The sequence below is a fragment of the Rhinolophus ferrumequinum genome, chromosome 16 (genome assembly GCF_004115265.2).
Source record: "Rhinolophus ferrumequinum isolate MPI-CBG mRhiFer1 chromosome 16, mRhiFer1_v1.p, whole genome shotgun sequence".
Taxonomy (NCBI): Eukaryota; Metazoa; Chordata; class Mammalia; order Chiroptera; family Rhinolophidae; genus Rhinolophus; species Rhinolophus ferrumequinum.
In genome coordinates this window covers 32,235,979-32,479,771 of record NC_046299.1, presented here as the reverse complement: position 1 = coordinate 32,479,771, position 243,793 = coordinate 32,235,979, and the positions used below count along the sequence as shown (strand labels likewise).

General features: G+C 39.6%; 5 protein-coding genes across 9 annotated transcripts; 3 read left to right on the top strand and 2 right to left on the bottom strand.

Moving 5' to 3' along the window:
* The first annotated feature begins 1,986 nt into the window (after positions 1–1,986).
* LIPM (lipase family member M) lies at positions 1,987–22,235 on the top strand. The gene is made up of 9 exons (XM_033131351.1): positions 1,987–2,279; positions 5,195–5,312; positions 11,257–11,455; positions 12,308–12,417; positions 14,713–14,849; positions 14,989–15,135; positions 16,537–16,608; positions 18,298–18,369; positions 21,614–22,235. The coding sequence occupies exons 1-9, from the start codon at positions 2,133–2,135 to the stop codon at positions 21,881–21,883; spliced, it is 1,272 nt and encodes a 423-aa protein (XP_032987242.1). The 5' UTR covers positions 1,987–2,132; the 3' UTR covers positions 21,884–22,235.
* A 1,428-nt stretch (positions 22,236–23,663) lies between these two features.
* Positions 23,664–43,860, bottom strand: ANKRD22 (ankyrin repeat domain 22). Of its 2 annotated transcripts, XM_033131352.1 has the most exons (6): positions 43,498–43,858; positions 31,346–31,537; positions 28,343–28,450; positions 27,443–27,520; positions 24,959–25,057; positions 23,664–24,683 (listed from the first exon to the last, which is right to left on the bottom strand). In XM_033131352.1, exons 1-6 carry the CDS (start codon positions 43,516–43,518, stop codon positions 24,606–24,608), a joined length of 576 nt encoding a protein of 191 aa, XP_032987243.1. In that variant the 5' UTR covers positions 43,519–43,858; the 3' UTR covers positions 23,664–24,605. The 2 variants fall into 2 exon arrangements, with proteins under 2 accessions (XP_032987243.1, XP_032987244.1); XM_033131353.1 differs by lacking the exons at positions 23,664–24,683; positions 24,959–25,057; positions 27,443–27,520 and adding an exon at positions 27,547–27,736 and having other exon boundaries at positions 43,498–43,860.
* A 31,492-nt stretch (positions 43,861–75,352) lies between these two features.
* STAMBPL1 (STAM binding protein like 1) lies at positions 75,353–127,117 on the top strand. 3 transcript variants are annotated; one of them, XM_033129843.1, is made up of 12 exons: positions 75,354–75,745; positions 95,256–95,299; positions 105,405–105,487; positions 109,342–109,559; positions 111,767–111,842; positions 113,535–113,630; positions 115,747–115,900; positions 117,198–117,322; positions 120,517–120,654; positions 124,355–124,467; positions 125,366–125,465; positions 126,179–127,117. In XM_033129843.1, exons 3-12 carry the CDS (start codon positions 105,458–105,460, stop codon positions 126,233–126,235), a joined length of 1,107 nt encoding a protein of 368 aa, XP_032985734.1. In that variant the 5' UTR covers positions 75,354–75,745; positions 95,256–95,299; positions 105,405–105,457; the 3' UTR covers positions 126,236–127,117. The 3 variants fall into 3 exon arrangements, with proteins under 3 accessions (XP_032985736.1, XP_032985734.1, XP_032985733.1); XM_033129842.1 differs by having other exon boundaries at positions 75,356–75,745; positions 115,747–116,104; positions 126,179–126,495; XM_033129845.1 differs by lacking the exons at positions 124,355–124,467; positions 125,366–125,465; positions 126,179–127,117 and adding an exon at positions 121,507–124,343 and having other exon boundaries at positions 75,353–75,745; positions 115,747–116,104.
* A 12,994-nt stretch (positions 127,118–140,111) lies between these two features.
* ACTA2 (actin alpha 2, smooth muscle) lies at positions 140,112–154,541 on the bottom strand. Its single transcript, XM_033129846.1, has 9 exons — positions 154,413–154,541; positions 150,527–150,681; positions 148,994–149,122; positions 148,086–148,196; positions 146,458–146,542; positions 145,936–146,097; positions 144,093–144,284; positions 142,937–143,118; positions 140,112–140,401 (listed from the first exon to the last, which is right to left on the bottom strand). Exons 2-9 carry the CDS (start codon positions 150,653–150,655, stop codon positions 140,258–140,260), a joined length of 1,134 nt encoding a protein of 377 aa, XP_032985737.1. The 5' UTR covers positions 150,656–150,681; positions 154,413–154,541; the 3' UTR covers positions 140,112–140,257.
* A 36,213-nt stretch (positions 154,542–190,754) lies between these two features.
* FAS (Fas cell surface death receptor) lies at positions 190,755–218,696 on the top strand. Of its 2 annotated transcripts, XM_033129687.1 has the most exons (9): positions 190,759–191,102; positions 204,562–204,727; positions 208,704–208,841; positions 209,910–210,018; positions 211,743–211,798; positions 211,947–212,012; positions 213,236–213,291; positions 214,484–214,508; positions 215,243–218,696. In XM_033129687.1, exons 1-9 carry the CDS (start codon positions 191,073–191,075, stop codon positions 215,575–215,577), a joined length of 981 nt encoding a protein of 326 aa, XP_032985578.1. In that variant the 5' UTR covers positions 190,759–191,072; the 3' UTR covers positions 215,578–218,696. The 2 variants fall into 2 exon arrangements, with proteins under 2 accessions (XP_032985579.1, XP_032985578.1); XM_033129688.1 differs by lacking the exon at positions 211,947–212,012 and having other exon boundaries at positions 190,755–191,102.
* The last annotated feature ends 25,097 nt before the right edge of the window (positions 218,697–243,793 follow it).

Genomic DNA, 243,793 nt, shown 5'->3' with positions numbered 1-243,793 from the left:
TCTTTTTAAAATTCTCTCAGATAGACAATTCCAAGTTGGAGGTCACATGGGCACATTTGGGTCCCCCATCTCTCTTTATAGTACTGCTGATGCTTTCCATGGGTTATCGCCTTATTGCTAAGGCGATAAGGTCATTGTTAAAATTCTGCAATGGGGAGCACTGTACTTATTTAACATTTGTTCAAAATTTAGTTCTTTGAGTTGGATTTAGGATATTACTTTCCTGCTTCCAAAATGACAGTTGTGAGCTCATAAAGTTACTAAGAATTTGAGAGCCAAATTGTATTTCATTTTCCCTGCATTATGCTTGTACCCAGGGAGGACACAGTTTCTAAAGGCTGAAAAAAAAAGAGGGAGCTGTGGACAGTGAGAAGTAGTCTTACTACCAAAAATGTAGGATTGTTTCTGAACTAATCAGTTTATCGGCATCAATGCTTTCATTAATAAATCTGTACAGTATTCACAAGTATATTAATCCAATGTAGGAGTTGATCTTACCTGAATACGTTGGAGCAAATGTGAATAGATTTTATTGGAGCAAATGTGAGTAGATTATAATGAAATTATTAAGAATTATTTTGAATTTTAAATCCAGAAGAGCACTTTAAAAGGGACAATTCACAGAGATTGATGGAATTGTTTTTACTAGCATGTGAAGTTTCTGTCCTTGAATGGGGAAGAGGCTATAGAAGCATTACATTTTTTCCCCATGTGGTAATACTACTAAACAATTAATTAAAATACCTGAATTTTAGTTCTGGCCTTGCCACTATGAACCTAGGTAATGTTGGGCTAGTCATTTAACATGTCTTCACATTTCTAAAAATGAAAGAGCAGAATGTGATTTTCTTTCCATCTAGCTATATAGCATCTTAAAATCCTAAGATGTCAACAGTAGGCTCCAAAGTTCTTTTCTAAAATTTCATTTTGCATAACTTCAGAATGTATTCAGTGGATACTGAGGATATGGGCTCCGCAGTGTGGGACAAATGCTCTCTCTGCTTTTCTAAATTAGGTCAACTCACTCCTCCTTAGCATGCATCAGATCAACAATGGTGGGGATGTTGAAATTGGTCCAGAGAAGATCTGCAAGCTTACCTCATCACAGGTGCAGCCTGCCCGGAGTGGGTGAGGCTGAGACTGTGGGCAGATACTTTCTCACAGACTCACCATTCCTGTTCCAGCTTCGGCTCCTTCGCCAACCACATTCCAACATTCCATTCTAATGTGGCTGCTGTCAGTTCAGCTCTGAAGAGTTGATGTAAAAGTAAAGAAATATTTTACACTAAATAATATTTTTTCTTAAATTCTAACACATTCTTTACTTAAAATGACGATAATTCTATCCTCCTGGCTACTTTCGTTCACTTTGCCACACAGTTGATTGAACTGGAACATTTAGTTCATGAAAAATAACTAAGCTGCAACTCGTTTTAGTTATTGAAGACAATTTAACTGGCAGGTATCCATTAAACTAACCTTTCCGCAATTAACTAGTGAGTACAAACCAAAATAAAATATTTCATACAAGTCAATTTAGTTGAGCTAAATAGAAATGGCCTAAACTTGGAAGATTCATTTTCTTCCAGTGTTCTCAACCATTACTAAAAATAGAAAATGTCCTAAAACTTTTTGACATTTTCAATAAAAATACTTATTACTACCATGATCTTCAACCAAAGGACAGATCACCGGAGCCTTAGCACCTGACTATAGAAATTTGCAGTATTTCTTTAGACTCTGTATCTTTCTACCTATCAAAGAAGGATAAACACTAAGAAAAAAAGAAAAGATGCTCCGTATGGCCCTTATTACCTGCTAATGAAGAAAACGGGTTTTATGGGCTGCACCATATGCACATAACTCCACGTTGCATCAAATTTACACATTTACAAGCTGAAGGATTGGTGACTGCAAGTTGTGTGAGGAAGTGGGAGGAGCCAGATGGTGTTGGGACATCCTAGACAATGTTCACATTGGACTTTCTGTTCTTTCATCTCTGTCAACCAAGCTTATTGAATTTGCTCCAGAATTTGGGGAAAGAATTACCTGAATTGTTAAACCTACAGATCTGTCTGACTTTAGAATTAGTTGTTATATCACCAGGAAAACATAAATGCAGATGTTGGACCATGCCAAAAATCTTGTCAAGAGAGTGGATTGTTTCACACAGAACTGAGATGTGGCTTCTGATTCTGGTGGCGTATTTGTTCCAGAGAAATGTGAATTCAGGACGTATGCCAACTAAAGATGTGGACCCAGAAGCATTCATGAATATTGTAAGTTGGGATTTTTCATAATGTTTTGGGGGAGAAGAAGTGCCTTACATGTTAATGTTTGTATCTGTGTATTATCTGCATTATATTTATATATGGTGGTAATTTTTGCTATTAGAGCATAGTAATAAATTAGCATATTGTGAATGGAAAATGCGAAACTGATAAATTGGGTGTGAGTAAACTGGGTTTTCCTCCAACAAATTCAGTCAGGCTAATCACTTAATCCCTTTGGGATTCAAACACAATTTAACTTTTTCTTGAATTTTTTTATTTATCCTATGAACAGAGACATCATTGAAGTATCTTGGGTCAAGCCCAGACCCTCAATTATTTCCATTTTATTTCCATCCTCAATTATTTCCTGTGCTTTGATTCTTTTTCTACTTTCTCCCATATTACAAAGGTGTTAGCCCTCACTTATTATTAGGACACTCACTTCTAGTAGCATCCTGCATCATTCTAATCTATTCTTGTTATCCTATTTTGTACTGGTCACTTTGTTGACTGGCAGTAAAAGGACACTAATGAATGCTAGAGAGAGCTTCCGGTGAGTGAAATTCATGAATGATGTGATATCTCTTTAGGTATCCCAGAGGATTTTTTTTTTTTTGGCTTACTTTAAAATTCTTAGTTGAGTTTTAATGTCCACCGTATACTAACACTTATCCAACAGCAGAATTGTAATGAAAACTAATTTCATTTCATCTTCACTGTCCTATACAATAGGTAGGATAATCCCCATTTTTCAAATGAAGGAGCTGGGATTGGTTAAACAAGTTAAATTAGGCCACATCACTGGTAGGTGGTGGTGCTACAATTTATAAGCAGGCCTGTCTGAACACATAAGTGTAACCACTATGCAGTACCTCCTCCCCGGTGAGTGAGACTGTGTGTAGTGTTCATGATCCATAGATTTGTCACAGATTTAACATGCCTTCCTTTATACAGATTTAAGACCCTTTTCACAGTAGCCTCCTTTGAATGGATTCTAAAACTCTGACAAGCCATAGAAATAGTTTGAATCTTCATCATGCCAACTATCAGGTTTCATTTGATTATCCCAAAGAGTGACTGTCTTTTGATGGTTTATCCAGTTTATCAGCACATTGGCGCAGATCCTCAGGAACCATCCTCTGGCCCTGAGAAGTTCCCACACAAATTCCTCTGGGTTACTGGGTGGAGGGAATCTCTTCAGCTGTAGGCAGAGCCAACCTCCCTGGGCCTCACCCACTGGATGTGCCCAGCACCTACATACGCTTGACGCATCAGGAGCCTTAAAATTAAAATCCTTTGAATTGGATTCTAGCATTGACCTGTTATGCATGGAGAGATGAAGTAAAATAGAAAATTCACATGATTACTGGTATAAATTAAATGATATAGAATAAAAATGGTTCAGAGTGTGAATGGGCCTGCTTCTATATGCTGATTTAGATGGGTATAATCTGCTCTATATTTTGGTATACAGTTGGCTTCATTTATGTATTTTTCTAGTAAGTGTTAATTGAACACATATTAGGCCCCTGATACTGTGCTATGCACTAAGGTTACAGAGAGATCTAAGAATATCAAAAGTCTGACTTCATGGAGCTTACAGTCCAGCAGGAAAGATAGACACTCAATTACTAATTATAAGAACAGTGAAATCAAAGAAGAAAACATGAAATAGGAGGACCTGATCCAGGAAATTTAGGAAAGTTTTTCTGAAGAAAGGTTTCTTAACCTGAAGTCTGAAAGATGAAGAGGAATTACTTGAAAGGGTGGGGTGGTTTTTAATTATAGTCTTAGCTAATCCTCCTTCAGTACCTACTATATGCCAAGTAACCCAGTTAGTATTACATGTGCATTATCTTTTTACATTCTTTGCACTAATTTTGTGGAGTACGAACCATTGGTATACCTAACATACAAATGAATAAACTGAGCAATAAGGACAGGTTAAGTAAATTTCCCCAAATCGCATAGCTAGTTTGTGTATTAGTGTTAGAGGCAGGATTAAAACTCAAGCAGTGAGACCCTAGGGCCTTTCTCTTGACTACTATGCCCTTTTGCCCTGTATACTACACTGGGCGTTTGGCACCTGGCTTTCTCCTCTTTTGTTCCTTTTAAAGCAACTGATAGAAATAATCCCCTCCTTCTTTAAGTGATGACAATGGGCAAGAACAGTAAGCCTACTTAGGAGATCTCTGCAGCTTCATATTTTACAGACTTCCTACATGTAGCAACTGCATAAAATAAGGATCCTTAACCAGGGCTCTATATACAGGCAACAAGAAACCCGAAACCCCTCAAATTCACTGAGGGAGGCTTGACCTAAAAATGTTAAGAACTACTTCTCTTGATGAGTCCGTGTTTTTAAAGCTGAAAAGAAATTTAGGGAATGCATGGTCCAGGGGTTCTCCTAAGACAAGCGCCCCATTGGTTGCATTAGAATTACCCGATTCCTAACTCAAAGACAGCCCAGGAACCTGTATGTTTCAATGCCCCAGATGATTCTGATGCACACCCAGGGTTGGAATCAGGGTTGTGGTCCAGTGGTTCCCAAACATTAGAATGCATCAGAATTGCCTAAGGAGCCTGTTAAAGCACAGATTGCTAGTCCTCATCCTCAGTAGGTTTGGGTAGAAACTGATAATTTGTGTCTCTAACAAGTGTCCAAGTAATACTGATGATTTTAGTCCAGGGTCCACACTTAGGAGACCATCCTTTTAGTCCAGTCTCCACATTAAAGGTAAAGAAAATGAGAACTGCGAAGAACTGACTGATTTTTCTAAGATAACATGATTAGCTAGAGAAAAGCAAGGAATTTCTTGTCTATGTCTTCCAGCATCAAGGCGTCTACTTTTTAACCGTTGGATCATTGAGGATATAGCCATACAGAACTTAACTCAAAAGAAATTGTGCTTTTTCCATAGAGTGAAATCATCCAACATAAAGGCTATCCCTGTGAGGAGTATGAAGTCACAACAGAAGATGGGTATATCCTTTCTGTTAACAGAATTCCTGAAGGCCTAGTGCAATTTGAAAACACAGGTATGCTGTACACTCTGTCACCCCAACATGGCAGTCTTCCCTACAGTAATGACTTCCTTGTGGTTTGAGCGTGTCAAAGAGAGTCTGGGTTCTTAGTATAGACTGGGGCCAATTGTTCAGGCCGAAAGATGGCTTCAGTTGCCCCCATAATACCCATTACCACCCCCTATCCCCAATGATCTCAAATAAGCATAGTGTTTATTTTCAAAAAAGGTCTTCAAGAAAAGTCCATTTCTTGACTTTCTCTAGCACTTTACCCATTCCCTAAACCCCTCCTATATAGATATCTAGAATATCCCACTAATGATCTCTCGAACAGACTGTACCAATCCCTGCTCATGAAGAATGCAAACTCCAATATGGTACCTGGTACTCACCCCTGAACACTCTATTTTCCCCATCCAAATTGCACTTTAAATATTTAAAGTGTTGGCCAGATTTTCACTAAATATTTAAGATGTTGCCCAGATTCTTTTTAAGAATCAGGCACTATATGTATGTTTTAATTTTTTTACTACGTTTCCGTAGTTTGTATAATCCCTTCTTTTTGCATATGGGATTTTCAGCTATTGCTGGCTTTCCAAAAATTCACTTTCATTACTCATTAAATTGTGCCTATCCATCATCTCTCTATGGTTCTTCTATTCCTTTTAATACTTTAGCTCTATGTTTATAGCAGTAGCCATGTTATCTGTCAGGAGTACAGATAGTATAATTCCTTATTAAGTTCCGTCTATATGCCAGGTACAATACTAAGTGCTTTATTTGCGTTAGTCTCATTTAACTTTCACAATAATCCTAAGAACTACCACGCACAGAGGTTAAATAACTTGCCCAAAAAGTCTACGACTACTTGATAGTATGTTGCAAAAGCAGCTCTCAAATCAAGATGTCTGACACCACAGCCCATATTGTTAACTAGGACCAGAAAATACTGGGGAAATGCCACTGGCCTTTGGTGTAAAGAAGCTTCAGGAGCCTGTTTTATTCCAATTACATTACACTTGTGCAGTTTTTTGCAAACCAGCTTTTTTTTTTTTTTTTAACACCAGCTGCACAGCTGTACATATGTGTTGAGTATACCCCGTCCTCAGTGACTTTGAACTTCAGAGTTCTCCCTCTGGACCTCTATTTCATCAGATATCTACACAGTTTGTCCTGGCCCTCCTTTCGCCTTCTTTCCCAGACCATCCTATTCAAAATAGCAACCCTTTGTCACCTATTGAGATCTAGCCCCTTCTTCTCCTGCTTAATTTTTCTTATAGTACTTAACGCCCCTGGTATGTAGATACTTGCTTGTTTATGTATCCTCAGCCTCACCACAATATCAACTGAGTGGGAGCAGGGACGTTGTTTTGTTCAAGGCTAGCGCCAGTGCCTAAAACAGTGCCAACCATATTGTAGATGCCAATACATACATGTGGAATGAATACATTAATTTTATACAAATGAAATGAATAGGTTGGAGACAGAGAACTTTTCACTAAGCCCCACAAATTCTAGAGGGTAATCAATCAAGGCATGGATCTGCCAAGTAATCAAGTGACTGTAGCGTTTCCTAGGGTCAGGGGAGACCCCTGCAGCTCCGATTCGTGGGCGTTTGTTTTCTCATCCCGGGTTTATTTACATTGTCCACTCACTGCCCAGGAGTTTGCAGTTCCAGGTGGCAGTCGGTGCAGAATACTCCCCTCTAGTGCCTGAGGTTGTTCCTGCAGCTCCCATTGGCCTCTTCCAGGAGGAAATACCCCAGCTCTGAAGGAAAATAAAATTTCTCAACATCTTTTCAAAAAGAGAGCCAATGAAAACGACTGAACGATATCTATAAGCTTGTGACAAAAGCCTTTTAAAAATCTTCCTCAGATAATCATTGTTCGCTTCAAGTATTTACATCGAGAGAGAAAATAGGCTGGGCCATCCTCAAAAATGACAGGTTTTTAAAGAGTAGCTCTGACACATTCACCTGTTGGCTCTAATGTAAATGAAAGTCCATGACTCTAAGGGATACTTGAAATGATACCAATCACGTATAAGCCAGTTCTCTCACTAGGTGAACCACAAGGACAAACTACTGCTAAAAGGGCCAAGCTGGCCCCAGCCATGGAAACGGCCGTAGGACTCCAAAAGGGGAGCATTGATCCACCTTGGTTTGATCACATAGTATTGAGGTCACCTCCTTGGGGGTTAAGAGGATGAACTCAATGACCAGACATAAGGAACATATAAAATAACTCAGTTCCATTCTCCCTGTCCTTCATTAGCAGCCCTCACGTTTTCTCACCAGAGGGGTAGAATGAGGCAAATGGAATTCATAAAGATTGCCCAGATGCTGGATGAGTTTGCTGTAGAAAGACCTCAGTGTTATAGGGAGATTGCATATGGACTCAGTTCACGGAATAACAGGATCTACCATCTTCTAAGCACGTAGGCAGCATACTGAGTGCTTAATTAACCCTCAAAACCCTGCGAGGCAGGCGATTATACCCTTGTGTTGTTAATGAGGGCATTGAAGCTGCCTTTGAAAATTACAGCACTAATAACAGCAGCAATAAAGCTTCTCTTTACTGCAGGCTTCCACTAAGCCAGGTACTGTGATGCGGACTTCATGTTCCTGATCTGATCTAATTCTCATGTTTCTCCTCCTCAAGTTACAGCATTTTATTACTCTTTCAGTGTTACTTGCTAATGTAAAAAATGATGTTCATCTTAATTTATTTAACGTTAGAATTCCTAAAAAATTTAATCCTTCTTTATTCCCTACTGATGTTTTTTATAAATTTTATTTTAATATAATTTCAAATTTACAGAAAGTTTCCAAGAATCGTACAAGGAAAAAAACCAACATATACCCTTTACCCTAATTCACCAGTTGTGAATTACCATTTGCCCCCATTTACTCTCTCTCTCTCTCTCTCTCTCTCATATTATTTTGTCAAAAATCTTTGACAGTAAGTTTGAGACATCATGCCTATTAATCCCTAAATACTTCAGTATGTATTTCCTAATGTCAAGGAGGAAAAAACGACTTTTTTCCCCTACTCATTTTAGGTTCTCCAACTGGTGCCCTGTAAATTAGACTAACAAAAGACAGATTAAGAAGAGAAAAACAAGCAGAGGTTTATTAGCAGGGGCATCACACATACACATAGGAGCACTCAGAGAGGAGTAACTGAAAATGTTTAGATTTGGGGGTCTATATGCGTAACTTAGCAGGGAAAAGAGAGTTCAAAAAAGAGCACTTACAGAAAAGCAAATGACTTTTTGAAAAGACAAATGGCCCTTAGGAAAATAGAGGGAGATATGATAGTTTCTGACAAGGTCTGTCTGTTTGTGGTGCCAACATCTCGTATCCAAGAAGAGAAGATTACAGTTGCTTCCAGGGAATTTAGGACAATTGAGTTCTTTTGGGAGGTTCTGCTTTTAGGCAGACAAGGGATTTCAGGAACTCAAATGCCTTCAGCACGAAATAATTCTTATGCCAAAGTGACATATTTGGAGGGGGTGGGGACAATATCCTGATATCCTTTACTGAGAAGAAGGATATTCTATAATCAATACATTTATCAAAATTACGAAACTAACACTGATTGATATTAATATCTAACCCATAGTCCACATTCAAATTTTGTCAATTGTGCCCAAGTGCTTTATAGCTTTTAAAATCCTGGTCAATATAATCTAATCCATGGTCATATACCATATTTGGTTGTCATGTCTCTTTGTCTCTTTTCTAAATTGAAAAAATTCTTCAGTTTTCTTTGTCTTTTTTGACCATGACATTTTTGAAAAGTTTTGAACAGTTATTTTATACAATGCCCTTCCATATGGTTTGTCTGATGTTTCTTCATGATGAGATTCAGGTTATATATTTTGGAAGGAATACCACAGAAATGAAGTTGTGTCTTACCCAGTGCATTATACTATTAAGCACATGATGATGGCTTGTTTTAGAATTGGCAATATCAGCTTTATTTTTCCCCAACTTTACTGATGTATAATTGACAAAATTATGTATAAAGTGTGCAATATGATGATTTGATATATGTATACCTTGTGCAGTAATTACCACATTCAGGTTAATTAATACATCCATCACCTCACATAGTTACTGTGTGTGTGTGTGTGTATGTGTGTGTGCGCGCGCACACGAGACAGAGAGAGAAAGAGAGAGAGAGAGAATGCTTTCAGCAAATTCCAAGTATACAATACAATATTATTTGCTATAGTCACCATTAGATCTCCAGAACTTACTCATCTTATAACTGAAGACTTGTACCCTTGGACCAGCAAGCATCTCCCTATTTTCCCTACACATCAGCTCCTGGTAACCACTATTCTAATCTCTGTTTCTATGAGTTCAACTTTGGATGTACCGATTTACTTTCCCACTCACAGTATACAAGGGTTCCCTTTATTCTGTATCCTCCCCAACACTGGCTATCCCTTCTTTTTGATAAAAGTCATTCTAACAAGTGTGTGAGGTGATTTCTCGTTGTGGTTTTGATTTGCGTTTCCCTGATGATTAGCTCATGTACCAATTGGCCATCTGTATGTTTTTTTCTTTGGCAAAATGTCCATCCATTCAGATCCTTTGCCCTTTTTTAAATTGGACGATGTAAATTGGATGTGAGTTGTATGAGTGCCTTGTATATTTTGAATATTAACCCCTTATCAGAAATATAGTTTGCAAACATTTTCTCCCATTCCACAGGTAGCCTTTTCACTCTGTTGACTGTTTCATTTGTTGTACAGAAGCTTTTTAGTTTGATGTAGTCCCACATGTCTATTTTTGTTTTTGTTGCATGTGCTTTTGGTGTCATATCCAAAAAATCATTGCCAAGACCAATGTCAAGGAGCTTTTTCACTATGTTTTCTTCTAGGTTTTACATTTAAGCTTTTAATCCATTATGAGTTAATTTTTGTGGGTGGTATAAATTAGGGGTTCAGTTCCATTTGGTGATATTTGCTTTGATCGCTTTTTTGAGATAGCATCTGCCAAGTTTTTCTGTTGTAAGGTTAGTATTCTTTCCTTTGTAATTAATAAATATTTGTGAGGAGGCACTTTCAGGATATGTAAATATCCTGTATCTCTTCAAACTTTTACCCACTAATTTTAGCATCGATTGATGATTTTATAATGCCATCAATCTTTCTGTATTTATTAATTGGCATTATATTGTAAATAAGAGCTTTTCCTTCTCCCCTAATTGCTTGTTTGTTTATTTTTATTGATATCAATATTGACTCATGCATTCTTAATTTATTCATTGGTATATAAGTTATTACTGTCATTATTTATTTTGATGCTCAAATTTTCCCATATTTGAACAGTGGGAGATACTTCAAGCTGACTTGGGGTCCTTTTGACATATTTATTGTATACATATTTATGTGTGTAAATATGTATATTAATATTATAATTCAATAATTATATATATAGCATTTATATAATTATTGGTATTATAACATTAACATATACACATAGTCATATATTTATGTTGTATTATATAGTAATATATTGTATTATATATTATAGACATACTATAATAATATAGTTTCTTATTCTTATTAAAATATATAATAGTTCTTATTATATGTAATTATCTTACTCATTACATTATACTATCTCCTGGGGTGCCCAGACAAATGTAGCAATAATAATAACTACACAAAAACAACAATGAAATAAGAATTTTGATTATTTCTCTTTGCCAGGTTTGTGCTACCTGCTGCTCCTTGTGCACTATTTCATTTAACATAAGAAAAGTTCTATTTTTCTGATGCAGAAATCAAGACACAGAAAAGTTAAGTAACTGACCAAGATCAAACTAGCAAGCAGCTGAATCAACAATTGAACGCAAATTTGTCTAGCTTGAAAGCCTTTGCACATTAGGAGCTAACAAGAAAGGTGGATATTACTTCCCACAGTTGAAATACTCTTTTGTAGGTTCCAGGCCTGTGGTGTTACTGCAGCACGGGCTGCTTGGAGATGCCAGCAACTGGATTTCCAACCTGCCCAACAATAGCCTGGGATTCATTCTGGCAGATGCTGGTTTCGACGTGTGGATGGGGAACAGCAGGGGAAACACGTGGTCTCAGAAACACAAGACCCTCTCCGTAGACCAAGATGAGTTCTGGGCTTTCAGGTACATGAAAAGATTTCGAGTGGAGGTGGACATGGATGTCTTTGGAAGCACTGGGTAAATAATTATGGCTTCTGGTATTTGGGTGATTTACTTTGATTGGCTCATCAGTATCCTAATATGGTATCCCCCGATTATCTTAATTGACTAGTGATTCTTTTGAGGAAGTAGTGGGGAAAATTGAGTTTCCCAGATAGATGGTTGGGTCTGGTGAATGGGGTGAGACCGGTGGTTGGTGTCAGGTGATCAAGACTGGAATGAGAGAAGCGTACATCAACTTCCTTCTAAGATGGATATCCTGGGACCAACTCTTCTGTGAGTTATGACAACGACTACTACCCCCAGGAGGAGATGAGACCAAGCAACACTAAAGATTTTAAAGAAACTAGTAAGCCTTAGGGACTATCAATTTGACTAATATACCTCTCACACTCTTACAAAATATTTTTATTTAAATTACCTGTTGACATTCAACCTGCTCTTTATCCCTTTCATCATAGAAGGGTCCCTGTAGTAGCTTTGATATTTTTCATGTAAATGAGTCTGCATGACCTTGTTCTGTTCTGCTGAGAGAATAACGGGACACCTCGGCTAGGAGGTGGATCATGTGCTCAGTAAACATTCACTGAAGATGATTAGCCCTCTGTGATAACATCTGAATGAAACAGCAGTTTGCTAACAGTCTGTGACCCCAGAGAAAGTCATTTGAAACAAGTCCATTCTGAGTGTTGGGAGGGGCACGTTAACAAACTGTTGGGGATGATAAGTCAAGGGCTTGTTTGTAAAACCCGGGGGGCTGTTTTTGTTTATTTCTGATTATGACTTTTCATATAACTTTGTCTTTTCCCCTTGTAGTTTTGATGAGATGGCTAGGTTTGACCTTCCTGCAGTCATAAACTTTATTTTGCAGAAAACGGGCCAGGAAAAGATCTATTATGTCGGCTATTCACAGGGCACCACCATGGGTAGGTTCAAAGGAAAGCAGGTTTGTATACTTAGAAGAAATGTGAGCATGTGGTGTGCAGCTATGCCTGGAATCACTCATCTCACCCTTCACTCATTTTCTTCAGTGACTCTAAGGGTCATAGGAGATGGAAATGGGATTGAGGGAGGCCTCTGGTATGGTAGGTAGAACAGAGGCTTTGGAGTTAGACAGACTGGGGATTTAAATAGTGGCCCTGCCACCTCTTAGGTAAATGTCATTGAGCAAATGACACTGCTGTGAGAGCAGCTCCTGGCACATAGTATGCACTCAATAAAGGCATTGAATGAATGAAATCCTGAGTTCAGTGTCTAGCACATAATAAGCAAGCAATAAACAGTAAGCGCTGGCATCACACTATAAATAGAACTGATGGGGAGTTTACTCAAATCTCTTTTTTCCCCTTCTAATGCCAGTGTCCGCAATTATGTGCTGGTGCCCTTTTGCTTTTGATGAATTTATGAGAAACCTTAACTCATGGCCCCTGAAGGATACAGATCACCTACCTGGGAAGATGGAAGCAAAGACTGGCTATTCTGGACCTCTCTCAGACCAAAGTCAACAGGAGAAATGTGCTTGGTTTAGATTAGGCTGAAGGAAGATCAGGAGAGGCACAGTGTGTGCCATGAGGAGAAGGCTCTGTAGAGGGAGCTGAGAAGAGCTCTTTACCTTCACCCTGAGCCAAACTCAAAGTTGAAGTCCAGGGTGAGGGATTCTAAGGAGACAGGTAACTCAGGGTACAAGTTCAGTTGGTTCATTTTTAATTGATGCTCTCTAGTGAATAAAAAGTGTTTGATTTTCACATTTTCCTTTCTGGGTTTTTCAGTAACATTAACTGATTCCAGTGATGCTATGTCTCACCCTGCACTTCATACAAAGAAAGATTAAGTGTTATGCTTGCTCCAACTCTACTATCCAAAGGCCTTAAAAATTTTTTTTTCTCTATACTCAAATTGCTCAACTTGACATGAAGACACGGGTGCTAATGATGAAGTTAAATGCTATTTTGAGAAAAAAGAGGGGACAAGAAAGCATAGGATTATTCTATTAGTCAATCATGGAGCTATTAATGTGGAGAACTTGAATTTGCTTTGCATAAAGAGAAGTATTGCTGGGAGAAGTCATCTAGAGTTCTTACATCTTGCTATTTGAGGGGGGATATATAGTCAGAATTAAGCTGGAATATAGTAATGTATTTTAATGTATTTTCAACCCAGTCTGACTGAAGGTATAGTTGAGAGAGCAAGAGCTACTACCTGGTCACTGTTGTGCTTGCCTTTGCATGTAGCTGGCAAACCTAATCACAAGGAGAGAAAAGAAGGGAAGGAATCAGTCTTATTTAATACTTACCTTCTCGGAACTAGACAGAAGTCATGTGATTCCAAATGTTTTTGTTTTTGTTTTTGTTTTCCCAGCCTCCCTCCTCCCAACCTGCCTCTATCATCCTAAACAGAGAGAATACAAGCTCTTTTGAAATAGACACATAGTATTTAAAATATAATGACCATGTCCTTGCTTTATACAATAGACTTTTTCCTCCCAAAAGTTCCACAGAGATTGTCTCTGTACAGTGCTAATTCAGGGAATTTGACCCTATTTTATAGGGATTGAAACTAAGGCACGGACTGACTTAACCAGCATCCCATACCTAGCCTAAGGTAAAAGTAAGAGTTGGAATCCAGTTCATTAGATAACTTGTCTAGATAATGTTATAGTTTGGGTTCCAAAAAAATTAGGGATCGAGGAAAATCAGCAAGACCCTGCTACCTCAATACCCATTATGTTACAGAACATGGTTATTATCAATAAACAAGGCAATTTCTCTTGTTCTCATTTTTTTTAACTGTAGAGATTTATTAAAAACACCTCATAAGAATTTGAAAATTAAATGAGGTGAAAACCATGAAGTCTCCAACAAAGCGTCTAGCATATAGTTACCTGTCTGTCTGTCTCTGTCTCTCTATTATCTATCTATCTATCTTATATATTTATATATGTATTCTCAAAGTTCATATTTTCATATTATTGGACTCAATAATTTAATTCAACAATTCAATGAAAACCTACTACTGGATATCAAATAAGCTAGAGGTCAGAGGGAACACAAAGGAGTTTTTACTGCTGTTGTTTTTCCCTCATCTCAAAGAGCTTAAAATTTCATGAGAGAGTTAAGACTCAATCACATGTAATTACTAAAATATCTTGACAAAAGTAAAATATATGTTTTATGAGTTCTAGGGTATTCAGTATCCACACTGACATATTTCTTCTCTTGCAGGCTTTATTGCATTTTCCACCATGCCAGAGCTGGCTCAGAAAATAAAAATGTATTTTGCCTTAGCACCCATAGCTACTGTTAAACATGCGAAAAGCCCTGGGACCAAATTTTTGTTGCTGCCAGATATGATGATCAAGGTATGTGATTCCTCAGAAAATGCCTTGTCTATGTACAAGAGTCTTCCAGCCCAATATGCTAAAATGTACACTTTTCAATTAGAGTCACTTCTTTTTGACTGTAATGTAATCGCTACTATTTTGTTTCATATTTTTACAGGGATTGTTTGGCAGGAAAGAATTTCTGTACCAGACCAGATTTCTCCGCCAGTTTTATATTTACCTTTGTGGCCAGATAATTATTGATCAGATTTGCAGCAATATCATTTTACTTCTGGGAGGATTTAACACAAACAACATGAATATGGTAAGTGGGAGCCTAGAAAATTCTCAGTTTTCCGAAGCAAAGCTAGGAGTTATTAGTCTCACTCCTTGAGAATGAGCTATTGCCGGTGAAAACTTAGAGAAACCTCATCCTAGTAATTCAGTTTTCTCTGGGTCACACTAATATGCAGGGACTGCTTTAACATGGGCTGAGACCAGGTTAACGTAACGGCACTGCTAGATATTAACTTCAGAGGTTACAGATGGAAGAGATCTGAAAGCAGCTTTATCCAGTGAATCAACAGATGGGGGGAAAAAAGTGATTAGGACCCAGTAGTCAAAGGAGATAACTTCCATGCGTCATCCACCTCTTCTTTCTTCTTGGCTCCTTCTGGTGTGTAGTTGAAGTCCTTTGGTAGGATGTCTGGGAGTTTCAGTTTGGCTTAGGCATAGCTACTCGTTGGTGGGTGTCACAGTGTGGGATCCCAGGAAGCATGCTCTGAGATGGAAATTAGTAGGCAGAGTAATTTTGGGTCGTGCCCTTGGAATAACACCTAGAGAAGGGAAGAAACAGGATCGGGTAGACGAAAAGTCAAGCTGCGATGCAGTCTCAATAGGAGCCTCAGTTGATCCTACAGAAATCTGTGAAGACAGGATGACCCTTCAGAGCTGTCCTAAGTTAGAGTGAGAGGACTGGGTCTTTATATCCCCACCCAACCAGTCATTTAATGCAGATGGGTAACACACATTTAATGCAGTAATGGGTGACCCACGGGGCAAAGCAGTTCTATACACCTGGGACAATCCCCCCAAAACGTCCTACAGTAGAGGGCTGTCTGCCAGCAGCATTCCCAGAAGCTGGAGGAATACATCTGTATTTCCAAGAGATTCTTTCTCTTTTCTTATATTATTATATTATTAATAATATATATCATTAATTATATTATCAATATAATTAATAGCTGCCATTCGATGAGCATTTATTATGTGCCATTCTAAGTCATTCCCTGTAAGAATCCTATGTGATGGGTATTAGCAATATCCCAACTACACAGATTAGTATCCTGAGATTTAGTGGATTAAATAACTCTCTTAAATCCACCAAAAAATTCAACGGCAGATCTAGGATTTGAAAACAGGCCAATCTAGAGCCGCCATCCTTAATGACTCTAGTAAAGTTTTTTTGTTTGTTTGTTTGTTTTTTTTTTTTTTTTTAGAGGTCAGATCTCTAATGAGAAGCTATTCTCAGATGAAAAATGTAGGTTCCAGAAACACGTTCAGTAGCATTTTTTACTTATGTGCATGTGTGTGTTTTTGTTTCATGGATAATTGTTGATAATTTAATGATGTTCCCATTTCTTAGTCTGACACTCTGGAGATTTGGTCTTGACAAGGTGCATGTCTTATGAGTTTTTCCATGTCCCACAATCATGCTTTGTTACAGAGCCGAGCAAATGTGTATGTCGCTCATACTCCTGCCGGAACATCTGTGCAAAATATCCTACACTGGAGCCAGGTAAGAAATGTTGAATTTGTAGTTTTCCCTAAGTAAAGGTCTTTGCGCATTTTGCTGAAATAGCCACAGGATGTCCTTTTGACAGTCTGGCGTCATTTCACATTTATTCCAAGATGAAATGTGATCTAGAACATTGAAACTTTTCAAAAGGGGGGGGCAGTATTGGCCCACGGACCTCTTTAGTGGACCTTAAAAGTGTGAATTCAGATGGGCCCAGTGAGACCTTTCTCTGTCTCTAGCCACCTCAAACTGGGGCTGGAGGAAATCATTTTTGGCTCCTCCAACAGCATGGTCAAGTAGTAACAAACATGCTAAGGCAGGACTTAATTACCCAAAGGGGTTTCACAGGAGTCCTTTGTGCTACAGACTATACCTGCAACACAAGAGGGAAAGTGATTACCAGCCACATGAAGTAGAGGCAGATCCGGGGTAAGACATTCAGATTGATTCAAGGACAATGTGAATGCTAATTATTATTTCTCACATATGAAGAAACATGGAACCTAATAACAGTGCTCATTGTAGATGACACCAAAGAGTGACCCCGAATGGCGGTGGAAGTAGGGGTGGAGATCAGGACAGAGCTAGAGCATAACTAACCTTAGATTCTCATCTATTAAAAATACCATTTTGTCCCTTATCCCCAGCCCCCCTCCCATCTAGCAACACTCAGTTTTTCCTCTATGTCTCTGAGACTGTTTCTGGGATATGAAAGTCAATTTGGGGAATGTTATCAATGTTGTAAAGATTTTATAGGGTATCCGATGGACACTTGTCTCGTTAGGGAGACCACCTCAGGGATGATGTAGATGCCTGATCACTGCACTGTACACCTGAAGCTGAAGCTGAACAATAATGAATGTCAACTACAATTATATATATATGGTTACAAGAAGCGGAGTACAGCATTAGGAGTACAGACAGTGGAAATGAAATGGCTGCGTGTGATGTCAGGGGGATAGTGGATGGGGGAGGGGGGTTTACACAGTGTGAGGGATAGAAATGATAAATGTCTAACTATTACATTGTTTTGTGCACCTGAAACTAATTTTTAAAATGTTAAAGAAAACATGTTGTCAAAAAAACAAATAGAAACTCTTAACTCAAGCAGAAAGTTTTAAGAATAGTAATGACATCTATAAAGAATAAACGTTGGTCCTATCTGTTTTTATAACAATATAGAGCCTAGTGAAATAGTTCTTTTAAGGTCAGTGTTATAATTGTGTGTGTGTGTGTGTGTGTGTGTGAGAGAGAGCGAGAGAGAGAGAGAGAGAGAGAGAGAGAGAGAGAGAGAGAGAGAGAGAGATTTTATAATCAAAATCAAATAATTTTAATTGGCACGAACGTTGGTCACCTTCTCCCAGAAGTACCACATTGCACAACTCCAGGGGGAGCTTTCCCGTCGCAGCCTCCAGAGTTGTTCACAATACCCATCTGCATAGACTGGTATGGGGATGCACTTCCTGGAATTGTATAACATGGTGGTGAAGCATTTCTGTAGTACATCCAATTTTCTCCCCGAAAGGGCTTTATTCTTGCTTTGACAATTGACTCTGAATAGAAGAGCAGACGCATCCTTTGCTCTCTGCTTCCCTCACAGTTGCAGACTTGGTAGCACATTTCCACTCCTTCTCCCACCCTTACCCAGTGATATATTTGAATGCCATGTAAATTTTTGTTTCCTTTTAGGCAGTGAATTCTGGGGAACTCCGGGGGTTTGACTGGGGGAGTGAGACAAAAAATCTGGAGAAAAGCAATCAGGTAAGAAAATCAATACCATCTACTGCACATGCATCCTTTGGAAGTGCATAAGAGGGAAGTTGTAACGGCAGTTTATTGTAGAGTTGGGAATAAAATGCAAGAATGCAAGTGGAAAATAACGGTTCGAATTTGACTCCATTTGACAATGGCAGTGTTCACAGTTTAGCCAAGAGGCTTCTTGCTTTTATAATGAACTAGGAGAACTCTTTTTGATGATGCCACCTTCATGGAGGAGGCACTGGGTTTCTTAGGAAAAAGATGGGGTAGGTTTGGTGACGAAGAGTGTATAGTCTGTCACGGCTACCACTAGAAGGATCCTTTTAGGATCAGCAAATAAACAAACACCAGTGAGAAAGGCAGGGTTTTTTCATGGTACAGTGACAAGAGTATTAATTGGCAAGTGAGGATTACTGTGTTAGTCTTGCCTCTACACTCTAAACTTGTGTGGTCCTGGAGAGGCTGACATGATTGTTCAGGCCTTCATTTATTTTTTAAAATTATTGGATTAGATACTTTTTAAGAGTTCAACCTGGTCACACTTATAATGAATTTGTAATTTGCAAGTGAAAATTGTGGAAAAAGTATTATCACATTACCTAAAAAATGTGTTGTCAGTACTGGAGCATAATATTAAAAAGAAATGTTGTGGCAAATCAGAAGTGGATATTAAACTCTTCTGAGCATAAAATCTGCACTGGAGATCATCAGTTAGGTTGTGTGTGAATGTAAACAAACATTGACCATATAAATTTAAAGCTGGAGGTAGCTGGATAGACAGGCAAATTTTTGAGAGTCTCATAGCGTACTTAACAACCATTTCTGTACATCAATCTCAATAGAAAAAGCTAGGCAGTTGGACAGACTGTGTAGTTCCCCTAAATAGCAAACTCTCCACAGGTATCAGCTACTCTTTTATTTTTTTAAGACCCATCTTCACTGTTTCCTAAAATATGTCTTTAAAGAAAGCATTCCAGTTCCAAGAGAGTTTTAATTTATCAACATGTAATGTCTTGAGTTCTAGAGAAAGTGACTCATGCAGAGTAGGTGCCAGAAAATGGTCATGGAAAGGAGGAGAAAACACGCCTATAAAAAGGTGTCACAGAACCTTAGCACTAGACCTGAATTCAGCTCAGTCTTCTCACCTGTAACACAAGGAAAAATATTACTGGCTCCATAGAGTAGTCCAACCTTTCATATCTAAGTTAGGTTATAAAAGGTGGTTCTCATCACCAAATCCTGATGTGTGTGTGGCGGGGGGTGGGGGGTGGGGTGGTGGGAGGGGGAGTTTTCCCACATCAACAAACAATTCTCTGAACACCAGCTAGGAGTCCTACAATTTAACTCAGTTCTGACACTATCCAGAGACAGCATCAGATCCCACAGGTTAAGGACTCAGTCCCAGAAGACGGCCCTCCCTCACCACCCTCAGACACAACTCACAAGTCCAGGTTGCTACCTGTGTTTCTGATGGACTGGCTATAAATCAGACGTTCCAATGGCCTCCTCCTTGGCTTACAGGTTAAGGCTTCTAGCCTATGAGACGTAGCCCCTCCCCTCCACCCCACTTCGGATGTTAATCCCAAATCCAGGTTTTAACCTGTACTTCTGACCGACTGGCTATAAATCAGAGGTTCCCATGACCGCCTCCTCTGGTTCGATTAATTTGCTAGATTGGCTCACAGAACTCAGCGAAACATTTTGCTTACTGTAGATTACCAATTGATGACAAAAGGACAAATGGAAGAAACGCATAGGGCAACGTATATGTGAAGCGGACCAGAGTTTCCATGCCCTCTCCAGGCACACAACTCTTCCCACATTCCCACTTGTTCACCAAACTTGGAAGCTCTGTGAACCCTGTTGCTTTGGGGTTGTTACGGAGGCGTCATTACACACACGAGGGATTAAAACATTATCCATTAGCGACTGAACCCAATCTCCAGCCCCTCTCCCCTCCCTGGAGGTTTGGGGGTGTGGGATTGAAAGTTCTGATCCTCTAATCACATGCTTGACTCCACTAGCAATAGGTCTCCATCTAGTTCCAAGTCACCTCATTAACATTACAAAAGACATTTTTATGGTTCTCATCACTTACTGTGTTTCCCCCAAAATAAGACCTAGACAGATAATCAGCTCTAATGGGTCTTTTGGAACAAAAATTAATATAAGACCCAGTATTATATATTATATTATATTGCATTATATTATATTATACTATATTATATATTATAAAGATCTCGTCTTATATTATAGTAAAATAAGACCGGGTCTTATATTAATTTTTGCTCCAAAAGATGCACTAGAGCTGATTGTCCGGCTAGGTCTTCTTTTCAGGGAAACACGGTAGTAAATTCCAAGGGTTTTAGGAACTCTGTGCCAGAAACAGGGATGAGGACCAAATATATATTTCTTATTATCAATTACAATGTCACAAGCTATAACTCTAAATTCTTAGAAAGTCACAAAGTGGAACAAGGATTGCCTGGATTAGAACCTCAGCTCCAGGGTGATTTTCTGACTAAGAAATGGGCCTCACCCTTTCTATATAAAGTTCTGGGTGCTGAGTGACTTCCAGGGCTCAGCCAGGCACTCTGATGTAGTAGCACTGCTTGAATAAGACTAGGTTTCAAGAGCCCAGACACCCTTCTTTGGGCGATGGAGGGCTAGAGCAGGGATCTAAATTCTACCTCCCCTTGCTTCAAACTACCTGAGTTCCAGTGCCATTGACTTCCCATATTTTTGAAGACACAGGCAAGCTGGGCCAGGTTCAAGGGCTTTCTGTTATCACAAAAAGCCTCTGTGAAGACCCAGAGGCCTTCCTGGTAGGGTCCATTCTGTTGCCTTTCTCTGTAGAGTGTTTCTAACTCTGGCCTCATGAAACATTTGTGAACTTATCTTTTAAAGGTGATTTATGTGTAAAATATTTACTAATAGGAAGAAAAATAATTGAAAATTAATGCTTAAAGTGCCAGGCAATTTACATGTTTTCTCAGCTAACATAGTAAGTGATTACAGATATTATCCCCATTTCACAGATGAAGAAACTGAGGTTCAGTGAGGCTAAGTAATTTTTACCTTCAAGTAGAGGCTGGAACAAATACATAATGCAGGTCCGTTTAGCTCCAATGCCCATGCACTTTGCATCACAACACATGGCATTATTTAGTATGTTTACTTGAATTGTAAATTATGAGCTTGGAAGTCCAAATATTCTCTACAGTTATAAACTAATCCTTTTTTCTAGCCAACTCCTGTAAGGTACAATGTTAGAGACGTGACAGTCCCTACAGCAATGTGGACTGGAGGTCAGGACTGGCTTTCAAATCCAGATGACGTGAAAACACTGCTCGCCGAAATGAACAACCTTATCTACCATAAGAACATTCCTGAATGGGCCCACGTGGATTTCATCTGGGGTTTGGATGCCCCTCACCGTATGTACAATGAAATCATACATCTGATGAAGCAGGCGGAGACCAGCCTTTCCCAGGAAAAATGTGAGGTCAGATTGTGAAGCATCTGATACTGACAAGTTTTAGGAAAAACCTCATGGAAGATGGGGGCTGCGGTCCATGAACTGATGATTTTAGGGATTTCCAGAATGGGAAACCTATCATAAGTAGAAGGGAGGTGGAGAAAGCAGGGCAGACATTTAATATACATTCCTTCAGAATTCCTACATTTGGCACTAAAATTAACATTTAAGTTTTTTTTCAGTTAATTAAACTACTCATTGGGTGAACGTAGGTTTCATGTGCTAGTATATATTCTACTACCGTGTTTCCCCAAAAATAAGACCTAGCCTGACAATCAGCTCTAATGTGTCTTTTGGAACAAAAATTAATATAAGACCCAGTCTTATTTTACTATAATATAAGACCGGGACTTATGTAATATAAGATCCGGTCCTATATTAATTCTTGCTGCAAAAGACGCATTAGAGCTGATTGTCTGGCTAGGTCTTATTTTCAGGGAAACACGGTACCTGGAAGGGTTGGTTGTACCTGAGAGCTTGAAATTATCTATGTCATTCAGGTAAACCTCCCTAAAACATTTACTTTTTTTTGAAGCAATAAAGTAAAATGACAAATTGGGACAGAAGTCTTGAATCTCTGGATTATTGTTGACTTTCACAAAATAAACTAGACATTTTCACCTTATTTCCATAAAGACATAACACTACCTCAGGAAGCCAAGTTGCTTTTAACATCCCCACACCAAAAAAAACAGTGTACAGTATAATGAAATATATTTTAAATATTTTCAAAAAGAGCCAAGTTTTATAGTTGAGTCTCAGAGAAGATAATTTTTTAGGATTTTTGAGTTTTCCAATGAATGCATTATGCATTGCATATGGCATATATGTGTATTTCAGTACCTAGATCCTAGTCCAAACTTGTTTGAGAGTTGCTAGAAGACTTAATGTCTGACCCAGCTTTCTGCCTCCCAAAATTAAAAGCTAGGAAAAAATTTTATAATGTTATGAGCATAATAAAACAAATTGTTATGTATTTTATCCTTTGATCTTAACAAAGTTATTGTTAGTCACCCCAGCTCATTCACAAATCTGGATTTATTTCTTTTAAAATTTTTTCAATTTTCATACAGTTTTAAAGATGATATAAGTTACATGAGTAATAATACAATTTTGCAAAACTCTGAATTAAAAGTATACTGGTGTGTGTCAAAAGTATACTGATGTGTGAAATTCATTTTTTTTAAACTCTCATAGTCACCTAGTCATTCAATTCAGTGTGAATGAATCTTCAACAATTTATTAAAAGACATTTAAGGGCTTCAGAAACTATATCTACACACCACACTACTACTTCACACACAATATATGGCCGTATACATATCTCAGTAAATATTTCTGGATTTGATTTTTATTAGAACTCTGTTCAAGGATGGTAAATCTTTGATGCTTTGACACATTTGTTATCACACATAGTGTGGCTTAGTCCATCTAAAGATATTCATGATTCAGTCTTGCTTTGCAAAATTCAGTTATTTAAAAAAAAGTTTATTTCCACTCTGTCTCATTGACAAAGGAGTTAGACAGATATTTTGATATTCTATCTCTCATCTAGAAGTACAATCCAGATACTACCTCATCATATAGCTCTATTTCTTGTACAAGAAATACTTTATCCAAATAAATCAAATTATTGATGAAAATAAACAGAACTAAGAAGTTTAGTATCTGCCTTGCATTCACAAGAGAATCAAAGGTATATATATATATATTTTTTTTGAACTGTATATATATATATAAATTTAAACTTTTATTTATTTTAAGTGTGTTTTTCCAGGACCCATCAACTTCAAGTCAAGTAGTTGTTTCAATCTAGTTGTGGAGTGCGCAGCTCACACTCGCCCATGCAAGGGTTGAATCGGCAACCCTGGTGTTATGAGCATTGTGCTCTAACTAACTGAGCTAAACCAACCACCCCTAAAGATGTTTTTGAACAAACATCTTGATAGTTACATAGTGTTGTTCAAAATCAAGATGGTTTTATTTGTAAACTGATACCAAAATGTCTAGCAGTGTGCTGGTAAACTGGCTCTCCAGAAAAAAAACCAAAAACCTTGATTTTAGCATTTGCCATGTCTGAGGTGTAAAACTGCCACCACTGACAACTGGTAAATATTTTTGTTGAAGTTGTTTTGCCAAAGGAGCATTTACATATGAATCTCTAAAATCACACACATACACACACTATTCTGTACAAATGTACGTATTAGGTTGGTGCAAAAGTAATTGCAGTTTTTGCAATTATTTTTAACCTTTTAAACCACAATTATTTTTGCACCAATCTAATACTTCCATTCTTCCTCTTCCTACTTAAAGAGGCCTAAGAGGAACAGTCTATCTCCTGGGGCATGATAAAGACAGGGCAGCCTCTTTATAAGAGCAATACAACTGAGAAGGGAGAACACAATCTGAGATAACACTGATCTTCAGGAGAGACTGAATGCGAAGCATCACCTTTTTTTTTTGATGGAAATGGAGAATCCAACAGCGTTAGTGTTTCCCCTAGAAGGATTATGGCCATGGTGAAGTCCATTGAGCAAAAACAAATACAAAGCTCTTCGAAAATATTACCCATGGTAACCATTATTATCCCCATAAGACGGTGGCATCCAGGTTGATTGGCCCACAGACCAACAGTCCAAGATGGAGATAGAATCCAGTCCTTCAGCTTTTTCCACTTCTCCATCTGAGGCCACAAGGATTATGATGCTTTCCTTAGCATTAGTTCAATCTGGGAAAATTTTAATCTCCCTGCAATATCCAGGGAAGTCTCACCATGCTGAGGAGAAAAAGAAATTACAGTTACTTATCTCCAATAGAGTCAAATGTTCATGCCAACGTTCCAGTAAATAGTTTAGACTGACTGACTCTTAGGCTTGGCAAGGAATCTACATGTCATGTAGTTCTAACAGTAACAAGTTAATTTTCTCATAAGGATGATTTTGCTGTTAACAACATCAGAGACAATTAATTTACTTGTACTCCAACACAAGGCCAAAGTTATGCAGATTATGCAGACATAGGTACCTCAGACTATGATCCACAGATTCTTACCTTATTTCTTATCGTGGGGTCTGCATGGGCTTCCAGGAGCAGAGGGATAAGACTCTGGTTTTTCATTTCGCAGGCATAGTGTAACGCAGTGCAGCCATACTGAAACAAAAGGACCAACACTGCAGCTCATCCGTGCAGCTCCTTTAGCCCTTCACATTCTGTAGTATACAGCTAAGCAAAACAGTCTGCAAACCATCTATGTGCAACTGTATTTCTTGTACTTAAAAAGTCTTTTTATAACTGGATCTTTTTCCCCAGAAGCTCTTCTAAGATCATAAGAAATAATGCTGCAATCACTCATTTTTATTAAGTGATGGCATGATGAAGAGAAGATCTGGCTCTGAGTATATTATTAATGTCCTATAAACCATTAATTTCTTCCTTTCTCATGTTCAGTTCCAAACTAAGAAAAATGTAGTTTAAAAGCTGATGCTGAATTATTCCAAAGTTTCTTTGTAGAATTCTCTCTGTCTGGGCAATCACCCCCTTGATCATGTTACCATCTTTTTCCTTGAAAAGTCTCCACATGGGCCCTTTTGCAGATATCAGCCTCTATCATTCTGGATTAAAAACCCCACAGTATGAAGAAGGTGGCCAGTGCTCATGTTGCTAGAGCACACCTACAAGGTCAGTGCAGTTGGCTGTGGAAATCTCCCATAATTGATCTGTTGTAGTTTACAGTATGTATTATAAAACAGTGGATCTATTCTGTCAGCACTAATTTAAAACATTAACTATAGGTCAAAGACATTTATATCTGGGGCATATGTGCTCAAAATTTTGCCTTTCAAAAAGCAGCCAAACAACCATGGTTTTGGTAAGTGAAGAAATAATACCCTGACTAAGACTAACAGAATTAACTCTGGATCTTTTTCCCCAGAAGCTCTTCTAAGATCATAGGAAATAATGCTGCAATCACTCATTTTTATTAAGTGATGGAATGATGAAGGGGAGATCTGGCTCTGAATTTTTCCATGTGAAATAATGGCAGTTTTAATTACCTAAAAATACAGTCTACTGCATTACTTACAGTTGGAAAATGGATGTTAATATATAGATAGTATTTGAAAAATGGTGGGAAAAATATGTGTTTCTGTGTACATGTGTGTGCACATGTCTGAGTATGCACAGGAATATAATTCTCTATCTAGAGATGGAGATAGATATAGGTAACTAGAAAAATATCCTAGAGACATTTTTTATTCACAAGCAATGTTTTAAACCTTCGAATTACCTTTTACTTAATTTTTAATGACATCTTACTTAATACATTTCAAAGTTATTTAAGAAAATAATGATTCATTGTCGTTATCCAAATTAATCCAAAAATCTTATTTGAAATAAAAGGAAAAACATGCATTTTATAAACGTATTCTCTTGTGTGAGTTCTCTCTCTCTCTCTCTCTCTCTCTCTCTCACACACACACACACACACACACACACACACATACACACACACACACACAGAGCTACCTCCATTTAAACATATGACATCAATGTAACCCAAACTAAAATGATGTAAATAATTAATACAAACAAGGATGGGGGCATTTTCCCTATCACAGAACATGGAATGGTAACACACATGCAGATGTTAGGAATCACAAACAGAATAGTGTTTTTTTGGAATCAAACTTCAGCTGGCCTACTTTTTCAGTAAAAAACTAGGAATCCAAAATTTCGCTCAATCAATATAATCAAATAAAACTCCTTACAAGTAAACTTTTGACCCATTGGTGATCATATAAAGGAGGAGGATGAGTTCAAGTGTGCAGTTGTAAAAGATGTGCAGTTGTAAAAGATGGAAACCAAACCTTATGCTTATAAATAGGAAGAAGTTATCTGATGCTGCTCCTGCTGTTATTACTACTCTGACCATCATTTGGGTTTTTCTTTGAACTTTGTCCTTATCTTTCTTTAGCTTACAGATGGGGACTCTCTTAGCAGTGGGTTGGGATCTTGGCTGCAGTAATGGATGCTAATGTTCACTGAGCACTTACTATGTGCCAGGCTCTCCACTAAGTGCTTTACCTGAATCAGCCCTGTTAAGTTACCGATTTTCTTCATTTTACAGATGAAGAAACTGGTGAGGCAAATAATTATAACTTGCCAAAACACACATAGGTAAAAAGTGGCAAGCCTTGGTTTATAGTTAGGCATTCTGACCCCAGCTTCTTAACTACCGAGGATGAATTCTGTTACCAGAGCCTCCATGTTCCTTAATTTCTCACCAATGGTGGAGTAGTTATTTTTAAAATGTTCAATATTCAATAAATATTTTATTCCCACGAAAAAAATAGTGGCAGTATATAAACAACCTCAAGTTTGCCTGACTGGCACTGAAAAGAAAAATGGAAAAGAAAAAGAAATACGCGAGTGTCTAGGAATATAAAGCAAGCAACTGTACAGATGACAAAGACTTGTATATTACCTACAAATACCATTTTGAACATTGTTTTAAAATGACTAAAAATTAAAACTTACACGGTCCATAGCATTAACTTCAACACCAGCATTAAGTAGCATTCGGACAAGAGCCTCATTCTGCTTTGTCTTTGATACCTATTGCAAATAGCAAGTACAAGAGAGGTTTATTTACAAACATCTTCTCCATCGTATGTCTGGATTACTGTAATCAATAGGCTTCATTTTAATCTCAATACCTTTATGTGTCCGTGCATCTTTCTTAAAATTGCCCTCTCCTTCACACCCCACTCCAATGCCAATGAGTAAAGCCAGGGTTCTGAGAGCATGGTCCTGGAATAGCAGCATCAGTGCCTAGGCATTTATAAATGCAAATTATGGAGCCCCAACCCCAGATCTACCAAATCCCATTGAGGATGAGGTCCAGTGACCTGTCTCCCTTCCTAGCTCCAAACCCTTCAGTGATGTCCCATTGCTCTGAGGTCAAAGCAAGCTATTCAGCCTGGCCTGCAAGGCCCCACAATTCGGCCCCCACTTAGGGCCCCAGCAGGCTCACTCTACACCTTCTGGCTCTAGCCACAATGGCCTTTAGTTTTTCATTCCCACCAGACTCCCTAGTGTCATAAAATACCGTGTTTCCCCGAAAATAAGACCTAGCCTGACAATCAGCTCTAACAGCTCTAATGCATCTTTTGGAGCAAAAATTAATATAAGACCCAGTCTTATATTATGTTAGATAAGACCCGGTCTTATATTATGTTAGATAAGACCTGATTTATTTAGCTACCTTTCTTCTTCAATCATCGCATTGCATATGTTGGAAATGTCATTTATAGAATACAAACCAAGAGCTTGTTTTCTTACTATTTCTCTACATCTCTGTGGCCCAGTAAAATTTGATGGGTCATGCTAGTGATCTCCTACTCATTGACCCTTTGCTCTCACAAGTGTTGTACTCACCATGAGGAAATACCCAATAAGCAGGACAGGCATTAGGAGGATAATAAGTAGATAGTCAAAGAAGGTAAATTTTTTCTTCACAGCGTAATGCAAGCAGGTTCTCTCTTTCTAAAATATTAAGAAAGGAATCCTATTAAGAAAATATTTAATTTCAAATTTTGTATTTTCAGATTACCCTATCAAAAATTTAGTTTGTGCTTTTTATTTTTATGGTACTCATGCCACCTTTTTCTGTGGAGTATGTCTGATTAATAAACCCAGGTTTCCAATGATTAAAATATTAAACACAATACAGTCTGAAGAAAAAGCTGAGGGGAGGACCACAGAAAGACAACAGTTGAAATGTACATTTTACAAATCCATCAACAGATGGATTCTCAGACTCATTTTAGTTTTGGGGGGGAAAAATGCATTGAAACATAAATATAAAACTAAATTCAGTATGGAAATCTATAGTTCTCCCTTAATCACCAAGGGTATACAATTATTCATTTTGTGCTTCCTTCATAGGAAAATCTCAACCACATGACAATTTTTCCATGTTCCTACACGCATACAGGCAGTGCTAGAAGAATGGGGATAACCCAATTTAATTCTTCAAATATGTGAATATTTATCAGGTTTCTAGAGACTGACGGGGATGTAATGCTTCAGGGCTTCAGAAAGGGAGGCAGAAACATGCACAAATAAGTATGATGCAAAAGGCTGTCGTGACCGGAATACTAACCAAATCAGTGAGAAGAGGTAAAGCCAGAGGACAAAGAGAGGTTAATTTCCACTTGTGGGAGGCATTGTTCTTAAATAAGATTTTGTTTCTCTAATGTCAAGGTAGATGTGTTCTCTGTAAAAATTTTGTAAACTAGACAAGATTACAATAAAATGAATTTAACCTCACCCGTTATCAAATAGCCCACAGTTAATTGTTGACGTTTTGTGGTATTTTCTTTCAATTTTAAAAAATGCATATATGTGGCATATTTAAATGTAGGTTCATACTGCATATGCAAAATCATATCTGCTTTTTTCAATTTAACATTTAGAATATGTGTATCTTTCCATGTCATTTAAAATTTTTAAACACGTGACTGTCATGGCTGTATGGCTTTCTAATGAATGGAACTATTCTAAATTATTTAGCTAAACCCTACATGTTGGCCATTTGACTTTTTAACTTTTCATGTTTATAAATACTGCTTGAACATCCTCATTCATAAAGCTTTGTCAACATTTCTAAATTTATCTTTAGCATAAGTTTCTAAAAATATAATTCCTGGCATAAAAGGTATTAATGCTTTCCATGTGGTGCTACTGAATTATGCTCCAGTAAAGAGTTAATGACTTAAACTTCCTTTCTGATCGATCCACATTTGGTTTTGGTTCTTAATCCTGGTCAATTTGACACCCAAAATATATCTATATATCTGTATCTATATCTATCTATCTAATTTATATTTGTTTTAATTTGCTTTCCATAGAATCAATGCTCTCTATCAGGCATGTACATGTGAATCACCAGCAGAGCTTTTTGTTTGTTTTTAAGGCCTTTTGTTTGTTTGTACTTTTGAAAATACCTTATAAATATAGATTTAAGAGAAGAGAAAGCAGTGGCTCAAATGAGTAATGTACAAAGATGAGCATTTAGGAGAAATGAAAAAGATTAAACATTTAAATAACATGTTTAATGTATTAATGTAATTTCCTATTTTTAATAGGAAATGCAAACCAAACACTTATTCTAATAATATCCCTATTCATCTCAAGTATTCACTAAAGTCCTTTCCACTATTTTCTTAATAGGAGAGGGTCCCGGCAGTCCGGCTCAGGTTCTCTGCAAAACAAAGATAAGGGCACCTTCTCAGCCTGTCCCTGTGGTGGCAAACATCTCCCACCTGCAGCTTCCTCATAGGAAAGTCTCTTGAGAGAGGATATGGGTCCTTCAACATCTGTCTTCACTGCAACTCAACACCCATGATCCTCAGCCGTACGCTGGGAGATCAGGTTATATTCTGCTAAGCTGCATATCTGTTAGATTCAGTACAGGCATGACTTGTTTTTAAACCCAATCAAACAACAACAACAACAGTAACAAAAATAGTAGCACAAATAAGAAAGTCCAGTAGTGATCCATTGTCTGATAATACATCTTTACTCCAAATGAGCTGGTCTTTAAACTGACTTAGAAGGGGCAAGTGGGACCCTACAGGCTGTTGTTCCCCATTGAATCAGTAGATACAAGGCATTCATAACTATTACAAATAGTGACTTTTTTATATTTACTCAGTGGTCTTTATAGGTTGCCTTAACTGTGATGCAGACCCTGGAAGTTCCAAAGGGGTTCTGAAAGGATGTTCGCAGCAATCACACATATTCTGGTCTTCTTTGATCCTGAAGACTCCACATCAGCTGATCTTTGATCTTTAAGTACATTCTTTATGCCTTTCTGTGTGGCTTCAAGTAGCCTCTGGTTCATGAGCTTATTTGTCCTTGGTAAATTTCTCACGGGAATTCTTTTATTCTATAAGCAAACTATAGGATCTTCCGGAGATCAGAACAGTGACGTAGTAGGTAAAAATCTAACTAATGAAATAGCACCACCAGGTGAATATTTTCTTTCCAGGAAATCTTTCCCATTACTTCTGTAATAGTGTGGAGGAGGAGCTGGGAGAGAAAAGGGAGAAGGCAAGGAAAAGCATAGGGAGGAGAAGGAAAAGAAAGGAAGAAGCACTATCCAGTCAAATGAGTGAACCATTCTCTTCCTTTTCAGAAGTAGAAGAACATAATTAACCACAAAAGATGCCTGCTGACTGAACTGTGTTTTATTTTGCTTTCTAGCCTAATTAAATGTCCTCAGTATGTGTCAGTCTAAAATAAGGCAAAAAAAAAAAAAGTTGGTATTAGGAGATATGAGCAATGAAAAAATGACATTCACTGCTTCCATTGATGCTAGGAGAAAGGTATTAACCATGATCGATCACTTTCTCCACTCATTTGTTAGGGCCTCACCTGGTTTTTGAGGTTCACATCAGCATTTCTTCTTAAAAGGAAGGAAACAATTCTCAGGTGCCCTCGCCTGCAAGCACAGATCAGGGGAGTGTCTCCGTTAAAGCCATCTTGAACGTTGATACAGTTGCCGTCTTCCCTCACCCACCGCCAAACTTGACCAAAGTCATTCTGATAGGCTGCCTGGCAGATGGGCTGAGGAGAGAAAAACAAATGCAGATTTGGAAATGCAGGTATAATTAAACCATAAGAAGAAGGAAAAAAATCATTACCCAATAATTTAAAATTCAAGTGTTTCCATATGGTATTATTGTCTTACCGTTTTGATGAGATCTCTGGTCTCAATTATGCCTAAAGTCTAGAACCAGCCTAAGTTCATGAGGGACCTCTTAAGATGTCCGAAATTGCTGGGCACACAGAAGTGTGTATCGAATGGACGAAAGAGTGAAGAGGTGGATGCAATATTGCAGATTTGACGCAGTAAGGAAATTGTGTGTTGCGTTCAAGGATAGATGATGCCTGCCAGAAAAGCAGGATTTTACTGAAGATTAAATAGGCATATCAGAGGAGTTCAGGGCAGCACTAGGTGATAGGAAAAAGATGCATGGCTCCCGGAATCAAGGAACTGAGCAAAGTGGGAAAAGACCTATTTTATATTAAAAATATACAAATAACAAAATATGTCATTAACTGCAATTGGATGCTTTTTATTTTAGAAAGCATTATAAGGAGCTTTGCAAAGCATGATGGGAGTTTAACAGCCAGACCTAAGCAGATATCATCTCGCCCAATTTCCTCCTCCCTCTGCTTTTCTTCTGGACTTCTCTCCTTTTTTCAATAACTCATGTTTAGTTACTTCCATCTGGGCCTCTGCCCTTACGCTCTCTCTACATAAAACGCTTTTTCTTCTCTCGCCTCACCTGGCTTACTGCAAATTCATCCTTCATGTCATAACTTAATTTTCATTGTTTCGAAGTCTTTCCTGACTCCAGCACGCCTTCACAGCAAATGACATAACTGTGAATGTTTTTTTCATTATTTATAATCATGCGTTTCAGGCTAGCACGAGGCAGGAGGGATTGAAGCAGTAGTGAGTGAGGGAAGGCATTGAAGTTCAGGCTATAAACTCCATGCGCATAGACGCTGCATCGTTCAATTCACCACCGTATCGCCAGCATATGACACAGAGCTGGGCACATGGTAGGCAAACACTAAACATTTTCAGATTGATTTTTAATTCGATAGTGTAATAAAAGGCACTTAGAATAATACCTGGCACGTGAATGGCATTCAATTGATGGAACTTACTATTATTGCTTATTAAGCCATTCTTTAATTTGATAACAGTCAAACCTCTACTGTGTGTCAGCCATAGTTGCTAGGGGGGAAAAGTATAAACTGTAGTATTCTTAACCATGTATAATTTATTTACTGGTTGGGGATATAGGGAGCACATATACACACACGCAGCCTAAACAACAATTTTAAAGGAGTATAGATTTGGGTACAAAAGCACCTGCAGCAGCTGGGACAGACCAATGAGAAAGTCAAGTGGTACATTTGTTAATAAACTCATGTTCTAATATAGCCAAATATAACCAGTGAGCTTTTAAAAGTAAAATACTTTTAAACCCAATGATCTACTCACGAAAGAAACATCCTAAAGGAAAGTCAACTCAATAGCAGATAAGAGGCCAACTTCTGTACCCCAAAATGAAGTGAGCATGACAAAGGAGTTCCAACTTATGGTAAAAATGCACAATTACACAAGTTACCCTTTCTATTACCCTATAGTCTTCCTTTCACCAGGTCTTATCACCAGCCGAGCTCAGCAGTGTCTCAAGGTACCACCTGGATGACATAGAAACGACCAGGGCAGTTGAAAGAACAAGTATGTGGTGTCAGAAAACTGGGTTGTAGTTGTAGTTCTGCTACCAACTCCTGGGTGACTGTGGACAATTTTCTTCCCCTCAGGATGTCTCAGTGTCCTCAGCCACAAAAGAAATGAGTGAAGCAGAATGTCCTTTGGGTTTTCACACTCATATGACCGTCACTCTTCCACACCTCGAGTCTCTCCCCAACCAACACATCTTCCACATGAATTGCCAGGGTCTAGGGCTAGCGTTACTGCTATTTAAACACAAAATTGTCGTTGTCTTAGCAGTGATGGCCAGACACGTAGGTTTAAAGAACAAGTAAAACAAAACTAAATACAACAAGACAACGTAAAGTCATCAGCTCTTAATTGTGTCAAACACATTAGAAGCAATAGCATCATTTCATAAATTAAAAGATATTTTAACGTAAATAAAAGTTCAAAACAAGAATATTTTAACAAACTATATAAGGATATAATCACCTGGGGGAAAGCAGTCCTTTATATTAGATAGATGTAACCGTGTGGAAAAAATTATGTCGTTGTCCTTTTTTTTTTTTTTAATTTCAGTATAAACCGGGAAAATTTGCCGCTGAGCACTAGTAATCATGGACCATTATTTGGAAATTGATGGTCTACTGTGCAGAACTTGAAAACAGGTGGCTATAGAGTTCATTTTTCTTTTCTTAAAATTTTAAATTACTTTACATTCAAAAAGCTTGAATATTTCATGTAGTAATTGGCTTTCCAGCTTCTCTTTAAAAATTGAAAGATTTAACAACACTGGGTCCACATTCCCATAAGACATCAAATAAAGCCCCTTCTGCTTGGGCTTCTCAAAATCTTTGCTGGGACTTAACTAGAACAAGAAAAGGAAAGGTGGATAGTTTTCCTGCAAAAAGTCACTTGATGTCTTTGAGTGCATTCTCAATCCTACTTGGGCAATATTACTTAAAATATTAACCTGATATTATCTTTCAATATTTTCTAGGATTCCTATATCCTAGACACAGAGTTTCTGTTTTTGAAAAGTAAAGTGTACGCCTGGCTCAGTTAGACATAGATTTGTTGCATGAATTTTAAAAACCTCAGATTCTACGCTGTTATAAACCCTGTCTCCACCAGGGGGCAGCTCAATATCATGAGAGCACTGGCAAGAAAAAGAAGGGAAGAGCAATAGAAAAGTGCTGGTTGACAAGCTAGGAATGGGAAAGAGGAAGGGGCTGACCATTTGAGTTGAGACAAGAGTTATTCTGAATTCTGTTGGCCTCTGAAGTTTCTGAAACTTGGGGGGAACTCTGGGTGTAGAGGAAACTAGTGGAGAACTTGGAAAACAACCATGATAATTCTGTCCCCTAATACCGTACTCTCAGAACTCTTTCAATCCAAACTTAGTGCCAAAGCAGTGGTTCAGATCTTCATCATTCCCACCTGGACTATTGCAAAACTTGCCGTTAATTGGCCTTACTTCTTCCTGTCTCACCCATTCACCTCCAACTCATCCTCCAAAACCAGCAGCTTCATATCACTTCCCTGCTGAAAATCGTCAGTGGTGACCAATCGGATTAGGATGTTGCCCCAAACTGGTACACAAGATTCTTCAAGTACCACAAATCCTGTCTTTCCAGCCTGGTCTCCTACCACTCCCTTGTCCATACCCTTGAGCTAAGTAAATAAAGATGTTAAGTGTTACTAACCGTTATCTCCCCAACCAGACTGTAAGTTACATGAGAGCAGGTATTGTGTCTGTACTTGTACAACACCGTACGCCCAACATCTACCACAGGCCTGACACAAAGTGGACATTCAATGTATATTTAATGAGTAAATAAGTAAATGAATAAATTACAATATGACGTTTTATTGAGCACCTCATGTATTTCGTTTTACCCTCACGACAACCCTGTGGGCTAAGTGGTATTATTATACCTGTTTTCTACAGGTGAAACTGAGGGAAGTTGTCTTCTTTGCCAAAGTCCCACAGCTCATAACCGGCAGTGCCAGGAAGCATATCAAGGGGAATGACTGCAGAATGCACACATTCTGGCTCTTATGACTTCAGACAGTTTGAAAAACAGCCTTCAAAATATCTTTAGACTTTGTGTTTGAGACTTTTGGTCATACTTGCACCCTTAATTAAGGTACAGCCTACAGTCTCAGGAGATTGATCAGGCTTCTTCTACTCTGGTGTGCTGGTGGCCAAGGCTTCTTGATTATATATCCAGATTCTTTCTCCAAACTGACCTACAATTAACAATATCTGCCAAGAGGTAAAGAAACAGGTGGAGCAGCAGAGATCACCAGGCCAATCAGATTCAGGTTTGGTTGTGTGGGGGCGGGCTCAACACTAAAAAGATGGTGCCCACCTGTAGGCTGTACAGGAGCAGGACCTCACACAGGGAAAATGCCAACTCTCCTCCAGTCTTTCCCCTGAAGCCACACACCTCAGTCTGCAACCCCATATGTTTTTGACGCTCCCTGAGTCACTTCCTCCACCGGAGCTCACGGTGAGTGCCTGCGAGCGAGTGAGTCTGTGCATGAGCCTTTTAAGAGTATGTCTGGGGGGTGGCTGATTAGCTCAGTTGGTTAGAGCATGGTGCTAATAACACCAAGAACACCAAGGTTGCTGGTGCGATACCCGAATGAGCCACTGTGAGCTGCGCCATCCTTAAAAAAAAAAAAAAGAAAGGAGGACGTCTGGGTTTCCTACAGCCTTCCATCCCACCAGATGGTCGGAATCCCCACTGTTTTTCACAGCCAAATATTGTGGGTGCTTCTTTTCCTGGCACCAGTACTCCAGGCTGGAGAGCCTGGTGTGGCGGGGACGGCTGGGGTCTCTTGTTCCTCTGGGGACAATCTCAACAGCTGAGATATCTATCCCTTCTAATTCTCAAGTGCCACACAGAGTTTGGGCCCCTTCTGCATCTCTGCCCCTCCTAGCAGTCTCGATGTTGCTTCTTTATTTTAGTCATAGGACTGCTGTTCGACTAGACTTCAGACTGTTCTCCAGGTTGATTGTTCTATAGTTTAGTTGTAATTTTAATATGTTCACGGAAGGATGCAGGCACAGTGTTTATCTACTCCACCATCTTGGATTGCTTGGAGCTTCTTTTAGAGCCCATTCATGAGGGCTCTACCCTATGACCTAACCACTGCTCAAAGGCCCCACCTTCTAATGCCATCACCTTAAGGGTTAGGATTTCAATGTATTAATTGGGGGGGGAGCACAAACATTCAGATCATAGCAAATTGTTTGACTACGTGTTGCATCCACAGGTTTAGAAGTTTAAACCACTTAAAAGATATGTAATAAAAAGCTTCTCTATTACTCTTATCTTCTTACTAATAGGACTTTTTTGTTTATTCTTCCAGAATCTCTTTATGTAATAAGGCATATTATAAACAAATATGACTATATAGTTTTATCTACTTCATTCTCATTTTTCTCAAATGACAACATACTCTAAGCATTTTTTGACAGTTTTTTTTTCAGCTAACAAAATATTTTGGTACATAAAATGCATCCTAAATATTGTTTTATAGCTATATCATATTGCATTATATGCATGTAACCTAACTTGTTTAACCAAAACACATCCTTTTATCATCTTTTGATAGGCATTTAAGTGTGCCCCATATTCGCTATTATAATGAATTCTGCAAATCTGTTAGCTTTCCTAAAATTAGAATTGGTGGAGCAAAAGGGATATGTATTTGTGACCTTCACAGATGTTGTCCTTCCTAATTCCTTGTACCATTTTATTCTCACATCAGCAACGTACAGAGGGTCTATTTTTCCACCCCCTCAGAGTATGTGCTCAACCTTTTGGATTCTGTCCAACCTGAAAGATGAAAGATGGTCCCCATGTCCTATTTAAGATCTGAGAAACCATTCCCAGGAGCTACTCCAGCAGACTTCTCCTAGGTTAGTAGGCCCATGCTTCAATTCTCCATACATACATTTCCTGTGTCTGGGACGCTCTTTCCCTAAGCCTACCAAGACTATATTCTCATTTCTCAGAGCTCAGCTCAAAGGTCACTACCTACGAGGAGTCTTTCAGATCAAATTTAATGATATATATACACCCCTCCCTACCCCTCTTAGGTTTTTCTTTTCACTATTTATAATTATTTTTTTCATTTGTACATTCATTTTTTTTCAATTAGTAGTTCCAAGAGGTCAGGGTCCACTTTTCTTTATATGTATCACTATATACCAGGAGCCAGGGTGTACCTGGAATATAGTATAGGATTAACAAATATTGTTGATTAAATAAATGGCTGGGTGACTGAATGACTAAATGTTTACAAATTATCAGTCTGGCTTCTGTTCATACATTATAGCTATCATTTCCTTTTTGAAATGTCACTTAGTAACACATTATAATTTGTAAAATCCCGTATAATATGCAAGGGAAGACTTAAGAAACCAATTGGGGTGGAAGCCCCCTGGTGGTTTTTTTGAATATAGAATGCCAAAAATTTGCTGGAGGTTTAATATCCAAAGTAGAGAGAAAGAGCACGAGCTGGTGAGACTATAAGGGAGGCAATTCTTTTTTCCAAATATCTTTGCCTTTTCTCTTCCCCTATCATGGAATAATACAATGTTAAGTGCTGGACCGGATCTCACCCAGCTCTCTTTTATAGATATTGAAACCGTGACTCAGAGAGATTAAATGATTTCTCCCCAAATCCCACAGAGTTCCTGGAACAATCAGGACTAAATTCTAGGTTTTCTTGATTTCCAGTCCAATGGCCTTCCCATTAGTCATGACTCTATTCCTGTCTTCCCTGAGTTCTCCTTGTCAACTGTACCAGCTCCCCCAGTAAGCCCTGCTCAGCCTAAATTGCTCTGTCTGGAAACGGTATATTTCAAAATGATCCCTCTCCTCTTTGAGCCATGTGCCCTTTTTCTATAGTAATATCTACTTCTCTGAAAAATAGATCCTTTCCCAAAGGATTAATATTAAGGGTATGTGTGCTCTGTGTATGCTCTATGTATGCACATATGTGTTGTATGTGTGTTGTGTATCCCTGCTCTTAGATAACCTTATCATTATATCTTCCCAAATTTTAAGGGGATACATCATTATGACATAATTTTCAAGATATGCCATTTAATGCCTGATTCCCCAGATGACTGTTTCACACATCTACAGAAGATTCTATAGGTTTGCTAAGCACAAATTCCTAACCTGTTTGAGTTAAGTTCTTATACATCTTCCTTCTTTCCAGATTGTGCATTACTTTGCAGTACCATGTTTCTCCTCTACAAAGCAGGAGTAGAATGGACCACATTGGATCCTGGATTTAGTTTACCCCATTCATTTCCTTGAAGGAAAAGAGCAATAGTATATCCTAGTGGAGAGTACTGGGAGAATAGTAGAGTGATTAAGACCAACTCCATTTTGGAGTATGACATCCCTGTTGAGATAGTAAGTAGACAAAGAACTTAGTATGTTCATCAGTGATATAAGCAGAATTTCCCAGAATGTACATAAGTACATCTCATATCCCAACCCCTGGTCTCTAGCCAGTAAGTACTTTTTAGCTGCATAACTCTGAGCAAATTACTTAAACTATCTTTGCCTCAGTTATTTTGTTTGTAGAATAAGGATAATAATAGTGACTAACTTGTATGGTTGATGGATGAAGTGCATTAATACACATAAAGTGTTTAGAAAATGGCCAGATATATAATGCCTTAATTAAATGTTTGTTATTGTAAATAGTGTGAACAAATATGTTTGATAAAGGTTTAAATGAATCAGCCCTGTTTAAAAGACCAGCTTACATAGCTAGGGTTGATTATTCCAAGTTAGGTTCTCTCACCGAGCTCTAAGCATATCTTCTATTGCAGGTGTTAGAACCAACTCTGAGATGCTCCCTCATTCTCTCCTACTTTATTAAAAATATATTGGAAACAGTATAATATGTCCATTGGCAGATGAATGGATAAAGAAAATGTGATACACACACACACACACACACACACACACACACACACACACCCCTTGCCATTTGGTCCAGACAGCATGGCTGGACCTTGAGGGTATTAAGCTAAGTGAAACAAATCAGTCAGAAAAAGATAAATACCATATGATCTCCCCTACCGTGTTTCCACGAAAATAAGACCAGGTCTTATATTAATTTTTGCTCCAAAAGACGCAGTAAGGCTTATGTTCAGGGGACGTCAGCCTGAAAAATCATGCTAGGGCTTATTTTCCGGTTAGGTCTTATTTTCGGGGAAACACGGTATATGTGGAATATAAAAACAAAAAACGAAACAAATAACTGGAGCACATGAATATACAGAAAAGATTGGTGATTGACAGAGGAGAGGGGAAGTCGGGGGTGGGGACAGGTGTTTGAAATGGGTGAAGGGGGTCAAAGGTAAAAATTTCCATTTATAAAATGAATAAGTCATAGAGATGTAATATACAGCGTGGTGACTATAGTTATTAATACTGTAGTGCCTATTTGAAAATAGCTAAGAGAATGGATCTTGAAAGTTCTTGTCATAAGAAAAAAAATTGTAACTATGTATGGTGATAGATGTTAACTGGATTTATTGTGGTAATAACTTTGTAATATATACAAACGTTTAATCATTACATCATACACCTGAAACTAATATAATGCTATGTCAATTATACCTCAATTTTTAAAAAATACCAGTGGTGCCAAAAAAAATATATATACATGACTTGTATTCATCTTTTGTTATCAGTACATATTGAGTATTACAATTTTAATACAGTTTTTTTCCTTTCTTAAAATGTGTGTACATTTTTTGGCACCCTCTGTATATATATCATATATAACATAACTATTAGCAATGTAAAGTTCTGAAGGGTAGCAGAATATTCACCCTAAAACATGCCTTTCAGCATAAAGATTATTCTCAGATGATGGCAACTGAGAAGAAGCAGATACAAGGAAAGCTCTCTGACCTACTTTCATTTAGCTAAAAGCGGGACAAAAATTTGTGAAGGTGTTCTCCCTTTCCTCTTTAACAGGAAGGACAAAAGTTACCCTTGTCAGCACAAAGAAGGCACCAAAGGAATTTACATAATAAAATTTACCAACTAGCCATTACTTTCCATCAGATCCTCCACATATTTGCCTTTTCATAATTTGCCACCCCTAGAAACTTAGTCTATTTCCTTTGTTTTGCCACTTCTCTAAAAATATATTGTTCTTTTGTTAAGATGCTATATGAACCTGAGTTCTAACCACCCCTTTAAGTTACTCATCGCTGTTTACTCCCATGTGAATGCATGAAGCAAGTGGTAATAAATGTCTGTTGTTTTTTTTCATGTTAATCTTTCTGTTGTCAGTCTAATTTACCAGCCAATGAACCTAAGATGAATAGAGCAAAGAGAATGTTTTCCTTCCCTACAGCTCTAAGGAAAAATGATAAGCCTGTGTCCCCAATCTAGAGGAGCTTCCCACACTCTAAATGGGAAGTAGAACTTTATCAAAAGTTTAAATAAAAATAGATACTTCAAGGCAGTATAGGACCAGGGAATGGGACAGGCTTTTGTTCTGCTCGTATTTAGTGGTTCACATTCTTTACACCTAAGAAAAGCAGAAGGACCCATACAGGACAAATGAGAGACTGACACATGAAAGATGAGTGGGATGTGTTTAAATATTTGAGAAATTACTCCAGAGCTTCTCAATCTCTTTAAAATTATAGATGGAAGAGTGTCACAGACAGTTCCACCCCAGGCCTTCTGTATCAGAATACCAGAGGGTGAAGCTAAGTTTTTCCTTTTTTCTTTTTTCCCCCATTCACATGTAACTCCCAAATGCAACCGTAAGGAGCAGCCTAAGCTTTCTTCCAATGTAAAAGAACCCATTTCTCTTCAGCAGTTTTCATACATTGCTCAAAGTTGATTATTCTAATTCTAGACATTTAACAGTGTGGTGTTAGTCCAGGTATCAAGAAGTTGATATCTGGGGATATTAAGGATTTTCAAAATCTTCGGCAGAATCAGTGTAGCTCTGAAATCCATCACTCTGGGACACCATCAAATCTGTCAACTGAAAATGAGAAATGTCTAAACCTAGCAGCCAAACTGAAAAATCTCTGCGGGGAGTTCAGTGAAAACACCCCTCCCTCACACTAGTGGAATATCCTGGGTTCAGGGCTGATGGAGAGTAAAACAGCAGAATAAGCACACACACAAACGCATCCACTCCACAAACAGCATCCCTGCCATAGCTGTCACTCTGGAAGATTAAATATTTATTTCTAAAACAAACTTTCTATTTTAACTAGTTTTGCAAGTACCTTTATATACCCTCGTTGATGGCTATTTTACAAGAAAGAGGAAGAGGAAGGGTGGAGGTGGAAGATGAAAAAGTTGATATCAAGGGGGAAATCCTGAAAATTAAGAAATTATTGGCCTAAAAGTTGGACAACAATCTTCTTTGTGGAAATGACTGTTTTCAAGTGTTTTGTGTTTCATACAGTTGATACAAGAGTAAGTAGACAAGTGAGCAGAGTTAAATGGAAGAGCCTAGAATTTGTCTCCACTCGTGATACTGAGATGAATGGCAACAACATTTATTTCAACATTACCTTAGACTGCTTTTGATTCAATATTAATTATGAATTTTGAATAATCACCTATGAACTTCTAAGTAAGTTAGGGTTTTCTGTGTGTGTATGTGTGTGTGAGTGTGTGTGTGTGTGTATTTGTTTGTAAATACCATAGTAAATTGCAAGTTGCTTTGCCCTCAATATAGCTGAAAAGTGAAACATATGCTCCACTTCTGGGCTTATTCTCATTGATACTTATAAGTAATTCAACAAGTCTTGCCTTGCCTTACCTTGACTCAACCACTTGCCAAATCAACACCCAACCAACAAACAACTGCACTGCTCAGGCAGAGACTTTTTTGGTAATGTAATTATACTTAGAGCCTCACTACAGCCTGCATAGTTACCTACTGGCTACTCGCAGTGTGGTGAGTGGACCAAAGGCATAAACCTCGGGGAGCCGATATACATGATCTTAGGCCCCATCCAGACCTACAGAATAAAAACCTACATTTGAAAGAGATCCTGGGGTGATCTGTGTGCACATTAAAATTTGAAAAGCACTAGTCTCTAGCAGTGTGTCTCTCCCATGGGTGGTAAACTGATCACCTGGACGCTCTTTTAAAAGTAGGTTTTGAACAACTACCATAAACAGGCTCTCTGGGGTGGGGCTACTTGAAACTGCATTTTAAATAATTTTCTCCCACCGACACTTAGGCAGTCTAAAGTTTGAGGATTACTAGAGAAGCGTTTTAGGACACACGTTTTGTCATTTTCATATATATCTGAGCTCTTCACCATACCAAAGGACAAGCCATACCTAGAATTATAAACTAATCAAAGGACACACTGACTGTAGAAACACACACACACACACACACACACACACACACACACACACACACACACAACTGGCATTTGAAATAACTGCAAATGGGGAGAAACTACTTTTAGTACTAGAAAAACCACCTAATGAGGTTCTGTTGAGCATCTGAAATGCAATGCAGACTAACCGGTTGTTACACAGGAGAGGGCAAAAAAACAGTGCGCAATAATGTCATTACACCTCTTGTACTTGTTTAAACATTACTCACTTGGACTCCTTTGAAACATCATTAAAAATTTATTTGATTCTAATAGGTTACTTTCAAGACCGGAAAAAGCATTTTTTTTTTTAATCCATCAGATGTGAAAAGAAAAAACTAAAAAATAAATCAAATATATTGTTTTTATTTCTCTTCTATGCAGGGAAAGTCTTTATTAATAATTACTAAAGGTGAGTTTCCTTTCAAGTACCAAGCTAAAAAGTATTACTCTGTACATGTGTTTCTATAAAAAACAAACAAACAAACAAAACAAAACAAAAAAACAGTCTATCTTTTGTATGTTTATAAAATCCAGTTAGGTACTATTTTCACTTGTCCTCTGGATGTTTGACAGCAGAAAGTTCCATTTTGCAAAGTCCAAATTACCCCTGCAAACATCTGCACATCATGAAATGTGTGTCATATTCTTCTCTACTTATATCTAGCTAACATTTTAGAATTGCAAAATAATTTGCCTTAAAATATTAAAAATATCAAAAAGATTAATACACAGGACTTTGTTTTGACTTGATGCTCTCACAGAAAGTTAAACAGAAGAAAAGGAGGCACATTAACAGGGATAGGAAATTACATTTGAAAAACTTTTAACTCTTGGAATCGTACTTTCAGAAAGGTTACATACCTCAGAGTAGAGGATTCCCATACTGGTCCCTCACAGACTTGCTTCACCTCCACAGCTTTTAGAATCTTCTGGAGATATTTCTGATTAACATCAAAATGCTTCCCAGCAGAGAGAAAGGTCTCTAGGAGCCCAGGTCGGAGGCAAACCCTTTCTTTCCACACCTGTGAGTGCTTTTCCAGTAGCACGGCTGCAACACCACCTTCTAGGAGGCCCAACCCAGTGAAACAAAGGCATTAGTTTACTGTGTAATGACCCACGCTGTATCATCTAATATTACAACCCTGAGAAACCGGTTTCTGAGTCACATCTGCTCTGCCAGTGGGAGCAAGTGGAAAGAAGGAAACCCAGTAGAGGAGGAAAGAAATGTTCTCACTTTGACAGGAAGGACTAAGTGTTCAAAGTAAGGTACCGTGTTTAGGACATTTCCTAACTGAAACGTGTTATTCACTGGTTATTGAGAAAGGCGGAAAACCAACAAACCCTTAGAATCATATATGTCTGCCATAGGGCTTGACTTTCATGAAAAAGAATCTTCAGAACTGTTGCTGTGGATATTTGCTGTCTTTAAGGACGGATAAGCTCATTATTCTTTGATATTTTTGATTAATATAAACTAAAATAGCAAATTTAATAAATTAAGGTCAATGTATAAGCTATTATACATATTTATTTATATACGTAAATTATTATTTTATTTTTTTATAAAAGTATAAATATATATATAAATGTGTTCATATTCACTTTCAAGGGCATCTTTGAGTGACGTTTGAGCAACTCAAACTGGAAAAACTAAACGCTTTGAAGAATCAGTCCCATTGACATCCTAGTTAAATTATCTTAAAAGGTTCAAATTACTTACAGCATTACTATATTTAATTTTCCTTTTTAAGCGCTTCAATTCTGATCCTAATAAGTAATTATTTCCTAGCTAATTAAATGGTCTTATAATCTAATAAATTATGCTAATATAATAAATATTACGTTGTTTTAAACATTCTAATACTGTTACAAATTTAGCCAAATTATTTTATAATATTCAATTTAAAAATTGTAAGTCTAAAATCAATTACTCTTACACATTTTAAATGGAATCACGGAGCCATTTGGTCAAACATGCTAATATGCTAAATCTCTTATACATTGTAAGCATTTTATACACTAAATATGATGCTAGATATTCTCACATTTTCTCTGAACTTAACGCCATCATAGCAGAATGTTAAATTTTCTCAGAATTAAAATACCTATACACCCATGAAAGAAACAGTTCAATCATTCCAAACAAATTGACGTGATTGTTTCCATTAAGGTTCTTTGGTGGTCAAGATTAGGGACCAGGATTCAAATCCTGAGCCTATTCAGGGAAATTCTACCTACTCCAGTGATGGACGTCATGAGTCATTTTTATAATTGTTATAACAAGAATTACATACTTTACTGTGGACTTGAACTTGGGGCCAACCTTGCAGGAGTTTCAAAATTTGCTAATTCTGTTGGAGACGGAAGTCTGCAATGGCCTCTAAGATTGCAGCTGACTTCCTCTTTGGCTCGCTTTGATTTGCAGTTCTTCAGTTTCTTAAGACATTTAAGCTGTTTTCCCATTGACTTAAACATTGTTATTTCCATTGGGTCCATCACTCTCTTATGCAAATCTTTTGTAACTTCTTTTAGCTTCTTTTGTAATGTTTTTAAAACTAACTTGTGTGGACAGAACTCTTCATTCTCATTACCTCTCTGCTAAAGTTGCTGCTAGCTTCCTTGCCCAAGCTCTTTCCTCCCTGACTGAATTCGAAGATTTCTTTAATTTCCTATCAGGGCAACAACTCATCTATTTGGATTCTCCTGCATCTCTCTCTTCACTGTATCATGAAGGGTAGCATACATGCCACTCTAAAATGTGCATCTTTGGTATAAAGATTATTTTGAATTAATTATTTTTGAGCCATGGCAGACACACAGGAGAGTCTCTGAAAATAGAGTAGCGTTTAACCTTTTGTAAGGAGTATTTAAATTTATAAATGAAACTACCATTTGTAAAGGTGTCTTCCAGTCTGTACTAGGAGGAGAAAGATGACTCTAAATCTCTGGAAACTCATAGTGGAGGAAGCATAGACCCTGCATAACAAACCTTACCCGTGTTTGCTATATGCTTTTCCTGGTAACCTCCCATAACTGCCAATCTCCACCATCTTTCTTTTGTTTTTAGCTCAAGATGGTATTTAAAGTGGGGGCGTAGGCCATTTCAGGGAGTTTTATTCAGTTTTCCTGGGTGTCTCTCAGGTATACATGAATTACATATATTATTAAACTCTTCTTTGTTTTTTTCTGTTAATCAGTCTTTTATTATGGAGGTGGGGAAGTACCAGCCAAGAATCTGGAAGGGTAGACACGATGATTATGAAAGGTGAACTCTTTCAATGTAAAGTGGACTCTAAAAACAAACCAATTTAAAAAACTCATTGCAATTGGTAAAACACATATATTTAACTCTAGGCCAGTGAATCTCAACCCAGGGATGATTTTGCCTCCAGGTAGGACTGTCAGATTTAGCAAATAAAAATATAGGATGTTTGGTTAAATTTGAATTTTAGATACATTTCTGAAGTAGTGCATGGGATACACTTATACTGAAAAATTATGTGTTATTTAACTAAAATTGGTATTTAACTGAAAATTTAAAATATTTGGCAATGACTGGAGACATTTCTGGTTGTCACAACCAGCAGTGGAGGCATGCTATTAGCATCTAGAAAGTAGAAGCCACCAGAGATGCTGCAAAATATCCTACAGTGTACAGGACAGCCTCCGACAGCTAAGAGTAATTCTGCCAAAAATAGTACTAAAGTAGAGGAAACCTCGTTTAGGCCAATAGGGCAATTAAAGGTGAAGGAAGAGAACTTGATCAATTATAGTGTTAGAATGGAATATGGTTGTAGAGGAGGAAAAAATATTTTTCCTTCTACCTTTCTAGGTTCTTGGGGCTCTGTAACAAAAGACAGATCAACAAGAGAAAAACAAAAGTTTGTTAACATGTATATTTCATATACACATGGGAGAAAGTCAGGGATGTCTACCTCAAAAAGGTGTTTAGAATTTAGGGTTATATGAGTGTATCATCTTAGCAGCTAAAGGAAAAAAGGGTCTGGAGCTTCTGGGGAGGGAGAGAAGGCAAGTTATTAAAAGGTGACCGGGAAAAGTATGGTAAAGAAGGGAAGATTTAGGTTAGTGCCTGTTCTATTGATAAGAGTTGCTGAGTCATATACAAACGGAAATATCCTTTTTTCCTTCTTCCCTTCTGGGTTCTTTGGCTGGCCTAATAATTAAATTGACAAAAGACAGATTAACAGGAGAAAAACAAATTTAACGATGTACCTATGGGAGCCCCGTAATGATATGAAGACTCAAAAGGAAACATATAATATCCTGAGCTAAGGAAAGGATAGAGGTTAGGGGTACAAAAGTCTGAAAGGCCATTCACAGGAAGGCTAGAGAAGATGTTCAGAAAACAAAGGTCGGCATTTTATGCAGATGGATTTCTTAGGTAGAAAGGTATCTCTGGTAATAGCTCACTTTCTCATACAGGTCCATTTTCCAGTGTAAATTTAGGCAATTGAAGAGGAAATAAAGGACTTTTCCCGAATATGCTGGGTTTTGATTGCCTGTAGCTCAATATAATCCTGCAGCCAAAGTGACATATCTTGGGCTGGGAAATTTGCTCCCCTTCACCATCACTCTTGCCACTGTATGCAGAGTGGATGTGAGGCAGGCCAGAGAGAAAACAACAAGCCCAGTGAGGAGGCTCCTGCATGAGGTCATCTGAGAGGTGATGGTCCCTCAGACAGGACAGCAGCAGTGAGGATAGAGAGAAAGGAGGAACTCTAGAGGAGTTTAGGAGGACTTTGTTGAATACACATTGTTAGGCTATGTTGAAATAAATTTATAGGCCCAAGATAGAGCTTCTCCTGCCCTGGGGGGCCAGTCAGCAAACTGAAACTTCTATGTCCCAGTAAATGCTGATTGACCAGAAACAGTCTATTCAGCCAGCCTATCCCCAAATGCCAAGAAGCTGTAATGGTCTCCTTATTTTAAATAAATTCACATATGCAACCCTAGCCAATCCATTTAAACAAACTATTCTTTCCAAATTCCCTGACTGACTTGCTAGCCTTACAAGGAAATCCCCGACCTCCTAGCCGATCAGGCAGCTTTGTGCCAGTCTCAGCCTATCTATCTATGTGTTGTGGCTGAATCAGCCCTTATGATTCTTACTATGATTGCAAGATACCCTTCTGCAATAACCATCAGGAAACTGAACAAAATTAAGGTTTATTACTTACAAGACCTGGAAATTACACAGCACACCTGGGGCCACAAAGTGAGGTGTGTGTGTGTGTGTGTGTGTGTGTGTGTGTGTGTATTGGAGAAGCACAGGCCTGGGGGAAGGTTGGAGTGCACAGGCCTGAGTTTCTATTTTTATTGGGGTTGAGGGTGGGGCCTAGGGTTTCTTGGGCACACTCTTTATTGGTGAATTTAAAACATAAGAGAGAGAATTTAAAGTGTGGGGAGAGAAAAAAACTTGTGGCCCAAATGGACAGTTATTGAAATCAACCAAGATCCCTAAAACACAGGGTCTTAGTGGGGGGGACGCAGATTGGTTCTCTGTCTAGTTGTGTGGCTGGCAATGTGTTTCTTCCAGAGAGCCATCTTTGAAGTAAATGCCTCTTTGAAGTGGATTCTTCTGTTACAGGAAAATAAGGTGCTTGGCCTCACATAGGAAAGAATTCAAATGTTGAGCCAATATAGAGTTTAAAGTAAGAGTAAGTTTATTTAGCAGAGAGTAAGAAAAGAACGGCCATTGCTCAGATAGAGTGGCAGTCTCTAATTGTTAGTGGAAGAGACCACCCTCCATCCCTGGGGCTAGGGTTTATGTGTGTTTTCTGTTTCCATGGAAAATGTATTGGTCTGAAGGAAAGGAGGAAAGATGAACAATGGTAAGTTTATCTTTAACATCTGTAAGATGTAAGAAGAATAGGGGCAGGTTTGTCTTTTCACTTTTGTAAGGAGCAACCTGTGTTTTACTTGTGTTGCGGAAAATGACGAAGACCGAGAGACTCAAGTGACATGCAGAGATCAGGGAGAACACAGCTTTATTATGCCGGCAGGCTCAACGGGATTGTTCCCAAAGAACTGAGCACTAACTGGGGTCGGGCGCTTTGTTTTATATGATTAGGCCTCCAGGCTGGGGGGAAATCTGGCCGGCGTGCTGGGGAGGTCTGTCTCTAGCAGCTGTGAACGCTCAACATTGTTTTGACAGGGAGGCCTCTAACTACAGTGCCTACCGGAGACATCTCCGATAATAAGGTATGGGAGGAGGAGGGATGGAGCTCTGAGCCGGGGGCTTGCAGGAGACAGATCCGATTAGTATCGGAGGACAGGGATGGAGCTCCTAGCTGGGGGCCTGTAGGAGAAAACCGTCCCAACATTTGCAGTGGGCTTTACTACAGGAATGGCCATAATGGAATCTCTAGTCTTTGGGTAGTTCGTGCTATATGATTGATTAACATCTGCCTGAGTTTTGTGTCTTACATCATGTAGGCAGCAGGCTTGGAATCCAACTTCCTAGTTTCTTCTTCTGTAAAAATAGTCCGCATACTCCTTCCCTATATCACCCCCACAATGAAAGCTTAAGTCAGGCACTTAACATTACAAAGAGAAAAAAAAAAAAAACATGCCCTGTTTTCTTCTTGCCTCTTCTAAAATACTCGCTTACTAGCTGTTGCCCAAATACTCCTTGGAAGACCCACTATGCTCCCCTTTGTGAGACGCTATACTCCCTTTCGATCCATGGATTGCTTTCCCTTGAATAAAGGACATCAAACCAATGACTAAGTTGTTTTAGTTTTATCGTTTGACAGCTGCAATCTATGGGCTCCAAGCACACTTCTCTATATTTTGTTCTGTGAGGCTCACAGCAGCACTCTGAAAGCTACACTTCTCCACCTCCCTCCCCACTGCTCTTTGGTTAGGTTCTCCCAATGGGAAACATTCAAGGGAGACCCCAAAGCTAGGGAGGATGAAGGAGACCTGTTCACTTCTACATGTTTGCTGATCCTATCAGCAGAAGCCTAACATAGCACTTCATTCTAGAAACAATAATTGTTCTTTTTGTTTTTTCTGCACTCCCTGAACCAGCCTAATCATATCCTTCAGAGGTGCCATCACCAGCTGTCTCCTTCCCACAACTCAACTTGATACAACCCCTCTTCTGAGCTCCTGGAGTAGCAGCAACCAGACAACAGCCCCTCCTCAAGGCCTGGGTCCCAAGAATTTCAGGGTCCTTCCTCAAGCTCCTGAATTCTGATAACCCCAATCTTTGCTGTTTGTTCCCCCAGTCCAAGGGGTGGTAGCTGCTCCTGCAATTCTCTTTCTGTTACCTCAGTGTTCCCTCTTACCTGTTCAGTTCTCCAATGCCCTCTTAACCTAATCCTTATATTAAATTGTTTCTGTTAAAATAACATGTGTGGTTTTTGTTACTGGACCCCAACCAGTATAGTACTCTAGAGATGTATAGAAACTAGAAATAGCAGGGAGTCTCAATCTGATATAAGACACATGGGAAATGGCAGATCAGGAATAACATTCTTCTGGCTTAGGAAATCTGGTCAATTTTGATAACTTTGTTAACCAAAATTAATTTTAGATAATAATGAAAAATAAAAACATTTATTTGAGCAAAAAGAGCTGCAGCCCAGGAGACACAGATTCAGGTAGCAACCAAAAGTGTGTTCCACTGAGGCAAAGGAGAGAATTTACCTTTTGTAGAGAATTTTTTTTGTAGAGAATCACCTTTTTGTAGAGAATTTCACCTTTTGTAGAGAATTTTCCCACCCACAGTTCCCATTTTGGTCTATATTATGTTAATGAGGTTTCCAAATTGTACAGTTCTAATTGACCTAAATTGTGCAGTTCTGATTGGTCTGTATAGATGCAAATGAGGGCATTATTTGCACAGTTCTGATTGGATGGGGCAGATCTCAGTCCATTGGTCAAAGGACAAAACCAGGGCTTCCCTGTAGTGGTTGACTCAGATAGTGTAAATACGCAAGGAATAGTGGGGGAAGCCGAGAGTTCAGTCTGAAGTTCTTCCCACTATACAGAGTATGTGAAGAGCCATTGTCAGCAAATGGCTGCTACTCTTTATTACTCCTAACATTTGGGAGCTTAGTTGTCCGTGGGGAGTCCACCTCAGCAGATAAATTCTTTCTCGGGGTTTACATCAAATGAATCTTTCTTCTAGGGGTCCACACCTTTCACTAAAAGGCAGAACACTGGAAGAGAAGTAAGATTAGGGAAGGGTTGGGGAGAGATGATCTCTTCCGGTTTGCATAAGTTGTGTTTAAGGGACACATCTGTAGCACATCTATGTGGAGATATCAAACAGGACGTGTGTTATATGGTGCTGGAATTTTCGAGTAAGAGTAGTTCTAGGGATAAAGATTTTGAGAGTCATTAGCATATAGACCAGTCATTTTCAATGTAAGAAATGAGAGAGTTTAGATACCTTATTAAAGTTTTCTATTTCCTTCTATGACCTGTATAAAGTTCTTGATTGTATTGGGTTATTACTTCTTTAAATAACACGAGGAGTTTTTCTTTTCACTTTACACCTTTAATGTTGACAGTTGCTATCTAATCAAATAAGTACTTTTGCTAATCAGAATAGTTGAGTTTCTGAATTTTATGCATTGGAGCCTTGTCATCCTTTTCTGAAACACTCTTGCATGTTTACTTTTCTTATATAGTTTGTTCACTTAAAATTAAGTCCAGGATTCAGAGGCCACATTGTAATCATTATTGTTTTATACTAATATAGGGTCTTTATTCTCCAGAACAGAAAATCTTGTCAAATTTAAAATCAATTTTGAATTTTCCAGTCAATAGGAAATTTATGGCAATGGAGGAGGAAATGGGGTCAGCCAGCCCTTAAAATTAAAAAAAATATATATATGTGTGTGTGTGTGTATATACATACACACACACACACATATATATATACATATATATGTGTGTGTGTGTGTGTGTGTGTGTGTGTGTGTGTATAGGCATTGTAATTTTAAATTTAAAATAGGTCGTTTAATTGTTTAGCACTTACGCAATGCTTAATTCCATGGTATGTTCTGTTTCTGTGTCATGTACTCACAGAAATAGTTATTACTATGCCGCATTAATGGAAACACAAAGGGTAAATTAAGTATCATGCTCACAATCTTAGTTGTTGGAATGCTGTGATTTAGGATTTTCTAGTTTTTGAGATACTTGAACATATCTGAACAAAGGAGTTCGTTTATATTTCTTAGTAAAAACAGAAAAGTAGGTAGGAAGTAACTATGTTTACTGACAAATCTGGTTACATTGGATGACTGTTTCAGAATATAATCACCTACTTCTGCAAATTGTCCACTATCTCTCCAGTGACTCAGGAATCTGCCAGATGACTTACATTATGAGTCTCTTGATTTTGCAATAAAACCAGTTTCACAGTATGAGACAAGCTATAGGGTGTAGGGTGTGAGTGTACTTGTCTGACCTAGGATGGAGGATGCTGCCTGCTTTACACCTTGAACGACAATTTTCTCTTACTCCTGGTGCCTTTTAGGAGTTAAAAAAAAAAAGTGATGATTTATGTCTACTTCCTTGTGGCGCTTAAATGTTCATTGTAGTACATTCTACTCTAAGCCTATGAAATATAGTCTCAAGTTTTATAGGGTTTTGCTTATTTTGTTCTATTTCATAAAAAAGTATTTTTTAATTTTTGTTTTTCTTAAATTAAGCTGTTGTTAAGTTCAAGGCTGTCAGCCTTTGGTTGGCCAGATTCCGATCCTTCCTCTTTAGAAGTTGATTTACCTCCCCAGTTCTTGGTAATGTCCAGACCTTTTCAACCAACCATTTCTCATAGAATAAGGCAGGGTCCCTAGGTCATAGTGTCATATACCACTCTATCAAATCAAAACACTCCTTTTTCTCTATCAATCACGAATCCACTAAAATAAGTGAACAGAACTATTCACTGACCTGAAATAAAACATCCTATCCTGATAATGTTTTAAAATTGCTTTAAAAGTATTAAGAGTGGCAGCATCTAAAAAGACTTCAAAACCGTAAGCCAGTACTACATTGATGGCCAATCATTTTAGCACTCAACCCACTAACTTATGGAAGAGTTTTCCCCATGTTCTTAGCCTCTGTGCCCCTTCTCCATTTTATATTCTCCCCTCCCACAATTATGTTATGAGCCAGCTGTGTGATGCGGTGTTTAAAAAGAATAATGAAACTGTGACCGATAGGAATTCTGCATGACTTTTAGAGTGGAAGAAGCATCACACATCTTAATTTTTTAAAATCAAATTATAAGTGGTTTGAACCTTACTTTGAAAGGTTTTAAAGAAATCCAATGTTGATCCACTTCCCTGGGTTTTCCCTTTCCTTGGGATAGAGCAGAAGTCTTGAAATATGGCTCAGAGTAATCATTCCATGCATTTTCAGCTGTTATTATCATTAGCATTCTTATTATATACTGTGTCTACTAAAATCTTGGGAACTTGTTAAAACATAAATTCCCCATATGCCCATCATAGGTAATGAATCAGAATGTCTAGATGAGGACCTGGGAACCCGAATTTTAATCAGCATTCCAGATGATTCTGAAGCTTGGAGTCAGGAGCCACTTTGAGAAATCATGATGTTCGACCTTTGTGATTCAGAAGCCTGAAGAGGATGTAGCAGAGTGACAAATTTAGCATTCTATCTGGCTTCAAATGCAGTTTTGCACTTACATCTAAATGTGTTTGAGTTTGAGGCTCTAAAAACTCTTCACATAAAATTAATGAAGCTGTATAGTGAACAATACTCCTTACCTTAACACCTCTACTCTCTCAACAGCTACTCTCACTTCTCAATGGGCATTTTTGGAGGCAGGGCTGCCTGCTTATTTCTATTCTAAGTATAAAACCTAAAACCGCCTTGATGGTGAATAACTCATTAAATAAGAATAGGTTCGTGCATGTGAATTGCTGGGGTCAGGGTTTTGACCTAAATTTCCTGGACACTAGCTCTTTCTTCCTTGACCATCAATATTTAGCTGTTTTTCTCATTTTACCTCATGTATTCTCAATGAGGATGAGGTCGCTCCCCACCCTCCCAATGCCCCCAACCTGCCCACACGCCCATCCCACCCCCTGCACTCCCAGAGGCAAAATTGTTTCTTGGAAGGAGAAAAAAAAACTTACAATTTTTATGACTATAGCACAGATATATATGCAGTACATAAATGTATATACAATATATGTGTGGTGTTAAAATTTCATGAAAGAGGGGCAATTACGGGGAAAAAAAAGGCTACAAAGTTGCTTTAGGGAGAAACAATGAAAAAAAGCTTGAGAAACACTGCTTCGACTGAGTTCAACCTTGATTTTTCAGTTTTTAAAATTAACAAATTTCAAATTCAGAAAATAGAAACAAATTCCCAATAATCTTGCCAAGACACACTAATATACACACGTAGCACTATCAAAACTGTAGGACTCAGAAAGAGTCTGGAGGCTTTGCTAGAAATAAATGGTAGAGATTTATTCAAGGTTCTGGAGTTTGCAAACTGGGAACACAGCTAGGCAAAAACCCAAGAAGTGTTCCAAAGAAGAAAGAAAAGTTAAAAGTTCTTTTAGTAAGAAGTACATTCTTCAGAATTATCAGTCCTGCATTCTTAGTCCTAGGATTGGCCCAGAACAATTTTCAATCAGATGTCAGGTAGTCAGAATGATGGTTGCCAGGTTGTCTGGAAGATAGATGCCAGGAGATCTGGTCAGGTCCCAATGGTCTGGATAATGGATATATACATAAGTCCATTAAGGGGTAATTAGGTGTTCTGGATATGTGAGTCCTTCAGGGGATAATTAGAGGGTTATTTAGAGGTCCAGATGTATATCCAGTCATTGATACAGGTCTGGGAATTTCAAAAAGTTAAGTTCCGGCTAGTTAGAACAAGAATGGAGTCTTTCTTCATGCTTCAACCTTCATAATGTCAATCATTTTAGCAGCTTAGTTAAAATGACTCCATTTTATATATTCCCTATCTTCATTCTCTACTCACCCTCTACGTGTATTAATGTTAATACAGTATGGTAAACAACCATATGATTAAATAGATTTAACAGATGAAGAGGCGAAGCACAGAGACAGTAAATAACTTGCCCAGGGTAACACAGCTAATAAATGATAATATGAGGATTAAGATGTAAGACGTTTAACTCCAGAATCTACAATTTTAACCATTATAGCATATGGCCTCTCTCTTTTGGTATATATTTTTCTAGTCTTCTTCCTATGGATTTATAGACACACTTTATTTATTTATTTGCAGGAAATGAGTTTTTCTGCACATATTTTTGCATCTCATGTTTGCTCTTTAACGCTACGTAGTGATATACTTCCATATTATAAAATAGTCCTCTATATTTTAGTGACTCCCTATCCTTTCCTTAATATTGATAGTAACAGCCCTCATTTATTTAGCTCTTACCATGTGCCAAGTCCTAGCCAGGGGCTTAACACGTATAGTCTAGTTCAAGCCTCATAGTAGTCCTTTGAGATGATAATTAAAAAAAATAATAATGGCTACCATTTATTGCATGCTTACTATTCACTGGATACAAACTCATCCACATGACCTCATTTAGTGCTCTTTTACAATGGTTCTATGAGGTTGGTACTATTATTATCCCCATTTTTACTAATGAGGAAACTAAGACTCTGAGAGGTAAAATTATCTGCTCAAAATCAGCAGTCAGCAAGTGGCGGAAACATAGTCAAAAGCCTTCCTTTCCCCTGAACTGCTGTACGAGTATGCCCCTGCTACCTCTAAGAGACCATAGTGTATTTGGGTCTTAATGTGCTTTATAGTCCTTAGAGGCAAGTAGACTTCCTGCTGCTGTGATGGTTCCTTGGTTTCCGGACCATGGGTCACTTCAGCTCCCCAGACATTACTAGAACACTGAAACTCCATATTGCTATAATAATTGTGAGCTCGGATTTTCTGCAGTTTTAAGATCTAACTTTACCAGCTATTGTTCTGTTGCATTACAACACAGGAATTATTAACGCTGACCAAATAAACGATATGGAAGATACATCCGTAATTCTTAGACTGTTCCCCTCTCAGAGACAGTTGTCCTGACACAAGCCCAGAGGCAAACAGCATTATTCACAAATGATCCCAAAAGAAGGCTGAATGAGCCAGGCGCTAGTGTCACTTTTCCTGTATAGATTCTCAGCCTGTCACCTCAGGACTCCCCTTCTCCCTCTAGCTCCTGATCACACAGGGCAGGTAAAAAAAAAAATACTTGTTGGTTTACTTCTGTCTCCTGGGAAAGCGCTGCAGGCACAGCCCTGCAAGCACATCTGGATTACGTGGATGAGCTTGGGATTTCTATGGGCCTTCCAACTCCTTAGGCTAGTATTGGACCTTGGCTTGGACTGTGGTATAAAAGGTTAGCACACCAGAACAGAGAGTGGACTTCCTGTGTAAATTTGAACTTACTTAGGCTGCTATCCTTTTTTCGTCTGCGGGATGAAGGGGCTGGACAAGATTATTTCTAAAGGCTTTGAACTCAAAAGTTTAAGTTTACCACTAAATGGCCAAATGCTGCAAATATGGCTAACAAAACATTGCAGAAATGAGAGCTGCTGTGGCATAATTGAAACGAACACAGGCTTTGCAATCTAAGGGACAGAGATTCTATTCCTGGCTTTGTGACTAACAGGCTGATGATGATTTTGGACAACTTCTCTGAGCACTAGTTTCCTCACCTGAGAATTGGAAAGATAGTCATCAAAATTAACATGAGCCAATGATTTGAAGTACCACGTTATAGCGAATGTGGGAAGTTGTGAGCAAAGAAGCCACCAATTCCCCCCATTTCTGCGCATGCCATCCGTATGGGATAGATTTGTGATTTGCTTTGACCGACAGGATGTGACAGTAGGGATGCCGTGCCAGTTCTGCACCACGGTGTTTCTTTGTCACCTTCTCTTGAGATCCAGCCACGTTAGGAAGCATAGGCTAGACAAGAGGTACCCACTTGCGTACCTGCAGGGGCTTCAGCCACCAGCTGATGCACCAGACATATGAGTGACACTATCTTGGGTGTTCCAGCTCCCAGAGTTCCCAGTAGAACACAGCCACATGTGTGGTCCCAGTTAACACAATGGTAATCAAGAGTTCCTTCTAGCAGAGTCCACCCAACCCTCAGAATCATGAGATAAGTGTTTTTAATCCACTAAATAAATGTTGGAGTGGTTTGTTACACTACAATAGAAAATAACTTGTCTTGAATATTACTTAATGCATTTTGATCTCTAATTCCTTGCTACCAACTCTTGGTTCCCTTATGTTTTCACTGGAAATTTACGCTTATCAAGCTGACTGCTTCCCCTGACCAGTTTTCCCTGTCTTTTCATTTCTCCCCATGTAGTCAGATTATATAACATCTGGATATGACTGTGGTACATATATTCACAGTTTCTTTATAGATACAATTTCTCCTAGAAACAGATGGAAAAGCCAATATGACAAAAACGCACTTAGTATGAACTCTCTGGACTCCAGAAGAAGCTAAGTCTGGCTTGATGTAGAAGGGACCAGCTTTGGACAGAGTCACTCACTGACCCTTACCGTTCCTTCCAGGTCCTGATTCTTTCATTCCTTAGGCCAAGAGCTGGGGTAGTTATGTGGTGCAGCCAGAATCTGAAATGTAGGGTCAGATATGCTTGTTCGAATGAATGGTAATAATACATTTGCATCACAGCACTGGGGAGACATCCAAGCAATCATTTGGATTCCCCTTTTGATATAGCTCATCTCCCCCCCCACTCCATTCATCTCAATTGCTCTTTTTGCATTTTCCTGTTGGTGGAACCTCATCGATGGTGTGCAGGTACCGTGAGGATTGAATGAAGCCGTCCCTTTTCAGTGGTACCGCGTACAGAATAAGAGCACGTGCTCTGGGCTCAGAGCTGAATCCACTTGCGATAAAACCTTGGACACGTTACTTTCATGTATTAATTAATTCGGTAAATATATATTGAGTACCTATTATGTGCAAAACACTATTTTAAATGCTCAGAAGACAGCAGCGAATAAGACTGGCAATGTCTCTGACTTCATGGGATATATATAGTATGCTTCTCTTCCCACACCTGTAAAATGGCGATTTTAATAGTTCATAGCTCAAAGTGCTATCCTGAGATTAAGAAAACATTATGTATAGAAATAACTTAGCACAGTACAACAATTCAACAAATATTAACTCTTATGAGTAATATTATCCAGTCTAGTACAATCAGAAATATATCAAAGGAACTTGTAATTTTTTGTCTTGCTTGCCCTATTTTATGGGGATATATTTTATAAAGAAAAATTTTAAAGTAACCATTTCAATAGGAAAAGTATTACACGTATGAAATTCAATATTTTTCATGTTATGTTTAAAATATTAGAAAAACAGAAACAATTGCAAAAGTTTCCATATTTACCTGTGACTTACTTTATGTCTCTAAGGAGAAGATAATAAAAAGTGCTGTTTTTCAACTGTCGTCACCCATATTTCAATGTCTCAGAAACTATAAAAAAAGAGACAAATATGTAAATTTACTCCCTAAAAATTTATGGTGTGGCAAACTTAGCGAGTTGAATTCTCCATGAGCTTTTAAACCTGGTTTGAACCTAATATTGACTTTTAGTTTGTAATTCTGAGTCACTGGAAGTGACTTAGAAAGAAATCAAGCATGGGCAAAGGACAGAGCTATCTGACAAAGAAGGGGGTGACTTAGCTGGGGCTAAGAAATATGAGATTTCCTATATATACGTTCAGTCCACAAATTCAGTTAACCACACAAAGAGGTTTGATGATTCAAGATAGAAGATTACATACATCTTCAGAGGCTTGATGTCCCTCAAAGTTTAACTCCAGTATGGATGGGAGTATAAATTGCTGCAGCCACTCTGGAAAATTGTTTGGAAGTATCTACTAAAATTCTACACGTGATTGTCCTATGACCAAGAAATTCTACTCTTAGGTATAAACTAAATCAAAATGTAAATATCAAAGACATACAAAAATGTTCAGCAGCATTATTTACAATAGACAAAAGTTGGACTCCATCTAGATTCCATCAATTGTGGAATGGATAAATAAAAGTTGTTATATTAATATAATGGAATACCACACAACAATAAAAATGAACACACTATTGTTACCTGCAAAAATCTGAATACATTGTACAAACATAATGTTGAGCAAAGAAGTCAGGCACAAAAGAGTATACACTGATGATTCCATTTTTATAAGATTCAAAAGAGCAAACTAATATATGATGTTAGAATCAGAGTAGTGGTTACTCTTGGAGAAGACAAGGAAATAGTAATTGGAAGTGCACTTTAGAGAGGTCCTGGGGTATTGGCAGTGTTCTAGTTCTTGATCTGGGTCACGATTTCACAGGTATTAATATATTCACTTTAGAATAATTAACTGAGCTTATGATGTGCACATGTTGCTATATGTATGCTACTCTTGAAAGTAAAACACACACACGCACACAGACACACTTCAAGGCTCCTAACTGATAAATGGACTAAAATCTCTAACAAATATGATTTTCTAGGAACCTGTCTCCCAGCGCTGCTTCCTCATTCCTAGCAGCTGACCATCCTCTTAGAGCATCTTCCCATCTTTAGTCTTGCCCTTGCATTGTTAGCCCAGGTGGTGGTGACTGAGTTCTACATCTGGTTATGGCAGGCCTAGCACATGCCTCATCCAGCCCTGAATTATCCAGGGCTCCATAGGAAACAATCTTATTTGAGAAATATGATAGGAAAAACTGGAATCTGGCAATGTCTTGCTTCTTTTCCTGGAAGAATTCTGGTGTGCCCTGACTTGCCTTTCTATCAACAGGCCATGAAAACACAAAAACAATTCAACCAATGGAGTTAGAAGAAAGCAGAAGTGTAATTACCACTTAGAGTGCCATCTGCTGTATTTTCTTGCCAAATGCCACAAACATCTCTGCTAAGAGCCATAGAGTTTAAAGCCTTTCCCTGAAGGATATTACAGACCTCTTTCTTTGGATCTAACCTTCGACAGAGCTCTAAAAATTTCTGTTATGGGTCAGTTGGGGAAATATTGAATAACTACTGATGCAGTGCACATTTTTGCCTGTGGTCCTGAACGAGCTATGTTTGGAGACTTTCCCACAATGGAAACTGTGGAAAACAAATGTTGAATCTCCCAGACTCCTTTCACATCAGGCATGGGCACATGACCTAGGGTTCACCAATTACCACCTGAGCTTAGAACTGGAAGCTCAAAAGAGAAAAGGCTGATATTGCCATTTCCATTCTAATAACTGCCTCCGGTTTCTACAGACAACACTGGGAACAATTCCAGCAGCAAGGTGCAAAAAGAGTGAGGGTCTGAGATTCTGCCCTACCTGTAAGCTAACCAGTGCACCTCCCACAGTTTTATGGAAGCTGGTAGAAGACACTAAACCCTTGGGTCAAAGACGAAGAATTGCATTACTCATGGCACGTCAAGCTGCATGACATCAGCATATGTACTAGTTCCCCTTGTCCCTAATTCTCATGGGAGCAATACAGATGGGCCCGGATAGATACCTGAACACACAGTGGTTATGTTACAGGAGAGGAACTTTCCATAGCCTGTTGATAGGACAGCAAGTCAGGCACACTAGAATTCTTCCAGGAAAAGAAGAAAGATATTGCCAGATTCCAGTTTTTCCTATCATATTTGCCTGAATCTTTTATAATGGGTATCTTCCCTTTATTCTAGAGGGAAATACTATCTCTACCTTCCAAGGCTTCTGCTCTGCTAGCAACCTTGAAAAATAATCTGGAACAAAGCCAAACAGTGCTCCTGCTTACAAGACATGCAGAAATGCAAGATGTCAATGGCGAATTGTCTCCTAGACTAGTGTTGATGGCATGGGAGGCATTCATTGCAGTGACTCAACTGAACAATGGTGCTTGTGGTATCTTCACCAGCCCAGTTTTGCAGCATTATTTCCAGCATTGGCCCTGGCTGCATTGTCTCTAAACCTGATTCTTGGTCCCATCTGGAGTTACTGCGCTCTGACCAATATCTTCTGTTTGGTTTCTTTCACTCATACGTACCAATCCTGACTGATATATTAAAAGAAGTGGTGGTTCTTCACTGGAAAATACCTATACATACCCATTTCGTGTCCTTTATTGTATTTGACTCGTTTAGTCTCTTAGATGTTGGGTAAATCATCTGCCTTCTCATCCACTAAAGCCAGGTGTAAGCTCTCCTGGGTCCAATGTTAAAGAAAAAAGAAGTGGTATCTGTATCACCCAGAGATCCTCTATGTGAGGTCAAATCCCCAGATAATATAGTTTCTGAAGGTGTCGGATCCTTGGCCTGCAAGGTACTGGAACTCTGGAGATTTTGTCTAAATCTAAGATAAAAAACAAAAAACAAAAAACCTCAGCTTCACGAGACCACTGGTATGTTTAATCATTTGTTGATTGCTTACTCCACAGCAATGCTTTCTAGGATAGTGTTTCACAGTTCTTGCAAGATAGAATTTTTGTTTATTTATTTTTGGGTAATGATCTGAATTTTAATTTCTCGTTAGCATACACTTTCATTCCTGAGAATCATTTTTAAAAAATGTTATCTTGAAACATTTCCTCTCAAACAGTTCACACTTTAATATTGACTTTCTTATCTAAAAATGTTTGTTATTCATAGTTTTTGCATTGTCCTGATAGTAAAACGGATTTCCAAGATGGATTATATATGTTGCATCATCTTCTCTCTAAGACCAGCTACTCTGATTGTATTCCAACTCTACATTTCAAGTTAATGAAATATCATGTCTTATTCTCTCTTAATTTAAAGAATAATAAACTGGTTAGTGTGGGAAGGGATCTTAGAGGTCATCTCTGGTTTACTGCTCAATTTTAACAGAAGGAGAGAATCATACATGCTATAAATTCCAATATTCTTTCTGTTTCTTTTTAGCACACACTATTTGTCAGATTTCATTTGAAGCAATAAAGTAATACTCACATATTTTTTTTTAATTGGAAAATAAGGGAACCTGTTTTTAAAAAGTTATTCAAAAATAATTCACTAATTGTGAGGGAGAAAGAAACTTTCCTCTACCCTTCAGGTTCTTTCCACTGGTCTAACAATCAAATAGACATGAGACAGATTAGCTAGAGAAAACAATCAAGTTTAGTTACATACATATGTACGGGAATCCCATATACATGAGAGGTTCAGAGACAGAAAAGGAAATCGAGGTATATATGACATTCTGAGCTAGAGATGAGGTAAGGTGCCATGGGGCCTCAGAAGGTAATTTTAGGGAGAAGGTAATGCTCAGTAATTATTAATTTGCCTTGCCCTATATATAGATAAAAAGTCATAAATTTTATCACAGGCCAGACCTCTAACTTAAATTCTAGATAGTTAAGAGGGGAGGCAGAAGTTTCTCTTGAGCTTACAGGGTCTCAGTTGCTTTTTTATTTTTTAATTATTTCTTTCTCTTTTTTTTTTCAGTTACAGTTGACATTCAATTATTTTATATTAGTTTCAGGTGTACAGCATAGTGGTTAAACATTTATATAATTTATGCAGTGATTCCTCCCGAGTAGTCCAGTACCACCTGGCACTATACATAGTTGTTGCAACATTATCGACTATATTCTGTATGCTGTGCTTTACATCCCCTGTGCTTTACATGACTATTTTGTTCGGTTGCTTTTAACTCAAAATAATCTGCATCCCACTGGGACACATCTTAGGGTGGCTCCTTCTGAACGCCTACACTGTCAAAGTCTACATGCATTTTTCCTCAAGCACTTTATTTCTTGTTGTGTGTATAGTTCACATACTTTAGATTAAAATGTATATTTCATTGACATCTGGGTTATTTTTCCACTTGTTGCATATCATTTTTTTTTTCTTGAAGTGCTCGTGCTTCTTTCCAAACTGGTGAAGAAAATTAACAGTTTTATGAAGCAGTTTTCAGATATTAAGTTGCTTTCAAATTTGTTCCCCAATTTTATCTGTACAATCTGTTGTTAAAAATAATCTCTTCCTAAAAGTAATTTTGAAGTGAAGGTCTTCCTTAGGTTTGGATGGAATAGTAGGGAGTAGAGTGTAGATGGCTATGATACAATGGAGAGTTAGGTTTATACGTCCTAACTGACATGACTGGTTCTTTCTAGACCAACATGGTCATTAACGTCCCCTGGAACTATATGACTCCTGAGAAGAGAAAAGGATATGGGAATTCCTGCTGGGACGTGGAACAGCCATGTAGGATAAGGATGACAGATATCATTGGAAAGTGTGGTCAAGACAAGCTTAATAACGTTATTAGTAATGGTAACAATATTATTTAATATGATCTGAGTGTTTACCATATGCCAGGAACCATACCTTAAATGCATTGTCCTATTTAATCATCACACCAACATTAAAGTAGATACTATTATCGTTACTATTTTAGTATCGTTATTATCGATACTATCGTTACTATTTTAGAGATCTGGAAATTGAGGCTTAGAAAGGTTTCGCAACTTATCTCAGGGCAAAGAGCTTGTAAGTGATCAAAGCAGGACTCTAGTAGCATCTACTCAGTGCTAGGCATTTAGATACCATCTAGCTACAATTTGTTGAGCTGACATAGTTGGATGTAAAAATTATACTGTAGAAATATATTTAAAGATGTCAGAAAATGTTCACCATACATTAAAGGAAAACAAATGTTCACCACGCATTTTGTCTCCTTAGTCTAGCCAGCATTGCAAATATCTCTTACTGAGGAGCACGTATACTCTAATACTAATTTGGTAAAATAGACATATAGAGTGATATATGGTGTGTGTGTGTGTGTGTGTGTGTGTGTGTGTGTGTGTTTGCATATGTAGATGAATCTAAGAGCAAATACACCAAGTTGTTGATTCTTTCTGGGTATAGGATCCTTTTCTAGATCTCTATTTAGAAACGTTCTAGTTTTATAGTAATAAGAAAATAGTTGGCTGTTTGGTCCAAAAAGTTGGTTGGGTAACTGGTTCAATGGTGTAATTGCGTTCTCCAGAGAAACAGAACCAACAGGGTAAAGACAGATTTACTATGAGGGATTGGCTGTCACAAATATGGAGGCTGAGAAGCCCCACGATCGCGATCTGCAAGCTGGAGGCCCAGGAAAGCTGATGGTGTAGTTCCAGTTTAAGCCGAAAGGCCTGAGAACCAGGAGAGCCTAAGTGTGAGGGCAGGGGAAGATCGATGTCTCAGCTCAAACAGAGAGTGAATTTGCCCTTCCTCTATCTTTTTGTTCTGTTCAGGCCTTCAACAGATTGAATGGTGCTCACTTACGTTGGTGAGAGTGATTTTTATTCAGTCCACCAATTCAAATGCCGATCTCTTCCAGAAACATCCTCACAGACACAAACAGACATAAGGTTTTACCAACTATCTGGGCATCCTTTAGGCCAGTCAACCTGATACATAAAATTAACCATCACAAATGGTATCCTACAAAACCTAGGGTGAGAGGGGAAGAATGTTTGTATCACCATAAAGAGGGTGGTATGCAAAGCAGATGTGAATACCAACTGTTTTTAAGCCAGCATCTCAGTTTACATTTACTCTGCAAATTTCCACTACGGCTTCTTAGTTTAAGGCAGGGCCCCAGAGACATATCCTACATCCCGCATTAGAAGACTTACTGGAGGGCCTTAGCTTTTATAAAACCTTCAGAACAATCAAGTCTGTCTCCTAAAGCAAAGGCTTTAACCCAGCATTAGATATCTCTATCCTTTAGTGCCAGATTTTTCTTTTCAGTGAGTAGGAAGACCCAAAAAATAGAACATATTAAGGATAAATCCAAAGTTTTAACATCTTATGCCCAGATGCTTGCCTCCAGGTTCTCTCTTCTCCAAATCATCTTGAACACAGTGGCTAGGTTTCCCTTTTGAACTGGCTTTTCACACTGGTGTGTTAGTAAGAGAGGCAATGTATTTCTTCTATAACTTAAAAAGATTTTATTATACAAGTAATAGATTTTTTTCAGAAAGATTGGAAAAAAAAAGCATTTAGAAAAATGACCAAAAAAGGAAGAAACTAAAGATCATACATACATCCATGCCCCATTACCAAGAGCTTCCAGAAGTCAGATTATTCTCGAGGCACTGATATAATGCTAGAGTAAGTTATTTCTATTGCAACAGCTTCCTCAGCTAAGTCAATATAGATTGTAATCAAGCTAAATCAGATCTTAATGAAACATCTGCTGACACATGCATTTTGTCTCCTTAGTCTAGCCTGCATTGCAAATATCGTTTTTTGGCTGTGACATCAGGGTTGTATGCTTACAAGTAGAACACACCATTTTCCAGGAGAGTAAATGTAGATATTTGCACGCTAAATGGCCTGTGAGGACATAGATAGACTGTCTCCCACTACGCCAGTACACACACACACAGCTTCTTATTACTGTGTGGCTAATGATCTCGCAGGATAGCTCAGGAATCGCTCTCCATCTTACCTTGACTGAGCTGCTAATAGGAAATTCTCTTTCACCACTAACAGTAATAATGACTGTTTATTGAGTGCCCACATGGTACTGATCCATGTGCTAAATAAGCACTTTTGAATGCCCGCTCGGTAAATATTTACAAACTCCCTTTTAAGTATTGTTATTCCTGTTTTCCAGATGAGGAAACTAAAATTCAGAGAAGTTTATGTACTAGCTCAAAGGTCACACAGCTGCAAAGTGAGTCAAGATTCAAACCCAGGTCTGTCTGACGCCAAAGCCCATTCTCTTAACCATTGCAGTTAACAGCCTCACTTTCTGCAAACTTGGCTCATGTTCCTGGTTCTAATGATCCAAGTACAGAGGGAAGTGCCAGACCAAGAGTGTAAAGGGTCACCCACTCAAAACTTAACGCCCTAAAGATTCCACCTTGAGATTTAAAATTCAACACTCTGGGGTTAGTAATTGCTGCTTGGTTGAGTACAGGTGCCCGTTGAATTTTTATATTGGGTGAGACAGTCCGTGTTTCTCAGAAGCACCTCTACCTGTAGGATTTCAAGTAAAAGGACTTCGTATTAGGATGGCTACCTCATATCTTTGACTCTGTGCTTTCCAACCTTTCCTTCTGCCTCAGATGATTGTTTGTGACAAGGAGACATGTTCATATATATTCTCAGTTTTCTACTCTTCTTTGACTTGGGGAGGTAATAGGAAGCAGTGAGAAGCTTCTTGCTGGCTACGTTAATTCCTGAGCTCTTTTTCTTTGTAGTGAATCTAATCATGTGAGAATAGGTCATTGGAAAAAGTCTAGAAGGCTATATAGATTTACGTAACAAAGAGAAGGGGCTTAGAGTAGAAGAGGAACACAGCAAAAAGCTTAGAGTAACTGCCACTTATAAAATACTAAAAATGAGGGGGGAAAAATTTAACATTGCAAGAAGAATTCCTTTGGAATCTTTGTGACACACAGCAACGTTTTAAATTGCTACCTAAAGTTTGGATGCAGAATGGATATTTGAAAACAAAAGTGTTCTAAGAGTTACAAGGCAGCAGAACATGACTCAAGTTTGCTTCTCTTCCTTCTGAAAACAAACTCTCACACCCGCATTATTGATCCCATCCTGTCCTGCCGCCTTCAGGATCTTACTCTCTTTATGATCTCTTTCCATATTCCAGTCTTCCATCTCCCTCTTTCTACCAGGTCCTTCCCTCTGCTTCCCTACTTGGAGGAAGAAGCTCCTAGGCCCTGATGACACCCTGATTACCAATCAAGTTCTTATTTTGCTGTGGGATAACTGGCTCATGGTTAGTGTCCCATTTCTTTCTCAACACTTATTCAATTCCCTGGAACCTGGTTATGTGCCCACTCCATGACCAGTGACTTGTAAATGATAAAATCAATCTAACTTTCTTTCAGACTTTGATCTTCTCGCCATCTCTGCAGCATGTGACCCTGTTCTTCATCCCTTCCTTCTTGATATCCTTTCCTCCCCATAGTTCAGAGAGTCAGCTCTCTTCATGGCTGCATCGCTCTATTTTCTCTGTAAAATAACGAAGGTGATGAAACGACCTACCTCATTGGCTTGTGTGAGATGATGCCAGCAAATCACTCAGCAAAGTGCCTGGCATGGATATAAGTCAAGAAAGCTTAGCTACACTCAATCACACCTGAATCCCTTCTAAGATCATCCTTTCTTGATGCCTCTTTCTTCTGCTACCCCAGTACCTATGGACATTTGGTGAGGTTCAGTCTTTGGCGCTCAGGCCTTCTGCATTCTGTTCTTGAGACTTTCTCCTGTTCCCTGGGTTTTACTTAACTCAGCAGATGACCCCCAAATCTATACCTCAAGGTTAATTTCTTGGGTTTACTAGGCATTTCTATTTGGCTATTCTGCATTCATTTCAAATACATTGTCATCTTATTATAGCCTATATCATATATTGCTTTTTTTCATTTCTAGCAATGGTAACACCACTATTTTGTAGTCCCGCCTCAAGAACCTCCTTACACCCCTTCCTGTCTTAGACATAGTGCTAGATGCTTTACAGATGCGATTCCATTTAATCTTTGTAAGAGTTCTATGATATTTACTCATTAAGAAACTGAGGCTTAGAGGAATTAATCAATTTGCTTTAGAAGTCCAATCTGCCAACTAAAAGGACCTACTTGTTTGTGTTTAACTACCTTGCCACTTAATACCCGACTTTCACAAATTCACTTATCCTTTTATAATATGCAACAGAGGCCCATTTGTTTCTATTTGGCTTTTGAGTTCCACTTTAATTGTGACCTTTATTGTCATGTGCTTTGCAGATTTGCACTCTTTCTGTCCTCCATTCCTTTCTGTGCACCCACTTCTAGAAACACAATCCTTCATCTTTTCGCCTAAAACATGGCCTTCCTGTTTCACAGGGTTGTTCAGAGAACCACTTGACATCACGCATGGGAAGATAACATACACTCGGTGAAGGTAAAATCTAATAACAGCTAGTGGCAAGCTAATCAAGTTTCCTGACTGTAATGGAATAGACAAATGCTTGTACTGGAATTCAGTCTTTCAATGACCTTGATAAGTCACCACCACTTGCAAGGTCTCAGTTTCCTCTTCTGTGAAGTAAGGAAGTTGGACTAGATGATATCTTGTTACCTTGTGATTCTCAAACTTGAAGTTTCTGCTTATTCAAAATATACCTTATTTTCCACCTCAAGTAATGATAAAGATTCCTTGGATTACAAAATGATTAAGCCAGAGAAAGGCAATGTCAACAACTTCTTAGAATTTCCCCCTGCTCCTTTTTTTTGGGGGGGAGGGCGTGGGTCTTTAAGTTTGAGTCTCTGAAAACTTAAGTAATATATTATGACAAAGTGATCTATGATGGCAAAGTTTGTTATTTAATCAGAGAAACTGAATAAATTAATGTGTGCAATAACAATTTCATGATTATTTTGTCCCTTGGGGTACAAAGAATCCGTAGTTTCTAAGAGACTCCTACAAAACTATGTGTTTTCATTCAAGGTGAATGAATGTAGTTACTTTCTATTTTGTAATTTCTTTCAAATGGCAAAGAAGTTGCTATGGACTGAATTGCCCCCTCCCGAACCCCAACCCCCACCAAAATTCTTGTTGACCGCTAACCCCCATGTGACTGTATGTGGGACTTTTAGGAGTAAATGACGTTAAATGAGGTCATAAGTGGAATCCTAATCCTATACCATTGGTGGCCTTATGAGAAGAGAGAGAGCTACTTCTCTCCTCCCCTCTACCCCTTATTAGGACAGGCGGGAAGGTGGGAGGGCATTTACAATCCAGGAAGAGAGCTCTCACCAGCAGCAGAATCAGCCAGCACCTTATCATGGACTTGCAGTCTCCAGAATTGTGAGGGGAAAACAATTCTGTTGTTCAAGCCAGCAGTCTGTGGTATTTTGTTATGGCAGCCTGAGCAGACTAACACATAAGCATTTTCTACATTATGAGCATTCAGCAGCGCATGGCTAAAATGTATATTTAGAGATCTGCTATTTTTACTATTTGTCCTTGGAAAAGGTCATGTCTTTGCTTATATAGCCATAGATAAATTTAAGAGTTGTATTTTTTAAGACCGTTGTATTTTAAAAACTTTAGTGAGCACATTTTTTTCTACAAACCGTAGATTCTTTTTCTGCTGACCAAAGAAATTTTAAATAAGCAATAGAATGCCATCTTCTGTGTTTTGCATTTTTTTCTTTTAAAAGGAAGCTGTTCAAACCTACTGAATAGCTGTTAAATAATGGCCAAGGCCTCCCACGGAAGGATTCCTACTGCATTGAAGCAGCCTCAGGGGAGATGCCACTGTCACAGGGTCTGTTTGGACAGGGAGGGTCAGAGGCTGCTCTACCACCTCCCTCCCCGTATTCCCTCCACCTTTCTGTCCTTCAACATACATCCTTTGTATCTGTAAGTAAGCACGCAAAAAAGGGTATTTCGAAAAAATCGAACACCCCAAACGCTACAGGCATAACTTGGAGACACTGTGGGTTCGGTTCCAGACCACTGCAGTAAATCAAACATGACAATAAAGTGAGTCACAGATTTTTTGGTTTCCTAGTGCATGTAAAAGTTATGTTTAAACTATACTATCATCTATTAAGTGTGCAATAGCATTACATCTAAAAAATACCAAAAGGTACACACCTTATTAAAAAATAAAACACTTGATTGCTAAAAAACGCTAACCATCACCTGAGCCTTCAGTGAGTCATAATCTTTTTGCGGGTGGAAGGTCTGGCGTCGATGTTGATGAAAACGCAGTATCTGCGAAACGCGGTAAGGTGAAGTGCAAGAAAACAAGGAATAGCTGTATTCATATTTGTTCCACACTTACCAACCTTTTATGTACCTAAATCTAAAGGATCAAATAATATCAGCTGAAGAGAGAATTGACATTTTCATCAAATGTCTGCCGGGATATTGAAATGTTTAATAGTAAGTTTTATATCTGCAAAGCACATTATAGTTTTCAAAATGCTTTCATTCTCATTAGCTTCATAACTACTTTACGTGTGATCTAGAGCCATCATTCACTGTTTCCAGTGGAAAAACTAGGCTCAGGGTGATGTGGCCCAGGACAGTTTGTAAGTGGTAGGAGAGGAAAGTTTCCAGGAATTCTGAAACCTCATCGAGCATATTGGCTCCAGGAAACATAATGGACGCAAAATTCTCCAGGCCTAAACTAACTAACAGGAAGAGAGCACCAAAACAAATCACATGAGTGGAAAAAGTCAAGTGTTCCTGCAGTTTACACTTTTGAAGCAGTTGCTTCCTGCACTTACTGACATAGGTTAGTTGCCATAGTTATAATTTAATTTCTCAAATAAGAAGTAGGTTCTTCAGAACTTATTAGCTCCTGGATAGCATAGACCAGTGGTTTTAAAATTTTTTGGCCTCAGGATTTCTTTACACTCCTAAAAGTGATTGTAAACCCTATTGAAGCCTCTAAAGAGCATTTGTTTATGTGGGATATATCTATTCATTTTTACTATATTAGAAAATACAACAGAATTTTTAAAATATTTTATTAATTTATTTAAAAAATAATAAATGGATTACATGCTAAACTAAGTATCATACTTTTATTACAATATAACTATATTTTCCAAAACAAAACAAATATTAGCAAGAAAATTGCATTGTTTTATATTTTCACAAATCTCTATCACATCTGCCTTAATACGTGCCTGGATTCTCGTAACTGTGTCGGCATTCTAGCTGTGGCAATGTCATTCATGTAGCTCTGTAAAACTTCACTGTAAATCCATGAGAAAATAAGGGTTAAAAAAACAAATAATGGATTTGTAAGAGTAGTTTTGACCTTGCAAACACACTTGAGAAGATTTCAAAGGTCACTGGGCCATACTTTGAGAAACTTTGTTATAAATAATAGTAATACCCCAAACCCAGAATTTTAGGAATACATGTTTTTAAAAATATAATTCCAGAGGTACATGCTTTTAAGTACATAATAATCTCTGAGATAAGCATTTCTTCCAATAGAATCAGTTATGTATTTTAGTTCTTGTCTTTCCCTTGAATTTAAAGATAATCCAGAGCTATGAAAACAAAGAACAAGGACTCCAGGCCATCTGATCTCAGAAGGGATCCCAGTGAGGGCGGTTATTACCCCAGGTACCACCACTTTATGTGCAACCACCAAACAATTGCAGGAGTGTGTGAATGTAACTTTGGTTTCCTGATTAATGTAAATTCAACCCCGCACACTTGCTCTTTGTATTGTCAGTTCCAACACGAAAGACTAAAATGGGATGTGGACAGAATAGGAGAGTAGAGACTATTTCAAACTCTTGGACTCTTGGGTTACTCAGAAAGTGGCAGACCTTCATTTGATGGCCACTCAGAGGCAAGAAGGGGCTTCTTTGTCTTGAATACCAACACCCATGGGCTTTTTCAGCTTCTCAGAACAGACCTATCTCTGATGTTATGAGACAGGAAAAAAGTCTGAGTGCTAGTTCCATGCTACTCATCCAGTGAGAAAAGTATTGATGTTTTACCACTTGTCACAGCTGGAAAATACTCAAATGCAGCACTACTTAATAAAGCAATTTAGCATGGACTGTCCTGTTTTCTATATACTCGTGTACCATCAGCTAAGCAGATGGGGTGGCGGTGGTGGTGGCGGTGTCACAATCCCTTAACTCATCACTCTTTGTGGAAAGTGTGATCTCCCATCCTTCATTCCTCCCTTATTTTTCCCTACCTTTGTTCTTTCCTCAAATATTTATTATGTACCCAGTAGGAATGAGGCACTGGGATAGATACAACCTCAAATTTTCTTGGTTACCAATTCCATTTATTTTTAATGATTAAATATTATTTTTCCTAAATGAGAGGAAAGCATGTCCATTAAGAAAAATTAAAATTATAGTGAAATAGAAAGAAGGCAATTATAATTCCCCATAACTAATCTCTAGGGTATAATTTTAATAAATTCTCCTAGATTTTTTCCCGTGTTTTTACCTATTTGAGATGACATGTGTCATCAATTTTTTATCTTTCTTATTTGTTTAACATTGTGTCACAAGTCTCTGCAGTGATATTTAAAATTCATCATAACTTTAATGTCCAAATTTGGTGATAAATATCTCGATGGAGAAATCTTATTTCTCATTTTAGATGCCCTTAGGATAAATTGCTTCCTGGAAGTGGAATTACTTGGGGGAAAAGGAATGTGTGCATTTCATAGCTTCTGTTAACATACAGACAAATTCCTTTCCTGCAGTGTATCAGAATTATACCACCAGGTGAGGGGACTCATTTCATCGTGAAGGGAAGCAGAGTTTGCCACCCTGAAATATGCCCTTTGGGATATGGATTATTTTAAGCTGGTTAATTTTATGGAACAAAAGACGCAGAGAGAATCTTTGACCCTGCCTAAAGGAATTCAGGTAGAAAAACCTGATTCAGGAAGAGAACCTTAGCATATTCACCTTAGCATATATGAATTAAGTGTGGCAGACAAGAAGGATCCAAGCAAAGGTCTTTTTTGCAGACTCCCCTCTGTGTCCCATTGTTGCTGGGTGGCCTGGCAAGAATTAATTTACCATGTGTTTGCTCATTCTCATCTACCTGTGAATTGCCTACTTTCCCTATGAAGTTCCAGACTCTGCCACTTTCTCCTTAGGCCAGAGTGGCATATAAGTCTCAACTGCCCAGTGTGTCCTCAGGTGCCATATTCTTAGGGAACCCCTATATGTACATCCGTAAAAAATTTGGTCATTATCTCCTGTTAATTTGTCCAATGTTAATTTGATTATGAGTCCAGTCAGAAGAACTTAGAAGGGTAGAAGGAAAATTATTTTTCCTCCCCCCCAGTTTCACCCTCAACAGTACTGAGGATGAAATATTTATTTATATGCTATCTTTGCTAATACAATTGGTAAGAACAAAAAAAAATTCCTGTCTTTAAAGAAGTTTGCATTCAGGGTAAATATTGACGTAGAATCTTTAACAGTGCAGTAAAATCTTTAAGATCTTTAAGATGGAAGTTTTATAATACACTTGTGCCCACTTTTCATTCATTCAATTACTGAAAAGGAGGCAGAGCTTGGCTCACCCCAAAAGTCACTGACTCAGAGTTCTGGTGGCAAACACTGAAATCTATTTTGGTTAACTTAATCAGAAGGGAAATGCCTTGGAAGGCCATCAGGTAGCATACCAAACAGGAAGGCTGGAGAATCAGGCTCATCAAACAGGCAAGGTAGCTTGGTAGCTGGAATCAGAACAGGTCATACCACCCAAACAGCCACTTAGGACACCACTGGTAGTGCCATTGGATACTCCCACCTCTCACCTCTGGCACTGCTGTCTATGGGCACAAAAACCACTTTACAGATAATGGAATTATTTATAAAATGTCTTCTTCTTTGAATCACAGACTCCAGTTGCAAAGACCTTGATAGGAGCCTCCAGTTGGCTGAACTTAGGTCACATGATGAGTCCCTAGTAGCTAGGGAGGCGGAGACAGTGAGTATGGGGCTATTTTGGCTTTTAGGAGAGTTTGGATTTGTCCGCTGAGCATAAATGAATCTTTGCATACATGACTCAGAGTGTAAATGAGGCTTTGGCTAGAAATAAAAGATAAAAATGTATTCAAGTCTTAGGGTTTGCACCCAGAAATACAACTAGGCAATACCCTAGTTTCAAGAGTGTTTCAAGAAAGACAAACTGGGGGTTTTTATAGTAAAAAGCACATTCCTGAGAAGAATCAGTCCTGCATTCTTGGCCTCTAGATTGGTCTGAGATGGTAATCCTCTAGATAACCAGTGGTTTGATAATGGATGTCAGGTGGCCTAGATACGCGAACATTCTTTCCTTACTCCTTCAGGGGGTAACCCGAGGGTTATTTGGAGGTTAGTATATGTAGTATATCCAGGCATTGATACCCAGGACTGGAAAGTTCAAAAGTTTAAGTTCCCAGGCTAGTTAGAGCAAGAATCAAATTGTTTCCTCATACCTCAATCTACTTGATTTCAGTAATTTAGCAGCTTGACTTAGAGTGACTTCTTTTTATGTTTCACTCTATTCCTCAGATTCTAGACGGCAAGAGCGTGATTAGTAACCACGATAGATATTTATGTGGAATTCTCAGTTTCATCATACATTTTAGGAATCTAGTTAATCTCCTTAATTATCACGGAATTTTAGATTGTGTAGTAGGTCACGAGATGATCTAGTCCAGAACTGCAAACACAAATGTCTACCATATCCTCAAATGTGGTGGGACACATAGGGGGTGTGGGGACTGTTGAAAATGGAAAGCCATCTTCCCGTCTAAAAGCAACACCTACTACTTGGATCTGGCTGATGGCTGCTAGACCCGACCATGGACCAAAGTTGCCAGTGCTTCCAACTTTTTACAATATACCCAAAGTCTGAATTTTTGTGATTTTAAGACTTGGAACCAAATTCAAAAAAAATTTGATAACATTTCTTTAATTAGTTTCAGGTGCACAAAACAATGTCATAGACATTTATCATTTCTATCCCTCACACAGTGACAAGCCCCCTCCACCCAACCACTAGCCCTCTGACATCACACACAGCCATTACATTTCCACTGTCTCTATTCCTAATGCTGTATTCCCCTTCTTGTGTGTATATATATATATATATATATATATACATTTGTATATTCAAAATTAGAAAAACAGTGACACCATTGCTTCTTAAAATTCAAGGCTGCAGGCTGCTTCCAACAGTCAGAGCTCCCCATTTTAAAAACCAACGCAGGGAGATGAGGCCCAACCAGTTGCAACGCCTGAGGCTAAACAGCTCATTTGGTGGCAGAGCCTGGGCTGAAGGTTTGGTCTCCGGAGGAAAATTAGATTAGGAAAAACTGATGTTCCAAGGCCCCTCTCTGCAGTCACTTTTCTCACTGGGAAGTTACCTCCCCACCAAACTCAGGAAAGATGGAAAAGTGCCAGTGTCTCATCCAGCAGCAGCAGTGTTTGTAAAATGTTTATAAATTAACCAGTCTGCCAAGCTATTTCTATAGCTTTTGATGTCAGATCAGATTTTAAATCTTAACTTCCACTGTGTCTCAGTCATGGGAAACATAAGAGTACCATTTAGAAAGCTATGGAGAGGATGAAATAACATTTCATGTTTGGAGTGTCTGGCACGGTACCAGGACCATACTAAAGACTCTTCACATGCTAACTATAATCACATCTAGAGGAAATCATAATAGTTTTCATTACCCCTGGGGATGGGGAGAAATAGGACTGAAGTGTTTCATGGTGGGAGTAGGTTATGGATAAATCTCAAGGGGGAACTCCTCATAGGAGGGATAAGTGGCACTTTCGCCAAAACCTATCCTGGCCCCGACTCCAAAGCGAGTTCATGGTCAAATCCAGCTATATCACGGCGTGTGTACACCGCAGTCTTAAAAGGCACCCATTCCTGTCCACTTTGGCACAACTGATCGTGGAGCAAAATGGGAGTCCATGTGGTTCGGGGTTGAGGAGGGGACGTGCCAGTTTTCAGCTGAGAAGTCTCACCCTAATGTTTTACTCTCGCTCTAGGCCAACAGCAGAGACCCACTTCCACCTGCGAGCTTTTTCTGCAGAATGCGGGAAGCCGCAGCGGAGGAAAAGGGGGCGGAGGCAGAGGCGGAGGCGGCACCCAGGGGCCGGGGCAGGGGAGGCCAGGACCATCGCAGTGGCAATTTCTTTTCCTGCAGCGGCAGCAGGGACGGCTGCTGCAGGCTCGGGATCAACCGGCCTGCGCGTGGGTGTGCGAGAGCGGCGTTGTCCCCCTGCGCTAAAAAGCCACGCAAAGAAGGGGAGAAGAAGAACAACGCACGCAGCCGGAGTGAGTGGAACTAGCAAAGCTCCATCGATCCATAGAGGAGGAGAGGGGGAGGAGGCACGGCCGAAGCAAGTGAGCGGGCGCCTCCAAGCTGGGTGCCATAGCACCCGGCTGCAGTGCCTCCTACCAAAAGCCAGTGCGGCCGGAGCTGCAGCGGCCAGACGGATGCCAAGGCCACACGGCAGGCTCAGGGACAGTCGCTGCAGTCGCCGCCCCACGCGGGCTCCGGACATCAGGGGTTGCTGGTGAGTAGGCGCGCGTGTGTATGCGTGAGTGTGAGCGCGCACCGGCACAGGCGAGTGTGCACGCTGGATCCGTGTGCCTGGTGGCCTGGCGCGCCGCTGGTTCCTCTTCCGCTGGCGGCGTCGGTTCTCAGGCTTGTTCCGCGGGAAGAAAATGCGCTTTGCTGGCTGTTCACTTCCTTCCAGCAAGTCCCGCGATCGGCCACCTCCGCCTGCGCTGCCTCTGCGCCCCCAGCCTGCCCCTAGGGGTTAGTTTCACCTTGACAGGAAAGGCAGGAAGCTGTTGCTCTTGGTGGCAAGGCGGAACCCTAGCAGTGACCTATACGCGTGGGTTTCTGGTGCGGCGATGATGTAGGCATTCAGAGAGACCACCGCCCTTTTTTGGGGTGTGTGTGTTGTGGAGAAGGGAGGGGCGAGGGTTGGAAAAACAGCCCCTTACCCCTGCCGGACGTGTGGCAAGCCTCTGTAAATGATGTTTATTTTATGCCATTTATGAGCGAATCTTAAGACGTTTCCCTCACCCGAGTAATTTAAGCCTTTACAAAAGCCTGTAGTGAAATACACAAAGAAGTGGAAATGTCACTAGAACATAATTTTCCAGAACGCTATCAAACAACCCACACACCGCTGATATCCAAGAGCCTAAGGTGCTATAATTACTGGGGGAAAAAATACGTAATTAGTGATTCAGGAGACAGAAGCTGATCTAGAGGATTGAAACAAATCTTGGGTGTTTGGGTGGCGCGGAGATGGGGGGGTGCACCTTCTGGAAATCAGTGTTTGGTAGTAAGTAAAACAGACATCTTTCACCGTAAGCCCCAGTGAGCACACTGCTTTCCCAACATCCTGCAAATCACTGAGAAGAATATGAAGTCCTAGGTTTTAAAGGGGTTTCCAAATTTATAATGAGTATCAATCAGTAGGATGCTGATTGACGATTTCGTGATTCAAGGCCCTGTCAAGGTCAATATGGCAGATTTGTTCCAGCAGAGAAATTCTATCTGAATGTTTGCATTCCTATGGGAAGTTTTTGGTGGTAGTTTTCTGTGGTTGTTTTATAGAGAGTAGCCACTGGGTTCTCCCTCCCCACCCCCGCACCCCCCTTGTTGTAATGGACAATCTTATGTTTGGGATGGATGCTCAGTTGAACTTCAAAAATGTACTCCATGACTGCATTATAGTAGGCATGTTGTAGCTAAAAGTATGTTCCTTTTTCATTCAAGTTATGTCTTTGAGAAATAGGTTCCTCCTGTTTACCATTTGCTCCATTACAGTTTCTCCATCCAAAGGCATGAAATGCTATTGGCGATCTACTTGGAGAAAGAACTGGCTGCTTGTTTTCTGTTCAAGCACATATCTAGCACATTGTTGGCCACTTGGGAATATCAGCTGGGATTTATGTATCAGCTGGTTCTTCGAATTTTTAAAATAAACTTGTTTTCTTATATTCTTTTATAAAACAAGCACCATTGTAATTATCAGGCAGCGACTCCTCATCCTTTACCCATACTGTGGTCTTCAAGGCCGGTTTTTGCCTACCTTTGCCCTGTTTCATAGGATTTATTCATTGCCTGTGAAAGGCTAGGAGAGAGAAATGAGAGGAGCATGTCTGGAGGGTGTCCTCAGCAGAGAGATTTACTCCTGGAGAAGAGAATCTCTCTGGGGTTGGCTCCTGAGAAGGACTGATAAAAATAGTTAAAGAATTGTTAGTAATAGTTACCTCTGTTTACTTTCAGCCCCTAGGACTTAACTAAACCAGTTTGATCATATTCCTCTTTCAAGGACTCTTCCCAAGCCTATTTATAACTACAATCCAGGGAGTGAGGTTGCTTTTTACAGAGAAGAAAAGCCTGGTAATTCTTGCTCAAAATGTGAGGAGTACAAGAAATATGTAAACGCTGCCCAGGAAATGCCAGGTGCCTTTATGGAGATGTGTTTACCAGACACATTTTAATCCACTGGATTTGTGATTCTCTCTATTGCTCGCATTTTTTCATCAACGTTGTGAAAGATTTATAAGTAACTTCAAATGATACTATGAGAAATGAGTTGTAGTCAGCCCTGAAAATATTAAGAGACAGCTTTCCATCCCTTAGGGCTAATGGATCACAGATGCTCAATGAATATTTGTTAAATGAAATAACAATTCTAGAATGTCTTTACTTCCCAACCTAAGTACATCACGTCTTCTAGTATTGATTATCTTTAGCCATAACTTTATACCAACCCTTTCATCATATTGAAGCCCAGTTGATATATTCAACTAAGAAGACCAATTTCCTCCACTGAAGCAAAAATAAAAATCCCTCCAAAATAAAACAAAAACAAACAAAAAACACTGTATTAGTACCAATGGACTTGCTTATTCTAGCTCTGTGAACATGTGAATTTTCTAGTTGGATGGGTGATTGTGCATTCAGAAACCCTGAGTTGACATCAGAATGTTCAACTCAGGAATAATCTCGATGTTGCTACATCTGGATGTGCCTATTGTCAGAAATATTTGCATTTCTAAGCAAATCAGATGAACTTCTAGTGCAATCCTACATCTCCTCATACTAAGTGGAAAAGCCAACTAAACCTTTGTCAAATTGCTAAATCTGCAAAGCACATGGTGTTTGATTTTCCTTCTAAATTTTACATTAAGCCCATGTTATGTTTGTCCATTGATGTGGCTGGCGTAGAGACTAATTCAGACTGGAGGTTACTTAGTAACTTGTGTTTATTAAAAGCAGCTCCTTTATATAAGCACCAGTAATTCATATGTTTTAATTTGCTCTAGTTAGCCTTTTAAGGTCCTCTTGGAAATGGTTGATCTTGAGTATTAAGGGTGTTATGACTTCCCTTTTTTTTTTTAATAGTTCTCACTTTCTATTCCCAAGTTTATGCTATGATTCATAATCTAATTTCAGGTCCAAAAGTTAAACAGCTGTCTGGAGTTTGCCTGGATATTAACATTATAGTGCATATTAATAATGCAAATTTTCTGCCTGATATTCTTCCCTTTTTGTCTTCCAATCACACTTGTTTTCTTCTGACTAAAAATCAAATGAAATCCTTAGACATTTAAGAATTTTTTTGTAATGGGCTAGTTCCAAAATAAATAAATAAAATAAAAAATTGCTTATCACTGTTCGGAAGTAATATGAACACTGCTATTCTCTGCATAATGAAACATGGTCATTCTTATTAAGTATTTATTTAAAAAGTAGGTACTTGAGCAATTGAACTAGAGTTAAAGGCATGTTCCTTCCATGCAGAAGGGAAAATTTCAGGCAGTCAGATATCAGGATTCTTTGTTTTATGTGGAGGAGAGATAGTAAACCTATGGCACATATTCCACATCCATGGAAGACATCACCAGTTGATCACAGCATTCTTTCCTGCTGAGCCCGGGTGTAACCTCAGAATCTTGCAAACATTTGACAAATATTTAGTAATACTAGTTATTAAACAGGTGCTATACGTTAGGCACTGTACAAAGCCTTTACACGCGTGGTATCTCAAGGATGATGGAGTGCTTAGGAACATGAATTCTTTTTGCCATTTACTAGTTGTGTGTCTGTGGGTAAGTTACTGACTTCTTGAGCCTCAGTTTCCTCGTCTTTCAACTGGGATATTAGATGGAAATTTCATAAGGTTTGGGGGAGGGTTAAATGAATAAATAGGTATAAATGAAAAGTGATTAGAAGTGTGTGGCAAAAAGTTAAGTGCTGTATGTGTTTATTTCTGTTATTGTTATTGATTCATAAACAACTTTATACAACAGGTACTATTTTACATATTAAAAAATTGAGGTACAGAGACCTAGGTAAATGAGTCAGGGTCATAGGCTGGTAAGTGATAAAGCTGTGAGTCAAACCCAGACAATCTGACTCTAATGCCTGCTTTCCGAATTGTCTCCTATACTACACGCCAGGTGCTGGGGATGCTAATTAGAGCAAAGAAAGTGGGGGCCTGTCCTCAGGGAGATTCAGGGTTGCAATCATCTACATTGTAGAATATGCCATCTCCATGCCTAGGTTGTTGTACAAAAGGTTTGCTATTTTTTCTTGATGTTTTGGTATTTTGTAAATAGCATTTTTTCATTAAATTCTTTAATACGAAGTGTTCCAATTTCTGTTTTCACATAAGTTTTAAAATACGTTATTTTTTGTTTTTGCCGAGCAGTTGATATATCTACGCACTACTCATTCATTTGTAACATCTTTCCTTCTACCCAGTGATTCTTTGCTGGAGGCAGGGAGGATATGTCTCCCTAGTATATAATATGTATCTCATGTGTTCCGTAAATAATGTGTAATATGATGTAATTATATATATTATATACATTTTATATAATGTAGATATTACATGTATTATGTTTGGTGTGCATTATATACATGTATATGCTTATATGTATACATTGTATAATGTATGCATTACATATAATACAATATATAGTATATAGTACATGATATTAGGGAGACATTTACATTATATATAAAGAACCACTGGGTATAAGGAGAGATGTTACAGATCATTATGTGTGCATTAAATTATTGAGCATATATCAGTATTCTGAAAAACCTCTATGCCATCCATTTCTCTTCACACTCCCAGAGTCTCATATATCTTCCAACCATGACTGATAGTGGAGTTATGATGACATTTTATAATTATTTTTATTCAGAATATTTTATAGAGTAAATTTTAGCTGTTCTTTGAATTGTTGAAGTAATTATGTCTAATTATAAGAAGCCAGATTTTAATTATAGGTGGGAAGACTGCTGTAGAAATAAAGAATAAGAAATTCTTAATTCCCCCAGAGCTTCTTTAGAATGGAATATGCCATCACTGATTTCAGTATTTTAACATTACATTAGTCCTTATATAATTTCTTGTTCTCTTAAATAACTTTCAGAAATCTGTAACCAGTATTGTTTTTTTCTAAGGAGGCAAAAGATTTTCTTGGTCTTGTGTAAATTTATGGGTAAAACATGACTATTTTGGTTGAGGAAAAATTTTTTAAATCTCATCTTTAAAACTATAGTCTGCATCCTTTGACTTACCCTTGTGTGTAAATTACGTGTCATTATTTAACTAAAGTTCAGTCCCTTTTAAAGGAACTGTTTTTAAATTTTGTGAGTTTAAACTCGATTAAGGATGACGGAATTTGAGTTCTAGTGAATTTGTTTTCTGAACTTTTGCTATAGTACGTTTCAGTGACATTGTAGTAACTGACCCACAGATTCTGTAAAGGCGTATAGGAGAGAACTGTCTAGGGACCCATCAAGTATTATTCATCTTGATTGATTTGATGACTGGGTGAATTTGGAAACAGAAAGCCAGTGATGACTCACTTTTAACCCTCCCTGGCACCAGGTGAGGGCTGCCTTTCCTGTGCTCAGTGGAAAACTCCAATGTGGGTCCATATTGAGAATGCTGCATTTCAACCTTGAGTGGCAGGGACAATATCAACTGTGTACCTTTTAATTAAAGGCGGAAGGAAAACTGCAATCAGTAATGATGATGATGGTTAAATTCAGCTCAGTTAAGAAAACTGTGATTGTATTTATCCCACGGCTAGAGCCATATCTTTTAACACTGGAAATATGCTTTTCAACCTCCGAGAAGAAATAGAGGGACGGCTTTATGTACATGGGCTCATGCTTCCATATTCTGGTGGATTGACTCCAGTTCTTTTTCCAATCTGTTTTGTCCTGGAAAGGTTGGTTTATAAACTGTTCCACAAGGTAAGTTTTCTTTAACAGGAGGAACAAATGGACATAGTGGATGGAATGAGATTAGAAAAGAGAGGCCTGGAATACATCCTTCATATGTTCGTGGTTTTGTTCAGTGGGACATAGAAACGGCTTACGGAATCCACACAGTACTTTAAGAAAAATAAACAAAAAGATGAAAATCAGTTGGAATTATTAGTGAGTATGGAACTTTGGTTTTGCAATTAATGAAAAACTCAAGAAATTAAAATGCAGATTTCGAAATGTAAATGACCACATGCTTACAACATAAAGGTTGTTTTTCTTTGGCAAGTGTAATATTGAAAAACTTAGAAAGGTAACTAAGGTAGTGCTTCTCAAACTAGTCTCAAAAAAACCAAAGCGTCTTCCATCCATCCTACCCCCATAGATTATTATTCAGTAAGGTTGGATGGGTCCTGGGAGCCTTCATTTTAACAATCTTCCCGAGGGATTTTGATGCAGGTGGTCAGTTAAACCACACTGAGAAAAACCTACTGAAGTGCAAAAATCTAATTTTGTATTCAGATTTGTGATCTTACTTTTAAGTTTTATGTATTTATCCTCTTGATTTCCATAGATATTTTCATGTAATGACATATACATCAAGGCTGCCTTGGACTTTTCGTAATGGCACTCTACGCTTGTTTCATTATCTTATTAATGTCGGTTTTTTTGATGGACAGAATCAGGAAACCACAGGGTTGGCGGAAATGTTTTAGAGAGGATGTTACAATCATTCTGAATGGCAGATGTTAGGATAGGGCAGAGAGGGTTTGACCAAAAAGGGAAGTGGGATAGACATATATTGGGGAGCAGTGGAAAACAAAGTCTAATAATGCATGAGAAGAGAAAAGAGGGTCAGCTCTCTGCCCGTAAAGGGCAGGTGAGGGTGTTTACCTCTTCTGGTAGTCACTAGGTTACCAGCGTGCATTTTGAGCAGAGGACTAACCTGTTGCAAGCAAGCATTATGTTGGAGTTGGGGACACACAGTACTTGGTCCAGATCAGAGAATTAAAGAACAAGTGGGCAAAGTCAACTTGTCTGTCACCCTAAAGGCAGGAGGGAGCAAGGATGAGCATCTGGGGCCTTGAATTTGGTAGGACTGACATTGAAGGATTTATTCAACAGGGTTCTCCAGCTCTGGATTCCAGAAGGTCTGTAGACAGTAAATTTGTCTTTCCGGACAACTGTCTTTCCGGACAAATTTTAGTTGTCTAGACACTAAGACCACTCAGCTCATCCATCAGGCCACACCAGCCCCTCTGGATTTAAAAAGCCCTTGAATAACTACCACTACCTTAGTAGTATGAAGTGGCAAGGAGGGCACAGTTATTCTCACTTTAGACTGGAGAGACAGACTCAGAGAGTAATTTAGCAAAATTCACACATCTGGAAGCACAGATGTGGTAGGGCTAGGATTCAAATCTGAAGCCAGCTACTCAAAACTTATAGGCTTTAAAAAAAGGTATGATTTGTCTGATTATGAAGTGAGACATACTTGTAACAAATTGTACAGAAATGAATGAATGTGAAATTCTTCCTGGTCCCATCCTTGAGAGAACAGTTGAGAAAAATTCAGTGAATGTTAATACTTTTTTCTTGCAAATACCAAGATACATTAAATATATATGTGTTAGTATTACAAAGATGGAATCATACTTCATATGTTATTCTACAACTTGCTTTTTTTCGCTTAATGCTGTAACTTGAACACATTCCTGGTTTGGTGCATATGGATGTCTTTTCTAATGCCTTCCTCCACTATAGATTTCTTTATTTTAAATAACCCCCATTTGATGGCTATTTATTTTTATTTCCAAAATTTTAAAACCATGCATGCTACAGTGGGAGTGTGTGTGTGTGTGTGTGTGTTTGTTGTATTTGGGCAGGACAATCTATGGGCAAATCATCTTAGAATTGGAATTGCTTGGTCAACAGGAATGCATTATTTTTAAAAAATGGAAATATTCAGTATGATTAATCATGTAAATTTTATCAAATAAATGAAAAAAAAGTTTGTTCAAATTCATAGTTTCTTAAGTACTAGGTGAAATTAAGCATTTTTTCACATTACTCAGCCATTTATATTTCTCTTATGACTTGTTCATTCCATTTGTCCATTTTCATTTAACTCTTTACCTTTTTCTAACTGTTCTGCAAATGTTCCCTATGGTTTAGAGATAATACATGTTATAACTGTCACAAATGTTGCAAACATTTTTTTCCTTTTGTTGTCCTTTCTCTTGTTGAAGGGATTTTAAGGTACTAATTGAACATTAAAAAATACTTTTATTTAAAATAATTTCAGACTTCCCAAGATTGCAAAAAGGGTATGCGGAGTTTCTGTATGTCCCTTACCCATCTTCCCCAAATAGTAACACCTTACATAGTAACAGTAGTTATCAAAATCAGGAAATTCACATCATTACAGTACTATTGTCTAATCTACAGATCTTATTCACATTTCATCAGTATCCTTCTTTTGGTCCAGGATCACACACTGCATTTAGTTGTCATGTCTCCTTAGTCTCTTTTAATCTGAAACAGTACCTCAGCCTTTCTCTGTCTTTCATCGTTTTGACACTTTTTAAGAGCACTGGCCAATTGTTTAGTAGAAAAATCTCTCAATATGGGTGTGTCTGATGTTTCCTCAGGAGGAGTAATTAAGAGTGTAACCTAGTCTGGAGGTGGTCAAAAATATCTTGCCTGAGGAAGAGATGCTGAAAGGAGCACTGGGAAGATGCAGAGGAAGTAGAAGTGTGAAATGAGGGTGGGGGTCATTTGCATACAGCTTGCATAGTGCATCTCAGAACTGAAAGATGCCAGTGTGTGCAGAATGCAAAAGCAGGCTGGTGAGTTGGCATCTGGGTCAGACCCACTTTTGCAGGACCTATCAAGGACATGTGATATTAACAGTGATTGAAAGTTATTATGGGGCGGGCCCGTTAGCTCAGTTAGTTAGAGCACAGTGCTCTTAAGAACAAAGTTGCTGGTTCGATCCCCTCATGGGCCACTGTGAGCTGCGCCCTCCACAACTAGATGGAAACAACTACTTGACTTGGAGCTGATGGGTCCTGGAAAAACACACTTAAAATAAATAAAAGTTTTTTTAAAAAAGAAAGTTATTAAAGATTTTTAAGCGAAGGAAAAACATTGTCTGATGACATACCTGTTATATGTAGAAATAATCAAAGGGGAGCATGATGAAAAGTAGATCAGTTCGAAGGCTATTCCAGCAATGCAGACAGAAAAAGGTGGTATTGAATAGGGTGCTGTGAGAAAAGATGGTGAGCAAATACAGATCTGAGAGAGGTTTTGGAGTGTGAATCTGCACATGTAAGTGGTAGATTGGATGTGGACTTAAGGCAAGGAGCGATGGAGGGTGGGTATTTCTAGGTTTTGCCAGGTGTTGCGTAACCGATTGGATGTTGGTACCATTCATTGACAGGAAGGAGTTTTCTGTGTCAAAGTCAGAAGTGTCTTTATCGCCAATTCCCTTAGATGACAACATTTACAATATTTTTGCCTACTTATGCTCTTAAATCTCACTATGTCCACTTAACTTCCAAGTCCTGTGTTGTTTCTTTCATCAAAATCTCCCCCAATAACTATTTATCTTTCTCCATTGTTTTTACCTCTCTCAATCCAGACCTGGGGTACCTCATCCCAGTTGCCTAATTGCCTCCTCTCTGGGCTGCCAATTCCTCTTCTCTCTGTAACTTTATCCATTGCTGCCAGACTAATTTTTTTTCAATTTTATTGAGGTACAATTGACAGAGACTATTTAAGTTTAATAAATATATATTAAGTGTCTAGTTTGGGAGCATCACCTTGTTGGGCAGAGTTGAGAGTTAAATAAGAAGCGTCATTGAGGACACTCAGGGTCATTTTGCCTGGTGATAAAAAAACAAAACAAAACAAAACTGCATTCCTGTGTTACTCCTTACATACACATAAATTCCACACAGATCAAAGATATTTATCCAAAAATATCTAACCATAACATTACTGGAAGAAAAGATTGATGGACATACTTAAAAAAATTTTTAGCATCAGTGAGATTGAAGACCTTTTGAAGACTGATGGAAAACCCAGATATCATAAAAAAAAGAAAGATCCTTTTGACAAACTAAAATTTAAAAATTTCATACAAAAATTAAGCAACCATCAAACAAAAACTTCAACTAATAAATGTAGAAGAAAGGATGGGACTAGAAAAGTCACCATTTTAAAAAACCACAGCAATAATTATTTCAGGTAAGAATCATCTTTGGATGCTGCTAAAATGAGTGGGCAAAAGTATATTTGCGTATGCTCAAAATCACTCCCTACAATATATGTTGTAATTGCAAAGAACAAAATAGTAGCTTTACAGGGGAGCAACCAGGCAGACATAACTTAAACAAATGATCAAGGTTAACATCACTGATAATGGGGCCAACCAGTGTCTCCTGATGCACTAAGAAGGACACGCCCTCTCCTCTGGGGTATTTTTGCCAAAAAAGGCATAATTCTGGCTGTTTCCTATAGTTCGTTCGTTCGTGTTTATAGCAGTTACTGCAGTTTTAATGATATAATTGTGCACGTAATTGTTTAATATCTTTACACCTCTCTGCCCCTAGCAGAAGGTAAGTTTCGTAAAATCAGATACTGTGTTTCTTTGCTCACTGTTGAATCACTAGCTCCTAGCACAAAGTAGGAGCTTAATAAATAATTTTGGATAAATGAATGAATGAATGAATTTAATTGGCACTAGCAGTATTTGTGGGAAAGATGTATTTAGCCTTGGAACATCATGAGTGACCAATCACAGTTGGATGTCCTAGTGGAAATGGATGGAGGAGGACACAATGCTAAAGCTCACGTTAAGCTTTAGTTGAAACCATGAAAAAAAAAATATCTTATGGAATAAAAGTATGTTAAGAGTAAAGACAGAAAATGAATAGTTGAGGTGCAGGGTGAGGGAAGTGGGTGGGAAAAGCGAACATCTCTACTTCACTGAGGCCAAGGCAGCCATTTGTTCTAAAATAGGGAATGTTCAAGTGATCAAGGCCAGGTATTTGGGGGTTGTTTGTAACTGTCTGAGAGAAGTGTTATCTGATACAGTCAGTCTCAAGTTTTAATGTGCATAAAGAGTTCCTGGGCTGCTTGATAAAATTAGAGATCTGTGGGGTACCCTTCCCAGAAATTTTGACTTGGTGGAGCCTAGAAATCTGTTTCTTGTAATGGCCAATCCCTCCTCCACCAAATAATTATGATGCAGGTTGCCTAGGAACTACTCTCAGGAAACTTGACATCCAAGTAGAGGGATGTCAGCTATGGGGAAGGAATACAGAGAGGGAGTGAGTGGTGAGCAAAGAGGAACAGCAGATGGCCTCACTACCAGCCTTGGCAGCCTAAGGGGTTCTCTACGCATTTTAACATGGATGCTGGGGAAAGTTATGGAGGGACACAGACTGTTTTGCTTTTGTCACTGCATTGAGGAGGTTATCTACGGCAAAACCAAAAATGTGAATGCAGCTGTCTGTCTACTGGAGCTTGATGAACAGTCAGGATTCCTGTGGTGGGGGAACATTGGAGGAGCGGTAAGTAAATAAGTATTCTAGGATAGCTTTTGCTTTTCAGTAGTAGTGCTGGACTAAATTCATCTTGTGGAAGCGCTGTCCTTAGAAAATTTATGAAAATTAAATAAAATTGATTAATAATGCCCAAGAACTGATTTCATCTCTGAGCTTCAGGCAGCTGGCAGGCAAGAAAATGATATTATTTTGAAAATTTATGTCTGACTCACTATGCTTCATTGAATTAGATAACTTCTGGATAGTATTTTCTTAAAAGCAAATTGCAATAAAAAGGGAAGTATGTACATTAGAGTTTAGTAGCTAATAGGTGACTTATCTTTAGAATGCATAATTTCCAGGAAATTTCAGTATTTCAACAGCAGGATAACAAAATTAACGTGCTCCTATGGGTGTATGAGGACAAAATAATTGTGTACAAATATGAATTTCTCCTTCACACCTCAAATTCATTTTCCAAATGTTTTTATGATGCGTATTAATTAAATCATCTCATTAAAACAGAGAACAGAATTCTAAATTAGTGCATTTATGAGCATAGGAAATGCCTTTTGAATACCACAACTTAGAATTTATATTCAAAACCACCAAATATTTTGAACTGAACTGTGTCATAGAATAATTATGCATTTGAATTTCTTAACTACATATTCCAGGTGGTCAGTCCACAGACATGGAGTCATTCTGCTTTAGAAGCAAGTGAAGAAAATGAATGCCCTTTTATTTCTTTGTCAGGGAGAAGGTTATGAATCAGAGATTTGTAATACTGAACTGAAATTTCATTTCTGCAGTAAATCCTATCCTTCTTGTTCATGGCCCATGGATTTGACCTTCCCCTGATTTGACCTTTAACTACTAAATGCTAGTTGCCAGTATTGCTGTGTGACTAAGAGTATGAACTCTAGAAACCTATGCACCTTGTTTTGAGTCCTGCTCCACCATTTGCTCAAGTTACTCATTTGAGGCTCTAGTTTCCTCATCTGCAAAAATGGAGATAACTGTCATTTGTTGAGTGCTTAAGACACCAAGCGTTGTGCTGCATGTTTTATAGGCATCATCTCACTTCACCTTCTCAACAGCTCTTTCCTTCGTTACCGTCACCCACCTCACTCTGCAGTTTGGGAAGCTGTGATTTTGCAGTTAGTGGTTGGGGGCAGGATTTCAACCCAGGTGGTCTGACCCCAAAGGTTCCATGTCTCATCTCTTGGCTCCACTACCTCCTCTGTGGTAAGGCTGTAGTGAGGGCTGAGATCATGTATGTTAATGCAGTATTTCAGTTAACCAGGGAGGGACACCTTTCTGTTAGTATTAGGTTGGTACAAAAGTCATTGCAGTTTAAAAGGTCAAAAACAGCTGCAAAAACCGCAATTACTTTTGCACCAACCTAATATTATGCTAGCTCTTTTGCTTCACTAAAAGTGATGTGTTGTCCTACAGTAATACCTCACCTGCCCAGAACTCAGCTTGCTCTTAGTGGAGAAAAACAGGTAAGACAAAATGCTTTTTGAGCAGGCAAGTTAGAAATCATGTAGCTCATTCATTGCAATCTGCATATAGTTTACTCACAGGAGATCTCTTCAGATCCATGTCCAGTCAACACGTTAACTTTACATATAAATTTAAAGTATTTTATCAGTGATCTAAGATTGACTGAATGGGGATGAGGTGAGATTGAAATTAGAGAAGTTTAGTAAAGAAGTTGCTTTTTAATTGATTTTCTAAATGACAGCAATTGGAAATGGAAAGAAGGCTTGATGTTAGCAGGTACATTAAAATAAGATTGTGCATCACCAAGAATGAGTTAAATAATATTTATATTTTAATCAAAGAAGAATGTAATATTATCTTAGAAGTAAATTTCTTTTGAAAATTGTTAAATCTCACAAAATTCTATTATTATTATTATTATTATTATTATTATTAATTATTATTATTTTAGCTATTCAGAATCACCACATTTGAATTCACATAGCTAAAGATTTTCTTATATTGCCAGAGGAACCCAATATCAATTAGGAAGCATACTACATAATCTCAAGAGTGCCTTAAACAATGGCATTTATATCTCACACACCAACAGTTCAGAGGAGAATGGTTGCAGGATAAGTTCAGCTGCTCAGCACTGTCAGCAAGGAGCTAGACCCATTGCACCATGCTTTGCACACCAACTGCTTCTTAGGCTTGACCCATCTGTGTTGCAAGATGGCTGTTGCATTTAGCGTCTTACATGAAGACACATGTCCAACCGATGAAAAAGGCCCATATTCTTCAGAATATCTGTTTGCATTAGAAATGAAAATCTCACAGAATCCTCCCAGCAGATTTCTCCCTTCAGGTCCCATTGTCCAGGATTTGGTTACTTGCCAACTCACCAAGTCCTGAGCTCAAGGGAGTCTGGAAAAGTAAATATCCCTGAGATTGGCAAGAAGTGGTGATGCGGAAAGTGGGTAGTTGTCAGATAGACAACTGACAGTGTCTATCAAAAACTAATTGCAATGAAGCAAGTAGTTAAACATTAACTGTCTCCGATAGCTATAATAGAAATCAATATTTTATTTTAGGACAGAGGTAATTAACCTCATTTCTCTATAACCCTTTGATGTGAAAAGGGACTGATTTTCTTTGAGTTTCCTTCTGCCTGCCAGGAACTATAGTAGAACTTTTATATATTACCTTTACATATTAATATACATTATATAATTTATATAACCTTTATATATTAATATAATTTATATAATTTATACATTATAATTTATATATAATTATAATTTGTATATTACCTTTATATATTAACATATAAAGATGCTTCAGTTGAGTTCTTCTGGAAAGGTGTTATTTTCTCCCATTTAATGAAGATACAGTACACAAAAATGTTAAATGAAATGCTGTAGCATTCCCAACTCATAAGTGGTGGATTCTCCTACAGGCTGGATTCTCCTACAGGTAGATATGGCCCCAGAGCCTGAGCTGTGGTGCTGAGGATGCTCAACTACTCATCCTTGTGTTAGGATGAAAATTGTATTGCACTATAATAAATAATTATTTTATGACTTAAAGTGCGACTTGATTGCCGTTAGGGTAGCCTAGACTTACCTCAAAGTAACTTAAAACATACATTGGGAGGGCTGATTTATCAAATAATCTTTCCTGTAGCCGCTGCATCCTTGCTGATTGATCTAATCTAAACCAGTGTCATGGTGTGTTTAACCTGGAATATTCCTTTAAGGGTAAGAGATAAGCACCTGACACCTACTAGGTACTCACATATAGTACTTACGAGTATACACAAAATGCAATAAAAGCTATTTTTAATATTCTGATCATGTTTCATATTTTGCATAGTAATATTTTAGTACATATCTTCTGGGTTACAGCATATTTCAGTTATTTGCAATTATTACGGATGAGTGTAAATAATCAAAGTAATCAGTTTTAATGTCTGAATTTTTATTTATTTTATTTTTTTATCTTCAGACTTTATTTCATTGCTCAGATTTTTCTTATGTAGTATTTTTATTTCTCCACTTTCTTTTAAAATTATTTTTATTTTTCACTTATAGTTAACATTCAATATTATTTTAAATTAGTTTAAGGTGTACTTATCTGAATTCTTAAATCTTTAAAAATGAACAGCAAGGGTAGCCTAGGTGGTTATTTTATTTTCCCTAAACCGGGTCCCAACCTGTAAGGAGTGTCACTCAGGAGACTCAGGAGATCCTTTCTGCCTCTGTCATTTAAGGCTGGGGGGATGACCCTTTACCTCCCTTTATCTAAATTAGGTTAAGTCACTGCAGCCGACAGTCAGGTTATGATAATTTCCTTTATTTATCTCCAGCTAAGTACATTGTGCCATGTTTTCCCTTGAAAATGTGAACTTTGACCCAGTGGGAGAAAGAAAGGCTGCTGGTTGGCCAACCAGAAATGAGACTCCAGGTGGTGGTGTGCAGTGTTTGGCCTCTCTTATTTGTTTACTATTTCAGTACAGCATTCAGGTTGAAAGGAGTGCCAGAGAGACACCTTTGGGTGATGGCTCACTGGCTCCTCTCTGTGTACTTCCTCTCTGAGAAGGTTGTTCAGTCTGGAAATGTCCTCTCTGTATTCAGGGACATACAGCTTTGTGTATGAAAGTGGGTCAGGATTCTGAGCTTAGCCACCAAAAAAGTATTTAAAAAAAAAAAAAAAAGAAGAAGAAAAGGAAAGTTAAGGGAATTAAGCCTAAAATGGTGACAAAATAAACACTATGCTAGGTCAGATAGTTTTCTCTCTGTTCACTCTTGGTATTATTTGCTGCTGGTTTTGAAAGGCAGAATTGTAGAGCTGCTTCCACATTTCCTTGGACGATGTTGAGACATGAGACATCAAATTGGGATCCCCAAATCAAAAGGATTCTGCTCTTGACTTTAAAATTGTGAGGGCGTAGGGAGAGTCAGCCTTTATAAACTCTGAGCTGTGAAATGTCAGTTTGGAAAGGGTTCCTGCCGCTCCCAAAATACTCAGGGAAGACACTCCATTTTTGCCACATGCGCTCTGGGCACTGTTGGGAACAGCTCAGTTGGTTCCAGGAGCTGCTTATTAGGTTAGCTGAACCCGTGGGACAGGGGTTGTGCTCTGTGTGCTCATTGTCAACATGTGTTTTATTATTAGTAGTAATAGTAGTAGTAGTAACAGTAGTAGTAGTAACTGTAGTAATAGTAGTTTCAGGTGTACAAAACAATGTAATAGTTAGACATTTACACCCCTCACAAAGTGATAACCCGCCTCTCCCAATCTACTACCCCTCTGACATCGTATATAGCTGTTACAGTTCCACTGACTCTATTCCCTATGCTGTACTCCACATCCTATGACTATATATATATATGTTAAATTATAGTTGACATTCATTATTATTCAGCTTCAGCTTCAGGTGTACAGTGCAGTGATCAGGCATCTACACCGTCCCTGAAGTGGTCTCCCTAATAAGACATGTGCCCATCTAACAATCTGTAAAATCTTTACAACATTATTGATTATATTCCCCAAACTGTTTTTCATATCCCCGCGGCAAAAATCTCACTTATATGTGGAATGTAAAGAATAGAATAAATGAACAAACTAATCAGAAACAATCTCAGAGCTATAGAGGAAACACTGAGGGTTGCTAGATGGGAGGGGTGTGGGGATGAGGGAGAAGGTGAGGGGACTAGAAAGCACCATTGTCAACATGTGGTTTTGCTACCTCTTCGGTGCCTGTTGTGAGAGGATTAACAGGAAGAAGACACTACCTCACTCCTCTTGAAAAGGTCATTCAAGAGGAAAATGGTTGTGACTTTGGAAGCAACCATTTCTTCACCGTAGTGAGGAAAAGAGGCTAGAGGTAAAGGCGAGAGGACAGAAGCTCTAAAGCAAAAAGAGCTCCCAAAGGTATATGACAGGTTAAATGTGTCACCAGGTTGTAGTTCAGATGTTATCACATCACAGGAATGCAGGCTCTCCTGGAGAGTAGGGAGCAGGTTGAGATTAAATCAGTCATTCCTAATGAATGTTTTCAATCAGTTGTAAGCCGCTCTCAAGTGATGAAGTGGGGCCGTGATGAGCCCAGTGGTGAATGAGGAAAGTGAGCCTTGGGGGGGTCTAGTGGATGACTAGCAATGGCTCATGGACCCACACCTCACACCCAGGTTGACTCCGAAGGCTGCCTTTGCACTGTGTGCCCCAGAGCACATTGAGCCTCCACTTTGAAAAGAAAATTTATATTTTATTTGTGCCCGATGTTGAATATTTTCCACCTGCCTTTGGCATTCTCTGGGTATCGTGTTTCAGTATATTTCTGAACTTCCAAATTGCAATGTGTATCTTATCTTTAGCACTTGAAGTCATCTTCTACCTGTCTTCCCGCCATAGCTGCTGCAGTGTGAGCAACTAGAGAAGTGGGCCCTGCCAGCATCATGCCAGCTCTCCTGTGCTGTTCAAGTTACACGGATTACTTCCTTCCTTGAAGTACCATTTGCTTATTTTAATCATGGCACTTAATTCGTTTTCCTTTCCTCCTGTTGGAAATGGAGAACCTACACGAAAATGGATTCAATTTCCTCAGCAGAGACTAAACATTCAACCCTCTTGATCCACTGCTGTCACCACCTCCCTGTACCACCCAAGACACCATTTCCTCTCCCCACTGATATCCTGCCTCCTCCCTTCCCCCTCAACAGCACACCCAAAGGTCTCTTTTTAAATTATACCATTTACATCACGCCTTTGCTCAACACCCTAAATGGCTCCCCATTTCACTCCATGTAGAAGCCAGAGTCTCCGTGGTGGTCTGGAAGGCTTCCTCACCTTCCCTGCCTCTCTGATTTCTTTTGTCACCATTCTCCTCTCTGCTCATCGTGCTCCAGCCACACCACCCTTCTTGCTTTTGCTCAGACACACAGATGTGTTTCCACTTTAGAGCCTCTGCACTAACTCTTCCCTTATCCCTCACTTCCTTCAAGTCCTTGCTTCATTTTTGGTTTCAAAATGAGACCTATCTTGAAAACACCCATTTAATACTGTAATCAGCTGCCCAGCCTCCACTGCACAGCTGGTTCCCTTGCTTTGCTCTTTTTCTTTTTTTTTTAAGAGGACGTACTACCTTCTAACTTACTATGCAGTTTATTTATTTAAAAGGTTTATTGTTAATCTATCTCTCCTGACTAGAATGTAAACTCTAAAAGGGTAGGAATCTTTGCCAATTTTATTCATGTTCCACATACCTCGGTGTTCAGTTGATGTTTGTTGAATGAATTTATGATTGAATTAATGAATAGACCTGTTCTAAGAGAATTAAATGAGCCACCTATAAGTTCTTGAAGGCTGGTGCATTTGGGGACATATTTTAGCACAGATCTAGAGCCAAATATTTACTAAGCTTCTGTTATATGCCTGGGAATGGGATGGGGAGTATACTCTAGACTTTAAGGGAATTACTTCATTCATTCATTCAATAAATATATGTTGAGCCCTTCTTAAGTACCGTGTTTCCCCGAAAATAAGACCTAACCAGAAAATAAGCCCTAGCATGATTTTTCAGGTGGACGTCCCCTGAACAGAAGCCCTAATGCGTCTTTTGGAGCAAAACTTCATATAAGATCTGGTCTTATTTTCGAGGAAACATGGTAGCAGGCATTGTTCTAAACTCAGGATAGAAGATAAATAATAACAAATGTACTGGGCCCAGTGGTGCTAGGTCCTCTGATTTTTTTTTTTTTTTAAGAAGCTGAAATCTGAATTTTTGTATGACTCTCCCAATTTGTAAATGTTGATAACTAACTTAATTTTTTAAAAATCTATCATAACAGCCAAATTAAACATTTATGACAACCAAATGTTGCCTTTTGAGATGTATCTTCTATGTTTGAGGGATTATGTGGTACAGATTCCAAAGAAGTCTGAAATTTCTGGATGGATAACTGGCATGTCACAGTCGGGGCTGGATTTAGGTGAGCTGTGGGAAGAAAGGAGGATATTTGTGCTCCTCCCTGTACCTAGGCCAAAGGTTTGGAGGCAGCACAGGCAGCGTGTGAGGCAGGTGGTGTGATGGAGGATGTGTATTTCCTTATCGGTACTGGCAATACTCTGCCCAGGCTACACTGAATCATCCTTTCTAGGTTGAACTTACTGCATTTGTCAGGATGCGGGTCCAGCTGCCTAAACAAAGACAAGGTATTAGACAAGATAGCATTTGTCTCTGTCATAGGGATCTGAGTGTAAGCAAACTAGACTGCTAGTCTTCTCTTCTTGCTCTGCCATGGTTCCTCTTTGTGACTGACGATGGCTCACATGTGTGGCACCATTGCAGCCGGTACGAAGGGCAGAGGGGTAGTTAGAGAAGGCTGTGTCCTGTTCTTTAAAGGGTAGGATCCACAGTACTTCTATTCACACCCCATTGGCCAGAGCTTGGTGACATGGCCACACCTAACTCGAAGAAAGGCTGGAAAATGTAGGCTTTCACCTGGGTGGCTTTGTATCAGCTAAAACTTATATTTTTATATTAGAAAAAGAGAATGGGTATTGCAGAATATACAGCAGTCTGCTGTGTTTGCTTTTGTGAGTCTCAGGTTGTATCAGGTAAGGTACCTCTTACTGTCCCCTCAGTTTTCTAATTATTTTGTCAGATCCTAGTCGCGCAAATGGAAGGTGATACTTGACATTTATTTCTTCCTATTTCAGATTCTTCTGGACCACTGTGTTTCTGGTTAGAATGAAATAACATGGTAAGTTTTTGTTTTGTTTTGTATGTTTATTTGTATAGTTTATCAGGAGCAGAGGTTCTCAAATGTTTTGGTCTTAGGACCTCTTTGCACTCTTAAAAATTACTAAGGACAATAAAAAGCTTTGTTTATGTGGACTATATCTATTTATATTTACCATATTAGAAAATAAAACAGGCATTCACAAGAATATTCAAGTAAGAGTCCGTGAACTTGGACCCTTGGAAATCTCCACTATACAATTATGAGAGATTGATGGTAAAAAAGTAAAGAATGTTGTAGTAATATTATGAAAATAATATTGACCTCACACACCCTTTAAAAGGATCTCGGGGACCCTGTACCACACTTTGACAGCTACTGATAGAACATAACCTGTTTATGTTAACTTTGGTAATTATTTATGTTGTAACCGATAAATGCAAGGACTAGGGATTAAAAAATAAAGAAATTTAAGACAGGACCACTGCCATTGAGTAGCTAATGGTACCCCCCTCCAAAAAAAAAATAAATAAACTGACCAACCTATAAACTTCTTTCATCTTAGATTTTTTTTTATTAGTTTCAGGTGCACAAAACAATGTAATAGTTAGACATTTATCATTTCTATCCCTCACATAGTGACAACCCCCATCCCCCATCCACTACCCCTCTGACATCGCACACAGCTATTACATTTCCACTGTCTCTACTCCTAATGCCGTACTCCGCTTCTTGTAAATATATACATGATACACACACACACACACACACACACACACACACACACACTCACACACACACACATAAACACATATAAACTTGTAGTTGACATTCATTATTGTTCAGCTTCAGCTTCAGGTGTACAGTGCAGTGATCAGGCATCTACATCATCTCTGAGGTGGTCTCCCTAACGAGACAAGTGTCCATCGGATACCCTACAAAATCTTTACAACATTATTGATTACATTCCCCAAATTAACTTTCGTAACCCCGTGGCAATTTCATCTTAGATTTGAGGGGAGTTAGTTTCTATTTCTGAATTATAAATTTACATGTGGGAGTTAATAGTGATTGGCAATTTTTACAATTTAATAAATCCTGATATTTAAGATATATTGAATTAAACATTTCATACATTTAGAAGCTCATTACAGTGAAGTTTGATTTTTGTGCAAATATACCACTGTGTTTGCCCACCCAGCCCTGAATTTGCCTTTTCATCCCACCACCTTCTATGGAAGTATAAAGTGCTAGATATTTGCATTTTCAGCCACTGTTGCAGCCAAGCTGCAGGCATGTGACCTAGGCTCTGCCAATTAGACACCTCTATCTCATACTTTGAAATAGAAACTAGTGACATGAAGAAATGTGAGGTAACTCCACATGGTTCCCAGGGCAGCAGCTGGTGTTGGTGGTATAAGCTGTAGGCTCCCCTACCCATCAGACCAGTGGTGCTGTGTGATTTGGGGTGATGTTTCTGGATATGTAGCCTCCAAGCTCGATTTCTCCGTCCTTCTGGAAATTTGTAATATTTCCATTATCCTATGAATTTAGGAGTTGGTGCCTTTGCTTGCAAATAAGAATCATTCTTGATACCTTCACAAATGTAGTGCCTTTCAAAGTAATGTTTGGAAACCTCATCTAATGGATTCAGAATCCTTGTGGGTGAGTTCCAGGAGTCTGCATTTTAAACAAATCCTAGGTTTATGTAATTTTTATATAAAGTCAAATTTAAGAACTGCTGTTCTAATGTTTCCAACTTTTTATTTTATTTTTTATTCTTTTATTTTTTTAATTTATTGGGGTGATAATTGTTAGTGAAATTACGTAGATTTCAGGTGTACAATTCTGTATCACATCATCTATAAATCCCATTGTGTGTTCACCACCCAGAGTCAGTTCTCCTTCCATCACCATATATTGGGTCCCCTTTACTCTCATCTCCCATCCCCCGCCCCCCTTACCCTCTGGTAACCACTAAACTATTGTCTGTGTCTCTATTGTTTCTCATTTGTTTGTCTTGTTCTTTTGTTGTTTTTGGTTTATATACCACATATCAGTGAAATCATATGGTTCTCTGCTTTTTCTGTCTGACTTATTTCACTTAGCATTATACTCTCAAGATCCATCCATGTTGTCACAAATGTTCCTAGGTCATCTTTTCTTACCACCGAATAGTATTCCATTGTGTATATATACCACAACTTCTTTATCCGTTCATCTATCGAAGGACATTTTGGTTGTTGCCATGTCTTGGCTACCGTAAACAAAGCTGCAATGAACATTGGAGCACACGTGTCTTTATGTATAAATGTTTTCAGATTTTTTTGGGTAGATACCCAGGAGAGGGATTGCTGGGTCATATGGTAATTTTATTCGTAATTTTTTGAGGAACCTCCACACTGCCTTCCATAGCGGCTGCACCAGTCTGCATTCCCACCAACAGTGTATGAGGGTTCCTTTTTCTCCACAGCCTTTCCAGCACTTGTCACTATTTGTCTTGTTGATGATAGCTATCCTAACTGGGGTGAGGTGATATCTCATTGTGGTTTTTATTTGCATTTCTCTGATGATTAGTGATGTTGAGCATTTTTTCATATGTCTATTTGCGATTTGTATGTCCTCTTTGGAGAAATGTCTCTTCAGGTCCTCTGCCCATTTTTCAATTGGGTTGTTTGTTTTTTTGTTGTTGAGTTTCATGAGTTCCTTGTATCTTTTGGATATTAGCCCCTTATCAGAGGCACTGTTTGCAAAAATCTTCTCCCATTCACTTGGTTGCCTCTTTATTTTGTCGATGGTTTCCTTTGCTGTGCAGAAGCTTTTAAGTTTCATATAGTCCCATTCATTTATTTTAGCTTTTACTTCCATTGCCTTTGGAGTCAAATTCATAAAATGCTCTTTGAACCCAAGGTCCATAAGTTTAGTACCTATGTTTTCTTCTATGCAGTTTATTGTGTCAGGTCTTATGCTTAAGTCTTTAATCCATTTTTAATTAATTTTGGTACATGGTGACAGATAGCAGTCCAGTTTCATTCTTTTGCACATGGCTATCCAATTCTCCCAGCACCATTTATTGAAGAGGCTGTCTTTTCTCCATTGTATGTTTTTAGCTTCTTTGTCAAAAATTATCTGTCCGTATTTATGTGGTTTTATTTCTGGGTTCTCAATTCTATTCCATTGGTCTATGTGTCTGTTTTTCTGCCAATACCATGCTGTTTTGATTATTGTAGCCCTGTAGTACAAGCTAAAGTCAGGGAGTGTGATACCTCCAGAATTGTTCATTTTTTCTTAAGATTGCTTTGGCTATTCAGGGTCTTTTGTGGTTCCAAACAAATCTGATGATTTTTTGTTCTATTTCTTTAAAAAATGCCATTGGGATTTTGATGGGGATTAAATCTGTATATTGCTTTGATGGGGATTGCATTAAATCTGTATATTGCTTTGGGTAATATGGCCATTTTAACTATGTTGATTCTTCCAATCCATGAGCATGGAATGTCTTTCCTTTTCTTTGTGTCTTCTTCAATTTTTTTCAAAAATGTCGTATAGTTTTCAGCATATAGGTCCTTCACATCCTTGGTTAAGTTTATTCCTAGGTATTTTATTCTTTTTGCTGCAATTGCAAAAGGAATTGTTTTTTGTATTTCTTTTTCTGAGATTTCACTGTTAGTATATAGGAATGCAATCGACTTTTGTACGTTGATTTTGTAGCCAGCAACTTTACTATATTCGTTGATTGTTTCTAATAGCTTTTTGGTGGAGTCTTTAGGGTTTTCTATATATAGCATCATGTCATCTGCAAAGAGTGATAATTTAACTTCTTCATTCCCAATTTGGATGCCTTTTATTTCTTTCTCTTGCCTGATTGCTCTGGCAAGAACTTCCAACACTATGTTGAAAAGCAGAGGTGATAGGGGACAGCCCTGTCGTGTTCCTCAACATAGAGCAAAGGGCTTCAGTTTTTCACCATTAATTATGAGATTAGCTGAGGGCTTGTCATATATGGCCTTTATTATGTTAAGGTATTTTCCTTCTATACCTATTTTATTAAGTGTTTTAATCATAAATGGATGTTGTATCTTGTCAAATGCTTTTTCTGCATCAATTGATATAATTATATGATTTTTGTCCTTTATTTTGTTTATGTGATGTATTACATTGATGGATTTGCTGATGTTGAACCATCCTTGTGCCCCGGGGATGAACCCCACTTGGTCATGATGAATAATCTTTTTAATGCATTGTTGTATTCGATTTGCTAGAATTTTGTTTAGGATTTTTGCATCTGTATTCATCAGAGATATTGGTCTGTAGTTTTCTTTTTTTGTGTTGTGCTTACCAGGTTTTGGTATCAGGGTAATGTTGGCCTCATAAAATGAGTTAGGGAGTACTGTCTCTTCTTCAATTTTTTGGAAGAGTTTGAGCAGGATTGGTATTAGATCCTCTTTGAAGGTTTGGTAGAATTCACTAATGAAGCCATCTGGTCCAGGTCTTTTGCTTTTGGGAAGGTTTCCGATGACTGATTCAATTTCCTTACTGGTGATCGGTCTGTTTGGATTTTCCAGTTCTTCATGGTTCAGCCTTGGAAGGCTATATGTTTCTAAGAACTTGTCCATTTCTTCTAGGTTATTGAATTTGTTGGCATATAGTCCTTCATAGTATTCTTGGATGATCCTTTGTATTTCTGTGGCATCCGTGATAACTTCCCCTTTTTCATTTCTGATTTTGTTAATTAGTGTCTTCTCTCTTTTTATCTTAGTGAGTCTAGCCAAGGGTTTGTCAATTTTGTTAATCTTTTCAAAGAACCAGCTCTTTGTCACATTAATTTTTTCTATTGTCTTTTTGTTCTCTATTTCATTTAGTTCTGCTCTGATTTTTGTTATTTCCTTTCTTCTGCTGACCTTGGGTTTCACTTGTTCTTCTTTTTCTAGTTCTTTAAGGTGTAACATGAGGTTATTTATTTGGGATTTTTCTTGTTTCTTGAGATAGGCTTGTAATGGTATAAATTTCCCTCTTAAAACTGCTTTCGCTGCATCCCCAAAATTTTGGTAGGATGTATTTTCATTGTCATTTGTTTCTATGTATCTTTTGATCTCTCCTCTAATTTCTTCTTTGACCCAGTCGTTCTTTAAAAGTATGTTGTTTAATCTCCACATATTTGTGTTTTTTCCTGCTTTCTTTTTGCATTTGATATCTAATTTCAAAGCCTTGTGATCAGAGAATATGCTTGGTATGATTTCAATCTTCTTAAATTTGCTGAGGCTGATTTTATGTCCCAATATATGGTCTATCCTTGAGAATGTTCCATGTACACTAGAAAAGAATGCATAGTCTGATGTTTTAGGATGAAGTGCTCTATATATGTCAATTATGTCCATTTCATCTAATGTGTCATTTAGGGCTGCTATTTCGTTATTTATTTTCTGTTTGGATGATCTATCCATAGCTGTCAATGATGTATTTAAGTCCCCTAATGTAATTGTGTTTTGGTCAATTTCTCCTTTTAGTTCTGTTAGTAGTTGCTTGGTATATTTCAGTTCTCCCTGATTGGGGGCATAAATATTGATGACTGTTATGTTTTCTTGTTGTATAGTCCCCTTTACCTTTATGAAATGTCCGTCTTTGTCTCTTGTTACCTTTTTCACCCTGAAGTCTGTTTCATCTGATATCATTATGGCTACACCTGATTTTCTCTGGGTACCATTTGCTTGGAGTGTCAATTTCCACCCTTTCACTTTGAGTCTATGCTTGTCCTTGTAGCTGAGATGTGTCTCTTGGAGACAGCATATGGTTGGGTTTAGTTTTTTTGATCCAATCTGTTAATCTGTGCCTTTTTATTGGTGAGTTCAGTCCATTTACATTTAGGATGATTATTGATATGTGAGGATTTCCTGTCATTGTATCTTTAGTTTTCTGGTAAGGCTGTGTCTCCATGGTTTCTTTACCTTTTTGTTGTTGTCTGTTATTTCTGTGTGGTGCTATTCTATGATGTTTCCCTCTGTTTCTTCTTTTATTACAGTATATATTTGAGTTCTGGATTTTTTTTGAGTGGTTACCCTTAAGTTTATGTGAAAGAAAGTTTGATATTTAGAGTATTCCATTTTCTTCAGCACGCTTACTTTCTCCATTCCCATATTCCAGTTCAGGCCTTTACTCTCCCCCTTTTTATGTTTTGGTTGCCACAAATTGTCCCTGTTGATGGTGGTCAAATAGCCTCCTTTACTATTTCTTGTAGCGCAGGTCATGTAATTAGAAAATTCCCTCAGCTTCTGTATGTCTGGAAAGGTCTTGATTCCTCCTTCATATCTAAAGGATATCTTTGCTGGATATATTATTCTTGGCTCATAATTTCTCTCTTTCAATTGTTTGAATATTTGGTTCCACTCCCTCCTGGCTTGTAGAGTTTCTGCTGAAAAATCTGACGATAAACTAATGGGCTTTCCTTTGTAGGTTACCGTCTTCTTTTCCCTGCCTGCCTTGAGGATTCTTTCTTTGTCGTTGATTTTAGACAGCTTCAATACAATGTGCCTTGGAGAAGGCCTTTTGGGATTGAGGTAATTAGGTGTTCTATTTGCTTCTTGGATTCGAGGATCCAGTTCTGTCCACAAGTTTGGGAAGTTCTCATCAACAATTTGTTTGAATATATTCTCTGTTCCCTTCTCTCTTTCTTCTCTTTCTGGTATGCCCATTATTCTTATATTGCTCTTTCTGATGGAGTCAGAAAGTTCTTGTAGAGTTCTTTCAGTTCTTTTAAGTCTCAAGTCTCTTTCTTCTTCCATCTGTGTAATTTCCAGGTTTCTATCTTCGATGTCTCTGATTCTTTCCTCCTTCTGGTCAACTCTACTACCTAAGCTGGTTATTTCATTCTTGATTTCTTCTACTGAGTTCTTAATCTCCAGAAATTCTATTTGGTTCTTTTTTAAAATTTCAATCTCTTTCGTAAAATGCTCATGTTGTTCTTTGATTGTGTTTCTGAGTTCATTAAACTACCTTTCTGTGTTTTCTTGCATCTCGTTGAATTTATTCAGAACTGCAATCTTGAATTTTCTGTCATTTAAGTCACATATTTCCATATCTTTAAGTTCCTTTTATGAAGACTTTTCACTTTCTTTCTGAGATGCCTTGTTGCCTTGGTTATTCATGGCAATTACTGATTTATTATTTCTCTTCCTAGACATCTATAGGAGTGGCTTCTGCAACAGGTTGATAGGAAGAGGTCTTTCTTTTGTTTTCCAGTACTTGTTGGTAGAATGTTTTATTTTCTCTCCGACTGCAGACTTTTTTCTCTCTCTCACACGGTAGTACTATGTTTTCTCTGCACTATTCCAGCTTCTCACACAATGGGGGGGATTCCCTGGGAGACGGGCTTCTCCTCTGTTAATAGTTCACCTGGGTCACAGGGCGCAGTGTCTGTGTGTGTATGTGGAGAGCTTTTGAAGTCCCAAAGCTCTTCCTACACCAGATTCAGAGTCCGTATGTTTCAGCAGTTCTGTTTACTCCTGCAGGGATCGGCCCAGATAGGTGGGGCCAGGGGCGGGGTGAGTGGTGAGAGGTGGCCCAGAGCAATGGCGGCGACCACCACCACAGCTGGTCCTGCTCCCACAGCTCCCTCCCCTTTGCCGGAACTAGTTGGGCTGCGAATCTGTGTCTGCGGTCCACAGTTCTCAGAACAACAAATATTCTGTTCTTTTGATCTGATACTGCTACTGTTCCGCTTCTAGCAGCAGGTAGGTGGGGGCGAGCAACCTCTGGGAAGGTAGGGAGGGGGCGGCTAGTCTCAGTGCCTAAGGCTTCCATTCGCGCTGCTCGGCAGTGAGGGCTTAAACCACCGTTTTCAGCCTTCTTCCCTCAGTCTTTTCTCCGAGGTTCTGCCATGAGCTTTGGGTTTAGCCGTGTTATATGCTGTTCCCGCAGCCCTGTGGGCCATAAGCGGAGCCCTAGCAGTCCGAGTTCTTCCCTCTCCCGCAGCTGCGGTAGTTCCCGGATGCAGTGAGCTCGGAGCACTGAGCTAGGTCTGTGTCCTGCGCCCGCACCCGTGGCTCCGTTCCCGTACTTCTCCCTTCCCTCCTCCCCCGCTCGCGTGATTTTGCCCACCTTTAGGTGAATTCAGTAGTGAGCCTCTTTGTCTTGCCTGCCAGCTGTGCAGGAAGTCCTTTGTAGAGTTATTGTTGTTTGATTAGTTGTAAATTCCAGGGGAACATTACAGAGGCTCACCTCACGCCACCATTTTGATGACGTCTCCCCTGTTTCCAACTTTTTAAATTGTTCCTTTTAAAGACTTAAGTAACCCCCCAAAATTTTGCAAGACCCTAATCAATGACTAGTATTTCCTTGTTCTTTTCTCTTTTCACCTGCTCCAAACTCCCCATAAGCCTCTTTGTTCAGTCTCTTTATCTCTTGTAATGTCCATTTTTTTTTCCTGCTTTATTTCTTTTCACTGAGAAGTGGTAATTCCCCAAATGGCATTGCCTACATTCAGTGGTGCCAGAATTAATTTGGGTTTTAAACTACACTGTGACTGTGGCTGTCTCTGGGTCATTTTTCTCTTGTGCATTTCTGCAACCTGCAAGCTTAGATCTCCAGGGATCACAGGAGAGAATGAAGGGGAAAGTCTACAACATGCCAAGTAACTTTCCTTGAAGGGTTTTTCGGTCATGGATTCAGGCCAAAAAAATAACACAGAAAGGTTGAATGATCTACTTCTGAGATTTCTAGAATCATGGAACGTTACAACTTGAAAGAATTTAGTGTAAACCCCTCATTTCATAAATGAGGAACTGAGGAGAAGATATATGTCCATCATGACATAAGTGATTGATAGAGTATAAAGACCAACGTAATTTTAGAAGTGGGAAGTGGTGATGCAAAGCTTGACCTAAACTAGTATAAAGAAGAGGGAGACTAACATTTATTGAGTGATTATTTGAACTTGGATACATTCACTTAATATTGCTGATTCTCAACTGAAAAATAAAGATTCTAATAATAGCTAACATTTATATCATGTTGACTATGTGCTAAAACCTATTCTAAGCACTTTATATGCTAACTCGTTTAGTCCTTATCACAACTGCATAACTAGGTACTATTATTGCCTCCATTTTTCAGATAAACAGAAAGGATAGATAACTAACCTGCAGACACACAGCTAACGTATTTGTTTTCTTTTGTTGATTTACAAGTCACCACCAGCTTCATGGCTTAAGACAACATACATTTATTATCTCACAGTTTGATGGGTGAGGAGTCTGGGCACAGCATAACTAGGCCCTCCACTCAGTGTCTTCACAAGGCAGCAATGGAGGTGTTGACCAGGGTAAGGGTGTCATCTGAGGCTTGGGGTCCTCTTCCAAGCTCACATGCTTATTGGCAGAATTCATTTCCCTACAATAGCAGAACTCATGTTGTCCAAGTCTTCAAGGCCAGCAGCAGAGTGTCTCCCTCTTTGAAAGGGCTCACCCGATTATTCCAGGCCCATCCAGGGTAATCTCCCTTTTCTTAACATTAAAAGGTTAGGGACCTCAATACATCTGCAAAATCTCTTTGTCTTTGTCATATGACATACATGATATGGCATGAGAGCAATATCCCATCACCTTTGTTATGTTCTATTGATTTGGAAGCCAGTTACAAGTCTCCTCCACACTCAATGGGAGGGGTGTCCACAAACCCGTGGATACCAAGGGGCAGGAATCACAGAGTCATTTTAGAATTCTACCTCCCATAGCCGGTAGGGCTTAGTTTTAGCCCAGACTGACTCCAGATCTGAGTCCAGGGCCTCAGAGTCCATGCTCTTAACCACTGTGATCTTTCTCCCTTTGAAGAAAGTAAAACACTCTATAACTTCGCATAGAATTCTAAGGAAGATAACATCCAGCAGACTCTGCATGCAAGGCCATGAGTCTTTCACATCTCCACTTTTAAAGAACTGCTTCAAGAAACCATAACCACCTGTAGCTTTGTATTTTCAGAAAGTGATTTCCAAGGGTCTCTCTAAAAACTGAGATTATTGAAGTAATTTCAATACATTCATATTCTTCTGAAGCAGAAATAATCCTGGGGTTTAAGATTTGAGACTGGAATTCTTACAAAATAACCCTAACTCTGTTTTTCGTCTTTGAAACAGATGAAATAATTGAGAAGAAAGAGTGAACACCTTCATTTTGTAGACAGGACAACATGGACCAGCCATTTACTGTGAATTCTCTGGTAGGTAGCAGCAAATGATATTTTACATATGGTCAGAAAACCCAAAAAAGAAGAACAGAAACATACCAAATGTGAGATGAATCACAATTACTCTAAGAAGTTTAGCATTTGTTGTTTTTTTCATCCATCTGTGTGGTCCTCTCCTTTGAGGAAGTGACTAATAAAGCCATCTTTGCTGGAATTAAAAATAATTTTCCCCACAAAAGTGTGAAATGTTAATTTATCTGGTTAGATTTCAGGAGTGTAATCCTTTAGTAGAACACTGGAGAGAAGAACTTTGCAGCAGGTACAGGTCCCTATTTGTGCCTCCGCTTCTTTACAGATTAAAAATTGGAGGCTTGCCTTGTGTGGTAATGACCAAGGAAACCATTTTATATTTAACACCTAAATGTTGCTTTGGGATCTTGTGTAAGTATCTGCATACTTGGAACTTTTGTTCTTTTCACTTTTCCCCTTTCAGCCCAACATGGTGCACATTTTCTCTAGCTACATCTTAGAAAAAGTATTGTGCTGGAAAGGAAATAACAGGAGCCTTGGGATCACATGGGCTGATTCTGTGTCCCAGATCAGCCTCCAAGTGTGAATATAGGCACATTATATAATCTCCATGGCCCTGTTTTTGTACTTTGTGCCTTATGACAATTGGAAACAATATTTTTAATGTCCCCAGCGTATCTTGGAAGCTTGATAAATGAAAGCTGTCATTATCACTACTTTCCTCCTGACGACCCTCCCCCACCCTCTCACTGTGTGTAGCCCTGAGAACAGTATACTGAATACCCTCTACATACAAAGCTTAGCACCAGAACATGAAGAAGTAGAGGGCCTGGTTCTTGCTCTGAAATAGGTTATGACCAATAACCTCTCTGTGCCAAGAAAGTCCTTCACAGAAGCTCAGTTACTTTGAGAATATGTTTGGAGGGTGAACAATTATAGGAACTTTTCCATTTTCTGATGTTGTAGGATAATAAAATCTGCTCCATTTCCTCTCCTCTGTGCAGAGGAAAGAATCATTCCTATGGAGCATCTTGTGTGGTTTTCTAGAACATTATTTAGGAGTAATTAAAATTTTAGTGGACACGTCAATGTAAAAAAGAACACTAAGGCTTTTTCATCTGGAAATTTTGTATTTTCACCCAAGAACCTCACATGCAAATGAAATTCTTATAATTTGATGAAGAATTTAGGCTATTTCCCAGTTTATCTCTGAAATCAATTTTAAATTTCGGAAGGATAGGACCATTCAGTAAAGGAAAGATAAATCTTATTTTTATTTTCAGGTAAAAAGATAATCTATAATCATGTTGCTCCCTTTTCTCTTTTTCTCCTTTATTTGGTAAATTTATTGATTACCATCTATGTTGCCTGAAGTATGCTATTTCCTAGAGAACAGGAATAAATGGAAAATTATTCCTTTCCCTCAAGGAGTTCATAAGGAATGAAAAACGCTTGTATATAAGTAGTTATTCAGTGTGGACTGTATAGTAATAATAAATGGGCAAATTATTTTTGTACATACAGGAGCCTGGAAGCCCCCTTTAGAAAATGTCCAATTTCATAGACTTTTTCCACCCCAATCATTTTCTGATGTCGTTGAAGCTTTATCTGTGGTCTAATAACAATATCTTCATGTAACTCTGTTGAGCTCCATAGGTGAATGTGATCGGGGAAACATGGATATGTTGCTGTGGTGCCTGAGACTTCTCAGTTGGAAAAGGTGGTGTACACCCAGGCCTGAGGCTCAGAGTTCACAGGCTTGGATACCTGCCTTTGCCGTGGGGAAGGCTCCAACAGCATCCCTGAAATTAGAAAGCCTTTCCGAGAATTGGAAAAGCAGCATGACAGGGTTTGGTTAGACGGAAGTGTGAGTTAATTTAAGATGAAGTCCCTTAGGAGGGGTCTGAGCGTTGGTGTTGGTGCCAGTCACACCTCTCTGATCATAGCATTCTGGACCAAATAAACATAGGGTTAAGCTGCAAGGTGCGAGTCAAAATCAAGCACACCCTTTAGTCCTCGAAACTTGCACCTGGAGAACATGGGAGACTGATAAGTCTTCTTATCCCTTCTGTTCTAAATTGAACTAGCTACAGCAGGGATAGCTGGAGACCTTCAGTGTGACAAAGCCCAGGCTCTGAGAGCTTCCTCAGGGAGAAAGAAACAGGGAAGAAGACTTGCCCACATTGCTGCAGGCAAGGTCAAAAGAGTAATAGAAGGTATCAGAGGCATGATCTGCTTTTCACTTCTTGGGGCCTTGAGAAACGCATTTATGGCTCTCTGGTTATGTATTAAACCTTCTGAAGCAAGAATCATTCCAGGTCTGTTCAGGTTCTGTCTGCTATAAAATTACCACCAACGTAGACCAGATGGCATGAGAAAAGCTGCAGATATCTAATTCACCATCCACACCCTGTTCCTGAAGGTTGGTTCAGTAATTCATGGCCAGACTAAAACTATGTCAACCTTGATTTCTTTTTTTAATTTTTCTATAGACCTTAATCCAATGCTCTGCCCACACTGCAGTCAGACTTTCAACCTATGCTGACTGACTGAGGGGGATTCGGGAAGCTAAATTTGCTCTGGGCTAACTCCGTTCTTGGAACATCAAAGGATGGTAGAGTTGTCTAAGGCCGTGCTTCTCAAACCATAACACGCATAAGTGCTTCTGGGAAACTAGGTAAAACTCCAAGCCCACCTGTAGAGATTCTGAGTCTGTCCATCAGAGGCGGGGCCTGCTAATAATTTGCATTTTAGAGAGTGACGTCATCAAAATGGCGGCGTGAGGTGGGCCTCTGTAAAGAATTTGCATTTTAGAGACATCCAGGTAGGTGATGCTACTGCTGCTGGTACAGGGTCCACACTTTGAGAAGCACTGGTTGGAAGTAGGGGTCCATAAACTATGGTCTGAGGGTCAAATTCACCTGCTTGTTCTTGTGAATAAAAATTGGGAACACAGCCGGGGTCATTTGGTCACATATTGTTTGTGCCATCAGAGGTGAATGGCTGCCACGGCTATTGTGTGACCTGGCAAAGCCTAAAATTTTATGCTGTATAGTCTTTAAACAGAAAAAAGAGAGTGTTGACTTGTTTGCCTTTCTGAAACACTTTTTACTGAATAATTATCTTGAATGTGTATATTCTGTGGTTTTCCAAATGTGTACAGATGCTGTTTTTATTAACAAAATACACATGCATTAATATCACTGACTTTTTTTCTTAGTAATAATTATTATTTTTCAGTCAGGGACGAATTAGCAGTGTAATTACTATTATGTGGAGGTCTAAGTGTTTTTTCATGTTTAAAAAAAAGAGGAGGGAGGTGTCTTGAAAAGGCTTCTCTAGGACTTATTGGTAGAGTTTTATTCACTTTGTGAAGATGCAGGTAGGCCCTGAAACTTCTTATTAAACTAGGTACATTCTGGAGGAGAGCTGAATCCTTATGGTAACCTCCAATCCAAGCTCTCTCTTAGAGACCCTTCAGAGTAGAATGACATGAGCCTTACCCTGGCAGGAATCCCTCTCTTGGCCTGCTTCACATGGCCCAGGAGGGAAACGTCCAGGAGGAAATAAGAGCCAGTGATATATTACTTAAAATGACTTACAACATTTGCATACTCAGGAACTGCTACCCAACAGAGGTCTTACCCCAATAAAAATGTATGCTTACCCTGGAGATGTGTGTTTTTTTGGTGTGTGGATCACATGTGGAAGCAAAAACACCTCGCTTTTCTCATGTGAACTCTTACAAAAAGGTTTCCTGAGGTATTGTTGTCAGGTATTTAGTACAGAAACTACACCCATAATTTTCGTCATCTTCATTTCTTCTTCTAATCAGAGATTCACGTTTTGCTTTGCAGAAAAAGTTAGCTGCCATGCCTGACCATACGGATGTTTCCCTCAGCCCAGAGGAGCGCGTCCGTGCCCTCAGCAAGCTTGGCTGTAATATCACCATCAGTGAAGATATCACTCCGCGCCGCTACTTCAGATCCGGAGTAGAAATGGAGAGGATGGCCTCAGTGTATCTGGAAGAAGGAAACTTGGAAAATGCCTTTGTTCTTTACAATAAATTTATAACGTAAGTCTTGTGTTTTGGAGGTCTCTGAAATGAGAGAATTGGGAAAATAATTTACGTGATATCTTGATGAGGCAGTTTGGGTGCCAGGAATGTTTTCATGTTTAGACCAATTTTACAATCTCCAAAAACGTTCAATGTGTAGGGTTTAAAATTACCAAGTAAATGTCCTCAAAGGCATCTATCTCCACACCCTCTGAGGCTTAGGAATGGGAAGAATGTCAGAGATGCGATGAGCACTGGGATGTAAGATACCCTCTCCAAAGGCCAACATGTTCACCTCCATGTCCTTGTCTTTAATAGTCTGCAAATAAAATGTCTTGTTTCCTGCCATTTCTCCCCCGCAGGAAGGTAAGCTTTATGAGAACAGAAACCATATTGCAGCTCCATCTCTAGCACCGGGAACATGCCATGAACGTTTTAAGCATTTGATTTGATGGGTTTGAGACTAGGGGTAAGTTGGCAATCACAGGCAGGATCTGATTCAGGGATAGAGTGTAGCAGCCAGTTTCACATTGTAGTTTTGTGTTTGTTTTTTAATTTATTTAGCTGTGTAATAATACTATGTATAAAATAGCTTCCAAAATGTTGAGTGAAGATGGCTACCTCAAAACAGCCATGTGAAAATATGCTTCCCACGAGATAGATATTATTAGTAACATATCCTAGTTTAAGTGTTAACAGAAAAGGGATTTAGATTTTCCTTACCAATTTGCCAATTTACTGGTTGGGAAGATCTGTTACCAATAATTATTTATTCTAAGCTGAAATTTTTATTTTTAGTTTAGTAGAAAATCACATGTTGATTAATTTCACTAGTTCAGTTGGGGACTTAACCTGAGAACACTGATGTTTAGCAACATTTGGCATACCTAGGAAAATCACTTGTTTTTAGACAGTTAAGCAATAAATATGAAATTTGAGGTTATCAATTGTCATTGATAGCACATGTTTTCCAAAAATTTTAATTTCTGAACTATTGTAAGTTAGTTACCAATCAATATGTTTGTTCTTCACCTTCTGCTCAAGTTTTACACACAGTCTTCTTGAATTGTTAGGTGTAGTAAAGGGTAAAGGCCACTATACTCTCTGAGTTACTAAGTAATCAGAATATTTAATTCTCATCTGTCGTCAACCATGTGATAATTTGTAATTCACTTATCTTCCTTGGGCCTCAATTCCTTATCTACAAATGAAAGACTTATGGGTGAATATCTCTGAGGTCTCTTTAACTAAATGTTTGTGACTTAGGCAACCAACAATTCATGTAGCCTCTTTAAGTCTTAATTTTCTCATTTGAGAAATGAGAGTTATGGTACCATTCCAGTGTATCCTACAGGTGAGATGATGAACGCATGTGTGATTTGTAAACAACAGTGCCAGTAATTATACGTTATCACATATGAGTTGGTCAACTCTAGTATTTACAGCCCATCATGATCTATCAAAGAAGGGCTATTCATTTATTTATCAAATATTTATTAAGCATTCATTATGACCTGGACACTATTCTGCAGGCTGGGGAGACATGAATAAGAAAAAGTTATGGAAGCATTATCTTATGGAAGCAGTATCTTCACTTTACCTGGAGGTGATACACCTGGTTTGCTCTAGGGATTTCCCTTTATTTCTGCTTCCCGTGTTCTTCAAAATGATGATGAAAAATAAGTCCTAATTAGCACCACCTAGGAATTCTGGCTGTCATTTCTCTTAGTTATGAATTTTCAGTTAAGAGCTTTTGATATATACACTATGGCACTACAGATTCATCAGTGGTCTTTTGAGTCTTTTTCAATGGTGAGAAGGGATTACATCGATCTTTCCAAACTCATATTTTTACCCGATCCTCTGTGCTGCCCGCTGCACATTTAAGTAAGAAGGAAAATCCCACTAATCAATATGTATATATATTTCATTTCTGGGGGGAGTAAGTACCCAGGACCTGAGAAAGACCAAAGCGATGTGGTCTATTTAGGCCACCTCCTGACCCTCTTAACCTCAGTGCTTAGTGTGCTGAGCTTAACTACCTTGTAACACCCAAACCATACTCAATGTCAACATTTGATGGAAAGGCAGGTGAAATGAGTAAAGGTTAAATAATTTATTAAACATCTCCTTTTTGAAAAGGAGACTCATTCTCTCATATTAGAAACCATAATTGAGCTCATTCTGTCATATATTGCTAAGAACATGTGTTTTTTCTTCTCCAGCTTGTTTGTAGAAAAGCTTCCTGGCCATCGAGATTACCAGCAATGTGCAGTACCCGAAAAGCAGGACATTATGAAGGTATTGTGGGGTCGATTCTCCCTTGTGGGATCAAATGCTCCACAAGTATCCATTATTGATTCACCACCCCCCTTCCTTTCCTCCTGCATCTCATCCTCTTGAGAGCTTAAGCACAACAACTTCATTCCATTAGCCATGATGTTTCGATTTCTTCTTAGACATTTAATCATCATTACTGAGCCAGTGTGGGATATCTAATTGAAACTGGGCGGCAGAAAAAAAAAATCAAGAATGTGCTCTCACTTTATGGCATGAAGAAAGAATTATCTCACCATTCCTCCCAGACATTGAGAGAATGGTTATCTTTCCCTGTACTTGTTTGAGACAGTCATTTTGTCTGGTTTTGATCATTCCATGAAGTCCCGAACTATAAAACTATTTGAAAATCACTGTTGATTATTAGTTATTTTCAGGCAGGCACTGAGTTCTAGTTATTTTCTTTCTAATAAATAATAAAGTGTCTAGGGGGTAGCCTGGAATATTCTCACATAAGCGACATAGATAGTTCCAATATCTTTAGCTGAGAATATATCCTTTTAAATAACATTTAAAAATGTATTTGTCTTAAATAGTTTGAGTTGATCTTATATGAAGGAAGGTAAATAATATATACAAAGCTAATCACAGTATGAAATTTTAAATAACTCTCAAAAGATATTTTACCATATAATGGAATAAAGGCTCTCTTACCCGTTATGTCAGGCCTGAGGCTGCTTGTAAACAGAACTCAAATTTTGTCAAACGGTTATCTACATTTTTTAAAATTTCTGTACACACTTATCTGAAGGGTCATTCATTTCCATGCCTCTGTGTAGCATTTCCCCTCAATTCTGTTATTCGTTCAACTTCAGAGAGCTCTGTTTGGAAACCACAGGTCCCAGGCTGTCAACGTGACTCTTTTACTCTAACTTAGAGTTAGTTTTAGTTTTACTTGTAGGAAAAAAAATCACCAAAACCATGTACATTTTCTTTGTTAATGCTTGTTGGTTGGATGGATGGATGACAAAAGAGTAAGAGAACAGAAATTTTAGTGGAAGAGCCTAGCTAGAGTCAGGAGTTTTTGATTCTAGTCATAACGGGACCACTAGTTAGTTCTATGATACTAATCTCTCTAGGCCTTTGTTTTTCTCATCTCTAAAAGGGGGAGGAAGTAAGTTGGTGCTTGGAGTAGATCAGAATTCTCAGCCATTAAGAATCCCTGGGAAGTTGTTTGAGATCCAGATTCCCCAACCCCTTCCCTTCTGATAAACATGTTGATTCAGTAGATCTGGGATTAGGCCTGGAAAGGTATAGTTTTATGAAAAGCACCTCAGTGCTTTTCATAGTCTGTCAAGCCTAGGAGTCCCTATCTACCATGTTATTCTCTATCCCTTCTAACTATGATGACATATCATATACATACTGTGGAATGTGCAGTTACAAACCCACTACCTAAAAATGGGGTACCTATCGAATCAAACTAGCCAATGGAATCAATAAAGGTCTTACAAAGGGCATAACTTTTCCCCTTCCCTACTGACAAGTTATATTTTGGAACCCTAGAAAAGAGAGATTTATTTTTCCACCATCATCTTTGGTTACTTGTGTCTTGATTTCTAATACACATACCAGCTGTTTTTTTTTTCTCAGCTGGTGATGTGAAAGAATATGCTGAAAATCCCACTAATCAATATGTATATATATTTTTAAAAGAAACTGAAGGAGATTGCCTTCCCAAGGACAGATGAATTGAAAAAGGACCTTTTAAAGAAATATAACGTAGAATACCAAGAATATTTGCAAAGCAAAGTAAGTTCAATTGGTACCTTTCTTTCGTGACTGTTTTCTGTGCAAATATTTTTTGAATTTCATTTTCACATGAGTTTTCCAAAGGTCTATGCATTTAAATTAAAAATTAAAGATGCAGTGGTGTAACACCAATAAAAAATTCATGTTGATGTCCAGGTGAAGCACTTGCACCAAAGATGTGGTATTTTTATTTCCCTACAACATCTAATAAAGTGATGCCTTAGAAAAATGGATTTCCCACAATGATTTAAATAGAGCTTTTTGACCAACTCTTGTCAATGTAACCTTGAGCCGGGTGACTGCTCTTTGCTAATGAAAGGAGGCAGTAGGAGGTAGGCGAACAGCATGTGGTTTCTGATGTATCTAATTATGTAGCCCTTGGAAATGTGAATTCGAGTCTTGAATATTACAGTCAGTATTACATGGAGATGGAATAGTAGATAACCATATGAGTGAAATGTAATTGTATCACCAAAGGGTGGTGGCTTCTGGATTCTTATCTCATAGTGAAAATGATAATGATGTCTAAGACTGAAAGACATTGAAAGGAGAAATTGACCAGTCTATAGGATACTGAAGTTCGAGTCATGAATTCTTAATGTTTACAGCATTACTGTAAAGGTTGTTTTACTTTTCTTTTTGTCTAAATATGTATTTATGTGTTCTGGGAATTGTCACCTTGACCAACTCTCACTTGCCTTCACTCTCATGAACTCTGAACATGGTCACAGAACTCAACTTTCTTTGGGCATAGCCAGAAACCAGGTTTGAGTGAGGTGTTTTGGCTAAGTGACAGACGGAATGTTGAAATCAGAAGATTCCCTCAAGGGTGGGTATTGATTTGATTTGAACTATGAAAAATAAAAATGATTTGGGAAGCTCAGACAAAGCAACAGCCAGGGAGAGAAAAACCCATTTGTCTCCCTGCCACACTCAGCAATATGTCTGGTCGTCCCCTCTGGATCTCCCTGGGGGAATGGCCTGAGCAGCCGGCCATTTCAAGGTCTGCCTTTGGTGATACCAATTACTTCACAGTCCACAGTAGTATCCCACGTATATGATATGTGGAAATCTCGGGGGAGATAACGTGGCAGCCTTTATGCCTAGGAGAGATGAACAGACACACTCAAGCCCTTGCTACAGGCAGCACCAGTATTACCTGGGAGCTTGTTGGAACTGCAGAATCTCAGGCCCCACCCCAAACCTGCTGAGTCAGAATCTGCTCTCCAAGACTCAGGGTGATTCGTGTGCTTATCCAAGTGCTGCTGTAAGCCTTGCCCCCTCCTCCCACTACCTTACCGTAGCTCCCCAAATCTAGTATTCGTCAAAATCATTTGGGGAGCTTATTAAAAATCTATATTTTCTCACCTAATAATGCTTGGATGTTTTTGTTTGTTAAGACTGGGGAGCTTGGGAATCTTCATTTTTAACAAAATTCCTGGTTGGTTCTGCTGGAGGTGATTGGACCACGTTTTGAGAACTGTTTCTTAGTGATCCTCCTTCTCCATGAAGTTCCAGCAGTATGAGTTCTAGAGACAAATGAAAAGGATTCTAGGGCAGCACTGTCCAATGGAACTTTCTGTGATGATGGAAATGTGTTACATCGTGGTACTCTCTGGTATGGGAGCCAGTAGCCACATGGTACTTAACATGAAGCTAGCAGGACTGAGGAACTGAATTTCTAATTATTTAATTTGAATATATTTAAATGTAAATAGCCACATATGGCTAGTGACTACTATATTGAACAGTGCAGTCTAGGATGATACAACTATTTCTGAGATATTTTGTTCCATGTGGTTTGGCCGGTCAGGCTGAGCAGACCAGCCTGACCTTGATTTTCTAATATTTAAAAGCACAGGGGGATAGAGGGAACATGATTGTCATGGCCTGTCTCTGGTAAACTATGAGTGGATTTAGAACTGCTGCCTACATCAGATGAAGGGGCTTTTACCATGATGTTATATATGTTCCTCACTGTCCCCTGAGTGTCCCTGGGGGCAGATTGGGTATCTGGCTGTGTCTCTCTGTCTGCTAGAAGATTGAGTGTCTAATCCCAGTTGGATGTTTGTGCCTTGGAAACTAACCTTTTATTTTGACAACCACATTTTTTTAGAACAAATATAAAGCCGAAATTCTCAAAAAACTGGAGCATCAGAGATTGATAGAGGCAGAAAGGAAGCGGATCGCTCAGATGCGCCAACAGCAGCTAGAAACAGAGCAGTTTCTGTTTTTTGAAGATCAGCTCAAGAAGCAAGAATTAGCCCGAGGTCAGATGCGAAGCCAGGAAACCCCAGCGCTGTCTGAGCAGATTGATGGGAGTGCTTTGTCCTGCTTTTCCACACACCAGAACAATTCCTTACTGAATGTATTTGCCGATCAACCTAGTAAAAGTGATGCTACTAATTATGCCAGTCACTCTCCTCCCGTGAACAGGGCCTTAAAGCCAGCTGCTACCCTAAGTGCTGTTCAGAGTAAGTGTGTGAACGTGCCCCTGCAAGACGTCGACTCTCTTCTAATGGAACCATGTTTCTGGAACATCTGGGAGGGTTCTCCTCATTTCATAATCAGTTGTGGTAGGACCTCCTCCATGATGTGTACATGCAGACAGAACACATCTTCCAGTCTCTTATGGTTTTTACTATATGTCCCTTAAAATTCAGAAAACATCATGTGTCCCCCGAGAGAGCAGAGACTCTATAATAAATGGGACTGTATTAGGTCGTGGTACAGAAATTTTAAGTGAGAAGAATTCCAAGCATTTTTTTTCTTTCATGTTATTTTAACCGAGAAACACATGGATCTTAATGGTAAACACGCCAGCGAGGAAAAAAGATGTTGAGAAACTTGTTTGTCCAGAACTTGCTCAGCAATTTGAATTTAAAGGGTTAGCCTTTCCCCAGGCCAGGAGGATCTCGTACACCTGGGTAGTTAACCTCCAAATGAATTCCTTACTTTTGCCAACAGTTCGTGCTGTTTGCTACTGTCATCAGTGCTGGCAAGTTTTCAAAGTCAAATGGGGAACTCTTTCCAGCAGACACTGTCAGATGGAGTTCGTGTTTCCATTTATGTTAAAAGACTTATGATAAGCAAACCATTTTATAAATTTACTGCTAATTATTTCTGAAAACGTTATCCTTTTATTTATTACCAACTTTCATAAAGACGTAAGTAATATATGGGAAACACAATAAAGAATATTCATCCCATGTCTTATAGAATATGAGATATGTTTTTTGCTGCCTATGCACTTAATAGTATATTTGCTTTGTGCCAAAAGAAAACTCACACGTACCTGGAAATCGTTCATCTAGGGCATGAAGATATGAAAGTGCTGGCATTTTGTCACTTGTTTATAAAATAATTTATATGCAAAAGGTAATTTTACCTTCCTCCTAGTCAATATTTACTTTTAAGAATATTAAAGTAACTAACACGTGGAAAATAGAGCACCGGATAATTTCATTTTTGATATTTGTATTTACTTGTAGTTGCTTGCCAAGAACAGTTTTGAAGGATGGGATGTAAATTTGTTTTTTAGCTGCTGCTTCCTTTTCTGTTTCTTAGATTTAGTGGTTGAAGGACTGCGATGTGTAGTTTTATCAAGAGATCTTTGCCACAAATTTCTGCTACTGGCAGAATCGAATACAGTGAGAGGAATAGAAACCTGTGGAATACTCTGTGGAAAACTGGTATGGTCTTTGTTTTATATCTCTCTGCACAGGATACTTTCAAAAGTAATGACACTCTTGTGCTAAGCAGAACAGAATAAAAGCATCCTGAAAGTTGTAAATATTATGAAATTAAATTGGCATAGATTGACTTCATAAAACTACTGTCATTATTCATGGAATTATCTTTCTAGAAAATGTATGATAAAATTTTGGGGATACTATAAATGCTTGTTGTAAAGAATTAATTAAAGTGTAAATTAAATTTTTGTTCAGAAAAATGGTAGATTATAGGTCTTCAGATTTCCAAAGCCATCTAGTTTCCTAAATCAAATTTTTGTTGCAATTGTTAGTTTCACATACATTCATTAATTAACTGTACTTGCTTTTATCTGTGGCAGGTATGATTTTGCCACCCTTTTTCAGGCACACGTGGAATAAAACTAGGGTTTTGTTGTTTTCTTTAGGACTATAGTTTCAACAAACTGAAATCTTGCACATATAGGCCATATTTAAGTATGGAAGATTTTTTTTTTTAACAATTTTTTATTGAGGTACAGTGTGTTTTTCCAGGACCCATCAGCTCCAAGTCAAGTTGTCCTTCAACCTAGTTGTGGCAGGCGCAGCTCAGCTCTGTCTAGTCGCCATTTTCTTTTTTTTTTTGTCTTTTTTCTAGCTTTATTGAGATATAATTGACGTATAACATTGTGCAAGTTGAAGGTGTACAGCTTTGAGACATTTGTATATTGCAAAAATTACTACCATAGTGTTAGCTGATACCTTTATCATGCCACATAATTACCATTTATTTATTTATTTATTTATTTTTATTAGTTTTAGGTGCACAAAACAAAGTAATAGTTAGATGTTTATCATTTATATCCCTCACACTGTGTCAACCCCCCTTCCCCCATCCACTATCCCTCTGATATCGCACACAGCCAATACATTTCCACTGTCTCTATTCCTAACGCTGTACTCCGCTTCTTGTAAGTATATATATATATATATATATACATGTAAACTTGTAGTTGACATCCATTATTGTTCAGTTTCAGCTTCAGGTGTACAGTGCAGTGATCAGGCATCGACATCTTCCCTGAGGTGGTCTCCCTAACAAGACAAATACCATATGATCTCACTTATATGTGGAATCTAAAGAAAAGAATAAGTGAATGAACTAATCAGAAATAGTTTCGGAGACATAGAGGAAAACCTGAGGGTTGCTAGATGGGAGGGGGTGAGGATAAGGGGAAAAGTGAGGGGTTTAGAAAGCAGTCAGTAACCACAAGATGGCCATGGGATTATGAAAGTTAATTTGGGAAATGTAATCAATAATGTTGTAAAGATTCTGTAGGGTATCCAATAGTCACCATTTTCAATCTTAATTGCAGAGGGTGCAGCCCACCATCCCATGCGGGAATTGAACCAGCAAACTTGTTGTTAAGAGCTTAAAAAGCTCGCACTCTAACCCACTGAGCCATCCGTCCGCCTCACTGGCAGCTCAGTGGCAGTTCATTGTCTTCAATCTAGATGTGGAGGGCGCAGCTCACTGGCCCATGTGGGAATCGAACCGGCAACCCTGTTGTTAAGAGCTCGTGCTCTAACCCGCTGAGCCATCCAGCCGCCCCTTAAGTATGGAAGATTTTATCGGGAATGTCTGATGAAAGACAATGCCAAAGTAGAAGGAAATAAGAGGGAAGATGCATTTAATTTCCCACCTGCAAGAAAGATGAATAGTTTCTTTGGAAGTTCCCTTTCATAGTCCCTTTTGGTTTTATCAGTCTGTATTTCTGGGTCCATTCACATTTTCAGTACTAAACATTTAGCTTGGGAACTGTTGTTTAATTGAATATATAATGTGTTTTATTACACACACATCCTCCTGCTGTATTCCAGTGTTGCATCATCATTTTTCCTGCAGGAGAGAGAAAGTACAGGTGACAAGCACAGGAGAATGACCTGCCATCTCCTCTCCACAGCTAGCTTATTTATTCAGGGGGCAGTGTACAATGGATGCTCCCTCCTAAGGACCATATGTTGTCCTTAGTTTCCTTCCTTCCTTCCTTCCTTTCTTCCTTCCTTCCTTCCTTCCTTCCTTCCTTCCTTCCTTCCTTCCTTCCTTTCTTTTTTCCTTCCTTCCTTCATCAGACATACATTTATTGAGTACCTATATGTACCAGGCACTGTGCTAGGTGTTGTAATAGCCTACAATAGCCACAGTTTTTGCCACATGACGCATACACAATGCTTGGTGATTAAATGGGGCTGGGTAGGCTTAGTGGAAGTGCAGGATATCATGGGACGTATAACTAGGAAACTCACCTTGTCTGGCGGGTCAAGAAAGGCTTCCCTGAGAAGTGATGTTTACACTAGGCCTGAAGAATACATCCAGTTAAGCATGAAGGAGGAGGGTGGGATGGGGGAAGAGTTGTAATGAAGGCTGAAGGAAGAGTGCCCAGTTTGCAAGAAAGCCCTGCGACTAGAGAGAAGCCTCAGGGCTTTTAAGCCCTAAACGAGAGTGCTGTGGAGATATGGGCAGCTACTGACAGCACAAATATCTTTTACCTAAGGATCCTACCACCACTTCACACCCTCTTCCTTTCAACTCTTATCTTTTACCTGAGGTGGGTAATTTGTTTTTCCTTTCTCTTGACCTAAGTGCAAATCCGAAAGATTACCTTAATTCGGGAAAATCCCAGGGAGTACCCCCAGTAGTAGAAAAAAGTCGTAAGACTTGACATAAAATTAAACATAATAAAATAAAAACAAGACTATCAACCTTCAGAAAGCTTATAAATGTCCTTCAGTAACACCATAAAATTATTTAACTAGGATCTCCCTCTCCAAATAAACCTGCTGTTATTTTGTTCTGATTTTTCCATTACAGATGTAAAATATCAAAGCATTATTTGTTAACTAAACTTCCATGGGGCCAGCCTGGGATGCTAAATTCCTATTTATGGTACGTTTCCTATCGTGAAAATGGGTTTCAAGCTCCGACCAACTGACTCAACATTTTGATGAATAATCCATTTTCCAGTTTGGGACTTTGTTTCTGAAATGCGATGGGCGTGGGAGGGTGATGATACAAGAGATGGGGACACTGTAGTTTTGGACAAAAACATTGCACTTCCTATTTAGGTTTTTTTCCCTGTCACATGCTTGTTCCCCCTCCATCAGTAGATTTTATTTTTTGTTAATTGCTTTTTTAGACACATAATGAATTTACTGTTACCCACGTAATCGTGCCAAAACAGTCTGCAGGGCCAGACTATTGCGACGTGGAGAATGTGGAAGAATTATTCAGGGTTCAAGATCAACACGATCTCCTCACTCTGGGATGGATCCACGTACGTTTGACCTTTTGGGTCTCAGTTTATCATTTTGTGTGTGTGTGTGGTGTGCTGTTTTCTTCCTTGAGGAAGTTCAGCGTAATTTAAATAGTCTCTTACTTTTCAATTTCTTCACGTGTAATAACGTAGTAAAGCATTTTCTTCAATGTTAGGCTGTGTCTAAATCCACCAAATCTGAATTTGGAGAGGAAAATATTACACTTTTTTCTACCATGTAAAGGTAAAAGAGGGAGAGACATCTAGAAATTAGTGACTCGTTTTGATAATTTTACATAGTGTAATGGAGGCCTAGTCAGATTTTTAACTAATTTGACTAGACAATTATTAATGTTCTCTTTCCCTTTGCCATGGGGCTAAATGAGATTATTTTAAGAAAATTTTGGAAAACTTTTCTTGTAAACAGGTGTTTTTACATATCTAACAGGGGCCATACGCTCCATTGCACCTCCCTTACAGACCAGGGATGTATAAACTGTATAAACAGCCACAGAGTAGGACCAAAAGGATGGGGCCAAATCTATTCAGTTCTGACATCCACCAGGCCATCATAGAAGCAAGAAAGGGCTTAAGAATTAAAAGATATGACTTTAAATCGCAGCTCTGCTAAGAATTCACTGTAGGAGTGCTGGCAAGTGATTTAAGCAATCGGAGCATCAGCTGTACCATCCATAAAACAGGGATCATAATAATTGATTTCAGGTAATGGCGAGTGTTAAATGAGATAATGTCAGTGAATTTCTTAGCACATTTTTCTAGGGACTCAGAAATTTGTGGCTATTGGTTTTGGTGATAATACTCAATTTTTCCTATCCTTGGTTTAATCTATCTGGGGGACATTTTTCCATTCAGTCTCACACATCTGGGCCTGGTGTAGGGACAAGTCATCCCACTGCCATGGGATGCTGGCCATGATATCCAGGATACATCGTGGGGAACTTCAAGAACCCCTGACGAATGATAAGTGACCATTTTTTTATTTTACTTGCTTTATCGAGAAGTACTGGGTACGGGCAGGACACACCCCCACATCGATACACACACACACACACACACAACACACACACACACACACTCACCAAGCATTTGGTGTTCTCTAGTTTAAGAGGGTGGAGGAGACTTAACTCCCAGCTCCATCTGTAATTACCATGTGCCCTTGGTCAGAACTCCTACACCTCCATGTGCAGGTTCCCTCATTGACCAGATGAGGCTAATGCAAGCCCTCTCTCCCTCACGAGCTTTGTGAGAGCTATAAACAAGATACCAGATTTGAAAGCCTTTTGAAAATTATGAACTGTCTGTCACATACAAGAAATTATTTATAAGGAAGAGTTTACAAGCATTTCCATCTCTCTCTCTCTATTTGTTTTACTTAACAGTAAGTAATGTGCCTTACTGTTTGCTTAGAGGTTGCTGAATTTTAAAGGCATAGTTTAGTTTAACCTGATTTTCTGTAATAAGAATGCATTTTAAAGCAAAAAAAGAAATTTTGGCAAAGAAATTGTAACATAAACTTAGATAGAATGTCAGGCCGTTAAATTCATTTACGTCGAAAAGTCCATGTTAGTTTAAAGTTTTTCCCTTATGACCTGTATATATAATGTATGCAATAATGACATTAAGTCATTTAAATAATGACTTGGGCTTAATTCTAGAATTCCAGGATTTTACTTTTTGTTTATTTCACCATATCAAATTGTTGTGGTTCAATGATAACATTAAAATGTTACATGTCTAAACTTCAATGGTTGTAATGACTTTTTGTGATGATTTTTACTGACATAGTAATAGCAGCAAATTCCAGAGCTAATTTTTTTTTAGATATAAATCAGTCACAGAAAAGACAGGCTCAAACAGAAACAGACAGATCCAGATTTGAGTTTAAACTTCCAGCTTAACTAGCTCTATGACTCTTAGCTCAGTTTCCTCATCTGCAAAGTGGGGATAATAATAGTGGGGATGAGATAATAATGATCTCATCTTGTTGTTGTAAGAATTAAATGAGATAATTCATGGGAAGTGATTAGTTCAGTGCCTGACACATGATTTAGCTGCTATAAATGACATCTGCTAAAATCATCCCCGTCATCATCATCATCATCATCATCATCATCATCATCATCATCTCTATTTCCTTAGAGGAGGTTGGGGGAAAGCACCATTCTCCCATGGGAGAGTTGCCCTCGTGGACTAGAAGTGATTCCTCTTGGCAGAAATGAAGGGCTCAGAGTGTCTTGTGGTGTGTATTCCGTCTGGAAAGACACACGGGCAGAGTGATTTGTCTGTTTCACAATCCGCTTGCAGCATCCACAGCACTAGAGTTCCTCTGGACACTCCTTATTTTCTCACCACAACATAGAAGGCTCTATGTACTAAGAGACAGTTTCCACAGAATCAGATAACAGGCAATCAGACCCTTCCACTCATGCCTTCACTAAAGGTTTGGGTTCTAAACATTAGGATACTTTCCATTCCTCAGTTGATCTACATCTTTGTAGACCAAGAGTTATGTTTTCCTTGCAGGGCATTTATCTTTCTGTAAATAGATATTAACAGATTTTATCTTATTCTAGTAAATAAAGTAGAAAGGAGTTTTAAAAGCTTACATTTCTTCAACAAACCATGGTTGTATGTAAAGGTGTGAAGCTATTTCTATGGGCTTGTGGCCTTTAATTAATAATAACGACACGAAAATAACAACAGCAATAAGAGCAACTAATGGTTTTGATCTTAGTATGTGCTAAGCACTGTTCTAAGAATTTTATATTTTCATAAGAATCCCATGAAGAAATAATTATCCCTATTTTACATTTGATGAAATGGGCATGAGTTGGTTAGGGAATCTTCACAGTGTCATAAAGTTAGTGAGTGATGGAGGCAGGACCCAGACAGAGCATGCCCGGGACCTAGGCTTCATGATTTAAATGGTCACGTTCCTTGTTCAAGGATAATCAGGGTTGACTGAATTTTAAATTCATGGGTGCATGTATTTTTCATACGCAGGTATGAGCCTCTGTTGAGTCTCTCATAAACACAAGTTTGTACATAGCCCAAAACCTAGAAGATAATTCTTTTAATGGATAGTCTCCTCTCCCTGCTCATCATGTGGGTATTTACTTGCCATGCAAGATGAGTCCCAAACACCTTCAACAACTTGGAGACTTTGATTCGCTCATTTGTAGGGGATGGTGATCCACAAAAAGATACACAGCACTTTGTGGTAAATTTGGTGAAAACTTTCCTTTTTGACCATGGGTTGGTATAAAGAATCTTTGGGTTTCTAGTCCCAGCTCTGCTCCTGACCTGCTATGTGGCAAGTTGCTTAAAGGAGCCTGAGGATCCTTGTAGGTAAAGTTGAGATACTAATATAAATATGTCCTAGATGACGTGTGATGATTAAACGGGGATCTAATTAAAGCCTCTGGCAAATTGATTTCCAGTTCTGTCTTTCTCAATAAGCAGAAAGGACATGAACACTCCCAAGAACCTCTTCTCAAAGTCATCGTTACTCCAAAGATGCAAAGAGAGAAGGAGTTTTTTAGCAAGAGATTTTTAAAAATCCGTATTTGATTAATGATGGTAAAAAAAAAAAAAAAAAGGAAAAGGAAAAGCAAATAACTAGAGTTTTCTCTTAGAGTGGGTTGTGGCCTTGGCTAAGACTCAGCTACCCCAATAAGATTGTTCTCTTTTCTTGTTATAGACACATCCAACCCAAACTGCGTTCTTATCCAGTGTTGATCTTCACACGCATTGTTCCTATCAGCTCATGTTGCCAGAGGCCATTGCCATTGTGTGTTCACCAAAGCATAAAGAGTAAGTGTAACTTGAGGGGACTCAAGTAGGGCTTGGTCTGGGGCATCTGGGTCCAAGGGTGTGTACACACCAGGTTGTGGCCCTCAGGCAGGCACACCAGGCCCTTGGGAAAAAGAGATTGTGACAGCCGGCTCCCGGGTGCCTGTAGCTCTTCTGTCTTGCTTTTTAAGGCCCATTGGGTGGTAGAATAACTGGTTCCCTTTCTTCAGTTAGCATGATTTTGAAGTGGATGAACTGGACGTTATTCCAGTTTGCCATTTGAGATCTTAGTTCTACTGTATTATTTCCTATTGTAGGAAAATTTCCAACCTTAGCATAATTACCTCCAAAACCTTTCTAGGTTTGGGAGACAATGATTATTGTGGAGGGAATAGAAGCAGAGGAGTCAGATAAACGTGTGTAGGAATCCCGTCTCCACCGTCAAATGGTGCGTTTAGCAGGATACCTAACCACAAGACGCTCAGCCTCTTCAATCCCACGAATTGATATGAGGATGACACTCGATGATAGTCTTTGTAAAGGGCTTAACATGGTACCTGGCACTGCAGCCAGCGCTCCATAAATTCTTGCTGTTGCTCTCACCACTATTAGCATTATTAGAGAAATCAGAAGTATCTGCCACCTGCAATTTCCTCCATGGGACCTCAGCTTCTCCTCTGTGGTCTCACACAGCAGTTCAGCTGCCTCTTTCCCATTACAGTCCTGCAGGTGCTTGGAACAGCACTGGCCCCTTCAGTGTTTCTCTCCTCTAGGCCAGTCATCACAAGATTGGTTTAGAAAGTCACCGCAGAATTCCTAGTTTGTGGTTAAGGAATATGTATGCTTGTGCCATTCAAATAAAGCATCTGGAAAACCCAAAGTGTCCTTAATTTTGTACTTTTATTTCACCCTGAAACAGCACTGGCATCTTCAGGCTCACCAATGCTGGCATGCTAGAGGTCTCCACTTGTAAAAAGAAGGGCTTTCATCCACACACCAAGGACCCCAGGCTGTTCAGTGTGAGTAGACAGTGTTGGTTATTTTTCACAGATATGTTTTTCACCTCCTCTTCTTTTTTTTTTTTTTTTTTTAAATCAGTATAATATGGGGTAAAACATTGTACTGCTTAGTTTGGAGTTTTCATATCCAGAAAATTAATCAATCTTTGTAATTCTGATTTCTTCGCATTATTGGTTTATTTACAAGGAAATACCAATATTTCTATAGGAGAGTTGATTGTGCCTTAAGTTACCTTTCCATGTATGTATCTTGATGATATTTAAATACAGTTTTCTTCAGACTCCAAGTAAGCAAACAATTATTAAAGAAAATGATATTAAATATGTCAGGAATGATTTCTACCTGATATGGCCACATTAATTTTTCATAGCAGTTTAACGAAAACTATAATCAGACTTCTTGATTAGCTTTGTATAGCCCCAAAGAAACATTATTTAACTATATATTTTTTTCTTTCTAACTACTACCTGGTGGTTCTTTGGCTGTAACATGTGAGAAACATTATTTTGAAGTTAGGATTTATTTCAAATGAAAATTACTTGGCAACCTCCGTAAATATTTTCTTGTTGAAAATGAATAAACATGATCCTATTTGTTGTGATTAGAAGTATTTTCAAAATTAGGTACATTTCTAAATGAGCTAATTCATATTCCCTCTCTAAAGAGAATTATGTGCAACATTGCGATGTAAAGCCAATTTTTTCTTTCCTAGATATGCAAACATGTGTTGGTAAAAGACATAAAAATAACCGTGCTGGATCTGAGGTGATACGCGAAGATTAGCACCGTCAACGCCAGATACCTACTTATGGACACGTGGTTGCTGGATTTTCTTAAAATGTTTCCAGAAGTGACTGATATTTTATATTTATACATTTTAGATCAGAAAGTTTGATATTTATTGCTCTTGCACATTTTGAAGTTTTCTTTTTGGGTTGTTCTGTCTCAAGAGCGGTCACGCTGGTGTTAAATCAGTACCTGTTGATGTACCCAAATACTATGACCAGATAATAAATTGTGCTGCAAACAGTAATGTGACCAGTATTTATAGAGGCCTCTGCATATGTTTTCGGAGCTTTAGATGTTTTGCTGTATTTATTTCTTATTCCTATAAAATGTAATTCCAAACAAGAAATTCTGAGCACGAGGTGCTCTCCAAGAAGGCCATCTGTTTCTCCAGCCTTTTCCTATGGTAGAAGATGAGCAGTTTCCATATGTGAGAAGAAACATAGCTGCAGATGGCAGAGCCAGTCCTGTGTTTTCAATGTCATCATGTCCCAGGCTCAGAGAGTGTGTCTGCCGTAAACCTTAGTTTAGGATGCCAGAATATCTACTCAGGGATCAAGCGTCAGAGGGTTTGGCTAGCAGAGAGTTCATTAACTTGATTGAGAGGACTAAACGTAGAGATGCTTGGGAGAAGAATTAAAAAAAAAGACTCAAGTAAAAGTGTAAAGCCTGTTAGTCTACAGAGGTGACAGGGAAGAGAAATGAGGCATAGGAAATAACCGGTAATTTGCAGCCAAAAAGGAAAAATAAGAAAATAATTTGGGAAGAGCACTTGTAATTTAAAGTATCTATATATATCGTGTTTCCCTGAAAATAAGACCTAGCTGGAAGCTATAATGCGTCTTTTGGAGCAAAAATTAATATAAGACCCGGTCTTGTCTTATATAATATAATATTTTACTATAAGACTGGGTCTTATATAATATAAGACAAGACCGGTGTTATATTATAGTAAAATAAGTCTGGGTCTTATATTAACTTTTGCTCCAAAAGACGCGTGAGAGCTGATGGTCCAGCTAGGTCTTATTTTCTGGGAAACACGGTGAATCAATGCACAGGGAATAGCAAGAAAATTACATTTAAACTGGGGCAACATAAATACAATGTTATGGTATTACTAAGGGCTTAAAGTGGGATTTGTGACTGTACTCAGATAATAAAAGTATTTGCCTGGATCAAAAGATACGGATTAAATAAAAGGAGTGGAAGACTTACGTGCTATGTCGGCAAGTTGAATTGGTAGGAACAATCTGAGGGTGGAAACACTGTAGAGAAAATATACCTGCAAATATAAGGAGGGAAGGATGAAGTGATATTGTTGAAGGAGCAAAGTCCAGCCATTGCAGCTGGAAGGAGGTGGATACTTTCTTCTGAGAACCTACAGAAGACTGACAGTGGTAACACTCTGAACTATCCCATGAACAAGTGAACATCATTTTTAGCTAAAAGCAAATCATGATAAACCCTGGACTTGCCTAACTGATTGTTTAATTTCTCTGTAGAGGATTTAAATGTTAACCAAAAAGGAAATACAAATGGATGTTGCATTGACAGAAACATTGGAGAAAAAGGAATACATTGAGAGGTGTCTATAAAGGAATTGTTTAGGGAATACAACATTTCCAACGACCCTATGGGGGTAACTTAAAAGGGACTAATGAGTGAAGCATATAGGGAAGTCCTTAAGCAATCAAATACATGCTATGGCACCCTAGCAGTCCCAGTGAGGTGAGCACAGAAAGGCAACAGAGAAACCAGCCTGGCAACCCAACGAACTCATTGGTATGCCTGGGTTTCAAAGGAGCCTGTGTAAAAGCTGGAATGCTCGAAGGAAGCCCAAGAACAATTCTGAAAGTGATAGGTAAAAATTGGCAACTAGAAAAACAACACAGGATAACAAAACTAAAACAGTAACAAGTTTCGTGTCCTATATTCAAGGGAGAACAATCCATGGATTGGGGGAGTACAGTGCCTCACAGTGGGGGAGCTCTACCCAGGGGATATTTGGGTGAGGGCGAGTTTATGGAGCTTTAGAAGAGGCAACCCAGAAACAGGCCATGATTGGCACGGAGGTTAGGGATTTCCTTATAAGGCTGCGGGTCCTGTTTTGTAGAGTAAGGTGAGCCAGTTAACCCTGAGTTGGATGACCGTGATTGGGGTAGGTTTGGTTTCCTTGACAGGTGTTTTCTGTAAGTGCAGACTGACTTAGGTTTCGATTTGTGATGTGGGCCACTTGGGTCAGCCTCCATTTGTGGGTCCTGACATACGAATTAACTTTATCAGAATTAACATAGCTTCTCTGGGAACAATTTATGGCACACATTTCTATTTCCGTAGTAAGTAGGGGTACTATTCTACGGATCAGGAAGGGGTGCAGATGTGCACAAAAGCAGGACAGCAGAGTCTTATGTTCTACAGTCAGAGCACTTGGGTTTGAGTTCTAACTCTGCCATGTGCAAGACAGTGCTTTATGGCAGTGTGAAAACCAGAATACAAGAAGCTAATAGGCAGGGCAACTTCTGGGATATGGGCCAACCATGTAGCCCACCTTTTCTAGTTTTAAGTGTCCCGCTTCCTGGAGTATTTGCTCTGTCTCACTTTGCCCTAGTTTCTAGCTCTTATACAAGATAAGCCCCTGTGATACTGATTTATAAGAAAAATGTATTTGTCATTCAGATGACCAAAATATATTTCTCATATATAATTGGTCTTCCTCCACAGTTCCTGGCTCTTAGCTCCCAAAACCCTTTGAATTTTCTGAGCTTACATGAGTGATGGGAGTATCTTTAGTCATAATATTTGGTTTCTTTGTCCTCAGTTCCTGAAAATATTTCAGAGTGATAAAGGTGAAATGGGTATTTTTTTATTCATGACAAGCCCCTTTCCACCACAACTGGATTTATGTTAGTAAGGTGACTTTCGGAAATCACCTAAGCATGGGACTGGTTGCCAGGGGAACCAACCATGTGATTAGAGAGTTGGAACTTGCAATTTCCACCCCCTGATTTCCTGGGATGGGGAGAAAAGCTAGAGGTTGATTTGATCACCAATGACCAATGATTTAGTCAATCACACCTATGTAATGAAACTTTCATAAAAACCTAAAAAGAGGGGAGTTCAGAGAGCTTCCGGATTGGTGAACCAGACTGTTTCCACATGCTACTGGGCCCCAAACTTCATAAGGACAAAAGTTCTTTTGTTCGGGACCTCACACTATGTATCTCTTCATGTGGTTGTTGATTCATATCCTTTAATATCCTTTGCAATAAACTGTTAATCTAATGAGTAAACTGGTTTTCTGAGTCTTGTGAGCTGCTCTAGCAAATTAATCGATCCCAAGAAGGGGTCGTGGGAATCTGATTTATAGCCAGTCGGTCAGAAGCACAGGTAACAACCTGGACTTGCAGTAGCCATCTCAAGTGGGGTGGTGGGGGCAGTCTTGTGGGATTGAGGCCTTAACCTGGGGGATCTGAGACTGTCTCTGGGTAGATAGTGTCAGAATTGAGTTGAATTGTAGGACATCCAGCTGGTGACCAAGAATTGCTTGGTGGTGTGGGAAAACCCCATACACGTTAGAATTGGGGTGCACAATCCTTTACGCCTGTCTTTGAATTCTCAGCATTCTCTTGATTACTCAGAACATTTGTGGAGGGGGTAACTTTCTATTGCAATATAATTTTAAATGTGTAGTAAAGTTGACAGAATTGTATAAATAACTATCCTTTACCCTATTCTCAGATCATCAGGTCAGGTCACCAACTACATACCTGTTGCTCCATTTACTTTACCATTTCCTCTCTCCTCTCTCTCTCTCTCTCTCTCTCTCTCTCATATATATATATATATATATATATATATATATATATATGTATGTATGTATATATATATACACACTTTTTTTTTAAATTTCTTTTTTCCCCGAAACCATTTGAATAAGCTGGCTGGACATATTGGGTGTTTCTTTACCACTAAATACTTCAGTGTATATTTTCTAAGAAAAAATGATTGAACCACAGTAAAATGATCAAAATCAGGAATTTAATATTAATACAATACTATTATCTAATCCATGATCCTTACATAATTGTCATTATTTCTCCCAATAATGTCCTTTGTTGCTTTTTTCTTTCTGGCCAGAGTCCAATCTGGAATCATACATCACGTTTAGTTGTCATATTCCTTTAACCTTCTTTCATCTGGAACAGTTCCTCAACCTTTCTTTCTTTTTTCTTTTGCTTTTTTTTTTTTATTTTTTTTTTTAGTGTGACATTTCTAAAGAGTAAAGGACATTTATTTTGTAGAATGATTGTTAATTTATGGTCAGCTCATGTTAGTTCATAATTAGATTGTAGTTATACAGCTGTGGCAGAAATACCACAGGCAGAGGTAATATTATATCCTTCTCAATACATCATATAAGGGCCACATAATGTTGGTTTGTCCCAATTTGGGTCGTGTTAACTTAGATTATTGGTGAAAGTGGAGTCACCAGATTTCTCTTGTATAAAGTTACTATTCCCCTTTGTAATTAATAAGTAATTTGTGGGGAAATATTTTGAGAACATGTAAATATTCTTCAGGACACTGGAGACTGGTTCACCAGGCACACCCTTACCTCAGCAGGTATTTTTCCCAGGCACCTCAGGAATTCCTGAGTTGGGTGGCTGTCCTTTTCCTTGATCAACAGTCTTCTGATCATCTCTCAGTCTCCCTACTCATCCTTCAGGGTTTTACTTAAGTCTAGCCCACCTTTCTTATTTCTTTCCAATGTTTGAATTTCCTTCTCCTTCCGTTTTTTTCCTGGATCTACAGTTTTTTCCTTGACAGGGTCAAGCTAATCCCATCTAACCTTCACTCTTCCCTATGTCTTCCATGCCAACCACAGCTTTTTCTCATTCTTTGCTTTCTTCCTGGCATTATATCTGAGTTGCCTAAACAACCTTGTTTGCATGTACCAGCATCCACTTTTTAGCTCAATGATATCTGCAGTCCAAGGAGGGGTATTCCCTATAATCTGTGCATGGATGAGGTAACATTCCTCCCCTACTTATCTATTCCCTAATACTGCTATCCTGTCATGCAGATTCTGCTCCAGTTCTCATTCGTGAAGAGCCTACTACGGGCGGCTCAGTTATTTGTTTCTGCCTTATGACAACTAGTTAGCTTGGAAAGTTCAGATCTCAGGTTCTGGATGTAGAGCTCGGCTTGCCTTATGCATGAGGACTTGAGTCTACAGCTACCACCAGCTACAGGCAGATTAACTCTGCAAGGCTGGCTCCACAGGTAACCCACTCTTCCCTGAGCGTTGCTGTCCTCAACTTGTTAGCCTCTGAGGACACCGTGACATTCTGGCATACTTGATCAAAGGAAAAGGTTATTTCATTTATCCAAGTAAAAATGACTGTTGGAACTAGGGATAGTTGAGAAATGAGTGAGGTCCTCATAATATAAATTGAAGATACAGTAATAGACCAAGAGGATGCAAAATAAGAGGAATCCGATGAAAAAACTAAGGCTATTAAATAGTTCCTAGAGATAGGCTCGGTTGAAAGCCAAGAACATTTAGTTTCTTAGATTTCTGGAGAGAACAGAAAAAGCAGCTATGAGTATGCAAAGCAAATTATATCCCTTCTGAATAGCAAATTAGAAGAGAACCCATTTTTTACTAAAAGGATAATATATTGTATCCACTAAAGCCTGGGGCATTATTGGCATTTTCATTTCCTTGCAAGGAGAAGCAAAATCTCAGGCCTGAGGTGAATTTTGAAAAGTCATTCGTGAAGGGATGTGGTTTTTTTTACCGACAAGTACAAAGCTAATTAACCAGACTTCCCTTCCCACAAGGACCTTGTCACAGAACTAAAGGATTCTGGGAAGCAGCAAACGAGTGCCATGCCCTTGCCTGGCAGAATGAGTCCCTGCCCTCTGTGTCTGAAAGAAGAACCATCAGAAATGTGGTCACACCACTGAGGGATGGGCTGGCCAGGAGGTAGAACCCATGTGACCCACCCTGGAAGTCCAGGGTGTGTATCCATGTGTGTGTGCATGTGTGCAAGTGGGTGTGTGCATGTGTGCAAGTGGGTGTGTGCATAGTGTGTGCATGTGTGCAAGTGGATGTGTGCATAGTGTGTGTGCATGTGTGCAAGTGGGTGTGTGCATAGAGTGTGTGCATGTGTGCAAGTGGGTGTGTGCATAGTGTGTGCATGTGTGCAAGTGGGTGTGTGCGTAGTGTGTGCATGTGTGCAAGTGGGTGTGTGCATGTGTGAAGTGGGTGTGTGCATAGTGTGTGTGCATGTGTGCGAGGGGGTGAGTGCATGACCACCATGTTCCTTGGATGAGCTTCCTTTGGAAGATCTCATTCACAGGAAGTTGTGCAGCTCCCTCTTTTGAGTATGAATCAGTCCCCGAGCCCTGTTTGCCACTCCCTTGCCTCCTAAGGGAAAGATAATTCATTTCCTTTTGGATTTGTGTTTCTGTAGAAAATGAACCAATGAAGCCTGAGATTCCTTCTGTTTTTAATGCCAATCTGTTCCCAGTGCCTGGCACCTAGTATGTACTGGTCATGGGCTGAATTGTGTCCCCTCAGAAGCTCATATATCGAAGTCCTAACCCCCAGTACATCAGAACGTGACTGTACTTGGAGATAGAACCTTTAAAGAAGTAATGAAGTTAAAATGCAATACGACCGGTGTCCTTATCAGAAGAACAGATTAGGACACAGAGAGAGGGAAGACCATGTGAAAATACAGAGAGAAGACAGTCATCTATAAGGAGAGAGGCCTCAGAAGAAACCAAACTTGCCAACAACTTGATCTGTGACTTCTACCTTCCAGAACTGGGAAAAAATTAACTTCCGTTGTTTAAGCCATCTAGTCTGTGGTATTTTGTTACGGCAGCCTGAGCAAACTAATACAATACTTAACAGTTACTGAGGTTGTTGTTTTCTTCTTTCTCACAGTCTGAATGGAAATGACGTTCGTTCTTCGTCTTAATGCAGAAATCATTCTCTACTCCACAGACCTTGTCAATTATTGAAGAGCGAAGCAGGATGTTTGTAGATTATGCCCAGCTCCTGCAATTTGTTCCTGTATTTTTTTTTTAGTAGAATTCTGTTGGAGGAAAAATTGGCATTACATTTGAGATACAATGTCAGTTAACACTGAAACTAGTGTTGGTTCAGTATCACCCCCTCCAATTTATTCCATGCTGCAACCACATCAGTCATGCTGGGGGTTGTATTTATTACAGTGGTTTGGACTTAGACTGAGGTTTCTGTTGCAAAATTAGTGGCAGTGGTCCCAAAAGTGGAAAGCCGATATTTCTCTCTAGGGATGTCTTGCAGAGTTATCTAGCAAGGGAACGTATTCTGTGATGCTTGAGAAATGTCATGTATTTGGTAATGATAAAAGCAGAAAAGCAAACTTATAGCTCCTTGTTCTTAGAAGAATTTAGCTTGCTATTTATTGTGAAGATAACAGATATGCAAAGAACTCTCTGTTTCTTTAAGAAACGCGTTTCCTCTTCTAGTATCTTGGCTCTTCAAGAGACAAGGATATGTTTTCCTTGGGTACAGCTGACAACAACATTATTTAGTGGCTCTTAGAGAATCGTTATAGTGATGTCAAAGGAGACTTTTTTTTAATTATCAAAAGGCATGTCTTCATCAGTTTGGGTGCTATGACAAAAATACTGTAAACCAAGTGGCTTAAACAACAAACATTTATTTCTTACAGCTCTGGAGGCTGGAAGCTCAAGACCAGAATGCAGCTTCTTGCTGTGCCCTCACATGGTAGTGGAGAGAGAGAGCATCTCTTGTGTCTCTTCTCATAAGGCAATAGTTCCATCATCGGGGTTCCACCCTCATGACCAAATCACCTCCCACTGGCCCCACCTTCAAATACCGTCACATTGGGGGTTAGGTTTCAACATGAATTTTGGGAGGTGAGGGACACAAATATTCAGTCCACAGCAAGGCAAGTGCCAAAAAGTTTTTTTTCCTTCCTGTTTTTCAATGCTGTATGGAAGCTCTGCTGTACATATGAGATCCCACAGTTATATTACAAAGCACCATTCAGGTGAGCATTTGAATAGCTGTTATTGTTAACACGTCTGATCTAGTGTTAAAATGCCTTCAAATAGATTTAAGGAATTACTCTTTAAGAAGATAGTGTTCAGAAAGAATTGATTAAGTTGATTAAGTCATACTAGATAGTAGATTCTAACTCATAGAAAAACAAACTTCTCGAAGAGAAAGAGTTTAATTAAAGCAATATATTTTCATGTTAATGCTGTTCTATAATTATGCTTTTAATTTCATAAAATTTTTATACTTAAAGGAGTTTAATAAAATTCATATTGATGTTTATGTTTGAATAATCAAAGAAGAGGTAGTGGAATGGGAAAAAAAAAATGCAGAGAGCCAGGAAGAGGACATTATTTAGAAAGGAAACTAAGATCTTGAGATCTGTCACTGTGGTTGCCAGAATTCGGGATGTGGTTGAGGGATGTGGCACAGGATGAGGGAGAGAAAACCGAGAAGGACCTTAGAGGAGGGAGGGTAGAATAAGAGTACTGCAGACTGGCTTTATTTAATTTGTTTGTTTGGAGTAAAGGTCTTGGGCGTTTTCTAGACCAAAAGACTTTCTAAAACTAAATGGAGATAATCCGTTTAGGTGTTTTTTGGTTTGTTTTGTTTTTGTTTTTAGCCTCCATCAAGGATGATTAACTATATATCTGCTTCTTACTCAAATTAGCCATTGTCCGGGTGGGTCCTGGATATACTAATGGAATGAGTGGAGAATCTGTTCTTGATTCTGAAGAGGAGTTTAAAATTCCTCTCTGCAGTTTTTCCAGAACACAAAGCATTTACAGATTGTTCAAGAAATAAGCTCCATTATTTCCTCCTAATACAAAGTCTGATGAACAAGGAATAGAAAATAAACAAGTAGATGACATGTGTTCTATTCTTGACTTTGGGCAATATTTCCTTACCTATAGAAATGAGGTGTGTGAATTACTGATTTAGCAGGTTCCTTTCAGCAATACAATTTTTTATGTATCAAAGTTTTTTTCCAGGGAAATACATTATTTTTAATTGTTTTATTTTAAAAAAATAACTTCTTGAGGTGAAGTTCACATAACAGAAAATTAACTATTTTAAAGTGAAAAATTCAGGGACATTTAGTACGTTCACAATGTTGCATAGCCACCACCTATATCTAGCTCCAAAACATGTCTGTCACTCCAAAGTGAAATCCTGTACCTGTTAAGCCATTTTTCCCTATTCCCGTCCTTCACCTCCTGACAATCTGTATTTTGTCTCTGGATTTGTCCATTCTGAATATCTCATATCATTGGAGTTATGCAATATATGACTAAGTGACTTCTTTCACGTAGCATAACATTTTGAAGGCTCCTCTACATTATACCATGTATCAGTCCTTCATTCCTTTTTATGGCTCATTAACATTCCATTGTATGTACATATACAAATTGTTTATCCATTCATGCAGTGGTTGAGGTTTTTGGGCTATTTATACCTTTTGGCTATTGTGAATAGTGCTGCTATGAACATGGGTGTACATATACTGTTTGAGTATCTGTTTTCAATCCTTTTGGATATATATTTATATATGTATATATATATGTGTATATATATATGTGAGATATATATATGTATATATATATGTGTGTGTGTGTGTATATATATATATATATACACACACACACATATATACATATATATATATATATATCTCCAAATAGATTTATATTTGCAAATTCATATGGTAATTCTATGTTAACATTTTGAGGGACCACCAAACTGATTTCCATAGCTGCTGAACCATTTTATGTTCCCGCCATCAATGTAGCAATGTACAAGGGTTCCAATTTCTCCACATCCTTGCCAACACTAATTTTTTTAAAAATTATAGCCATCCTAGGAGGTGTAAAGTGGTGTCTCATTTTGGTTTAGACAACAATACATTTGTAGGATAGGTTTCACCTGCTTAACATATGTTTGCCTGAGTAGATGATGCCATTTTGTAAAGGAAGACTGAAGTTAAATGATTTTAGACCATTTCTTAAGGAGTTTCAGGTTATAGCATGTGCAGAGAGGTCTAAAAAGAGGAAGAAATAATTGATCCAATGAAAGCACAGAGGAATAAGCTTAAAAACTAAACATGGAGGGGAAAAAATAGAAAGCATGATCTAAGATTATGAAAAGAACATGTTTAGATTTGATCTGTCCACAGTATCACATATTTCTCTCCAAGGACAGGAAATCTACTTAAGGACACCTGACCTTTAAGTCTCTGAAAAACTATTATTAAATACACTGTGTAGGAGCTTGTTTTATCATTGGTTTTCCTTGACGATAACATATGTTTACAAACCCAATCAGGCAATCTGTGATCATTTATATTCCCCTCAATCTTTAAGGGGCATGAAGTTACTACAGGAAGAATATTCTGGAATAGCTGTAGCCATCAGGAACAAATTAGAGTGAGAGGTGGTAGCATTGGGTGTTCGTTTCCGAGATGTATTTCTCAAAATGAGATGAAGAATTTAACCTGCAAGAGGAAACACTTGGAATCACAAATGAATCAGAGGTACCAAATTTTCACTCAAAATTGCCTTAGTTGCTTGTAATTGGTGTCTGATTTCAAGACAGACATTTCACAGAGAAAATGTTATGAACTCTACTTAGAAAATCATAGTCGTCATAGCCACACTTTTAAAGTCTATGTGTGGTCAAATTCTTTGAGGTTCTCTTTTCAGTTCCACATCTGCAGCACACTTTCCCATTTCTGGGCCTCTACCTGGAGCATGTTCCATGTACCACAACCTCAACTCATTGCTTTCCCCCTTTTCTTGGTTAGCTCTTATTCTTTAAGGCTCTCCCTTAGCACTTGCTCCTTAGGGAGGCCTCCTGTGGATATAGAGTCCCAGAGAGCAGTTTCCAGGCTCTCAGTCTCACGTGGAAAAGTGCTGGCTTGGGTAGTAGATGGCTGTCAGCTCTGACTAGTTGGCCATCAGCTGTAACCAGTTAGCCAATTAGCCACTGATATAACTTCCGTGGCTACACTGGTTGGTTGGTTAGTTAGTTGGTTGGCAGGCAGAGAAGCGGACGGCGGATTGCAGCTAGCAAGTGGGGTTGGTTGGCAGGCAGAGAAGTGGCCGGCAGGCTGCGGATCGTGCGTATCCTGCTTCCTGTGTCTCCAACCCAGCCGCCACCGAGACTCTAGTGGTATGAACCCCCCCTCCATGGCTCCCTGGGTGTTCCTTTTTGGCCTCACCATATCCTGCGTTCTTATGTGGGGAGCAGGACCAGAGACCCCGCATGACACCTCTCCTGAGCCCCTGGTTATATGAGAGCTGGCAGTCCATATATTTCCACTTTTGTAATCCTCACAGTACACCCTAGCTGCTGTTTAACGCCCATCTTCCACAATAGACTGTAATTTCCACCCAGGCAGAACCTTTCCTTGTTCTCTTTATGTCATTCACACCCATCCCTGTCATAGTTCAAATTCTGCGTGATGCGGATCAGTGTTATTAGAAACCCATGTTGTCTTCTGGGGTTGCATACATCGGTTGTGGGAAAATTGGTGGACATAGAAGGATATTAGAGTCCTTCTATGGTTTGCCATTGTTAGCGGAAAGAAAAGGATGAAGGAGGTTGCCAAACCTCTATGTTGCTGGTTTTATCTCCTGGAGATTGACGGGAGGGTCGTCAATGAGATTCTGCCTCTTGACCAGCCCTTCAAGTCACTGGGCATGTTGTAGAATCCAGGGGAGGAGTGATTGATCTCTGTCTGGGAGAAGGTGCCTAGGCACTGCAGCTGGGTGCTCACAAGGCACATTCAGTGAGTGGTTTTGGATTTCCTGAGTTTTGCCTGTTTCAGATTCTTTGTTTCAGATTCTTTGAGAGATTATTCCTAGCACTCATTCCTTTATCAGAGAGCTTACGCCCTCTAGTGGTAAGTGAAGTACAACAGTACCCATAGTACTCGTATTACTACATTATGTAAACCCTGTAGTGATGGTGATGCTTTTTGCCTAAATTCTGAAAGTGATCTGTTGCAAGTATCTATACACTAATCCTTAAATTTAAGTCTAATGGAGATGGGGTTACCTTGTCTGATAAGCATAGATTTGCCACGGGAAAATTTCCTTCAATCATACTTTGTTACAGTGGTTCTCAATTTTTGACGTGCAGAGAAATTTGATTAAAATTCAAGTTCCCAGCCTCAGCTCCAAAAGCTCTAGTTCAGCAGGCTTTATATGTGGCCCAGGAATCTGCCCATTTAAAATGATCCTCTGGTGAAGTTGATGTGTGTGGCCTGTTCTTTGAGAAATGCTAACCTAATGGCTAAGAGTATGGGGTTTAGAACCAAGCTCAGGTCCCACCTTCGCAGTAGTAGGCTGTTGGGTATATTCCTTAACCACTCACAGCCTCAGCTGCTCCATCTGTCAATAGGCAGTAAGAATACCAAGTCCATAGGGCTGCTGTACGGTAAAATGAGATCCTGATACAAAGGGTTTAGTACAGGATTTAGTCATGACGCGTGCCAGCACATGCCAGCTCTTATTATCTGTAGTATTAATTCTAATTTGCTGAAGCAACAAGGCTAGAGAAGACCAGGAGAAGCTGGGATTTTCTGGACCAAACAGGCATTACATCTTAGGCTCCAAGATCTCTGCAGTGAGATCCTTCCATGGACAAAGACCTCTCACACCCAAGGACATCCAGTGGCTGCTGACCCCCACTCAGATGTTTAGACACAAGAGGACCAGCATCTCCCAGCTGGGGAGCTGCCAAGGATGCTAAACAGCCTGGGTTGCAAGGTGGTTTGAGACTAGGACCCTTAAGGGCAGGGAAGGTGTTTTCATACATCTTTGTACCTCCCAGGTCAGATGGGGAAAAGAGAAGTTGAAGTTGGCAGTTCCTCTATTTAATGGTATGAAGGGAACAACTTGTTTCTTCATCTATAAAATGAGCATGATAATATTTTCCCCACATAGCTCCAAAGAACAAGTGAGTGAGGTTGTGTGTAAAACCCTTAGTATGATGATTGACACCAGTGGTCCTTGGAATGTGTTGTTATCTGTCTCATCCCTTCCGGTGTGACTATATCTGTAGTATCCTTTTCAGAGACAGACGTTAATCAGGAGAAGGGAAATAAATAATCCAGATGTGTAGTGAGATATTAGAGCAGTGTTTCTTAATTTTTAAAAAAAATCTATTCCCTCTGATAAACTTAAAAGTCATACCTTCTGTTAATATATGTTTATTAAGCTTAATATGTTGTATATATTAAAAGTTATATATATGGGGGCAGATGGGTGGCTCAGTTGGTTAGAGCGTGAGCTCTGGGCAACGGGGCTGCTGGTTCAATTCCCACATGGGCCAGTGAGCTGCACCCTCCGCAACTAGAATGAAGTCAATGAGCTGCCACTAAGCTCCCAGATGGTCAGATGGCTCAGATGGTTGAAACATGGGATCTCAACCACAAGGTTGCCGGTTCGACTCCCACAAGGGATGGTGGGCTGCACCCCTTGCAACTAAGATTGAATATGGCACCTTGAACTGAGCTGCTGCCGGGCTGCTGAGCTCCTGGATGCCTCAGTTCGGTTGTATGAATGTCCTGTGTACTTTTTAATTCTTTCCACTGACAACATTTAGTTGGAATTTCCCAGGTTAATGTGATTCTACCCTTTCTTGGGAATCATATACATCTTAGGTGTGTCATGACCTCAGCTTCACCACTAGAGAGAGCCATTCTGTAACAGGTGAGGTCAACCTAACGGAAATACGTGACAGCTGGGTGCTGATCAGAGCCCAAGCTTACAGGTTACAGGTAATATATTTCAGATTTATTAAAAAACACATAGGCAACGAGTCAGAGCTTTGGCTAGGAATGATTTGGAAAAGAACTGAAGGCATTATTCCACAAAACATTCACAGTTGTGTGCTAGAGGCAGAGAGCAGGGAAGTGTTCTAGAAGCATTTGCGGTGGACAATGGATGGCCCGGCTTCGTCGTACTCCTGTTTGCTGATCCACATCTGCTGGAAGGTGGACAGAGAGGCCAGGATGGAGCCGCCGATCCAGACAGAGTATTTGCGCTCTGGAGGGGCAATAATCTGTTGGTCAGGATGAGAAAGAAGGGCCATTAGTGCACTAGGGCAGGGCCTGGATGTTCCACCATGGTCTAGATTTGGTGCAGCTGACTGGGGTTTCAGCCTGGACTGTTAGATCCCTAACTTGAACTCTAACCTTAACCCTGACCCAAGGGGTTGGGAATAGACTCTAGAGTTAGAGATTCTTTAAGGAGCACATTTGTTTTTCTGGCTTCCTTTACAGAACCTATTCCAAAGCATCCGTGACACCTGCATTGCAATCAGTCTACTGTTGCACAAGCTGAAAAGTTGCCTCCCAAGCCTGCATGGCCTCCCCCCTCAGAGCCTTGATGACGTCTCTGATTTCCATAAGTGGGGCCTCAGAACTCAGCACAACATACTTTCTATACAAACAACCGCCAGCATCTCCAATGAGAAGTATTGATTGGGCCAGATCTTACTGTACAAGTTTCTTCCACCTGGTTATGTCTACTGAGATGCACTGTTTAACACTGAGGGGCTCAGGGTCCCTTGCTGGGACGACCATTTCCCTGGGGTAGATCCAAGTTAGCTGCCCTGACTGGCCTTTCCCACTGCACAGGCCTGACGTGCAAGGGCATGCTAATGCTTCTTCGATAAAGGAATGATTTAGGCACAGAGAACAGTGAATTAGGCCAGGGTTCTTCTCTACCTGCAGCAACCCCCAAAATAGTCACAGTTGGGCACTTTCAAATTCCCCTCCAGACTTGGATATTTCAACCAACATACAAGGTGTTTCTGAAGCACCTTGGGGAAAGGGTTTAATTTCTGTTTATCCCTCAAGTTCTGGTTGAATATTTATTTTTAATACAAGTAGTTACCATTTACTGAGCACTTACTATGTGCCAGGCACTATGCTAAGCATTTGTACTAACATGTATTATTCAATTCTCATAACTGAAGAGTAAGTATTAAATTACTCCCAGATTGCATATGAGGAAACAGACTGAGAGAGGTTAAGGAACTGGCTAGATCACACTTGTTATGTACATGTCAGACCCTGTATTCAAACCCAGACCTCTCCCAGGTGTTTTGTTGTGATGGCTGCTTAGTTTTATTATGACGTAGATGTAACCTTCTTGTTTGGGGATAATTTTAGATTTACAGAAAAGTTGTAAAGATAGTGCATAGAGTTCCCGGAGATCCCTCATCTATTTTCAGTTTCGCTTCATGTCATCCTCTTAGTGTCCCAGATGTCTAATGGTTTTTCTCTTACCACACTGGAGCCCGAAATTACACATTCATTTCTATTCAAGAAGCCACGTTTGGAGAACTAGGAACTACCCAACTCGAGCTACAGCCTCTCTCTATAATACACCCCCAACGTAGGTTGGCTTTGTGAGTGAGCCCAGCAGCTGGTTTCACTTTCCTGCCTTCAGTGTGGGAGGAAGAGGGGGTAAGGCAGATCAGAGGGGTATACAGGAAAGAGTCCTCAGAAAAAGAGTCTCTCCTCTCACCCTGCGGTCCTTTAGAGCCTATAATACAGAGAGACAGCATGCTTCAGTCTAGCACTCTTATGTGACCTGCATACTCTTTCCGGGGAAAAAAACAAAGAAAAAGAGAGACAGAGGAGGGCGAATATCAGAGAACTTGTTCAAATACTTCTTATGTGTGTGAACTGCACCTGGATTGCCCTTTCTCCTGCTCCCTGTGATGGGTCAGAGGGCCCCAGCGTGGCCCCTCTGATTTCCCAGAGCGATAATAGTGTTTGAGAAATCACCCGACATATGTAAGGTTGCCTCCAAAGAATGATCTCCATTTAATCTGAGTTCCCTTGACTGGAACTCAAAACTCACACAATACAGGGGTCCTGGGTGGCTCAGGGACTGAGCTTGGTCCTCCAGGAATCATTCTGTGCTTTTGAACACCTGTATCAAAAGGTGAGCTGAAGATAAAACTCTCCTTCCTGGCCACTGAGCTGTGATCACGTTTAGTAGTGGAAGAAGAGTACACACTATTGAATCTATAGGTTTAAACCTCATCAGAAGTATGTTTGGCTTATCTGTCTTTTTTTTTTTTATGTTTTACACATGAGATGCACTATTTTTATGATGAAGGAGAACATCAGAATATATATTTTAAATAGATACGGGCACCTGGGCAGCTTTGTTGACCTCTATTGCAGCTGCTAAAAGTAGCCGATAGACAAGGATACTTATACCGTGCTTCCCCCAAAATAAGACCTCACCAGAAAATAAGCCCTAAACATGATTTTCCAGGATAACATCCCCTGAACATAAGCCTTAATGCATCTTTTGGAGCAAAAATTAATATAAAATCCGGTCTTATTTTTGGCGAAATGTGGTAGATCAAATTTTGGACAAAATAATTCAGTTTCTATTGTAAAGTGGATTGATTTATATCCTGTAAAGTCTGGAACTTGTGCACTTGGACACACTGCCTACGCTTAGAACCTGTGAGCATGTGTGACCAAGATGTGGCCTCTGAAGAGTCCTTCAAGTCTGGTGATCGGCTTGGCTCACCAGCAGCACAGACATAGAGTCTGTCACGGCACTGTACCTTGATCTTCATGGTGCTGGGTGCTAGGGCTGTGATCTCCTTCTGCATGCGGTCAGCAATGCCGGGGTACATGGTGGTGCCCCCGGAGAGGACGTTGTTAGCGTAGAGGTCCTTCCTGATGTCAATATCACACTTCATGATGCTGTTGTAGGTGGTTTCATGGATGCCAGCAGACTCCATCCCTGGAAAAGAGACACAGGCCATGGTCCTTGGGTGGTGAGTAAAACCCAGGTCAGATATGGAAAACCTATGTGAGCAACTGGGAGGTCGTACACTGAACTAAAGTTAGGTAGGCAAAATACTCTAGAAACCACCCATCTCAGAGACCAAAAGGTCCTTGTACCTCCTCATGTCCTCCCACCTCTTGTCTAGTGAGGAAGCCCTGCTGTAGCATCTCCAGGGCGTGGGGAACAACAACATCACATCCCTGATTTTTAACAGACTCACTACTATGTATCATTCAAATCAGGGGCAAAGCCTTCGGACTCCCTGCAGAAGGTCTCACCCTGAACCAATGTCATAGCCATTGCTCAGAACTCTCCCAAGTCTCTCCCTGGCTGCTGCCTTGTTCTCACCCCTCAAAGCTTAATGGTGCTGAATTATCAGAAAAGTGCTTCATGCTATTTGGACAAAGACTCATTTTTCTTCATTCTTAATACTTTTTTGTCTGAACTCGGGAAAGTAGAACTAAGACTCAAACCCAGGCTCACCCGTCCCAGAACCTGCACTCTAAACAACTCTACTAACCCTTCTCCCAAGGTCAGTGCTAATGTCGGACCAGACCCTTCCACTTTTCTCTCCCTTGCCATTCCCAAACTCTCCACATTAGAACACCCGTCCCACCCATCCGGTAGCTCCACTGTGTCCTGAGCACACAATATTTGCCTCACCGTACATGAAGAATGCTTCTGGCTTGACTACAACGTCATATTATAGATAGTGTTTTCTTAGCACAAAAAGCTTCTTTCCTGGCCTCCTTAATAAGTCTTCTCACCTTTAATATGTGACCCTCTTTCCCTTGCCCTGGTTTAGAAATGTGTTTGGCCATGTGTCCCCATTACATAGCCCCACATGCAGGGTGTTGGTGGCCAAGGGCTGGCTGGATAGGGGAGGATAGGGTGATCTCCCCTTCCCAGGACGTGACACTGTTGCCTACCGATGAAGGATGGCTGGAACAGGGTCTCTGGGCAGCGGAAGCGCTCGTTCCCAATGGTGATCACCTGCCCATCAGGCAGCTCGTAGCTCTTCTCAAGGGAGGAGGAGGACGCGGCAGTGGCCATCTCATTTTCAAAGTCCAGAGCTACATAACACAGTTTCTCCTTGATGTCCCGGACAATCTCACGCTCAGCTGTCAAGATACAAACATTCAGGTTTTCACGGGTGGTAAAACTCCAATCCACCTGCCCTATTTTAGTCTCTCTCACAATATGGGTTCCTTCTAAAAAGTAAGTTCAATGTTCTGCAACCAGCATGATGGTAATTAAATTAGGGGTCCATGAAAGAACCACTTCTGTTCCTAACAGAATCCCTCACATATAGTAGACCTGGAGTAATTATTGCCCGGAAAAAACATGACAGGGATAAAATGAGCTAGCCAGAGAAAGGCACAGAGCAGGAAATCCTTGTGTACATTTTGTTTTACAGGATTAACTAATCACTCTTTGTTATAATTGTTTTATAGTAGGTTTATATTGGATTTTCAGTTGACCTGGAAGTCTTATACCGAAGCAGACCCTTTTGGGCCCCACAGTAGTCAAAAAGCTCCAGAGATCCATGTTGCCTGGCCCAGGTAGATTCCAGTTCAAACCCTTGGCATATCCATTGCCTTCCAGAGAGAGGCAGGCCCTGGCTCATGACCAGTCCTAGCCTAGGAGGCTCCAGTGCATACTGAAGGAGGCCCGGAAGAATGGGCAGGCAGATACCTTCCAGTCTCCTGCACTCTCAAGTTCTAAGCTATTGGTTCCATCTGGGTCTCTGGGAACCGTTTGGAGTATCTGGGGTTCTTTATGGGGAGCAGAGACAGGAACAGAATTAATTCAACTCTCTACTCCAAAAAGAGACTTCAACATCTTCAGGGCTCAAATTTGGAGTCTAGACCAGGGGTGTCCAAACTGCGGCCCGAGGGCCAACTGTGGCCCGCAATCCATTGTTAATCGGCCCGCAGCAAATTCCAAAAATATATTTAGTTTACTTAAATAAACCAGGTGAGGCAATATGTACTTCACCTCGAGTGAGTGACCCTGTTTGTGTATTTTACTACATATGGCCCTTGGTGAAAAACGTTAAAAAAACTTTGGACACCCCTGGTCTAGAACATTAGCCTCAGGCATTTCCAGAAACCTAAACATTTGGATGATACCAAACTGTTGACGGGAGAGCAGACATGAGGGCCAAGGGCACTGAGGACATCCCAATGTCTCTAGTAACAGCTGACTCTGCCTCTTGTGGGTGAAAGTCCAAAGACATATCACTTCCTGCTGGATTGGTATTAATACTGGCTAATAATTATTGCATGCTTACTCTGTGCTGGATATTCCATGCACCTTATTTAATACAACAGTCATTTAAGACATGGCCCATGATTACACCCATTTTACAGATGAAGAGACTATGGCTAGCAAGGTAGGAAAACTCGTCCAAGGTCACACAGCTAGTGAGTGGCAGTACTGGGAACCAAGCCCTCTCTAGATGTCTCCAAAGTCTCTGCACTCTCTTTTCTATTTGGGAATGGAGGGAATTAAAAATGTTCAAATACTAACTCTGACTAGCTCATCATACTATATGGTTATAACTGATCTTCTCCAGGAAACGGTCTCATCATTTGGCACTTCCACATAGCAAATTAGCTGTGCTTTGCTCTGGGCCCTGGAGTCAGCAGGGCTTGCCATGTGCAAGGCTTCCTCCCATCATTTCTTTGGATAGTCACTGTGGTCCTGTAAGTTACTGTAAAGAACACACCGTCCCTACCCCCTCTTCCCTTTATGTCCTGTGGGCCTCACCGGTAGTTACGAAGGAATAGCCACGCTCCGTCAGGATCTTCATGAGGTAGTCGGTGAGATCTCGGCCAGCCAGATCCAGACGCATAATGGCGTGGGGCAGGGCATAGCCCTCATAGATGGGCACGTTGTGGGTGACACCATCACCAGAGTCCAGCACAATGCCTGGGGGACAATGAGGCCGGATACAAGTCAGCACGGCCGCTGGCATGTGGTTAGTTGCGGGTCTAGTAGGAGGGGAATTCCTAAGCCTCTTATTTGAAAGGAGGAAAGAAGGCATTTGGTAGGATAGGAGAAGGCTTTAGGAAAAGAAAACAGCAAGAGAGAAATAATAGGACAAGTCATGCTGGAAATACAAGTTGAAGGGCTCATTTTTAAAGGTGAGAAGAAGACCTTTCAGGGCTGGGATTAGCTCTGTCATTTTCAACTAACCCCCAATCAATCACTACCCGTGTGTTTATAACCATCAAATCCTATAACTGATGGTATATACAGTTCAGGCTCCCATTCCTCCAAGGTACCTACCAGTTGTACGTCCAGAGGCGTAGAGGGACAGCACCGCCTGAATAGCCACATACATGGCTGGGACATTGAAAGTCTCAAACATAATCTGCAAAAAGCAATCCAAAGAGCTAAGTTAGTGATGCTGCCAGTCTTACCAAGAATGTTCAAGAAAGTGTCCTTTTCTTGATGAGAACAGAATTTGACTTCTCCGGTATAAGGAGAGACCTTTTAAACCTGAAGCTCAGACGAGTTGGAATTAGCCCAGTTCTGTGGTTTGCCTGAGGTTTCATTTAATTGGGTCCACTTTTTTTTATGTAGTTTTTGGGTCAATCCCAGCTCCAGAATCTGAGGCCACTCTAGCGACAGTGGAAGGAGCCCTGATTGCTGGGAAATGACAACTTCCAGCAGGTAACAGAGGACCACGTATGATTGCCAATACCCTAGCTCATGTAGTCCAGGGAAAAGATTAGAGCCAGAGCCCCTCCAGGTCACTTGTGAGAAGTTTGTGCACAACGAGATACCTGTGGGCCTCCATCTGCAAAACCCTCTTGGGGCTATCTATTCTCCAGAATGTCTGACATCATTTGTTAGAGAGCCGTAATTCCCAACTATATTGTTTGCCTTCATACCATTCACAGGAACCATAATGCCCATCCGACATATTTCTTGCTACATGGAGCACTCCTAGGTGCACAGATGTTCATCCTTAGAGATAAATGCTTGTGTGTTGGTGTCAGGACCAAGAGCTCTTCTGAGGAAAAGGCCCTGCATTTATTATTCTCCAAGGCCAAAAGATCATGGGTAAAGTCCAGGTTCTGCTACTTCTAGCTGTGCAACCTTGAGACAATCACCTAATGGATTTGAGCTTTGATTTCTTCGTTTACATAGCACAGCTAATAATAGGTCCTGCATCACATTTTTAAGATTTAAAGAGTGCATGTAAAGTGCTTGGCGTAGTGCTTAACCACAGCACGCATGAAATTGATATTGGATGTTTTTATTGGAGAGCTCATCCAAACCGGAAACCTTGTCTGGCTGATGGAAGGTTGATTTCCTGCTAGAAGGTCTTTGAGTGCCATACAAGTTACAGCAACAACAATAATAGCTACTATTTATTTGTTGAATGTTTATTATACCAGGCACTATGACTCATATGTAATATTTTGCCACATTAATCTTCACATGAATCCTTTGAAAAATGATAGTACTAATATTATTCCCAAGATAGAGACAGGGACACTGAGGCTCTAAGACATTAAGTGGATTATGTAAGGTCATGTAGCTCATAAGTGACAGATCCAGTTTTCAAACCTCGACCTGTCAGGCTTCAGAACCAAAATTACCCCACTGTGCATTGTCCTGCATTGTGAAATGACTTCTCCTTAGTCGTTCTAACCTAAACACATTGCTTTTTCAGTTTAATCTTTCAAATGCCCTATGGCTCGTGGAGGTCAAAGGGGGTAGTTCCTGCGGTAAGAATATGAGTACCGTTGGGATGTTCTTGTCCTTTCGACTCCCCAAGTTCCTGGACAGTTGTCAGTCTGCAAGTGCACTTCTGGGGTGGGCCATCTCTCTGCTCTCCTGCACAGCCTCATCCCAACAGGACTTTCCCCAAACCCAAAGTCCTGGGTCCTGGAGTGGGTATTTACCTGGGTCATTTTCTCCCGGTTGGCCTTGGGGTTCAGGGGCGCCTCGGTGAGCAGGGTTGGATGCTCTTCTGGGGCAACACGAAGCTCATTGTAGAAAGAGTGGTGCCAGATCTGGGGGGGTGGGGGGTGGAGAAGAAACAATGATGTCATGTCATGGGGACACTGCCGACCCCAAGAAAGGACCAGAATGAGCTAACTGAAACTAGGAGCAAATAAAATGTGTCTACATTTTTACTGATGCAGAGACTGAAGTTCTAAGACTGTGAGTAACTTCCCCAAGGGTTCACATCTGGTAGATGAATGAACAAAAACCCAGAGCCAGCTCTGTGAGGCACGATGGTGTGGTGAGTAATAGCAGAGGCTCTGGAGTCAAATGAGTTTGACCGCGTTCAAATCCCACCTCAACCAGTTCTTGGTTGTGTGGGCTTAGGTGAATTTTGACACTTCTCAGCTTGAATCTCACCATGGATAATAAGATAATTAGTATGTCTTTATGAGAATTAAAGTAACCCTGGAGTTACTATTGAGCCCAGTGCCTAATCCAGAGTAAATATTATTCAAGCATGATTTAGTTAAGTAAAAGGACAAACGAAAACATAAATGCATGAATGAAACTGAAAACCTAGTTCCCATTTTACATACTTTTAAGGAAATTTCCTTTGGCAGTGTATGTTAAGAAGAGGACAGGTCACCCTGCTTCCTGCCTCCATTCCCTCCATCCCCTTCTTTTCTCACCAGGGCTGGGAGAAGCCTGTTTCCATAAGCTCACTCTAGATCTTCCATTCTTGGGCCCACATTTGGCCTTCAGGTGAGCCAGTTATTTTCCCTCGTGGTAGCATGATGTTTTGAATCGGTGGCCACGGGAATTATGCAGCCTGAGGGCTCAGTCTACAGTGAACCTCCCGTACCTTTTCCATGTCATCCCAGTTGGTGATGATGCCGTGTTCTATTGGGTACTTCAAGGTCAGGATGCCTCTTTTGCTTTGTGCTTCATCACCCACGTAGCTGTCCTTTTGTCCCATTCCCACCATTACTCCCTAAAAAGATCCAACACATAACAAGTCAACTTCTTCCAGACCTTATGAATTGATTACAGTCCAGTCACAAAGGGTTACATTATTGCAAGACAGAGTTCCTCTTTTGGTACCAACAGCAATATGCTGAGTCTTATGGTCACTATATTCTTAAGCAACGCCCCTCAGATGATTGGAAATAGGCCCAAATTGGCCTCCAGACGACAGAGGACCCTGTGGGTAATGCGCCTTCACATGTGTGTTGTATTTTCTGTGTTCCTAGGTGATCTCTGTTAGGGCAGAAATTGTGTTGGTCTGGTTCTCCACTATAACAAATTGCCTGGCACATATTTGTCACTCAATAATTATTTGTTGAGTGAATGTATGAAATTTTACATGTACGTTAAATGGCATTTTATCTCTTATAAATCCCTTAAACTATACTTGGAAAGCTGTTGCCTCCTCAAAAGTGTGTGAATATGATTTTCTAACCATTATGAGCAAAAGCATTATATCAACAAATGACCACTCAGAGCTTAATTTCTGATGGATAAATCCATACCAATCAACATCAAGGTATCTGTCACATGTATTTTTTTAATCATTAAGGTGAAACTTAAAAGAAAAAGAATTCTCATTACTGGAATTTTAATCTTAATTGCATTAGAGTGACTGTTCTAGAATTGCAGAACAGTCACGGCTACAATAATTCTGTATGTAAATAGTGGTTTGTGCAAAATTGTACACTATTGTACACAGTTCAACAAAGAGACAGAGTTCATTCATTAGGCAAGTATTCTATTATTTGTTCTTATGAATATATGCCAAACTGAGAGCCGTAAATATTAATCAGATAGGCTCAATGAGCAAAATACATTTCTGATGTGAAGGAGAATTTCTGAGATGAAATTCTCAGTTTTTACCACGTAGCTGCCACCAACACTTTGTTTATGCATAAAGTTCTGTAAAATTACCATGCGGCTGTCCAGATATATCTCGTTGACAGCTAGCAGTAAGTAAAATTACATTTGGTAAAAATGCTTCTTCTCATCTAACATCAAGCTCTTTGAGAATGAATGATGTGGGTTTTCAGTTTCGTTTCTCTCCAAAGAGTAGGTATGATATACATCAGGTAACTCCTAAGTGTTTCTGATGATGATGACAGTGATTACATTTAGATGAAAAGAACTCATGAAAAAGGGACAGATATATCTGATAGACACCCACCAGATAATCTGTCTACAATGTATATGAAATTGGCACGTATCCCTGGACATTAATCATCAGAGATGTATTTTTAGCAAGGTTACATAATTTCTGGACAAAGAGAGAGCAGTAGCCAGTCTTTGGATAATCACAGACCTACAGACATAGAGGTACCTATCCCATAACGCTGTTTCTCTCTGTTCCAAACAGAATTTTGCTCACCTGGTGTCTGGGACGTCCCACAATTGATGGGAAAACAGCCCGGGGAGCATCATCCCCAGCAAAGCCAGCTTTACAGAGCCCAGAGCCATTGTCACACACCAGGGCAGTGCTGTCCTCTTCTTCACACATCTTGGCTGGAGCTACTTCACACGTTCCTGCAGGGAACAGGGAGGAAGCCACCCCAGCTGTCATCCAGCAATCATGACACTTACCTGACCACTCTCATCTTCCAGGCTGGGCTTGGGACCCCAGAGCTCTCTCAGCTGACCCTTGTCTAACACAGCATTTATTTCCAAGTACTTTAACTAAACTGGAAGTTTTTTATAAGCCCAAACTCTGACTTCCATGTTTATACAACTGGCCTCTAGCACAGTGGCTGGCATATCACATGTGCTCATAAGCATTTTCAAGATTGACTAAGTGAGCAAATGAATGAACAACTGAAGAGCACAGATGAAAATATCAGACAATGAGATCAGATCTTCACACGGACAGGTCACTTGTCATAGGTTAAAGAACTGTCTGGAATTTGCAGTCAGTATCCACCCAACCTCACATTTTTCTACATATGTTATATAACTTTTTAAAATTTTTTCAACCAGTCGATTTTGAGGGATGGGCAGCATGTAAAAATATGGAAATGTTGAAAGGCTGAAATATTTAATGTAACATGCTTACAAGAAAAATCTCTTTTGGATCCTGAGAACTTTTATTTTACCCTTGATAAAACATTAGAACCAATCAAACTTTCTAAGAAAATGCTTTAAATTTCAGTGGCTGTAGTTATTCTCCATTAATAAAAATCACTGCTAATCTGTAAATCCAACAAGCCAGGGTAAGTCCGATAAATTACACACCATGCAGTAGAATACTTTGCTGCCATTAAGAAAGGTAAATAAAAGGATAAGCTACAGGTATATTCTTACGTAAGAGTAACAGGTTAGAGAAAGTCACATTGTATGGTCTCATTAAAATGTATTTTTATACCTTATAAAAAGAGTAATAATATTTACCGAGATGCTGATGGGGGTTATTTTGAAATGGTGGGTTTTATAGTTGTTTTTGCTTATCTTCCCTGGGGTTTGTAATGTTTTCTAAGTCAAGCATGTATTCTTTTAGTAATAAAACAACATTTTAAGTATCCCACTCTTAAGCTTGGATTCTGTAACAAAATTTGAAAGGCTGGAGCAAAAGTAACAACTTAAAGATTCGGGAAATTGAGGTCCTATTAGAAAATATTTTCACCCAATACTCTTATTTTTAAAAATGAGAAAACCCAAGCGAAGCGATGTGCTCAAGGGCACATAGGGCATTAGAGGGAGAGTCGCACCAGGGATCAGATCCCCTTGGCTCCCCCTCGGCTTTCGATCCAGATTCCCATCCATTTCCCCAAGCAGAATTAGGGGGAAATAATTCTGTAAAGAGAGGGACACCCAGAGTTCTCTGCCTGACTTTGAGATCTTAGAATTTTAAGTTGAGTAAGATTCTTCAAAATTGGTGAACCCATTGCACACAGAGACATAGATATAAAAGGCAACTCTTTTAAGGAAATTTCTGGGAAGTAAAAAGGGAAAACAAAGCTATTAGAGTTGGAGTTCTGCCAGACGATTCCCATGAAACCAATGCTGCATCTTTCCAAATGCCTAGAACTTCCAGAGCAGGGCCTCTTGTTGCATGACCCTCCGTAAAGAACATGAACGTCAATTGAGATGGTATATTTTTAAATCCAGGGCATGTACTATTATCCCCAACAGACAAAAATGGAAACTAAGACTCAAGGAGTTGAAGTGACTAGCCCAGGATCGCAAAACTGGTAGAGTTAGGACGATGGAGATTACAGAGCACGGTGATCAGAAGCTTGGACTCAAGTCAGACTCCCTGGTTTTGGATCCAGGTTTCACCACTTAGAAGCTCTGTGACGTTGTAAATTATTTAACTTCTCTAAATCACCATTTCTTTACCTATAAAACAGCAATGATATTGGTACATAGAGTTCTTATGGGGATTAGATTTTTCTAAAGCATTTAAAATAATTTATGGAGGCATATACATTTTGAGTTCTCCATGAACATTTGTTTTTAAATGATTATGATGAATATAATGATGTGCTTATCATTATGCAGATCTTTTTATTGCGGGTCTTTGCTTTCTTTCCACACTGCCCCCAGGCTTGGGATGGCAGCGCTCCCCTTGTGGATTCCACTTGTGAGAGTGGCACTGGGCCTTGTAAATGGCTTGCCCTGTTCTTTCTCACCCTTCCCTTCCCTTTCCAGATACTGCATTATGTGGGACATTCCTGTGATTTGGCTTCCGTCCTAGCAGCTTAAGAAGCTAGAAGAGAGGTGAGATTTGAATGCAAGGGAGACAAGACAGAGTAGCAGTAAGAGTCCAAGGCATGTGTCAGAGGCAGCTGGCACCAGGATCACAGGCTCTCTGTGGATTTGCTAAGCAGATTTTCCAAACTAAAACTAAGAGCTGAAAACAGGATAAAATATTTGGAATAGGACACTCAGAAAATGTGCTGGGATGTTCACCATAAATGTCCTTAACAACTCTTTTGCTGGGCAAGGAGGATTTGGGGGAGTATTTGAATATACTGCAGAAAAAGTAGGCATACGTTAGCATGCAGAAAAAAAAAATCTCAAAATTCAGTAAGTCTACTTTTATTTGGCAAAAAAAATGTCCAGGAGGGATTTTGTCATCTCTAAAATAAGCACTGTCATTATAGAAGAAGTCTCTGTGTCCCCGGAAAGGAGTTGGCTCAGTGGTTCACAACTGTTATCTAACCTGCATGAGCAGCTCAGTTTGGAGCAAAGCATTTCCTAATTAGGTAAAACACACTCAAATGTCTGCTTTTGGAACTGCACCCGGGTCAGGGGTTTTGCTCCAATCGACTAGAGTACATCTTGTGCCAAAAATGAGTAGTTAGTGGGAAGAGAGGGGGGAGAAGAATGTTGTAGTTTCCAGTTCCATCGGTCTTGAAATGCAAACCATATTTAGTCATGAATCACAAAATAGAAGGAAAAATCTCTGCGTGAAAACTCGAGTTTCGGGCTAAAGCTGCCAAGCCCTGATTTACAGTGAAGTTTAGCCTGGGGTGGCAGGGCTGGCTCCACAGTCCCACTCGCCTCATCAGGCTGAGAGAAATGCAAACCAGACACCCAGTAGGCTGAGACACAAACAGCTGTCAGCTCCTCGCTCTGCTCCCTCCCTCTTTGTTCTCAGAAAAAGATTCAGTTGGTTTCCAGCTGCAGTCTGCTGCGCATGACCCAGTGACCGACCACAACACACATCCTAAAGCACAAGCTCACCGAGGCACTCACACGACATGCCTTTCCCACAGAAGACACTACCAATTAGAGTCAGAGGAACCCAGAAGCAAATATACAACTAGCCAATACTGAAGACTTGGTCTGTTCCCTTCTAAAATCCACTGCGACACCTTCACTGCACCAAAAATATACTCCAATGAAGAACCTCCACACCAAATCTGAACCCCAAATACTGCAGTTTCCAGTGTCTAAATATTAAAAAAAAAAAAAAAAGTCTAACTTAAGCAAATTATAACAGTGCAAACAACTAGACTGCATCCTTGAAGTATGCTACAAGATCTGGGCTGTTGGTTTAATATAAATAGATTTTACAGGTGACACAGACTCATTCCATCTTCCTCTCTCTCTCCTTCCCCATACCAAGCTGCTTCCTAGCTGTCTTTTTAATGTTAGATAATTCAAGCCAAATGCTACAATCATTTTAGTAGTACAATTTTCATTCAAAAATTTCAGAGTGCATGAGCCCAGGCAAATCCCTTCAGACATCTGACGATAATGGGTAAAATCAGAGCCTCTGGAATCTGTAAGTCACATCCCTGGGCAGTGCTACTTACCCTGACAGTGCTGGCTGGGCTTCTCCACTCTAGGTGGTGTTCAGGGAAGCTGAAATCTGAAGGGTTGGTTATATAGCCCCTTGGTCTGCTCCCCTCCCACTTGCTTCCCAAACAAGGAACAAAGACAGACTTGAGCCCTGCGTTCAGTCTAACACAACCATATAGGGACCTCAGCACAAAACTCTCTAATCTGGGTGGCCAGAGGCCTGGGTCTCTTCCACTGCATTCCACAGCTCTGCTCATGAAACGGGAGGCAGTTCAGCTGCCCGTGGGAGATAAACACCCCAAGGCTTCAGAACAACTGCCGAACCCACCCAGAGATACTGCCTGGGTGTAAGGGGTCAGAGAGAGGCATGGATTTGCACATTCCTCAGAAGATGCCAACCTGTTGTCCCTCTGGCATTTCAGGGCAGTTTCTAATGAGCCAAGAACAGAAAGGAGCAGCCTTTTAAGAACTCTCCAACAAAGGTGGCTTGCAATAAAGAAAGAGATTGCTTCAATTATCCAAAAATAAATTGAGGGAGTAACGATTTTACGGTAGTCACGGTTGTGTTTATAAATCGAGTCCATGAGCGCTGTTAATGGAATAGGAACGAAGTGGAGACAGGGTTGACAGGCCGTGTTTCACAGAGGAACTCGGCACTCAGCATTATCATAACTACTTTAATCTTTTGGTCCGTTAAATATGCCTACTGATTTGAGCAATGTAGCAGCATGATAGGGGCCATCCTTTGAGCCGAGAGTCTCTGTCCCAGAAGCAGTTTGAGAGAGAAAAGAGCATGCTCAAGGGAAGTCTCTCTGGACCTCCTCCCTCTCCAGTGACCCATTTGACAGGTGATAGAGAGACCAGGTGATCCAGGCAGTTCTCAGCGATAGGTAATGAATGAAGGAACATACACCTGGCCTGAAGCTCTCGCTCCCAAGTGTCAACCGGGAGCTTCAGTGGTTTTTCATTTGTCTGCTCCCCTCCTCCAAGCCAAGGTTCTAACTAAATTCATGATTGAAATACTCTTGATGGATACCATGAGTATTTCTTAGACTGCTGACCTCTGAGAAAAATCCCAGAATGAATGGCTTTATTTTACAGTTGTGGCCAGTTATTCACTCATGTTACTATGTCTGATCTGTTTGACATATGGTCTCTACACACATACACATATATTTCTCTTGGAGAAATTGCACTCTTGATGATTTAAAAATTTCGAACAGTTGAAGACTACACGATCGCAGATTTCTCTGTATTTTTCAGGAATTTGTCAACTGTGTCTAGTTTTTATCAACCAGAAAACCCAACTGTCTGAATGTTCAAATATGAAGACAAGACAGTACAACATAAAGTTGAGTATTTGGGATTAATTCAATGGTTTTTCTCACAGGGATCATGTGAAGTAAAAATTCCATATTTTTCTCATGAGGGGGGTGCAATTTGAGGAGAGGTGGGATCCTTCCTCCCCCAACTTCTGTTTCAAGCAGTGTCTATGGAGTTCTTGGTAATTGTACAAAGTGAATGTTCCTTTAAACACCAACAGAAGAGTTGGGTATTTACCTTGATGTTTCTCACGTCATTTCTGCCTTGATTATAGTAATCAGGTGACATAAACAGACATACAAAAACATGACTCAAGATTTAGTTTTTCTTACAAGATTTCTTCCTTTTTCTTTTCTTCCTTCTTCCTTTCCTCCCTCCCTTCCTCCTGCCCTCCCTCCCTCCCTCCTCCTCCTCTCTCTCTCTCTCTCTCTCTCTCTCTCTCTCTCTCTCTACCCCCCTTCCTCCTTCCTTCCCTCCTCTCTCCTCTCTCTCTCTCTCTCTCTCTCTCTCTCTCTCTACCCCCCTTCCTCCTTCCTTCCCTCCTCTCTCCTCTCTCTCTCTCTCTCTCTAATCTATGACGCTAACCAGGGAGGACCTGTAACTGAAAATAAATTTCTGAGCAAGAGATTAAATGGTCTCATTGTCTGGGTTTGAGATTTATACTTTCATACCCCATCCAAGTCTCTTCAGTGAGAAAAAGCAGCACTGGATGAGTATGTGTATGTATAAAAAAATCTCCAGTTGAGTGGCCAGATAGCTTCTGGGGCTCTGAGCCATGTATCCAAGGAGTTATGGGCAATTATAAAAATAGTAGTGTCTGATGACTTAGTTGCAGTTCAGGAAAACTATAAAATAAATTTTAAACTATAAGCACATAGTCAAGAATCATCTCCAGACATGTTGCTCTGCAAACATCATACACCATTTTCGTAACATTATTTAGTGATGATTTATTATAAATTCCTCGAGATCTGGGACAATTTTAAAACTCTGGAGCCCAGTCCAGAGCTGAGCAAGCAGTAAGTGCCTAACAATTTCTTGATTATTCTTTATCTCCAGTTCCTTGTAGATTTCAACTAGGCCATGTCAATATTGGCTAATACCCCTATAATACCATGTTTTCCTGAAAATAAGACCTAACCAGAAAATAAGCCCTAGCATGATTTTTCAGGATGACATCCTCTGAACATAAGACATAAGGAATAGCATTATTCCTTTTTATAGGTGAAGAAATAGAGGCACAGATAAGCTAATACCTTGCAAAAGGTTTTATAGCTAGTAAGTGGTAGAGCAGGGACTCAGACCATTCTGGTCAACATCTCAGTTGACCAGAGACGGAATTGGAGCACATGCACCGAGGTGGAGGTAGTGGCCAGTGTCACCATCCACCAAGCTAGCCGGGAGCAAGAGGTTAATTCATTATGCAAAGGCAGGTGACTTCACTGTTTAACATCCCAGTCTCATGAAATTCTGGGCACACAGGACACTATTGGCACCAGCTGGCTTCAGTTAGGGACAATGTCCCCAGCATCAGCTCCTCCCTCCTATCCTGAATAGACCCAAAACTCCCAGCTCCCTACTGGCTGAAGCTCTTCTTCACAAAAGCCCTGGGTCTCTAGGGTGACTGCCATGGTTTGCCCATGACTGAGGGGTTTCCTGGTACATGGGACTCTCAGTGCTTGAGGGAGTCTCGGGCAAACCAAGACAAATTGATTAATCTTCAGCAGTGATTAAAGTGCCCTTTCCTATGTATTATTAGTAGGAATCTTTAGGGACTCTTCCTCTCAGAGGCTTTTGGAGAAGGCCACAAATATCCCCTCTATACCAATGATATAGACCAGCCCTGTCCGACAGCACCTTCTACAATGATGGAAATGTTCAATATCTGCACTGTCCAATGCAAGAGCCGCGAGCCACATGTAAGCACTGATCACTGAAATGTGGGTGGGTAGAAATTGAATTTTTTATTTTATTTTTTTGTAACTAAATTTAAGTAGCCACATGTGGCTTGTGACTGACTACCATATTGGACAGCACAGGTGTAGAAGTGATTTTTAAACTTGAGTGCATCTAAAACCACCTAAAGGTGATTTAAAAAAATTCCAATGCCTAGGCCACACTCCAGATCAATTAAATCAGAGCATCTGGGATGGGACACAGGCATCAAAGGTGCAGCCATGGATGAAAACGTTCCGAACAGAGTTTCTCAAAGCATGGTCTGTGATTTCAATGATTGCATTGGAATCAACAAGAGAGTGTGTTAGTAATCCAGAACCCTGAACCTTTTCCCACCCAAACACACCTCCTAAGTAAAAATCCCTGGGAGAGATCCCAGAATAATTTTTTAAAATAAACTTTTCATTTTAGAATCGATCTACGTTTATTGAAATGTTGTAAAGATAGTAGTTTCCATATACGCCATACCCAGTTTCCCGCGTTACTAACTTCTTACAGCAGTATGGTATATTTGTCATAATTAAGGAACCAATAATGATATCGTTTTATTAACTAAAGTCCATACTTTATTCAGATTTCCTTAGTTTTTAACATGATGCCCCCCCTTTTTTTTGTTCCAGGATCTCACCCAGTATACCACGTTACATTTAGTTGTCATGTCTCCTTAAGTTCCTCTTGGCTGTGACTTTCTTAGACTTAGAAATTTTCTTAGACTTTCCTCATTTTTAATGACCTTGACATTTTTGAGGAGTACTGGTGAGGTAGTTTGTAAAATGGTCCTCAGTTGGGAATTGTCTGATGTTTTTCTCATGATTAGACTGAGGTTATATGTTTTCAGGATGGAGACCCCAGAGGTAAAGTGTCATTCTCATCACTTCATATCAAGCATACATGCTATAAAGTTGAATTACACTGTGATGTTAATCTTAACCACATGGCTGGAGTTTGTCAGCTTTCTCTCCTGTAAAGCTAGTCTTCTCTCAACCCCGTCCATGTTCCACTCTTTGGAAGGCAGTCACTAGGTACAGCCCACACTTAAATGGGGAGTTACACTCCACCTCCATGAGGGCAGAGTATCTACATAAGTTATCTGGAATGGAATCTATTTTTGATAGAATCCTCAATGACTCTTATCCATACCGAAATTCGGGAATCACTGGGCCGAAGGGGCAGAATCACATGATGTCCTGGGGTTCCTTCCAATGTGATGACACTGATTCTGAGTGTGGATGACATGGTGAATGGGTGGATTTGCTGCGTTTCTGTGGAGACCGATAGGCACTTATTTAGTCTAGAAACCAAGCTGCAGATCTTCTAGACAAATCAGTGAATAAATATAGAATTGTTGATATTACCACCATGGAGTGTTTTGGATTGGAACTCAGCATGTCAGAGGAGAAAAAAGCCATATCAAGGAGGATATCTATAATGCTTTGGACTGGAGTCATGGACACCGTTGAGGATTCAGCTAAAGAAGAGCAAGTATCAGCTATATCAACTAGAGAAATGGTGCTGTGGTGGAGCAAAGGATCCTGGGATATATAAGGTCATGTGAAGTGGGTCACATGGCACACAAGCAGTACAGGACACTGCAGAACTATAATAGCATCATTAACAATAACAACAAACACTTATTAAGCCATTAGCATGTATCGGATATCAATCGTACTATTGATATATTTATTCATTCTTTAAATTAGCAAACTGAGGCTGAGTGTAAGTAACTTACCCAAGGTCACACCATTACTGAGTGATCGAGTTAGGATTCAAACTCAGGTCTGCATGACTTTGAAGCTAAGGTTAGGGCAAAGGATTAGACCAGCTGTATTCTTTGAGGGAAAGGATATTCCCCCAAATACGCGAAGCATATACTGCACGTACAACAGTCAAGAAGCAACCATGTTCCCACTCAGGAAGGTGGAAAAAAGAAGTATCCTTATTAAAGTCACAGACTTCAAAGAAACATTATAAGAATATATATATATTCTTATATATATATGAAATGATATAGGAAAGGCAAGCTGAAGATGAAACCGTCAGCAAGAGTTCTGGCACATGAACTGTGGAAAGAGGTGATGGTGTACAAGGTAATTCAAAACTCATTTGTCACTAATGGAAGCCTTGAACTAGCAACAAAGCCATTGCGCCAAGAGGAAAGTGTCTTATAATTGTCATTTACAAGCCACAGAACTTTTCTTCATCCTGGATGCCTTTTTGGCTTCAAAACCTGCAGTTAGAGACTGGACCTCTTTGTTTCTCAAGGCATCGATCCGCAAAGTGGCACGTTTTAATAATCAAGGAAATGGCCAGTGACGTGCGGTGAGGACTGTGAGAGGCCCAGAAACCTGGCCACACACAGGAACAGCTCTGAGTACCTGAGAAAGTTTAGTCAGAAGTAAGGACTCGAGGGGAAACACGAGTACTGCTTACGCACTGAAGTGCTGTGAGGAAGGACAGTGAGCATCTTTCATTTCCTTTGTGAAAGTACAACAGGACCATGGGTTACATCTGCCAGGAAACCAATTTCATTCACTTTCACCTAGAAACGCAGGTTAAAGTTTCTAACGGGGCAATAACAGGACAGATTGCCATATGGGGTAGAGAGTACCTTGTCAATTAAATTATTTCACTAGAAGCAAGATAGTTTCAGGGCTATTGTAGAATGCATTCCTGCACTATGTGGGAAATTTGAAGAGACCTTTATGTAGCCTTTAACTGTTTGACTCTCCAACCTTTTGATACAGTATAAGTGTCTTGGGTGAGTGTCTCTGCCCATCTCTGTTCCTTAAAAGATGAGAGATCAATATTTGCTGTTACAAATATGCAATATACAGCTATAACAGTATGTTGCTTTTCCCAATCTGGCTGGTTTACACACATCAGATGAAAACTTAGTACAGGCAAGCAGAGAACAGCCACAGTATAAAAGAAAGACACCTGGTGTGGGAATTCCACAGTCCTGACTCTCCCACCAAGAGGCAATTGTAACTTGGGACAAGATGTTTACATCTTCGGATCTCTAACTTATTTCTAAAATGAAAGTTTCGGCCATTTTGCCTCTCAATCTTTTTCTTCTGGTTCTAACATTCTATGTGATCTTCCCTTTGTCCTTCCTTTCAAACAGTTTGCTAAATCTCATTGAGAAAGTACTAGGCATTACCATTCAGTGAAAATCACCACGACTTGAGGCTAGGGTTTGCTGATGACGCTCCAGAAAATATAAAAGACAGGATCACTATTACTAGGTTGACTAACTATTCTGTGTCTTAATGTCTTTAAATGTGCACAGCCTATGTATGACATTTTTGCCACGTGTCCGTCATCTATGTCCCAAAGTCTAGGACAGGTTTTGCAAATCCACATACCTATAGAGACAGAAATGACTGAAAGGGCCAAGTGATACCTCTGATGAGCCGGGACCCAGGTATCCCATAAAGGGATCAGCCACCACTCAGCTCTTGTACATTATTGATATGTTAGTTCAGAGTTGTTAAGAGTTTCCACTATTTAAGAGAAGGCAGAAATTGCCATTTTTATCAGCAATTTTTATGTGCGTCAGTTTTAAATGATGGTAATTAGCACATTACAAAAAGAAGTAAAACTAAAGAGGCTAAATCAATCCTTTATGTAGGCCTTCTGTGGGCCTTCAGTTCATAAACTCAGATGTACAAAGGATAATAGTGACCAAGACAATCACAACTCCAGTGTTCCTGGGCTCTGTACCCTACAGCATTTCAATGAATCATTCATTTGAAACCAAGAGGGAGCAGAAGTATCAAGTGCTATCAAGGGTTAGTGTAAAAAAAAATGCTTTACATGATATAGCAGAATAGGGGCTAAAGTGCAACAAATTCAATGACGAGGCAGTCTCAATTAAGAATATTTCAGATATGCATCCTCCTGACTGCTTTGTTATCAGCTTCTGAGATTTGATTTTGAAACTTTTCTTTAGGAAGGAAGCAGTAATAACAACTCTGAGGTCAGTGTCGCTGATGATAATATCACAGATGGTGGATATCCTGAATATGTAAGCATAAAAGTGCCACACGCTATTTCAGTGTCTAAGAAAAGGAAAAATGACCATCTAACCAGCAAGTGGAATCAAGTGCATAAGGAAATCTGGGGAAATATCCAGGAGGTCTATCCTCTGCGCTGTTTTTTAGGAGCACAGGATTTAAAGTAAATGCCCCATAATGTCTTAGGTGGTTTGAATTTAATTCCAAAGAGTCACAGGGGAACAGAATTCATGTTTAGTGCCTGGTATGTCCCCAGGCATCAAACGTATGTATGACATAGGTAATAAGATGTATGAAATAGTTTCCTACCCTTCTGAAGTAAGGGATTAAACAGCAAGTCTGACTTACAAGGAGAGGTATGATTAGAATCTAATGAGAATTTTTAGTTAACGCTCGTCTGAGTTGACATAAGCAAGCAATTTTTGCCCCCGTCCTAGAAGCCACCTTGGGAAGTTAAACTACTTTACCATGCCCGTCATTGCTCAGATCTTCCAGACCTATAAACCAAACGCGTAGCAAATTCTTTTGGATCACTATAGTCTTGTCAAATCTCTGTCCTTTGAGGGTGGATTTCACTTTTGTCTGCAGCCAAGTGTCTTTCTCATCAAAGGCTGGTAAAGATGGTGAATGGGCTAGGCTAGCTTAGGTATTACCATTTTGGGTCGAAGCAGAGGTAGGTTCTGGAGCAATCAGACTGATATCCTTGTGTGGCTTATAAAAAACCTGGATGTACAATGTACATTTAGCTATATGAGTACACTTTTGCAGGTTTTCTTAAAGGTCTCTTTTCTCTGTGCCCATACTTGACTACAATGCTACAGTCTTTACATATCTTCTAGCTAAACAACACTTTCTTACTCTGCCATCTCATTCCCGATTTCTGGATTTTTTAACAGGCCCTATGTAAGTCTAGACTATGCATCTATGTATTTTGCATATAGTAGCTACATAGCTACATAGTTTGTACCAACTGGTCTCTTCCCCACCGTGCAGTTACAAGAATTCAACTTTAGGAGAACAAAAATATTCAAAGAAGTTTTCCTTCCACCCCTCCTTTTTGTTGCCCCTTTGCAATTATTTTCACTCCAAGATTTACAAATTATTTAATGTGCTAGCTGTCCCTTTCCCCACAGCACACAAATTCATACAGCCCAGCCTCTAAGCTCTCATGCATTCCATTTCCAGAGCCTGAGATACCTTCCTACCTATTATTCTGCTAAGTCACGTTCCTATCTTATTTCAAAAGCCTGTTCAAATAAACCATCTTAGGTTAATTTCTCCACATGGAGAATGCTCTGTCACCCCAGTGATACCCTTATGACATTTAAGCTCTTGTATATTTTCATGGGTGCTCTCCACTCACCATTAGATTGCAAACTTTGGGAGGCAGCTGGTGTGTTGCTAGTTCCTTAGGGGGTACACTGCCCTTTCACTTATAGTAGGAACTCGGGAGTGCCGTTAATTAAGCAACTTCCTATTTCCCCCAAACCTTAAAAGAGCTGCAGTGACCATCACAGACATTGTTATTTTAAGGTTTCCTAGCTTAGTTTAAGAAAAGAACAGATGCGATGCACAAGATAAGGAAGTTCTCTGGCTCTAGGCTTCTTCCGCACATTTCAGGATTATTACAACATGACAGCTTTGCCTTTTCCTTAAACAGAGTGTGTCTGTTTAGTATTCTAGCCTCAGGAGGTCAAGCACACTAGGTCTGTCAATACACACCAAGTGCCAAAAGCCAATGCACAGAACAGAGCCCTTGGCCAAGCCGGCTGGACCAGTTTGGGAGATTAGGTCATTAGGCAAAGCAGCCAAGGCCATCATGCTTCTCTTTGTACTTCTACAGAGGGCAGATTTTCTCAGAGATTGCTGAGTGAAGGGGTCCCTTACTAAAGGAATAGCAAACTCACTGGACGAGTGTCTTTTATGATCCACTGTTCAGGCTGATATACTGCTAAACAATTACTGATCACCATTATAGCCAGTCTCCAGGACAGCCTTACAAACAGCAAATTGTTCCTTAAATGTAGTTAACCAATGTTTTTCCCACCTCAGTCCTTGAACATAGTGAGTTACAGCAGTTTCTTAGAATATAGCCTAAACTTATAGATCCATAGTCATTAGATCACGTGCACAGTTTGTCAGATGTGCATTCCTGGGGCTCTCCTGAGCCACATTCTCTGTTGTGTGGGCTGGAGATGTATGTTTAAACAAGAGCCACCCAGAAGCACTGGAACAGAAGGTAGGGGGATAATCTGACATAGAACTCTTGTAAATGTAGAAAACGAGTGAGGGTTGGTTCATCATTACTGTTATTATCTTCTCTTGTTAGATTGTGGGCCCCAGCATATGTCCTCAGAGAGCTGAGTGGATAGCAGGTATACAGACAGGGGAAGGTGATTGGACAAGACCAGAGACCTTTGTTCTAGTTTAGGTTCTGCCACTAATTGTCTGTGTGGCTTTGAACAGTTCACTAACCTCTCTGGCTTTGGTTTTGTCATCCATAACTATAAAGTGTGTGGGCCTATATATTTTAATGTCCTTTTAATCTCTATCTATCTCTGATAGAAATATTAAACTCTCCCAATGGCATCTATGAGGTACTAGGATGCAGAGGTGATAGTTTTCACAAAAGGAAAGTATGACTCAGATACAGTGGCTGACGTTTTGCTCCAGGAGTCAATACCTTATCATTGACTGGCTGTGTGTATGACTTGCACTTCAGTTTCCTTATTTGCAAAATGACAATGACACCTACTCAACTACTTCCCAGGGTTCTTGAGCTTATAGAGTTTATAGAAAGACATAACTGCTCACGTGTGTGGAAAACTATAAAGTGCCAGCCAAGGGGACATAGTATCAGTTGTCGCCTAAATTAGGGTTAATTCAGGTGAATATCAGGTGTCTGAAAGATGCTTAAATGGTTCTTGTCCAGAGTAATGTAGAAAGCACTGGGAATGTACGTTTCCATTAGAAGATCCTGGGGCTTGAGTGAGAAGATGCCATAAAGAGCAAAGTGGCCTGAACAGTGCCGAGGAAGGGCAGGCTGTGTGCCAAAATCAGCCCGGGAGTTTACACAACACTCTTTTTAGCATCAGACATACTTTAGCCCCAAGAAAAGAAACTGAACAGGAAGGACCCTGCACGATATCTTTGGATGCTTCAAGAATTCTAAAAGCTGCAACTTGGAATTCAAGGCATTCACTTCCTCTTCAACAAAATTGAGACCCTATAGGGTAATTTCATACTGCGGAGCTCCCACTTCTTTAAAACCTGATTAGAATTTGAGGTCGTTAGAACAAGCCAAGACTCATTCATTCTCTATGAAGAAAATAAATATATAGGATAGGAGCAAGCGTGTCAGGTTTAGAATCAGGTTGTTCGGGTGGGATTTAACTGCCAGTTTCCCAACAACTTATTTTGAGTCATTGGGCAAATCATCCATCATCTCAGCCCCTCAGTTTTCTCATCTGTAAAACGGGAATGAGGTGACATCTACATCACCAGATTGTTGTGAGGACTGACGAGAGAACACAGTGGAACACTGGATTCTGGTGACTTTCCATATAATCTTCCTCAGTATTACTCCATTCTTACCTGCATTTTATCATAATATGTACTGCCTAAACCCAAATTGCTAAAGGCAGCACTTCCTGGCAACCGTCAAACAAACACAACTAAGCATAAGAACCCTTGTTTCTTAAACTTTCAAAGAAGAAAGGTAAACATTTAAAGTAGAACATAATATTTTATAATTTTCTTACTATAAGCTATGTCCTGTCAAGGCCAATTAAAAACAAAACAAAACAAAAAAAACAGGCTGAATCTATGTGAATTACTACAGCCAGTTCAGAAGCAATAAAGGTTCACACACCTGAATCCATTTTAATCATCGCTAAATTAAAAATAGGAAGATGGTTGACAAAGGTTTTCTTCCCTCAGCCCCAACTTTGGGTCACAATTTGAAATAAATATAAATTTGAGTTTTTTAAATGAATGCTATCTCAAGATTTTGTTGGTATGATCATCATACTGCAAGCTGATATTTATCAAACAACTATAATGTTCAGATAATAATTGCTATAACATTGCTATAATGTTTGCTATAACATTGTCATTCAGGGACTCTGGTCCCATTCCCTGCATAAAAATGCAGGATATGGTGAGGCCAAAAAGGAACACCCACAGAGCCATAAATAGGGGGTTCATACCACTATATTCTCGCTGGTGGCTGGGTTGGAGACACAGGAAGCAGGATCCGAACGACCCACAATCCACCGTCCGCTTCTCTGCCAAACGACCCCACTTGCTAACTGCAATCCCCTCTTGATAGCTTAGCCATGGCAGTTATATCAGTGGCTAATGGCTAACCAGTAACAGCTGATGGCCAACTAGTCACAGCTGATGGCCATCCACCAGCCGAGCCAGCACATTTCCATGTGAGGCCGAGAGCCTGGAAACTGCTCTCCTGGCTCTGTCCCCACATTCTACCCCCCAGGGTCTCGCCTCACAATCTACATGACAAGTGTCTTCTGCAAGAGGCCCTGTGCCATATTAGCCATATGCCTATTAGCTATAGGCACCTACGGGCAGAAAGAAATTGTTGTTTTAGGAACCATTAATAGCAAATCCCTTCCATCTGGGAGGATACTTGCTAGCTTTTTGTCCTGGGAAAGGAGGGTCACTGCTACTGGCATCTTTCCCAGTTTGTGGTACCAGACCTTTATGGCAGTGCTTAGGGTGTTGAAACCCTTGCGTGGTTTCAACATGTAACAGAACAGAGGATCCCATAATAGGCTATAGCGAGAGCACATAGGTTCCCTGCAAAGTCGTCACTTGCTGTGACCACTCGGCCACCGCCTCTGGCGTCACTTGCAAATCATGGGTCAAACCAGCCCCCCCCATGGAGCTATCAGGCCCAACCACTGACAGTGGGGGCTTTTGACCCGCCAGGGCCAAGTCCACTGCTGCCATTCCCCTGCTTTCAAGCATGTGGGTGCTGGCAGCAAAATGTTTCCATTTCTGCCATAGCCTGGCTTTAACCTGTAACTAAATGGGAGCAGCCATTCAATGTAGCAGAGCTTCTACTGGTGCGGGCCCTCCCTTCCGTGGTCTCTCATTCAGGATTCTCAAGACGTCCCACAGACACAGCCCAGTTGCGCATCATGGGAAGGTGTTTTGACATTTGGAGGCCTTGCTTCAAAAGGCTATTGTAGCGTTCAATCATGCCAGCTGCTTGTGGATTGTACAGGGTATGAAACAACCATTGTATGTTCATCCTGGCAGCCCTGCGCTGCAATTCTTGCCCCTTAAAATGAGTACCCCTGTCACTTTCAATGACTTGGGGGCGCCCATAGAGGGTGCACAGCCATGTAAGAGCCACCACTGTATGCTGCTGGTCCGCAGCCAGACTCTGCGAAGCAAACATCAACCCTGTAGCAGTGTCCACTGCTGTGAATGCATACATCATATTGCGGGCCTTAGGTAGGGGTCCAATGTAATCCACTTGCCAGTGAGTGAGGGGCACCCTCCCTTGTGTAATCTGCTGTGTCTCTCTGCCTTTGGGAGCTGTCCTGGGCACAGACGGCACAGTCATAGCAGGCATTTGCTATCTCCTGCCATTTCAAAGGCAGACCCCAGCGTCTGCTCACCTGCCACATGGTTCGGCTTCCAGCATGCTGCAATTTCCTATACAGCCAATGGGCCACATCAGTGGCAGGGGTCCGTTCTAACTATCAAACTCGTGCTAGGGAATTTGCTTCATCATTACCTGGGGACACTAAGGGGGAGTGACCTGTGACATGCATTAGGGTCACCTCCTTTCTCTGCCCTAGGTCCCAGAGGTCCTGCCACATGGCTTGACCCCACATTGGATGGTGTCCTACCAACCAGTTTTGGTGTTTTCACGTAGGGAGCCACGTTAGGCCCCAGAACACCACCCGACTGTCAGTACAAATAACTAGGGTACCAGGCTCATGGCTGATTATCATCCACACAGCCCGTAGCTCAGCCCACTGGCTACTCAGGTCCACCACAGTATCAAACCAAATGGTGTCTGTTTTGAGCTTCACACCCATAGCCGTCCAAATGGACACAGCTCCCCGGCTAGAGCCATCAGTATACCAGGCATCCTCAGGTACCGGGGGCTGTCCTTCTCTGTAGGGCAAGGGCTCCAAGTCCTCCCCACTAAGCAGAGCCCAGGCTCAGCCTGGGCCACAAGTTCCCCAGGCCCCAGGACCTGTTGCAGCTCTGTGCTCAAAGGGCTTGAGCTAAGGGTGCTACGTTGCTCTAAGTAGGCACCCCACTTGGCAAGGGTGGTGGTCTGTGCCACCCCCGTTTTGGGTCCCTGGATCCACATATGGACCCACCCCTGGATGGGATAGGTTGTTCGAACCAACACCTGTGCCATTCCTGTGATGGCTTCTGTGACCACTAGGGCTGCGTACACAGCAGCCAGCTGTTTCTGTATTAGAGAGTAGCAGACCTCCGCTCCTTTCCACAATTGGGACCAAAATCCCACTGGCGACTGGAGACGTTGCCAGAGGCCCCAACCACACCCCTCTTGGGTTATGTGAACATCAAGTTCAAATGGGGCAACGAGGGTGTACCACTTGTAGAGCCTGTGCCTGCTGCACTGCCCATTTTGTGGCAATAAAGCCTTGCTCTATAGCCTCTGTCCAACCCCATGAGGCCCCCTTTCTTATCATGTTATACAAGGGCCTTGCCATTTGTGCTAAATGGGGTACCAACACCCGCTAATACCCCAGCAGGCCCAAATACATCTGCAGTTGGGAGACCTTGGTCGGCCGGGGAAAGGCTTGTATTTTGTCAATAATCGCCTCAGGTATGACCTTTGTCTTACCCGACCACACAACACCCAAAAACTTGATGGATAAGCCAGGGCCTTGGAACTTTTCCTCGTTCACCACCCAGCCACGTGACTTTAGGTGGCATAGAAGAGAGGGAGCTGCTTGCTCTAAATCTGAAAGAGAATCAGATGTTAGTAATATGTCATCAACGTAGTGAAACAAGATCACAGAGGATGGGTGAGCCCACTGTGCCAGTCCTGGGCTGCAAGCCCATGGCAGACAGTGTTGCTGTGCAAGTATCCTTGCGGAAGGACTTGAAAAGTCCACTGCCGCCCGTCCCAAGTAAAAGCAATCTGCTCTTGACACTTGGATGCAACGTCAATGGAGAGAAAAGCATTGGCCAAGTCCACTACATAGTGATACATTCCCAGGCGGACAGTCAGACGATCCATCAAATCATGAATTGAAGGCACTGCAACATGCAAAGGTGGCGTCACCTTATTTAACTCCCTATAGTCCACAGTCATTCGCCAGGTCCCATCTGGCTTCTTGACAGGCCATACTGGGGAGTTAAAGGGACTGTGCGTCGGCCTCACAATACGTGCCTTCTCTAATTCAATATTGTAAGACCAATCTCCTGGCAGGTGGTACTGTTGCACCGTAACCACGCGCTGGAGCTGCGGCAACACTTGAGGGTGGTGAGCATGCCCACGTGTCATCGCTTTCACCACCTGGATCCGGAGACGGAACTCTAACCGACATCTGTAAACTGAGGCCACATAGCATGTCCAACTCTAGAATATATTCCGGAATGGGGGAGATATACATCTTGTAGGTATGGGGGAGGAAGCTTTCCTATACCCAGTGGTAAGGAAACAGCTTTTACCGTCATAAACATATACTAATAATTGAGATTTTCCAGTTGTGACCTTAAGGTGTGTCATGGTCCTGACATTTCTTCAGAAGTAAAATATTCAATTCACAGTGTTTTACATATATAATTATTGGTATTTAACTTGTATGCTATATATTAAATTTTTATTTAAGTCTTTGAAAACTTATAACTCAGCTATGTTAGATTTGGTAACTCTCATTTATCTAGAATATCTAACCACAATATTTAATTATGTTTTTGCATGTTGCATCTATGCATTTAACAAACTTCCTTATTTTGCAGCAATTTTCTTATATGTATTCCTTAACATACAGGGTCTTTGGTCACCTTGAATTTAAAATTCATAACAGAACAATTGAAAACATGTTTGTTTCCCTTTATCCATGACAACAAGAACTTTGTCCAAAACCCAGCTGTAGATTCTGGTAACCAGGCACACCATGGAGCTGAAAGAATGCATGCCAGTTCTGCACTGGGCATGTGTATTTGTCGATGGAGTCCTTTTTTTGGTATAGAGGAACAGAAAATCCTGGCTTCTTTGGAGAACTGGAGGCAGGCAATCCCTCCTCCAAAAGTCATCAAAATACCACTCCAGAGAACCTTGACTTTATAAGGGAAGGCAGCTTCTGAGTCAGAGAAGTCTTTTCCTGCTTAATTCTCACTGGCTAGCCTGGAATGAGGCTCTGCTAAAAATGTTTCAGGCAATTGTTGATTTAGGAATTTCTGTCCTCTTTTCTAGTAACAGAAGGTATGTTATGGAGATTCTGCAAGTCTCTATATCTCACTGACCCTTTTTAAAGCCTTCTTCTTGGGAAGTGCATGTGGATGGAAGAATTCCCAGATTTTGAGAAGGAAAAGGTTCTGTCTGTCAGAACCCTTTGTATGGGTTTGGTATTTTGGGTAAAACACTACGTTATTTTATTTTTTCTCTGACTCATACAAATGGAAAAATGTGTCTGGGTGGAAGATCCTTCTGAATAAGGAGAAACATCCCAGAAAACATAAAGTGGTAAGGGTTTGGAAACTATTATCTGTGTTGTATTAGGACTATTTTTTTCTCCCACATCGAATAACACTCAAGACAATTTTATAAATAGGATCTTGATTATTCTTTTCTATTTTTCTATACTTTAGTTGTATTTTATTTTTTTTTACTTTATTTTACTTTCTTAAATAAATTACAATATGGTATAGCTCATACTTTTAAAAGTCACAAAACTCAGAGGTCAAAATTTTTATTTTTTCTTGGCAAATATTTAAGTGATTAAATGAAGTGATTCTATGGATTCTATTATTTATTTGTTTGTTTGTTTGTTTGTTTAATCTTGATTATTGAACCAAGAAGTAGAACCCTACGTGGTGAGAGTGGTGGAAATTGAAACACGTTATTGTTTCCATAAGGTTAAAATAGATTTTTCTAATGCCCCGTTTGCCTTGTCATTTCTTTCATTTGCTCCCCAAATTTATTGACTTTAGTATGACTATTCCATCTTTAAAAAACTGCTTTGGAAGAATTGAATATGTCCACATTCTAGTATGTTTGGAGCATCGGCTGCACCTGAACCCATGTTGTGACCTGAGCAGTCACCCTGCCTCAGTGTGCCTTTGGTGTCTCTCTTTGAAAGGAAAAATGATGTTGAGAATAGCATATTGCGTGTTGTGCAAAGGTGACTTTCCAAGTTCAGGTTTCATCTGCCATGACCATTTGTTGGTTGGTTTACTTCTAACTCAAACTTTTCAGGTCTCTGAGATGATCAATTTCTCAAGGATGCCTTCCCTGACCACCACACACCCTCCCAACTGGATCTTTTATATGATTTAATAGCTCTCAACGTTGCCCTCGTACTACTCTTCAGTGTTTGTAATAGCATACTATGTACGGTTATTTCGTTACTATCTGCCTTTCTCACTAGGCTAGGGCAGGCATCTGATTGTTCATCATTGTATCTCCAGTGTGTATGCCTAGGGCATAACAAGTGCTCAATAAATGTCACTCATGTGGATGTTGGAAATTACAAACTTTGCCTAGGCCTTCATGATGAATAAATGCCTGTAATCCTTCAGGAAGTAGGCACTTTTTGAAAAATATGCTGATGGCAGACGACAGTGATAATTGGAAAGAAGGATGAATTCAGGTAAGCTTTTAGAGATAGAACAATGATCCCAATACTCAGACAATCCATGAATCGCTCATGTTTAGTGTTAAAATAGTGGATATGATGCGTACATTTTTTTCTTTTTTCTTTTTTTTAACTTTTATGTAACTGGATCAAAGAGCCTACCAACTCTTTCTCCACTCACAGGCAAAGTCACCACTCCATTCAAGTAGACCTATTTCTCCAAGAAGGGTCCTTCCAAACTCTACCTTCTATTCCACTCTACAGAAACACCTGGGAATCCCAGTAGTCTTGTTGACCTGATTGTCCTCTCCTCGGAGTCCCTTTGATTTCCTTCACTACTTTTATCCCAATGTTTCCTTGGAGCTTGGGCCCCTGCTTGTCAGAGAAAGTATTCAGAGAAAGTATACTGGGACCATCTCAATAGACTTAGTTCTAACTAAGCACAACTCAGACCAGCAGTGAGTGGTAGGAGGTGGGAAGAACACTATAACAGAACATTAAAATTGCATTTGGACACTCCGGAAATGATACAGTCTGCACAGATCCAGAATTCTTCATTTGATAGTAATGAATCCAAAATCTGACAAAGAGATATGTCTGAGTTTGTGTCTGACGTTAGGATTCCACCACCCAAATATAACAAAATGTAAAGACAAGCTTTGTCTTCTTTTGCCCTAATCCTTCAAAGGCACAAATAGCCTTAAAAGGGGGGGGGGGGGGCATCTTCCTGAGTACTTTTAAGTACTTCCCAGACGACTGTAGATTTGGGCAGGAAAGGGTATTCCGAACACCTAAGCTGGAGAACGCAGAGGTTATTCTTACCCTCACTTTTCCTAGTTTAAAACTTCAGCTGCTTAAATGGGTATCTCACTTCCAAGTGTGTAAAATAATAGATTGTATATTTATTTTTCATCCTCAAATTGTTAACTTTGATGAAATAAGTACAGCTAAGAACAAATACAAACACAAAATGAGCAAACCCTATGCAGGGTGTTTTGTAAAGGGTGTCAGTAGGACGGGAGTTACATCATTCTGTTTCAATCTTTGTCAACATAAACCACTACATTCAAATGAGGATCTGAGTGTTTGGAAACGTAGAATAAGCTAAGAAGGAGTGGGAGAGAGATTTCCTTAAATCCCATCTGCTAAAGGTTTAGGTCCAAATCTCATTATCTGACTAGTTCCTTCCTCTCTAGACAATTTGGATTTGATTTTTTTTCTGATAGGTTTGCCAGAAGCAGACGAAACAATGGTAACCCTTTGAAGAGTTGTTTGTTTGTTTTTACTAATAGGGCATTTGTAAAAGCAGGACTGTAATACAGACAGGAACCACAGCAGGTAGTCTTCAGTAACTTGTGCAATCTCTCTTCTCACCCTTGCGGCATCATTATTCCCTAGAAAATAGCCAAGAATGGGTATTCAGAGGGGGGCACTCACATGGAAAGCTTCCCCAACAGTTTATTTAAGCCAGACTTAATTATTTCTGGAGAGCTAGAAAGCTCCTGCCCAATGGAACCGCTTATTAATTATCCATTTCTAGTGAAAAAAAGCAAAGTTGTCCATTGCTAACAATTAAGAGGAGTTTAAATTCAGCTATTGGCTGGTCTTCAGGAAGCAGAAAAATAAGCGATTGGCTACTATTATTTTTAGTAGTGACTGATGTCACTATTATTGCTCTAGACATTACAATATACACCTTTAAATAGTCACAGGCAACTTAGACTTAATATTGTAAAATGTTGAAACCTGACAAATATATAAGTATACTTACTACCTCTTTTTTTGTACAAGATACATTGTAAATCCCATACAATGGTATAAATTTTGCTTTTATAGTCTCTGCATTATTCCTATTTTAATATAAGTGTTGTCAAAATGAGCACCCCCTCCATCTTTTGATCTATGTCCCCAATATCTATTTGAACGGAGAATCCTAAAGGCAGTTTTGTAGCATTCTAGGTGTTTTAGATGGCAGATATGAACAGAGAGAGAGAGAAAGAGAGAGAGAGAGAGAGAGAGAACACGCTAAGCCATTGAAAAGAGCCATTGCAGAATACAAAAGCAGATTGAACCCATACGGAGTTTGTGGTTGTTTTATTTTAAAAGCTAACTTTGTAAGTCTTTAATCTTTCCAAAAATAAATTTGAACTTCTAAGCTGCATTTTTCTGTTTTCATTTTGCCTGAACCTTCCCTTCCATCCCCCTCCTCCTATACTCCGCGTGACCCATAGAGTCAGAAACTCCTTTCTGTTGGGCTAATTTCTGGCATTGCTTTAGAGACAGAGCCCATGAAGACTAACCCTGGAGATCCCTGCTGGACCTAATGGATTCCCACCCTCAGGGACCTCCAGGTCATCATTACCATCTGACCAGCTTCAAGAAACACAGGAAGTGGAAGTCCTAATGGGGAGAGTTATAAGGCAGTCCCGGAGACTGATGGAAAAATTAAGAAATCCTTTCACAGAGTTCACAATAAAGAGAACACTTTCTTATTAGAAATTGTGTCTTCCTCTCCCTTTCTAAAGAAAAATGTATCGTTTTATCCTGATTCATCAATTTATCAAGTACCCATGGATGTGAGGCAATGAGCCCTGTGTAGGACTGTTTGGAAGGCAATGCTGTGCTTATCCCCCATTCTCTGTGCCCCAAAAGCCTCTTTAAAATGGACCATTCTCCCTTCAGGTACAAAGTGCTTAACTGAACAAATCCCAAATGGTCCACATTAACTTACAGACACTTGAATACAATCTATATTCATTTTTGCAATTGAACCAAAGTCATCTGGCAAACTAGTTTTTGGCAGCCCAAATATTCAAAAGCACATATACACATGAATGCATAATTACCTGATATTGCATATTTACATAAACATATGCCTTCAGAGCTATAGATTTGCATTACATTTACAAACTAGGACTAAACCTGGCATTGAGATGAACTAAATATAGCCTGACTAAAGGGATATTTCATTTGGCTTTACTCTTTGGTTCAAAGCCCAGGCTCTAGAGACCCTTATTTAGGAACCCAACAGCAAATAGAAGAATGCTCTTGGCATTTTTCTGAAAATAGATGTGCAAAGAGTTTGCACTTTAAATTGGATGCTTTATGTATTACAAGCAAGATTGAAGCTAAAGCCCTACCCGATTAATTTGAAAATATGAGAAAAGCAATTGCCATAGCATGTAATTTATTTAAATGTTGGTGGTCTTTTTCAAAACAAATTCCTCTGGTGGTCACTAGATCAGATCATGGTTATTAAGTTAATAAAAATGTTTTTGTGCATTCCACCTGACCTTGGCATAACTCACTTAAGACTCTGTTTGGTAAAATAAATCTCTTTCCTTCTAATTTGGATGCAATTTTGGGGACCCAACTAATGCTCTATTATTGTGGGTCAAAAAATATGTGGAATGCAGGCCTTCTTTTTAATAATATTCTCAGTGATTAGCAGGCGCAGGGCAACCTTCTGGGACAAACAGCCGAGGGTTATAATGATCTGGAGCTCAGTCTCAAGAGTTAGCCGAGCTGGTGTCAAACCCCAGATCTGAGACTTGCTGGCATTGTGGCCCGGGGCAATTTACTTGATCTCTCAAAACTGCATCTGTAAAGTGGGGGAAATGCTAAGGTTCTTTTGACAATTAAATGAGATCATGCAAGTTGTTTAGCTCAAGGCTCAGCGTGTAATTAGTACTCATGTATTTAACTATCATTACAGATTATATTAGTATCACATTAAATTACCAACTGAAGTCAAAGTGAAACCAGTGTTTCAAGTCACCAATTAAACAAACAAACAAACAAACAACTCTCAAGCAAGAGCAAACAATGATATAATCGCTGCATTTTCTAAATCTTTGAACATTTGGGTATTTTAAGGTCTGTGAAGAAGATTGCTAAGTCTATAATAAGGGAGGTGATAAATCAGAGGCAGAAGAAGACTCCTGCAGATCAGCGTCTATATTTCAGTGAGATGAGAAATCAGGTAAGGACAATAGTTCTGTGATTTTTCTTATTCCTTTCTAGGAAACTGGAAATATTGAAAGTGATTTTTTGCTTGTTATAGGTTAGACATAACAGAAATGTTGCTGTCATTCCTTGTTTTCCAGAACTCTGTTAAGTCAAGAATCTCAGGTGGAAAGGCGGGGAGACTAAAGAAAGCAGCATGGGAGCCATTAGAAAGAAAGAGATGGGAGCCATTAGAAAACAAATTTGTGGATTCTGAACTCTGTAAAGTGGGGACAGGCCTGATTTTCCCCTGAATTTTAAGCTGTATGAGGCTAGGAAGGTTTTTTTCAATCTAGCATCTCCAGGACATAAAATAGTGCCTGGCACACAGTGACCTCTCAATAAACATTCTAGAGTAAAAGCAAGGACACAAACTGGGAGAAACTAAACTGTAAGGTAGTAAGAGCCTGTCTTCTTCCCTTAGATTTGGGGAATGTTTACTGTAGTATTACTGTATAGTACTAGTACTATAGTACTAATTCTATAGTGTTACACCACAGTACTTTACAGCTATAATTCAATGAGTTTAATGTAGAATCAATATTTGTGACACAGATCTCATCTGGCTCCTTTTCATGAGATTCTTTAATTAATTGTTGCCAAAATCTGAGGTTCCTCTCCATTTTGAAGCCAAAATTAAATGGTCCAGCCACTGAATCTTATGAGGTCTGACAATGAAGTTTGCGAACTCATCCTAGAAAAAGTGCTACATACCTCATTGCTGAATATCACTTTTGAAGTACTCCCCTTGGGGAGCTATGAACCGATGCCAGCGCCTAGTCTACCCCTCAAAACAATTGTGGAACTCTTTTTCTGGAATGGCCATCAGAGCTTTCGTCATATTACCCTTGCTGTCCTGAATGTCATCAAAATGTCTTCCTTTCAATATTTCCTTTATCTTCAGGTAAAGAAAGAAGTCATTGGGGGCCAGATTGTAATTTTAAATTAGTACCACTATATTTTATTAACATTTCAAAATGTGTAGCTATGATTAAGAAGGCTATGATAGTAAGAAAATGTTGAGCAGAATTTCTTAAAAACATTTTATTAAATAAAGCGAAATGTAAATGTCCAGGCACTTGGATAGAGTTGAGGTTTGAAAATTGAATAATTAATTTTCTATTAAACATTACTAGACCCTCTTAGAGGCTTAAACCAATACCAATGTTTGTAGAAGATGTTTACACTGGTTCAGATGCTGAGCTCTGTTTACGGAACGTTGCCTATGTCCCCCAGATTCTTTTGGATAAACAGCAAAATGTATTCCCATGGATTCCAAAGGAGAAACTTATTCCCTGCATCTTTGACCTCCAATGAATTAATACTTTTGTGGATTTATTAAAAAGCTCAAAAAACGCCCCTACTCTCCCTTTTGCATAAATGAGTGAAGCTGAGAGAACATTAACTGTCGATACAGTTGTTTTAACTCTACAAATTGGCACAATCTTGTTTTCTGTGGACACTGAGAGAGCTTCTATCACACCTGCTCTGACCTGTCAGCAAGTGGTAGGAGAGAGAAAAGATGCTGTTCTAATGGAGCTCAACCGTGGAGGAAAGAAGAACCGACAGCCAGTCAGGCTCATGCTGAGAGCTGGGTCTAGTCATCAGCCGTGCTCCATCCATGTGCACTGCTGCACCAGCTCACGCTGCTGCTGGGAACCTGAGGATCCCCCTAAGAGGGGGAATTTATTAAAGTGAGTCTTCTCTCCCGAGTGCATGCTAAATTGTTCCACCCCTAGCGGCAGTTCTCCACAAAGCCTTCTATAATACCTGAAGCTAAAAGAGGTATCGCCCTCTTGGGTCTCCTAGCAATTTTGGCCTCTCCTATATTAATAATAACACTAATGGTAACTAATATTCATCAAGAAATTACTGTGTACAACACCCTCTCCATGAATTACCTATGCCCTTATAACAAGCCTATAAAGCACCTTCTGTTATCATCTTATTTATACAAATCAGAAAACTAAATGCTCAGGAAAACTAAGTAACTGCTCCATATCTACATAATAAATGCGGATGGAATCAGAATTTGATTTCCAGAGTCCATGCTATTAGCCCGTAGATTATACTGGCCTGCCTGTGTTCTTCTAGGGGACAGGACCCCTATCCTGTTCATCTCTGTATCCAAAATCTTCCTTTTCCCCTGTTACTGCAAAGGAGACTTGTCAGAAATTCAACAAATATTGTTGGAAGTAAAGCCCGGAAGTGACTTGGTCTTCAGGTTCACTCCTGGGCCAGGACAGATTGGCCTCTTGTTGCTTCCTCACTGAGGGATATAAAAGTGGTATGTAGCAAAGTGAGCTACAAAACTGAATATGAAAAATTTGTCTCCATATATCATATACCTTCAGAGAAGTGAACCAAGTGAAAGCCAAACCGTGGTTGGTTTTCAGGGTAACCTAGAATGTTCCTCTTCTCCCTCATCCTGTTTAATAAGCTGAATCTATTTTCACTGCATACACCCAGAATCCACCATCTCCCCTAAGGTAAGAGCAGAGACAGACCCTTTAATGCAAGTGGGCCTTTGGAAGCAGTAAATGAAGGGAGACATGGCTCCTACAGTTGGAAGGTTCAGTCCTTAGAGGATGCCGGCTCCAGACAACCTCCCAGATCTGAGCACATAGGTCTTTCTTTCCCTGTCCTGATCTATACCCACACTAAACAGGCTGTCCCTCTGGCTCCTCTGTTTACTGGAGGAAAAATGGGATGACCGGAGGCAAGAGAACGGAGAGGGAAAGAATAAATGTGACTCAAAACATGGGCATTAGTGAGAAAAAAAATCAATACCATGTTGTTTCATGTTTTATGTTCCATGGCCCACTGCTATTATGTTTTATGTTCCATGGTCAACTGCCATGGTCCACTGGTTCTAATGGGCTACACCAGTGTGTGTGTGTGTGTGTGTGTGTGTGTGTGTGTGTGTGTGTGTGTGTGTAGGGGAGCAGAGGGAAGGAGGTGAGAGCTAAGATAAAGGAAAAAAGAAACGGGGTCAGCCACTTTCCAGGCTCTGCAGCAGAGTGCTTTGGCAGCCCAGGCTGCTAAGGAAGCCAGGCCTTGTGATTCATCACAGACTAGATTCTTACTAACTTCAAAGAGAGATGTTCACAAGAAGATGCCAGCATTTAGGAGGGAAGAGAGTCTGGCCAAATAGTTGTCAGGAACTCTTAACATGTAGGCTACTCATCTTGGGATGATCTTAACCTCTGGTTAGTGCAGGTGGCAATAACCCTAAAAAGAATGGGAAAGAGAGCATGATGGTTATAACCTGGGGCTAAAATCTCTCTCTCTCTCTCTCTCTCTCTCTCTCTCTCTCTCTCTCTCTCTCTCTCTCTCTCTCTCTCTCTCTCTCTCTCTCTCTCTCTCCCTACTCTCTCTCCGCTACTCTCTTTCTCTCTCTCTTTCTCTCTCTCTCTCTCTCTCTCTCACCTCTCTCTCTCTTCTCTCTCTCTCCTCTCTCTCTCTCTCTCTCTCTCTCTCTCTCTCTCTCCCTACTCTCTCTCCTCTCTCTCTTTCTCTCTTCTCTCTCTTCTCTCTCTCTCCTCTCTCTCTCTCTCTCTCTCTCTCTCTCTCACACACACACACACACACACACTTTCCATTATTGATGGTGACATTGTTATTGTTGTTCTTAACATGCCTGCAAATCTTGAGAGATAGGGAAGGATATCGTGGATGTAATTATTTTGATCTTTCTGTCACAAGTCAGTACAAAATTCAAATTCCTTTCAATCAGAAAAAGTAAAGGCGCTTGACGTTATAGTTTGCTTTGCTAGCCTTCCAGTTCTGACTCCACAGTCAAATGCTGGGTGAGTCCATACAGAAGCAGAAAGGCTATTTCCAGTGTCTGGGTCCTTATCACACACCTCCTCACAAATGCAGAAAGCTCCTGTAAGACTTTGGAGCAGACCCTGGCAATCTGAAACAGTAGATGATACACTTCTTACGTTGAAGGAGCTTCCAATCTGATTAATGAGATTGACAGACACAGAAGAAGGAAAGTGCGGTTAAAAGTCTGTGGGTTCAGAACATGGCCAGATGGGCCTAAAGACTAAAGTGGACTTCTTTTCACTTGAAATTTTATTTTATTTTTTATTTCGTTCACTGCTGCCAACTTCCTCACCCTTCTGGTCTGGATGAAAATAAAGGAGCTCAGTTTTAGACACAAAAGTGTTTGAAGTGATAAGTGGAAAATGAGAAGGAATTAAAAATAGTGCCCTGGAAATGTAAACCTCCGTCAGAGCATGAGGCAGAGATTGGAAAGCCATCTAGGAAAAGGTGATGGTCAGAGCTTTAGGGCATCTTTGAAGAAGTGAGGGGAACACAGCGTGCTGAAGTAATGATGCTTAGTGTAACCAGTGTGGAGAGCACCACAGTGGTGTCTGGTGAACCAAAGAGAAGCATTTCCCAAGGCAAGGAGAGGTCAGGGCTGATTAATTAGAGTCACCTGAATGTGTTGTCCCCATTGGTCTTTCAAGTCCACGAAGGCAGGGACCATGTTTGTCTTTCTCACAGCTATCCCCAGGGCCACACACAGTCTGAGCCACAAAGTAGGTCCTCATAAATATTCATTTAATTGAGGAAGAGTGTTGGGATCCAGACTTCAGCTCAAAGCCTCCATTCAAAGACAGTGCGAAAGAATGCTCTCCTCTCAAGCAAACTGCTTTCTGGTTAGCAGTGGATCTCCTGCCATATAAAGCCAAGTACAGTTACAAGGCAATGATACATAAGAATGCGGAAGTTCAATTTCAAGTTCATAAGGATTTCGCTGAAGTGTAAATTTTTTAAAAGAGATAGTTTTCACGTACTCCAAATACAAAATCAGTCTCACTCACTCGTCCAGTGCGCTGAGAGAGTTCTCAGTTTGGAAAGGTCACGATGGGATGAAGTGAGTCAGGGAAGGCTCTGAGTTTTTGATTCTGCCTTATACGAAAAGTGGGATTGAGATTGTCAAAGTGGAAGAAAGGGTTCCTTCCAGAGAGGGGCGGTTTGGATGACGAGATGGAGACAGGGTGTGGGGAGGCCGATTGCAAGGAAGTGGGCCTGAGGAAGGGCACAGACAACATACCACCAGAGAGGGAGTGGGGTCAGTTTGCAGAAGGGTAAATTAGGAGCCCCAAGACCCGTGTTCCACCCCAGCTCTACCACATATTGGTGTGTGATCTCAGGCAAGTTACTTAAATTCACCAAACCTGAGGTTCTTAATCTTTAAAATGAGGATAATGCTAAATATAAAGATAATACGAGGGTCAAATGAGATTGTGTGTGCATAAGCACTTTTGTAAGGCGGTGACAGGCGTGATAAATGTTAGCAATGTGTTAATCATTGGGTTGTGAGAGGCATGACTTTTTTGTTTGTTTGTTTTTTTAAGAAAAGGCCCACTGCTTCATCCTTCATCATTGTGGTTTATGGACTTTCACTGTATTCACAACACGGAAAAAAAGATAGCAAATTCTATTTTAGGTAAGGGCCAGGCTAGTATCCAAGGAAAGGAAAGCAAAATGAAGAAATGTGATCCCAGCGCATGGATACGCACCAAGGGAAGGCAAGAGAGGGGCATTTTCCAATTTGATCCAATCTCTAATGTGTTAATAGCCAACATAGAGGTAGATGGTCAGGGGTGAGAATGTCACAGGAAGAGGAACCCATGAGAGATGTGGAAAAGACAAGATGGGGAAAAGGGTGGGAAAAGGTTAGGCAAAGTGTTTCAGACCCTTCCAGGAAGTGGTCCAGTGTAGATAATACGTGTCCTAGGCTGTGCTCGGGTATACGCAAAGGTTTCAGATCGGCCCTCTATAAAAAGAAAGGCAAGGCAAAGTGTCTTACTCACTAAAATGGTGGGAGATATCAAGATATTGTGCAAAGAACACAGGCTTTAGTGTCAGACCTGGGTCCCTTACTTGCCTTGGGAACTTGATCAAAATAGCTGTTTATGTGAATAAGAAAAGTTGTGGGTATGATAATTAAATGACACAATGTTTGTAAAGGGGTCTGATGCGTAATGAATGCTCAATTAGTTAGTATGTGCTGGCTCAGGAAGAGGGTAGCACTTTGTTCAAGTCAGGAAGCAATTGTTTGGTTCATATCCCAGCTCTGTAATTTACCTTCTGTGTGACTAGTGCAAGATCTTTAATTGCTTGGAGCCTTAGTTATTCACGCCTATATATTGGGTAGAAGACCTAACTTACAGGATTTTTATGAGCATTAAATGAAATCCTATTTATAAAGCCCTTAGAATAGTACCCAGATCATACTAAGTGTTCTAAATGTGTTAGATATTGTTATTAAAAGGTAATCAAAAGCTGTACGTGTACTAAGTTAATAGCTTTTAACATAAAAGATTTTTACATGAGACATCCCACTGAGCTTAATTTTTTTTTTTTTTGAGAGGAGGAAAGTAAGACATAAAAGGCAGAATATGTGGCACAGAATTGTATGATACATGTCCCCACGACGGAAATAAAGAAGGCAGAGATTCACTGAGGGGGGAATTCACGGACATTTATGGTCACATTATTCTGATTGGCTGAGGGAATCAGCAGGCTTCTAGCCAGTTTTCTTTCTGTTCATGGAAATAAAAGCTCAGTGTGCTTGAAATGAACTTTCTTCTTCTTTTTTTCTTGCTAGGAAGAATTTATTTATGTAGTCAAGGCAGACTTGTTTCTGCTAAGTGAAAATTTGGTCTAAATAGCGTAACAAATAGTAAGTTAAATGGAAACTGGGTAGAAATACGTTTATCATGACATTATTTAGTTTGTTGATTTTTCCTACATTTTCCTCCTAATGCCACAAAAGAGTTAATCAGATAATAACGCAACTGGCCAAAATGTTAAAAGTAGAGTCAGCTTATTTTTACCTGTATGAGATAAAAGCGGACTGAGGGATGGTTTCCATGAGCTGACTAGACCCTTGCCAACACAAGTGTCCTCTCAGGTACCATCAATGTCATGTGAGAGCCTATGAGAAACACAGAATCTCACGCTCCTCTTCAGACCTACTGAATTAGAACATGAATTTTAATAATGTTACCCAGCAATTTATCTCCATAGTAAGGTTTGGAAAGCACTGACTTAGAGTGTGGAGTTACAGCCACACAATCTTAATTATTACAGTCTTTATTTCAATTCAATTTGCATGCGCAAGATTCTTAGAAGGGAGAATGAATATAAACAGCAAAATTTATTACTCGATAGAATTACTCAGTGCAATAAAGAATTCCCTTAGCTCCCAAAATTACGATCAAAGTAAATAAAGCCTGACATTAAAAAAAATAAAATGATAAAAGTATGGCATTAATCAACAGAAAATCCTGTGTTCAACAGCACCACAAAATAGTCAGGTTTTGTACTTCCTGGGGAAGTTTGTGACTTTATCATAAGGCCATTGTTGTAACTTTTTTGAAGAGGAAGTGGATTCAGCATGGACTTCAGAAATGAACCCTTGCTACCTAGTAAACAAGTAGCTTTGAACAAGTTACTACATATTTCTCATATATAAGCATTAGCTATTACTATTAATGGTACTTTATTTTTGTTTGATTTCACAATTCCTATTTCCTTAAATGATTTGTCCCAACATATTTTCATGGCTTAAGTAAAAATAAATTTGAAGAAAATTTTAAAAGAATTTTCATAAACTCTTTGGATAACTTGGAAATTCCAAGGGGATTTCAAGGCAGAGCGGGGTGAGGAATGGCTGCTTCACATTGTTCCTCAGTGTGGAGGCTGCTATTAAAGTTTCCATTCCCTCCCTGACTCAAGGAGTCAAGATGACTCATTGTCCTTGTTGCCTGGATTAAAAAGCTCTTAAGATGCGGGTTTGAGAAGGGCTTGTGGGGAGGTTTCAGATGGCAAAATTGCCTCTTCCAACCTGGGGTTGAGGGGAGAGTTACTATCACTGGTTTTCACAGGTTTACTATCACTCATTTTTCAAATTGTCACCTATAAAATGTGTTCTTTGCATAGTGCATGTTGAGCAAACACTTGTCAAACTATAGGAAGTTATGACATCAGGAAGAACATCAAGCCGTTGGAAAATGTTCTGAAATGGAATGAACTGCCTTGGGACGTACTGGGAGCCAGCCCTGGAAAGATTCAAGCTAAGGCTGGCGCTTGCCTCCTCGGGCTGTGTAGAGCAGTCTGGTTTAAAGTGGAAGGGGTCGACTTGGTGGTCCCAAAAGTGTCCCCCACCCCAAGATTTGTGACTGTAGGTCAGAGGCTATCAGTAATGGTCACAATGGCCCAGGCCTCACATATACCAGGGTGCCAAAAAAATGTATATAAGTGGACATTGATCAACGTTGCTCAAGCAGTAGTTCACCACAATCAGAAGTGTCTGGACGCTGATGGTAACCACTTTGAGCACCTCTTGTAATTGCAGAAGTCAAACGTGACTTGTATTCATCTTTTGTTACCGGTATATATTGAGTATTACAATTTTAATAGTTTTTTCCTTTCTTAAAAGGTGTATACATTTTTTTTGGCACCCTCTGTGTATTTTTGACATAGCCCCCACATGAGATTCTGAATTGAAGTTTTAAGTGTTAAAAGCATCAATTTACTAAATGGAAACACTTGAGACATTCCACAATTTTTGTCACACCATTTCCATATTTGTGTTGACTTTTGTTTGGCTTTATTCAACATATTAGGAGAACTTCAAAAGGCAGATCTAGCCCAAGTTCTCTGAGCCAGACCTCTCTTGATCTCTGACAGGTCTTGTTCTAAGTGTACATAAATTTCTGGGGTCCGCTGTCCCCTCACTCCATGCTTCTGTTGGTCAATGTTCTATAAAAATCCAATCCCACCAAGCATATTGTGTCCACAGAGAGAGGAACCTTCAACCAGGATACAACACAAAGCATTTCTTTTGAGAAAAAATCCCAGCAGAGAGGTCTCTCCCCAAGTCGCTCCTCCTGACCCTACATTGACATCAGCTCTCTGGTTCCTTCCTCTCCCCACCTTTACCCCACCCACAGACCCACACCCCCACTCTAAATCTCCCACTCATTCATCTCCCATCTCCTTTCTCATTCAAGGTCATTTTGTTCAGTCCCAGTCTCTCCAAACTAGCAGGCGCATACCCACTGCGACATTTACGAGAGTCTTCTAGAGAACCATCCTTCCTAGAAGGCAACGTGTGTATGGAAGGAGGGAGTGCTTAGAAATTTAAAACAATTTTAAATCATATGTCTATGCCACTCTCCTTTTTGGAGGCATTTCTCATTAGTTTTGAAAAATGCAGTTTGCATTTAGTTATTCATGAAACCATTGGGCTTGTCTAAATGGCCAAGCCATATATATATGTGTGTATATATATGTGTATATATATATATATATATATATATATATATATAGAGAGAGAGAGAGAGAGAGAGAGAGAGAGAGAGAGAGACATCTCCTCACCTTCAGACTACAACAGATTGGAGGCAACAACAATGGATAATCATGGGAACAAAAAGCCTGATTCAATGATTCATTTTTAGTTCTTTTCCAGAAACTTTAGAAAATACTGTTTTCTTTGTGGAGAAGCCAAGATGGTGGGCTGCAGGCAATGCTTACTGTCTCTAACCTAGTGAAAGAGGAAAGCAGTGCAGGTACGTAAAAAGGGCACTGATGTTGGTAGCTATAGGCAGGGCCCACCTAAATTGTCACCTATAAAAGGTGTCGGTGACCCACATGGCCTTGAGAGGACCATTTGCAAAGTGCAAAAATAAAATTAAATTAAATTAAAAATGCAAGACCAATTCCCAGCCAATCATTATTGCTAAAAGGGCTGATGTTTACCACGTGAGAAAATTGAGTCTGAGGGAGCTTAAATATTATGCAAAGCTTCTCACAGCTACTGAAGTAACTGAAGTAGGATTGAAATTCACGTGTCTATTCTTCGCACTATTATGTATTAGTTGACTAAGGCCATCTTCTGCAGAAAACCATCTACTTCTTCCTTCTATTCAAGTACCCTATGCTCTAAATTAGCCTCCAGGTCCTACTCTGTCGCTTCCACCATCCGAATCCACATTCTCTATCTAGCAGGACTTGCTGTAGCCGTCCCCTCTTCCCCATCTGTCATCTTCCTTAACTGTCATTCAGCCTCTTCTAACAGGGAAAGGCTGGTGTCCTGGTAGTGGGCACCCCCCAGTCTCACTCCTCCAGCACTCCATGAGGCTTGAGAGATAATGACCACTCTGACATCTCCCTCCCCTGCAGTCTCCTGGGGGAGGTCCTGGGGCCCAGGTTTGTTGGTCTTATCTCTAGCTATCAGTGGAGGGCAGGGAGGAAGGCTAAAATGGAGAGGAGACTACCATGCCTTAAGTCAACCTTTACAGAAGTATAGTGCCCTTACCACTGGTGGTTTGGGAACCAATTTTTTGAGGTATGTAGGCTAATATTTTGTTTCAATAGTTGTGTATTTATTTTTATGGATACCGCCTATCTTTGGTAAGGAATGCTGATTTTCCATTTATGGTTATAATGTAATGCTTTATTTTAAACATAACATTGCTTAAGCAACAAAGTAAGTTGATTTAAAAATATATATTAGTTAAATGAAAGTACAAGCGGGCCACAGAAATGACAAAAGGTGTAGTGAGGTTTAAGAAACATTGCCTTAAGCGAAGCTTTAAATCTCCCGTACTTCAGATCAACACTTCATGATTGATCCCTATCTTTTCACATGTCAGTTCTGAACATTTGGGGTGAACAAACTTCTCATGTGTGGATTCATAGAATATCTGCTTTCAGAGCTCTCAGGGGGTAGTGCCCAATTAATTATGAAACCTGGGCCTACAGAAGAGCAATTGCTCTAAACATTTGCTGCCCAGACGCTCTGCATCCTAGCTGCTCTGGTCTCAATGCTCTTTCATCCATTCTCTTCTCCAGGTTCTTGCTCAAGAGGTAGATTAGAACACTGGGCTTCACAGTGGGAGAAACTGGGAAATTGAATAACATGTGCCACATCTCAGGGGCCAAGCTTTGTGGCCCTAGTCAGCCAGGCTCCAAGCACTTTTCCTTAGGCAGGACCTCCCAGCCTATGAACACAGTCATACAGGAACATCTCAGGGGCCAAGCTTTATGGCCCTAGTCAGCCAGGCTCCAAGCACTTTTCCTTGGGCAGGACCTCCCAGCCTATGAACACAGTCATATAGGAAGTGGTACAGGAAAGGAGTTGTACACTACTTCATTTGTCTTTCTTTCCATCTGCACTGTGACCCCAAATTAGCAACCTGTCCTGTGAAGGCACCTCATGTAGGATGAGCAATGCAAAATAGTAGCTAGTATTTATTGAGGGTGTTAAGCGCTTTGCATACATCATTTCCTTAACCCTGGAAGACATAATATGTTCTCGGGAAAATGAAAATGTCTATGTGATCAGATTCACAGATTATCTATCTAAATCACAGCTCTCCCTCCTCTCTTTTTCCCTCTCGCAAGAACTGAAATAGATTTCTATTAATTGACAGAAACTAAATGCATTTTTTTTTTCTTTTCACTTGGCTGAGGTGGTATCTGGCACCCTCTAGTGATAGAAAAATTCTCTGGCAGAAGTAATGTCTAGATCTTGCGCCATCTCCAGATAGTTATCCTTGCTTGAGGCTGAAACTGTAATAGTTAACTTGTAACAACTTAATTTTGGGAACAGGATTTCTTATGCTGATCATAAGCTTTGATGATATATCAGTTAGGATTCCTTTAGTTCTAAGAATCTGACGTAAGCAAAAATTGATAATGTATTGAGCTGGGTAACTGCATTGTCCAGGGTTTGATTTCAGAACTAAATCAATCCAGGAGTCAGGTGACACTATCAGGCCCTGCCTCTCAACGTGAGTTGACCCTGCTTTCAGCTCTGGCACGTCCACAAGCTCTCTTCATGACCACAGCAGTTACATATTTCACATATTCCCACTGTAAATCCAGTGGAGAAGAAAGAGCTTGTGTCCTACTGTTTCCAGCAAAGGCCACAAAGTTTACTCCAGTTGAATGGGATATGCTGGCTGCCTTCACCAAATGGAGTTAGTTCCCTGTCCCCTTCCTCCTCCCACCTACATACACACACAGGCCCTGGGATTGGTGTCAATGCCACTGTAATGGTTAATTTTATGTATCAACTTGGCTAGGCCACAGTACCCAAGTATTTGGTACTATTCTAGATGTTTCTGTGAAGTATTTTTAGATAGGATTAATATTTAAATCAGTAGATTTTGAGTAAAATAGTTGCCCTCCATAATGTGGATGGGCCTCATCCAATCAGTTGCAGTTCTTAAGAAAGACTTCCCCTGAGAAAGAGGAAATTCTGCAAGCAAGCTGTCTTTGGACTCAACCTGCAATTCTTTTTCTTTTTTTTATTAAAGTTTATTGGGGTGACAATGGTTAGTAAAGTTGCATAGCTTTCAAGTGTACATTTCTATAATACATCATCTATATATCACATTGTGTGTTCACCACCCAGAGTCAGTTCTCCTTCCATCACCAGATATTTGATCCCATTTACCCTCATCTCCCACCCCCTCACCCCCCTTACCTCAGGTAACCCTAAACTATTATCTATGTCTATCCGTTTTTGTTTCTTTGTTTCAAACTGCAATTCTTCCCTGGGTCTCCCAGCTACCTTGAAGACTTTGGACTTTCTAGGTTCCACAACCACATAAACCAGTTCCTTCAAATCCACCCCCCTCCTTCTGTTTTCCTTACAAACCCTGAATAATAAAGTCACCCACAGCAAATAATTAAAAAGAGGGAACAGGGGCAATTCTTCCAAAGGCAACTTGGAAGTGCTGTTACCAGGAAGGAGAAAAGATGTAGGATTAACAATCATAGATGTTCACCACAGTTGGGAATTATTAAAATCAACTTATTGCTATAGCAATTTGGTGGACAACAATTTTTAAAACATTAGGTCCATAGGGAGAAGGAATAAAAATACTCTTGGTGGTGAAAAGGTGTCGAAGGTTTTCTTCCTCCCAGCTTTTTACATAGTCAGCTATGTGTTTAAGTGTTATTCAGAATGAGATGTTCCGTGCCAAGGGTATCTTTAGAGTAGAAGAAACAAGCTTTATCTTACCTGGTGTGTTTGAGTAAAATCAGGATGCTTGGGTCCAAAATATCTCCCACATCTGGTGAAGTGCCTGAAATTCTATTATTAAAATTGTATTTCTTTGTTCTTGAAGGATTGGAGGCCCTTAGGAATGTGTTGTTAACATAAAAATGCCCAAACTATTTTCCCCAGAACACCAACATTCATGAGGCTGATGATTAAATAGGTGTTCTCCAAAGGACTACATAAAGAAGACAAAGAAGTTTGGGGAACAGTATATATCATAGTCTCCTCTTAGATATTCACAATGCACATTAGCATATTAAAAGTTCTGAGGATTTTTGGATTAAGAGGCCTGTTTAGAATAAATTAACTCTGTGGTGGCCGGTTAGCTCAGTTGGTTAGAGTGTAGTGCTAATAACACCAAGGTTGCCAGTTAGAACCCCGCATGGGCCACTGTGAGCTGTGGCCTTTAAAAAAAAAAAAAAAAAAAATTAACCCCAAATGTTCTAAAATCCTTTGACCATGAAACATTTCTCCCCACAAAGCACCTATTACTACCAATTACTATCTCATTAAACTTGAGGATAATTAGGTGTTGATGAGGGTGAGGGCTGTGTGTGTGGTGGGGGCGGGGGTGCTGGTTAGAAAGGGCAGGGCCTCAGGAGCAAAAATATCTAAGTTTAATTCCTGGCTCTGCTATTTATTAACTAACCAACTTTGCCAATATTGCTTTAACTTTTTTTGGCTACGATTCTTTATTTGTAAAGTATGCTTAATCGTCATTCACTTCACTGAGCTAAAAATGTAATTATTAAAATGCTGGCTCATAATTCACTCTCAAGAGATGTTGATTTTGTCAATTCTCTCTCTCTCTGCCTCTCTGTCTCTCTGTCTCTCTCTCTCTCTCTCTCTCTCTCTCTCTATATATATATATATATATATATATATATATATTTCAATGAACTTTTTATATTAGAATAGTTTTAGATTTACAGAAACATTGTAGAGATGATACACAGAATGCCCCGTATACCATCACCCTGATAAAAGTGAACTGGCATCTTAAGATGCTTAACCATAGAGCTGGGAGGACTATGGGGTGGAGCTGGGCCCTTTCTTAACTCTCTAGTCTTGACTTCCTGTTGACCTTTGTGGTAACTTCCGGGTGAGGGATTCGAATAAAGGGAGAAGCCATGTTGGGCTTGGCCCGTTTTTGTTTTTTCGCACTGTGGGCAGCGGGTTGGGACCGGTGGGCGAGTGTGTATAGCCACACTCCTTGGGGGCTTTGTTTCTTTTTCTTTTCCCAAATAAACCATTCTTTCGGTGGATTTTCTGGAGTTATTTTTTTTCTGGTGGACATCCCCTCCCTCCATTCACTTCTTTTTGTGTCTATTGCGAGCTGGAAACTGTAGGAACAGGACAGGCATAGCCAGGGTCTTCCTCACAGTGCGAATAATCTACTGGAAGGTGAAGCAGGGAGAAGCAAATCAGTACCAACAAGACTGGGCAACAAGTGCAGTGCAAAACACAAGTCATCATACAAAATCTTCCCTTTTGTAAAATTTTTGCAAACTAAACAGAAAGAGCTACTTTTCCAAAACAGTAGTGACTTTGAGCGGTGTTAACCACAGTACTGAAAAATTACATTTTTTGAAAAAGGAAATTGGCCAGGAAATAATGAGTAACAAAGGAGGGGAAGTAATTGTGAACGTTTAATACAGCTGGAGCTGTGTGATTTGTCACAAGTAGTGAACTGTGTTCTCTTGAGAAATAAAAGCTAAGGGGTCCTCCCTTTTCAGAGTCCCCATAGCACAATATCTGACCCTTTTCGTTTGATAATTCACTTCATACACTAGTCAGGGCCCCTGTGAGCCTCTCCTGTCGCAGCCACAATACCGGGATCCGAGTCAAGGACAGGTCTTCCTCGGATCGTTCCCAGCAACTGGCCAAGGCTCCGGTATGCAGGCAGAACTTGGGCACTCAGAGCTCCAATCTCTACTGAAGTCCTCCCCAGCCTTCCCAGTGTGAATTACAGAAGAGTTTCGGAAGGATAGCAAGCCGCTTTCAGGGTCCTCACCGGAACGGGACACACCTGAATACTGCGGAAACGCCCCAGAACGGGGACAGCCAATTTGTGCAACAAGCCCTGATCTCTTTCCTTATCGCTTTCCTTATCCCCCGCTCTTGCCCCCACTGCCCCTCGCAGGCCGAGTAGCTGAATCAAAGCCGCCCTCCCCAACCCCGGCGTTCCCCGGCTTCCTCCCCTCCCAACCGGCCCCGGGGCGTATCTTTAAATCTCCTCTGGGGATTCAGAGGAGCCACACACAGGTGCTCAGAGACACTTCTGGACGGAGAGGAAAGAAGTTTGAAAGCCACTTTGCGTGAGCGCCTGGGGCGGGCCCTGGTGAGAAACACCCATCCAGGCTCGGGAGGGGCCTGTCACTCCTCCCGGGGTGGCAGCCCTATTCTGCTGGAAGTTTGAGAGGCTCTTTCACTTCGGAGGATTGCGCCCCAGCCATGTCCAGGATCGGGATTCTCTTGGCTCTGGTGAGTCCCTTCCTGCCTGAATGGGGCTCCTCCGGGCCGACCCGGGGCGGGCGCTGTGGGGCCGGCGGCGCCCGCCCCGGGAGGTGGCGGCCGGGGGATGCCCGCGCTTGGGTCGCTGCACGCGGCGGGCGGAGCTGCGGTCATTGGACAGAATGGCCCCTCCGGGCTGCTAGGACTTTACCTCCGGGCGGGGACTCAGGAAACCGGGCAACTCGCTTTTCTTGAGGCTTGATTCGGAATTCCCACCCTGCCTGGCAGATCGAGCCGCTCCCGGTGCTCTCTGGGGGTGGCTGTGAGCCACGCCGAGAGAGGTGTGGACAGGGACCTGGAAGGTTTGGGGTCGCTGGAGGGACGACAGCCGGGCCAGAGAGAGGAAGGAATCTTCTGGACAAGTCCTTACAAGTCAATCCAAAGGTCCGCTGCTGGGCTGTGGGTGTGTGCGCGCCGGGTAGTGCGCGCTCGCTGGAATTACTATTGCACATTTTCCCGCAGTTCTCAAAAGTAGGGAATAAATCAGCCCGCGACAGCGGTTAAACCTGAAGCTTCGGACCGCACTGTTTGTTTCTCGGGAAAAGTTAGCTTGGTGCTGAATGCGCCTCGGGAGGCTTGTTTACCTTGTTGTCACGACTTAGCAAAAGAAACTTTTTTTTTTTCCTTTCCGGGAATACCTCTCCTTAAAAACTATAAATCACAGTCTCAGTTTGTTTGTTTTGCTGGGGTTTTTTTTCTCCTTTTCTTCCTGCCCTTCATTTTTCTCCTTGGAATCTTTCTTAGTTTGCACTCCTACGATAGTTTCTGAATTCCGGGGCCCGCGGGCACCTCCGCCTCCCGGTGGAGGAGGTGGCACCGCTTTCACAGCGCACGCGCCCTGGTGCACTTGGCCTAGAAGCTTGAGCAGCAGCAACCACCTCGTTTGGAGAGTCCCTGTTTCAGAAAAACCAGCTTGATGATGGCTAATCCAACAGATTTGGCCTCAAGAACGTCATTTGAGTTGCGATGCCTCTGAAAGCCAATGGATTCTTATTTTATTGGGCCCCACCAAAGTTCCAGGCACTGTGATAGGGCTGTTTATAAATGTGATCTCAGTCAATTCTCATGGAAGCTGTGTGGTGAGAAAGATGTCCTCATCTCCATTTTACAGATGGCGAAATGGGATTCTGGAAGTAATTAAGTAATTCAACCGAGATCAGACAGCTAGTAAGTAGCTCTGGGATGTAATTTAGATCTAATTCCAAAGCCCAGTAGTTTGCTGATTGCACTGGATATCCAGACTACATCAACAACGGGAAGGAAAAAAACCAGTAATGACTGGCATCACCTTGATTGGAAAAAAAAAGAAAAATTCTCCCTGGTCCCTTCAGAAATAATATGAAATGTTTGGGCTCCTTTAAAAACTTCCTCAGAGAAAATTTAAGATTCAAAATTGGGAAACCATTTATATAACCTCAGACCTCACTCTTCTCTTCCTCATCGTTAACTACTACATTATTCCAGTGTTACTCACTTTGAAAATCTTAGTTCGTGGGACAGCAATACTAATATGTGTAGCAAAATTATCAAAGCCCAGAGCTATGCTTATTTAACTTTTATACTATACCATCTTTACCAGAGATGTATATTTAAGGCACAAAGGAAACTTTGTTTTTCTGAAAGAATGCATGCACATGCATACAGACACATTCATATATACACATACATTTATATATGAATATGAAATATTTATAATATTATAAATTAAACATAATTTGTTATATTTATATATGATATATGGTCTAGGAAATTAAGATTTATTAAATAAAATTTATAAATGCAGATGAGTATAAGAAGGTAAAAGTCTGACATAACCCTATCACCTAGATAATCATTGTTTACATTTTCTGGTATATTCTCCATTTCTCCCCTCTAACGTGACTCTTAAATTTAGTTACACAGAATCCTGCCTTGCACCCACCACTTGCCCAATATCACGCCTCTTTTCTTGAAGGCGTTTCCACACTGTATGTCACCTTGTGTGTCTTCAGAAAATGCTTGCATTTATGCTCTGCTTCTCTTCCCTTCCTTTTACCATCTTGGAGTTTTCTCTTCCCTGATTTCTGGGTGTTGTTTCCGTGGCAACTACAATAAATAAGTTGTAGTTGAAACATCAAAACAATTAAAGTTGTTTTGTCAAATAAGTTGAAACGTCAAAACAATTCACAAGTGTCTGAAGGAGACAGGAAGAGTCAAACTAACTTTAAAAATATGTGTGAGAAATAGCTATGGGCATTGCTTCTTCTTTCTTTTTTAATAGCACATGGCCTTTACAGATTTTGTCTTGTACTATTTAGGTTAGGCAATTACTAGTTAGCCAGTTTCTGCTCCATTTCTTGAAGCAGTTGTGTCAAAATATAGTTGAGGAAAAAGAGAGGGCATTTGAAAAAGAAACCTAAGAAACATAAAATGGGTTTCAATGTGTTTCTATTTATTTTCATTTTTAACAGGTTTCACTTATATAACAAAGCACATGAAAATTTTTATAAGTAAAATAAAATTATGAAATGTAATTTAAAACATTAACAACCAGGATGGAAAAATAAACATTTATAAATGAAGGCATGATTGCAAAGCAAAAATAAAATTAATATATGAGACCCTCAGGGCCCCCACTACTAGCTATAATTAGAAGAGATGAATGAAAAGTCATCTATTTTGACATCCCTGAAATATAATTACCACCCTTAATGAGATTAATTTAGAAAAAGAAGTTTAATCTCTTGCACTGAGTTTAGAGATAGGAAAAGGTAAATAGAGAAACAGAACCAATATTTAGATGCTTTTTCTTAGTAAATCTCTTTGGGACACTAGCCAAGCAATTTCCTTCGAAATAGTTTTTATAGTGAAAGAGTCAGTATTTTAAAAGAATCTCTCTGAAGGCTACTAGGACGCTTTAGGGAAGCCATATCACTATACCACAACTGCCAGTTGGAGAGAATAACTGTTTTCTAAGAAATGATAAAAAACCTGAGTAAGGGAATCCCCCACTTGAAAACCCCTTATGAGTTAAATACCTTTTCATAAATTGTCTTGGGTCCCAAAAGTCCCTTAATGAGCACATGTTTTGTAATAGGAAGTAAGGACTATTTACTTATGGTGAAAAATAACAAAAGGGCATAATTTAAAACTTGATCCACATAATAAGAAGCAAGTTAAACCAAATTTAGAACAGTGACTCCATCTCTTCTTCTTTTGAAATAAGTAAATATAGACAAATTGATCATTGATGGGAAACAAAAAGTAATTCTTAAAAAAAATAAAGTCTCATTATTTTGCCACCTAATACAATCATTTTTTATTTTACTTGTAGCCTCCTAGCCTTGTCTACACATACACATAATTACATATTTATTCAGTGCTATGTATAGTCTACCTTTTGTCACTTTATGTATACACAAATCTTTTTCTTTCCACATAATTTTTATCCTATATATTTTTTGGATGCATTGTAGAGAAGGCATTTATTAAATGAACTTGGATTACTATAATTTCTACCATTTATTATTTTTTTATTAACTACTTATTGTAATTTATTATTATAAAGGAAACATTTCTTAAATATACTAGAATATATATATATATACATATATATATTTACCAATACCTTATAGATATTTAAAAATGTATATATCTTACTGCCAAAAAATTATTGTAGAACCATTGTAAATGCCTTACAAAAACTTTTTTAATCCTAGTAGACTGTTTTTTTACATAAGTGTCTATGGATTTAGGCCTGATTTTCAAAATTGGGCCCACACTGCCCCAGTCTGTGTTTTGGTTAGCCCACATGGCATTGATACATATAGTATATAGTACATATGTATGTATGTATATATGTATGAATTGTATTGTTTTTGCTATGTGTGTGCATCTATTCACAAATGTGCAAAAACAATATTTAACTACATAATAAGTTATTTTCATTTCCTGGAAGACCCTTGCTTTAAAAAGAAAAATGAAGTGTCTTTAGCTTTTTGTCTAGTTGGATTCCTAACACCAATTAAGTATCTTTGATTCAGTCTTAAACAGGAACAAATAATTCAATTTACTGGCCTACCTTATTTTCTTTGAAGTGAGAGTACAAGTAGTGAAGCCCAAATTAGAACGAAGTGGATCATTGTAGATTGGGAACTTCACCTTCCCCGAAAGGAAATGAACTAGTTCTCCCCTTGGATCACAGCTCCCTTCTTGATTTGGAGTGAACTTTTGTGTAACCAAGCCAGCTCCTGCCTGTGGGCCTTTAGAAACAGCAATCACAGCTATATCGGACAACTGGTACGAGTTCCACTAAGTGGGGATGATCGTGAATTTAGTATGAAGTTATGAATTTTGAGCAAAACAATCTTGTAAATTAGCAAATCTTACTACAAATTCAACTGGCAGATATACTCAGTCCTGCAAGGCAAGCAAGATCACTGTAGGTTTTGTAAAGCTGCGAACTGGGATAAACTGGCAAAATTACAATCAACTTGGCATTGGATTCATTAAGGACAGGCTGTCCTTTAGTCAACTTATGCAGCATTATAACATTACAACCCAGAACATAGAACCTCTGTGTTCTGGGAGGCCATAAAAATATAAGATATGAGAAACATCAATACTTTTGATTTTTGAGGGCAAAGATGTGAGAGAGAGAGAGAGAGAGAGAGAGAGAGAGAGAGAGAGAGAGAGGATGAGATGGAGAATCAACTTAGTGCAGGTAGGTTAAAGCTCTTGCCCTTTGCTGAAAATTGAGCTTTTGTTGTTAGTCATCCTCACAAAAGTTTCCCTGATCTTAGTAGACTGTTTTTTCACATGAGTGTAGAATTTAAGCCTAATTTCCAAAAATTTAAAACACAGGGCAGACTGTTTTGTTTGGCCTGTATGGTATTGACACATATGTATGTATGTGTATATATGTATTTTTAACATTAGGTGCCACCATTTAAATGTTGGAGGATTTTGTTTTCTCTTAAAAAACGGAAGATCTGGGCCCACATGCCACATGGCCACCACTTCCCTGACCAAGATGGCTGCCCCTTTCTTCCAGGAAGACCTTGCCACTTCGACAAGTCCCTCCTACTCTAAGTTTTCTATTCCACCTGAATGTTTTACACCTGTTACCACTGTGGCTCCTGTGGGCATGAGGATTCTGATTTAGGATTTCGTAGTCCTCCCATTATCCATTTCCTCCACCAAAGATGACTTCTTTTCCGGCGTACTTTTGGAAGGATCATTATTTCACCATGAAAAATCAAATTCTGATTTGCAAGTGCAAAACACAGATGCTTTTAGTTTATAAAGCTCTTTTTTTTTTATCTTCTCACATTTAAATGTGGTAGCTTGCTAACCACCGATTTTGCTTTCTCTAGCCCAGTTGTTCTCCAACTGTGGAGAGCATCAAAATAACTGGGGTACTTGTTAAAGACAATCACAAAGAGAGCCTCATTCTCAGAGATTCTGATTCTTTAGGTCTGTGGTACAACTTAAGCATTTTTTGTTTTACTGCCACACTACCTGATTCTGATAGCTGTCAGGGTTTTGAGAACTATTTTTCGAATGCTAGCACTAAACTCAAAATCTAATTCCACATGGAAATTTCTAGATTCCCTCGTTTTATGTATTGCTTGATCAGTCAGGTGTCTATCCAGTCACTTCCTCCCACTGCCTCAACTGTCTCTTTCCTGGTCTTCCCAGAAACTAAATTTGAGAAAAAAAGAAGACATTACTGGAATAAGAAAAAATAAGAAAGAATGAAATCTTCACTGATCTCTTTCATGTAGAATATTTTATTCATTTTTATTTGTTTTTTCAATAATGTACCTACTATAGAATGTCATTACTATTTCCTTATTTTTTTACACAAATATATTAGAGATGCATTATATAATTAGAAATGGTGAACAATTAGTGGTCTTTTTAGCATTTTATTTTCCTTGAGTGTTGATAAGCAACTAAAAGTCTAAAAAGCAAGCGAGCAGAATTAGTTGAATTTAATGGCTTGCTCCATTTGTGTCCTCGGCAACAGATGACAGTGAAGTTTCAACCCACGTAGTGGGGCCTGTAAGGCTGGAAAGAAACAGTTCAGGTTCCTGTCAGGCCCTGATGATTCCAGTTCTAAGAACCATTTGAAACCTCTAGTCTATTTAAACTCAGCGATCGTGCAAGGTGAGAAATCCTTGTACTCAGTTATGAGAGATCCCAAGTGCATATGTACCTTCAAATCTAGAATCTGAGGGAATCAAAAGGCTGTACTTTGGTCCTTGTATTCATTTCCTAGGGCTGCTGTAACAAAATACCACAGACTGGGTGGCTTAAACAACAGAAATTAATTTTCTCACAGTTCTGGGGGCTGGAAGTCTGCAGTCAAGTTTTGGCAAGGTTGGATCTTCTAAGGGCCATGAGGGAAGGATCTGTTCCAAGCCTCTCTCGTCTCGTAAAAGGCCTTCTCCCTATGTCGTCTTCACACTATCTTCCCTTTGTGTCTGTGATCAAATTTCCTCTTCTTTCTTATAGGGACACTAGCCATATTGAGCTAGGACATACCCTATGGACATTTATCTGAATTACCTCTTTAAAGACCTCATCTAAACATGGTGACTTTCTGGGGTACTGGGGGTTAGGACTTCAACTTAAGAATTTGGAGGTGTGGGAGAGAAGATTCAGCTCATCAGAGAGCCCTGAATCTATTGAGTTAGCAGTGTGCCGTGGACAAGTCACTCTACCAGTTTGGGGCATAGCTTCCTCTGTCAGATAAGGTGCTGGGGTTGGGTCATCCCTAAAGCTTTTTCTGCTTTAAAATTTTAAATACAATGAGATACCAAATTTCAGGTTATCTGATCTTAGGAATTAGCTGGAGGCTGCTGGTGTCAACACTAAAAAAAATTTCTCACTTTCTGTTTCTACCATTCTCCCAAGTGCCCCATTGCCTTTTGTTACCTCTTAGATGAAATCTGAGAGAGGATTTGCATGGTGGAGGGAATGAGGAATCTTCCCTAGAACCCCATAATCCATCTCTTCTCATTAATCTGTTTGAAATTCAGAGCGAGGGGTTAAAAATATCCACTTTCAATTTGAGATATCTAACTTTTAAATCACTCTATTAACATGCATTTTAAAATGATTATTTAACTCAGTGTTTTATTTTATTATACTTGTATATTGGGATAAATATTACTCTTGTATTATAAGGTACAGTTTTAAAAACACTGGGTTAAATTACAAAATGATATTCCTGATCTTTTAAAATAAACTTTCTAGAACTTATACATACCCTGTTTCCCCTAAAATAAGACCTAGCCGAACAATCAGCTCTAATGTGTCTTTTGGAGCAAAAATTAATATAAGACCCAGTCTTATTTTACTATGACACTATATTTTACTACTATTTACTATATTTTACTACAAGACTGGGTATAATATAGTATAATGTAATATAATACCCGGTTTTATATTAATTTTTGCTCCAAACTATGCATGAGAGCTGATTGTCCGGGTAGGTCTTATTTTCAGGAAGACGGTATAAATGAATGTCTTCCCCCCACTCCAGAGTGGTCTCTACGGGTGACTAAACAATACAGTAGTCCCTGTTTTCTTCAGTTTCAGTTACCGCAGCCAGCCACGGTCCAAAAATATTAAATGGAAAATTCCAGAAATAAACAATACATAAGTTTTAAATTGAATGCTGTTCTGGATAGTGTGATGAAATCTTGTACCATCCCATTCCAATTCACCCAGGACATGAATCATCCCTTTGGCCAGCATATGCTACCTTCCTGTTAGTCACTTGGTAGTCATCTTGATTTTCCGATAGACTGTCAAGTAACCGTTATTTTACTTAATAATGCCCCCAAAGCACAGAAGTAGCCAAATGATATGTCAAAATGTCCACATCATTCATCTTACTTCATCCCATCACACAGACATTGTATCATCTCACATCATCACAGAAAAAGGGTGAGACCAGTACAACAAAATATTCTGAGAGAGACCACATTCATATGATTTTTATTACAGTATATTTTTATAATTGTTTTATTTTACTATTAGTTATTGTTAATTTCTTACTATGCCTAATTTAGAAATTAAACTTTAGCGTAGGTATGTATATATAGGAAAAAGCAGAGTTTATATAGGGTTCTGTACTACTCTCAGTTTTAGGCATCCACTGGGGGTCTTGCAACTTACCCCCTCACATAAAGGGGGACAACTGTACTGCCTTATTCATTTTTTTAGTCAGTTTATTAGCCATACAAGAAAGTCAGTCCATGCACTCTCTAGATGTGTACCAATCGACATTATCCTGAGAACTAGATCTATTTATTCATAGTTCACTAGCACAGTGAGATGCTAAATTATGAGATACTTTTTATTTGTTTTTGTGTTTAATCATCTCACTGACAGCTCAGAAATTCAAGCGTTGCATTCTCTCCGTAAGAATCTATCAAGGTGTGCTGCATAAGGCATCTTTCTCTTTTAAATATTCCTTAAGAAAATAAACCAAGATTTAATCAGGGAGACCACTGCGAACTATAGTTACCAGTTTGTGGGGACATATAACCAAGCTTTCAGTTACATAAATTAAGTTCATTTAGTGTGACACATCTCTTCATACAGTTTTACTTTAAAAATAAAACAAAATTCCCTCATCATCAAACAACTCTGCCATTATGACTGGTGATATACTTCGTCTCAGTTGACCAAAGGGAAATAAAATCACCCTGATACCACTAGTTTAAGAAAATACATACAACTAAAGGTGACTGTTTATAATGTTTGATTTAGTAAAATTATAGGACTACTACAGAAACCGAGAAGAGCAAAAGATAGAAAATGTATACAAAGGAGTAAATGCTAATAATTCAAAGATTTAGAATATTTTCCACCTTCCAATTACTAGGTTGCTATTATAGATTCACTACTGTTATCCAGATTTTCTAATCTTATTGAAAAAGAATAGCACAAATGATAGATAAATCAATAAATTTAGGTTTAACACAGTCTTGCTACCTCTAAAGTTGTCCCTTTTGATTTTTGTATTACACAACTAACACGTATCCGTTGTAGGAAAAAAGAGATGAGTTAAGCAAAAATATAAATAAATAAAAATGTCACTCATAGTTTTGCCAACCAGATATAAATACTGTTAATATTTTGTTGTGTTAAAAATAATGTCCTGCTGAAACATTTTTTTCTTGAAATGCCCTCCTTTTATTCTCCTTCTTTCTGTTTTCTTAATCCCTGACCTTCTAGGACTGAACCGTCTGTATCCCCATGATACTCCCTGATCAACAGAGCATTTTTCTGCCATATCTGAGCACAATGGCTGTATTGAATAAACTCCTTTCTGGGCTTTGGTTAGAAATAAAACCCTCTTCCCCATGATTACTGTAGAGCTTGTAGTCAGAGTGAACCTTTGCAGTCAGTTTGCAGGCTGTGCTCAGTAGTGAAAAATCTCACCGTTCCAGGCATCTGTTTGCTCCTTCTTGCCATCTGAAGGGCTGCTGGGCCCCTCCCCCACCACTGCTTTTAAAATTCATTTTCCTGTTTGCTTTGAATTTCACTAAGAACAGAATATAGGTGATTTTTTTTTTCCCACTTCTTTTTCAAATCCTAGCTCATCTCTCGCAGCCAATTGCTTCACTGATTTTTTGGAATAATCCTAAATGGGAGTTTCCTGTTTTCCCAGTAGTTGTTTAATTCAATCACTGAGATGTTACTTTATTTGTAACTGCCATGTTAGATCTTGAGTGTGTACAGTTCCTGGAAAGTGGGGGGGTGGTCATCTATTTCTAGGTCTGGCCATGCCTGCTGCATGTCTTCTATTTAGTAACCTGGTTGGCTATGAAAAGTGATTTATCATGATGCAAAGAATTAATGAATATTCAATTGTTCTCTCTGTTTCTCATCATCTCATACAAGGGACAAACTCTCACGTAGCCCTGTTTCTGAGTGTTTCAAATGGAGCAAATGCAAAGATTCTAATGTAGGAGGATTTCCGGTTCCTAATTATTTGTGCATTTCAGATCCCCACCCCTGCAAGAGACTACACTCAGTGAGCACCATGGCTGTTCTCAGATGATTAGCATACACACTGGTTGGAGGGAAGCTCTGCTTTTTCTCAAGCTACAGACCAAGGCTGGGCTGTTCTGCCTTCTTGCCAGCCAGAAGCCCAGCCTCGAAGGTCCTGCTACAGTTTTCTCAGACTAGAGGGCTTGGGGATGACTTCTGGTTTTTAGAGAATTCCTAGCAGATCCACCCACACATATACAGACACATACACACACACCACCCCCAACATGCATTGGCTTTGAAGGTCCATTGTATAACTAACACTCAGGCTTCTTGCCAACCATTGTCTGAAAACAAACTGAGTTGTTTGCGTACCTAAATGTAGGAAAAGTAATTAGTAAATTAATTTACCAATCTGAAACAGAACCCAGGTTTGGGACAAAAGTACCAAGTCCTCCCTTAGCTACTCCTAATTGTGGGTTCTTGGACAAATCAGTTCATATACTCTGACCAACTTCCTCAACTATAAAATAAGATAGTATTAATTCTCATGCAAAGGTTTACTGTAACTTCCACAAAGTGATATATGTGAATGAGCTTTGTAAAAGGCCAGGCAAATGTCATGAGGAAATGGGCAAATGACCCTGTAGGAACTGTTGCTCTTCCTTAACATTTTTTTCATGAATGATTCAGAAGGAGAGAGAGAAGCAAATTTTCTGATTTGCAGAAAATCCTGTAGATACTGAAAAACTCAAGGAGCTCCATTTGAAAATCTGTCTTAGAAGCTGAACAAATACCAGGATTCTAGGAGATCACAGCATGTATGGTTATGGTTGGCCATATGATCCCACAATGGCATCCACCGTTAAAATCTTAATTACCTGTGTGGTTCAGGAGACATTAATCTCTATTTATGTTAATAGCAAGCTGCTAATGATGTTTTTGCTGACTTTAGATACTTTCACACTTGGCCAAGCCAAGTTCCTCTAGGTGTGACCTGTCTGGGAAGGCCTTCCCGGATATTCATTCACATAGCTACCACCTGTACTTCCATCAGGTCACTGCCCAAATGGCCTTTCCAGATCATTCTTTCTACAACAGCAGTGCCCCACCCCTCATACTCTCCATGACTTCAAACTTGCTTTATTTCTGTAAATAGCACTTACCCTCTCTGACATATTGCATATTTCTTTGTTTATTTATCATCTCCCCCTATGTGATGCTAATTTTATGTATCAATGTGACTGGACCATGGTGCCCAGAACATTATTCTGGATGTTTCTGTGAAGTGTTTTGTTTTTTTATAAGATTAACATTTAAATTGGTAGACTTGAGTAAAGTAGATTACTCTCCGTAATGTGGGGTGGGCCTCATCAAATCAGTAAAGGCATTAATAGAACAACTGAAGAAGGAATTCCTTCTTCCCCCAAGGAATTCTGCCTCCAGACTGCCCTTGGATTAGAACTGTAACTTTTGAGTGACTCCCCAGCTTGCATGCCTACCCCATCTGATTTTGCACTTGCCAAGCCTCCACTGTTGCATGAGCCAATTCTTTAAAATCAATCTCTCTTTCTCTCTTCACACACACACACACACACACACACACACACACACACACACACATGCTATATTGGTCCTGTTTCTATGGAGAGCCCTAACTAATGCATTTCACTTACATATAAAGTCTGCAAATGCAGAGTCTTTATGTTTGTGGCTCTATTCTAAGGCATCTGTTTGTCACATAGTACTTAACTTTTAAATTGGTACTTAACAAAGTATTTGTTCAATTAATTAATTGCTTAATGGAGTAGCTAATATTATTCCCAGCAGAATAAGCAATGGAGGTTTCTCTGCCTTTTAAATCTCTGTTATGACAGAGATTTACAATTATTCTTCTTCCTCATTTTTTTTCCATTTGGTTATCATTTGCCTTCATTTATCCCTATTTCAAAGCTTTGATTTAACTTATTTTCTGGCCTTTTCAAAATGTTTTCTGTAAAACATTTTTGATCATTTAGTTCTTTGTGGGTTTCCTGCCTTGTCACAGTCAATATGCCCCCGTTTCTGCCAGGAAGGTTTGGGTTAAATCTTTGCATACTGCAATCTTGAGTTAATGCAAAATTTTTAAAAAATACAAGCTATATGTAGCACTGCTTACATCTCATCATGTAATAGTCACAGCATGCTCCTCAGAACCATCTTTCTTTTTAAATTCTTGATATAATTCTTTGATGCTGAGCTAAATAAGAAATGTTTTCAGAAATCCAACTCCGTGAAGCAGGTGTGAGTAAAATGACATGAGGTTGGTGCTGGTATCTGAGTGTCTCGGCCACGATATTTGTGTCTCTTCTCTGTTCCGGGTTTCACATTTCTCAAATTCTGAATGTATTTTGGACCGTGGATTTTGATTTTCAATAAAAAACTTCAAAATAAAAACAAAGTGAATTAGAAAGTACATTTCTTTTGGACAGCTTCAGAAAGTGGAGTATATGCACAGGTTTTCAGAAATAGCACTAAGGTAACAATCCATAAATGTAATATGTGCTACTCCCTTGAGCACTAGAGACAAAAATTAAATACTAGGAAACTCGAGAAAAGAATCAACTAGAAATTACCCCAAATGCTTTCAAACATTTTGAGGTGCTCATTTTTCTAAGGAACTCTTGTCTATAACTGACTAAAATAAATTTAACACAATGTCACTTAGACTTATGTGCTTTTATCTCCAGAAGTAAGGAACCAAAAATAGATTAAAGATTGGTTCTCTATTAAGTGAAGTTCATTTTTTCTGAGTAAAGGTGAGGGAAATCTTATTGGATTTATTGTATGATTGGATAACCAGGAAGGATTCATCAAAACTGTTGCTGCTATGGCTACCTATAAGAAGGGAAGAAATAGAACACGCTGTTGTTTTGAAATGTCGTGTTTTTTTCCTATTCCATTAAGTTGCCCCTCACTGGAACTTTATGATAATAATAATAATTAATAATACCACATACTGGGCATCTATTTATTATGAGCCTTGAATTGAACTAAGATCTTTCAGTGCATTATACCATTTGATTATCACAACAAACCTGTGGAGAGGAGATTATTTCTACCTTATAGATAAAGAAAGGAAGACTCAGAATTTAAGTGACTTTATCCACAGTCATGGGGGTAGTAAATGGGAGCCAGTGTTCGCTTCTGAGCCTAGAGCCCTGGCTCCTACCATCCATGTTGCTGTTTCTGGGGTAGTTTGGAGAATCCAAGATCTGGACTGTCATTCAATTGGTCTGCTCCTTTTTTAGAGATGAGTGGGCAGGAGGGTGGAGCCCCACATTGATTTTTCCCTGTGCACTGTGGCAAATAGAGTCGTTTCGGGCAGCTTATCCTTGCTTACCAAGTAGCTTAGTTCAGAAGTCAATAACATTTTCTTCATGCTTTTCTTTTGCAGATACTTACCTTTATTGCTAGACTATTGTCTAACGGTGACAACGCCCAAGTGACTGCTGTCAGCCCTGAGGTGTTGAAATTGCATAAGAACATTACTAAAAGGGAATCTGAGTGCCCGAAAGGCCAACACCTTGAGGGCGAATTCTGCTGTCAGCCCTGTCCTCCTGGTATGTTACACAATCCATCCAGCAATTAGAGTGAAAATCAGGGTGAGGAGTAGCGTGTAGTAACAATGAAGGAAATAGTTTTACAGTGTTTGGTTGTCCTGCATAGTAGCATTAATGAGGGCGGAAAAAAACTATGAAATTATTTTTCCAAGACCAGTTTATCACACTTGTTTGATGTGGGCATAAATGAATATAATTTACAAATGATATATACCGATGAAAATGAGAGGATTTATCTATTAGTTCCATTTTTCAGTAACAAAAGAAGATTCATTTGTGGATATTATAGCTTATCACATCAGAACTGATTAGACTATGTCATAATAAATGAGGCACTCTGAAAGCAAGTCTCTCAGTACTTCCCCTCAATCAGAGGCACAGAAGCCTGCAAAATACATTTGCATTTTGCAGCTTAATAACTAGCTGAGCTAGAAAAATAACAGACAAAAACCAACAGTTTTTTTAAAATCAGTATTTTGAAATGCAAACCAGTTTCAGATCGGAAATCCTTCGAGTAGGAACCTAAGCAAAATGTGATTGTGCAAAGTTTTTTTCAACATGGAGTAAGCTGACTACTGTTTTGTACAGATCTGAATCTCTTTCTGCTGCATTGTGAAGTAAGACAGGAAGATAAAGGAAAACAACACATGGGTGTATGCAATAGATTACTAGAACCATAAAGGATTGGATTGGAGGAGGGTTTCATGGTCCACCTCCCAAGTTCTCAGCACTCAAGCTGCTAAACAGACATTGAGTCCTGTTTATGAAAAGATTCTGCCATTCTCCCTTGGCCTTCTGTCCAGGTTTTAATAACCCTTATGGAAAAATCTTCCTTATAATCCAACCCTTTTATACTTCAGCCCATTTACACTTACTCTTCTCCAAATAGGAATAAAGAATGGCTTTCTGACTTTTTATAACTTGCTAAACACAATCAATTTGTCCTGTGGATTCAGATCTTTACTCATATTTTTCAAACCTAAAATGTAAATTAAAACAAAGATGATATGCTTTACATATCAAACTGTCAAGGATTTTGTCTGTTTGCTTTTTTTGTTTTGCTTCATTTTACAGTCATTTAAGGAGCAATCTCAGTCCTGTGAGTTTGTGAGATAAGAACTTTCATATACCGCTATTTCTTTTTAAGAAAGAAATTTGGATATGTGGGTCAAAAACTTGAAAATGTTTTTACCTACTGATACAGTAATCAATTCATAGGAAAATGTCTTAAGAAAATAGTCAAAATAAAGGAAACTACTGTACATGTGACATTTCATTATGATACCCAATGATGTGGAATTAGGTAAATTTCGGAGTACTCAAAGGCTGGAATATTATGTTCAATCAAAGTCTTGTTTTCTGATATATTTCCAGTATAATCCTCAATGTACAAAAATTCCCTTATGGGATTACTAACTGATCTGCTAGCTGAATTAATTGATTCTCTCTGCTCCATCTCTAAAATAGCCTGGATGGCGCCCAACAAATGCTGAACACTTTCCACGTCTTTTCCCTCTTGTTAAATTTTAGGCTTATCAGTATTCAAACGGCTTCCAAATCTGTTTATTCTTATTGGTGTTATGATATATTATATAATCCATGGTACATGGATACAGAGAAAAGACAGATTTTATTTCTGTGAAAACTAGTTTGAATGCTTTGGAGAATTTCAGTAAACGTGAGTTTCTAAATTGAGTTGATGAATTAGATGAGGGCAAAATCAATGGGAAAATCACAAAAATCTTGAAAGCCTTTCATACATGTTATTGGTGTCTTTAAGTTCTCTTTCCATCAAAAAGGAAAGAAGGAGGGAGGGAGGGAGGGAGGAAGGAAAGGTGTGTGTGTGGGAGAGAGAAAGAAAGGGAAGGGGGAAAGGTGATGTATTTTGGATGTGACTGAAGTGAGAAAGAATCTGGAATTCTAATAACTTGGTTCTACATTACAAGATTGGCAACTAATTATATAGCTATACTTCATAAATTGAAATAAAATAGTTATAGTATTTTTTCAGCTATTTGCTATGTAAACTGACGTTTTTGATTAACTGACCAAAAAAGTCCTTACCACATCACTATATCCAATAAGAACAATTTTACAATGTACTGCATGTATCATATATACAAACACCTGTACTTATTACATATACATATACTCACATGTATATATGTGCATATTGGTATGCATAAGAGTACACCTGAATGATAACAATGAATAATAACAAAATGACAACAATGAGTACTTGATGTATAGGTGCTATTTATACTTTCCTGCCTTTTCCAAATTTTCTACAATGAGCATAGTACTATGATACTCAAAAAAAAACGTATTTTAAAATCTTTCATTTTCATGAAAATAACCGCTCATTCTTTATATTTTGATAAAGTTTGGTTGTGTATGCTGGAAGAACAAAAGAACCTGTGATTTCTTGTATCCCTGTCATGCTGCAGGCATTGTACGAGGCACGTTCTGCCAGATATTTCATTAAAGAGGCCAATTCGTTTAGAAACCAGGATAAGGCCACTGGCAAGCAAATAAAATTGTACTTTGGCTTGGTTTTATTTAAATCTTGCCACAATGTTATAGAGCCATAATGCACACTGTATTTGAATTAGATTCTAGGTTTCCATGGGTTGCTTATTTTTTTCTATTGATGGAATATTGTCTTTGATTACTAAAATATCATATATGTTTAAATACATTTGATTATGTAATAAGTATTTTGTTTTATCAAAAAGAATCCTCCGAGGTTATTAAGAAGGTCACGTACCTAGGAAAGACAGCACAAATTATTTTTTGCTGTACATGCGAGTGAGGCAGATTAGACTTTGCCTATTCTTAATTAGTTATACCATTAACAATTAGAGTGACTAATCATGCTTTTTTCTTAGATTTCCTTTTATATTTTCTCTTTCTTCTTCACTCTCTGTCCCTATGCCCTAATCTATTGTGTCCCAAAGCACTTATCACCACTTGACATCATGCATTTGTTTGTGTGGGTGTTGCCCTGCTTCCATCCTGAGAATATGAAGTCCTTGAAGTCTTATTCCCTGCAATACCTCCAGCTCCTAGAAAATTCCTGGCACACAATAGGCATTTAATAAATACTTGTTAAATAAAGGAATTTTCCAGGAGAAGACATTGTTGTATAATGTCTACTAATAGCAATATCATGACTCACTTTATTTTTAAAGTAAATGAAAGCAACTGTGAATATGTTTTAAAATTGTGCATATTAAGAAACCTGGTAATAAATTTTTTAAATAAATATGTTCATGCCTGCCCATCAAAATGTACTCTGACCCTTAGTGGTAAAGGAATAGAAATAAAGAGGAGGGAAAAGGGACTGTGAGTGCTTATGAGGCAGGTCCTGTGCAGTTCTGGTAGCAATGCAAGAGAAGTATTATCTCCATCCTATGGGTGAAGAAATGTAAGCCTGGAGAGATTAAGCATTTTGTTAAAGATCATGGGGCTACTAAAGATTTGACCGAGGTCATTAGAACTTCAAATGTTCTTTTCCTTATACTATACTATCTCTTAGGATCTGTGGACTTTGGAAAATAAAATAAGAAGCCAGAACAAGGTGAATTCTTTAGGTCATCTCAGTGGCTAGTGGTAGCCATCTCCACCATGAATATATAGCTACCAGCTTCTTCCCTCTCCCCCAAGAAGTTGGTAAAGGCATTTTTTCCAGTGCATTTGGTCATTCTAGCTTCTTTTGTTTTCTTTCACGTCTTCCTATTGTTAATCATCCTATTTCTGTAGACCTATTCCTTCAGTCACTTTCTTAGATTTTGTCTCGGGAAACTTTCTGTCTCTTGACATGATTTTTCCAATAATCTTCTCCCCTATTGTTTTCATAGATCATTAGCCGAATCCTCCCTGTTTTAGCAGTGTTTTATTGCCATCCCTGTATAGGTCCCATGCTGTTGTATGACCACCTTTTGTTCAAACACTTGCTCCATTTTTAACTTGGCAGGCACACGGAAAGCTACTGACTGCACAACTGAGGGGGGTAAACTAGTCTGCGAGCCCTGCACGGAAGGGGAGGAGTACACAGACAGCGAACATTATTCTTCTGAATGCAGAAGATGTTCACATTGTGATGAAGGACACGGTAAGTGTCTTAAAAGACAATTGAAAGAGACCAATCATGGTACTCCCTGTAGAACCATTTACAATACAATTTGAAATTGGGGCCTACTGAGGTGCTATACTGGCATACAGAAAGGGACAGGATGGGGCTGACTGGGGTGAAGCAACACCAGCTAATGAACTAATCGCTGGTCTAGACATTTATGGGTCACGTGTAGGCAATTTTCCCAGAGGTAGGAGACTAACTAACTATGAACCCTATGAACCGCGTTCATCAGCTCCAATCAAAACTGCAGAATTTTTTTCTGCCTTGATTTATGCTTGCATAATGGCTCTTGTTCATGGCCAGAAAGAGCTCAGAAACCTTCAGATCCAAGGACAAAGGATCTCGAGAGGTGGATGGAATGCTTCACCTTCTTTGGGGATCTGGTTTGTCCTGAGTATTCCAATTGGGGCCCTGAATTTTCATGGATATCCCAACCTATTTGGAAGGCCCAGATGAAAATATAACCAAAGTACTCCCAGTTTTGTTTGACATCAAGAAATCTCTGATATAAGCTTTTCCTTCTCCCTATTCAGGCTCGAAAGCAATGTTTCTCAACCGTGGCTGCACATTAGAATCACATGTGGAACAATGAAAAATGCTAACGTTCAGGTTCCACCTAGGAGCAATTAAATCAGAATCTCTAAGTGAGGGCTTTGACATTGGTCTGATTGACGAGGTCCAGGGTAGGCCCTGACGATCTGCATTTCTAACACGTTCCCAGGTGATGTTGATGCTGCTGGTCCACAAGCCACACTAGTAGCCAGGTGTTAGACTCTAGGAGCAGGGGAGCCATTTAAGCAAAGGTGGGGTTGCCTTGGTTGCTAGATTGTCTGTCCCCTGAAAACTCTGCTAAATGATTTCAACCATTTCAACTTAGAGTTGCCTGTTTTGCATTTAAACACTAGTTGTGTTGCTAAAGGCGTGTTGGTGCGGCTGCTGATAAAGAGCAGTGGATCTCAAATTCTAAACAGCTCCTTCCCATTATTTTCATAGTCCATTTATAACTAGCTGCTGTAACTAATAGTCTGCACATTGCTTTTCTAGGCTTCGAAGTGGAAAAAAACTGTACCAAGACCCAGAATACCCAGTGCAGATGTAAATCAAACTTTTTTTGTGACAGCCCTCCATGCGAACACTGTAACCCTTGCATGAGGTACGTTTTAATCTTTTTCTCATTAAAACACCTTGAGAGACAATGTTTTCCTAGGGAGAAGCAACACAGGCTGAGAGTCAAGAATTTGGGTTCTAGTCTTACTTTGCCTTTAAACCACTAGATAACCATTTGTTCACTCAGACATCCAGTCTCCAAACATGTATTGAATACGTCCTGTGTGCTTGACACCGCTGGCTGTTTAAACTAACAGTATGAGCAAGACTGGCATCAGCGCTCTCAGGCTAGAGGCAGAGTCAAAAAAGGCGTGGTTATTTTGTCAACACCATGTGGCAAGCATCAGAAGAGATGTGTGTGTGTCTAGGGGGTTATGAGTTACATAGGAGACCTTTCACCCTGCCTGAGAGATGCAGTGAAGATACAACGCATGGCTTGAGTCGTGAAGGAAGGCGTACATGGCTTTAAAGGACATTTCAGTCAGGGAAACAGCAGCTGCAAAGAGACAGAAGAAACTCTGGAGAACAAGGTACCTCGCTGGAGTGTAGGAAAGACTGACAAGGAGCCAGAGCCGGATCATGAAGGGCCTTGTCTTTCATGCTCAAGAGCTTGGATTTGACCCAAAGATAGAAAACCCGATCGTGCATCTCGCTTTTCTGCTGATTAACTGAGGGAGTCTGAGCAGATCACTTAACCTCTCTGAGCTTCAGTCTCCTTTCTCACTAGGATGCAGGTAATAGTCACTTGTCCTAGCAGCCTCGTTTCTGTGAAAGTCAGATTGGGTAACATGTGTTATAAAGATAGTGTTTGTTTTGTAAGGCATTGTTTTGAATACATGTAAATATAATTAAGATTACATTAATGTGCCTCTCTTTAAACTTGTAATTCAGCTTAGGACACATTTGGGAGTTCACCTAATAGGCTTGAAAAGTAGGGGCGTGATGCCTTATGTCTCTTATTTACTGGAAAAAATTAAGGTATGTGCACTTCACCTACCTTCGTCTTTCTAGCCCCGAGTATCTGAGAAAGCCCTCACCAGGATGCTAAGTAGGGACTGGAGGAGAGAGACAAACTTAAATCAAACAAGTAGTGCTGAATACTTCCTAATCTTGATTTAACTTTCTTCTCACCATAACCCCTTTAAGCAGATAATATTATCTCCTGGTTATTGGTGAGAAAACAGACTCATGGTGGTTAAGTGACTTGCTCAAACTCACCTAGTTAGATCATGGGCGGAGCTAAGCTGTAATTCAAACAATTGGACCGTCAGTGTTTGGCTGTCTGAAGAAAACCCACAGGAACCTCTTGAGTGTCCTCATCACAACTTGATGCTAAAAGGTGAAACCTCTAAGGAGGCTCCCTAGGTAGCATCATGGCTGTTGTCTGGCCATTTTACTGTTCTATGAGACTGCTTTGAAGTTGGTTTTAGCAGTTTATGATTGTCTCCAAGTTTTTTAAGAGTACAGTTTATTACCAATTTTAAGTTTATTTGGGGGTCTATTTCATCCTTTTTCTTATCTGTCAATATTTTATTACCTTTCTTTAACTCTTGGCATTTTGAAACATAGTCATTCTTTATTCATCCTAACATCCAAATTCTGTTATGAATTTGTACCAGCTTTAGATGCTAATCTAGAAATATTTGAGGGAGTGTGTTTGTCAGAGATGGAAAGATGAATAAAATGGCCCCAGATTTATGATGTGTCATTGAAAATGATCAAGGAAAAAATCCACCAGTTTTTTTCAATGTCCTCTCTATTTTTTTCTAGGTGTGAACATGGAATCATAGAGAACTGCACACCAACCACCAACACCAAATGTGCAGGTTAATATTATTATTTTTTTATTAAATATACTCTCCATTCTCCCATTCCCACAGTAAAATATGAAGAAAAGCTAATCCCTCGGTTTTTTGAGAGTACCTTCTTAATCTTAAAGACTGCTTGTTTTCATATAAAATGTCCAATTTACAGGACCCAGAAAAGAATTGCTGTGGTTGTTGGTCCTGATCCTGATTCCAGCAGTACTAATATCTTTGTGTAAGTTCTTAATTTTTGCTCAAATCGCAGATTGAAATGACTTGGAAAGTACTTGTTCAAAGAAGTCCCCTCTGTCTCCTACCTATAAAAAACATTCTACCAGATAGGTAGCTCTGTTATATTTTTACTTTCTGCCACTAAATGCACACCTGAAAGGTGGCAAGAATAGATGACATCACCCCTCAGCTACTGCTTTGGAGCAACCACTTTGGGGCACTGCGTGGGTAGTCCCAGCCTTCCTATGAACAAGGTTGTTTTCATCCAGGCAGCAGCTGAGTTCACCAAGAATCATAAGTAATCCTTCACTGAGCATCAAGATTGACCCCTGAACTAAGAGAACACAAGAAGCAAAGGCCTTCCTGGGAAAGGTATTGCAGGAGACACTTGATACATTCTTCCCTCTCTGTGCCTCCTCACCCTTGTCTAAATTTCATGATTTTTTGTTATTTCTCCACCGTAATTTAAAATACTGTAGAATACATTTTATACACAGGTTACCTAATAAAGTCAGCAGATAAGCCAAAATTGGGTATAATCATAATTACTCCAGAAAACCCCTTTAAATCATTCATAAAACAAAGGGTGGTGCAGCTTTCAATAACTCTGAAACATTCCATTTTTCCTTGTCTGTTGGAATAAGACTGTGTTTCTCCAGTTCAGCTGAAGATAAAAAGGTCGTCTTGCCTTTAGAGGTTGTTTAGCTAAAAATACAGACTCAATGTTTGAACACTATCACTGTGCTTGGAGACTTATAAATTCCTTTCTTCCATCTCATACTGACTTCAAAGCATATACTCATTGAGTGTGTCTACTTGAGCTATTTGTGAGTGCATGTACTTGAATTTCTGGGCATTAAATGCCACTCCATGGCAAGTTGGTGTCAATTTTCCATATCCTGTGCTTCTGTGCCTTGCAGTAGCCATGCTATCTAGCTCCAAGCTGGTGAGAGGGAATGCAGATGCCCTACAATAAGTCAAAGCCAGCTTCAGGCTAGCCAGTGTGTGGTGACTGTATGTTTCCATGAAATTTTGGCATATCTCTAGAACGCTTGACCTGATGGGGTGGGATTGTCCAAAATCAGGACAATGCTGTGTCTTGGGGTGTTTGGTCACTAAACTTCAATGAATTTCTTTGTTCTCACACTTCTCTTCGTGTGAGACTAGTTTTCACTTGCTTTCTAAGACTGAGACCTGAGTCTGATAGAAATTTATTTGATCTTTTAGTGGTGAAAAGAAAGTGCAGGAAAAATGGCCGTCGTATATTTACACCTTCAAATACTGTAAGTGTTGAAACATGCATCCACTTTCTTAAAAACAGAGAAAGTAGTAATTGAACTTTTTGTTACTTTTATTTTTTTTAAACAAACATTTATTGTGTTTGTGTGTGCATGGGTTAGAAGGCATCAGAAAGGAAATAAGATATGATGCCCAGTTTATAAGTAAGCTCCATACAACAGAAGTTAACAAAGGACCTAAGTAGGAGTGTGCTCAGTGTGAGTTAGAAAAAGGATGTGGCCAAGCTCCGAGCACCACGTTGGTGTTATCCCTACAGAGGATGTGCGAGGCATCCTTTACCAGATGGATTCAGTGTCCAAGCCCAGGCACAGATGTAGCTCTTAAAACACATTACAAAGGCACAGCTCAACTTTCTCCAGCCACTTGTTATCATAGCTCTCACCATATTTTTTTCCAACATGGGATCGAAGCATTTCAAATAACAAAGGATACACTGGGAAGAAAAACCAATGCACACCATAAATAATGACTTTCTTATTTGGGGCCAGGGCTCAGGGAGTTAGGGTTCTTTAAATCATGATGGTACAAAAGAATTTCATTTTAAACCATTTTCTCATGTCAAAAATAAGAATAGTTACAGTAAAGAGTTTTAGAATGACTGTTTTGTTGGTTTTCACTAGTCCACATGAAAAATAATCTCAGCACATTCTGTGAATTCCCTAGGTTCCTTGGCTATGTGAAAAATAAGCCAATATTCCTTAGTTTCTGGCAAGGCTGGACTCTTTCAGAATAAAAATTTGAACGATGAAAGAATCCTTCTTAATCGCTTAGTCTAGTTAGTTTTATGCATCAAGCAACTGACTGTACTCCCTTCAGTAGTAAGGAAGAATTGAAAGATTACATTTAGACTACTCTAAATGTATTTTTATTTTTCTCTTCTCCATCCATATTATTATTTTTTTTCAATTGACAAAACTGAAATATGGATCTAGATTAGGAAAATTATTATTATTTTTTTTAATTAAAGTTTATTGGGGTGACAATGGTTAGTAAAGTTACATAGGCTTCAGGTGTATAATTCTGTAAAACATCATCTATATATATCACATTGTGTGTTCACCACCAAGAGTCAGTTCCATATAGTTGATCCCTTTTACTCTTGTATACCACCTCCCTATCCGTTTATCCCCTGGTACCCACTAAACTATTTCCATCCTTATTTTTTTTTTTATCCAGGAAATGGTCCCAATGAATTTACCAGGTAAGGCTTTTATCATTTTACTTCAATAGAGATGTCTTCCTTAGGACCAACAGGCCAATTTTAGAGTAAAGTAATGTTGCTAATTTCAATGACATATTACAGGGTCTTGCTGTTCCTTGAGCTTATCATCACCATCTTCCTGCTCACCATCAAGTTTATCATGCAGTTTGTTTGAATTTATAACTAATTCCTAGTTAAAAATAAATCAGGTAAGAATAGGACACTGTATTCTGAGGCTTAGGAAAATATTCCTTTATAAACGTTTAGGTATACTATAGAACTCCTGCCTCAGCTGACTTAGAGGTTAATCTGAATTGTAGATTTAGTTATAGGTGTATTTCAATTCTGTAACAACATTCATGATACTACTCAGTTCTCTTCTTTGACCTGTGATTCAGATAAGATGATCATAAACTCCATGCCTGTCTTTTCGGTCATTGAACATCAGATCCATAAGGGATGTTAAAAGTGATCTTTTCCAACCCTTTTATAGAAGAGAAAAAGGAGATACAGGGATGTTATGTATCTTGCTGAGGTCGTCGAGCAAATTACTAGGGACATAGGAGGAGTTAGGTCCAGAACTCAAGATTGTTTCTGTTTTCGTGTTTCCCTATCAGCTCTTTAGATCTCTAGGTTTTACTCAACTACTGTAAGAGGAGAAGTAAACATCGTTTGCAGGCATAGAAATTTCATTTAGAAGAATAAATTTTCAGACACTATTCTCTTTCTTTCAGACATTGACTTGAGTAAATATATTACCAACATTGCTGAGCAAATGACGATAACTCAAGTTAGAGAATTCGTTCGGAAGAATGGTATCAATGAAGCCAAAATCGATGAAATAAAAAATGACAATCTCCAAGACACAGCTGAACAGAAGGTCCAGCTGCTCCGTAATTGGTTTCAACTTCATGGGAAGAAAGACGCATATGACACTTTGATTAAAAGTCTCAGAAGAGCCAATCTTTATGCTCTTGCAGAGAAAATTCAAGATATAGTTCAAAACGACATAAGTGAACATGAAAATACTAACTTCAGAAATGAAAATGAAAGCCAAAGATTGTTCTAAAGTGAAAAACAACTCACTCAGTTCTGAGTATAGACAACCAATAGAAAGAATTAGTGTTTGAATGTTTTTAATAGGGGGAGGCTGTAAATATTGCTTGACTTTTTATTGGATATGTTTTTTCTTTTTTTCATTTATTAGATTTGTGGAGCTAATATAAGTTTCCCATGATTGTGCCTTCAAGGATGTTTGAAATCTACTTCATAAGAACAGACATAATTAAGAATAAATACAGTGGCATGTTAAGTATACAAATAGGAGTGTTTGCAAAGACAAAAGATTGGGATCACACTCTACTATTTATCATGATTCTGTAGCTATGAATGTAATTCATGTATGTGAATACAAAGGTCTATTTACAGGCTAACTGCATCTATGAATCAATAGATGCTATTACCTCTTGTTGCAATGTCACAATTACTGGAAAAATGACTACCTGTAAATTACCTCCCTTGCTCCACGATGATTGTAGACATTTTACCATATTTGTAAACTTTGTTTGCAACTCTGAGAGGAGCATATTCAGGGGAAGCTTACATATAACTCTGAAAGAGGAGTTTAAATGGTTCTACCTCAAAGATCTTTGCATCAATTATTGCATTTAATTGTGAAATATTTCAATTTTGAATTCACACAGAAAATGCAGACTCAATTAAAATGCTTGAATATTTTATATTTGCATGGCATTTTACTTGATCAAAATAATCAATTACTTTCTCAGGTTTCAAAACATTTCAATCAGGAAAGTCGTACTAGAGTATTGCCACCTTTTCATTTTCTCCTTGATGTACATCTCGAAAGCCTCTACACCCCCAAACCTGGAAGTACTGCCTGTGAAACACAATGAGCCACTAAAAACTATTGCTGCTCTTAGAAACTTCTAGCCTGATTTGGAGAGATTTGTTGCTCTGACATAAGGTAGCTTCGTGGCATATTATGAACCTATATCTACCACCAAAGCTGAAAAGGTCGATTCTTATTTTGTCTTGTTCCTCATAAAAAGTTCTCTTGCTACAAATGGAGCAAAGATGAAATCATCAGGTTTTAGGAATTGCTCTTGTTATTTCCTGCAGCTTCTTAGACAAACAAGCCTCTCTCCCCATTGCAACTTCCCTACTTTTACATTTAAACACTTCTGAAATTTTGCATTAATATAAATTTTAATATTTATATTTATATCGATGTAAGCTAAAGATAGTTACAAAGTAGATAGAGCTACCTAAAAAGCCTCCATTAATGGAAGAGTTTTTTTCCTTATGTTTGGAAATATATAGGTAAAAATATTTAATTCAAATCATATTTTTGGTATTTCTGGCTATCTCTTTGTTGGTGGGGCCTTGGCTTTTTTGTTTTATTTTCATTTTCTCTACTACTAAGTGTTACCTATTTATGAGTCTTTAAGGCTTCCTTGGTCTCTCAGGAGGTATTTCCTTTTTAAAGTCTTTTCAGTAGCTACATAATTCCCTTCACAGGCCATTACTGTCAGGAAAATCCCTCCCAAACAACACATTATTATTTATTATGTGAGAATGTATTATGACAGGATTATATGCGGGCACTGGAAATATGGATAAAAAAGTAAATATTTCAAAGGGCAGGTTTTATTCATAAGAAAGCTAAATGGAGATTTTGAAATATTCTTTCCTGCATACTTTCTATTCTAGCTACTTGCTGACTGCTGGACTAGCTCTCTTTTTTCTAAATTGAATTTTAATAATATGTCTTATGTAACCCGTTGTTCCCAAATTGTTGTCATTTTAACATGCAATCAATATAAAAACTATTAATGAGATCGTTTATTTTTTTTTTTTTTCCGTACTAAAATCTTCAACATCTGCTTTGTATTTTAATTACACTTACAAGCACATCTCAGTTTGGGCTGGCCGCATTTCAAATGTTCAGTAGCTACACGTAGCTAGTGGCTAGTGCATTAGATGGTTCAGGTCTGTATCTTTGTTAGGACAGGTTTAGCAGCCTTAACTCTGTGGTGGCCGGTTGAGCCCAGCTACTAAAGTCCAGCACTTCCTGGGTCTGTTCAACCAGGTCTCTTCACTCTGGTTGGTTGGAAAGTCAAGATCGTCCCGTCCCATGTCAACTGTGGGCATTGTTCGGCTTATATTGCCCCGTAGTTGTTTTTTGCCTGGTTCTTGGCATCTTACCTCTCTATGTGCACACAGTATTCAGCCAAAGTCTCCAGAGAACCTCTGTACAGACTCCTGGAGCTCTTTTTCTGCATAGCTTTCATCTTTTCAGTCCACTGTTCTGGAAAGTCTCACAGTCTCCATCTCCTGAACCTCTGCTACACTCAACAAGATGACGGCTATGCTTAGGGTCCCCACCTGTGCCAAGGTCTGGAAGGTGCCTCTGGGCAGAAAGTCTGAGAGCTCATAGGGCTCGTCACATTGGTTTCTCTTCTCTGAAGGGTCACAGTCCGTGCTAACCGATGTCCCATTTTCTAACTGTAGACAGCAGGAGGGCAAGTCTGGCACTAGTTCTTCTTCCTGGCCATAAGCAGAAGTCCTACTTTGCATAGTGAAACCAAGTCAGAGAACATCCCTTGCCCACTGTGCGTTTCCGGCAAGAACTTGACATTCCTTTGAGAGGAGGCACGTTGAGAAAGTCTTTGGACTTGGTGGTATGGCTCTTCCCCTCATAGATTCACCTGAGCGGGACTGCTTCCATGTCAACTATCATAGTCGTGTTCCCAAGTTCGAGGCTTTTAACTAATCATTCTTTCACTCTTTCCCCTCCATTTCATCCTGCAAACAGCAGCCACCATGACCTTTCTAAATGGTAAATTTCATTATGTTGCCTCCTTGCTTAAAGTTCTCCATGGTTTCTCATTGCTCTTGAATAGAGTCTATACTTGATTGACGAGGCCCAGTGAGCCCTGGACATATGTACCTTTCTAGTATCCTTTCTCAATACTTTCCCCTCTTCCGGGCTAAAGCCATGTCAAACCACTTTTTGTTCCTCAAAGCTGCTGTGCTGTTCTTCCTTGCCTCGGGGTTTTTGCTTTCTTGCTTCTTCCCCCCTTTTGCCTCACTACTTCCAATTTATCCCTCAAATCTTGGCTTTAAATGCCATTTCCTACAGGAATTCCACCCTAATATTGTCTAAACCATGCACCTCTGACAAGTTCACGTATAATGCTATTTTGTACATAGTTATTTGTCTCTCCTTTGCTAGGCCATAAACCACCTGAGGGAAGATATCAGGATTAACAGAGTATTGGGTATTCATTCAACCAATATTTCTTGAAGGAATCAGCTAATAAAGGAATAAATGTGTGCACTAATCATTTGTGTTGACTACCGACTGCCGTTTGGTAGGGAAGTTAACAGTGAGTGGCTGATCACTCGCTATATGGGGAGCCTGTCCTTTTTTCTTAAAAAATGATCACGTCATTAAATTATCACCTGTATTCAAGGCCCTTTAAGATGCTTCCCCTCCCTCTGTGTCGTACAAGCCTATCTCCCACTGCTTCCTCAAAGCCCCATATCTTCTTGTTTCTCACTCTACATACTGTCCTTGACTGCTTGCACCCTGTGCTCCCCTCCCTCCCAAAAAACCATGTAGCCAAATTCCACCCCATCTCAAAGGCCCAGAGAAAGCACTGGCTCCCCCAAGAAGTCATCAGCAACTCTCTGAAAGCCTGGAGTCTCTTCTGAAGTTATTTGTAACTGTCTTCAGGACCTTCCCTGGCATTTCAGCAAGCACCCTGTACTATTTGATTTGTCGTGTATTTGTGTGTTCGTGTGTGTGTGTGTGTATGTATATATGTATATAAGTATATATTCACATATGTGAATATATGTGTATATTCCATACATACAGAGGGTGCCAAAAATATATACAGAGGGAATATATGTATATATTCCATATATACAGAGGGTGCCAAAAATATATATACACATTTTAAGAAAGGAATAAACTATTAAAATTGTTATACTCTATATATACTGGTAACAAAAGATGAATGCAAGTCATTTAGACTTCAGACACTTTTTTTTTTTTTTTTTTAATTTATTGGGGTGACAATTGTTAGTAGAATTACATAGATTTCAGTTGTGCAATTCTGTATCACATCATCCATAAATCACACTGTGTGTTCACCACCCAGAGTCAGCTCCCCTTCCATCACCGTACATTTGATTCCCCTCACCCTCATCCCCCACCCCCCAACCCCCTTACGCTCTGGTAACCACCAAATTACGTTCCCCAGATTAATTTTCAAACCCCGTGGCCATCCTGTGGTCACCGACTGCCCTCCAATCCCCTCACCCTCCCCCCCACCCCCCACTCCCCCCGCCCATCTAGCAACCCTCAGTTTTTCCTCATTGTCTCCCAAACAGTTTCTGATTAGTTCATTCACTTATTCTTTTCTTTAGAATCCGCAAATAAGTGAGATCATATGGAACTTATCTTTCTCTGTCTGACTTATTTCACTTAACATAATGTTCTCTAGATCCATCCATGTTGTTGCAAATGGTAAGATTTCTTTCTTCCTTATGGCTGCATAATACTCCATTGTATAAATGTACCACAGTTTCTTAATCCAGTCATCTACCGATGGGCATTTTGGTTGTTTCCATGTCTTAGCTATTGTGTATAGTGCTGCAATAAACATAGGAGTGCATAGAGATTTTTGAATTGAAGTTCTGGATTTCTCCGGATAGATACCTAGGAGTGGAATTACTGGATCATAAGGTAGTTCCATTTTCAGAATTTTGAGATACCTCCATACTGTTTTCCATAGCGGCTGCACCAGTCTGCAATCCCACCAACAGTGCACAAGCGTTCCCTTTTCTCCACATCCGCGCCAGCACTTGTTGTTTGTTGATTTATTGATGATAGCCATTCTGACTGGGGTGAGGTGGTATCTCATTGTGGTTTTTATTTGCATTTCTCTGATGGTTAGCGAGGTTGAGCATTTCTTCATATGTCTGTTTGCCATCTGTATGTCCTTTTCAGAAAAATGTCTCTTCAAGTCCTCTGCCCATTTTTTAATTGGATCGTTTGTTTTTTTGGAGTTGGGTTGAGTAAGTTTTCCATAGATTTGTGATATTAATCCCTTATCAGATATATCACTGGCAAATATCTTTTCCCATTCAGTAGGATCCCTTCTTGTTTTATTGATGGTTTCCTTTGCTGTGAAAAACTTTTTAGTTTGATATAATCCCACATGTTTATTCTTTCTCTTAGTTCCCTCGCGCGAGGGTGTATATCAGTAAAAATCTTACTCCGGGTAATGTCTGAGAAGTTTCTTCCTATATTTTCTTCTAGGTATTTTATGGTTTCAGACCTTACATTTAAGTCTTTAAGCCATTTTGAATTTATTTTTGTATATGGTATAAGGAGGTGGTCCAACTTCATTTTTTTGCATGTGTCTGTCCAGGTTTCCCAGCACCATTTATTGAATAGACTGTCATTACTCCATCGTACATTCTTGCTTCCATTGTCGTAGATTAAATGGCCATATAGGCGTGGATTTATTTCTGGACTCTCTATTCTGTTCCATTGATCTATGTGTCTGTTTTTATGCCAGTACCATGCTGTTTTGATTACTGTAGCCTTGTAGTATAATTTGAAGTCAGGTATTGTTATACCTCCCACTTTGTTCTTATTTCTCAAGATTGCCTTTGCTATTCGGGGTCTTTTATGATCCCATATAAATTTTAGGATTATATGTTCTATTTCTGTGAAAAACGACGTTGGCAGTTTGATAGGAATTGCATTGAATATGTATATTGCCTTAGGCAGTATGGACATTTTAACTATATTAATTCTTCCTATCCATGAACATGATATATGTTTCCATCTATTTATATCTTCCTTCATTCCTTTCATCAGTGTCTTATAATTTTCTGAGTATAGATCTTTTACTTCTTTGGTTAAATTTATTCCCAGGTATTTTATAGTCTTTGGAGCGATTGGAAATGGGATTGTTTTTTTAATTTCTCCTTCTGATGTTTTATTATTGGTATATACAAATGCAACTGATTTCTGAATATTAATTTTGTATCCTGCCACTTTACTAAATTCATCTATCAGCTCTAATAGCTTCTTGGTGGAGTCTTTAGGGTTCTCTATATATAGTATCATATCATCTGCATACAATGATAACTTTACTTCCTCCTTACCAATCTGGATGCCTTTTATTTCTTTTTCTTGTCTGATTGCTGTGGCAAGAACTTCCAGAACTATGTTGAATAGAAGCGGAGATAATGGGCATCCTTGCCTTGTTCCTGATCTTAGGGGGAATGGTTTTAGCTTTTCCCCATTGAGTATGATGTTAGCTGTGGGTTTGTCATATATGGCCTTTATTATGTTGAGATAAGATCCCTCTATTCCCACTTTCTTAAGGGTTTTTATCATAAATGGCTGTTGGATTTTATCAAATGCTTTTTCTGCATCTATTGATATGATCATGTGATTTTTATTTTTCATTTTGTTAATGTGGTGTATCACATTAATAGATTTGCGGATGTTGAACCACCCCTGCATACCAGGGATGAATCCCACTTGATCGTGGTGAATGATCTTTTTAATGTATTGCTGAATTCTGTTTGCTAATATTTTGTTGAGGATTTTTGCATCTATGTTCATTAAAGATATCGGCCTGTAGTTTTCTTTTTTTGTGGTGTCTTTGTCTAATTTTGGGATCAGGGTGATAGTGGCTTCGTAAAAAGTGTTTGGGAGTCTTCCCTCCTTCTGGATTTTTTGGAAGAGCTTGAGGAGAATTGGTGATAATTCTTTTTTGAACGCTTTGTAAAATTCACCTGTAAAGCCATCTATTCCAGGGCTTTTGTTTGTTGGGAGACTGTTGATTACTGATTCAATTTCCGTGGTGGTAATCAGTCTATTCAGGTTTTCTGTTTCTTCTTGAGTTAGCCTTGGAAGGTTGTACGCCTCTAGAAAATTGTCCATTTCTTCCGAATTGTCAAATTTGTTGGCATATAGTTGCTCATAGTAACTTCTTAAAACTCTTTGTATTGCTGCAGTGTCCGTTGTCACTTCTCCTCTTTCGTTTCTGATTTTATTAATTTGGGTCCTCTCTCTCTTTTTTTTAATGAGTCTGGCTAAAGGTTTGTCGATTTTGTTTATCTTCTCTAAGAACCAACTCTTGGATTCATTGATCTTTTGTATTGTTTTTCTGGTTTCTATTTCATTTATTTCTGCTCTGATCTTTATTATCTCCTTCCTTGTGTTCCCTTTGGGCTTATTTTGCTGTTCTTTTTCCAGATCCCTTAAATGTGAAGATAAACTGTTGATTAGTGATGTTTCTTGTTTCTTTAGGTAGGCCTGCAAAGCTATGAATTTCCCTCTTAGGACTGCTTTCGCGGCATCCCATAGATTTTGGGTCGTCGTGTTTTCATTTTCATTTATCTCGAAATATCTTTTGATTTCTTCCTTGATCTCCTGCTTGACCCATTCATTATTTAGTAATAAGTTATTCAGCCTCCATGAATTGGTGTGTCTTCCCGTTTTTTTCCTGTAGTTCATTTCTAATTTCATAGCATTGTGATCAGAGAAGACAATTGGTATGATTTCAATTTTCTTAAATTTATCAAGACTTGTTTTGTGGCCTAACATATGATCTATCTTGGAAAATGTTCCATGTGCGCTTGAGAAGAAGGTGTATTTTGCAGCATTGGGGTGAAATGTTCTGAAAATATCGATTAAATCCAAGTGGTCCAATGTATCATTTAAGGCTGTTGTTTCCATATTGATTTTCTGTCTGGAAGACCTGTCCCTTGTGGTCAGAGGTGTGTTGAAGTCCCCGACTATAATAGTGTTACTGTTGATCTCTGCCTTTATGTCAGTCAGTACCTGTTTTATATATTTAGGTGCTCCTATGTTGGGTGCATAGATGTTTACTAGGGTTATGTCCTCTTGTCGGATCGATCCCTTTATTATTATATAGTGCCCATCTTTATCTTTTAGTATGTTCTTCATTTTAAAGTCTATTTTGTCAGAAATAAGTATTGCAACTCCAGCTTTTTTCTCGTTTCCATTTGCATGAAATATCTTACTCCAACCCTTCACTTTCAGCCTGTGTGTGTCTTTTGTTCTGAGGTGAGTCTCTTGTATACAGCATATACAAGGGTCTTGCTGTCTTATCCAGTCAGCCACCCTATGTCTTTTGATTGGAGCATTTAATCCATTTACATTTAAAGTGATTATTGATAGGTACATAGATATTGCCATTTTTAAATTTGTAGTTAGGTTGTTTTGATCTTTCTTCTATTTACAGAAGACCTTTTAGTATTTCTTGCAATGCTGGCTTGGTGGTAATAAATTCCTTTAGCTTATTTTTTTCTGGAAAGCTCTTTATCTCTCCATCAACTTTAAATGATAGCCTTGCTGGATAAAGCAATCTAGGTTGTAGGCCTTTGTTTTCCATCACTTTAAGTATCTCCTGCCACTCCCTCCTGGCCTTCAATGTTTCTGTAGAAAAATCATTTGATAGTCTTATGGGAGTTCCCTTGTATGTAACCCTCCGTCTTTCTCTTGCTGCTTTTAGGATTCTCTCTTTGTCTTTAAGCTTTGCCATTTTAACTATAATGTGTCTTGGTGTGGACCTGTTTGGGTTAATCCTGGTTGGAACTCTCTGCACTTCCTGGACTTGTATGTTGGTTTCCTTCATCAGGTTGGGGAAGTTTTCAGACATTATTACTTCAAATATGTTCTCAATCCCTTGCTTGCTCTCTTCACCTTCTGGTATTCCTATGATGCGCATGTTGTTGCGCTTGATGTTATCCCAGAGGTCTCTTAGGCCATCTTCATTGTTTTTTATTCTTTTTTCTTTTTGTTGTTCCGTTTGGGTGATCTCTGCTACCTTGTCTTCTAAGTCGCTGATTCGATCCTCTGCTTCATCTAGCCTGCTGGTAATTCCTTCAAGTGAGTTCTTAATTTCGGTAATTGTGTTCTTTAGTTCCAACTGGTTTTTCGTTATGATTTCTACATCCTTCTTTATGTTTTCTCTAAGCTCGTTTGTTATGATTTCTACATCCTTCTTTATGTCTTCTCTAAGCTCCTTAAACATTCTTATCACCAGTGTTCTGAACTCTGTCTCTGAGAGGTTGGTTACGTCTGCTTCATTTGGTTCCAGTTGTGGAAGCTTCTTCTGTTCTTTTATTTGGGACGTGTATCTTTGTTTCCCCATTCTGGCTGACTGTGTTTATTTTGATATATTAGGTAGATCCCCTAGAGTTCTTAGTTCTTGCTAGGTTATCTTATGTAGTATGTGTCCTTTATATTTGACTCGCACCACGTCGTCCTCCTCTGCGTGTGCTCCAAAGGTGAGTCTTGTGTTGTGTACACTGTCCCGTTCAAGAAGATCTTTAATTGCTTCCCGCTAATGAGCAGGTGGGGTCAACTCCTGGGCTGACCTGCCGTGAGACTTGGCTCTGCCCCCCGCAGGGCACTCTGCTGCGTGAGGGTTGACCACCCCAATGTGATTTGGCCTCTATGGGCTCCAGAGCCTGCCGAGAACCCCCTCTAGGTGTGTGACCTGCAGGTCAAACCCGGCTGCACTCCGATTTGGTCTGGAGTTGGCCCCCAGATATGCCGAGTCCCGTGCCACCCAAGCTGGGCCCCGGCAGGGAAGTCCCAGAACAAGGCAAATCACCAAGCACAGCAGCAACGACAACAGCAAAGAGGAAAAAAAAAAAAAAAAAAAAACCGCCAATAACCCCCGCTCGACACAGGCAAAGATATCAAAGATACAAGACAAAGCAAAACAAAACCAAGCAAAGCAAAACAAAGCAAAACAAAAAGCAGCGACCGTCTCGGCCTAAGCCCACCAAGCAATGACCAGGTTGTCCTCTGCTGTACCAAAGAGCCCCCTGCTTATTGCGCAGGCAGAGCCGGTCACCTGGTGCTCAGAGAGACTTTGGGACTGCAGACTTAAAAGCGTGGGCCTGAGGGGTCTGGATGATAGTCTCCACAAAGTCAGTGCAGCTTCTGCCCTTGTCCGCACGTATGCACACCGAGAGGAGCACCACCAGTCCTTTGTCCAGAGCTCGTGAGTCCTAGGGCACTCCTTCAGTGTGTGTGTATGGGTGCGGGCGGGAGATTTCTGATCTGCTGACCGTGCCTCACAAGCTGGGCCCCGGCAGGGCAGTTTCAGAACAAAGCAAATCACCAAGCACAACAACAACAACAACAACAAAGAAAAATATCAAATACGTTCACATGCAAAACCACCTGATAACCCCACTCAACAGAGGCAAAGATATCAAAGATATAAAGACAAAGCAAAACAAGACAAAACAAAGCAATACAAAAAGCAGCGACAGTCTCGGCCTAAGCCCACCAAGCAATGTCCAGGTTGTTCTCTGCTGTACCAAGGAGCCCCCTGCTTATTGCGCAGGCAGAGCCGGTCACCTGGTGCCCAGAGAGACTTTGGGACTGCAGACTTAAAAGCGTGGGCCTGAGGGGTCTGGATGATAGTTTTTACAATATCAGTGCAGTTTCTGCCCTTGCCTGCACAAATGCACACTGAGAGTGGCACCACCAGATACGTGACCAAAACTCTTGAGTCTTAAGGCACCTCTTCAGTGTGTGTGTGTGAGTGCGGGCAGGAGATTTCTGATCTGCTGAAAGCCCAGAGCTGCGCCTGCCTCACTGCTGATCTCCGGGTGTGTCTCGGCCGCTGCACCCACCCCACCCTAGGCAAGCCAGGAAGGGTGGGGGCTGGAGATGGAGGGGTCTTCACTCTCCCAGCCCAGCCGTGCGTCGCCCTCTTCCCGCAGGCCAGAAAAGGTGGTGGCTGGGGGTGGAGGCGTCTCTTCTCTCCTAGCGCAGCCAAAATCACGCACACTGCCCAGTCTGCCTGGGTCAGGGCTGCCCGTCAGGCTTCCCAAAGCGTGAGCCTTAGATACCACTCCTCGGTTCAGGGGCCGGTTTAAGTCTCTGGAAGGGCGGGGTAGGATTGGGAGAGCAGGGGGGGGAGGGGCCTAGGTATGGAGACTGCGCCCCCGACCGCCGCAGGGCGCGCCGCCTTCCCGGCTGGAGAAATCAGCCGCGTGACGCAGGGAAAGAGCTTACCCCCGGTCTCTGCGCTCTCCGCTCCGCCTGGGCTCCTGTGCGCGCCCGGCACCGCGGGGCTGCACCGCGGTTTCCAGTCCCAGTCTCTGGAAGGGCGGGGTAGGATTGGGAGAGCAGGGAGGGGGGGAGGGGCCCAGGTATGGAGACTGCACCCCCGACCGCCGCAGGGCGCCGCCTTCCCGGCGGGAGAAATCAGCCGTGGGAGCAGGGAAAGGGCCTACCCCCGGTCTCTGCGCTCTCCGCTCCGCCCGGGATCCCGTGCGTGCCCGGCTCCGTGGTCCTCGGTCCTCGCCCCCGCCAGCTGAGGCTCCGCTGGGGGCTGGGCTCTCCCGCCGCTGCCTGCGGGCGCTCCCACGCCGCTTCTCCTCCTCCTCTCCTTGCTCCGTCCAGTTAGCTTACCCCCAAGAATTTCTTAGCTTCAAGCAATCCACGAATCTCCCCACTATATTGTGTGGTGAGCGAAAATTTCCTCGATGGGTTATAGTTCCCGTTTGCAACAAGATCCGGAGGAGAACTCAGAAAGTGCGCCCTGCTGCCGCCATTCCTATGACGTCACTCCCCGACTTCAGACACTTTTGATGATTACTACTGCTTGTGCAATGTTGACCAAAGTGTATATAATTTTTTGGCACCCTCGGTATATGTATATATATATATATATATATATACACACATTCCCCTGATATAAGCTCCTTCAAGGCAGAAAAGGAGCCATAAATAAGTGGTTAAAAGTGCTGCTTCTGAAGACAGTATATTTGGTCTCTGCCATTCTGAGACATGGGACCTTACCACCATGGGCAAATCACTTAACCTCGCTAGGCCTCAGTTTCCTCACTTCTAAAAAAGGGATAATAATTGTAGCTGCCATGTAGTGCTGCTCTGAGTTTGAATGAGATACCCACCTAGAGCCCATGGAATAGTGTCTGGCACATGGTAAGGGCTAAATCTAGATTTTCTGTAATTACACTAATCTCTGGTGTTCCACAGGCACGTGAGTAATACTGACATGTGATTCATGAAGTTGGATGCTTGAGGAGACCACACAGCTAGTAGTGATGTACATCGTCTTTCAAAACTTTGAGGAGACCACGCAAACAGCTACGAGTGATGTACAGCGTCTTTCATGCAAAGCTTTGGACTTGACAGAATTTTTCCGGCTATTTGCTTTAGAAATAAAATATATGAGCCGGCAGTAGAATGCAGTGAAATGGCCACGAGGGGGCAGTCAAACACTATAACAAATGAAATGGTCACAAGTGAAAGTTTAACACTGCCCTCACATCATGATGCTGTGGCAGATGGAAACAGATTTGTTTCCACATTACTCAATGCTGGCCAACCAGATAACGAGGTCATTATAAGGAAAGAAAGACCATCAGTGCAAGAAACTTGGTCTAGCCACCCAAATGAGTGAATGAAGTGAGAGTAGCCAGGAAGTATTTCTTTTCCCATGAGGCGTCCTCCTACTACCCATCACAAACCCTGCTTTCTGAAGTATACAGCTCGGATTATGGATGGCAGGAACTTTAGATTTGTCTCCTAAATCTGGCACATAAAGCTTTTGCCTCAGTGGGCTGCCATTCAAGCATATCTCATTTGAAATTCTCTCCAACGATTCTAACAAATGGTCCAGCCACCAGACCTAAGGATTACCTCTTCTCTGCACTTTTTCTTTCATTATTTTTAACCTGGAATTCTCTTTTCCCCACCTACAAAGGTCAAATGCCACTCCTGTATCAAGACTTAGTTGAAGGCCACCTTTTTATGAAGACTTCTCTAGTATCTCAGGCCAGGGACATCTTACTCCAGCATTCGTGGAGCTTGGGCCCCATCTCCATATCAGGGCTCATATGCCTCCATCAATTTTTTTGTTGCATGGATTAGAGATGATTGTGTGAAGTGCCTAGCTGAGTGCCTGGCTCATGCAAACATGGAATCTGTTACTGTATTATAATTATCACACTCATTGTAAAAAATTATATACGAGTATAAAGCTTATCACCCTAAGAGAAGAGTAGGAGTTATGTCGGACTAATCTTGCATGTGTAAGCATTCAAGAAAAGTTTGCTGCACAAATGGCCACAGAAATTAATGAGTCAACCAATTCCTAATTCATCCCTGAAACAACATAAGGAGAAAATGACTCCTGTGTTCTTGTGATGATGATTCTGAAGTACAACCCAGCAAATGCATTCGTTGTTTTTCTTCCTGGATTATGAAGCCAACATGTAGTCATTTAGAAAATTTAAGTAATACAGTGAAGAAGAAAGTAAATTCACCCAATCTCATGGAGCAGAAATAACCACTCATGAATTTCCAGATATCTACATACACACGCAGGGTTAAATAAAAGTGATCATATTATATATGCTTATACTTTGCTTTTTACTCAATGATAAGTCATGGCTGCTTTTCTATATTAATAAATATAGATACTTCCTTTATAGTATGTTATCCTTTCTGGATGCATAGTATCCTATCATTTTGAGGTATCATGCGTTATTAGAATAAAGATGTTATAATTTATTTTACAAAAATATAAATGTTACAAAGGCATGTAAAGACATTTAGCCACCATGGCCATTAATACTTTAGTTCTTACTTGACTCGTCTAACCTTAAACTGAATACGTGGTGGAGAAGTGCAACGGGGCAATGACCCAGAACTTGGGCACTGCTAGGGCAGCAGGCCCAGGTAAACACGGCATCTCGACGTAGCTGAGGAATGGAGAGACCCTGGACGAGGTCTGAAGGAGAAGAGGATGGTGCTGAAAATGGGCTCTTCTAAGTAAACATGTTTGGGTCAGCCCTGCCTAAAGGTTTGGGCCTCTTTCACTCTCAATCCCCAAGGCAAGCCTCTGCCAAGTTCAAAGACGCCAGACCTGGAGCTGCCCTGAGCGGAAGGAGAGTGTTTCCATATTACTCAATGCTGGCCAGCCAGCTAATGAGGAAGTTACAAGGAGGAAGAAAATAAAAAGAAAGTAGACAAGGAGGAACTAACTCTATTGAGTGCTTACTACGTACCATGTTATACGCTTATGTGAAAAAGCATTTGACAAAATTCAACACCATTTGACAAAATATTCATGATGAAATTTTGACGAAACTAGGCAAAGAGGGGAGCTTCTTCCGTCTAGTGAGGGAGGCCTAGGAAAAGCCTGTGACTAACATCATACTTAATGGGGAAGGATTAAATATACATTATCTGGCGACTCCTTCCAATGGTCCTGTATCCCCATTTTACAGATGAAGGAGGTGAGGGTTTAAAAAGGCCAATGAATGCATCCACAGTCACACAACCAGTAAGAGACAGAGTATTTTCAGAAATTATCACGTTGTTGTCAAGGAAAATTGCAATCTTTCAAGGTCTTGCTAGGACTCTAAAATTGGTATCTAACTTCTTCCTACCTTGAAGTTTGGGTTTAGATAAATAGGGTTTAAGCAGCAATTTTGAGATACCTGGCACTAAACAATCTTACAAATACATAATTTGGGAGATAAGATTTGAGGGGAGTAAGCATAGACTGTTTGACCAGGATTAACCTCACTTATTCATTCATTCATTCATTAGTTCATTCAATAAATGCTTGTTGCACATTTACTGTGTGCCAGGCACTGTGCTAGGCTCTGGTCTATAAACACTGTTACCTCCCAGAGACTCCAGTTCAGAAGCAGACATTAACAAGACAGTGAAACAATCAAATGCTAAGTCACAACTTTGGCAGATGCCATTAGAAGGAAAAGTAAAGGGGTAGCATGATGACAGGAGGATTTGACCTAGCGTATGAGGTCAGGAAAATGACTGATCTGAAATATGAAGGAAGAAATAGCATGAGTAAGGCTCCCGTGGCAGGAATGAGCAAGAGTAGTGGAGCGATTCAAGAAAAACCAGTGTTGTGGAGCAGGGGGACCAACACAGGCCTGGAGCCTTGGGGGTCGGGGAAGAGTGGGGGGGCGGTGGTGGGCAGCAGTAGGGGGATACTGGCTGTAGTTCTTCTATGCAGCAGTTTGGAAAATTTGCCTTTTGAGTCAGGGGAAGCATTTCTAAAACAGGACTGAGCAGTTATTGACAATTTCAATGGATGCCTGGGGGGCAGCTTAAGCAGATTTTTGGTCATCTGGGAGGCTGATTGTTTCATGTCTACCTGACCAGATAACACTGGCTGTTTGGGGGCTGTCTGGATAGTCCTGTGGTCTGTATGATGTATCTGCCCCATGACCACCCCCTATGATGATTTGCCTATGAGTTTGCCCAGGTCAGTGTGAGGGGATCGAAGGGAGGAGAGGAGTGGCAGATGGGGGAGCCCTACTCCCCAGCACTAGATCACCTTGGTTTCGTAGGAAGATATTGTAACCGTGACAAAATAAAATTTAAACCAGTAATTAGAATTTAAAAATAATTTAAAAAACTAGGGATTTAGAAATCTGGGATATTTGGGGTCCAGAAAGTATTTCACCAGGGTGCTTTGGATCTACTGGTTATTGTACAGCATTAACACTGATCCTGTGGTCCCCGCCCTAGAGGAGGAAATTAACTTCAGCCAGGAAAAAAAGTCTCAGCCACCAAATCCAAACGACCATTCAGCTGCATCAGAGGAGAGTGAGGACGGCTCAACACAAACCCTTCACAGATGCACCAGGTGAGCAAGAGCAAATGATCCCCTGTTCAATAACAAGGCTAGTGTTTTCAGGCGGCCACAAACAAGATGACAGTGTTTCTCTTAGTACTAGCTTTTTTTCCCTTGCTGGTCTATAACAGGTATCCCTATGAACATATACCCTAGTCATATCATATTTTGATTTTTTCTTTCCTAGTAGAGGAGCAGCACAGTTGGGGAAGGTCAAGGATTGGCTCTGGAATCACGCAAATCCTGGTTCAGATTCTAGCTCTGCTACGAATTAACTGTATGACTTGATTTAACATCTCTGAGTTTTCATTTCCCACTCTATGAAATGAAGGCATATCTCACTTGCCCTTCTTGTAATCGTGAGGAACAAGACAAAAAATACCTGTGCAAGTGTAACAAGTCATAATGTATGATGACACTGGTCCTTAACCATGAATGTGCATAGAAACCACCAGAGGAAATTTTTTAAATGCATATTCCCGGGTCCTGCTCCGAGAGATGTTTCAGTAAGTTCAGGGCTGTGCCGGGGAATCTGCCTGTTACCAAACACCCTTGACAACTGTGATGCTGAAGGTGCTTGGACCACAATTTGAGAAACTGCACCATGCAAATACATTTCAGTGGAAGGAGAGAGGTTAAGGCACAGAAGTTATTCTTAGCTTCCCTTATAATGGAATTTATTATATTCTATTTTTGAATAAAAATTTTACAAAATCTCCACTACACACATAGTTCAACTAATGAAGGCAGAAATCTGTATTCTGGTCATCCTTTTATGTTCATAACAAGTACTTGGAAATAGTTCTCAGGTGACAGTCCGACCTGGGACATCTGCAGAGCGTTCCTAGACGTTTCACCTCACTTGTGGGAACATTTGCGTAACAGGACTTGGCAGCCTCAACAGAATTGTCCTGATCTTTGTCTTTGGACCCTGATGGGCTCATCTTTGCTTCCAAATTCATTCTGGCAATGGATGAATCATGGGCTTCACCCTGCTGAGACAGGCAGGTGTGCAGGAATAGCAATGAAATTCCACAAACCTCCAGGAGCTCACCGTCACTTACGGCTATCACAGACCACCAGGCTGTTTTGGACCAGTACTGGCAGGGTTTTCACAATTTTTTTAAGCAAAGACTCGGCCCCTTACTCCTCAGAGGATGCTCTCCCACTGGGCTGTTGCCCCAGCATGGATGGTCTGATTCAAAGGGTGAATATAGCAGGAGAAACATGTGTCTGGCCCCTTGGACCCATGGCCAGGATGCAATAGCTTGGGTGTGATAATGCTAGCACCTGAGCCTAGCTGTCAAGCTCTTGTCTTACGTAATAGCAAATAGGGCTTCTAGCAAAGTGTTCAGAAACTTGCTTCATGTGGAACAACTTGCTGTGTTCAAACTTCACACTGATTGAGAAAAGAAGGTGCTTAAATGGAACTGCGGGATTAGTAGTCTTTCTGCAAATATTTACTGAACAACTGCTATCTTTGAGCGAGGCACCATTCTAGACTTTTCATTGAAATGTTAATAAAATGTCCAGACTGCCACTGTGGAGCTGAGATTCTAGCAGCGGGAGACAGACAATAAGCAATATGGACTTGATTGCCCTTTGGAGGGTCTACAAAGACCATCTGTTGAAAAATCTGAAGGCGGAATCAGTAAACTGGAGGAGTCTCAGTGCAGTGCTTGCTACACCCCATCCTGCCAAGTTCTGCTTGTAACACAGCATGTTCTGCCTATCAGCACTTCCTCCACTTCTCCAGCACTCAGCTTTTAAGTGATTGACCTATGCATCACACCTTACTCATCCTTTCTCTAAGAAAGGACTTTCTTAAGAACTTGGAATTTGGAAAGTCCCTTTCTGGTTTGAATGGGAATGAAATTTACATAACATAAAATGACCCATTTTAAAATGTACAGTTCAGTGGCATTTCGTACTCTCACAATGTTATGCAACTATCATCTCTATCTAGTTCCAAAACATTGTCATCGCTCCCAAAGAAAACCCTGGGTCCATTGACAGTCACTTCTTACTCTCCCGTCCCTCCTGCCCCTGGAAACCACCAATCTGCTCTCTGTCTCTTGGGATTTAACTATTCTAGATACTTCATATAAACCGAATCATAAAACATGTGGTCTTACCTGTCTGGCTTCTTTAATGAAAGTGTATTGCTTCGCACTAAAAACATTCACATGAAGCTGCAGACTTTAATTACTGTACAGTCAGAAAAGGAAATGCAATGGCTTACTGCCTGATAGTAGCAACCAAAGGCTTTCCTGATTTCTTCAGCTTTGGCAGGTGACAAAATGAAGAAAATGAAACATATGTAATGCTTGCCAGTGTCTATTTTCTAGGGCTAGTTTGCCCTGGATAAAGATCCAGAAAACAGATGACAACAGTAATAGCTTCAATAGATGACCTTACAGCCTTACCTCAATCTCTGCCCTTACCGTTAACAAGAACAAGGGTTTGAAAAGGAAACTTTACTGAGACGGTTTCCTGCAGGGAGTGAGAATGGGAGGTCTCAGGTATGGAAAGGTGTGAATTGGTCTTACTCTTCCACTTATGGAGCATTATCATTGGTCCATGCAAGAACCCTTTTTAATTTTATTTTCACCAACGTATTTTATTCCCAGATTTTATGGCAGGTATCATTACCCCCATTTTAAAGATGAAGAAACTGAGCCTCCAAGAAGATAAAGCTTTGCACAAATTCAAACATATTTCTACTGACAACTCAGACTGAGGTTTTGTACTCTAGAGAGATTCCTAAAATAATGAGCAATGGCATTTTTAAGAAAACTTTGTCATACCTTCACTAGAAGCCTAATGAACTTTCATTGAAAACCAACAAGAGTCTGGCATGAGGTCTGGAGTTATCTGAGGTGTGTGCCTGCCCTTACCTGCAGAAGGTTCTCAACTGACACTTAATAAGATGATCAGAACAGGCTCAAGTCAGCCAGGTATCTTCTATGCCTCATATTGCTTTTCATAAAGTGTGTGTGTGTGTGTGTGTGTGTGTGTGTGTGTGTGTGTGTGTGTGAATTCTCTATTCTGTTTCAAGTTTACAAAATGTAGTGATTCCTAATGAGAGCTATTATGGCATTCTTTGTTTCCCCACGATTCTTTCATGATTGCACTTGACAAAATGATTGAGATAGCAGCTAACTAGCTTTAGAAGCACACCAACATAGACCATTAAAACTAAGTTTTCTTAACCCAAGAAATATGTGTTGAATATTTATCCAACTGTATCCCTGCACTAGGTTAAATGCTAGGAATACAGCATTGAGTTCATCTCATGGTAGAAACAACACAGCAGAAAATATCTACCGTAATTAAATAATTTCTTCTCTAATAAGAGATATCAAGAAAAGTATGAACTGGTGCTATGAACTGGTACAACAGGGAAAACTAATCTAGACTGGAGTGGGGGGAGGAAGTCAGGAAAGGTCTGCTTGAGGATATGACCCCAAACTGTGTACCTACCAATATCTAAAGGTATCTCTATATAGATATGAACAGACACTCATGAAAACTTAAAGATGATTATCTCCAGGCTGTGGACATTAGAATTATGTGGAATTATTCATATATATATATATATATATATATATATATAATTTCCACAAAAGTTATTTTTCAAAGGCATTTTCTAGGCAGATAAGGTACGTACACATTTTTTGCAAGTTGGATTTTAGCACAATCAAATCAAATCTATAACTGGGTTAAACTTTGCCAATTTTGCATCTTTGAACTTGTAGCTTTGACTCAGTAAGGAGCCATCTGATATTCACAGAGGGATTTGGGAAATCTCAGATGTTTCATTTTTCTGAGGAATGCATTGCAAAATAGTGATTACAAACTCAAATACAGACAGTGTCTGCTGGACCCTGATTGAAACCCTCATACGGGGTGAATTTTCCTGTAATGCCAGACAGTGAAGCTCCTTTTTGAAGCACCCACTCAGGTCTGAGCACCTCCGCTGTGCAGGTACACAAAGGAAGACGCTGGGCAGAGCTTCCACCACTTGGGGGCTTGCTGTCTAGTGGGAACGACAAGCCCAGCACATGAAAGCACGTGCTGATGCACTGGGATGTATTTACTCATTCCTGTAAATAATCCCGAATGTCAGGGCATTTTAACAGGTCATTTAACCTCTGCGGTAGAGAGTGCACACGAGGCACCTGGCAGGGTAAGTTTAAAATGTAGAGGGCTGTTCTCATGCCCAGGGGTTTACATACAGAGGTGCAGCACAGAAATCTGAATTCCTAGTATCTTTTTCCAGTAATAAATTCCAGTGATGACCCTTTGGGAAATGCTGACTAATCTAAGGGACTTGTGGATGGTCTTTAAGGGACCTTGAATCTTTTAAAATTATATATTAAATCGAGCTTGCATACAAATTTGTCTAGAACATGGTCCATTCTGTTCATCAGCTTATCTAAACTTCATGTTGAAAATGGTTAAAAGTCATCATCTCTGTGGAGAGTAAATATTGCTGGATACTTCCTGGTTGCCAGGTCTTCACCTAGGCACGTACATGCACTGTCACTCCAACAAAAACCTGTGAACTAAGTATTTTACAAAGGATGAAACTGAACTCAGAGAAGTTAAATATTTCCTCCTCCCCCTCAACACCCGCATACAATTCACCCATTTTAAAGCACACAGTTCAATGGTCTTTAGAATAGTCAGAGAATTGTGCAGCCATCACCGTAATCTAAAACATTTTCATCACCATACCTGTTAGCAGTGAGTCCCCATTTCCCCACCCCCAGCCCGAGGCAACCATTAATCTGCTTTCTGTCTGTACATTCTGGACATTGCCAATCAATGGAATCATGCAATATGCTGCCTTTTGTGACTGGCTTTTCTCATTCAGCATATTTTTAAGGTTCATCCATGTTGTATTAAGTAACAGTACTTCATTTCTTTTTGTGGGCAAATAATATTCCATTGTATGGATATGTCACATTTTCTTTGTCAGTTGATGACATTCTGGTTGTTTATACTTCATGATGTTATAAATAATGCTGCTATGGACATCTGAGTACTCGTTTTTGTGTGGACATATGTTTTCATTCCTCTTGACTCTATACCTAGGCGTAAATAGAATTCCTGGATCATACCGGAACTCTGTGCTTCACATTTTGATTAATTGTCAAACTTTTTTGCAAAGTGGCTGTACCACTTTACATTTTCAGCAGCAATGAATGTGGTTTCTAATTTCTCCACATTCTCCCTAACACATGTTACTGTTTGTCTTTTTTATTATAGTCATCCTAAGTGAAAATAGGTGGTACCTCACTGTGGTTTTGATTTGCATTTCCCTAATGACTAATGGCACTAGACATCTTTTTACATGTTTATTGGCCATTTGTATATCTTCTTTGGAAAAATCTCTGATCAAGTCCATTGCCCATATTTTAATGGGATTATTTGTCTTTTTATTATTGCATTGTAAGTTTCTTTATGTATTCTGGATACAAGTCACTTATCAGATATATGATTTGCAATATTTCTCCTACTCTGTGGGTTGTCTTTCATTTTATTAATGATATCATTTGCAGCTTTTAATTTTAATGTAGTCCTCTTAATTTTTTACACCATTTGTTGATGAGATTATTCTTTTCTCATTGGATTGCTTTGGCACCTTTGTCAAAAATCAATTGATGATAAATGTAAGGGTTTATGTATGAACACTTAATTCTATTCTATCAATCTATATATCTATCTTTGTGTCAGTACTACACTGTCTTAATTACAGTACATTTTGAAATAGGGAAATGTAAGTCGTCTAGCTTTATTCTTCTTTTTCAAGGTTGTTTTGGCAATTTGGTGGTCCTTTGCATTTTTATATAAATTTTAGGATCAGCTTGCCTATTTCTGAAAAAAACACAAAAACACGTGCAGCTGTAAAATGAATTTTATACTTTACTTCCCTCTTCTTGGTTAGACTCAAAATATACATAATTGGCAGACATATGTTTTTCAAGATGTTGTGTTATTAAATAATGATGCCATATTCAATTCTCATCAAACAAAAACCTAATTATAGCAGTCAAAGATGAAAAAAGCATAATATCTGTAATATTATTCAAAGCTTTTGGAGCTTAATAATTTACATTGGTATGGATTTTAATAAGTGTTATGCTTCAAAGTCTGTTACACTGTCTTGCTGATTGATTACTGTATAGAAGTTTAGGTTACATGCTTAGAGTTTAACATTTGAGATTAAGAAGTCAGCTGGTTTATTGTTAAACTTTTAATGATTTGGTTTTAAATGATAAGGTGGGGATTCAAGTCTGCTCTAAGTGAGTACCTTTTCACAAATAATAGAGTGTAGGTCAGAAAAGTATTCATACCAATGAAAAATCAGGTTGCATATAATTGAGACTCCCTGTTTTTCCTTTTAGACTAAATTTTTTCAGCATTCAGAAGATGCCCAGACTCCTATGATTTTTGAATAATTACACAGTAAAAAAGTTGAGGAGAAAGAATTGCATATATAACCTTTTTTCCAGTAATGGAGCATCTTATTTAGTAAATTCATTTAAGCAATACTAATTGAACACATACATGGAGGCAGATACTGTGTCCGTCTTTGGCAATGGAGGGGGAGCAGAGCAGACAGGGCTTCTTCTCCATCACGCTGACAGTCCAGTGGAGGAGACTGTCCTCCCAGCCTGCCAATTTAGTGCAGTGACCTGTAAGTTCCTTCCAAATTTCTGCATTCCTAGCAGTGTGGCTTTGGCCAACACATGGAACTTCTCATTTCTTTGCCTGTAAAATGTGTGTAGGGTTGTGAAGATTAGATGATGTGAACCATGCACCTCGTATGCAGCAGTGACATAGAAAAGAAGAATGGATTATGCATGGGGCACAAATCTTAGGTACCCCTTCCAGTTCCTTCAACTCCACCTACCTCCCAGGACCCCAACTACTAGCCCACCTGTCAGTACAGTGCCCTGCACTCTGCTTAGCCCTGGCCTTTTACTCCCTAAGGCAACCCAGTCACTTGCACTGAGTGTATTATGTCAGCTTTGGCTGGCCACCTACACACTTGGAGTTTCTGGTTCTAATCTCCATTTTGTGGTTTAGATAAAATTCCACAAGGGTGTGGGATTTAGAATACCTAGAGGTCACTGAAGGGACTGGATGATATAGCCCAGAAGTGCAAGGCATTACCTTCTTGTGCGGAAAAAATTGACCATTGGGAAACATCAGTTGGGGGGAATCTGGGCAGATGAATTCTCTCTCCTTCCTCTTTTCTCAAAGCATAGCTTCTCTTTGCCATTCAAGTGGAAAAATTCCCAAGAAGATATGCCTGTTAACCAACCCTCTGCATCTTTTCATGACTTGTCCTGGAGCGGTAAACATTTCAGATGACTTTAAATCCATCCTTGCCAGGAATTCTCAGACACATTTCAGCAGAGTTCAGGTCTAAATTTCATTACCATTACTTCCTTACTTGGTCAAAATCTTTTCTCATGTTCATTTTGGGTAAGAAATTGTTAAGACTGTTAACATATTACAGCAGTTAGTTGGTCCACTAATAGGAAACTCATGCCTTACACATGTTCCTGGAAGCCTCTTCTGCTGAAGATCAGGCCCTCTGGAAAGTTAGAAATGATAACACAAGAAACATGTCAGCTGTTTGTTCCATCTTAATGAGGAATCGGTGAAGCTAGAAAACGCAAGCATCCTTGCCTTCCTTTTCTTCCTCACTTTCCACATTCTATCACCACCCATGCTGGTCAATGAAACTTATTAATATTTTTAACCACTTCCTTGCTCTTTGTCCCATTATCAACTTATTCAGACTCTACTTACACTCTTCTAAATAAAACCGTAGAACTCCTGTCAGCCAGCCTCCAGTCTCACCCTACTTGAATCCATTCTCCAGGTTGTTACCAGAACTGTTTTTCTAAAATGTAAGGCAGATCGCTATGCTCCTATGCTCACAAATCCTTTGTAACACCTCACTGCCTTTTAGAGAAAGCCTTCGGGTTAAACTCGTTCTGTGACCATCTACCCTTCCTCCACCAAGAGAGTACTGAGAGTCCTTACTTCACATCATCGATGGGTTGTTGGAAACTACGACTTTAAGTGAAATGATGTATAATGGAACCAATTTTGCCACAGGCTAATTGATATGAACAAGAGTTAAGTTCCTACAACTTATTTCTGGTCACAAAAACATCACCGAACTTCTAATGAAAGACCCAAAACACTTATAATATTAAACATTGAAATAAATGTAAGCTATACAGACATTTGAGAAACATAAAAAAAGCAAGTAAAATAATTCTTTCTTAACCCACTTATTCCAGTTCAGGGCTGTGGGGGCCAGAGCCTGTCCCCACAGCTCAGGGCACAAGGCAGAACCTAACCCTGACAGAACTCCCTTCCTTCACAGGACACACTCACACCCACGCCCACACTCAGACTGGAGCAGTGTGGACACACCAACTCACCTCACATGCTCATGTCTGGGGTGACGGAGGACCCCAGAGTACCCAGAGAGAACCACAGACCAGGGAGCATGTGCAAACTCCACGTAGACAGTGGCCCCGGCTGGAAATTAATTTTTTTTCTTCATCAACATTATAATGAAACAATATTGAATGAAATGACATTATTCCAAGAGCTGCTGTCATTACAAAAGTATGATACATATTGAGGAGGGAAATGCTAAGTGTTACGAGAACAGGAGAAGAATCTTACACTCTTGCTGGGATAGTGGGCAACATTTTAAGAGGTGTTGATATGTGAGCAATGTTTTTTTCTGAACCAAGATTTTAGAAATGTGCAAACCATTGATTCTCTTACTGTTCTTCCTCCATACAGAGATGCTCACTTTAGCAGATCAAAATATTGCTCAGCATCCTCCCCACTCCCTCCTGTGGGAGAGTTATGCGTGCACACCCTGGAGACCTGCGCTCCTCCTTAGAGCAGGGTTATGTTCCTGCCCAGATTGAATTGAAGTATTAGTGGCGAGGTGTGCCTCTTCTGAGTAGAAGCTGCAAAAGCCTCTACTATAGTGTGGTTCCTTCATTTCCTTTTTTCCCTTTCCTGTGAGGTCACTTTGCAGGTAGAGTCTGCTCTTTCAGCCTGGGTCCAGAGCAAAGATTATTTGGAGAAGTGCTGTTGACCCATAATGGACAAGTGATATAAGTGAGAAATAAACATTTGCTGTTGTACGTTTCTGTGAGTTGGAAGTTGATTGTCACTCTAGTAACACATTCTAAGCTGATCCATACATTTATTTACAAAGTGTTTCAGTTATCTATTGCTTACAATCCACCCCAAAATTAGTGGCTTAACACAACAACAATTATTTAGTTTGCTTACAAATCTTCAACTTGGGCAGGGTGTGGGGACTTGGCAGGGTTGCAAATAGCTTCTCTCTGGTCCACGTGGTATAAACCAGTGCAGTTTAGCGGCCAAAGGGTGGAAACTTAAGACGGCTCACTCAATCACCTCCCACCTTCCCTCCCTCCCTTTCTTTTCCTTCCTTCCTTTCATTTGTATTGATTGTTTGTTTTTACAGATCTCACCTCAGGTTTATTTGTACAAATAGCATAGGAGGACACTAACTCCATGCAGACAGCTGCTCCGGGGTCACACTAGTCCCTCTGCTTTCGCAACAGTAGACAGAGGCTACTACTCAGGAGCCTTGATGGGCGTCCAGGCACCTTTGGGTGTCTGAGCGGGAGCTGCAACTTGGGCGGAAGCCTGGGTCTTGATTTGAGCCTTGGCCTTGGCCTTTGGTTGGCAGCGCCTGAGACCCTTGGCAATGTGAGCAGAAGCACGTTTCCTGAGCTTGAGGAGGGTAATGTAGGAAATTTGACTGACACCCTTTGGATCCTGGGCTTGACCTGTATGGGCTTTACAAGATCTTGGTATCCTCAGCTCGTGTACTCACAGCCTTGGCGTTGTTGACCTGCATCTTCTTCAGGCATTTCTTCTGCAGTCTCTGTTTTTGTTTTTGTTTTTAACGTAAATGATTTTTCATCCCTGGAAAATTAATACTAAAATATAAATTGAAATTTTAGATTTACCATTTGTGTGTTAGGTTCAAGAATAAGCTTTGTGGGGTTGACCCAGTGGATCAGGCAGTTAGAGCTTCATGCTCCTAACTCCGAAGGCTGCTGGTTCGATTCCCACATGGACCAGTGGGCTCTCATTCACAGGGTTGCCAGTTCAATTCCTCAAGTCCCGCAAGGGATGGTGGGCAGCACCCCCTGCAACTAAGATTGAACACGGGACCTTGAGCTGAGCTGCCGCTGAGCTCCCGGATGGCTCAGTTGCTTGGAGCGCATCCTCTCAACCACAAGGTTGCCAGTTCGATTCCTTGACTCCTGTAAGGGATGGTGGGCTCTGCCCCCTGCAACTAGCAATGGCAACTGGACCTGGAGCTCAGCTATGCCCTCCATAACTAAGACTGAAAGGACAACAACTTGAAGCTGAACGGCACCTTCCACAACTAAGATTGAAAGGACAACAACTTGACTTGGATAAAAGGGGAAGTACACACTGTTCCCCAATAAAGTCCTGTTCCCCTTTCCCAATAAAATCTTAAAAAAAAAAAGGAATAAGTTTTGTAATCAGTGGAATAACGTCCCAATATTTGAATTTAAAGGGTTTGCAGTGGCTAAGAGATTCTGACCTATAAGCCTAAATAGATTTCTAATCATGTAATTGAGTTCAGAGTTTTGGAATTGAGTTAAATGTAATAAAATAATTTGTCAAAAATATATAAATTATACTGGGGTGTTTAAGGTAATTTGAGATTAACTATATTTATAAGTTAATTTATTAGGTATATGATTGTTTAAGCATTTGGGGAAAACTTGATATTTGGGGTGGCAAATTTTAAAGTAACATGAAAATTAAACAATAATTATAAATGCATTTAAAATATTTAAATAATTAATTTACTAAATTTGTGAATAGTTTAATATGTTTAAAATGAGGTTCTCAAACATTAATCAAAGACTTTCCAAGAAATAAGAATTCTTATTTTCTATAACATGTACTCAATTAGTAAACTTACAAGGTTGACAAAATATGTAAAGGCTTATAGAAAACTAGGTTTCTACATTTTTACTAATAAATTGAATATTAATTTAAAATCCAAGTAGATTTAAGTAGTTTATTTAAATTTGAAGACAAAATTGACATTGATAATCTGGAAGTCAGAGACCAAGTTTCCAAATTAATAAGTAGAGGTATTCCAAGTCAGAAACCATTATAATTGGATTCAAAGTAACATTGCATATGACTGAATTAAAATTTTTCAAGTTGGATAAATAGTTGAAATGTATGACTAGTAGTGTTCAGATGTTTCTCTTGTATTTCTACTTTATTCTCAGTACTGAAAATGTGTTTCTGGCACCACATTCTTTATTCCATTAATTGGTTGGAATCCCTTACCATTTTTTGAGTATACCTTATAAATATTCTACTGGTAATAATCTATTAAATAGTTCTACATCGTTCTCAACAGAAAAAATTGAGAAGCATATGATTTCACTGATATGTGGGATATAAAACTGAAAACAAAGGAACAAGACAAACAAATACAGAAACAAAAACTGATAGATACAGACAATAGTTTAGTGGTTGTCAGAGGGTAAAGGGGGAGGGGCGTGGTAGAAGAGGGTAAATGGGATCAACTATACGTTGATAGAAGGAGAACTGACTCTGGGTGGTGAACACACAACGTGATATATAGATGATGTATTACACAATTGTACATCTGAAACCTATGTAACTTTACTAACCCCATTGTCACCCCAATAAACTTTAATAAAAAATAGTTCTATATCAACAATGGTTTAGCTCTATACATAACTTCAGCTACTAGTCTGTATGAATTACAAAGAAGAGAGTCATACTTTTAATTACCAAGGGACTTGCAAAATTATTTTTATAACAAACAAAATTATATTGGTTTAAGTCATTGATCACCATATTTTCGTTTTTAATTGGGAAAAACTAATAACCCATTCAGAGACAAATATTCTCTTTCATCAAGACATTTTCCATATTCTAATTCTTTGAAGACCAAAGAATGTGTTAAGTAAGCTTAAATTATCAGTAAGATCTCTAAATATGCATATAAAAATATAAAGTAATATGCTAAAATGTTAATTCTGAGTGGTGTACTTTATGTGACTTTTAGCTTCTTATGCATTTTGTATTACTATTGAAATTATGTCTCATAAGTATCTATTAGTTGTATAACCTGAACAAATTAAAACATTTTAAATTGATGTATACAATATTCTAAATGCCATATAAGATAGTCATACTTATACAATATATGATCAGCAGGGACCAACTAAAAGAGATCCCAATGGCCAAAGCTGGAACAATTTGAGCAACAAAATAACATAGTATTAGATTATAACCCAAAGCATAAAAAAATATTCGGAAGTCCCTACTGACATAAAAAATGATGGAATTAATTAATAAATAAGAGAAAAGAGACAAGTCTCCTATGCAGAAAAATAGTTCCAAATAATTGATGTA

Excerpts from the sequence above, each read along its gene's own strand:
- ACTA2 (XM_033129846.1), bottom strand. The coding sequence starts at position 150,655 with ATGTGTGAAGAAGAGGACAGCACTGCCCTGGTGTGTGACAATGGCTCT. Across the intron at positions 146,543-148,085 it reads ACCGGGAGAAAATGACCCAG|ATTATGTTTGAGACTTTCAA; the intron begins GTAAATACCCAC and ends TGCTTTTTGCAG. Across the intron at positions 144,285-145,935 it reads CTATTCCTTCGTAACTACCG|CTGAGCGTGAGATTGTCCGG; the intron begins GTGAGGCCCACA and ends GTATCTTGACAG.
- STAMBPL1 (XM_033129842.1), top strand. The coding sequence starts at position 105,458 with ATGGACCAGCCATTTACTGTGAATTCTCTG. Across the intron at positions 117,323-120,516 it reads GAATACTCTGTGGAAAACTG|ACACATAATGAATTTACTGT; the intron begins GTATGGTCTTTG and ends TTGCTTTTTTAG. Across the intron at positions 120,655-124,354 it reads TCACTCTGGGATGGATCCAC|ACACATCCAACCCAAACTGC; the intron begins GTACGTTTGACC and ends TTCTTGTTATAG.
- LIPM (XM_033131351.1), top strand. The coding sequence starts at position 2,133 with ATGCCAAAAATCTTGTCAAGAGAGTGGATTGTTTCACACAGAACTGAG. Across the intron at positions 12,418-14,712 it reads TTCACAGGGCACCACCATGG|GCTTTATTGCATTTTCCACC; the intron begins GTAGGTTCAAAG and ends CTTCTCTTGCAG. Across the intron at positions 14,850-14,988 it reads TGCCAGATATGATGATCAAG|GGATTGTTTGGCAGGAAAGA; the intron begins GTATGTGATTCC and ends ATATTTTTACAG.
- FAS (XM_033129687.1), top strand. The coding sequence starts at position 191,073 with ATGTCCAGGATCGGGATTCTCTTGGCTCTG. Across the intron at positions 191,103-204,561 it reads TCGGGATTCTCTTGGCTCTG|ATACTTACCTTTATTGCTAG; the intron begins GTGAGTCCCTTC and ends TTTCTTTTGCAG. Across the intron at positions 213,292-214,483 it reads TATTTACACCTTCAAATACT|GAAATGGTCCCAATGAATTT; the intron begins GTAAGTGTTGAA and ends TTTTTTATCCAG.
- ANKRD22 (XM_033131352.1), bottom strand. The coding sequence starts at position 43,518 with ATGGGAATCCTCTACTCTGAG. Across the intron at positions 28,451-31,345 it reads ATGTGAACCTCAAAAACCAG|AAAGAGAGAACCTGCTTGCA; the intron begins GTGAGGCCCTAA and ends TTAATATTTTAG. Across the intron at positions 27,521-28,342 it reads TTATTGGGTATTTCCTCATG|GTATCAAAGACAAAGCAGAA; the intron begins GTGAGTACAACA and ends TATTTGCAATAG.